Genomic DNA, 288,358 nt, shown 5'->3' with positions numbered 1-288,358 from the left:
TTTCTTTATCTCTCGCTCTCTCTCTTTCTCTCTCCCCCTTGGTTTACCCTTGCTCCTGTGAGGATTTTTCTCCATTGAAAGTGATCACTTTGAGGATCGGTAGACTTTGGAGTCTTAAGCATACTACACACTCTACGCAAACGGAGCGACGGAGCTTAGTTCTGCATACTTTTGTGCTGCTGAATTTTTGGAAAAGACCGTAAACAACGCTCAGTTGCTCCATTTGCGTAGAGTGTATAGCAGGGTTTCGCTCCCTGACTTATTTTCTTAGGGATAATAGGTCATCTTAACGCCACTGGTTCAGACAATTAACTTACTTTGGAGATTCTTTTCAGAACCTCAAACACACACTCGTGTCTAAAGTTTAATTTCTAAGACCTGTGCTATGTACTCTACATTTGTGCTGCAGTATTCAGTCTGAATATTTTTAATGACTCTTTTTAATAATATTGTCAGGTAGATTACTTCTTCTACTATAAACAGTTACATTGCCATAATAAAAGTTATTTTTAAAAATTATGTGAGGCGGATCATCATTACAAGTGTTCTCTAATCAGGAGGACACCACAAAAAACATATTTCTAAGGAATAAATTAGCCTGAAAAGACACACAATTATCTCATTAAAATATTTTTGGTTAATTTTGCATGCCCTGTTATAATGAGTCATCATCACTGGTCACATACCCAAACAACCGAAGTTCATAGACTCTACTTATGATGTGGTCTGTTTGATGTCAGATTTGCTTTCATACTCTTTGGGTATAGGATTTGCAGACAAGAAGGCCTCCCCTCTACCTCCATAAGTCCAGCCATTTCCTCTTAGCCCTTCTTCTATGGTATTCCCCCTTTCCCTACTTTTAATTCCACCACATGACCTAGGTAAATGGGGAATGGCCCCAGCCCTGTAGTGGGGCCTCCTCCTTGAACATTAGGTCCCAAACACCCCACAATCCACCCCATTAGACATCTTACACCATTTTTCTTAAGGGTAGCTTTAGTGGAGCTTAACTTCTTCTAGTGTGAAGTAATTGGTAGTTAGGTGAACTATAATTTCAGAGTAGCTTCCAAAACACTGCCTGACACCAAGGACCCCGGGAGGGCATTAAACAGTCCCTGTGCCATGTTTCTACGGTTACGTGGCCCCAGAACCCAGCCACTATATATTAATGCAGGAGATTAGTAGTGCGGAAAAGTTGAAGGGAGAATCTAACTAACTGGCAGTACTTTCTCCTGCTCCGCTCATGGGGCCTTTCTTATTAGGACACCCTGCGTGGGACTTGACCCATCACACACTTAATTTTTGGTAGCCGCTGCCTCAACTTCATGGACCCAGGTTCACTGCCTAGTTTCATGCACAGATCAAGCCCCCCGAGTGAACTATGTCAGGTATTAAAAATGATTTGAAGGCAGGGAAGTTGTGTTGTTGAACAGTGCTGAGCTGAACTCAAGGTGCACTCTTTTTTTATGACAATCAAATTATAGCCTTTTATGTTTGTGATCCTGACATGTGGCACAGGGAGCTTTTATGTTGGGATCTGTGTGGCCAGTGTTTGTTTTGTCAGATCCAAGGCAGTTGTTGTGTGCCTTTCAGCACCAGGTAATCGTTTGGCCTGAACTGAGGCACTCTGTCATTGCATAATATCCGGCAGAGTGACAGAAAGTTGACTTTTGTTTGTGTTTTACACGTAGGAGAGGACAGATGGAGACACAGAGAGACGACACAAGATATGACACCGCAGCAGTCTGGTCCCTGAGGAGAGGGGGGACGACAAGTGGGGAAGGGTGTGGGGGGGTCAAATCCGTCATCAGTGGGTTTCCATTCCATAATCCAGGCGATTGGAAGGATCTGTTGAGTGACTAGTAAGGCTCAGGTTTAAGTCTAACCTTTGACCACTACACTAATTATATATTGCTAAGAAAAAACTGCTGATGGCAATGCAGCATTGCCAGGTTGTTTATATTTGGTACAGAGACATTAGGACCTTCACCTCCATTGGTTCTTTATTTGAAAGTATGTATGCAGTTTACTTAAATTCCATCCAAAAACAAACTCTAGTCCATAAACACATCCCTTCAGATCTACAAACAATAGTTTTTTTCCATGCCATACATTTCAACGTTGGGGTTAAATTAAGAATCTAGACTCTCACGGATGATAATTTCAGGTACCATCTAGAGGGTGGGGTACCCCTATTGGGGATGGTTAGGATTAGGGTCAAGCAAGGGTTGAACATAAGATTAGGGTTAGTCTCATGCTAAGATTAGGGTTAGGGTTTTGCCAAGATCTGTGTTAAAGCTGACCATATGTGCAAACCCTTTCTCAACCCCAACCCTAGCTTCATCCCCAACCCTAGCTTCATATGCACACCCAGGCTCAACACTTACACTAGCCATAACCCTAAGCCTAACCCAGTGTTGGGGAGTAGTTCCACTACATGTTATTCAACTAAACATTTAACTAAATGTTTCAGTAGCTTTGTGGTAGTTTAACTACACTGAACAAAAATATAAATGCAACATGTAAAGTGTTGGTCCCATGTTTCCTGAGCTGAAATAAAAGATCCCAGAAATGTTTCTTATGCACAAAAGCTTTACATCCCTGTTAATGAGCATTTCTCCTTTGCCAAGATAATTCATTCACCTGACAGTTGTGGCATATCAAGAAGCTGATTAAAAAGCAGAATCATTACACAGGTGCACCTTGTGCTGGGGACAATAAAAGGACACTCTAAAATGTGCAGTTTTGTCACACAACACAATACCACAGATGTATCAAGTTCAGGGAGCATGCAATTGACATTCTGACTGTAGGAATGTCCACCAGAACTGTTTCCAGAGAATTTTATGTTAATTTCTCTACCATACATCTCCAACATCGTTTTAGAGAATTTGGCAGTACGTCCAACCAGCCTCACAACCGCAGACCATGTGTAACCACGCCAGCCCAGAACCTCCACATCAGGCTTCTCACCTGCGGGATCATCTGAGACCAGCGACCCAGACAACTGATCAAACTGTCAGTTTGCTTAACCAGAGAATTTCTGCCCAAACTGTCAGAAACTGTCTCAGGGAAGCTCATCCGCTTCTCATCTTCACCAGGGTCTTGACCTGACTGCAAACCGACTTCAATGGGCAAATACTCACCTTTGATGGCCATTGGCACTCTGGAGAAGTGTGCTCTTCACAGATGAATCCCGGTTTCAACTGTACCGGGCAGATGGCAGATGTATGGCATCGTGTGGGCGAACAATTTGCTGATGTCAACATTGTGAAATAGAGTGCCCCATGGTGGCGCTGGTTTTTATGGTATGGGCAGGCAGTTCCTGCCAATATCCAGCACCTTCACAAAGTCATGGAAGGTAGCACACAACATTTGCCCAACAGTTGCCGCCCTCTAAGCAGGGAACTGTACACAGAATTGTCTCGTTGAACACAGCACTCACACAGTAAAAATTGTAATAGCAGAGCAATGTTTTTGAAACAACTGAAATGTATAGATACTTTCCTTATATTTGAGACTTGTTTTATTACGTTTTTACCTGAAAATGCATAGCTAACGTTTCACCTGGCGATAAAGGTCGCAATTGTAAATGAGAACTTGTTCTCAACTTGCCTACCTGGTTAAATAAAGGTAAAATAAAATGTATGATGGGATGTAACGTTAGCCAGCTTGCTATCGATAATGTTTCAACTCGGACTCACTAGCTAAGAAGATCCCTGCTAGCTAACGTTAGCTAGCTAGCCAATTCATTTAAACTCGGACAACGATATTGATATAACTAACCCAGATTTGCAAGTTAAGTAGCTAGCTACTTTTATGAGAACAGGCATGTTGTTTGGGTTAGCACCATAATTCAGAACCTGGAGGCAATTTACCTGTAATGCCTGTAATGACAGTAATGGAAATGGGAGTCATGATCAAAATCAAACTTTATTTGTCACGTGCCGAATACTACATGTAGACCTTACCGTGAAATGCTTACTTACAAGCCCTTAACTAACAGTGCAGTTAAAGAAATAGTTAATAAAATATTTACCAGATAAACTAAAGTAAAAAATTATAAAAAGTAACACAATAAAATACAATGATGAGCCTATATACAGGGGGTACCAGTACCGAGTCAATGTGCAGGGTACAGGTTAGTCGAGGAAATTTGTAAATGTAGGTAGGGGTGAAGTAACGATGCATAGATAATAAAGAGCGAGTAGAAGCAGTGTACAAACCAAATGGAGGGGGGGGGGTTGTCAATGTAAATAGTCCAGTGGCCATTTGATTAGTTGTTCACCCACGTTTCCTTTGCAATTAGCTTTTACCACATGTAATGATTTTCATGACATTGGTCAAACTTAAGCCTGGTTTGTTCTAATGTTGTAAGGTAGGCTTATTGTAGTTTTATATTTGTATGAGAGGAGTAATCATTCATTTTTTGATAGGCTAACATTACTAGATGAAGCATGTTCTTAGCTTTAGCTAACGTTAGCTAGCTAGCTAGCAGTAACTGTGCTTTTGTTGTCTCTAAGCAAACATTTTACGAGTGTACGGCTGAGAAAATAAACCCATTAAATGTCTGCACATGCTTATGAATTGTGTGTGTAATGTGGTTTGGTTGCATTATTCAAGAGTATACTATGGTTAAGATGAAAAGTTGCTTGCATAGTTGAATAGTTGGTTGAAAGCATGCTTACTGGCTAGTGGCTATTCTGAGATATTTACGTTAAATTGCAAGAATGTCTGTTGCCAAGCCCTCGAACACTCTCTCGGCACATACCTTTGTTTGTAAGATTATTATTTGTATTTTTTTTAAACAATACAAAACATACACATACAAACGACAACATACAGACAGACGCACACAAACATCCACACGATCACCCCTGCCAAGACCCATCTGCTCACACCCCCATCTCCTGCACCATTTTGTTTCTCTCCGTCGCCCACACACTTTCAACATTTAGATAATAAATAATCTTTCAGTTGGATAGGCTCTCTGCAAGGTTTTGTATATCTTAGCTATCATATGAATACCCTTGTCTGACTCAAATAGGATTCGCTCAAGATTTCTCTGATGTCCAAAAGATTTCAAATCTAAATGTCTTGATATAGTTAGCCCAAAATTGCTTTTTAATTATGTAATGGAAATACATGTATTTCCTATTACCAAGTCATTTACAGTTTCAATGCCTTTAGTTTTCCATGTGGACCAATTTAGCTGTGAATTCTGAAAAACTATCCAAGGATTGTTCCATAGGGTTGTGTTTTTAGGGAGTGATATTGGTTCTTGTAAAATATGGTTAATTTTCTTCCATATTGTTATAGTGTTCTTAACTATGAAGTTGTTAATGTTCTTAGCTTTATTCTTTGAAAATAGACACGAGAAAAGATTCTGGGGATGAGCATGCGCATCTACAATATGTACACATGGTCCTCTTTAGTGCATTTGACTTTATATGTTGCAAGTAAAGCCCTGGGTGGCAAGTTGATATATTTCCAAGTCTGGAAGGTTAAAACCTCAGATTTAGGAAGATGTAAAAACGTCCTTTTTATTCTAGGAGTTTAATTTGCCCATATAAAGTCTGTTATGAACAAGTAGACTTTTTTAAAAGAATGTCTTGTAATTGGTATTCCCGAGAATAAATATGAAAACTTTGGGAGCCATGCCATTCTGAAGAGATGTATTCTACCTGTGAGATTCGTGGGAAGATTGTTACACTTAACCCTTGTGTTGTCTTAAGTGTCAGAAATGACCCGCCACTATGTTTATCAGCAGAAAATGACCCCTAAATTATATTTTTTCTATTTGAAATGTGCTGACTCTTCCTAGAGTGACCTCAACATTAGAAAAAGTGAAACATCGCCTTCGTTCATATTTCCATGAAAGCTGTACACCACCAAGGTACAAAGATTGTTTTAGGGTAATTTGTGACCCGGCAGTTATAAAATAATTTACACACCACAAAAACCACAAAGACACACACACACACAATGAGAATTTGAGATTGTGTGCTACTGATTGAATTCAGACAAAACTAAAACTTTCTTGTGCATGTGCAGCATCTCTCCTCCACGACCCCACAAATGACTCAAGTTCACAGACAAAATAAAAATTTCTTGAAAGCATTATTTACTAATGGGGAATGCAGTCAGAGGCTATAAAGGTGCTGCATATGACAGTCCCCCCAGTTCTCTCTTTGCTGAAGCCATGAGTGCACGTTTCATAAATCAGATTTTTTCAGATGTCCAGGAGGAACAAGAGAACAATGATTTAGAAGAGGAGGAGGTATGGGAAGAAGATGGGGAAGAATTACAACCCAGAGCACGATGCATCATCTACAGATGAAGAAGAATACAACCCAGAGCACGATGCATCATCTTCAGATGAAGAAGAATACAACCCAGAGCACGATGCATTATCTTCAGATGAAGAAGAATACAACCCAGAGCACGATGCATCATCTTCAGATGAAGAAGAATACAACCCAGAGCACGATGCATCATCTTCAGATGAAGAAGAATACAACCCAGAGCACGATGCATCATCTTCAGATGAAGAAGAATACAACCCAGAGCACGATGCATCATCTTCAGATGAAGAAGATTACAACCCAGAGCACGATGCATCATCTTCAGATGAAGAAGAATACAACCCAGAGCACGATGCATCATCTTCAGATGAAGAAGAAATCCCCCAAGCTGAATTTTTTTTTCTTCGTCAAAACAGGGCAGGATGGCAGCACAAAATGTCAATAGGATGACCCCAGTACCCAAAAGACATGCAGTTGCCCATGTCCAGGACATCGCCTCAACATTCTACATGTTCATCATACCAGCCATAGAAAAAATAATCCTGGAAATGACAAATAAATAGGGAGACACCTGGAAAAGGACGGATGAGATTGACCTGCGTGCCTACATGGGCTGCTAATCTTAGCGGTGTGTATAGGTCCCGAGGTGAGATTAAATGTAGTCTCTGGGATGCAGAGAGAGGAAGGACAATTTTCCATGCCACGATGCCACTGAAAGTCTTTCACACTTTCTCAAGAATGCTACGACTTGATAACCGTGAGTCAAGACCTGCAAGACGTGTGAGAGACAAACTGACGGCCATAAGAGAAGTCTGGGAGAAGTGGGTGGAGCGTCTGCCATACCTCTACAACCCAGGGCCTGAAGTAACAGTGGATGAGCAACTGGTTCCATTCAGAGGTACATTTTTATTTTCATATCTGTAATGTAAGTGATTTTCACTGTTCATTTTATTATGTATTAATGTAATATCATTGATTTATGTGATTATTTTCTGTGACACTGGTACTAATTACTGATATTAATCTCTTTTGTCAAAACGTCGCTGTACTTTCCAGCAGTATATGCCCAGCATGCCAGCAAAGTATGGAATCAAGATATGGGTGGCATGTGACGCACAATCCAGCTACGCTTGGAAGATGCAAGTCTTCAGGGAAGCCAAACAGTGGAGGCCCGGAGAAGAACCAAGACATGCGTGTTGTGCTTGATGTGACAGATGGACTGAGGGGGCACAATGTCACGTGTGACAATATCAATACGTTTGTGTTTCGTGTTTATTTATTAAAACGCTCATTCCCTGAACTTGCTTCCCGACTCTCAGCGCACTCGTTACAGAATAACACCTCACCTAAGGGAAGTTCAGGGAGTGAGTGTTTTAATAAATAGCATAAACACGAAACACAAACACACCGACATGAAAACAGAGTCAACAACACCTGAGGAAAGAACCAAGGGGAGTGACAGATATAGGTAAGTAAGATAATCAAGGAGGTGATGAAGTCCAGGTGAATTTCATGAGGTGCAGGTGCGTGAGAAGATGGTGACAGGTGTGCGGGGTAATCAGCAGCCTGATGACCTAGAGGCCGGAGAGGGAGTATACGTGACAGTTATTCTTTTTATTTTTCCTATTGCCATTATTTCATTTTTTTGCACGTTCATTTTACATCCTGTGATTGATTCTTGTAAAAATATTTTTAGCAAGTGGGGCATTGAGATTTTAATATTGGGAAAGTATATCTGGAGATCATCTGCAAATAAGTTTAGCTTATATTCAGGTTTACCAATACTGGTACCTGTTACGTTTGGGTCCTGTCTAATTCTTTCTGCAATCAGTTCAATTGCCAGTGCAAACAGGAGGCGGGAGAAAGGAGATTTGTAAAGCAATTTCATCAGATAATGTACTACATCTGTATATTTTTGCTTTAGGACATTTATATAATATTTGTATTACATGTATTATTTCAGCTGGAAAGGCCATTCAAGACGATCCAAAGCCTTTTTGGCATCAACACCCATTATTGATAAATCTATATCTAGTTTTTTAGTGCATCGTATTAAACTGAAACAGGTTCTTGTATTTGTTTTTTTATTGTCTAATTTTAATAAAAACCTGTTTGATTGATACAGTGCATTCAGAAAGTATTCAGACCACTTGACTTTTTTCCACATTTTGTTGCATTACATCCTTATTCTAAAATGGATTAAATGATTTGTTTCCTCATCAATCTACACACAATACCCCATAATGACAGAGCGAAAACAGGTTTTTAGAAATGTACCTTATTTACATAAGTAATTCAGACCCTTTGCTATGAGACTCGATATTGAGCTCAGGTGCATCGTGTTTTCGTTGATCATCTTTGAGCTGTTTTTACAACTTGTTTTGGAGTCCACTTTTGGTAAATTAAATTAATTGAATTTATTTGGAAAGGCACACACCAAGCCATTAGGTCGAAGAAATTGTACGTAGAGATCTGAGATAGGATTGTGTCGAGGCCCAGATCTGGGGAAGGGTACTAAAAAATACACGCAGCATTGTAAGTCCCCAATAACATAGTGGCCTCCATCATTCTTAAATGGAAGAAGTTTGGAACCACCAAGACTCTTCCTAGAGCTGGCAGCCCAGCCATACTGAGCAATCGGGGGAGAAGGGCCTTGGTCAGGGATGTGACCAAGAACCCGATGGTCACTCTTACAGAACTCCAGAAGGACAACCATCTCTGCAGCACTCCACCAATCAGGCCTTTATGGTAGAGTGGCCGGAAGTCACTCCTCATTAAAGGTACATGACTTCCTGCTTGGAGTTTGCCAAAAGACACCTAAAGGACTCTCAGACCATGAGAAACAAGATTCTCTGGTCTGATGAAACCAAGATTGAACTCTTTGGCCTGAATGCAAAGCGTCACGTTTGGACGAAATCTGACATTTTCCCTACGGTAAAGCATGGTGGTGGCAGCATCATGCTGTGGGGATGTTTTTCAGCGGCAGGGACTGGGATACCAGTCAGGATTGAGGGAAAGATGAATGGCGCAAAGTACAGAGAGATCCTTTAAAAAATAATCATATTTAACCTTTATTTAACGAGGCAAGTCAGTTAAGAACAAATTCTTATTTACAATGATGACCTACCCCGGCCAAACCCAGGCGACGCTGGGCCAATTGTGCGCTGCACTATGGGACTCCCAATCAGGGCCGGATGTGATTCAGCCTGGATTCAAACCAGGGACTCTAGTGATGCCTCTTGCACTGAGATGCAGTGCCTTAGACCGCTGCGCAATCCTTCATGAAAACTTGCTCCAAAGCCCTCAGGACCTCAGACCGGGACGAAATGTCACCTTCCAACAGGACACGACCCTAACCTCACAGTCAAGGGACAAATCTCTGAATGTCCTTCAGTGGCCCAGCCAGAACCCAGACTTGAACCTGATCGAACATCTCTGAAGATACCTGAAAATAGCTTTGCAGCAATGCTCCCCATCCAACCTGACAGAGCTTGAGAGGATCTGCAGAGAAGAATGGGAGAAACTCCTCAAGTACAGGTGTGTCGAGCTTGTAGCGTCATTCCCAATAAGACTTGAGGCTGTAATCGCTGCCAAAGGTGCTTCAACAAAGTACTAAGTAAAGGGTCTGAATACTTATGTAAATGCAATATTTCTTTTTTTTTAATTATACATTTATTCAACATGTTTTTGCTTTGCAATTATGGGGTACTGTGTGTAGAGTGATTAGGGGATAACAACTTTTTTATCCATTACAGAATAAGGCTGTAATGTAACAAATTATGGAAAAAGTCAAGGGGTCTAAATACTTTCTGAATGCACTGTATGTATCAAGACAGGTAAGACTTTTGCCATTATATTGCTTATGGGCTTTGTTATTATTTTATTCTCACAATTTATTAAACTTATGTATCTGTAACCAGCAAGGACTCTCCAAATGTTCCTGGTTTTAATACAATTGAAATAACAGTTTGATACAGTGCCTTGCGAAAGTATTCGGCCCCCTTGAACTTTGCGACCTTTTGCCACATTTCAGGCTTCAAACATAAAGATATAAAACTGTATTTTTTTGTGAAGAATCAACAACAAGTGGGACACAATCATGAAGTGGAACGACATTTATTGGATATTTCAAACTTTTTTAACAAATCAAAAACTGAAAAATTGGGCGTGCAAAATTATTCAGCCCCTTTACTTTCAGTGCAGCAAACTCTCTCCAGAAGTTCAGTGAGGATCTCTGAATGATCCAATGTTGACCTAAATGACTAATGATGATAAATACAATCCACCTGTGTGTAATCAAGTCTCCGTATAAATGCACCTGCATTGTGATAGTCTCAGAGGTCCGTTAAAAGCGCAGATAGCATCATGAAGAACAAGGAACACACCAGGCAGGTCCGAGATACTGTTGTGAAGAAGTTTAAAGCCGGATTTGGATACAAAAAGATTTCCAAAGCTTTAAACATCCCAAGGAGCACTGTGCAAGCGATAATATTGAAATGGAAGGAGTATCAGACCACTGCAAATCTACCAAGACCTGGCCGTCCCTCTAAACGTTCAGCTCATACAAGGAGAAGACTGATCAGAGATGCAGCCAAGAGGCCCATGATCACTCTGGATGAACTGCAGAGATCAACAGCTGAGGTGGGAGACTCTGTCCATAGGACAACAATCAGTCGTATATTGCACAAATCTGGCCTTTATGGAAGAGTGGCAAGAAGAAAGCCATTTCTTAAAGATATCCATAAAAAGTGTTGTTTAAAGTTTGCCACAAGCCACCTGGGAGACACACCAAACATGTGGAAGAAGGTGCTCTGGTCAGATGAAACCAAAATTGAACTTTTTGGCAACAATGCAAAACGTTATGTTTGGCGTAAAAGCAACACAGCTCATCACCCTGAACACACCATCCCCACTGTCAAACATGGTGGTGGCAGCATCATGGTTTGGGCCTGCTTTTCTTCAGCAGGGACAGGGAAGATGGTTAAAATTGATGGGAAGATGGATGGAGCCAAATACAGGACCATTCTGGAAGAAAACCTGATGGAGTCTGCAAAAGACCTGAGACTGGGACGGAGATTTGTCTTCCAACAAGACAATGATCCAAAACATAAAGCAAAATCTACAATGAAATGGTTCAAAAATAAAGATATCCAGGTGTTAGAATGGCCAAGTCAAAGTCCAGACCTGAATCCAATCGAGAATCAGTGGAAAGAACTGAAAACTGCTGTTCACAAATGCTCTCCATCCAACCTCACTGAGCTCGAGCTGTTTTGCAAGGAGGAATGGGAAAATATTTCAGTCTCTCGATGTGCAAAACTGATAGAGACATACCCCAAGCGACTTACAGCTGTAATCGCAGCAAAAGGTGGCGCTACAAAGTATTAACTTAAGGGGGCTGAATAATTTTGCATGCCCAATTTTTCCGTTTTTGTTTGTTAAAAAAGTTTGAAATATCCAATAAATGTCGTTCCACTTCATGATTGTGTCCCACTTGTTGTTGATTCTTCACAAAAAAATACAGTTTTATATCTTTATGTTTGAAGCCTGAAATGTGGCAAAAGGTCACAAAGTTCAAGGGGGCCGAATACTTTCGCAAGGCACTATACATGGAACTAGGAAGTACTGAATTGAGTGACGTCTGTTGTCATTTATGTGAAGAAATATATGGGAAAGCCGTCCATTCCTGCTGATTTTCTCCGCTCAAATGTTTTAACAGTGTCGAATATTTATTTTTAGGTGATCTCTGTTTTTAGTGATTATCTTTTGCCTGTTGATAATTGCTTCAGGGTTGTTGAGTCTAAGAAAGCTGTAGGATCAGTCCAACTGTTGTATAATTCTGATTTATATAGATTTTCATGTCATGGATTTGTGAACCCAGTAAAATGAAAATGTAGTCAATTCTTGAATAGGTTTTCTTACTTTAAGAAAAAAAAGAGTAGTATTTTCTAGTTGGGAATAGTAATCTCCAGGTATCCTGTAAATTAGTTTTAGCCTCTTTGGAGGTTCCTTGAATGTGACTCTTTTATTGCTACGTCTGTCAATCTTATCGAATGTTTGATTTAGGTTGCATGCTAAAATAATAGGTCCTATTTAGATTTGATGTAATATAGTTAGAATTCTATCTAAACACACCAGATTTGCCCCTGGAGGGATATACAGTGAAATCGATGTGTATGTTTCATCATGTAAGGTACAATTCAACATTAGAAAATGTCCTTCTGGGTTTGTGTGCTGGGATATAAGGGAAAATGGTGTATTCTTATTGATCAGGATGTCTTTACCTCTGATGTTACTACAGTAAGTGGCAGCATAGGTCTCTCTAACTCAGCTCCTCTTTAAATATTAAATGTATCCTTTTTAAAATGTAACTCTTGCAGGAAAACCACATATCTCTTTAAATGTTCAAGAACAATATGGGAGACCGGGCAACGGGATGAGATGACAGGACTTAGAAAACCGATCCACAACGACCAGGATCGTAGTACTTCCCTGGGAGGGGGGAAGGTCGGTACGAAAGTCCACCGATAAGTGTGTCCACGGCCGTTGTGGAACGGGGAGGGGTTGTAATTTCCCTCTAGGCAGGTGCCGAGGAGCCTTGCTCTGAGCACACACTGAGCAGGCGGAGACATAAAATCTCACGTCTTTAGCCAGCGTGGGCCACCAGTATCTCCCTCTCAGACTCCGCACTGTCCTCTCGATGCCAGGATGACCAGAGGAGGGGAGAGTATGAGCCCACCGGATCAGCTTGTCCCGGACCCCCCTCGGCACGTACTGAGTCCCCACTGGACAGTTAGGGGGGGCCGGCTCTGACCGTGACGCCTCCTCTATCTCCGCGTCCACCTCCCATACCACCGGTGCCACGAGACATGACGGTGGAATGATGGGAGTTGGCTCAACGGTCCGCTCCTCGGTATCATAGAGGCGGGACAGCGCGTCGGCTTTGGTGTTTTGGGAGCCTGGCCGGTATGAGATGGTAAACCGGAACCTGGTAAAAAAACATGGCCCATCTAGCCTGACGTGGATTTAGTCTCCTCGCTGCCCGGATATACTCGAGATTACGATGGTCAATCCAGATGAGAAAAGGGTGTTTAGCCCCCTCAAGCCAATGTCTCCACACCTTCAGAGCCTTGACTACAGCTAACAACTCCCGGTCCCCCACATCATAGTTTTGCTCAGCTGGGCTGAGCTTGCTCGAAAAGAAAGCACACGGGCGGAGTTTGGGTGGCACGCCCAAGCGCTGGGACAGCACGGCTCCGACCCCAGCCTCGGACGCATCCACCTCCACTATGAACGCTAAAGAGGGGTCCGGATGAGCCAACACGGGCGCATTGGTGAACAGCTCTTTCAAACGACTGAAAGCTCTGCCAGCCTCTGCTGACCAACGCAAGCGCACCGGTCCTCCCTTCAGCAGTGAGGTGATGGGAGCAGCCACCTCACCAAAACCCCAGATAAACCTCCGGTAGTAATTGGCAAACCCTAAAAACCGCTGCACTTCTTTCACCGTGGTCGGAGTCGGCCAATTACGCACGGCTGTAACGCGGTCATCCTCCATCACCACCCCGGAGGTGGAAATACGATAATCCCAGGAAGGAAACGGACTGTTTGAAAAACTCACATTTCTCCGCCTTGCAATACAGGTCATGCTCCAGCAGTCGCCCAAGTACCTTACGCACCAGAGACACATGCGCCGCGCGTGTGGCAGAATAGATCAAGATGTCATCGATGTACACTACCACTCCCTGCCCGAGCAGGTCTCGGAGAATCTCATCTACTGAAGGATTGGAAGACGGCTGGAGCATTCTTCAACCCTCATGACCAGATGTAGTACTAAATGCGGTTTTCCACTCATCTCCTCCCCGGATACGCACCAGATTATACGCGCTCCTCAGGTCCAGTTTTGTGAAGAAGCGCGCCCCGTGAAATAATTCCACCGCCGTAGCGATGAGAGGTAGTGGGTAACTAAACCCCACTGTGATGGAATTTAGACCTCTATAATCAATGCACGGACGCAGACCTCCATCCTTCTTCTTCACAAAAAGAAGCTCGAGGAGACGGGTGATGCGGAGGGCCGAATGTACCCCCTGTCCCAGCGATTCAGCAACATATGTTTCCATCGCTACCGTCTCCTCCTGGGACAATGGATACACGTGACTCCTAGGAAGTGCAGCGTTCTCCAGAAGGTTTATCGCGCAGCCCTCTCGACGATGGGGTATAATTGGGTCGCCCTCTTTTTACTGAAGGCGATAGCCAAATCGGTATATTCAGAGGGAATGCGCACGGTGGAAACTTGGTCTGGACTCTCCACCGTAGTCGCACCAACGGCAACTCCTATACACCTACCTGAACACTCCTCTGACCACCCCTTAAGAGCCCCCTGTCGCCAGGAAATCACCGGGTTGTGTTGAGCTAACCAGGGAACCCCCAACACCACTGGAAACGCAGGTGAATCTATAAGGAACAGACTAATCTGCTCCTTATGATCCCCCTGCGTTACCATGTCCAGCGGCACCGTAGCCTCCCTAATTACTCCTGACCCTAATGGTCGGCTATCTAAGGAGTGCACGGGGAAAGGTAGGTCTAACGACACCAGGGGAATCCCTAACCTTAACGCAAGCCCACGATCCATGAAATTCCCAGCTGCGCCTGAATTGACTAGCGCCTTATGCTGTAGAGAGGGAAAAAACCCAGGGAAAGAAGTCAACACATACACATGACCGACAGGAAGCTCTGGGTGAGTCTGGTGCTTACTCACCTGGGGTGATCGAGCAGTGCTCCGCCTGTCCTCTGGACTCCCAGACGAGTTCCTCCAGCACCGGTCGGACGTGTTCCTCGTCGACCACAACTGGTGCAGGAGGACACTCCTCCTCCGGTCCCCCTCGAAGCCGCCCCTCCTAATTCCATAGGGATAGGGGCAGGAGGGCTGGAAAGTGGAAACGACAGGGCCTGATCCGAACGCCCGCGGGCAGCCAGCAGGTTGTCGAGACGGATAGCCAAGTCAATGAGTTCATCCAGTGTGAATGTGGTGTCCTGACATGCCAGCTCCCTGCGGACGTCCTCCCTGAGACTGCATCTGAAATGATCGATCAAGGCCCTGTCGTTCCACCCTGCTCCTGCGGCCAAGGTCCTGAACTCCAGAGCAAAGTCCTGTACGCTCCTCGTCTCCTGACGCAGGTGGAACAGCCGTTCACCCGCCGCCCGACCCTCTGGTGGATGGTCAAACACAGCTCGGAATCGGCGGGTGAACTCTGGGTAATTATCCCTCGCCGAGTCCGGACCATTCCACACTGCGTTGGCCCACTCGGGGGCTCGCCCAGTCAAGCAGGAGACGAGGGCGCTCACGCTCTCCTCTCCGGAGGGAGCAGGACGCACGGTAGCCAGGTATAGTTCCAGCTGAAGAAGGAACCCCTGGCACCCAGCAGCCGTTCCGTCATACTCCCGTGGGAGCGTCAGCCGAAGAGCCCCGGAGCCAGATGTGGTCGCAGGAACAGGAGGTGCTGAAGAAGGGGGTGCTGGAGATGAGGTGGGAAGGCCACTCCTCTCCCATCGATCCATCCTCTCCATCATTTGGTCCATGGCCGAACCAATCCGGTGAAGCACGCTGGTGTGATGGAGGACCCTCTCTTCCATCGATGGGAGAGGAGACGCGGCTGCTGCTGCTGATTCCATTGGGGTGCAGGATTCTGTCACGAGTTACTAAGGTGGGTGGAATCAGGCGCAGAGAGCAGGTTTCAATTATTAGACAATTTATTCTCCGGTGCACAAAACAACGGTCAACCCAACACACAGGGTGAATAATCCAAAGCAGGACCAGAATAGTCCGGAGAATAAAACTCATGAACACCACTAAATAACAGGAATACAAAAACAATCCCGCACAAAACAAGGGCGGGACAACCTACTAAATATAAGGAGGCTAATTAAACTAAAATACACACAGGTGAAACTAATAAGACAAAACCAACAGACAAACGAAAAAGGGATCGGTAGTGGCTAGTAGGACGGTGACGACGACCGCCGAGCACCGCCCGAACAGGCAGGGGAGCCAACTTCGGCGGAAGTCGTGACAATAGAGTGTTTTTTAGCATGTGGGCTGAGTAGACTTTTAACAGAAAACACACAAAAACATAGTGCAAAGTACTCTACTAATGTAACAAAATTCTGTGGATTATGTCATTGTACATACATTGGAGAAGAACTACCAATTAATTATTTTGGTCAATTTGTATTACCTTGTAAATTAAATTAAAATATAGTAGCTGGTGGGGGTCCACTTGGGGAGAGTGGTTCCACCAAGAGACTGGGAGTGAGATGAGTGGAGGCCCCAGACACACTTCAGAGAAGTGTCTGATACCCTCCCTGTCACCCCGTCCCAATCCCTCAGATAGAGCCCTTCTCCACTCTCACCAATAACCACGACATGGATTATTCAATTAATTTCCATCTAGTTATCTAAAAGGGATTGGACAGGTTTAAGCAAGCTTATCATCCACTGAGTGCATGGTAGGTTGGGTTTTGGGAAAGACTGAGTCTAGGTTCCTGTCCCAATACGTTAGAAATGCATCCTTCCCTCAATAATTTCCGCGCCATCCATCATTCCTTCAATTCTGACCAGTTTCCCAGTCCCTGCAGATGAAAAACATCCCCACAGCATGATGCAGATGCGGATGGTGTTCTCGGGGTGATGAGAGGTGTTGGGTTTGCGCCAGCTATAGCGTTTTCCTTGATAGCCAAAAAGCTAAATTTCGCCGCTGTGGAGCTTTGCAGCTCTTTCGGGGTTATCTTTGGTCTCTTTGTTGCCTCTCTGATTAATGCCCTCCTTGCCTGGTCCATGTGTTTTGGTGGGTGGCCCTCTCTTGGGTGGTTTGTTGTGATGCCATATTCTTAACATTTTTTAATAATGGATTTAATGGCACACCGTGGGATGATCAAAGTTTGGCATATTTTTTTATAACTCAACCCTGATCTGTACTTCTCCACAACTTTGTCCCTGACCTGTTTGGAGAGGTCCTTGGTCTTCATGGTGCCGCTTGCTTGGTGGTGCCCCTTGCTTAGTGGTGTTGCAGACTCTGGGGCCTTTCAGAACAGGTGCAAAAGATCATGTGACAGATCATGTGACGCTTAGATTGCACACAGGTTGACTTTATTTAACTAATTATGTGACTTCTAAAAGTAATTGGTTGCACCAGATCTAATTTAGGGGCTTCATAGCAAAAGATTACAGATGCACGCACCAATTTTTTTCATTTCACTTCACCAATTTGGACTATTTTGTGTATGTCCATTACATGAAATCCAAATAAAAATCGACTTAAGTTACAGGCTGTAATGCAGCAAACTAGCAAAAACGCCAAGTGGGATGCATACTTTTGCAAGGCACTGTAAATGGTTTGACCATCCAGATCTGTTTGCAGTTGATTGATAACCAGATACAATGAGTCCCTGACGACCTCCACAGTCAGTCAGGAAGATCTGATCACAAACAGATCATAATGCGCATTTTAATCGTTTACACCTGTCAAATAAATTGGGCACAATCAGAATATGGACAAGATCAGGACAAATAACTTATGGCATCATGATGTGTTTTAAATAGATACATATTATTTTGAAGGAATATGTCAAATAATGTGCATACAGGGAGAGACCAGGAAATTGGTTCTCTTGTTGTGAGAAGGATTCTCAGTACATTACATCACCTCCTGTTCCTATTACTGGTTTACAAAAGTACAAATAACAAATATTGGCCAAGCACTCAAATATTTGGTTTAAGCATAACTGTTTTATTAATCAACTGAACATCCTTGCGCCAACACATTAAACACCCATAGTGGCAATGAATGAAAATAAGTCTTTCATCGCCTGTTGCTAATTTAAAAGTTTGTTGTGTTAACAGTTGATCACGACCAGGCTGATTCGCAAATGTCTGCCCACACCCACAGCTCAGTAGAAGGTGCTTAGTGGCTCTGGCTGTGAGAGGAGTCAACAAACTGAGCTGGGGAGAGCAAACACTGGCAGCACTCTAACAGTCAGGTCATTAGCCAGGTAATTGGTGTTTGTTTAAACCACTGCTAGTACAAACAAACTAATTAGATTAAGTCAGTAGACAACTTTTAATGGTTTAGTTTATTTGAAGTGATTTAGCAGCACATTTGAATCACTGATAGATGTGTTAATAGAGGGTGGGTGTCTGTTTGTGATTTAACCTTCGAATGAACCGGAAAAATCTGTACTCTTGGATTTTCACACAACTGAACTTGGTAATGGTAATGTTTGTATTAGATTTACGGTGGATAATGTTATTACAACCACACAGACAGGAATAATGATGAGCATGATCTTACGTCAAAGACATGTGCATATTGGAAATGATGTGCTGGTGAAGATGATGAAGAAGAAGAAGACAGGGTTTTTAGGGATAGTGTTCATTAAATGACATGACCATGTCTCATCAAGGAATCTTTGAATCAACTGCTGCTGAAGACTCAGAGAGTAAATATATGTCATGTAATTGCTTGTGCAGCGAGAAGCAATTAAACGGTGCAGCGAGAAGTTGAACAAAAAGGTGGAAAGAACTTTCCAGTATGGTGGAGTGAGTGCATAGCATGTGTTTTTGAACTCCTAGTAGTTGTGAATGTCTGTGGTCTTCAGTGGAAATATGTGGCCTAAGGCATTCTTTGGCAGTTCCCTAAGAACCATGAGGAGATCTAAAACCCTTACAGAAGAACTGTATGTTTACCTGTCCTACTAGGTGATCATGATTCATGCCTCATTCGTCACCTCTTTAATTTACAACATAGTTCAATAGGGTTATTATGGATGTATGCTATTATCATATCAAGTTCAGAATTCTTGTGTCTGAGCTGAACTCATTACCACTTAAGTAATGAGAGATGTCCATTTTTGTCACACTCATCATCACACCCATCATACTCACTAACCATGTTTCTGGGATGAGTCAAAAAACACTTCTTGCACTGTAAGAGTACACATTTCGGTTTATGTGCCATCCAATGTTTTTACAATCAGACAAAAATAAACTCCACAAAGAGCTTGTTATGAAACATGTATAAGAATATTATTTTTGACTTATCCCGGAAAGACAGTTTGCTGTTTGATTTGAATAGCCTTTGTCAGAACAGGAAGCGTTGCTGTTTGATATGATTACAGTTGCTGCAGGTACCATAACAGTTCACTGAACGGTTGCATGACCCTCCTAGGTGGCATTTAATCCTATTACTGAATTTGGGGAAGAGAAGGAAGAGATAATTACACTTATTTAGACTGGTTCACTTCTCAGGTCTGTCTCTGCAGCAGATGTAAGTGCCCAAACAGGATAGAGACAGGGCTTAAAGAACCAAACACAGCTCATCACAAATTGTCTTCACAGGGTTTGGTTTCTCATCATATGATTCCACTCCTCTTGTCTTCACAACACTTCATTTGTTTTACATTCAACTATTTGGGATCTGAGTACTTGAATATGTGTTTTGTCAACTGTCTCCAGAAATCAGCAGGACATTTTAATTGATTTAAAAGTATACTGTGAACAAAATTGAATCCTTCACAAATGGTACACACTTATCACATACTCCACACTTCTCAGAGTGATGCAGAAGCATTTCCCTCTTAGATGTTTTATGTCGTTTTGACTTGATTGTAGGGGAAAATTAAATCAGCAGGTGAAACAATAATAAAGTGTTTTCCCAGTCCCTATTTTGGAATAAAGCTGAGGGATGGGGCTGGAGAAATGTAACTACTCTCAAATTCATAGACAGGGGTATGGATGCAAGGACTGACCATCCATGATATCAAAATTACAGTTTTAACTATGTTTTGAGGTTATAGTGTTTGTTAACATTGACTTTGTTTACGAACATTGGGGTAAAACAAGCTTATATTTTGGGTACTGATGGGATACAACAGTTGAACTAAGCACATGGGACATTTGTAAGTTATAATGTATGCAGCAACTTGCGATTGCCCCTTTAACTGTGTGCATGCAAGCAAGAGTGCGTGTGTGCATGCATGTGTGTGCGCACATCTGTGTGAGTGTGTGTGTGGAGCAGGAGGAGGAGTGACCATTACTCAGCTGGAGGGTTAGGTGTGGGGGGTGGGGCAGGAGGAGCCCTGTTGTTCATTGTTGGTGTGATTGGCAGTTCGGGACCCCAGCTGGCACTGAAGTAGCCATGGTAGGAGAGTCTCCCCACACCATAACCCCTAGCTTCACACACACAGACACACACACAGCATCCCCCTCCACTATCCCCTGTCCTGTCCCCCACCAGCGAGATTGAAAGGATGTCAATCAGGGGCCTGGGGCTGTGAGAATGGGCCCAGTGGCCAGCCCAGGCTGATGTCACCTCACGCTGAGTTTGATTGGCACGGCCGGAGCAGGGAGGATGGATGGAGCTGTCACAGGGGCTTGGTAATGGTGCCGTTGCTTCAAGGCCCCAGAGCCGCCGTTCTTTTCTCCCTAAGTGGATCAATGCTAAACAAATTAGCAGATAGTAGTCATATTTCTCATTCAGGGAGCTCCCACTTCTCCCAATGCAAGACATAAATCATACTGACTGACGTTGCCCTCAATGATGAAAGCTCCCTGTCAGGCTCAACTTGTGGCAGTTAAGAAATCTGTGCATTCTTTTTCTCCCTCTCTCCCTCTCTCCCTCTCTCTTTCTTCTGCTCTTTCGTCTTTGTTTTCTCAAGCAACCAAAAAAGGGAAAGAATGCATTCAATGGAAGTGTATGATTGGCCCCTTCGGGAATGTTCTCCAAGAGCAAAATGTATCTTTGTTGCAATTGTCCATCCATTTTAAAAAGCTTTTCAAGAGGCCCAAGAAAGGATTGACTGTGTCAGCAGATCTCCTTTTGAAATATAAGTTGTTTGCTAAGAGGTTCTCTTCTTCACTTAGCCTGCCTCTGCCGAAGGGTTAACGTGCACATGGATGATGGCAAAGTGTGAAATCTTGAGTATAGACCCTGGTAGGTCAAGACTTGGAATTCCCTGAAAATGCTTAGTGGTCAGTGTCCCAGTCCCACCAGATCTAATACCTATGACTTGCAGAATCCATTCAATCAAAGGTCACCTCAAAGGTAGGGATCCTTTCTTTAAATTTTCTGTGACCAATCTCATGAATATCAAGTCATTTTAGGTATTCATTTCTTATTTATAGTATATATTCAGATAGATGGAATTTGTGTCTTCCACTCGGTACAGAAAAAAACAAACACACACACACACACACACACACACACACACACACACACACACACACACACACTGACACACACACACACACCATGGCCACATCAAGCAACCCCTTTAAAGCACACTCTGAGCGTGTATGCACCCAGATGTAATGGTTGTTTGAACTCTCCTTGACAGACGATTAATCTGTCTGTGCTCTTATTGCATTACAGAGAGGCAGAATGAATCCGAACAGAGAGAGCAGAGCACTCCTATGCCATCCATTAGATTAAGACAACATTGGCTAATTAAGTATCTCCGACCTATTACTCCCTCATTTAATCAACCATTATTTCTCTGGCCAAACTTCCTTCCTCTCCCCTTTCATATTGATGGTGGCCCTCTTGGGTGGCGGGCTGGCATGGCTCTCCCAATATAATTACCATGGGAGGGGATTCTAAGGGGAGCCAAGGGGGACCAGGGCCCTCTATGCATGCTGGCCCTGCATTGTTCAAGGCATTTCTTTTTAGCAGCTCATCTGTTCCTGTCAATTTAGTTTGGACCACCCCTTTCCTTACTCCGCAGTATTCATTAAGGGGCAATCAGCAGTTGGGCAGTTCCACGGGAACAGAGTGATGCTGAGACTCACTTTTTTCACTTTAAAATGTATGCCAAACAAACACTATTGATTGCAAAGTTTAACAAACCTATTGTGCAAAAGTCTACTTTTAACAATTGCCACTGAACATTTTACTAAAAAACATTTACTTGAGGAACAGTGCAGATGCAAAGTCTGGTAACAGAATGAGAGTAAAATCTCCCTCTGTTTTTTATGTGACCAATTACTGTGTCGGATATCTACACCAAATTAAGATTCAAAGATGTCTGCATAAAGAACTGTGTGTCAGCAATGACAAGTTTGAAAAACTCTCTTTTAGTTATTGAAGTAAGTGAAGTGGATCAACACCAGGAAACAGAATAATGGTAACAGAATGACATCATGGGTCCTTGATCTGTACTATACAAAAATGTATAATTATGCATAATCATGCTCTTCATGGTGATGTATCCTGAAAGGTACAAAGGTATAAACATGTAATATCCTCCTTTGAATGTTTGGCTATTATTCAACACAATGGGTATTAATAGAATGAGCTCCACCCCCAAACAAGACCAAATTTGGTTGGTCCAGACCAGATCAAATCTGTACCAATCATATACGTCTATGTTTCACAAGTTTGGACATCACAGTACAGCACAGTAGAGAACAGTAGAGAACAGCACAGTATAGTAGAGTAGAGTTCAGTTCAGTATGGCATAGTAGAGTAGAATACAGTACAGTAAAGAAAAGTATAGTAGTGTATAGTTCAATACAGCACTGTACAGCACAGCACAGTAAAGTAGAGTTCAGTACAGTACAGTAAAATAAAGAAAAGTAGAGTATAGTTCAGTACAGCATAGCATAGTGCTGCACAGCACAGTACAGTAGAGCACAGTAGAGTACAGCAAAGTAAAGAAATGTAGAGTATAGTTCAATACAGGGGTGGCCCAAGGGGGTGTGGTATATGGCCAATATACCACGGCTAAGGGCTGTTCTTACGCACAAGGCAACGCAGAGTGCCTGGATACAGCCATTAGCTGTGGTATATTGGCCATATACCACAAACCCCGAGGTGCCTTATTGCTATTATAAACTGGTTACCAATGTAATTAGAGCATTAAAAAGAATTGTTTTGTCATACCTGTGGTGTCAGCCATTCAGCATTCAGCACTCAAACCACCCAATTTATATTACATTATACTGTACTCTACTCATGTGTACTCTACTCTACTGTACTGAACTATACTCTAGTCTACTTTTCTTTACTTCACTGAACTGTATTGTACTGTACTGTGCTCTTCTGTACTGTGCTGTACTGTACTGTGCTCTACTGCAACTGTGGTTTGTGACTGCTATGATTTCCCATGGTGGCCAATTCAATTGCAGTCATTCTGTTACTGATTTTCTGTTGCCGATTTGGTAACAGAGTGACGCGTTTTAAACATTTTATAATGCATAAATAAAATTGTTATCAGTAAAAACACTGTAACTAATTGGTAGGTCTACCTTTACTTATTACTTCTGTGAACTTTCCTAGTCCTCCCGCTTCATGAGGGAGAGGAATTTTAAAATATCTTAAAGATATGTGGGTTTTTGGTAATAGAAATACAAGACACCATGGCAATGTTTCTTAGACTTAAAGATGGCAAATAATTTCTGCTTAACTAAATATACAGTAAATATGGATTATTAGTTGTCAGTGGTTTTTACTTCAATGAAAAGTATGAGCTGGTGCACACCCAGAGAAAAGGATTTAGTGTAGAGGTCCTGACTAATGGAGAATAAACTGGAAGCTATAAAAACAAAGAGATGTTTCGGCATCACAGTGCCTTTGGTAAAGAAGGGACAGTGATGCTGAAACGTTGGTGGGGTTTTTTTTAACCAACAAATGACTGGGAGGTCATACAGACGGAGTGGTCTTTACTTCAACATCATTGTGTTTTGATGCATTTCAAACGTCTTTTAAGATTTGACGTAGTAGCTGTTTTTTAAAGATGCCCTTTTCCATCTGTGTAACTAGAAATCAAAGCCTTTGCTTATTTCAACTTTTTTGGGTGGAAAATGGTTGAAAAGCATATGCCTTCATTTCCCAAAAATATAGACTCTAAGCTTTTATTTGACACAGAAAATGTCTATGCTCCTATTAACTTCACATGTTGGTGCTCATTGGTCCTTTGACAGGGAAATGACCAGTTGCTACATCCATTTTAGGACTTGTGAAGTAATGTTATGTACCCATTGATTCTTGAATAATATAACGCCTCATGACCTTAGTTTAACTGTACTCCATCAGAAAGCAAAATATACGTTTGTTTTACTCCTTTGTCTGTAGACAAAGTAAATGTAAACAAACATTATATAGCTTCAAAACATGGTTAAAACTATTATTTTGATATAATGGATGGTTAGTCCTTGAATCCATAGCTCTGTCTATATATTTGAGAGTGGTTACGTTTATCCAGCCACATCCCTCAGCTTTTACCGAAACAGGGGCGGGGAAATGCTTTGTTACTGTTTCAACTGCTGATTGCCCCTTTAATGTATTGACAAGTCATATATGCCGTTTCCAAGGAGACCCTAGTGCTCTTTGTTTAATCTTCATTTTTTAACACATTTGAATGAGCTCAGTCTTTGTTTCTTTCTTAAATTATCTTAGTCACAAGAATCCGAAGGCTTTGACATTTCTCATCAAACAATAATTTACTTGCTACATTTCTATTTTAGTGCAGCTCTTAATTGTGTTGCGATATAGATGAAATACTTATTGAATTAAATTGTTTTACTTCTACCAGGGTCGGGGTCAATTCTAAATTGAGTTGTGTATTGCTCTTTAATTCCAATGAAAGTCTTCAATTTGAATAGAATTTGAATTGGCCACACCACACAGGAAGCAGATTTTGAATTGTATTTGAATTGGAGGAAGTGGAATTTAATTGAATGAAACTCAATCAAATGTAGGGCTCTATTCAACCTGCATCGCGGAAGTTTAGTTTTATAGCGTGACTGAAATGTAAAGGCAATGTAAATGTACTTTTAATCTGTCTGCATATTTCAAGACATGTCATATGAGGGTGCAGTGAGATACCCGATGGGTTGAACGATACTCTTTTCATCAATTATCTTGAAAAAACAAATGCTTAAAAAATGGAAATCAACACCAATCCTCCATTGTTAAGACAATGGAAATATCATACGCTTCATTATCTAAATATTGAAAGAGCGTTTGCAACGGAAAGAAAATTGTGCAATTTGAGGACGTGGCAGAGAGTAGTGCAGACACTGTAGATAAGGGTGAGAACAGGTGGGTCTGGGCAGGTGTGATGTTGTTGATGTTTGTGTGCGTCTGTATGTTGTCTTTAGCGGAGACTGCATTCAAGGTAAACGCTGCATATGTCGGCTCAATTAGAAATGACCTTAAAATGTTTATTGCGGAATCTGTAACGCTTCATCGTTACAGATTGAATAGAGCCCTTAATTGTTTTACTTTTGAATTTTACCTCCCTCATTTATTCTACACAGTATACCAATACCATGTATAATACAGTATTTTTAAAACTCATTCTCCTAAAACAGGTTTTAAATCATTACAGTGCACTCTGGAAATATCCCTTTGTCATATTTGATTATTTGATGTATTCTTTGCGTTTATGTCCAATTCAAATTTAAATGTATGGGTTGCGAAATTCAAAATTGACCCCATCCCTGAGATCTACTTTTACTGTCTTCTCCCTATTTTACAATCAAACAAATGAGATCAATGACATGTTTAGTCTCATCCTTTTAGCGGGTGGTCGTGTTGCTTACATTACCTGCCTACTGCTGTAGGTGTAGTAACTCCATACCCTCCATCATACACATACAGTAGCCTAAACCCACACCTGCTGTCTATCTTCACCTCCATTAGAGGTGTCTCTGGTTATTGTCCTCTCTTGTGAGTGTCTGTCTCTGTCTGGCCCTTGGTGTGTGGGGAAGGGTTAGGACTACGACTGACCTTCCTTAGCCTTTACTGCTGTTACCTGGATTTGACATACAACTGTGCCTGAGCTCTGTTGAGGAGCAAGTGCTGAAATGGCCAGGCAAAGAACAAATCTAAAGTGGTGGATAATGCAGGTCGCTCTAGTTGCAAATGAATAAAGAGGGGAGGCAGTCTTAAAATCACCATGGCTGTTTATACCTGGTGCTATAATGTGTCCTTTGTCCTGATCGTGCCCAGACATGCATCTACACATGGTATAAAAATGTGGCTCTTATCTGTCCAATGTGTCCACATATTGACCAGATTTCCTGGTCCTTCCCTGTATTTGAATGATTTGAGACACATTCTTTCAAAATAATATATTTTTCTTTTTTTTAAACACATATTTATGCCCTGAATCAATGATTTTAGAAGGCTGAATAATGACGATTAAATGGTTCATTTTCTGGATCCGTCTACACTTGCAAAACATCCCGACACAACGTGTGCCTGACTGCTTCTGGACGTGGTCAGGAAGATTTGATCACAATCAGATCAAAATGTGTATTTTAATCTGTACACCGGTCTCAAAATGTTGGATGCATGTTAGCACCAGGTATAAACTATTTAATAAGTTGAGAACTGGGGTGTATGGTCAACATCACATAATAATATAATATTTAGCAGACGACTTTATCCAAAGCGACTTATAGTCATGCATACACACATTTTATGTGTGGGTGGTCCCAGAAATCAAACCCACTATCCTGATGTTGCAAGTGCCATGCTCTAACAACTGAGTTACAGAGGACCAATTTTAATTGTATGGGTTTAGACGCCATACGACATGGTCATGAATGGAGGGTCGTTAGGACCTAATGGCATTCAGGAATAAAGTTAAACATCCCTTGCTCGTTAATTAGAGAGGGACCAGGGTTCATGTGCATGGCCTTAGAATGATTGACAGGGCAACGGGGTAGTGTGTGAGAACATGCCTGGTAATGAATGGGAGGTCCTAGACTTTTCATAAGCAGGTGTGTCTATGGAGTCTACCAATGTAGCCTGCTGTGGTGAGCTCCAAGAATGCATCACAATGGTCCATGTCAGAGCTATCTGTTAACAAATAGATGCCTCTGGTCCATGTAAGTCAGACCTCAATTTGCAAATCAAATCAAATGTATTTATAAAGCCCTTTTTATATCAGCAGATGCCACAAAGTGCTTATACAGAAAGTCTAAAACCCCAAACAGCAAGCAATGCAGATGTAGAAGCACAGTGGCTAGGAAAACCTCTCTAGCAAGGCAGGAACATAGGAAGAAACCTAATGAGGAACCAGGCTCTGAGGGGTGGCCAGTCCTCTTCTGGCTATGCCGGGTGGAGATTATAAGAGTACATGGCCATTCAGGCCAGATCGTTCCTCAAGCTTTTCAAAGATTCATAGATGACCAGCAGGGTCAAATAATAATCACAGTGGTTGTAGATGGTGCAACAGGTCAGCACCTCAGGAGTACTGTAAATGTCAGTCAGTTGGCCATAGCCAAGCATTCAGAGGTCGAGACAGCAGGTGCGGTACAGAGAGAGCGAGGAAGGGAGAGGGGGGGGGGGAGTCGAATACAGCAAGTCCGGGACGAGGTAGCACGTCCGGTGAACAGGTCAGGGTTCCATAGCTGCAAGTAGAACAGTTGAAACTGGAGCAGCAGCATGACCAGGTGGACTGGGGAAAGCCAGGAGTCATCAAGCTAGGTAGTCCTAGGACTCAGGTCCTCCAGGAGGGGAGGGAGAGAGGGAGGGAAGGAGAGAGAGAGATAATTAGAGGGAGTATACTTAAGTTCACACAGGACACCAGTTAAGACAAGAGAATTTCACCAGATAGGACAGACTGTCCCTAGCCCCCCAGCACATAGACTATTGCAGCATAGATACCGAAGGCTGAGACAGGGGGTTTCGGGGGACGATACACACGGACAAGGCCAACCATGATGGACATAACCCCACCCACTTTGCGAAAGCACAGTCCTCACCCCACAAGAGGGATATCAACAGAGCACCAACTTACTAACCTGAGACAAAGCTGAGTATAGCCTCTCAGTCTCACTGGTCATCCCCAAAGCCAACACCTCCTTTGACCGCCTTTCCTTCCAGTTATCTGCTGCCAATGATTGGAACGAATTGCAAAAATCACTGAAGCTGGAGACTTATATCTCCCCACTAAGTTCAAGCATTGGCTGTCAGAGCAGCTTACCGATCGCTGCAGCTGTACACAGCCCATCTGTAAATGGCCCATCGAACCAACTACCTACCTCATCCCCATATTTTTTTTCTGCTCTTTTGCATATCAGTATTTCTACTTGCACATCCTCATCTGCACATCTATCACTCCAGTGTTAATTGCTAAATTGTAATTACTTCGACACTATGGCCTATTTATTGCCTTACCTCCTTACTTCATTTGCACACACTGTATACAGATGTTCTATTGTGTTATTGACTGTACGTTTGTTTATGTGTAACTCTGGGTTGTCGTTTTTGTCGCACTGCTTTGCTTTATCTTGGCCAGGTCGCAGTTCTAAATGAGAACTTGTTCTCAACTGGCCTACCTGGTTAAATAAAGGTGAAATTAAAAAATGTAAATAGCCAACGAAGATCTCCTCCACCACACAAGCCTGAGGGGGCGCAAGACCGGACAGGAATATCACGTCAGTGACTCAATCTACTCAGGTCAAGTATAGATTTTTAAAATCCTGGCACGACTTGACGCACCCTTACTAGGGATGGCATGGAAGAGCACTAGTAAGCCAGTGACACCATAATAGGGTCCGAGGCAGAGAATCCCATTCGAGAGAGGGGAGCCGGCCAGGAAGAGGCAGCAAGGGCGGTTCGTCATTCCAGTGCCTTGCCGTTCACCTTCACACCCCTGGGTCTTCCACATTGTCATCGATAACCAATAGTACAACCTTAACGGAAACTTTAAAGATTTAACTTCACCAGAGCCTCTTACAACCATGCAGCCACATTTGGACTAGATACAGTACCTTATATGCACAGCTACCATAGATAGTAGTCTGGCCTTCATTTTTACCATACTTTCTTTATTGGTCATTTGCACTGATATTCTGTCACAGTGACCAAGCTGACATACAACACAAACATCACAGACTGGGAGCACCTCATGGGCACTTAGGGGTAAAGCAGTAGATAGTATGCAGAGATATTGTAGCTGGTAATCCTCTGGCTGACGGATCACTCCCTGCAGATTTCCCCAAAGGCAGCTCGGGGGTTCGAATATTGGCCTGCCTTTCTAACCTCGAAGCTACTGCCGCCCCTATTCATTTTGCTCTGTCCTCACTCCCTTGCCTTTGTTCAACCATTTGACTTGGCTTAGCAACCCTTCCATCAAAGTATTTAACTTAGAAATGTGGGTGAAACTATCCCTTAATATCTCACCCCTAGCGGTTAAGCCTAGCAGTTAAGAGTGTTGGGCCAGTAACTGTTAGGTCGCTGGTACAAATCCCAGAGCCAGGTGGAAAAATATGACACATTTAGGTTTTTAATGCATTCAGTTTGGCAACTGATTGGCTACCCGTTTTACCCTCTCTTTTGCAGCGTAAGAGGTGGACCAGGAAACGCTCTTGCTTTTGAACGACTCATCTAAAGAAGAACATAAAAGCCTTAACACAGTGAGCATTCTGTATTCTTTTATACACGAGGGGAGGTCCAAACCTGTTTAAAGATTTGTTGTGCATTTTGAAAACTGATTGTTAGAAGGAATTTATAATTCATTGAATACTTTGTGCTCACAACAGAGTCAAATGTGAGAGGGCAGCCCAGGTGACCAAGTGGCTGAACAACATCTGGCCGGCAAACCAGGTTGCGGAGTACATGGAGACTGCGATCCAGTGGGTTCAGTGGACCAAACAGAATGAGGCCAAGACAGTTGAGATAGTCCAAGAGTATCCACATCTGTTGGATACTCCAGGCGTGGTGGGTTCATTTTTTAAAACAAAAACATTAGACCTGATTTCTGTTTGCTGTGATTAACTAGCCTGGCTGACACGACCCACGTGACTCACAGCGCAGGGAGAGCTGTGACCACACTGGTCTGGAAAGGAGGCTTTTTGTTAATGCAATATCCGCAAAGAAATTGTGTGACGGGGTTCTCTCAAATCTGTTTTTTCCTTGGGTTGAGACCTCTCATTGTTCGGATTTGAACATCTAACCATTTTATAGAAGGGGGTGTCGCTGTGTGGCTGTGCCTGTTTGAGTGAGAAAGACACAGAGAGCCAACCAGTGAAAGCACAGCCCCCTTGATTATTGACACATTTCAGACTCTGAAGTCAGGAGGACATCAATAGTTAGGTGTTAGGTAGACTAGTGATTAACTGCAATTGAAAAGTCATTGTTTGTCTGGCTACAGCATAACACAATTTGAAGTCATATGGGGCAGAGTCTTACAAGCATTAGAAATAGCATTGTTACAAATGTTACATTTTGGGGATTGTGAAAAGTGCTTTATGTAAGAAATACAGTTATTAAGTAACGAGTCATTAATCCATGTCCTTAGTAGTGACCTTCAAATGTGATATTTTACACTTGTTCTGTGTAACAATGTTTCAACTCGACCCAAATGTAGACCATTATTGTATGGCGAAACAGCATGATGTGTGTGTGTGCTGTCACCTAAGATAGCCGAAGTGTGCCAGTGAATGTGAATATCTAATGATTCGCTCTGGCACTGTCTGGTAGACAGATCTGTGTTAATACAAGACACACGCACGCATGTTTAGTTTTTCTCCAATTGCAATCTGAGTGTGCACATCAAGTTCAACTGAAAGGGAAAGGGAAGGGGGGATACATAGTCAGTTGTACAAAGGAATGTCTTCATCTGAGATGTGTCTTCCGCATTTAACCAAACCCCTCTGAATTAGGCTTTAGTCTGACGTATGGACTGTTTGGTTCATTAAATAATATAAATCAATTCTAATAATCAATTCTATTTTATGAAATCTTATCTTGTGAAATAATACATATTTAGACAACAGGGCTTTAAAAATATTTAAAAATATATATATTCTTGTACATTCTCTGATGTTCTGAAATGCAGGCAATAGAAATTAATTATTTTAAATTCAATAGTGTACCTTGATTGTGAGTGTAGGAAAGGGGGGGGTGGAATGGTAGAGAAGGCAAAAATATTCTAGCTAAATTGAAATTAGGACGACACTGACATAACCCAAGGATTACATAAATAATTACCCAGCTGCTGGGTCAATCCCCCAACTCAATGTGCTGGGTTTTTGTCACAACCCAACACACCGGGTTGTTTTAACCCAGCAATCTAGTCTAATTTACCCAGCAGTTGGGTCAAGCGCTAAATGCAAGGCTCTGGGTTAGAAGCACAACCCAAACCTGCTGGGTTAAATGAACCCAATGCTGTTTTTTTCCAATATTTACCAAGTGCTGGTTTGTCGAAAATACACAAATTGGATTATTTTTAACCCAGCATTTTTTAGAGTAACAATAATTAATTTCGGAACAGTACTATGAATTGCCATATAATTAGGCATAACTCAATTCCTACCTTTTAAGATGCAAAAATGTTCATTGTTTTCAGTAATTGTTTTCAGTATCCTACTTTTGTTTTGTTTTCTGATTGTTTCAGTGCATGCGTTCAACAAGCTTTGGAGGAAGGACTTCCACAGGGCCGCCATCTCCAAAATTCACTCAAAAAGGCAACAATTCTGAACTGGGTTTGATTTCATTTTTGTTGTTTTAATTATAAAATGTTTGTTAATTATCTTTTAAACTTCCATTGGTTCTTATATTGCTCAGTTATCACTTGGCTCATGTAAATAATTCTGTATTTATCCCTTTAAACTCCAACAACATCCCCATAGTGTTCACATTTCTCTCATGTAAATGTTGTAGCTACATAAAAAGAATAAACAATGTATTTGGGAAATATCCAGTCTGTTATTTTCTTCATTTCCATGCTGGATTTATTTGTATCTGTTAAAAACATTGAATACACGTTGCTTAGTATATTTACTACATTTTACATGCTTAGTTTTTTTCTCTGTGAAGTAAGTTAATTTAAAGTTATGTGATTTGGTTTATATAGATACAATAACCAAAAACCTGATGGAATTTGCATATTTTGCAACAGAATTTTCACCACAAGTTTTCCAAAATTGTTTTTCGGAAGTTCACAAGTTGCCACAACTATACTGAACAAAAATATAAATGCAACACGCAACAATTTCAACGATTTTACTGAGTTACATTTCATAGGAGTAAATCAGACAATTGAAATAAATGAATTAGGCCCTAATATATGGATTTCACATGACTGGGCAGGGCAGGGACGCATCCATGGGTGAGCCTGGGAAGGCATAGGCCCATCCACTTGGAGCCAGGTCCACACACTGAGGAGCCAGGCCCAACCAATCAAAATGATTTTTTCCCCCACAAAGTGCTTTGTTACAGACAGAGATACTCTTGAGCCCGCAGATAAAGATGCCGGATGTGGAGGCCTTGGGCTGGCGTGGTAATACGTGGTCTGCGGTTTTGAGGCCTTTTGGATGTACTGTCAAATTCTCTAAAACGACATTGGGGGTGGCTTATGGTAGAGAAATGAACACTGAATTCTCTGGCAACAGCTCTGTTGGACATTCCTTCAGTCAGCATGCCATTTGCACGCTCCCTCAAAACTTGAGACATCTGTGGCATTGTGTTGTGTGACAAAACTGCACATTTTAGAGTGGCCTTTTATTGTCCCCAGCGCAAGGTGCACCTGTGTAATGATCATGCTGTTTAAACAGCTTCTTGATATGACACCTGTCAGGTGGATGGATTATCTTGGCAAAGAAGAAATACTCACTAAAAGGGATGAAAACAAATTTGTGAACAACATTTTAGAGAAATAAGCTTTATGTGTGTATGAAACATTTTGGGGAATTTTTATTTCAGCTCGGGAAACATGGGACCAACACTTTACATGTTGCATTTATACGTATTTTCGTTCAGTATAATTAGCATGTGAAAATGTGAGCTTGCTGCAAATTTGCGGCAAATTGGCCAAAGGTTTGCCACAACTGTTTGCCAGAGCTCTGGCTTGCATTGTGACATCACTAAAATATTCCAAAACATGCATTTGCAATAAAGTAAAGTAAAGTAAAACTGCTAAAAATGTGGCAAAGAAATGTACTTTATGTCCTGAAAACAAAGAGTTATGTTTGGGGCAAATCCAACTCAACACATCACTGAGTACCACTCTGCATATTTTCAAGCATGGTGGTGGCTGCATCATGTTATGGGTATGCTTGTCATCGGCAAGGACTAGGGATTTTGAATACTTTCTGATGACACTGTAGGTGCTGTTGTGGTTTACCTACCCCATAATAGGTTCAAAAGACTAAGTAGGTGGAGGCCCCTTATTCATCACCATGCAGTGTACAATTTCAAATAGCAGGTTTGCTATTAGTGGGTTTCCACCAGACAATGTAATTACACCTTTCAGCAATACAGAGTGATCTGATGCACATCTGAGACAGGTGATACAGTGAGATCCATGGGGAGCTTCAGAAGTGGGATTCTTTCTTCTCTTATTTGGGGAAGGTCGCGCTGGACCTTGACGCAGAGAGGGAAACTGAGAAATTTCTTTAGGCCTGACCTGGAGGTGCTCTTTGGACATTCTGCTCAGAAACAATCTTTCATACATTCTGGTCTGCTGACTGCCAACAAGAGACTTCTGATATTGTTTATCACTAGACCAATGGCATACAGCATACACAAGGTACAAAGCTGCAACAATGTGAGACCGGTATTTTTTCTACATTGCACTTTAGGTGACTCTTGGGTTGAAATTAAAGATAATTGGGTTGACACACACACACACTCTTACAGACACACAAGTCGGTGCCGAGTGTGTCGACAAAGTGCCCAAGGGCAGAGAGAACCTGTGTGATGAATTAAGCTGGCAGTGCATTGAGACTGGCTCTGGTATGCAAGGGTGGCGGGTGGTGGTTATGGTGGTGGTGGTGGTGGTGGGGGTGATACATTCACTTAAAAACCCTGTATCAGACATGCATTCTAGATAGCAGGCCTTTTTCAGTTGAGTTCAGAGGGGGAAGATGGAAGTTGTGATTTATTTCCCCAGCCCAGTGTCCCTCCTCCGGCCTTCCTCCACGCCACCTCGGGATTGATGCTCTCTGCTGAGACATTTCCATTAGTATGGGTTTGTGGAGGTTGGAGGCTGAGGTGTAGATAACTCAGGAGTGGCAGGTAGCTTCCTACTGTAAATGATAAATGGATTAGGGAGGGATGGGGAGGGATGGGGAGGAAAGGGGAGGGCTCTGACTGCTGAGATAGGTGTGGAGTTTTCTCCCTGTTTCTCTGTCAGTGGAGGAGCAGGATGGACGGTTTGAGAGGGTACTTTAGTGTTTGATTCATGCAGTGTTATTGGTGCAGTATGCATATGCAAGCAATCCCAGGGGGAAGACTCATGCATATATTTTCTCTAACATGCACAGACACCTCTTGAGTTTCAAAGGCCCGCTAAGAGCAGGAAGTGAAGTGTGCTCTTCAGGTCCGAACTCAATGAGCGATATTGGGTTGGCATAACTGTCGCACAGTGCTCACATACTTGTTGTTGTCGTTTTGAGAGGATGTTGGGCTTGGCTGCAAAAGAGACACGGATTGAAATGAATCCATACCTTCGTTAAATCCCTCTTGACTACTGCAACAACCTTCTATCAGGCTGTACCGCTACCAATGAAAACATTCTTCAACTCATACAAAATGCTGCTGCCACACAGTTCCTAACAGGAACCAAAAGGCCTTAACACATCACACAAATACACTGTGTATCTGCTGTTTCTCTGTTTTATTTTTTGTAAAGTGTATTGAGACTTGTTAAATAAAATACGACTTGACTTGATGGATGTAGAGTGGTGACACAGTGGTCAAGCAAAACATATTTTCTTGTTCAGCAATTGAGGTGAAACTGCCGGAGAGGGGCTTTGGAATTAAGTCAATTTAAGATTACAGATATTTTAATTAAGCACCTGTACACTCAGATCCGCAAAGAAGATCCTCAGTTTGGAGAAATCAGCTCACATACAGTAATGGGCAGGCCCTTTTCCATACCTGTGCCCTCACTTTTGTTGTTGTCGGGGGTGTGGGGGCATTCTGCTCCTCTTCTGCGAGTTTCCAGAATCCCCGACCCCCCGCCCCCTTACCCCTCTGCCCTGAGGCCCATCTGTAATTGCTGTTTGGCTAGAGGTAACGTTAAGGGGGTTTTATTGAGCAGATGCTGGGACAAAAGCAGATGTTTGAAGCACGCTGACAGAGATTGAACCTGTGTCCTTCACTCTGAATATTCCTGTAATAATCCTACCCCCAGGCTATGAAAACACACAAACAGAGACACTGTAAACACACACACAATCTCTCCCTCTCTGTCACTCTCTCTCTCTCTCTCTCTGTCTGTCTGTCTCTCTCTCACACACACACACACTGTAAACACACACTCACACATAAAAACATACATAAACACACAAACCACAGTCAAAACTCCCTCCCTTAATTTTCCCTATGAATGTCATGTCTCGCAAATTGTAAACGTTATACAGGTAAACTCCACCAAGTTTGTATAATGAAGATTGTGCGTCTGGGGATGTCTGAGATGTTTATGGCTTAGGGTGTGTGGTGGGAAATGTGTAGACATTCTGATTGCACTGTTTTGGAGTGGGGGCTCCGCCTCTCTGTATCAGCTGGAAGACTAGCAATGACACCATGATGGGCAGAGCCGGCCAGCCCACAAAGCAACACTATCCACCACTTGGGGCCCTGCGGCCGTTAGGGGGTTCCCGACCAAACTCTGTTAGGGGTTTGAATAGTAGAATAGACATGCTGCAATTTCAAAATTTGGCAGTGCATCCAGCAATTTCCCTATTGTCAGATAATGTTTTAAGCTAGCTAGCCAGGTAAATTAGGCCAACCAGATATCTAAACCTTGTAATGATAATGGCTGGATTATCAACCGGGCATGCAGGGCATGTGCCAAGGGGCTCAAACCTCCAAGGTTTTTTATTTCTTTAAACACAGCATAAGCCATATAATAACACAGTAAACTACATCAAAGCTTATCTGCTCAGAGGAAATGCAGGTTAATTTGACCTTAGTGTTACGAAACCATTAACTAGCCTACGGATATTGTTGCACTCTCTTAGTCTAAGGGTCCTAAGCCTAGTTACATGGTCTGTAAACTGAATGAATGTGGGCATTTATGTGATAAGTGAGTGTTTGAGGACCATGTTGAATGCACATGTGCCCAGGAGACAGCAATTTACAGAGTCCAGGGCCAGCTCCATCATTACCTCTTGGTCGGCCAGTCCAAGCGGATCGTTATGTGTTCAGACGGTGGTGAAAATAAATGTATACAAAAAGGAAACTACAAAAAGGCATGACAAAACTAAAGATTCAAACCCAAATGAAAGATCTCATGGCCAACAACACCATCTCATTCCTTCATATCTCTCTCCCCTTTCTTTGTAGAAGTGATTGTACTGACCTGCCAGAACAGGACCTGTGACAAGGATCAATTCCCACCAACAATGACACCACAACTTGACACACTGCAGGCCACTCTCCAGGTCCTGTCACTCCCACCAGTCTCTGTCCTTTATCCGCCTTTGTCTGTGAGAGAGAGAGAGAGAGAGAGAGAGAGAGAGAGAGAGAGAGAGAGAGAGAGAGAGAGAGAGAGAGAGAGAGAGAGAGAGAGAGAAAAAATGCTGGTGGGGGACTTAATGGATTATGGCTTTTTGGGAAGACACCCCTTTTGAAAGAGGCTCATCAATTGAAGATGCCTTTTCTGCCATTGTCCTCCTCTTTCCTCTCCTATGTGTGTGTCTGTTTTGTGCTGAGCCACGACTGGCCTCTTAATCGCTGCCTCAGGTGGACTTTTCACAGGTAATGGGTTTCACAGACAGCGGCTTCTGAGCCTAATGCCCACTCTTCCTTTTAATAAAAGGACTTCCTTCTTATTGTTGATTCACTTAAAACGTAAACATTACACATCTTCCAACACTCATTGTCACCGAGGTTGGGAACCAACCTTTCCTCCCGAGAGTTTGAACCCTCAGGAAAGAAAGCCTGCCGCTGCATCACACTTAAAACGCCACGCCACCCTTCTCCTCTTCTTTGTGTTCAGTCGTTATCAGACACCATTGTCGTCCGAGGCAATGAAATTCCAACAAAATACATGCACAATTGCAACCATTAAAACACATTGTAAATGCCAGAGAGTTATTCATTACTAATATAATAATTCAGGCAGTAATTCTAGCATTATAAGATCTAATAGCATATAATAAAGTAGATAAGTAGATATAAAGTAGATAAGTAGATATGTCTGGAAGATATTTATCCTGCTCAAACAGCCACACTCTGTGACACTGTCTGACATGTCATACAAGACTCTTGATTAAAAGTGCCAAAAACAAGGGAAGGGATCCGGTTGCAGCTTCTCAAACGACATAGTTAGCTGGCCTGTCTGACAGATGTCATCTGTATTTCCTGCTCTGTGAGAGAGACCTGTCTGTGGAACATTCCTCAAACAGCCCAGAAAACTGACTATCAACTCTCTCCGAACTGCCCTCATAGGTGACGATTTTTAATGGTATGTGCATACAATGTTGAAACTGTGTATTGTCAATCCTCCCGTTGTCAAGAGAGAATGTGACTTAAATTCAACTGATTGTTCAACTTCAATAGCTATAGCTAACTATAAATGGATTATTAGACTATGTGGTATTTGTTTTTGTGGGAGATTGATCTTAATTTTTTCAATGGGATCTTGATCTTTTCTAATGTTGTCACACATCTGTCCTCAATGATGCAATATGTTCATCAGGGCTGAACAAAAAATATTGTACGAGTGGAGGAAAGGTCTTAAATGTTGAACTTTTACCACCGTTTGTCAGAAACAGGCCCCCTTTCTAAAGGAGGAACAGTGGCCCTTGTTCAAGGAGCACCTCCGCTGAGGTCATGACACTGCACCTCGGCCCAAATTCGATACCCTGGTCTGCTCACTACGGGGCCCATGAAAGATAAGGAAATGGGGTCCGGTAGTCAGGCGTTACCCCCTAACCCTGGCTCTGCCCTGGGGGTCAGCCACACACCCATCCCTTTCCACTACTCCCCCAGGGACGAGCTGATGACAGGTAGCTGCTCAGACGAGGGGAAAGGGTCTGCAAATCAAAGCGATGTGGTGGGGAGACACAGGGAGGAAGGAGGGGGAGCACTGTGTGCGATGAGAGACGGTACCTAACAGACAGGATCAGTGAGATGGAGAGAATCTCCTGAATCCTAAGCCTGGTTAAAAACCGAGACCGCTTATCTCTACAACCGTTATCTTATCAAGAATATGGCTCCCCTCCCAATGATCCCTAACACGTGTCTGTCAAATGGAGTCTCCTTTATTATTTGTAATTGACCTAATGAGGCCAGGATATTTGGTCAGTAATGTCTCAGGTTTCAAATTGTTGCATTTCCCCGCTGTTTTGGCCAACGTGTTATGCTGAACATTGTCTTTCAGTTTGTTTTGAGCCTGTGACAATCACTTATGTTTGAGAATCTGAGCCACGAACAGAACTTACTGTGAAACATGTCAACCTGGACTCAGGGGTAGATGTAACATAGTAAATGTAAATCTAGGACACTCCAATTAGTATGCAATGTTATATTTCGTATGCTATTAATTTGTGGATGCCCATCATCCAATTCATATGATATGTTACGAATTACAATTCATTTCATATATTTTAAGAATTGCAATTTGTATAATGTGTTACGAATTGCAATTTGTACAATTTGTTACGAATTTGGAAAATGTATGCTATATTACGAATTCCAATTTGTTGTCACTAATGTTAGCTAGGTGGCTAACGCCAACATTAGGTAGGTGGCTAATGTTAGCTAGGCTAGGGGTTAGGGTTAGGGGTTAAGGTTAGGGTTTTGAGCTAGGTTAAAGGGTTAAGGTTAGGGTTTGCTAACATGCTAAGTAGTTGCAATGTAGATTTTAAAAAGTAGTAAGTAGTTGCTAAAATGCTAAACTTGTCCATGATGAGATGCGAACACACAACCTTTGGCATGCTAGGCGTTCGCGTCCAACCTCTTGTCATGTTTACCTTAAATAACCTTCTGTCTTATGTAACCATACTAATTTTAGTGTCTAGGATGTATGTTTACTTTGATACATTTAGTCCATCTGACCAAGCTGAACATATTGTCAATCTTCTTCATCTCCACCTCATAAACTTTAAATGTTTAATTCTGGAACTAACATTTAAATCAATGTTGACATGTGGAAGCCTTTTAACCTTTTTTAGGATATGTATTGTATCCTGTCAACTCTGACTTGCAGCTCTTTTCTCACTCAGGGTGGTTGTTTTTGGAATGTCAACAACTTTCTTTTTCTCTAGCTGAAAGTTTCCCTGATCGACAGCTTGCGGATGTTGATTGAGAAGTGTTAGATTTCAGGACAGAGCGCTATAGAATAACCTCCACTGTTTCCTCTTCAAACTGACTGCAGGACCACTAAATTTACTCCGAGTTCACTAGGTCGAAATTATCTTATAGTAACACCAAAAATATGTCTTTGGATTGGATTGGATTCAATGGATACTTCATTATTTAGATAACAAATCCCATTACATTTGCAGAAGAACAAGAACGAACGTGGAAAGCAAAGCTCACAGAAAACCAGACTACTATTTCAAAGGGAGAATTTGATACTCACATAGGCAACTGTTTTATCAACTGCAGTAGGCAATTCCTTATCTTATGTTACTTTAGAACTTATATTTACAAAACAATCTGTTCTGACCTTTTACACTGGATTACAGGAGATATCCACCTATATGTTTTTTAGGCTATATTTTACCTCATATGTAGGCCATATTGTACCTGCTTTTTAGGCCATATTGACTGAAAGCCAACTCAAGCCCTATGTCGTAACAATACGCTAACACAAAGGTTGCCATGGTGAACACAAGCATTCCATAACACAAACATAATGTCTATCACCATTTAGTGTTACCACAAATACATAACCAACCTACACATATATACAACATACAAATACATAACCAACACATATATATATATATATATATACAAATACATAACAGACCATATATATATGTATATATACATACATATATATATATATACAGTGGGGCAAAAAAGTATTTAGTCAGCCACCAATTGTGCAAGTTCTCCCACTTACAAAGATGAGAGAGGCCTGTAATTTTCATCATAGGTACACTTCAACTATGACAGACAAAATGAGAAAAAAAATCCAGAAAATCACATTGTAGTATTTTTTATGAATTTATTTGCAAATTATGGTGGAAAATAAGTATTTGGTCAACAACAAAAGTTTATCTCAATACTTTGTTATATACCCTTTGTTGGCAATGACAGAGGTCAAACGATTTCTGTATGTCTTCACAAGGTTTTCACACACTGTTGCTGGTAGTTCGGCCCATTCCTCCATGCAGATCTCCTCTAGAGCAGTGATGTTTTGGGGCTGTTGCTGGGCAACACGGACTTTCAACTCCCTCCAAAGATTTTCTATGGGGTTGAGATCTGGAGACTGGCTAGGCCACTCCAGGACCTTGAAATGCTTCTTACGAAGCCACTCCTTCGTTGCCCGGGCGGTGTGTTTGGGGTCATTATCATGCTGAAAGACCCAGCCACGTTTCATCATCAATGCCCTTGCTGATGGAAGGAGGTTTTCACTCAAAATCTCACGATACATGGCCCCATTCATTCTTTCCTTTACACGGATCAGTCGTCCTGGTCCCTTTGCAGAAAAACAACCCCAAAGCATGATGATGTTTCCACTCCCATGCTTCACCGTAGGTATGGTGTTCTTTGGATGCAACTCAGCATTCTTTGTCCTCCAAAAACGACAAGTTGAGTTTTTACCAAAAAGTTATATTTTGGTTTCATCTGACCATATGACATTCTCACAATCTTCTTCTGGATCATCCAAATGCTCTCTAGCAAACTTCAGACGGGCCTGGACATGTACTGGCTTAAGCAGGGGGACACGTCTGGCACTGCAGGATTTGAGTCCCTGGCGGTGTAGTGTGTTACTGATGGTAGGCTGTGTTACTTTGGTCCCAGCTCTCTGCAGGTCATTCACTAGGTCCCCCCGTGTGGTTTTGGGATTTTTGCTCACCGTTCTTGGGATCATTTTGACCCCACAGGGTGAGATCATGCGTGTAGCCCCAGATCGAGGGAGATTATCAGTGATCTTGTATGTCTTCCATTTCCTAATAATTGCTCCCACAGTTGATTTCTTCAAACCAAGCAGCTTACCTATTGCAGATTCAGTCTTCCCAGCCTGGTGCAGGTCTACAATTTTGTTTCTGGTGTCCTTTGACGGCTCTTTTGTCTTGGCCATAGTGGAGTTTGGAGTGTGACTGTTTGAGGTTGTGGACAGGTGTCTTTTATACTGATAACAAGTTCAAACAGGTGCCATTAATACAGGTAACAAGTGGAGGACAGAGGAGCCTCTTAAAGAAGAAGTTACAGGTCTGTGAGAGCCAGAAGTCTTGCTTGTTTGTAGGTGACCAAATACTTATTTTCCACCATAATTTGCAAATAAATTCATTAAAAATCCTACAATGTGATTTTCTGTATTTGTTTTTCTCATTTTGTCTGTCCTAGTTGAAGTGTACCTATGATGAAAAAATCCAGAAAATCACATTGTAGGATTTTAATGAATTTATTTGCAAATTATGGTGGAAAATAAGTATTTGGTCACCATCTGCATGGAGGAATGGGCCAAAATACCAGCAACAGTGTGTGAAAACCTCGTGAAGACTTACAGAAAACGTTTGACCTCTGTCATTTCCAACAAAGGGTATTTAACAAAGTATTGAGATAAACTTTTGTTATTGACCAAATACTTATTTTCCACCATAATTTGCAAATAAATTCATAAAAAATACTACAATGTGATTTTCTGGATTTTTTTCTTCTCATTTTGTCTGTCATAGTTGAGGTGTACCTATGATGAAAATGAAAGGCCTCTCTCATCTTTTTAAGTGGGAGAACTTGCACAATTGGTGGCTGACTAAATACTTTTTTGCCCCACTGTATATATACAGTTGAAGTCGAAAGCTTACATACACCTTAGCCAAATACATTTAAACTCAGTTTTTCCACAATTCCTGACATTTAATATTAGTAAAAACTCCCTGTCTTAGGTCAGTTAGGATCACCACTTTATTTTAAGAATGTGAAATGTCAAAATAAAAGTATAGAGAATTATTTATTTCAGCTTTTATTTCTCTCATCACATTCCCCGTGGGCCAGAAGTTTACATACACTCAATTAGTATTTGGCAGCATTGCCTTTAAATTGTTTAACTTGGGTGAAATGTTTTGAGTAGCTTTCCACAAGCTTCCCACAATAAGTTGGGTGAATTTTGGCCCATTCCTCCTGACAGAGCTGGTGTAACTGAGTCAGGTTTGTAGGCCTCCTTGCTCGCACATGCTTTTTCAGTTCTGCCCACAAATGTTCTATAGGATTGAGGTCAGATCTTTGTGATGGCCACTCCAATACCTTGACTTTGTTGTCTTTAGGTCATTTTGCCACAACTTTGGAAGTATGCTTGGGGTCATTGTCCATTTGGAAGACCCATTTGCGACCAAGCTTTAACTTCCTGAGGGATGTCTTGAGATGTTGCTTCAATATATCAACATAATTAATCATTTCCTTGTTGCTTCAATATATCAACATAATTTCCTTCCTCATGTTGCCATCTATTTTGTGAAGTGCACCAGTCCCTCCTGCAGTAAAGCACCCCCACAACATGATGCTGCCACCCCCGTGCTTCAAGGTTGGGATGGTGTTCTTCAGCTTGCAAGCCTCCCCATTTTTCCTCCAAACATAACAATGGTCATTATGGCCAAACAGTTTTATTTTTTGTTTCATCAGACCAGAGGACATTTCTCCAAAAATTACAATCTTTGTTCCCATGTGCAGTTGCAAATGTAGTCTGGCTTTTTTTATGGCGGTTTTGGAGCAGTGGCTTATTCCTTGCTGAACGGCCTTTCAGGTTATGTCGATATAGGACTTGTTTTACTGTTGATATAGCTACTTTTGTACCTGTTTCCTCCAGCATCTGTTTTGGGATTGATTTGCACTTTTCGCACCAAAGTACGTTCATCTCTAGGAGACAGAACGCGTCTCCTTCCTGAGCGGTATGAAGGCTGCGTGGTCCCATGGTGTTTATACTTGGGTACTATTGTTTGTACAGATGAACGTGGTACCTTCAGGCGTTTGGAAATTGCTCCCAAGGATGAACCAGACTTGTGGCGGTCTACTATTTTTCTCTGAGATCTGATTTCTTTTGATTTTCCCATGATGTCAAGCAAAGAGGCACTGAGTTTGAAGGTAGGCCTTGAAATAAATCCACAGGTACACCTCCAAATGACTCAAATGATGTCAATTAGCCTATCAGAAGCTTCTAAAGCCATGACATCATTTTCTGTAATTTTCCAATCTGTTTAAAGGCACAGTCAATTTGGTGTATGTAAACTTCTGACCCACTGGAATTGTGATACAGTGAATTCGAAGTGAAATAATCTGTATGTAACCAATTGATAGAAAAATTACTTGTGTCATGCACAAAGTAGATGTCCTAACAGACTTGCCAAAACTATAGTTTGTTAACGAGAAATTTGTGGAGTGGATGAAAAACTAGTTTTAATGACTCCAACCTAAGTGGCTCAGTCGGTAGAGTGGATGCTTGCAATGACAAGTGTTGTGGGTTTGATTCCTGCTGGGGCCACCCATATAACAAATGTATGCACAAATGATTCTCAGTTGATTAGGGTAAAGGCATCTGTGAAATTGCATTTATTATGTGACTTGACATACACAATCCTCCAAATGAAAGCACATTCTCTTTATCTTTGAACTTATTCTCACTCTGTCTAACCTGATGAACACATTTTAATTAAAAAGCTCCATTCGAGAGAATTTGTCCGTGTGTGTGTGTGTGTGTGTGTGTGTGTGTGTGTGTGTGTGTGTGTGTGTGTGTGTGTGTGTGTGTGTGTGTGTGTGTGTGTGTGTGTGTGTGTGTGTGTGTGTGTGTGTGTGTGTGTATTTAACGATCAAATAAGTTTTGGTAATAAGCATCGAAATTTGAATTACATATCCTAGAGCAAGAGTATTCAAATCTTACCCTACGTGGTCCAGAGTAGTGCTTGTTTTCTGTTCTACCTGATAACTAATTGCACCCACCAGGTGTCCCAGGTCTAAATCAGTCTAAATCAGGTCTAAATCAGTCAGTCAATAAAAGTTAAACTGGCTTCGAGGTCCAGATAAAAATTTGACGGTACTAGGGCAGGGGTGTCAAACTCATTCCATAGAGGGCTGAGTGTCTGCTGGTTATTGGTTTATCCTTTCAATTTGTGTCCAATTAATAAGACCTAAACAACCAGGTGAGGGAAGTTCCGAACTAAATCAGTGACCTTAATTCATCAATCAAGTACAAGGGAGGAGCAAAACCCAGATAAAACGTGGACCTCCATGGAATAAGCTTGACATGTGTCCCAGAGCATGTTTAATATAGCAACAGAAGAATATAGGAAAAGGATGGGGTCAACTGTTTCCTTTTGCACTGTTAATGAGATTGACAGAAATAGCTGCCTTTTTTTATTCACCATATCGTCTATTAATGTTTACACCACGAATCATAACCTCCAATTTTGCAATGCTCAAAGGGGATTGGAAATTTACCTCAACTCCCCTACAACTCCAGTTTCTTGAAGAATTGACCAAAAGATTGGTGTCAGGACAAGTTCTTCCAAATAACATTTCTATCAAATACTCCCCCTCTTGACCCAAAGTTTTCAGAGCAGTGTTTAGCAAATTAATTCAAGGCGTTTTATAAGTACTTTTGCTACCACAGGCATCCTCCGGGTCACAAATGTGTTTTACAGTTGTTAAAATAAAATCTGATGATCTCTAACTATGAGTCCATGACAGTGTTCTGTTCTCATGTCAAAGTGAAGGTTGCAGACCCATACCACAATACCTCCAGGGTAATAGGTGGCATAGTTCACTTTCTTTCCCTCAGTGTTTACATTGCACTGTCTTCTTCTCTGTGGACTGCCCTTGCATCACTTTTCATTTAGCTGCTTCTTCAACTCTTTTCCATAACAAAAAACACACAAATGTCATGCAATTGTCATTTATTAACCATACTCTGATGTTATGTTGGTAGAAATAATATAAAGTATAATTTATTCTTGACATCTTTTTGTGTTGGGGCATAATCATCATTAGATGAAAATGAACTATTGAAAAAAAAATGTAAAAGAACAATAACGATCATTGTAATAGCCTTATAAACTATGGTAAGGAATCAAATATTGTTTTTTTAAATCCCCTTTTGAGATGATGTTGGTGGTTAAACATTTATTTTACACATTCATTTGTCATCCTAATATTGAGTGTTGTGTTCTTGTCTGGATGAAAAGCTCCCTCCACATGTCTAACAAGTTCCTACTTGTCTCCCACAGCAATAGCTGACAGCTTCTGCTTTGGTATTCCCTGTCTCGGCTGTTAAAATTAATAATGGCATTTGGTAAATATCTAGACAAGGGAATGTCTCTACCCCCACTCTCTCTCCCCCACCCTCCCTTCCCCTGAGTTGCCTGAGTTGTTGTCTCTCACACTTCAAAGTGAGACTGGGTCACAGTGACTACACTGATCGCTGTTAGAGCTTTCTCTCAAGACACTGCAGAGATTTGCTTGTCTAGCAGGCCCACCTTGCCTCACTATTTATTTTCTTTCACCATTTTGACTCCTACTAAAGCCAGGGCGGAGGTCTGTTCACTGATGGATTTGATAACTAAGTCAATCATGGGAAGTGGTTTCCATCCCAATAAGTTGATATGTGATGCCATCATTATGTAAAGATTGACTTAGTTATCAAATCAATCAGTGAACAGACCTCTGACCTGGCTTTAGTAGTGGAGTCGTATGACAGCTCGGTTATAGTGGCAGTGAGAGGAGAGGAGGGGAGGGGAGCTGCTGCTGGGTCTCTGGCAAGTATTCTGCCCCATGGGAGAGATTAGTCTAAATCCAAATAACTACTGGCAAGCCCTGTCTGTTTACCTGCTGCCTCCCACTCGGGGGGGGGGGGGCTCCTCCACATATCTCTCTGATAGAGCAGTAGCCCACTGTAGTGCATAGGGCACCAGGGGGCACAGGGATGGGACTCGCCTCTCAATCACTTTGGGACTTTCCATGCAGAGGCAGCATTAAGCATTAAGCTGGAAGTATGAATCATATGTCAAACGCCACTGTGTGGCTTAGCATGCTGATTACATTACACAGTAGCCATGACCTGGTCATGCTGTTATTACCATGACAAGCCTGTTGTCACTTCACTGACCCCCTTCTCTGTGAAGACCTATGATCACACACAGCATAATGACATCCCTGTTGTGACATTGCATGCAGACTTGCAGGAGTTTCATCAACATCAGAGCAGGAGGAGGGTGTGGGCTAGGTTATGGGCAGGTAATCACTACAACCCAACATGATGAGGAAGGCTATAATATGTGTGAATCCTCTGTAGCATTTCAAACGCAAGCTGATCCATGACCAAACGCCCACTGAGGGAAGAGAGGGTACGAAGCAGTGGTAGTAAAATCTCCACTGAGAGATGAAAGGAGGTCAAAGCCGAGTCCATCACAAGCTCAGAAGAATCATATTCCCTCACAGTAACTGCAGCAACAGAAATATGACATGGCTGGCCGTTTTAATTGTGGCGGGTGGGGCCGTCTGTGGTGCTGTCTGTACACTGTAAAAAATATACAGTGGGGCAAAAAAGTATTTAGTCAGCCACCAATTGTGCAAGTTCTCCCCACGTAAAAAGATGAGAGAGGCCTGTAATTTTCATCATAGGTACACTTCAACTATGACAGACAAAATGAGAGAAAAAAATCCAAATAAAGAAGAAGTTACAGGTCTGTGAGAGCCAGAAATCTTGCTTGTTTGTAGGTGACCAAATACTTATTTTCCACCATAATTTGCAAATAAATTCATAAAAACTACTACAATGTGATTTTCTGGATTTTTTTCTTCTCATTTTGTCTGTCATAGTTGAAGTGTACCTATGATGAAAATGAAAGGCCTCTCTCATCTTTTTAAGTGGGAGAACTTGCACAATTGGTGGCTGACTAAATACTTTTTTGCCCCACTGTATATGTTGATTTAATGTACAATTGTAAAGCAACCAGCTACAATAGGATTGTGAGTTTGCTCAACATTTGGGTATATAACGGAACAAACATGTTATTAGGTTGAATTGTACGTCCGCTAAACTTAGAATTTTAGGTTGAGTGAACATACAATTCAACTTGAGAATTGATTCTACCTTATTTGCATATTTCCCAGTGTAAAATGTAACTCTTTATGACAATACATTACATGTATCATAAGGCCTTTCTTGGAGTGCTTAGTTACACCTAAGGCAGTGGTCTGAAACTCCTGGTTTACAGGCAACATCAAGCCTGCAAATCACATTTTGCTGGCTTGCAAAGTGATGTGAAAGGATATCCAACAATTTGAACTTTTAATCACTCGCAACCTGCTTTGAGAATGACAGCTGGGGTAGGAAAGATTGACTATTGAGATCACCCAAATCATATAAACTGTAAAAAGTCCAACTACTAACAAGTTGGATTAGTTTTGAAAAATGTTATTAATGTTTGTGTAGGATAAGATTATACAACCAATCAATGTGCATGCAAAAACACAGGTATTGAAACAAACAATTATAAGAAAAATAAACCAGCAATAGAGCATACTGGGAAATATGATAATGAGGCCACTCAACTCACAGAACAACGCTGATTAAGCAATTGGTTAAATTACCCTTTTTACAGTGTAGAGTATGGACTGTGTTGCCATTTTAATTATGACATACATTATTTTCCCATATGTTAGCTGTGAGTCAAACCGTGCAACAGTTAAACCAAAACGAACCGAAGCTAACTAACGGTTAAGGTTAGGTATTAATTCAAAATTGTTAAGGTAAGGGTTAAGGTTTATGATAGGGTTAAAACAAGTGCCTGGCATTGGGATTAAACCTGTGATCATCAGAGCCATAGCACCCTCAACCCCAACCTTGAGACAAATAGATGGTAAAAGGTGCTAGCGTTGCCCTATAGTGGACGGCAGGACATTTCCATGGAAATACAAAACATTTAAAATGACACCCCAGGCCATAATTTCACAATTTCAATTAATTAGTCTTACTCTATGTCATGGAATTTTGAGTCAAAGAGAACCTATTTTTAAAACCAGTAATAAAGTCGTTTTTTGCATAAACTGGGAATGTTATATTTTTGACTGATATTATTATTGTCATTTTATTTATATATCTGCAAAGTAGTTAAAACGTTGTCAGCAACACTTTAAGGGGCACATACGCACTATGACATAGCTTTCGCCATAGAAGACTCAATGAAAATGTATTAATAGTGCATCCTTCTACTGGTGCCCTCCACATAGGGTGTGTAACAGGCTTATGAGAAACATTGGGAAATGGTTAATATAACTGTTACAACATCCGTTATTAAGGCTAACTGTTAATAGTTTATTGGTACTTAACAGGTCCTAATGGTGAAAATTACGTGACCCTTGTTGGCTATACAAAAAAGTGTCCAAACATGTTCATCAGCCATATAGATTTAGCTTGAATGGGTCATAACACACCAAATTACCGTAGAGAGTGACAACGTTGGATAATTAACTGTTTACAATGTGAGGCCAAAGTCTGAAATTATACTTAAAATCCCCCTGAAGATAAAATCACAATTTTCATCTCACAATAAAAAACACAAGACATACTTTTTTGCAACGCATTTATCTATTTTATAATGTCATCATTTATCCTTTTTTTCGATTTCTTTCACTAGATACAAATATTTGCAATTAAAATGATGAGACATTAGGCTACCCTCTTGTATTGAAATACTTTGTTTTACCATTCAGGTGGAGAATTTGGCCTCCAATCCAAACTGTGCAACAGGTGTTCCTTCTTTTCCATGAATGGAAAAGGAACACACCTGGAAGAACTGAGGTAACCGGGTGATCGGCATCTCTGGGGAACGCTTCCACCCAGCCATCACTCATCAACAGTGAATATGAGAGGAAACCCATTTATAATCAGAAGAATGTTAACTCAACCGCGCCTAAAGCGTTCTCCGAAGTTTTTATGGAAAGTTAATGTGTCTTATATTGACATTTATTTTGACTTTTTATATATAGTATCTAAAATGGTCAATTGTGCCTTTAAATTAACACGTTTAGTCTGTGATTTGACCATTAAATATGAAGAAATTCAACTGCGTAAATTTACAGGATAAATCATCCCGAAACCTAGATTTGGTTAGATTAAGTTTTTAGATTAATATTTTTTCTCGGATAAATAGTTATATGATTTTGCAAGTTTAATTCATCTTGAAAGTATGACAACTTGTTCAGGTTATTGTTAATGTGTTGGCCTAAATCTATTATTTTTCACGCAGGCAATACAGAGGCATTGCACCATGTCCATACCTATTGAAGACTGGTCTATGTGAACTGAAGAGTCAGTCAAACTGAGGGATTTCAGCGATTGGTTGGTTACCTGTCTCCTCAATCCACTGCCATTCGATCCACATACCCTACACGCTCTTTCAAAGACGCCCCGCTCGCGCTCACTCAATCTCCGAATGCTATATGATCACAAACTTTTCTCCAATCCTGGCGATGTGTCAAGCTCTTTAGATATTCAAAACAACGTTATACGTCATCAGCGAAGGTGGAACATGTAGTGTTCCAATATTTATAAAGCGCAGTGCGAACCATACATTGTGGAGGAAAACGTTTGGAGTTTCTCGCTGCTGTCAGCGACTTGGTTCTACATTTAAGACGAGGTAAGACGAGGTACATCCCCTTCTTCAATATTCGAGTTGTTTTCTGTGGTGTTTTGGTGTTTTCTCACGCTTCAAACACTTTTAATCTAGGCTACTTTTTTAAAGGTATAGACTATTATTCTTAGTCAGCATCCGCCTTGGATGCGTTGGCCAACTGTACTGTATTTCAATCCATGTGAATTTATCCCCCCACTTTTGTCTGATTTATTACCTACCATGCACTGTAAACGCGGGACGCCTTGGGGTTATTGAGCCCCCTGGACTGTATAAACGCACATAAATAGACAAGCCGGCGCATGTAACCTGTAAAAGTTTTTTGGAATACTTGTCCGTTTCTATTCATTCAAGGGGAAGTAAATGGAGGCGGAATGAAGGAGAGTTCCAGTAGATATAGTATCGTTTAGCCTATTTAATTTCGTTAAGCTTATTTCAACAATTTATTCTGCATAATTATCAGAAACCAGGCTTGCCATATAAAGATGTGTCTGACATCTTACAAGTGAAATAAGTTGCATTAGAAACAATTTCAACCTAAAAGCTCTATGAACGTTTTTTTGTTTGTTTCCAATGAAATGTTTTCTCTCTCCTGGACAGAGAAAAGAAGCACGCGTCAGAGTTTGCACAGTAGCACGTGGATGTTTGGAAATGTTCCTTCTGGAGCTCAGTCACTTGTCAGCGCTGCTCACAGCGCTCATGTCTGTGCTCTCCGCCCTGATCCTGCTTGCCGTCTCCAGGCAACTGTGGACTTTCAGGTGGACCATTATGCGGGACAAGGAGTGCAAGTTCCCGCTACCCAATGGGTCCATGGGCTGGCCGCTGGTGGGAGAAACTTTCCACTGGCTCTTTCAGGTATGAGGAGTGTTGCGTTTTTTACTAGCGTTCTAAGATAGGCTATCGGCCTTTACGCGACATATGTCACCATGCATGTGTTGAGCTAAAGAATTTGGTTTGTGTTAAAAAAAAGTTGCTTTATCTCATGCAATTAGTGTAATTAAAAGATGATGTAAACAAAAAGACAATAAGCAACTTATTTAAAAAAAATATTGGATCTCAGTTCAGTAGGCCTAGATAATGTGTCCATGGAACTATACATGTGTGGACTTGATGAGCGCATGTAATTCATTCTTGCGGTGAAAACAGACGTTTTCACTTCACTTCCACACCGCTTTCCTGTAGGAATGTATTCTGCTTCCAGACTGGGCGTAAACGAAGAGGCACGGGTATAGCCATAAGGCTACGCGCCCTCTATAGTACACGTGAAATTAACACCCCTTTATAAAGCTTTTGTGTGTGTTTGTGTTTTATGACAGGGATCCAACTTCCACATCTCCAGGAGAGAGAAGCATGGCAACGTTTTTAAAACTCACCTTTTAGGAAAGCCTGTTATCAGGGTAACTGGTGCAGAAAACATCCGTAAAATCTTACTAGGAGAACACAACTTGGTCTGCACGCAGTGGCCCCAGAGCACCCGCATTATCCTGGGACCAAACACCCTGGTCAACTCTATCGGAGAGCTGCACAAGAAGAAGAGAAAAGTAAGGATGAAAAGAAGATTAGTAAAAACGATTAGTAAAATCGATTACATCAACATGTCTCATAAGCGTATAGTCTGCCGGAGACAACTTGGTGAGGCATGGTCATCTTCTAGGCCTGCAAACTGAACGCATCTTCAAAGGAAATGCAGAATAGGCCTATTACTTGCCAGAGAGAAATCAAGGCAATAAAATATGCATTTAATTTCCTCCTGTTGTTATTGAGTTTTTACATAGAGCATAGGTAATAAATATATAAGTATAGGGAGAATTAATTTCGTCTCAAGTATTATTCAATTGTTGTCTGGAGTACCTTGTACCAACCAGGTGATAACTTTTTATTATGCTTTCCTTTCCTTTAAGATCTTAGCAAAAGTGTTTAGCCGCGGGGCCTTGGAGACTTACCTACCCCGCTTGCAAGATATTGTCAAGTCTGAAATTGCAAAGTGGTGCTCGGAGCCTGGCCCAGTGGATGTTTACGTCGCAGCCAAATCTCTCACATTTCGCATTGCAGTCAGAGTCTTGTTGGGACTGAAGATGGAGGAAAAACGCATAGTATACCTTTCTAAGATCTTTGAGCAACTCATGAACAACCTCTTCTCATTACCAATTGACGCACCTATGAGTGGCCTCCGCAAAGTGAGTAAGCCTACAGCCAACAATGTTATAATGCTGTAAAATTATTCGCATATGTTATTTATGTTTTAATCATTGTTAAACGGTTTGGTTAATGCAGAGAAATTATAACCCCGAAATTATAACTCTTATGTATTATCAATATCTTTACATGTTATCAAAAAACAATTGTAGCCTAAGTCATATTGTATGGTGTAGCATGACGAACTATTTTGCTTTACTTAATAACTTGCATGGAAAACCAAAAACTTGCACATCCAAATGTATTATTACAACCAAATGGGCAATTATACATAAAATAGAACGTCAAACACTGGATGGAAATATCTCATCAAGGCAGCTAAATATCGATAAGACTATGCTGATTTATGTTTTCTTCTCAGGGAATTAAAGCCAGGGAAATCCTACATACGTGCATGCAGAAAATCATAGAGGAGAAAATGCAGAAACAACAGTCTGAGGAGTACTATGACGCTTTCGATTACATGTTGAGCAGTGCCAAGGAAAACGGACATGAACTGAGCATGCAGGAGTTGAAGGTAAATTATAGTTTTAAAAAACAGCCCAGTTTATCCATTCTGCTTTGGCTATATAACTGTAATACACAACATCCCACATTTTCCATTGTATAGTCTTATTTGGAAGTTTATAGCCTAGTATTTTGAAAGCATCAATTATTTACTTTGGATCACCAAAGCAAATGCCCAATATTGTAGCCTAAATAAAAGGTTAATTGTGTTCTGTCTCTGGTGTCTAGGAAACCGCCGTGGAGTTAATATTTGCTGCTCACTCAACTACGGCCAGTGCTTCCACTTCGCTTATTCTTCAGCTCCTGCGGCACCCCGCTGTGGTGGAGAAAGCCCAGATAGAGCTGGAGTCAGAGGGTCTCGGCTACGACGCACACAGCGCCCACAGCTGCTCCAGCAAAGAAAATGGTCTGAAATGTCCTCTTGCGGTCGAACAAGGGGAACATCGGCCTCTAGACGCAGAGACCACCCCCTTGATGAATGGGAACCGGACTTTTCATTGCGCACCGGATGAAAACGAAGAGGCACCGTGTTCTCGGTCTCATATTCCTTGCTTAACTATGGAGAAACTGAGCCAGCTCCGTTACATTGACTGTGTCGTCAAGGAGGTGCTGCGATTTCTCCCGCCAGTATCTGGAGGATACAGGACGGTGCTGCAAACATTCGAATTGGACGTAAGTATATCATACGCGAGCTTCTTGAGCACGGCGGAAGCGCACTATGGAAGCTGACCTTAGAAAAACCCCATGAACAGGCCACACACCATTATGATACATTCGATCTACTGTGACGTCGGGAAATTAGTCCCTCAACTGGCTAGAACATAAACCATTATTCGAAAGCATATACAACGCTATTTTAGTATTTTAATTGGGTACAATGAGATCTATTCTAGTCGGGTTATTAAAACTTGATTAATACTGATTAAATTACAATTGATTTATGTTTATCGTCTATGTGATATGTTGTGAGATACAGATGATACTGCCTTAACATTTCAGAAAGTCAAAGAGCATTAAATCTGACCATAAAGAGGTTTTCACTTGCCAATAGCGACTTTTTATCTTGTCAGGATTGTGTTGAAGTTTGAATTTTTGTTTTGTCTCTCTTCTTCCAAGGGCTACCAGATTCCTAAAGGATGGAGTGTGATGTACAGCATCCGAGACACACATGAGACAGCTGCAGTGTTCCAGAGCCCTGAGATCTTCGACCCAGACCGCTTCGGTTCCGAGCGTGAAGAGAGCAAGACTGGGCGCTTTAATTACGTTCCATTTGGTGGCGGAATAAGGAGTTGTGTCGGAAAGGAACTTGCCCAAATGATATTAAAAACCCTGGCCGTTGAGGTGATTGGCACGTGCAAATGGACCCTCGCCACGGATACATTCCCCAAGATGCAGACGGTGCCAATAGTCCATCCCGTCAATGGACTGCATGTGCATTTCAATTACGATAGCCTACTCCGATAGAGTTTAGATAAGTAATTGTGTTATTAAAGACATTAAGCTCGTGAACTTTTCGCAATTACAATATTAAGTTATTAAATCAGAATACATAGTCAAGAAACCTTTCCTCTTCGTTCCGAATATCGTGGAAATGGTGGTCATTGAAGAGTGGAAGCAAGGCATGGTGCCAGTGACCTTCGATGACCTGTTTATCGCCAAGATCGCCTTTTTTCACCCACTGGGAAAGGTGACGGGAAACTTTTGCTATTGTTCAAGGACATCCGGGCGCTCACTTTATAACATAGCAAATCGAAAGATGATATATAATTTTTAAGCACCCTAATGCAGTATATAATGGACGAGTAGGGCTTTCTTCTCAGAACAAACATTATCTGTGCTCAGGATGTGCGTCTATTAATGTCCGTCTATAATGCGAAACTGTCTTACAGATCTTGCACTTGGTCTCCGCGAAAAACATTTAGAAATACCTTCAAAATGTATGTGTTTATGTGCAGTAGGCCTATGTGAGTAGATATAAATGAGATATAGGCCAACATATAGGCCAACAGTAGGCTATGTGTGTGTATAAAGTTGTGTGTATACAATGAAGCAGTACAAATAAGCTTTATTTATAGAACATTTCGGCTAAGTCTGTGTTAAGATGGAATAATTATGAATAGACCTAGTGATTTAGATATCATAAGACGTTAACTAATGTAAAGCTTAGACCGTTAAAACAAAAGCATATAGGCCTAGAGCTTTTATTCGATTATTTAGAGGCTATACATCGACATGCAATTATATAACGTTACCTAGAGAATATAACCAATTATTATTATTATTATTATTACATGTGTCATCTTTATAAATAATCGCTTGTTGATTTTGAAGCATGATGGAAGCGCTGTGAAATGACCCGGTTAAGATGGATTCATGGAAGGAGATAGCACTTTTTCTCCTTTACGGAGTGTGTATATACAGTATTTGTCCTATTGATTCAATATGTGTATTTTTGTGTGTATTGCTCGTATTATCTATAGAACGATGTAAAGATTAAATTGCAAAAAGGTGTATTTTTGCCATTGGATAGGAAATTCTACCATGACAAAATGTGCCATTTTTGCCATCATGTTAACCACAATGAATAGATTCCCGTTCTATTAAAAGAAAAATATGAACTTGTTCATAGATAAAATAGTTAAGGTTAAGGTTTTAATCATATGACATTTGAAAGTGTGCCAGTATTATCACAGTATAAGCCTATTCAATCTTTCATGACATATTGTATGTTTTTAATTGGATATGCCGAAATATAGTCAATTGTTAGCGTAAAGTGTAAAGTCGTATTCTTAATTGGGTCTGTTTTCATTCACCAACTCATAACATTAAATTCCATAACCAAAAGGAGATTTGCATATCATCTGACAGGCTCCGCCCTCGAAGATGAACTGAACCTGCAAGAGATTACACCTTCAGAGTGAACTCGGATGGCAGTGTGACCCTCTAGTGAACCAGTTAACTTTGCCCTATTGACCCTCAATTTAGTTGACGGCTTTGTTAGCTGCACTCCACAGGCTGTGATCACAACACCAATGATATTTCACAGCATCATTTTCACAGCAAAGAATGGTAAACCAATAGCTCACTATCTGAATTTCCTCTATAGATTACCCCCCTCCCCACGCACACACACTCTTTCCAAGTTAAAACCAACAGAGTAAAATTACTCTTCTCAAATGATATTCAAAAAGGTTGAAATTATGCTAAATTGTAGGCTATATTCCCTATAGGTTGATTGAGACATTGGAAAACCTGTATGAAAACCTGATCTCATTTGGCCTAGATTGAGAGATGGTATATTTATGACCTCAATTTGATTGTCATGTTAGACAGAATAAATGACTGTAAAACTGTAATGACGCGAACTCCTCTCTAATTATGTGTTCTATAGGGCCCTGTAACTCGTTATTTGATGGACAGTGAACTTGGCGACATTTTGGCGCCGGAGTTCACACGGATGTCACCGTCCGTGTTGTAGGTCACATGCAGGTCAGCGCATGGGAATGGGATAGAGCGTCACTGCCCCCACCTCTGTTGGAATCGCGCTGCGGTCATGGGTTTTAAACAGAGGGTCCAAAGAGGGTGGTGATTTGTAGAGTGTTAGATGGCATCGTCATTTCAAAGTAATATAGTAATTAACTGTAAGCCCATTGAGTAGCCTAAACTAAATACAAATCATTCATTCATTGCCGTTTGAAAAATATAAGACAATACATTGATATGCCTACACAGTGAACACAGAAGCAACGCTTCTCATAGCCTACTGACGCATGCGTCAAGCCTGGGTGTCCTCTTCATGGGAAGTATAATTCATTTTCTAAAGTAATCAAGACCGATTAGTCTCATACTGTGTAGACCCTAACACAACTACAGTGATGCGTGCACGCTGTAAATTAAGAACACGATATATTGGGTAACCAAAGAGGTCATTTTCAAAGCCAGAGGCTTGCATTCTGTTGTGGGGCTACTGTGTAAGTGGTAGCCTTTGCGCACCCAAGAAATGGTTAAACATTCGGGCCTGTCCGCTGTGGGCGGAGCACGGGGCGCGCGAGCAGGAGCTGCACAATTAAAGATGAACTCTGAGTGAACTAATTTGTCTGACCCAAGGTAAGATGGGGCAACTAGTTGGGGGGAAACGGGCGTATAAAAGCGCAGAATGGAGGGTGAGACATACCAGTCCACTCCTGCGGTCCATCCGTACACTTCTCCTCGAGATGGGTTTCTACACGTTATTCGTAACATGTCTTTGCACTCTCCTGCTCCCACTCCTTCTGATCGTGACCGCGATGAAACTGTGGGAAATGTACGTCATTAGTGGAAGTGATCCAACCTGTCAGAGTCCTCTTCCTCCGGGTACCATGGGACTGCCCTTCCTTGGCGAGACGCTTCAGATGGTCCTACAGGTAACTGATGATGGAAACAAACTGAAAACTCAGTTCCTCCCTATATTTGCAGTGTGCAGCAGGCTGCTATTGATTAGTTATTGTTGGAGTGATGCATCAGGCTCAAATGTCCTACCAGAAAACAGTATGCTATTGAATAAATTGAAGGATTGTTATGTAGCCTCATTCAAGTCATTTATATGAACGACATTTACAGTATCTATTCATCCGTTTATTCTTCTTATTTATATTTCTAGAGAAGAAAATTCCTAAAAATAAAACGTCAGAAATATGGATATATTTATAAGACGCATCTCTTTGGGAGTCCCACGGTGCGGGTAATGGGTTCAGAACATGTGAAACAGATTCTGATGTCGGAACACAAATTGGTCGCGGCTCAGTGGCCAGCATCAGTGCGACTCATTCTCGGGTCGCACGCCCTCTCCAATGCGCATGGCGCGCTCCACAAGAGCAAGAAAAAGGTAGGAAATACGTAGAGTAGCCTACATGTCTGTGTAGGAAGCTCATGGTTTATGCTTACGATGAAAAACAAAATTGTAATTTACCTTGCCTTTTCACAGCGGTGTCCTTATAACGTGCCCTTAAAGCGCTCTCTCCTGTTTGCCTGCAGGCGATCATGAAAGCCTTTTCTGGAGAAGCCCTGAAAGAGTATATTCCTGTGATCCGGGAGGAGGTGAGATGCGCAGTGCATAGCTGGCTGCAAAGCGACTCTTGTGTGCTAGTGTACCCAGAGATGAAGCGACTCATGTTCCGCATCGCAATGAGGATCCTGCTTGGCTTCGAGCCGGAGCAAACAAAGACCGACGAGCTGGAATTAGTGGAAGCGTTCAAAGAAATGATAAATAACCTTTTCTCCCTACCAATCGATGTTCCTTTCAGCGGCTTGTACCGGGTAAGTTGTCTGTCAAATGATACGATTGATTGATTAAAACAGCCCTGGCCTGCATCACATGGGGCTCCAGTGTACGCGCAACATTTTTTTAAACGATATTTTTCACCATTCATTTTAGGGTCTGAGAGCACGCAACATCATCCACTCAAAGATAGAGCAAAACATCAAAAATAAGCTGTCCAATATTGATAACAACAATAACTACAAAGATGCTCTGCAGTTATTGATTGAGAATGGAGAGAGGAACGAGGAGCGACTAAGCATGGAGGTAACCAGACGCCTTTCATTTAGCAATTTGATTCTATACACTGTCATTTACTCCATGAACCGTTCTTTATTTGTTTCCCTCAGGAGATAAAAGAGTCTGCCACAGAATTGCTATTCGGTGGCCACGAGACGACAGCGAGCACTGCGACCTCTCTGGTGATGTTTCTCGGGCTGCATGCACATGTCATGCGTAAAATGCGCCAGGAGCTTCAGGAGAAGGTTGGTAATCACTCTGTATCACCAAAAAACATGACAACATTGTACATGGCACTTGATTCTTGTTGTGCCAATGACATGGCATAATATTTATTTATTTAACATGACTTGAAACCATAAATAATTTGTTTACAAAGTCCTCCATGACAACAAAAGAATAGTCAATGGAGGCCCATCTTTTTTTGGTTATGATGAGATTAAGTTTAGACACAACTCTCATTAAAGTATTTATAAATTATATTCTTCCAAATCTAGGGCTATATTTAATTGATTGAATTTGCTGTACATCTCACTTGCGAGATTTATGTCCCCCTATCTATGTGTTTATAATATATACATATTTTTACAGCATTTGTTGGGAGCCCAATCTGAGGACAAACCACTGAGTATTGAGTTGTTGGAGCAGTTGAAGTACACCAGCTGTGTCATCAAAGAAACTCTCCGTATAAACCCTCCTGTCCCTGGTGGCTTCCGTGTGGCACTGAAGACATTTGAGCTCAATGTAAGTCAACCTATGTTGTAGCATCAGAAATGACATTTACACCAGATTTTAGGCTAAAAGTTTAAAGGAGGCATAATTGATTGTGTTTTGAGAGCCACAAAATGGAAACCATGTACTGTTGTAGTATATGCGTTTTTCTACAAATATATCATCACAACATGGTAGCAGCTCTATGTATAATGATTGGAAGAAAATTGTTGGAAGTCATTGCCATACCCACCCCACCTAACAACCTAAAGTGTGTTTCCTCAGGGATACCAGATTCCCAAGGGTTGGAAAGTCATCTACAGCATCTGTGACACACACGATGTGCTGGACACACTTATGAACAAGGAGGAGTTTCAGCCAGAGAGGTTTTTGGACAAGTCACCAGATGACTCCTCCCGGTTTGGTTACATCCCATTTGGGGGTGGTGCGAGGACGTGTGTGGGTAAAGAGTTTGCTAAAGTTGTACTTAAGGTGTTCCTGGTCGAGGTGGTCACCAGATGCGACTGGACTCTGTTAAACGGACCCCCGACAATGAAAACAGGCCCAACCGTTTATCCAGTGGACAATCTGCCCACAAAGTTCAGCAGATATGGTGACAAATGTATCCAGAACAACTGATAGTGAAAATTTCACATTTATGTAAATACACTTGTTAATATTTAAGATAGACGTATCATGTATATTACATATATTTTGTAATAGAGATATTTATGTAAACCCCACTAGCATTGAAAAAGCAACATTTTTTAGAAGCACTTCAGGTTGATGCACTTCGATAAGTTTTGAGACATCATTGTATGTATATTTTGAAATGTAATTGTTTTTCATCTGTACTTGATCATTTTCATGCAGCTTAACTGTGTTGTTTGTTGCATTTGGAATGTTTTCAATAAAATAAATGTACTATTATTATGAATAGTTGATTTTCACTTTAAATCTGTCTAAATCAAAACCATTTAAATTTTCCCACATTCTCTGACATGACATTGATAGAGCTCAATGTTTTCATGTCAAATGTTCCTCTATCCCCAAATAAATCACTGTTGGTTCAATTGCTTGAAGAAATATACATGTGTAGTTATTGGCACCACTTCCTGTTATTGTATCACTCTATGGATCTAGTTGTATGCCCATCCATCTAGCACACGTCAGTGTACATTCACTCCATGCTACAATAACTATTACACTTACGCATAATAAGACCCCAAATGACGTTAGACAATGTCAACGGTGATGAATTTGAATCCAAAGGCGACACAAGAGAGGGACAGGATGTTAGACCCTCCAGATGAGTGTGGAGAGGATAGGTATGTGACTTCATGGGAAGCCTGAATGGTGAGTCTTAAAATACTAGTAAATATTTATCCCTCAATGTTGATTTAAAGTATTTTTGTGCTCTCAGGATGTTCTTTAAATGGCTTTGCATATACTTGATTTATTGATTTGTCCTTCTCTGACCATGATTAGACCGTCATAACAACCCTGCCAGGCTGCACAGTCAAGCCGAATGCACTGTAGTCAAGCCAGCTAAGTGTGTGCGCGCGCACACACACACACACACACACACACACACACACACACACACACACACACACACACACACACACACACACACACACACACACACACACACACACACAGACACACACACACACACACACACACACACACACACACACACACACACACACACACACACACACACACACACACACACACAGCTAATAGGCTGAACCAGGCTTTAAATAGGGCAAGTGTGGCAAAATAGTGGGCATGAAAAGACAAGAAAAAGGTAAATATCCCTTAAACAGATACCTTCCCCCGCTTGCTTCTCCTCATGTGGGTGAAAATGTGACTTTTCACTTTGTATCAGGGTGGATGAAAGTACTTATAATGTCATTTGCATGTCTGGTGCACTCTTGCCCCCTCGTTGAAACATATCAGTCCACCTAACTCTCAATCAGATTACCTATTAGCAGCCCATTGGTATTATTTATAATCAAGAGGGAGAGGCTTTTCAGAGGACGCCTCAGGGTCAAGGAGAGTTCAGTGATAAGAAAAGGGCCCTGGGGTTACAGTGATGAGGTTGGGGGTGGCCTTTCATCTGCCTGTTCAAATAGTTTGCTGATCAGTAAAGAAAAGTAAAACAATTGTCAGCAAGAAGGTAATAGCGATATTTCATGCATTTCACATTTGAATTTCATCTTCTGTAAAAGGCTTTATTGGCCAATAAAAGTCACATCGCAAACAAGTATGTTCATGCTCTCTTAGAACTCTTGCTCTCCACTCGTGTGGGCTTTGGTTCAAAGACACTTTGAAAGCAATAAGGGACAATGACTTGTGAAATGAGAGGTAGCAGAGAGGAAAAGGCGAAGTGAGAGGCGAGAGGTTTTACTCTGCCTAAAATCTGTCCACTAAAATAAGCCCACGAAGTGAGGAATTTTTGTATGGTCAATTAGTTTTGAATTTGGTTAACAAAAATTGTAATTGCTAATTTGCTGCATGAGGCTTATTTGATTGAATAGAAGTTTCTTAGTGGTTAGCTTAGCTTCTTACAAATTCACTGATATAAGTGGACACGTGTCATTTCGTCAAATTTATATACACCATTAAATATCGGAGTTGTGCCTGTTGTCACAGAGATAGACAGAGGACTCATCATGTAAACTCAGCAAAAAAAGAAATGTCCCTTTTTCAGAACCCTGTCTTTCAAAGATAATTCGTAAAAATCCAAATAACTTCACAGATCTTCATTGTAAAGGGTTTCCCATGCTTGTTCAATGAACCATAAACAATTCATGAACATGCACCTGTAGAACGGTCGTTAAGACACTAACAGCTTACAGACTTAAAGCAATTAAGGTCACAGGTATGAAAACTTAGGACACTAAAGAGGCCTTTCTAGTGACTCTGAAAAACACACAAAAAAGATGACCAGGGTCCCTGCTCATCTGCATGAATGTGCCTTAGGCAAGGCATGCTGCAAGGAGGCATGAGGACTACAGATGTGGCCAGGGCAATATATTGCAATGTCCGTACTGTGAGACGCCTAAGACAGCACTACAGGGAGTCAGGACGGACAGCTGATCGTCCTCTCACATGGCAGACCACGTGTAATGACACCTGTACAGAATCGGTACATCCAAACATCACACCTGCGGGACAGGTACAGGATGGCAACAACAACTGCCCGAGATACACCAGGAACGCACAATCCCTCCATCAGTGCTCAGACTGTCCGCAATAGGCTGAGAGAGGCTGGACTGAGGGCTTGTGGGCCTGTTGTAAAGGCAGGTCTTCACCAGACATCACCGGCAACAACGTCGCCTATGGGCCAGACAAGACTGGCAAAAAGTGCTCTTCTCTGACGAGTCGCAGTTTTGTCTCACCAGGGGTGATGGTCAGAATCGCATTTATCGTCATTGCAGGCAATCTCAACGCTGTGCGTTACAGGGAAGAGATCCTCCTCCCTCATGTGGTACCCTTCCTGCAGGCTCATCCTGACATGTCCCTCCAGCATGACAATGCCACCAGTCATACTGCTCGTTCTGTGCGTGATTTTCTGCAAGACAGGAATGTCAGTGTTCTGCCATGGCCATCAAAGAGCCCAGATCTCAATCCCATTGAGCACGTCTGGGACCTGTTGGATCGTAGGGTGAGGTCTAGGTCCATTTCCCCCATAAATGTCGGGAACTTGCAGGTGCCTTGGTGGAAGAGCGGGGTAACATCTCACAGCAAGAGCTGGCAAATCTGGTGCAGTCCATGAGGAGGAGATGCACTGCAGTACTTAATGCAGCTGGTGGCCACACCAGATACTGACTGTTACTTTTGGTTCTGACCCCACCCCCTTTGTTCAGACACATTATTCCATTTCTGTTAGTCACATGTCTGTGTAATTTGTTCAATTTATGTCTCAGTTGTTGAATCTTATGTTCATACAAATATTTACACATGTTAAGTTTGCTGAAAATAAACGCAGTTGACAGTGAAAGGATGTTTCTTTTTTTTCTGAGTTTATATCACCCATTTTAGCATGGATATTAAAATTGAGGGCTTCCACCATTTTAAAGTAGTCAACTGGGTGGGAATTCCTATGAGTTGGGTGCAATCAGCCAATGCAGAAGAAAATTGAGATAGCCTCAATGGCGCGGCCCATGCTGTCACAGACGCTATAATGCACAGATACAAAGATGAGTCCTCTATTTATCTCAATGGCCTGTTGTTCACATGCGTATTTGCCCTCTCATTGTCTAGAATGGTCCCACCTGATTTCGCTTACTCCTGCTTGCCTTCCATTTTTGAGGACGTGTCTTTCCATTGTTAGAGAGGTCACTTGACTATCTTGTCAATATAATAGGCCATCTCTGGAGGTAGCCAGTGCAGATGGAGGATATGATAGGGCTCCTAAAACATCAAGCCCAAAGTTAGGTAATGCCACCTTTTAGTCCCAAAGGAAATTATAACTGACCCTGTAACCTCCCTCTGAAATCATGTCACTTGTATTCTAGTATGGTACAAAAGATAGACATCAATAATGATTTCTTTATATAGCCATTCCAGGTCATTGAGAGTTAACAGTTAATTACAATAATGAGGTAAGAGAGCAGTCTTTAGAGAGAAATTTACCCGCCCACAGACGAATTACACAAATCCACTCGCTTGTTGACTCTTTTGGAGTTGTCAGGGCTAGGGATTTGACTTTGTGTTTGAGACTTTCTTTTACAGCATTCAAGAGTCAAAGGTTCTCAAAAAAATAAACCAATAATTCAGAGGAAATAGAAACGTTACTGTAACAAAGTTTACTAAACTTTACAAGAAGCTGACAGGAAATACCTTCAGAATAACAAGCTGCCAGGAAAAACTTTCAGAAGGACGAACATCTTAAGGATGTAAGCAAATGTTGTTCAGATTTCAAAATGTTATCAAGACCATGTTGTTTCATATGTATGAAAATGATGAGGTTCTCAAACAATGAGGTTATATCCACACACACACACTACATGATCCAAGCCACAAACAATGCTCTAATCATGTGACCCAGTAAAAGGGAGATAGAGATAAACAGAGAGAGACAGTAAGAAAGAGAGAGAGAGAGAGGGAGAGAGACAGCATCCTGCTGTGACCTTAAACAGAAAAGGACACAAGCTGTTCACACAGGAGGAATAAGGCGCAAATTAAACAGGGATCTGCCAAGGTGAGAGATAATTATTGGCTATGTCAGACAACATCTGTTATTGCAGCATTCCAGAAGTCAGCTTCTCTGAGGACAAGCTGAAACCTCCTCCAGAGTTCATGACTGACAAAGGCCTCTGGCTGTTCCCACTGGAGTTCACCCTCCTCCATTTCCATCATAATATAGAGCATCTGGCATGATAGTGGAAGAGAGAGATTAAGAGATGATACTCCACACATTTGTATTTGTGTGTGAGGGTGTATCAGACAGGTGTGTAGGGGTTCGTATAGGGCACGTGTCAAACTCATTCCACAGAGGGCTGAGTGTCTGCAGGTCTTCGCTCCACCCTTGTACTTGATTGATGAATTAAGGTCACTCATTAGTAAGGAACTCCCCTCACCTGGTTGTCTAGGTCTTAATTGAAAGGAAAGAAAAAAAAACTGGAGACTATCGGCCCTCCGTGGAATGAGTTTGACACCCCTGGTATAGGGGTTGGTATAGGGAGGACAGGCTCATAGTAAAAGCTGGAACAGCATCAATAGAATGGTATCAAGCACATCAAATGCATGGTTTCCATGTGTTTGATACCATTCCATTCACTCCATTCCAGACATTATTATTAGCTGTCCTCCCTTCACTGGCCTCCTGTGGTGTGGTGTGTGTGTGTGTGTGTGTGTGTGTGTGTGTGTGTGTGTGTGTGTGTGTGCATGCATGCATCATGTGTGTGTTAGCATATCTTATGCTCTTGTACATATTTGTAAGGAATATATGTTGTTTACTTGTGAAATGGCTAAAGTTATTGAGCTACAATTTTCAAAATGTTCATGTTAGCAGTTTACCCACAAAGACTCACCCTGTAAACTTTTGGGATTTGTTGCTTACAGTCAGAGTGAACTCCCAGCCCTGAAGCATGGTAAAATGAGATGGGAAGCATGCATTTCATCGCCAAATAACTGCAAAAACTTGTTTCGTGGCAGCCTGTGCCTCAAGGTCAGGCAGAGTTCGTTGAAAAGTAAAAACAATCCAAGCTAAATCAACTATCTGAGGGTTACTGTTTTTGTTTCCTAAAGTTATGCACATGGAGGACAAAATAAGAGCTGTGAACCCTCTTTGACAAAGCAGAAGCAGAGTGGGAGGATGAACTGCAAGAGCCCTCATGAACTCTCATATCCATCAGAGCAAATAAACACCTTGTGTCTCGGACGGGGTTGTTTATGCTATGAAATCCTGTGTGGGGTTGATATACACTGTACTACCGTGTGCCACATACCAGCAGAGGTTCAAAAGTTCATCTAAACCATGAACTCTGTCAGGGCACAGCAGGCAGTTCCACCCATGAGTCAAATAAAAGAGAGACAGAGAGGCTCAAAGCAGCATAAAACAACCCGGAAAGTGCTGCACGCCACATTCAAGGGCAATGACAGGTGAGAGGTGTCACAACTCCTGCCCCCTTCCTCCCTCCCTCCTGTCCTGTCCATCCCCCCTCATTGGTTCACTTTATGACCCTCTGACGCCCCTCATGCCCCCTTTAGGAGCACAAATACAGTCACTGTGAATGAAACTCAAGCGTGGCTGTTTGATCAGTCCATTCAGTTGTGTGGCGTGTGTGTGCTTTAGGAGAAGAGGGTCTAGGACTACGCTATGGTGAGGGACACACATTCTTTCCTAGGTTGTGTTCATATGTGCGTCTGTGTGGTGTGTGTCTGTCTAGGATGGGCCAGGGAATCAAAACAGAGGGGTTATGACCCATATGTATTTGTTTAAAGATGAGATTTGTGTCACCTCCGGGCCCAAAACGCAGCCTAGCAGTGCAAACCAGCAGCAGGCATAACTGGTTCTGGAATGAAAACAAACCCTTTGCTGTTGTTACAGCTAATTTGCTAATGTTTATACCGGCTTATCAAAGAATACAGAGTGTTTAACTCGATCAGTGTACCCTACAGGTTTTCACATAACATGTTGTTCATAGCTGACCTCGTCCTATAACGTTTTAATAGGCCTTTTCATTTGCTTAAAATTGTTATTGTTTTTAAGAGGGTTTATTGCCTTTCACATAAGCTCTAGAGAGAGAGGAGGGGCCACATAAGTGAAGTTGTCTATTCTTAGTTCAGGCAGGGGTTACATAAGCTTTGATCAACTTTTTACCAGAAGTCTTAGTCTACCAATTGTTTTCGTATATGTTGAAAGAAAACCCAGACTGCTTGCCTTTGAAAGCATTTAGCAGATACCACTGATGGTCTAAGTGCAATGACCTGAAACTGCCCCTGCATGTTCGCTGTTAGGATAAATATCCCTCTATTAGGAACAAGTGCCTTGAAAGCTGCATTGCTTTCTGGGGAGATCTCTACTCAGAGCTTTTAAGAAAAGGTGGTGTACTTGACTGGCAGGTAGACTCTTTAAAAAGCCTGCCTCATCCATCAGGTACACAGTATGACGGACAGTTATATTTAGCCGTTGTGGTATGTGAATCTGTGTGCATGAAGAGTGCTTCCAAAAACTCCTCTCTGTGAAAAGGTTCATTTGCTTTTCCTGGCAGGCGTAGGCAGCCTGATATAACAGCAAGAGGGGTATTTTAAACAGTCTGCTTCCCTCAGACAGCTGCCATGGTGGGAATTGAACTGCAGCAACGCAGCAGCAGAGCTGCAAAGGGAGGGAGGATGACCAGGTCACACAGCGGGCACGGGGATACGCCTGGGACACTGCAGCGACGCTTCATTCCCATACTGTAAATACAGACAGACAGTCTCTGGCACACATACACGCGTTAATGCACAGGGGGTAACCATGGACAGCCATGCACACATAAGCTTTGTATGGTTTGTTGTGGGCTGATATGTTAGATATAACGTGCATTAAATATTGAAATGATTTATAGGTCACTACGTGCATTGTATTTTTTTATTCATATATTGACAAAAAAAAGCTGGAGACTAAAAGCATTCACTCCAGTGGTTTGGTACATCCACTGCACTGTTTTCCAGCTTCTTCTGTTTCTCATTGCACTAAAATCCAGGTTAATACACATCACCACAATCCATTAGAGGGAACCCCCATCTCCTCCAGATTCTGGCCACACATTCATCATCTGATTTCACTTGTTCCAAGGCCGAGCAGCAAGTCATCCATCATTGCCATGTGCTCGTTTCATTATCACCAATCTCTCCTTTTCACCCTCAGAAAACATCTAGCATGCTATAAAGCTGAGAGAGAAAGAGAAACCAGCAGCTCAGTGAATAGTGAGCTACCTTCCATCTTCATTTGTCAGAAAGGAGTAGTACTACGTTCCAGACCCTTTTGAGGGTCTTGCCAAAAATCAGGAGAATGAACACTGTTGAACAGGTCATGTTACAGCAGGTATTGCACTTGGCTTTGGCCTTGTCAGTACAGATCTCATTTAGGTGTGAATCGACAGTCAGTGTCATACAGGTGTTTCTTATCTTTACTGAATCTGATAGATTAATTATACATTTAATGAGAAATGTTATCAGAAATGTCATGATGGCACAATATGTTTGCAAGCAGGGTGGTGTGAGCTGAAACTGGTGAAGTTGATTCATCACAAAAGCCAAGTCCAATAGGTTTCTCAGGGTCAAAATGAGAGGCAGGGGATGCATAACAGAAAATAATCTCTGCAATACATTCCTAACACATAACAAAACTGAAAGTGTGGTATTTAAGAATATGAAAGGAGCATTTTCTCACAGGTCAGACTTGGCTTACTCTCATCATTGCTCTCTCCATCTGTGGAAAGTTCCCCAACCCCCTTCCCTTCTTTCCAACCCCCACCTGCACATGTCCCTCCTTCCTTTCCTCCCCCTCTCTCAAGAGCGGAAAGGCCTCGGTCTCTGAGAGACTCACCGGCAGGATGCTCTATACACAGTGTAATTACAACCAGAAGCAGCGGCGAGTGTGAAAGCAGCAGATAACATCAGGTCACCCAGCGTGCAGGAGTTCACACAGAGCCCAGTGGAGTGGCAGCAGCTGAGTTATGGCTCCGTATTTTAACTGCTCCAGCCTGGTCCAGCCCTACGCTACATCCCCATTCACTGCCCACACCCACTGTGATACAGCAGCAGGGAGCAGCATGGTGTAGGGTTAGAAACGTTAGTCACAGATTGCAATGTCATACATAGACAAAGAAAATGTTCAAGGATTTGGGGATAGAGATTTATGTTCATTGTAAGATAAGAACACAGCACATACGCAAGCACGCCCACGCGGTCTAGTATAGCAGGTCTGTATCTATTTGCAGTATCTATCTGTATCTATTTGAACTCGGACAAATTCAAAATAACTTAAACTTCTGCGTCCTCTCTGGTAATGCTCAACCCCAATTGTCGTCTGTCCCCCTAGGTGGTTGGAGGTTGAAAAAGGTTGGGAGAAACGACGGCTGTGGAGAGCAGTGACCCTGCACTGTTCCCTGTCAGACTGCTGGATTTATGGCCCATCACTGTGAAGGGGAACTGTTTGTTTAGACACCACAAATCCTTAAAATGTCCACTTCTGACACTTACTCACTGATGTCACAACCGTCAGAACTGTTATACCCATGTACCCGGGAATCTACTGTAATTATGTATTTGCCCTTTAACCTGTTACCTGAGAAAAGATAGCAAGGAACCAGCAGAAAGTACCATACTAGATTATACTGGGTGCTAGATAGTTCAGTTGACCATAAAGCAAAAAATAATCTGTGTGCTACTAATAGAGTTTTACTTGAATAATTGTCTGAATAAGACTATTCATCTTTTTTTATTTAACCTTTATTTAACTAGGCAAGTCAGTTAAGAACAAATTCTTATTTTCAATGATGGCCTAGGAACAGTGGGTTAACTGCCTTGTTCAGGGGCAGAACGACATATTTGTACCTTGTCAGCTCGGGGATTTGAACTCGCAACCTATCGGTGCCTAGCCCAACACTTTAACCACTAGGCTACCCTGCCGCCCCTATTTACATTAATCAAACTTTTAACACTGATAAAATCTTAAGTAAACACATAAATCTGGACTGAGAGCACATTTACTGCTAGCAACCCACCCAATAGGCTACCACAAGTACAAATACACACATGCTCCCTGGCACACACTCTCACTCACGCACACTGCCCCAATCACGCACTCTCCCCTCTAGAGATGTGACAGAGTTGTTCCTCGAAAGTTCAGCAGTGGGTCAGTGTGGACATTACTCTCCTGGCTTCCCCCACACACTCACAGGCTCAGTGCTCACACACCCACTCAAACATAACCACACTCTCATTCCCCTCCTCATGCCTCATCAACTTGACTGGAAGTAACTATAAATATCAAGATATCAGTGCCGTTGGAAAATGTTTTTTGGGGAGTGTTAAGTGAGGAATTGGGGGGTGGGGTTAGCTGGCCAGATCCTGAACTTTTGATTTGAGTGCATATTGGAGGGTGTGTGAACAATATTCTGTGTTTCTCCGGTCTCAAGTGCCAGTTTTAATAAGCAAATGAGGTCACCTAGAGGCTTCAGACTTTCCTTTTTGTTATTTAGTTTATACAACCATTCAACTGAATCATCTGACATGCCTTTCAATTGGCCTCCAATTAGACGGAGAATGGAAGTAACCTCACCCAACCCCATGTAACACATCTTATGTACCTCAGGTGCATTGCCTTCAATCACCCATCTACAAAATATTCTGCAGCAAGAGCTTGTGTGACAAATCTACTGCATGCTGAAATATCATCTGGCACGCTTGCTGTTCAGAGTGAAGAATAGCAATTCCAGGACCTCAAATCAATGGTGGGTGAAAGGCTACAGCTCAAACATTCTTACTAACAATGACGGGCTACCGGGGAACAGTGAGTTAACTGCCTTGTTCAGGGGCAGAGAGATGTTTACCTTGTCAGCTTGGGGGTTCGATCCAGCAACCTTTGGGTTACTGGATCGCTCTAACCACTAGACTACCTACCGATAATTACTTTAAGTAGCACTTCAGCTCACATTAGGACATAGAGTTAATAAATTGAAGTGCATCCAAGCTGTTTTGAGCTTGATATTAAGCTAACCCACATTCTGTATAAATTATACATACATTAATTCAAAACATTTTCATTTCAATTCAACACCTCATTTCCACAAACTTTTGTTGGAGATTGTTTATTTACTTCAACAGGGAATTTCTGTGCTGGCAAGCAGTGTCAGAGGAATATAAATCAAAACAATGATTACGGTTTCAACTCTTCAACTCACTCCAACTGTTTGCTGAACCGGTGGTACGGGCCAACTGCCATAATTATAAGTGATGGGGGGGGAAAAAAACATTATGCGGTTACTTCATTCTTTGATGAGAGCTTCTGGACGATATGGTTGTTCGGGGGCCTTTGTCTGCGTCAATGGTGACACAATCACCTCACTAGGGTAAAAGGCCAAACGTGACCTGAGTTTAGGCAGTGACCACTATAATTACTTATAATAAACAGTATTAAGATATAAAAGATTCAAATGTCGATGAACATTACAATGCACCCCTGTTCCATGTCATTCTCATAATCACATTATTATGCAAGCTACCATTCACAATTGGTGTTACTTCCCGTCATTAACTATTTATAACTCCGGTATCAACACAATGTAAACCAATTACCTTGAATACTGTACAAATCGTCAATGTCCAATATAGATATTTATACATAATCTGTATTCACATTGTAACTAGCATATGATCTGTCCAGCAGAACACATAGAAATTATATTTATATGGAAACTGAAACAAGCCATTTGAACTTCAGTGACTTGATTTATAAATGTTGCATACACACAAAATATGCATGCCTGTTCTCACACAAAAGTTGGTATTTATAAAAACTGAACTTCACATGATAAAGTGCTATCCTCCCGCAAACTTTAGACCATGCATACACAGTTTCTAGTGGTTGAAGTCCTGCATTGCAAGAAAGCAAAAGTAGCCTAGTCGTAGCCTTATGAATAGGAGTCGTCATATTTTCACAACAAAAAACAGGTAGGCATAGCATCTTATTTAGCTATCATTTTCCATTAGTGATAAAAGAAAAATCAATGCATCATCACATTCTAAAATAATTTGAAATAAAAGGCATATATATTTGCTATTATTTATTTAATTTCCACAATCATTTCACCTTTGATGGTTTCGAAATAGACTACAGGCAGACAAGTTAAGATGGGACGAATGGTAGTTTATCACTCATTTAAAATTGTACCCACTTCCCAGTAGTAAATAGATAAGCTATTTCAAGCAGCCTATTTTGCTCTATGCGATCTGAAGCGCAGTTTAACAGTAGAACAGATGGTTCACAGGCCATGTCCGAGCACTGTAATGTGAAATGTCTAGTGTAGATATTTAATTTACAAACATAATACATATCAACCATCGTAGAATAAATTCCTCACCTTTTCTGGCCATGATGAGTTTATATTCTTGTAGTAGCCATACAACAAATTACCACACGCATCTCAATTAACTGGGATTATTAGTTAGAGCAAAATTATAAATAGCCTATGTATCCGACAGGGTGCGCAGTTTATAACATACAGTAGAATTTGACAGGTGAACAGACAGTTGATATTTTGCATTGAAGTATGTAGGCTACCACTAAGGTCACTGTTTACATTTTATAGAGTAGACAATGTATCAGAATTCGCAGGCAGTGCAGCATATTTTAGGTTCAGGAAAAGGTTCATGCAAAATTTTGAATTTAACCGATCTGTTTACAGGTCCACAAGAACATGCAATTTTTGTCTTTCAGAACATTTCAAATACCCAGATTTACTCCACCTCAAAAACACCCATCATGAACCTTTTAACACCCTTATTTTCGGTGTAGTTTGAAAGTATTAGAATTAGGCCAAGACAGTATCTAAAGGAAATAGCAATAGAAAAAAAAACATTTAGCCAATCCCTCCAAAGACATGTGATCAAGGTCACCATTGCTATTTCCTTTAGATACCGTCTTGGTCTAATTCCAATACTTCCAAACTATACAGAAAATAAGGGCGTTATTGTCATCACAAAAGGTGAATGATGGGCATTTTTCAGGTGGAGTAAATGCTCGGTCACAGTTATGACAGGTCTGATTTACAATGGGAAACCTGCATATGCATGGCGTGTGCCAAGTTAACTGCACGCACAAAAATATTCAGATTTTTCAGAAATGGTGCACGCGGCTATTTAGTGTTAAATGTACGCAACAATTATAAATTAAGCCCCCGATGGCTACTTGGTAAAGTAGAAACTGAAAACTTTGGCAGTAATTGTAGTTCTCTTCCATTTGATACCACATGATTACTTGATCAATTCACTGCGGCTAAACTGCGATTTTCACTGTAAAGTACAAAAAATATCACACACAAAGAGAGAAACAAAATAACACAAAAACATTGTAAACATGTGTGCCGTTCCCTGTAAAAATGGACCACCATCCATCACGGCATGACCCGTCCTTGGTTCACCATGGAAACAGAGCACATCGGGTCACTTGTGAGAAAGCACTTGTGTGTGGACAGGCTTCGAGAGTCTCTCCTGTCAGATTGCCTCTGACTGTTCTCTTGTTCAAAGAGTGAGTCACTGATTGTGGTTGGTTTTCGATTGGTCCTCTTCAAACAAGTGTGTCTGTATAACGGAACACAAACCAACCCCTCAAGATACAGAATGTTAAGCAGGTATTACATTTAAGATCATTGTAAACTTGCATTTGGATAGGGGGCGTAACTAGTCTCACCTGACCATCCTTCTCAATCCCGTCTCAACTATTGGAAGTCTGGAGAACATCAATACTGGATTTTCATTTGAATGGGAGCGCTGGCCTTCAGAGCTTGAATTTGCCCCCAGGAGAGGCATTTCCTTGTTTATTTCAATTTTTTTCTATTTCCCTACAGTGTCAGACATAGGCTTGCTAGCTTGTTTTAAAAATCATAGTCACAAACTCCGTTTGGAGCACCACCGATGCAAAACATGTGATGGGTTGCAACAATCAAACCAATCACTAGTTATACTCCACCCCTTTATATTTTCTTCCTGAGGTGAACTTCGCCAGGCTTTCGAAATACAGTACAAGTAAAATTTTGGACACACCTACTCATTCAAGGGTTTTTATTTTGACCATTTTCTGCATTGTAGAATAATAGTGAAGACATCAAAACTATGAAACATATGGAATCATGTAGTTACCAAAAAAAAAGTATTCAATCAAAATACATTTTATATTTGAGATTCTTCAAAGTAGCCACCCAAATGTCAAGAACTTTTTAAAGTTTCTTCAAGTGCAGTCGTAAAAACCTTCAAGCGCTATGATGAAACTGGCTCTCATAAGGACCGCCACAGGAAAGGAAAACCCAGAGTTACCTCTATTGCAGAGGATAAGTTAATTAGTTACCAGCCTCAGAAATTGCTGCCCAAATAAATGCTTCACAGAGTTCAGGTAACAGACAAAACATCAAATGTTCAGAGGAGACTGAGTGAATCAGGCATTCATGATCGAATTGCTGCAAAGAACCCACCACTAAAAGGACACCAATAAGAAGAAGACTTGCTTGGGCCAAGAAACACGAGCAATGGACATTAGACCGGTAGAAATCTTTTCTTTGGTCTGATGAGTCCAAATTTGAGATTTTTGGTTTCAACCGCTGTATCTTTGTGAGACGCAGAGTAGGTGAATGGGATGATCTCTGCATGGATCGTTCCCACCAGAGTGGAGGAAAAGCAGCCAACAAGCTCTCAGCATGTGTGGGAACTCCTTCAAGACTGTTGGAAAAGCATTCAGGGTGAAGCTGATTGAGAGAATGCCAAGAGTGTGCAGAGCTGTCAAAGCAAAGGGTGGCTCCCTGGAAGAATCTCAAATATATTTCGATATGTTTAACAATTTGTTTTCGTTACTACATGATTCCATGCATTCTGCCATAGTTTTGATGTCTTCACTATTAGTCTACAATGTAGAAAATAGTCAAATAAAGAAAAACCCTTGAATGAGTAGGTGTCCAAACTTTTGACTGGTACTGTATGTGAGAAGCTCGACGTCCGAAGCTAGGGGGTAACTTACCCAATACAATGAACAGAGTTATGATCCTACCTTGGTCTCTACAATGCGGTGGTAAGCAGGGCTGCTGAGCTCATCCAGTGTCTCTGTCACAGGTTTGTTAAGTGTCTCAGGGAGAAGGAGACCCAGGCAGCCAGCAGAGATCCCACTGAGACAAAACACCAGGAAGGGCATAGAGGTGTGTAACTCTCTCTGAAACACATAGCAAACAAAACACAGCTTAAGCTTGAGGGGTTCAAATGAATACCATACATTATGACAGAAGGCAAAACAAAACTTCGGTTTACCACAATTTGAACACTTAGAAAGCCCAAAGTAGTCCTCGTACTTGATTACAATTGTGAAAACAAAAAAAGACTGATGATTTTTGTCCCTTATCATTAATATGACATTCTGCTGACGTACCATAGAGGGCACAAAAGGGGCCAGGATCCCCCCGACTCTGCAAGACATTGAGCAGACCCCAAGACCAGCATTCCTGACATCAAGACAAAGCACTTAACATTATTTAAACACCTCTCCAACATACCATACAAAACCATATTGCATTGTGAGAATTGACACTCATATTACACAAGCAAAAATGGGAGAATGGCACCCTCTACTGTACTTCATAGAAGTAATTTAGTGGGATCTGTTTGCACTGCACTCACCTTACAGCAGTGGGGTACAGTTCAGTAGTGTAGACATACACTATGTTGAAAGCCGCACTGACCAACAGCTTTCCTAACAAAGCTAAAGAAGTAGCATTGAACAATGCCCCTAAATAATAAACAAATAGATTAATAAGCAAAATAATGAATCAAAGCTATCTAATATACTGTAGATGGAATGCCCTTACCAGCAGTTACTGGAACCAACATGGTGCATAGACACGACAAGCCAGCTAAAGCCAGAAAGCTGGCCATGGTTTTCCTTCTCCCAGCCCTAAAAAACAGGCACAGATTCCAACTGTTTAGCACAGCTGAGGAGAATATATGGTCTTGTGAAACTATTACGATTCAACTTCTGAATTATTAACCATAAGACATTTATTCAGTGCACCACTGACACTTCAATTCATAGCATATCATCACAGGTGGTGAGAATCTTACCACTGCTTGTTTATGAAATAGATACAGAGAGGGTAGGCTGGGAGCTCCACTAGTCCATACATGGCAACACTGAAGTAGCGGTTCCCACTGTCCTCACTGGCATTCATGGTCAGCCCATAGTACACCAGGCTGCAGGAATACCTAAAGCACATCCACAGACGGTGTCAATCTAAGTTTGGTTATGTTTAAAGTCTTCAGTGTGAAAGGACTTTAAAACAATGTATACTGAACGTATGCATCGTTGTGAGCTGTTGATACCATCTGTGCACTATTAATGACATTGCAAAAAGTGAGTCCCTCTGGTTTCCCAGTGGTTCAGCTCATGATGTGCTAACTCACCAGACATACATGAGCACCACGGTTCTCCAGCGGAGCACTGTGTGGGTGAACAGGTCGAGGAAGCCAGGGCCATTGTTGCCCTGGTTACCAGTCTTGACAGAGCCAGGACACATACGGAGCTTTACTTTGGCTGCAGCATTGCTGTTCCCATTCCGCACAGCTATATACTGCAAAACCTCCTCCGCCTTCTCTGTGTAACCACGGGAATACAGCCAGCGTGGAGACTCCGGGAGAGACCTGCCTCAGCCAGAAAAACAAGAACAAGAAAGAAAAACAGGAGACGAAAAGGTCAACTTGCTATTTGTTTCTTCAGCAAACTACAGTCTCACACATGCGGTAAAATGTATTGTGAAGGGTGTCAGTAAAGGTTCTAATGCAATTGCTTTCTTGGAATAATCATCCTAAAAAAAGTGACTTACACACAAAGTAGAAAAAACAGGACGCCAGGAGAATTAGCTGCTGTTGCCAGGGTACGCCATGGTCTGATATAGTAGCCAAGGGCACCAAACAGGGCAATACCCACAGCAAAGGTCATATTAGTCAAGGTCCCTGAAAAACAAAACACCAGACAACTTTTAAATAATTTGGAAAAAACACTTTCCAATAGTGTCAGACCACTTTCTTATGTGGACGAACTGACTACAATTGACCCGTTGTCCAATCCTAGTCCCCCCATTCCTTAGTTACTGTAGCTGGTAAACATTTGTCATTGTCATGATGATTATTTGTACCTGTCATTGCCCAATAGGCCTTGCCCACATACTCCTGGGTGAGCACAAAACAGACGAGGGACATACCCCCATTCATCAGACCCACCAGCAGGCGTGACAACGCAAACACCTCATAGCTGGGAGCAAAGGCTGTGGCATAGCCAAACACCACCTCAAAGAACAGAGCTGAGAGAGAAACAGAGAGCAAAAAAGTTGGTTTGTCAAAGAGAAGGTTGCTTAAAGAGCATGTTATCAATGATGTAGCAGTCCACAAGGAAAAGTTTTTTTTTTAAATTATGAATGATGAGACCTAACCATAGCTCTCAGATGTTTACCAGTGACACTATTAGCTGGGCTGAAAAGCAGCCTGCAAGGAAGCAGTTCAGAACAACATTTCCTAATGACTGCTATATCATATCAGTCAGTCAATTATTTTAGAGGATATGGATTAAGATCAAAATATGAAAAGTTGTGAACCTCATTTGTCACCTGTTAGGAAGACTGGTTTCCTTCCAATCTTGTCAGAGAGGGGTCCAAAAAACACATTTCCAATCAAGACCCCAGCGAAGAACAAAGAGCCTGCCAAGCTGACCTTGTAAGCCTGTTGCTTTAGAAGGAACCACTAAGAGAAAAGGAAGGAAAGAGACAGGAAGATGGCATTCATAAATTATCATTGTGTAGATTATTTTTAAGTGTGTTAAATACCATACACAGGTGTGAATGACGCTACATTCTCAAGCACGGCACATTTTTGCTCCTATTGAATCATGAACGGTGACCGCTCACCTCCGTCACGATGGAGTTGACATCCTCTGTAAATATAACGTGTTTGATGAGCTCCTCATAGTTGGAGTGGTCACCTTGTTCAATGTGGTATTCTGGTATAGCGCCAATGAGCACAATGAGCATGGACTGGCATGCCATATACACCTGGAAAACAAAACCAAGCTGAGTGCCAAGCAAGTAATAAAGCTACCCAAGTGATCTATCCATCACTGGTATTTAATTAGCTAGCTCCTTTCACACATTCTGCATTGGAACAGCCTGACCTGCTCAAATCCTCTGAAATTCCAGAGATTGGCATGGTAGAGCTGGGGAGCTCGGAAGGTACCGGAAAGCATAAAAAAATAACCCACCTTTATAATAAAGCATTGAATGATTATCAACACATTTGCCGAGTGACATAGGGCAGAAGAGTAGAGCCACTTACAGATGTTACACACATGGGGACATTACTTTTGGGGCCGAAGGTGCTGGAATTGTTGGGGCCTTTTATAGACACATTTCATGCAATTCTTCGTAATTTTACATGAATCTTTTTTTAATGCTGCGTTCAAAACTGGGAACGCAGAGCTGGAAAATCTCCAACTTCAGTACAACTGGGAAATAGGGAAAAACAAGCTCCGACTGTGAACATTTGTTTGGGACATTCATCTAACTCGGAATTCCAAGTGGGGAACTACCTGAAGATAGATCACTGATGTCATGATTGGATCTCGTTTACTCCCCCTGAGTTACCAGTTGTCTTGAAAGCACCACAATACTGCACAAATGATTGAAATGACAAGCTACTTTGACACCGAAACTGAGATCAGTGAAAACGACCCTGTCTTGAATCCATCAATAGCCTAGATTTATGGAGACAATGAGGAAATTATATTTAAAAAAAAAATGCTTTCCAGTTTCACCCAATGATATGCAGCTCACGCGCTGGTGATGGCATATTAGTGATTGCGTAAAAATTTGAATTAACATTGCAAAAAGTTAATTATCTTGAGGTAAAGTATTCAGCCAAATAGGTTCCGGAATGACACAGCCACAGGTGTCAGATCCTGTTCCAGCAGTCATTTAGCAAATGCTCTTATCCAAAACGACTTACAGGAGCAATTAGGGTTAAGTGCCTTGCTCTCAAGGGCAGAAACATTTTCCACCTAGCTCAGAGATTCAAACCAGCAACCTTTCGGTTATTGGCCCAATGGTCTTAACCGCTAAGTTAACGGTTGTGAAGGAAGTTTATTTTTATTTTACCTTTATTTAACTAGAACAAATTCTTAACTGACTTAGGAACAGTGGGTTAACTGCCTGTTCAGGGGCAGAATGACAGATGTTGTATCTTGTCAGCTCAGGGGTTTGAACTTACAAGCTTCCGGTTACTAGTCCAACGCTCTAACCACTAGGCTACCCTGCCGCCCTGAGTTGTCAAGGTAAGGCTCAAGGTTGTCAAGGCTCACCTACCATCCACCAATCATGTCAATGCAGAGCTATATGAGACTTCATTTTTACCAAATTTGAGAGACGCAAGGCGATGCGGTATGGTGCTCAATGTGTCCTCTGCGTGCTTCCAGAGACTTGGCAATTGCGTCACACCACCCATACAGCGCTTCCGAAAACATTTTCGGATCAAGCATAAATTGGCTCTTAGATATTGGGTTATAGGATAAACCATTTGTCATATTTCATTTATAAGTTATATTCTTCAAGAACTGAGTAAAATTAATTAAGATGGCCATTGAACAGCGGGAAATATTGCAGACTGTGGCTTTAATGGGTATGCAAATGACGGGAGAGATAGCTTGCTAGGATTCAGCAAGCTACTTCAAAGCTTCTGTGATTTCATTATCTAGCCAACTAACGTTAGCTAAGTAGCTTAGCTATGGCTGGATAACAATAACAGCGACAGACTACTAGCTGGCTTGCCCCACATTAAGTTTGACCACATACTATAATGCATTCAGAAAATATAGTAAATGTATTAGATTGCTAGCTAATACAGCTAGCTAACTAGCTGTGGGTGGCATACGTTTTCCGCGAAAAAAAAGGAAAGTTAATAAAACAAACCTGTAGCAACACAAGAACCAACACCATCTGCTTCTGATATGATCCGAATTCTCCGACTAGTTGAAATGCCTCTTCTAAATCCATTCCAAGAGGAAACAATATTCAAGCACATCACACCAATTTGACAGACTACGCAAACATCATTTCGCAGACGTGGATTACTATCACATGTTATCATATAGGGAAGCGTATTGGTCAAGGAGACGAAACAGAATACGGCGCATGCGCAGCAGTAACTAATTGGGCGAATTCGTTCTGAATGTATCGGGTGGATGGATTGGATACACTGTGATCAATTGGAGGCTAAAGAAATGAGCGTAATAGAACTCTGAGATAGCCTCCAGGCAATGGTGACCCATCATTCAGGGCAGGTGTTGAGCCCCACATTATAAACATGTTATTTTGTCATTAATACGTGTCATATATCAGTTTGCAAAAAATGTAAAAATAAAATAAATCATCATTGAGTTAATAAAGCCGCATACAAACTTGGTCCCTTTTTTATTCCTTGAGTAAGGCAGCCCCAAAATGCTGGTGTTTTAGCCTAGCTCAGTGCTTTCAAATCAAATCAAATTTTATTGGTCACATACACATGTTTAGCAAAATGCTTGTAATGCTTTTTCCGAGTTCTGCGGTGATGGGGCAGGCAGCAGAAAATATGGAGCGTAGGGGTTGGTAATGTTCTCTAGTTGCGCCGTGATTGGCTCAGTGTCCTGTCACTCATGGGGACACTACGTCACCGCAAAATCTAAAGGTAAAGCTTAAAAATTCATGCCCCTTCAGTGCTGCCATAGAATTACATTAGAAGTGCCCATCGAAGAAGGCACAAGGTCAATGGCCACAGATAAAATTAAGTCAAATCAAGTTATACAGTGGCAAGCAAAAGTATGTGAACCCTTTGGAATTACTTGGAATTCTACATAAATTGGTCATAGCATTTGATCAGATCTTCATCTAAGTCAAATCAAATCAAATAGTATTGGTCACATACACATGGTTTGCAAATGTTAATGCGAGGGTAGCGAAATGCTTGTGCTTCTAGTTCCGATAGTGCAGTAATATCTAACAAGTAATCTAACAATTTCACAACAACTACCTTATACACACAAGTGAAAAGGATGAATAAAAATATGTACATAAATATATGGATGAGCAATGGCCGTGCGGCATAGGCAAGATGCAGTAGATGGTATAGAGTACAGTATATACAGTGGGGCAAAAAAGTATTTAGTCAGCCACCAATTGTGCAAGTTCTCCCACTTAAAAAGATGAGAGAGCTCTGTAATTTTCATCATAGGTACACTTCTACTAGGACAGACAAAATGAGAAAAAAAATCCAGAAAATCACATTGTAGGAAAATAAGTATTTGGTCACCTACAAACAAGCAAGACTTCTGGCTCTCACTGACCTGTAACTTCTTCTTCAAGAGGCTCCTCTGTCCTCCACTCATTACCTGTATTAATGGCACCTGTTTGAACTTGTTATCATTATAAAAGACACCTGTCCACAACCTCAAACAAGTCACACTCCAAACTCCACTATGGCCAAGACCAAAGAGCTGTCAAAGGACACCAGAAACAAAATTGTAGACCTGCACCAGGCTGGGAAGACTGAATCTGCAATAGGTAAGAAGCTTGGTTTGAAGAAATCAACTGTGGGAGCAATTATTAGGAAATGGAAGACATACAAGACCCTCGATCTGGGGCTCCACGCAAGATCTCACCCCGTGGGGTCAAAATGATCACAAGAACGGTGAGCTGGGACCAAAGTAACAAAGCCTACCATCAGTAACACACTACGCCGCCAGGGACTCAAATCCTGCAGTGCCAGACGTGTCCCCCTGCTTAAGCCAGTACATGTCCAGGCCCGTCGGAAGTTTGCTAGAGAGCATTTGGATGATCCAGAAGAAGATTGGGAGAATGTCATATGGTCAGATGAAACCAAAATATAACTTTTTGGTAAAAACTCAACTCGTCGTGTTTGGAGATCAAATAATGCTGAGTTGCATCCAAAGAACACCATACCTACTGTGAAGCATGGGGGTGGAAACATCATGCTTTGGGGCTGTTTTTCTGCAAAGGGACCAGGACGACTGATCCGTGTAAAGGAAAGAATGAATGGGGCCATGTATCGTGAGATTTTGAGTGAAAACCTCCTTTCATCAGCAAGGGCATTGAAGATGAAACGTGGCTGGGACTTTCAGCATGATAATGATCCCAAACACACCGCCCGGGCAACGAAGGAGTGGCTTCGTAAGAAGCATTTCAAGGTCCTGGAGTGGCCTAGCCAGTCTCCAGATCTCAACCCCATAGAAAATCTTTGGAGGGAGTTGAAAGTCCATGTTGCCCAGCAACAGCCCCAAAACATCCCTGCTCTAGAGGAGATCTGCATGGAGGAATGGGCCAAAATACCAGCAACAGTGTGTGAAAACCTTGTGAAGACTTACAGAAAACGTTTGACCTCTGTTATATACCCTTTGTTGGCAATGACAAAGTATTGAGATAAACTTTTGTTATTGACCAAATACTTATTTTCCACCATAATTTGCAAATAAATTCATAAAAAATCCTACAATGTGATTTTCTGGATTTTTTTTTCTAATTTTGTCTGTCCTAGTTGACGGGTACCTATGATGAAAATACAAGCCTCTCTTATCTTTTTAAGTGGGAGAACTTGCACAATTGGTGGCTAACTAAATACTTTTTTGCCCCACTGTACATATGAGATGAACAATGTAGGGTATGTAAACATTATATAAACTGGCATTGTTTAAAGTGACAAGTGATATATTTATTACATCCAATTATTAATTATTAAAGTGGCTAGAGATTTGAGTCTGTATGTTGGCAGCAGCCACTCAATGTTAGTGATGGCTGTTTAACAGTCTGATGGCCTTGAGACAGAAGCTGCTTTTCAGTCTCTCTGTCCCAGCTTTGATGCACCTGTACTGACCTCACCTTCTGGATGATAGCGGGGTGAACAGGCAGTGGCTTGGGTGGTTGTTGTCCTTGATGATCTTTTTGGCCTTCCTGTGACATCGGGTGGTGTAGGTGTCCTGGAGGGCAGGTAGTTTGCCCCCGGTGATGCGTTGTGCAGACCGCACTACCCTCTGGAGAGCCTTACGGTTGTTGGCGGAGCAGTTACCGTACCAGGCAGTGATACAGCCCGACAGAATGCTCTCGATTGTGCATCTGTAAAAGTTAGTGTTTTTGGTGACAAGCCAAATTTCTTCAGCCTCCTGAGGTTGAAGAGGCGCTGTGGGCCTTCTTCACCACGCTGTCTGTGTGGGTGGACCATTTCAGTTTGTCCGTGATGTGTACGCTGAGGAACTTAAAACGTTCCACCTAATCCACTACTGTCCCGCGATATGGATAAGGGGGTGTACCTTCTGCTGTTTCCTGAAGTCCACGATCATCTCCTTTGTTTTGTTGACATTGAGTGTGAGGTTATTTTCCTGACACCACACTCCGAGGTCCCTCACTTCCTCCGTGTAGGCCGTCTCGGCGTTGTTGGTAATCAAGCCTACCATTGTAGTGTCATTTGCAAACCTTCTGATTGAGTTGGAAGCGTGCATGGCCACACAGTCATGGGTGAACAGGGAGTACAGGAGAGGGCTGAGAATGCACCCATGTGGGGCCCCACAACAACAGACAAACACAGTCTGCTTAAACTAATAACACACAAACAATTATACGTTTTCATGTCTCTATTGAACACTGTATAACCTTCTGTAGTTGCAGATCAGACCTGCACAACGGTCAGGAGGAATTTTGGACCATTCCTCTTTACAAAACTGTTTCACTTCAGCTATATTCTTGGGATGTCTGGTGTGAACCCCTCGAGGTCATGCCACAGCATCTCAATTGAGTTGAGGTCAAGACTCTGACTGGGCCACTCCAGAAGGCATATTTTCTTATTTTGAAGCCATTCTGTTGTTGATTTACTTGTGTTGTGGGTTGTTGTCCTGTTGCATCACCCAACTTATGTTGAGCTTCAATTAGCAGACAGATATCCTTACATTCTCCTGCAAAATGTCTTGATAAACTTGGGACTTAATTTTTACGTCAATGATCGCAAACTTTTCCAGGCCCTGAGACAGCAAAGCAGCCCCAAGCCATGATGCACCCTCCACCATATTGTACAGTTGGGATGAGGTTTTGATGTTAGAGTGCTGTGCCTTTTTTTCTCCTCACATAGTGTTGTGTGTTCCTTCCAAACAACTGAACTTTAGTTTCATTTTTTTGCCAGTAGCACTGCTGAACATCCAGGTGCTCTTTTGCGAACTTCAAACATGCAGAAAATGTTTTTTTTTTGGACAGCAGTGGCTTCTTCCGTAGTGTTCTCCCATGAACACCATTCTTGTTTAGTGTTTTATGTGTTCCAGAGATTTCTGTAAGTCTTTAGCTGACACTCTAGGATTCTTCTTAACCTCATTGAGCATTCTGCGCTGTGCTCTGGCAGTCATCTTTGCAGGAGAGCCCCTCATAGCGAGAGTAGCAACAGTGCTGAACTTTATTTATATACAATTTGTCTTACAGTGGACTGATGAACATCAAGGCTTTTGGAGATACTTTTATAACCCTTTCCAGCTTTATGCAAGTCAATAATTCTTCATCTTAAATCTTCTGAGATCTCTTTTGTTCGAGGCATGGTTCACATCAGGCAATGCTTCTTGTGAATAGCAAACTCTAATTTTGTGAGTGTTTTTTATAGGGCAGGGTAGCTCTAACCAACATCTCCAATCTCATCTCATTGATTGGGCTCCAGGATAGCTGACTCGTGACTCCAATTAGCTTTTGGAGTCATTACCCTAGAGTCATTACCCTCATTACCCTTTACAACCTACACTGTGAATGTTTAAATTGTGTATTCAATATAGACAAGAAAAATACAATAATTGTTGTGTTATTAAGCACACTGTGTTTGTCTATTGTTGTGACTTAGATGAAGATCAGATCAAATTGAATGACCAATTTATGCAAAAGTCCAGGTAATTCCAAAGGGTTCACATACTTTTTCTTGCCACTGTTTCTACAGTATCTTTGATTGGACTGATCATGTCATACTTTCAAAATCTTAGCTAGCAAGCTAGCAGTCATCATCATGAATCAAGTCGACAAGTCTACTGGCAAATCCTTTTCATTCTGAAGAGAAATAATTTAGAGAAATGATAGATAAAACGTATCAGTGCTCATCGGCCATTGAACATAAACATTACACAACAAGTTGGAAATCGCTAATTCAACAATGAGTGGTTTGGAAGGAATCAGTGGCTACCTGCAAGCATTGCAAAGCAATTACTAGCCTGCTATTCAGTGGGGTTGGTGTGTGGTCCCAAGTCTGGGTTTAAGGGTCTCTTTTCCAAGTTTAAAAGGCTAAATATTCAACATTGGCCATGTTGTCAATCCAGCATGACTTCTGCCGTGCTCAAAACAACTGGAAAGTTGGAACTAGGAAATCTAACTTCAGTGAGTTCAAGACAACGGAGGAGCTCCAACCAGGAAAATACGTTTTGAACAGTCATCCAACTCGGAATTGCAAGTCGGGAACTCTGGCCTCTTTCTAGAGCTCTGTCCTGAAGATCACTGATGTCATCATGATTCAACCTTGTTTTTTCCAAGTTCCCAGTTGTCTTGAAAGCACCATAAATCCAGAGAATGCCAGACTGATGACAAAGTGTTAACACAAGATTTCCCCACAAAGGACTGCTGCGCTGTTCAAGTGAGCACAGCACAAGGTGAGTCCAAAAATGTCTTGTATGCTGCTGCATAAATTATGTAATATGCTAGGGGAATACTATCTGTAGCTAGGAAAATAATAGTAAGTGTATGTTGTGTAGTAAGCTGTTAGTAACCCATGTGCCTCACCCTAATAATTTGTTCACTTTTCCCCTCGTAATTTCACCTACTGTTCTGACTTGGTGGTGCACATGTAGTCTATAGCCTGTTTTAGAGAAATGTAATCTTCGATTTTTGTAAGAGCTTTCATTGTCTGCTTATATGCCCCATTCATTTATCCAATGGTTCTGACTTGCTGTACAGGGAGAATACTGTAAGAACGGCCCATGTTCTGAATTATGTCGCTTTACATTTCAAAAGTGCTGAGCAAATAGTTATATTGACTATGTCCGTCCTAGCTCGCTCATTAATGTCTTAATTGAAATGACTGATTACCTCTTATCCGCTCGTCGTGACCTTATGCCATAGTTTGTACATCTAATTTATAAATAGAAACCACATTTGTTTAAGTAAGTCAGCCATATCAGCAATGTTTTTTTTAAAGGCAGTAACTGAGGCTGAATGAACTGTTTCACTGTCAGACGAGGCTCAGCTGATAGCCAGGTGTAGCAGTGGTAAGGTGTTGGGACTGCTGTTGGGACAGTTTTATTCAGACCCAAACAGTTTGTGGGCACCGTTTGGCACCGTTATAATGCAATTAATGTATTGTTTATTGTTGTGTAGTGGTTTTGCTGGCATGCACCCACCCACATTTTTGGGGTAGTTTGCCCAAACCAAGGTTTACTAAAGATTTGCTCAAATCAGCGCTGGATCCAGGCACAAGCTCATTGCTCACATTGAGCACTCAAAACGATATATATTTTTTGAAATGTTACAAAATTCGTAATGGTTATGTAATAAACCAAAACTTGTTTCTTACAAGTGTAGGAGGTTGTGAACTCCAAAAACAACGTTTCCAGTCCGAGAATGGTAAATGACTAATTAAAACGTGCATTAACAGAAATGAATGTAACCAAATAATGGGGGATTAACAGTACATTTCCTAGGCCTACGAGTGACACGTGCAATGGGGAATTGATTAAAAAAACAAAAACAATGAAAAGGGTAAACAATTCACACAATGAAACATGAATGCACAAGAATTGGCGGGAGACAGCTGAGTGCATTTTGGAGAGCTGAGTGCATGCATTCCGTAGAGACGCACCATATCTTAGCCACACACCCCTGACAGTCACTGACAGTCGCAACTCAATCAGTTAGACCTATTACCACACTCACGACCCAAATTGCGGTCTTCCCAAGTAGGCATAGGCCAACACATTTGTGATTTGAATCAATTCACAGCAAATATTTTTTAAAGAAGCTAATGATCATCTGTGGCTAAGTAATGCTCCCTGGTGAAGTATTTTGTATGATTTTTATTTAGACAGGAGTAATTATAGCCTATACTTCTGTATCTGTATATAATGACGAAATGCTCATATATTCGCAATGGGAGTCTTTGTTCCAAAGGCATGCACATGGAAACGCATTGGGCTTATTCTGGAAACATTTTGGCGAGTGAGCGCTCTCATTTCGCCTTTCCTCTCTGCTGAAACGACATTACCAAAAGTATGTGGCCACCTGCTCGTCGAACAACCTACTCCAAAATCAAGGGCATTAATATGGAGTTGGTCCCTCTTTTGCTGCTATAACAGCCTCCATTCTTCTGGGAAGGCTTTCCACTAGATGTTGTAACATTGCTGTGGGGACTTGCTTCCATTCAGCCACAAGATAATTAGTGAGGTCCGGTACTGATGTTGGGCGATTAGGCTTGACTTGCTGTCGGAGTCCCAATTCATCCCAAAGGTGTTTTATGGGGTTGAGGTCAGGGCTCTGTGCAGGTCAGTCAAATTCTTCCACACCGATCTCTACAAACCATTTCTGTATGGACCTCGCTTTGTGCACGGGGGCATTATCATGCTGAAACAGGAAAGGACCCACACCATTATCCATTTGAAGTCAGAAGTTTACATAGCCAAATACATTTAAACTCAGTTTTTCCCAGTAAAAATTCCTTGTTTTAGGTAAATTAGGATCACCACATTATTTTAAGAATGTGGATGTCAGAATACTAGTAGAAATAATGATTTACTTCAGCTTTTATTTCTTTCATCATATTCCCAGTGGGTCAGAAGTTTACATACACTCAATTCGTATTCGGTAGCATTGCCTTTAAATTGTTTAACTTGGGTAAATATGTTTCAGGTAGCCTTCCAGAAGCTTCCCACAATAAGTTTGGTGAATTTTGGGTAATTTCTCCTGACAGAGCTGGTGTAACTGAGTGAGGTTTGTAGGCCTCCTTGCTCACACATGCTTTTTCAGTTCTGCCCACAAATTTTCTATGGGATTGAGGTCTGGGCTGTGTGATGGCCACTCCAATACCTTGCCTTTGTTGTCCTTAAGCCATTTTGCCACAACTTTGGAAGTATGCTTGGGGTCATTGTCCATTTGGAAGACCCATTTGCGACCAAGCTTTCACTTCCTGACTGTTGTCTTGAGATGTTGCTTCAATATATCAACATAATTTCCTCCCTTATGATGCCATCTATTTTGTGACGTGTACCAGTCCCTCCTGCAGCAAAGTACCCCCACAACATGATGCTGCCGTGCTTCACGGTTGGGATGGTGTTCTTTGGCTTGCAAGCCTCCCCCTTTTTCCTCCAAACATAACGATGGTAATTATGGCCAAACAGTTCTATTTTTGTTTCATCAAACCAGAGGCAGGAAACTGACTTGTTGGAAAGGTGCCAACCTATGACGGTGCTACGTTGTAAGTCACTTAGCTCTTTAGTAAGGCCATTCTACTGCCAATGTTTGTCTATGGAGATCGCATGGCTGTGTTTTCGATTCAACACACCTGTCACTCATGGGTGTGGCTGAAATAGTCTAATCCACTAATTGGAAGGGGTGTCCAAAATTTTGTATATGCAGTGCATTCAGAAATTATTCAGACTGATTGCCTTTTCCCACATTTTGTTACGTTACAGCCTTACTCTAAAATTGATGAAATTGTAGTCCTCAGCAATCTATTCACAATAGCTCATAATGACAAAAATGACAATTTTTTTGTTGAATTTATTAAAATTGAAAAACAGAAATACCTTATTTAGACAAGTATTCAGAGCCTTTGCTATGAGACTCAAAATTGAGCTAAGGTGCATCCTGTTTCCATTGATTATCCTTGATATGTTTCTAAAATATGATAAGAAACCACCTGTGGTAAATTAAATTGATTGTACATGATTTGGAAAGGCACATACCTGTCTATATAAGGTCCCACAGCTGACAGTGCATGTCTAGGTAAAAACCAAGCTATGAGGTTGAAGGAATAATCCGTAGAGCTCCGAGACAGGATTGTGTCGAGGCACAGATCTGGGGAAGGGTACCAAAATATTTCTGCAGCATTGAAGGTCCCTAAGGTCTCCTCCTAGAACTGGCCAAATTTAGCAATCAGGGGAGAACGGCCTTGGTCAGGGAGGTGACCAAGAACCCGATGGTCACTCTGACAGAGCTCCAGAGTTCTTCTGTGGAGTACCTTCCAGAAGGACAACCATCTCCGCAGCACTCCACCAATTAGGCCTTTATGGTAGAGTGGCCAAATGGAAGCCATTCCTCAGTAAAAAGGCACATGACAGCCCACTTGGAGTTTGCCAAAAGGCACCTAAAAGGTTCTCAGGCCATGAGAAACAAGATTCTCTGGTCTGATGAAACCAAGATTGAACTGTCTGGAGGAAAGCTGCCACCATCCCTACGGTGAAAAATGGTGGTGGCGACATAATCATGCTGTGGGGATGTGCTTCAGCGGCAGGGACTGGGAGACTTGTCAGGATTGAGGCAAAGATGAACGGAGCAAAGTACAGAGAGATCCTTGATGAAAACCTGCTCCAGAGCGTTCAGGACCTCAGACTGAGGCAAATGTTCACCTTCCAACAAGACAACGACCCTAAGCAGAGGGAACACCCCCCTATCCACATCGATGGAGGGTAGCAAGACAGTAGTGGAGGGTAGCAAGTTAAGTTCCTCGGCATACATATCACAGACAAACTGAATTGGTCCACCCACACGGACAGCATCGTGAAGAAGGCACAGCAGCGCCTCTTCAACCTCAGGAGGCTGAAGAAATTCGGCTTGTCACCAAAAGCACACAAACTTCTACAGAGGCACAATCAAGAGCATCCTGGCAGGCTGTATCACCGCCTGGTACGGCAACTGCTCCGCCCACAACCGTAAGGCTCTCCAGAGGGTAGTGAGGTCTGCACAACGCATCACCGGGGGCAAACTACCTGCACTCCAGGACACCTACGCCACCCGATGTCACAGGAAGGCCATAAAGATCATCAAGGACACCACCCGAGCCACTGCCTGTTCACCCCGCTATCATCCAGAAGGCGAGGTCAGTACAGGTGCATCAAAGCTGAGACCGAGAGACTGAAAAACAGCTTCTGTCTCAAAGCCAGACTGTTAAACAGCCACCACTAACATTGAGTGGCTGCTGCCAACACACTGACTCAACTCCAGCCACTTTAATAATGGGAATTTATGGGAAATGTAAAATATATCACTAGCCACTTTAAACAATGCTACCTAATATGTTTACATACCCTACATTATTCATCTCATATGTATACGTATATACTGTACTCTATATCTACTGCATCTTTATGTAATACATGTATCACTAGCCACTTTAAAACTATGCCACTTTTATGTTTACATACCCTACATTACTCATCTCATGTGTATATACACTGTACTCTGTACCATCACACATTCATATATCTTTATGTACATAGTCTTTATCCCCTTACACTTGTGTATAAGACAGTAGTTTTGGAATTGTTAGATTACTTGTTGGTTATTACTGCATTATCGGAACTAGAAGCACAAGCATTTCGCTACACTCGCATTAACATCTGCTAACCATGTGTATGTGACAAATAAAATTTGATTTGAAGCACACAGCCAAGACAAAGCAGCAGTGGCTTTGGGACAAGTCTCTGAATGTCCTTGAGTGGCACAGCTAGAGACCAGACTTGAACCTGATCGTACATCTCTGGAGACCTGAAAAACAGGAAACAGCCTATCCACATTGACTGGACCGCAGTTGAAAAGCTTTAAGTTCCTCGGCGTACAGGTCACCGACGATCTGAAATGGTCCACCCACACAGATAGTGTGGTGAAGGCGCAACAGCGTCTCTTCAACCTCAGGAAGCTCAAATGTTTACAGATGCACAACTGAGAGCATCCTGTCAGGCTCTATCACCGCCTGGTACAGCAACTGCACTGCCCACAACCGCAGGGCTCTCCAGAGGGTGGTGCGGTGTGCCCAACGAATCACCGGGGGCACATTGCCTGCACTCCAGGACACCGACAGCACCAGAAGTCACAGGGAGACCAAAAAGAACAAGGGCCTCAACCACCTGAGCCACAGCCTGGTCACCCCACTACCATCCAGAAGCCAAGGTCAGTACAGGTACATCAAAGCTGGGACTGCAAGACTAAATTTTTTTAATTTTTATATCAAGGCCATCAGACTTAAATAGCCATCACTAGCCGGCTACCACCTGGTTACTCAACCCTGCCCCTTTGAGGCTGCTGCCCTATATACATAGAATTACTGGTCACTTTAATAATGTTTACATACTGCTTTACTCATTTCATAGGTATATACTGTATTCTATTCTACTGTATTTTGGCCAATGCCTCTGACATTGCTTGTCCTAATATTCATATATTTCTTAACTTCATTCTTTTACTTTAGATTTGTGTATTGTAGTAATTGTTAGATATCACGGCACTGTTGGAGCGAGGAACACAAGCATTTCACTACAACCGCAATAACATTTTTGCTTGGTCATTATGGGGTCTTGTGTGTAGATTGAGGGGAAAAAAACTACTTCACCAATTTTAGAATAAGGCTGTAACTTAACAAAATGTGGAAAAAGTGAAGTGGTTGGAATACTTTCAATGCACTAGTGTGTCATCCAAGAAAGCATCCGAGTGAGCGAAACAGAGCCCCACTATAGCCCATTTATCTGATGCAGTCTGGCCAGAAATATACTGAACAAAAATATAAACAAAGTAATGTTTTGGTCCCATGTTTCATGAGCCGAAATAAAAAAAAACTCCAGAAATGTTCTACACGCACAATTGTATTAAGTAGTCAATAGCTTGTAGATATTGCCTCCTAATATTGTACAATCGGTGTGTCGCTTCACTGGCCTGGGATATTGTTTGAATTCAAGACCAGATTGATCCATTTGTCAGTGTCAAAGTAGCCACTCATTTCAGTCATGTGTGTGAGTTTAAAAAATATTCAGCTAATATCATGTCAATGATGTGGAAACAATATGCCTACAAAGAAATGCTAGTTTGTTAACACCACCTGCTTTAAAGTCACAAGCGTAAATTCCTCAAGATTTAAATGCATATTCAAATTATTTGGTATGCATTTTGACATTTCAACAGTAAAACGTGAAGAATTATCGAGACACGGTGTGGGCATATAGGTGGAGGATGCATTTTAAGCACCTAGTCTAGAATTAAGGAAGGCACAAGGGGGTGTGATATGGCTAATATACCACAGCTAAGGGCTGTTCTAAGGCACGACCCAACGAGATGTGCCTGGATACAGCCCTTAGCCGTGGTATATTGGCAATAAGAATTTGTTCTTAACTTGCCTAGTTAAATAAAGGTTTAAAAAAGTTTAAAAATGAATGCTGATTGGCTGACAGCCGTTGTATGAGACCATATGCCACGGGTATGACAAAACATGTATTTTTATTGCCATATACCACACCTCCTCGGGTCTTAGTTTAATTATAGAAATGCTACATTTATTCTTCCAATTATGGGCTTGTGGTGCAGTTAACTAAGTGAAAGTAAGAAAGTGGTGTATATTTCAGAGGACGCTGACATCTTTAAAAATATGTTTAATACAGACAAATGAACATTAGTTAAACGTTCTAGCTCATTCATGTCAGTCAATCCTTTTAAGACTGCATAATAGGAAAAAAACATTACCAACAGAACAGATTAAGAGAATAGTAAAAACTGACTCAAGACAAGTGAAATATTAAATAGTTAAGAAATGTAAAAGGAAAGTCACATTCTACTAGTTCTGACACCCGAGTGGTAATTTGGACCTGAGTGGGGTATCGTGAGTGTCATTTTCTGCCATCTTGGAACGATTGAGGGATTTGTTTTCCTTCTTGCCTGCCTTCTTTTGCTGAAAGGAGAAAACATTACATTCAAACAAAGCCATAGCTGGGGCTAGGAGCGAGAGATGACAGTACATTAACAAAGAAACACTGGGGCAATCTTACCTTGAAGAATGGCACTCTTCCATTCTCGTAGCACATGAGGTTTTCGTCGATATAAGATGGCTCAGTGACATAGCTGTCGTTGTAGCCGCTCAACTCGTCCTCCAGAGAGTCCTATGGCAACAGATGTCATAACATCTATTCTGTACACTGAACTTCACCCTTTCCAATGTCATTGCCTATTACATGCTGAATAGTCTAGATCAGTCAGTATTCATAGTCCGTGTATACAGTAGAGGTTGACCAATTAAAATCGGAATAACCGATTAATTAGGGCCGATTTCAAGTTCATAGCAATCGTAATCTGCATTTTTGGACGATTATAATTGCAATCCACGAGGAGACTGCGTGGCAGGCTGACCACCTGTTACGTGAGTGCAGGCAGCAAGGAGCCATGTTAAGTTGCTACCTAGCATTAAACTTAAAAATATGTACATCATTTTTTAAAATCAAGCTTAACATTATCACTAGTTAACTACACATGGTTGAAAGATATTACCAGTTTAACTAGCTTGTCCTGCGTTGCATATAATCAACGCAGTGCCTGTAATTTTCACTTCTCTTGCATTCAGTGTAAGCAGAGTCAGGGTATATGTAGCAGTTTGGGTTGTCTGGCTTGTTGAACTGTGTGAAGACCATTTACTTTAGATTTGTGTATTGTAGTGAATTGTTAGATATTACTGCACCGTTGGAGCGAGGAACACAAGCATTTCACTACACCCACAATAACATCTGCTAAATATATGATATTTTGCAAAAATGTTTAAAGCAGCTCTTCGCAATACTTGAAGCACAGCGATGTTATTGACTTCAAGCCCATCAACTCCCGAGATTAGACTGGCAATACTATAGTGCCTATAAGAACATCCAATAGTCAAAAGGTTTATGAAATACAAATGGTAGAGAGAGAAATAGCCCTATAATAACTACAACCTAAAACTTAACTGGGAATATTGAAGACCCATGTTAAAAAGGAACCACCAGCTTTCATATGTTCTCATGTTCTGAGCAAGGAACTTAAACGTTAGCTTTTTTTACATGGCACATATTGCAATTTTACTTTCTTTTCCAACACTGTTTTTGCATTAAATAATGAAACCTGTTCAATTGGTTTATTTGAGACTAAATTGATTGATTTGTATTACATTAAGTAGACAATACTGTTCATTCAGTATTGTTGTAATTGTCATTATTACACATACAAATATCGGCACACTTTTTGGGTACTCAAAAAAATAAAAATATCGGTATTGGTGTTAAAATCAGTCCCCTAATGTAACCGTGACAGTAATCTGCGATACTGCCCCAAACCGACATGACCCAACCAGGTAAAATTGGGACCTAATGTGTACCTGATCGACCTGCTTCTCCTCCTCTACTGTGTCACACTGGAACAGGGCTGCCTGCAGCTCCTCCTGCTGGTGGCGGAAGCTGTCCAGCAGTTCAGCTCTGCTCTTCGACTTGGCCAGGAGACATGGGTACACAAACTCCCTCCTCTGAGGAGTTGTACCTGCCAGAACAAAACAATGTCAGTGACTCAGACTATACATGTAGAAGAAAAAAAGCCAACATAACATTTTTAGATGGCATTACATCCGCGTCAAGCTCACCAGTTGGGACATCCTGTTTGAGCTGCTTGCTGAGGAAACTGTGGACACTGACCACGCCACCCTCCATGTGGGCCTTGAGTTCTATGTGATGGTGTTCCAGAGTGTTCTGGTACAGTGACGTCTGCTCCTTCAAGGCACCCAGACCCTCCTCCACCAGCCCTTGCTGCCGCTTCAGTTGACCACTCACCTCCTGGACCCTCTCCTCACAGCTCTGCTCCACCCTCTGATTCACACCAGAGAAACACCGGTCAAGATTTCAGTTATGATGAATACCGACATGTAATGAGCTACTCAGGGATTTCGAAGCTAACCATTTTTGTAAAACTAAACGGTGTAGTATCAGACTACTAATATTTTCCAGCACTGAGCCAATTTCAGGTCTGCTGAGCGCAAACTTGAACCGTGTGCAACTTCCAGCACGTGTTTACTGTGAACAGAGGCTTTAATTTACTGTTTCAGTGGCCAAATAGCCTACTGTGACTATTTGATCATAAATGTACACCTACCAAAGTGGCTTACCATAAAAAAAATATATATTTCTTTTAGAAAACGCATCATGTAAAATTAACATGGAAATTGGTTATATCATTCAGCCTACAGTAGCAGCCAATAGTGTTTAATGTAGGCCTACATTCCATGAAACTTTTCCTTCAAACAAGGTGGTGACTGAACATCGTTGTTTAATACAAGAAACCAAAATAGGCATAGTTATTCCCATATCATTATTAAAGACAATCAGACAAGTTATGCTACCCTGTGCCTATTGGCTACTTAGCTTATTCAGACTCGTCTCAAAATAAAAAACACTTCCCCTTAAGACAAAGAAAAGCTCTTTACCTGGCACGCTTTTCAAAGATGGCTAGAAAATGTACACGTTTTGTGATCTTGTAGGAAGCACAAATTTGCTATGACTGGGTTAATAATTTACTAACTAGCAAATATATATATTTTACCTTTATTTTACTAGGCAAGTCAGTTAAGAACAAATTCCTATTTTCGATGACGGCCTAGGAACAGTGGGTTAACTGCCTGTTCAGGGGCAGAACGACAGATTTTGTACCTTGTCAGCTCAGGGATTTGAACGTACAACCTTTTGGTTACTAATCCAATGCTCTAACCACTAGGCTACCCTGCCGCCCCAAATATGAACAAAATGTGCACACGGTGCTACATGCGATTGTTTTGAGATCAAAGTGTGAGCTGCATAAATCACAACCGCTCATGCTGTGAAACAGTCCAGTTCAAAGTGAATGGCACAAATCCATATATGGCAATTGTCTACTTGCACATAGGCCTACTGCAGTTGTGATTGTTATGCCGCACTGGTCTGTGTAAAGGAATACAATAGAATCTTACTCTGCTGCGTTCAAATGTCGATCGACCGAGAATAATCCATTCGTTCTTCCAATCTGAAAAAAAGTGTACTTTTCCATATATAGACACCCTACACGCCGAGCTGGTCTGATGCTTTAAGTGCACTCTTAGATAAAATTACTCGTAACGGGCGAATGTTTACTGGTTGCTCAGGAAGGAAAGTCAGATCTGTGGAAGACATCCAGATAAAGAAGAGGGTATAGGAGCAAGCGTTGCGTGAGTATTATGCGCCAACGGGTGCGATTAGAATATTTTTTCTTATCATTTGGAAAAGTGCACCAGAGTGTTAAGGAAAAAATGAAGCCTTTAAAACAGCAAAGACAAAAACAGTTGCATGCATTTGTGATTTGCAGTTTATTTATCGCTTAGGAAAATTATTCAAAGCTCCCTTTCTTATTCCGTTTTAAAACTAAAAGTTTGATTACATTTCAAAGCATGAATGACTCGTATGCTGTGTCATGACATGGACTGATACATACAGTAGCATACAGTGCCTTTGGAAAGTTCAGACCTTGACTTTTTCCACATTGTTAGCATTATTCTAAAATATATATTTTTCAATTTTTATAAAGTAATCCTCAGCAATCTACACACAATACCCTATAATGACAAAGCGAAAACCAGTTTAGAAATTTGAGAAAATGTATTAAAAATGGGGGTGGGGGGGAGAAACATACCTTTACATAAGTATTCAAACCCTTTGCGATGAGACTCGAAATTGAGCTAAGGTACATCCTGGTTCATTGATCATCCTTGAGATGTTTCTACAACTTGATTGGACTCCCCCTGTGGTAAATGCGATTGATTGGCCATGATTTGGAAAGGCACACACATCTATATAAGGTCCCACAGTTGACAGTGCATATCGGAGCAAAAATCAAGCAATGAGGTCGAAGGAGTTGTCCGTAGAGCGCCAAGACAGGATTGTGTCGAGGCACAGATCTGGGAAAGGGTACCAACATATTTCTGCAGCACTGAAGGTCCAAGAACACAGTGGTCTCAATCATTCTTAAATGGAATTAGTTTGGAACCACCAAGACTCTTCCTAGTGCTGGCCGCACAGCCAAACTGAGCAATCGGGAGAGAAAGGCCTTGGTCAGAGAGGTAACCAAGAACCCAATGGTCACCGACAAGAGCTCTATAGGTCCTCTGGAAATGGGAGAAACTTCCAGAAGGACAACCATCTCTGCAGCACTCCACCAATCAGTCCTTTATGGTAGTGACCAGACAGAAGCCACTCCTCAGTAAAAGGCACACGACAGCCTGCTTGGAATTTGCCAAAAGTCAAACCCTCAGAATATAAAAACAAGATTCTCTGGTCTGATGAAACCAAGATCAAATGCCAAGCTTCATATCTGTAGGAAACCTGGCACTATCTATACAGTGAAGCATGGTGGTGGCAGCATCATACTGTGTGGATGTTTTTCAGCTGCAGGGTCTGAGAGACTAGTCAGAATCGAGGCAAAGATGAATGGAACAAAGTACAGAGAGATCATTGATGAAGAGCGCTCTGGAGCACAAACTGGGGCGAAGGTTCACTTTCCAACAGGACAATGACCCTAGACACATAGCCAAGAATGCAGGAGTGGCTTCGGGACACGTCTCTGAATGTCCTTGAGTGGCCCAGCCAGAGACCAGACATGAACATCTCTGGAGAGACCTGAAAATAGCTGTGAAGCAACACTCCCCATCCAACCTGAGAGCTTCAGAGAATGGGATAAACTGCACAAATACAGGTGTGCCAAACTTGTAGAGTCATACCCAAGAAGATTCGAGGCTGTAATCGCTGCCGAAGGTGCTTCAAAGTACTGAGTAAAGGATCTGAACACTTGTGTAAATATGATATCATTTTTTTTTGCTTTGTCATTATGGAGTAGTGTGTGTAGATTGATGAGTAAAACATTAATTTAAATCCATTTTAGAATAAGACTGTTACGTATCAAAATATGGAAAAAGTCAAGGGGTCTGAATACTTTCCAAATGCACTGTATGCATGTATACATACACACACAGTACAGGTCAAAAGTAGACACCTACTCATTCCAGGGTTTCTTTTTTCCTATATTGTAGAATAGTGAAGACATTAAATCTAAGAAACATACAAAATCATGTAGTAACCAAAAGTATTAAATCAAACTGATTCTTCAAAGTAGCCACCCTTTGCATTCTCTCAACCAGTTTCAAGAGGTAGTCACCTGGAATGCATTTCAATTAACAGGTGTGCCTTGCTAAAAGTTAATTTGTGGAATTTCTTAACATCTTAATGCGTTTGAGCCAATCAGTTGTGGTGTGACAAGGTAGAGGTGGTATACAGAAGATAGCCCTATTTGGAAAAAGTTCATATTATGGCAAGAACGGCTCAAATAAGCAAAGAGAAACAGTCTATTACTTTAAGACATGAAGGTCAGTCAATCCAGGACATTTCAATTAACTTGAAAGTTTCTTCAAATGCAGTCGCAAAAACCATCAAGCGGTATGATGAAACTGGCTCCCATGAAGACCGCCACAGGAAAGGAAGACCCAGAGTTAACTCTGCTGCAGAGGATCAGTTCATTAGAGTTAACCGCACCTCAGATTGCAGCCCAAATAAATGCTTCACAGAGTTCAAGTAACAGACATCAACTGTTCAGAGGAGACTGCATGAATTAGGCCTTCATGGTCAAATTGCTGCAAAGAAGCCACTATTAAAAAGGATACTAATCATAAAGAGACTTGCTTGGGGCAAGAAACACAAGCAATGGACATTAGACCGGAGGAAATTTGTCCTTTTGTCTGAGTCCAAATTTTTGATTCCAACAGCTGTGTCTTTGTGAGATGCAGAGTAGGTGAACAGATGATCTCTGCTTGCATGGTTCCCACCTTGAAGCATGGAGGAAGAGGTGTGATGGTACATTGCTGGTGACACAGTCAGTGATTTATTTAGAATTCAAGTCACACTTGCACAGGATAGCTAACAGCATTCTGCAGCGATACGCCAACCCACCTGGTTTGCACTTAGTGGCACTATCATTTGGTTTTTCAACAGGACAATGATCCAACACACCTCCAGGATGTATAAGGGCTATTTGACCAAGAAAGAGTGGAGTGCTGCTTCAGATGACCTGGCCTCCACAATCACCAAGCTCAACCCAATTGAGATGGTTTGGGATGAGTTGGACCGCAAAGTGAAAGAAAAGCAGCCAACAAGCTCTAGCATGTGGGAACTCCTTCAAGACCATTGGAAAAGCATTCCAGGTGGAGCTGGTTGAGAGAATGACAAGAGTATGCAAAGCTATCAAGGCAAAGGATGGCTACTTTGAAGAATCTAAAATATATTTAGATTTGTTTAACACTTGTTACGACAAGATTCCATGTGTTATTTCATAGTTGATGTCTTCACTATTATTCTACAATGTAGAAAAATAGTACAAATAAAGAAAAGCCCTTTTAATGAATAGGTGTCCAAACTCGTGACTGGTACGAATATGAAATTCAATCTCCTACATTTTCTTAGACAATTAAAAGGCAAGAACTGTTTCCTCATTCCGCTGCTGCCTCCGCCACATTGTTCTCAACACCAATACGCACACTGGTTAACTTTGCTATTATGTATATAGCAACATAGGGAAAGGCGCCAATTCAAAGGCACACTGAAGATTGTCCACAGTTCTGAAACAGCGACCTCTATCCAACACAGGAGAAAGCGCATGTTACAAATGATTATTTATTAGTGGTGCATAATTATTTTCACACAACGTAACCATATACAATTTCAGGTATCATATGTTTTTGAGTGAAGACTATGCCATCTGTGGCCTCCACAATTGTTTTATCTAACGAAACAGGGTTGAAGCAGACAGCTCGTGCACCATGAAAAAAACGATTTGCGATTGCTCGACCAGTCAACTAAATGTGACCAGCCCTAATGAAGTCTGATAAAAAGGTCTGATCCTGTTGGTATCCAACATGCCATCAGACTGCTGAACACTTGAACTGGACTGCAGACTCTACAAACCTTAGCACACATACAGTACATTCATGACACACACTACTAATGATTGCTAAATACTGCACAATATAAAACACTCCCACCCCCCCAATCCCTGCCTTCCCCAAAACACATGAAAATATTGGACTATAAATTGTGCCTTCCTGTATTATAATAAGTGTACTCTATTCTACTAAGCTATTTACTTCGTTTGTATTCTTATCATTTCTTACAACTGAAACTTCTAGGCCAAGAAAAATTGGCTAAATAGCAAAAAACACATGTTAGTACTCCATTTCATAAAGTACCACCAAGTCCCTGTTTGAGGTAAAACTGCACAATATTCTGTCTGAGTGTATAGTTTACCTGTAGCAGGGTCTGAGCAGAGGCGGTGTTCTCTCTCATCAGGGTGAGCTGAGCATGGGAGTCAGTGCTGTCCTTGGTAGAGGCACACCATTGCAGACTCCTCTCACACAGTTGGGTCAGAGAGCTGTGCAGGTGGCTACAGTAGACGGAGCACTCCTCCATCGTATGCTGGGCCTCCTGGGCAGTCTGCTGGACCTCAGAGATAAGGCTAGCGGTGGAGGACGCTAGACGCTCCTTTTGGGTTGCGGTCTGGTTCTCAGCTGCACTGCATCTCCTGGAAGACAGAATCAAATGAATTAGAGGCTATGCACTGGCAAACATAAAGTGAAAAGAGTAATATGCAGATTCAATGGACAAATTCAACGACATGGTAGGGCTGACTCCAATTAGTCAACCGGTCGATTGTTTGGTCGTTAGGCTGTTGGTCAACCGAGATTGTGTTACTGCTTTACTAAAACACACAACCAACTCCGTGAACTAATCCATTGGAGGCCAAGACTAAAAGCCAATTTATGTTTGATCTGAAAATGTGGTTTGAGGCTCCATATGGAGAGATTAACGCAATTGCGGAGCCTCCAGAGGCATAGAGGCGAAATCAAGCTATGTACTGCGTCGCCATGCACGTCCCAAATGTTGTAACAATGAGAAGGGCTCTGTACAGCTCCGCATTGACATGACATTGGTTGACGGTAGGTGGGGGCGGTACATCCTGTATAAACACAAACTCACTTCTTTGAGAACAGCTGTGCATTGCGCCGTTAAGCGCAAGAAGTATGAATGACCTGACATCTGATGAGACTATATCACTGTAAATGCTGCATGGCCAATGCAGATGTCGGATTGAGCACGCACAATGCACTTCCCTCTCCAGAATGCGCTCTCTCCCGCAGATTTGTGCACATTCATAACTTTATTGTGTGAATTGTTTGCATATATCACCAGTAGTATATTTAAGCAATAAGGCCCGAGGAGGTGTGGTATATGGCCAATATATATATATATAACAGACATTGTTCGCTGAGTGCACAACCTATGCTGTTGTTTTGGTTTATTTCATTCCATTTAACAAATTGTTAATTTAGTAGTATTTTGTTTGGAGCTCTGCGGTCGATGTTGATTAAGGACACGCACGCATAGAAGTAGGCCTACAAGCTACCGTGAAAATGTAGACAAAGTGTTTATTTGGGGATATGATAGTATCTGATTGGCTTGACGCACCATCACTAATGACCTGTGGAGCTTCTCAAAGTAATGTTTTCACCTCAAACGGCAGCTGTTTTTACATCCATTGAGAATTACAATAGTTAGACGACTTTCGGTTAACCACAAAAATATATATATTTGAGTCGAGACAGCCCTAACGCCATGGACAGGTACATCACGGCCAATGGCCCAGTTAAGACAGCCCAGTTGCACCTACGTTTGCAGGGTCTGCTGAAGGGACTGGACAGGGACCTGCAGGGCGTCGGAGGCACTCATCATGCCGGCGTAGTTATTCTGGGTCTCCATGGCCAGGAGGTTGAGCTGGTTCTGCAGACACTGGATCACTTGGGTCATGCCCTGTAGGAGAGGTGATGTCACAAGGTCAGATCAAAAAAGCACACTTGTTGACCAAAGCCTCAATAGTGAGAAGTTTCTTTTTTTTGGGGGGGTCAACATCCAGATGTCTAACAGGGACTGGACCAACGGTATAAAAGCAGAGTAGACATTGCCAGAGCAATCCTATTGTGCATATCAAAGTGTATTACTTTGACATCTTGTTTTTTTAGATGATTGCAGAGGGTGATAAGACACTTTATAGACCACTCCAAATCGATCCCAGGCCGTACCGTCTGATGCTCCTTGTCTGCTCTGCTGATCTGTTTCTTCAGGTTGCTGTGCTCAGTCTTTAGGGAGCCGAGACCTGCTGTGGCAGTCTCCCTCAGGGCAGCCAGGTCCTGGGCATGGCCACTGAAGAACGACGTCATCTCCACCTTCATGGACGCCATCTGGGAAAAAGGAAAGCATTCATTAAATTGTCTAACAAGTCTCTAATAAGCAAAGTATTTAGAGTATATACACAATGCATTATTTCAGCCAGCTTCACTTACCTTAGCTGCCAGGGCATGGTGGCTCCCCAGTGTCTTCTTCAGGCTGTCATTCATGGCCATGATGGCACTGAAACCAGGCAACATCTGGGCCACCAGGACCTCCTCAAGCTCCAACTTGTGCTCCTCCTGTTAAAACAGGATCATATTAATCAAGAAATGTCACACACATCTATACAGATGTATACAAAACCAGAAAAAAAGAAAAAACACCAGACAAGAACAGACATGGCTTAATTTATACCCTTACCAAAACCTGGTGCAGAGTGTTTTTGGCCTCCGCACACAGAGTCTCTTGCGCCATCAACTTAGCCTGACACTTGGTCATGCCATCAGTAAACAGGTTATTGATGCCGCAGAAGGACGCAGCTACAGTAGCCATGGCACCTTTGAAGGCTTTGTCGTTGACTGTAAGAAGACCCTCTGAGGGCGCAAAAGACATTCAATCAGATATTAATTCCTATGATGCGCTCATTTCACTCTTGTAAACTACCGGTCTATTTCAAGCTGCTCACCAACTGAGGTTTTGTAGGAGTCCAGCATGCTCTGGTGCTTGTTGCGCTGGTCTTCCACAGAGTTCTGCATCTGGCTGAACATAGCATCCATGTGGTCGGTAAAACTAATCTGGATTTCAGAGTTGTGCTCCTCAACTTTCTTCTTCCTCTCTAGCTTAGCATGCAGGTCAGATACATCTTTGGTGCTCACATCAACAGTTGTCAGCAACTGGAGAAAAAGGTTAAATCTTAAAAACAGACAGTCATACAGTACATGTTCAAATGTAATTTTAGTCATTTAGACTGAACTGTTAACCAGAGTGAATTACAGCAGTGAGTGTATACATTTTCGTACTGGCCGTAACGTCGTCAACCTAACCTTGTCTGCAGTGGTGTACAGTTTCTCCTCAGTGGTGGCCAGCTCAGACACTATAAACGCCTCCTCAGTGAGCTTCTGTTTGGTCTCCTGCAGGTCCTTGTGAGTCTCCTCCAGCTTATGGTTCTTCTCCTCCAGATCATTGATGCACTGGTCCAGCTTATCCTTGCTATCCTCAAACAGCTCAAAGACCTGGGAATGAGGGACGATCACAATATTTTTGGATTAGTCATGTGGAGCCAGTAGCCATTGTTCAGCTCATCCAAAAACAGGAAGTAAAATGACATTTTTAAACATGCTTACTCTCTTCAGCTCCTCCTCCACTGATGCAATCTTCTCGGTATATTCTGTTATATGCTCCTCTTGGGAAGATATCATGCCCGCCATGCTCCTGTGGGGTGATAAATTAAAATGTTAAACTCCTGTACTTTCTCCTTCTGAAGTGATTACATTCCAATACAGATTTTAGTAAAAATGTTTGGTTCATGAACAAAATGTGTGTTGTACAATGGGCAATTACTCATAGTTCTCAGACGACAAATACACTCCATTCTTGTCACGAGTGGCAGCCAAATCCCGTTTTAGACGCTCAATTTCCTCTGTGTATTCCTGATAAGATACAATATTTTAGCACAGACATTTCACCAAATAAGATATTCTTAAAAACATACATAAAGTAAACAGAATTCTCCAAATTTCAATTTAGAGTTTCAGTTCTTATATTCACCTTGATAAGAGTTCTCTTTGTCAACTTCTGGTTCACCTCAGGCTTGTTCATGATGTTCTTGGCCCTGTTGGCATATTCCAGCGTGCTCAGAGTTTCCTGGGGATTTCATGAAATGAAAAGTTAAAGTAGAGGCATTGCTAAAAACTAGACATCAACCTAGACACACGTGCCAAGAGACAGTAAGACAGCCAGACACCTCCAGGTTGATTGAGGCTGGGGAAACGGTGGCGATGATGGAGGTCTTGGTGCGGCCTCCCAGTGAGTCCTGGAGGATACGGGTGAGTTTGGACTCCCTGTAGGGCACATGAGGCCTCTTCTCCACCAGTGCAGTGATCACCCTGCCCAGTGTCAACAGAGACTGGTTGATGTTGCCGGCCTCCCGCGCCCGCTTGTCCACAGCCCCCGATCGGCCGATGTTCTCACTGCCAGCAAGGTCCACCTACAAGAGGAGGTCACGTTAGCGAGAATACCTAATGGGTATCACAAGCAGGTGCACATACAGGACAAATATGTGATCTTTCTTTGTAAGTCACGGGTAGAGGATATGTGACAATGATATTTGTAGGTAATACCAGTTAACCGTACCAAATTCAGTTTTCCAATCTTGACCAGTTCCTCTCCTTCAATGGTGATCTCCTTCATATGAATCGTGACAGAGAACACAGAGTGAGAGCGGCTGAAAAACAAAAAGGGGCAGATCAATAAACTATTCAAACACTAACACCTTGCTATGAGAAGTTTAGCTGGTTAGACATGCAGGTTTACCTGGAGTAGGCATTCATAAGAGTGGAGGCAGTTTTTCTCTTGGCAGATCCACGCTCCAGAATCTGGTAAATCTCATTTTTGTTGTGTACCGTGATTTCCTCCAGGCCCTTGATGATGACACCCCTCTGATGGACAGAAAGTACATTTAAAACATCATAACTAGTTTAAGAACATCACCCAATTGGTGGAATAGCAGGTTGTCTATGGAAACAGCAGTGACGTGTTGACACTTGTGGAATTCAACTAATTAGGAACGTACATAAATGTGAGAGTGAGTACTACCTTATTACGTGGATCATCAAACAATTGAAGGCGTTCAGTGACATCGGAACAAGGACTTAGCAGGTCAAACAGCTCTTCATTGTAAATCTCCAGCAAGGAAACCTTGACAGAAAACTCTGTCCCATTATCAGACAGCTTCTCAAATATCTGATGAAGTGTCCGGGGAATGATACCAGCAAGAGGGTCCTGAAAGAGTAGATTCAAATCACACATTAGTACACATAGAGGACAATAACAAAAACAGTCAACTGACAAATCTGACACAATTATGTTATACCTCTTCCCATGTAAATTCTTCATTCGGAGATCTTTCTCCTTCCATTGTGAAGGTCTTTCCTGTTCCAGTTTGGCCATATCTACATGACAAAAGCCATTTAAAATCAAATATTTTAGAAAAACAGACAGACAAGTCTTCAGTGGCCAATGTCAGCTTCTTTTTTGGGGGGGGTGGAACTCGGTGTTTGGTCGCTGCTCATGTTTTTGTTTGTAGGCCGTCATTGAAAATAAGAATTTGTTCTTAACTGACTTGCCTAGTAAAATAAGGGTAAAATTTTAAAAAATATGTTTCTTAAATTTGTGGATTGCGCTGCACTCTGCCACTAAATGTTGTCTATCGCTTGCTAGTGAAGGGGAATATATACATTTTAGAATAAGGCTGTAATGTAACAAAATGTGGGGAGTCTAGGTGTCTGTATACTTTCCGAATGCACTGTAACTGTCTTAATGCTGCTGGACCCTGCGAAGAGCCTTAATAAATATAAACATATTGCTCACCATATCTCTGCTGCAGAGGGACAAGAGCCATGAGAAAACAAGTTCAGATGAGTCATGGAAATAAGTTAATTTTTTAACAACATCGCACTGTTTGGACACTGACGAAATGTTATTCTTGCACCAGTTCAGTACTTTTATTTCCATGACTCATCTAAACTTGTTCTCATGGCTCTTGTCCCTCTGCAGCAGAGATATGGTGAGCAATATGTTTATATTTAACGCTCTTCGCAGAGTCCAGCAACATTAAGGCAGTTACAGTACAGACTCCTCGACTCCCCACATTTTGTTACGTTACAGCCATACTCTAAAATGGATTCAATATTATTTCTCTTTATCTACAAACAATACCCCAGAATGACAAAGCAAAATCAGGTTTAGACATTTTTGCAAATGTATTAAAAAACTGAAAAACCTTATTTACATACAGTTGAAGTCGGAAGATAAACTTAGGTTGGGGTCATTAAAACTCAATATTCAACCACTCCACAAATTTTCTTAACAAACTGTAGTTTTGGCAAGTCGGTTAGGACATCTACTTTGTGCATGACAAGTTATTTTTTCAACAACTGTTTAAATACAGATTATTTCACTGTATCACAATTTCAATGAGTCAGAAGTTCATACACTAAACTGACAGTGCCTTTAAACAGTGTGGAATATTCCAGAAAATGTCAGGGCTTTAGAAGCCTCTGATAGGCTAATTGACATCATTTGAGTCAATTGGAGAGGTACCTGTGGATGTATTTGAAGGCCTACCGTCAAACTCAGTCCCTCTGCTTTACATCGAGGGGGGAGATCAAAAGAAATTAGCCAGATTTTCAGAAAAGTTGTAGAACTCCACAAGTCTGGTTCATCCTTGGGAGACACCTGAAGGTACCACGTTCATCTGTACAAACAATAGTATGCAAGTAGAAACACCATGGGACCACGCAGCATTCATACCACTCAGGAAGGAGACGTGTTGTGTCTCCTAGAGATGAAAGGACTGGTGCGAAAAGTGCAAATCAACCCCAGAACAGCAGCAAAGGACCTTGAAGATGCTGGAGGAAACAGGTACAAAAGTATCTATATCCAGAGTAAAATGAGTCCAATAACGACATAACCTGAAAGGCCACTCAGCAAGGAAGAAGCCACTGCTCCAAAACCACCATAAAAAAGCCAGACTAAGGTTTGCAACTGCACATGGGGACAAAGATGGTACTTTTCTGAGAAATGTCCTCTGATCTAATGAAACAAAAAATAGAACTGTTTGGCCATAATGACCATTGTTATGTTTGGAGGAAAAAGTGGGAGGCTTGCAAGCCAAAGAACACAATCCCAACTGAAGCACAGGGGTGGCAGCATCATGTTGTGGGGGTGCTTTGCTGCAGGAGGGACTGGTGTACTTTCACAAAATAGATAGCATCATAAGATAGGAAAATTATGTGGCTATATTGAAGCAACATCTCAAGACATGAGTCAGGAAGTTAAAGCTTGGTGGCAAATGAGTCTTCCAAATGGACAATGACCCCAAGCATACTTCCAAAGTTGTGGCAAAATGGCTTACGGACAACAAAGTCAAGGTATTGGAGAGACCATCATAAAGCCACAACCTCATTCCTATAGAAGATTTGTGGGCAGAACTGAAAACCCATGTGCGAAGAAGGAGGCCTACAAACCTGACTCAGTTACACCAGCTCTGTCAGGAGGAATGGGCCAAAATTCCCCCAACTTATTGTGGGAAGCTTGTTGAAGGCTACCCGAACCGTTTGACCCAAGTGAAACAATTAAAAGGCAAAGCTACCAAACACTAATTGAGTGTATGTAAACTTCTGACCCACTGGGAATGTGATAAGAAATAAAAGCTGAAATTCCTCACTATCATTCTGACATTTCACATTCTTAAAATAAAGTGGTGATCCTAACTGACCCGAGTTAGGGAATTTTTACTAGGATTAAATGTCAGGAATTGTGAAATACATTTAAACTCAGTTTTTGGCTTAGGTGTATATAAATCAAATCAAAACAAATTTATTTATATAGCCCTTCGTACATCAGCTAATATCTCAAAGTGCTGTACAGAAACCCAGCCTAAAACCCCAAACAGCAAGCAATGCAGGTGTAGAAGCACGGTGGCTAGGAAAAACTCCCTAGAAAGGCCAAAACCTAGGAAGAAACCAGGCTATGTGGGGTGGCCAGTCCTCTTCTGGCTGGGCTATACACTTTTGAATTCAACTGTAAGTATTCAGACCCCGTTTCCATTGATCATCCTTCTACAACTTGGGAGTCCACCTGTGGTAAATTCAATTAGACATGATTTGAAAAGGCACACACCTGTCTATATAAAGGCCCCACAGTTGACAGTGCATGTCAAAGCAAAAACCAAGCCATGAGGTCAAAGGAATTGTCCATAGAGCTCAGAGACAGGATTGGGTCGAGGCACAGATCTGGGGAAGTGTTCCATATAGCCATGGCTCATGGTACTGCCTTGTTCCGAGCCAATTGTAATTTGTGGCACCTGACCACACGACTGGACAGTAGTCAAGGTGTGACAAAACTATGGCCTGTAGAACCTGCCTTGATAGTGTTGAGGCAGAGCAGCGCAGCGCTTTATTATAAAAACAGACTTCTCGCCATCTTAGCTACTGTTGCATCAACATGTTATGACCATGACAGGTCACAATCCAGGTTTACTCCAAGCAGTTTATTAATCTCAAATTGCTCAATTTCCATACTCATCACAAGATTCGCTTGAGGTTTAGTGAATGATTTGTACCCAACACAATGCTTTTAGTTAAAGATTTAGGACTAACTTATTTCCAACCATTCTGAAACAGACTGCAGTTCTTTGATAAGTGTTGAAGTAATTACACTTGCTGTAGTAGCTGACGTGCACAGTTTTGAGTCATCCGCATACATAGACACTTTACTGAAAGCCAGTGGCATGTCATTAGTCAAGAAATAAAAAAGCCTAGACAGCTGCCCTGGGGAATTCCTTATTCTACCTGGATTACGTTGGAGAGGCTTCCATTAAAGAACACCCTCTGCTATAGTGTGGATAAAGAGTTACTTGTTGTTAGACAACATCAGATAGTATCATGAGGTCCCTGGCAATTCCCAGCCCTATGGCTTACAGCAAGTAAAATTGAGAGTATGAGTAAATGTACTTGGCAAATAAAGATGATTTTGATGTCAGTTATTACTTAGTACTTACGCAAAAACTGTACAGTTGTATCCACTTATCACTTCATCCAAAATGGGACAGACAACACTCTTGTAGACGTCGATTTGCTTTGCAGCTGGACCGAAAACCTGAGGGTTTGATAACATGTAACTTAAATGTGCAACCTTACAGATGGCCTTCCAACCCAAGTAGATATTAGTGTTAGTCCATTTTACACAACATTAGCTACATTAGTTACCATATCAAAAGTGTACATTTTCCTAGCTGCCTTGTCGCCAATCCCTCCCGTTCGCACATTGATCTCTTTTCTGTTTTCAACCGTATCAATGACTCCATGGGAGGCAGACTTGCGTTCCGCGTTGTTGAAGGGTCTGAAAAGGCAAGGGCAGAGAAGTTAACGAGACATTAGTTAAGCCTAGATACAGTGCATTCTTCAAGTATTCAGACCCCTGGACTTTTCACACATTTTATTACGTTACAGTTCCCCCCCCCCCAAACAAACACCCCATAATGATAAAGCAAAAAAGTTGACCATTTTGCAGGACAACACTCCCCATCCAACCTGACCGAGCTAGAGAGAATCTGCAGAGAAGATTGTGAGAAACTACCCAAATACAGATATTTCTCCCAATCTTCTCTGCAGATTCTCTCTAGCTCGGTCAGGTTGGATGGGGAACGTCGCTGCACAGCTATTTTCAGGACTCTCCAGAGATGTTCGATAGGCTTCAAGTCCGGCTCTGGCTGGGCCACTCAAGGACATTGAGACTTGTCCTGAAGCCAATCCTGAGTTGTCTTGGCTGTGTGCTTAGGGTTGCTGTCCTGTTGGAAGGTGAATCTTAAACCCAGCCTGAGGTCCGGAGAGCACTGGAGCAAGTTATCAACGATCTCTGTACTTTGCTCCATTCATCTTTCCCTCAATCCTGACTAGTCTCCCTGCCGATGAAAAACATCCCACATATGGTGGTGGCAGCATCATTTTCTCACCGTAGGGATGGTGCCAGGTTTCCTCCAGACATGACACTTGGCATTCAGGCAAAAGAGTTCAATCTTGGTTTCATCAAACCAGAGAATCTGGTTTCTCATGGTCTGAGAGTCCTTTAGGTTCCTTTTGGCAAACTCCAAGCGGGCTGTCATGTGCCTTTTACTGAGGAGTGGTTTCCATCTGGCCACTCTACCATAAAGGCCTGATTGGTGGAGTGCTGCTGAGATTGTTGTCCTTCTAGAAGGTTCTTCCATCTCCACAGACAAACTCGTCAGAGAGGTGACCAAAACCCGATGGTCACGCTAACAAAGGCTGTTATCCTCAGATTGCGCAGTTTGGCCGTGCAGCCAGCTCTAGGATGAGTTCTTGGTGGTTTCAAACTTCTTCCAATTAAGAATCATGGATGCCACTTCTTGGGGACCTTCAATGCTGCAGACATTGAAAGTGCCTCGACACAATCCTGTCTCGGAGCTCTACTGACAATTCATTTGACCTCATAGCTTGGTTTTTCCTCTGACATGCACTGTCAACTGTGGCACCTTACAGACTGGTGTGTGCCTTTCCAAATCATGTCCAATCAATTTACAACAGGTGGACTCAAATCCAGTTGTAGAACAATCTCAAGGATGATCAATGGAAACAGGATGCACCCGAGCTCAATTTGAGTCTCATGAAGGGTCTGAATACTTCCGTAAATAAGGTGTTTTTTTAATTATTTTTAATAAATTTGCAAAAACTGTCTAAAACCATGTTTTTCCATTGTCATTACGGGGTAGTGTGTAGAACGATAATGTTTTTATTTAAGCAATTTTAGAATAACGCGCAAGAGGTGTGAATACTTTCCAAATGCACTGTATCTGGCAAGTGTTGCTGTGACACCATGTCCAAATGTTTGTATTTAAGTCCCAACTGGTTTCATACAAGTCACGTTTAGCTTACCTGCATCTCACAACGACTTGAATATTTCTCCCCTTCTCATCCTTTTTGGCAACATTGAACAAGTTGTTCGAAGCCATGTTTGCAGAACACTCAAAATCCTGCCAACGTCAACTGTAACAAATAACGTTACCGTTTTTCAATTGAAAAACGCAAATGTATTAGTTAGCTAACATAACGTTACTGTTATTCTAACTAGGCAGTTAGTTAGTTAATTAATTAACGGTAGCGATCTACTGTTACTAACTAGCGATTATCACTTCAATATATTTGCTAACGTTATCTTGCTTAGTTAGCTAGCTATGTTACATAGGCAACCAATCCAAATTTGTCATTACCAAATCTTTGCTCTTGGATTTCTCTCGAACAATTACCTTGATGACTAGCTAATTTTAACAAAAACAACTTGATTTGATTGCTAGCGCTCTTTCGTGCGGACTGTGTAGTATTTCAAACTTTAAATACTTTCATCCGAGTTCAGCCAATCGCTAAATCGGAATGTCTCAAACGCGATTTTATTGGCAGTCTGTGGTCACATGAAAAATGGAGGAGTGATGCATCACGGGAACTATAAGCTATAAATAGGGACAAATGCTAAAATACACTGTATGACCAAAAGTATGTGGACATCTGCTAACAGCTTATTCCAAAATCATGGGCATTAATATGGGATAGAGGTGAGGGCTCTGTGCAGGCCACTCTCATGCCATATTCCTATTGCTAACGTTATAGTTATTGCTATTCCATTACTTCAGTTCCATTTCTATAGTTTATGTAGTCTGGTGGCCAGTTAGTATATGAAAAGATAAAGATTTCCATTCTTCTCATCACGGACTGGTAGAGTTGGGACACCAGGAGGGTGCAATAATGATCAAGTAGAACAGAAAAATGACAGTTCTCACAATCTCCATACACGGACCTCTAGCTGCTGTCCTCTTAAATTCCACGAGTACAAAATTACTAGCTGATAACACAATTCATGTTTGTATTTACATCATATAATGTAGTGCTTAATAGAAAGTATATTTATTGTTAAATTGTAACTAGGTTTTCCCAAATGGTTCCTCTAGCTAGCAAGTGATTGTGAAAATCAAGTCGTCTGCTGTAAAACTCGTTGCTGTGTAATACGCAAAATATCGTTGTAGTGAACGGGAATATGACGTCATTACAAAATCTGTATCCCTTCTAGCCATGCTATTTTTTTGGTGGGAGGAATTATCACATTTGGTTTGGCATTGTGACTCAAGCAGAGTTTCTAACACAGAGATGCAGCATCGCGAAATTTACGGGAATGCTTGCTAAGCAGACCAGGCTGGAATTTTGGGTTTACAAAATCAGCGAGAAAAAACTTTCTTCCTTAGTTCATTTTCTCGAAATCTGAAGGCACAACGTAGATTCGAACCAATGTCTTAAGTACTTGAACATGTTATTACCCCAACCGCTTGAAAGAGAAAAACTGACACGTTTTAATTGACGTCAAAAACAACTTTATATCGAAGGAGTGCCTTTGATTTGACGGCCGGAACATGCGCAGTTTGGCTTGAGACAATCATTAGACCCGATGATGTATTTCTACGCATGAGTTTAGCTAGCCAACAGGGATTTATTTTGGAGAAGCAGTTTCTGCCTATCTTTATACTGTACTGTCTTTGATTCAAGGCAAATAACATTTACATGACAAACATTGCACGGGAAGTCAATGTCATTTTTTTTCTCCCCACATTTTGTAAAATTTGCCATTCACAACGTAAGTCGACTATTTGTTTAAAAAACAGTTGTTTGAAACACACTGTGGTCAATACAGATCCATCAGTTGTCAATTCAACCATAGTAAGTGTCTCAATTATTCATTAAAAAAATTTAGGTGGAAGTTGCAATGTGTGTAAATTGACCAAAGGTATGGACTTTATCATACAAAGTGAGAGACACACTTTAAAATAACTCATAGATATTACCCGTTCAACAAAAGTATTTGTTAGGATATCACCTTTCCAACAAGTCAGTTTGTCAAATTCCTGTCCTGCTAGAGCTGCCCCAGTCAACTGTAAGTGCTGTTATTGTGGAGTGGAAACATCTAGGAGCAACAACGCCACACAAGCTCACAGAACGGGACCACCGAGTGCTGAAGCTGTCCTCGGTTGCAACACTCACTGCCGAGGTCCAAACTGCCTCTAGAAGCAACATCAGCACAATAACTGTTAGTCCGTAGTTTCATGAAATGGGTTTCCATGGCACACAAGCCTAAGATCACCATGCACAATGCCAAGCATAAGCTGGAGTGGTGTAAAGCTCACTGCCATTGGACTCTGGAGCAGTGGAAGCAAGTTTTCTGGAGTGGTGAACGTTTCACCACCTGGCAGTCCGTAGGGAAATCTGGGTTTGGTGGATGCCTGGAGAACGCTACCTGCGTAAATTTATATTGCCAACTGTATGGAGTGCATACAGAAATGGTTTGTCGAGATCGATGTGGAAGAACTTGAGTGGCCTGCACAGAGCCCTCACCTCAACCCCATCAAACACCTTTGGGATGAATTGGAATGCTGACTGCGAGCCAGACCTAATCACCCAACATCAGTGCCCGACCTCACCAATGTTCTTGTGGCTGAATGGAAGCAAGTCAATGATCCAACATCTAGTGGAACGCCTTCCCAGAAGGGTGGATGCTGGTATAAAGAGTAAAAGGGGGACCAACTCCATATTAATGCCCATGATTTTGGAATGAGATGTTATACGAACAGGTGACCGCATACTTTTGCTCATGTAGTGTATATTTGAAATGTTCATGAGAAATTTACATTTTGTTGATCTGTTTATGTGACTATGTTCTGGGTGGATCTTCGGCTAGACGTAAAAAAAGATTTGGTAGGGACATCGATCTGCAAGCTTGATGTTCTTTTTATTTTTGATAGTCCAAGGTTTTCCACTGAGGAAAAGTATGTGTAATTTTATTATAATTCTTGCTAAATTTTACACCCATAAAATTATTTTTTCAATTAAAAATGATCCTATTCAGGTAGATTTAAATAATTACTTTGCCAGATACTATGCGCTATAAGAATAAGAAGGTAATGAAATCAGTACTTTTAACTTTTTCACATTTCTTTAAATGTAAAAACCCGTTATGCGTTTCTGTTTTTGTGTTTCTGTTTGTTTGATGTTTACATGATCAATTCATCAGTTATGTCACCCTACAGACTTGAAGCTGACCAAATAGCTCAGAACATAATTTCTGTTATCTCAGTGGCTACTTGACTGACTGGTGGAGGGAATCTGTACAAAAAACTATAATGAATTTTGACACTCAACTCTTTATCACATAATTTTTTTACCCTTATAAACCAGGTTTCATTACAGGCCTGATGGAAACAACATTTTGGGGTCAACTTTCCAAGGTGGATCTTTTTGTGTCGGTTAAATTAATTATGCGAGAAATGGCGGTGCACAAATATCGATTTAGTAACCATCATATTAAAGTAAAACTTGTAGTCACACTATGATATGGTGTGTGGTCCTTCCACTGCGATTATGGAAACCATGCAGTTTATTTGGCTACAAATGAAATAGCTGGCTGTTGGGCTGCAACCTGGTCTCAGAGCATTTCGTATTATTCTGCCCCTAAATATGACACACTCCATTTAGTATGATATGGTATTACGTATGGTATGTATTACGGTGTGGATGTCATTCACCCATTTTGTAAGATATGTTCTGAATTACAATTGGCATTAAATGTTATGAATTTACAAAACGTATGATATGTTACGAATTCTAGTAAGCCAGCTAACGTTAGGCACCTAAAGTTAGCTATGCTCAGGGTTAAGTTTTGGCTAGCTAAATTTTTATCTTAACTAGGCAATTCAGTTAAGAACAAATTCTTATTTTCAATGACAGTGCGTTAACTGCCTGTTCAGGGGTAGAACAACAGATTTGTACCTTGTCAGCTCAGAGATTTGAACTTGCAACCTTTCGGTTATTAGTCCAACGCTCTAACCACTAGGCTACCCTGCCGCCGGTTTAGGGGAAGGCTTAGCTAATATGCTAAGTAGCTAAAAATTAGTAAGTAGTTGCTAATTAGCTACAATACTAAAGTTGTTTGTGATGAGATTCAAACTCACATCCAGCCACCCTACTTTCGTTTTTGCCTTAAGTAACAATCTTTCTAATGTAAACATACCACACTAATTTGGCAGTCACTAATGTACGTTTACTATGTTACGTCTAGTGTATGAGACCAGGCTGCAACAATTTATGATGTACTTCCCTGGATGGTGAAAGTGCACTGTGATCTTGATGCTCCTTTCCAATAAATATCTAGGGTCTGATTGTGGTGACATAAGGATCAATGCTTGACTGCCGTTTGACAAATATTCTGGCTCTTAACCATAATCTCATCATGTAGACTAGCCTATACACACTATCTGCGAGCTGTTGGGTAGAGAGCATGTGCCAAGACCATTTGGAATTCACTATTTAACCCAACAGTTTTTGTGACAAAACTATTGGTAGAGTTGAAAACTGCGATAGAAACACATTATTTCATGTACCAAATAAATGTCTAAAGTGATAAAGTACATGTTGTGTGCACTACGTCATCACGCACTGTTTTTTCTATCTGCAACAAGTAGGTTTGGTGGAAACACCACCGGTGAAAAAATGTGCATATTTTATTTATGCAGATTTTAGAATATTCGCATGGAAATTTGTCCCTAATTTGATGGAAACCTAGCTATAGAAACACAATATGAGCCATTTGAGGAGCACACTTCCATCCAGTGCCAATATCCTTGAATAGACATTTAGTAGGTCGTCATACAGCTATCATATTGAGGTAGATGAACAACTGTTTGAGATGGAATTTGTTATAAGCACGTGCACTGGACTGGTGAAATGTACCGTTGAATACAAGAGCCTAGTCTCTGTGCTTAATTCATGTGATAAACCTCAGCAAGAAAAAAACCCATCCTTCTGTGCTTGCTCAATAATTTGCCTTCAACAGAGTTTATTTCTTGTTTGTTATGTCTGGCTGTTGAAATACAACATGATTATGAATAATAGAGAAAATAGATTGGATATTCTAAATTAGAGAACAAGGGACAAGATGTATAGGACAATGTTTGATATAATTGTTTTCAATAATTCATTGTTCTAGTATTTGATCATGTTTCCCAACAATAAGTTAAAGTAACTAGCTGTGAGTCAATTCAGTTCTGCCCTACACCTCTGTCAACAGATTCTTTGTTTTACTTGCCAAGTGAAACCTCCTCTCCCTGCAATCTTTGTCTCATATTTTATGACATAACACCACCCATCAACCTTGCAGAGCAGTCATCCATCTCCCAGGGGGCATCCACCCACTCAACCTAGTGTGTGTGCGTGTGGGGGCGGGGGGTTATTCCCTCATTTTCCTCATTTTCCTCTCTCTCTCTCTCTCTCTCTCTCTCTCTCTCTCTCTCTCTCTCACACACACACTCACACACACACACAATTTTCCTACCCCGGTGTGACTACTCAGCAATTAAGCACTTTCTTAAATAATCTAAGCCTGTGTTTATAAACGATGGCGGAAAAGGGCAACTCATCCCAGTCCTCAATGGTCACACAGTACACTGATTTACTCACTTTTAATACAATAATAAACACATTATCTAGGTAATCAAAAGGGGGAAAACTAATAAAAGCACATTGCATATGCATCTTCTGTTTTTCCTATCCAAAATCACATGTGCAGCTGGTGGAGGATATGAAGAGAATGAGGGTATATCATGAACACATGAACCCCAATTATAATGTAGCGAAATGGAGGAATCTAAAACTGTGTTGTTTGGATATGAATCCTGCATAGATGGTCGCTGGGTCTCTGAGATGAGCCTCTCCTGGAGTTTCATCGTCATGAGAGCAGCTGTCCCCCAGGCCACGCCCCAGGCATGGGGTTTGAGTGACCCAAACACCTCCGGTTCCTCCGATCAAAGAGACCTTTTCTTTTACAATCTGCTGGGTCTAACAAATCCACTTCATTATCATAACAATTTTAACTGCGAGGGTGGAAGCAAAGTGAAGTGGGAACAATCCTATTGTTTCTTTTTTCCATCAGTCAGAGGAGTAAGAATCTAGTCGGTAACTTTGGTTGATCAGACGTTAGGGGACTGCCACAGCAGAAGCATCTCTCTCTCCATTTATCTGAGGCCCTGCTATCACTGTCTCGGGGGCTATTACAGGTAAGCAATTGAGGGGCTGTTTCAGCTGGGGTTTTTTTTTTTTTTTTTTGTCTCTTATTTTCTTGAACATGCAGAAATCTTAGGGCCAGTTTCCCCAGACATAAATGAAATGTAGTCCTGGACTAATGCTATGGAGATTCTCAATCTGTGTCCAGGAAACTGGCCCATAGTAACAGTATCGTTGTTTTAAGCTTGTAAAAAAAAAGAAAGTAGAATAGATCACTGTTAAAATGCACATGTAATCAACACCTTTACAATATATACTCTATATGTAAACAGTTAGGTATGAAATTAAGGTAGTATCATCAGGATCTATTACAAATACAACTCACTCTTGACGAAGCACAGTATGTCACTGTACACATACTACTTATCACGAGTGCCACTATGTATTGGTAGGCTGCATGGTAATAGACTATCATTCGAATGTTGTAGTTTATTGATGCTCAAAATACTTGACAAACAATCAGGCCTCAATTTCACAATAAAGGGTTCTGAAAGTAAATGTAAATGTAAGTGATGTACAATAACAATACTGTACTATAAAAGATTCAAGTCATGGGTGATTCAAACACATCAAGACATACATTCATCCCATTTGCAATACATGCATTTATGAATGGATATTCTCTGGTCTGTTTTTAATAATATATAAGAAATTTTACTGCAAACGTCAAACATATCTTCAAATCAAATTCGTCACGCATATATTACCTATTTTACAAAAAAAGTGTTATAAAACAAAGATTCATAATAACAAAAACCACACATGACATTTGATTAATCGTCATGCAGGGGTCTCCAGACCCCTAGGTGACACAGGCATAGGCAACACAAAACGCCCCCCCTCTAAATCCCACTCAATGTGGCGGGGCGTGGGCGTGGGGTGCAGGGAGGGCACCATTCCCCACGGAGGCACGCTGTGCAGAATAACGACCGGACACTGGACCTGGAAAAACTCCCATCTGCCAGAGGGAAGAGGCATTCACCCAATACACTAACATTTTTGTAACTGTGGGCGTTAAAAAGGGAACTTTTGGGTTCATTTCCCCCACTGCAAAGGGAAAGGGGAGTTAGGTAGGGAAGACCGTTCCTAAACTACCCAGTAGTCATTGGGGTGTCTTATTTAAGTAGGTCTATCATTTTTAGGTGGACAAGTTGTTGAAAAAGCCTATGGACAATTGTTTTTGTGTTTCCTACATAGTCATATGTGCTATAACAAATTACATACACTAACTAGCCTATTGTGGAATATGTTGAAGGTTTCACAAATAGGAATACACATAGATGATGTCATTAGGAACATGTCAGACACATTTTGTATAAGAAAGACTAAAGATCATCACCATTATAAGTAGACGGTGTCCCCTGTGACAGAATAGCAAATCAAATCGAATTTTATTGGTCACATACACATTTAGCAGATGCTATTGCGGGTGTAGCGAAATTATTGTGTTCCTAGCTCCAACAGTGCAGTAGTATCTAACAATTCACAACAATACACACAAATCTAAAAGTAAAAGAATGAAATTAATAAATAAATATTAGATCGAGTGGCATTGACTAAAATACCATAGAATAGAATACAGTATATACATATGAGATGAGTAAAGCAGTATGTAAACATTATTTAAACATTATTAAAGTGGCCAGTGATTCCAAGTCTATGTATATAGGGCAGCAGCCTCTAAGGTGCAGGGTTGCGTAACCAGGAGGAAACCGGCTAGTGATGGCTATTTAACAGTCTGATTGTCTTGAGATAGAAGCTATTTTTCAGTCTCTCGGTCCCAGCTTGATGCACCTGTACTCACCACGCCTTCTGGATGATAGCGGGGTGAACAGGCCGTAGCTCGGGTAGTTGATGTCCTTGATGGTATTTTTGGCCTTCCTGACATCTGGTACTGTAGGTGTCCTGGAGGGCAGGTAGTTTGCCCCCGGTGATGCATTGGGTAGACCGTGCCACCCTCTGGAGAGCTCTGCGGTTGTGGGCGGTGCAGTTGCAGTAACAGGTGGTGATATAGCTTGACAGGATGCTCTCAATTGTGCATCTGTAAATGTTTGAGGGATTTAGGGGCCAAGGCAAAATTCTTCAGCCTCCTGAGGTTGAAGAGACGCTGTTGCACCTTCTTCACCACACTGTCTGTGTAGGTGGACCATTTCAGACCGGCAGTGATGTGTACCGAGGAACTTGAAGCTTTCCACCTTCTCAACTTCAGTCCCATCAATGGCGATAGGGGCGTGCTCCTTTGTTTTGTTGACGTTGAGTGAGAGGATATTTTCCTGGCACCACTCTCCCAGGGTCCTCAACTCCTCCTTGTAGGCTGTCTCGTCATTGTTGGTAATCAGGCCTACTACTGTTGTGTCGCAGCCCGTCAGGAAGTCCAGGACCCAGTTGCACAGGGTGGGGTTGAGACCCAGAGCCCCGAGTTTAATGATGAGCTTGGAGGGTACTATGTTGTTGAATGCTGAGCTATAGTAAATGAACAGCATTCTTACATAGGTATTCCTCTTGTCCAGATGGGATAGGGAAGTGTGCAATGTGATTGCATCGTCTGTGGATCTATTGGAGCGATAAAGCAAATTGAAGTGGGTCTAAGATGTCAGGTAAAGTAGTGGTGATATTATCCTTAACTAGACTCTCAAAGCACTTCATGATGACAGAAGTGAGTGCTATGGGGCGATAGTCATTTAGTTCAGTTACCTTTGCTTTCTTGGGTACAGGAACGGTGGGCATCTTTAAGCAAGAGGGGACAGCAGACTGGGATAGGGAGAGGTTGAATATGTCTGTAAACACTCCAGCCAGCTGGTCTGCACATGCTCTGAGGACGGGGCTATGGATGTCATCTGGGCCAGCAGCCTTGCGAGGGTTAACACGTTTCAATGTCTTACTCACGCCGGCCACGAAGGAGAGCCCACAGTCCTAGGCAGCGGGCTGCGTCGGTGGCACTGTGTTATCCTCAAAGCGGGCGAAGAAGGTGTTTAGCTTGTCAGGGAGCAAGACATCGGTATCCGCGACATGGTTGGTTTTCCCTTTGTAGTCCGTGATTGTCTGTAGATCCTGCCACATGTCTTGTGTCTGAGCCATTGAATTGCGACTCCACTTTGTCTCTGTACTGACGTTTTTCCTGTTTGATTGCCTTACGGAGGGAATAACTACACTGTTTGTATTCGGCCATATTCCCAGTCACCTTGCCATTGTTAAATTCGGTGGTTCTCGCTTTCAGTTTTGCGAGGATACTTCCATTTATCCATGGTTTCTGGTTTGGGTAGGTTTTGATAGTCACAGTGGATACAACATCTCCTATACACTTCCTGATGAACTCAGTCACCGTATCTGTGTATTCGTCAATGTTATTCTCAGAGGCTACCCGGAACATATCCCAGTCCGTGTGATCAAAACAATCTTGAAGCATGGATTCTGATTGGTCAGACCAGCATTGAATAGACTTTAGCATGGGTACTTCCTGTTTAGGTTTCTGCCTATAGGAAGGAGAAGAAAATTGGAGTCATGATCAGATTTGCCGAAGGGAGGGCAGGGGAGGGTCTTGTAGGCATTTTGAAAAGTTGAGTAGCAGTGGTCCAATGTTTTTCCAGCACAAGTACTACGGTCAATATGTTGGTAGATTTTCGGTAGTGTTTTCCTCAAATTTGCTTGGTTAAAATCACCAGCTACAATAAATGCTGCCTCAGGATGATCTACTTGTGTAAGGAGAAGTCTCATTACCTGTGTGTCATAGTGGACGTGCAGGCATAGTGTTTAAAGGACCTCCTCTTGCTTTGTTACGAACTGTCACAGCCCTTGGATCAACAACCTTGTCACATGCACAGTATGCCTACAGACATCAGCCATATGTAATTTACACTGAATGAGGGCAGCTTGATGAGAAGAGAGGAAGGAGTCCCAAGATGATCCCTTCAATAGTGTGGGATGTAGAGTAGGTGCAGCTATGTCATACATTATTTCAGTCCATACAGGTTGGCAACCCATAACTCAAGAAGGATTAATAGTCTATCTAATGACCATCCTGTTCACTGGGTACAAATGTTCCAACTTTATGGGTTGATATGAAGCATATGCCTTATAAAGCATTCTAAAGCATATACCTTCATACATTTTTTGTTTATCCTACACTGATTATTTCCCCCCAAAATGTTTTAGGTAGCTATAGAACATTGACCAGTTCAAATGTCAATTGTTGCACATGAAATCGCTCTTATCATATGCCTCTGTGTGTGCTTCTTCCTTCCCATGACTCTATATTTAATGTATGCAATTTACCGGATGTATTTAATATCAGTAGAAAATGGGTGTCATCTATTACACCAGTTGAATCCATTTTTGGTGAAGTGTTACCAGAGTTCCTGTAAGCTTTTGTCAGCATGCCGATTATTATATAGACAATAAAATGGGAAATCAACTTTACATGGTAATATTTACTCAACTGAACCAGGTTAACAAATACCATGCAAAAAGAAAACTAATTTGTCATGTATTTTTTAAATTAATTGACAAGTGTTCTTTGATGTTGTAATCAAGCTTGAGGCCTAATCCTTGCCCGGTTTTTTCCCCGTTTTAATCACCTAGTCCTTGGATGGCCAGTGACGTCAAGGGACATTATTAAGAGACTCCCTTCAAATTCAAACTACAATATTGAATCCCCATAATACAACGATATTATATTATATTTGTCATGCGTAGGTGACACTATAGGCTATGGCAGAGAATACATCACTGGATTTGTAGGTTATATATTGAGTGCGTAAAGGCTTGAAGCGCATACTCTTGGTAAAATAAATGACAGCTAAAACCATGGATAAAGTTTGGGTACCAATCTGTGTTTTTTTTCACGACATTCAAGAGGGAATTTACTCAAAGGAAGAGAAAATATCCGTATCATTGTCAGAGACGGAACTGGGTTAAAAGTTGAGTCATTGCAGAAACAGCACAGCCAATTAGATAAAGCTTATTTAGAAAAGATTCATTTCTATTTCGCTGCTCTAGCCAATGGAAGGGAAGCCAGGTGTTTTCATCAACCTTACTGAAATGTCAGTATTCAAATGCATTATTAGTCATTTGAGATGATCGTAAATTGAGGAGAATAATCCAAATTATTGGTCAATATTAATCCAATAGATTCATTGTCTGCTATAGTAAGCCAATGTATTTTTTAGAAAGCACTATGTGACATTAAACTTAATTCGTACCCATTACAAAACCACAAATTGGTGCTCAACCGCAAGCGAAAAACCCATACATAAAATGAAAAACCCGTGCGTAAAAGTCATAATAAACATTTTTTTGGCCACATATCTAACAGTACTTTTTATTTGCTCCGCAGGTGATCGTTTGAGTGAAGAAAGGGACAATTTCGAGTTGTCTTTCCAGAGCAACTTTACGCAGCCCCCGCGCACTCAGCCTGTTGCATACAAGGACACCGGAATCACGGGGGCTTCAATAAGTAGTTTGTGATTTAACGACTGCAGCTTCCTCCCGGGTGTCTGCCTCGCCTTCGCCTGAACCACAGAACCTTTACGCATGAACCGTGAGCTGCACCATGGCGCAGAGTCAACATGATATAAACCACATGTATGCTCCATCATCGTACTCTTGTAGCAGGGAAATGTACCAGGACCAATCAACCTACCTGGCAACCTCGACCTGCCCCATGTCCTATCAACAGCCGTCCCACTCATACACGTCACCAAAGTCGACAGTGGACAGTGCGCTCTTAACCATCATGCCTGACTACAGCGGGTTCTACCAGCCAAATTATCAACGAGACATCCAGGCTTTTCCTGACAGGAAAGTGTTACCATATTCACTGAACTCGCTGAGGCTTCCACCACCTCTGACACCTCTGAACACAATAAGGAATTTTACACGTGTGGGACCTGCGACAGAGGGCCCTTGTCAACCCAATCCCTACAACACTCCAAATTTACCCCTGAGGCCAATACCGAGGCCGAGAAAGTATCCAAACCGCTCAAGCAAAACACCTGTCCATGAGCGACCATACCCTTGCCCGGCAGAAAGCTGCGACAGGAGGTTCTCTCGGTCGGACGAGCTGAGCAGACACGTCAGGATCCACACAGGGCACAAACCCTTCCCATGTCGGGTCTGCATGCGCAGTTTCAGTCGCAGCGACCACCTCACTACGCACGTCCGCACACACACTGGAGAAAAACCATTTTCTTGTGACCACTGTGGAAGAAAGTTCGCCAGGAGTGATGAAAGAAGGAGACATACGAAAATCCACTTAAGACAGAAAGAGAAAAAGTAATCATAATGACCCTGGCATAATTGGTTTGAACATTCAGCCACAATGTTTCCATGCAGTCCAAAAATAATTTTATAACATCCAAATCACATTCACGCTGAATTTAGCAGACATGGTTAACTAGGGCGACTACTGAATGTGGATATAAGGTGCTGAATGAATAACATCATAAATGGACAGGGCTATCACGTGTATATTATAGAAGTTAGGCATAGAGCCAGTTAGCCATAACTTAACTGTAAATGTGCACAAACACTAGTGCTCAAGATAGAACGTGTTTCAATAGAGCAGGTTAGGAAACAGTCATAGAGATGCTGAATAGCAGGCAAGGAGTAAGATTCAACGCCAATACTAAAGGGTATCAGCCGGGAAGTAGATTCTCTTTTGCCAGTGTTTAAAGAGCAGCTGAAAAACAGATGATACCACAATAGATGAGACTGTGATGGGCATCCCTGCATTTTAGCTGGAAAGGAGTGCAATGACCAATATCACAGAGTCTAGAGGTCTGTTCTGTTCTGCTGAATATCATCACCATTCTGAGAGTGGGGGCTTGACTCCCATGTGTGCAAAAACTGGAAGCTTTGTACAGTGTCTGTCAAGAGAGACAATTAACTGAATTTATTAACCTGCTGTTTGATAACTTTTTAAAATCTCCTGATACTTGTTGGATAAAGATGACAGAGTAACAAACAATTGATGCCACTTAGCCTCTCAGCTGTAAGATCATTACAGAACCTAACAAAGGAGAAAAACTTTGATACTTTTATTTTATGTGTGTTTTACACACTGAGTATTGATATTTAACTGACTTGATGCTTCTTACAATAAATGTAGAATATTTTGACGTTGTTGGCATAAAGAAAACTGCTTGTTTGTTAGTGTGCTTGTGCATTGTTCCACAAATGTATTCTTAATTAGCCTAGTACAAATTAAATTACTGGGCAAAGGACATGGTTGAATATTTTAAACAACAATGAAATCCACTTTGTGTTGTAGAATATGTATTTCTGTCTTATTTTGGTCCTTTGAAAGTAGGCTATAGGCTATTGTATATAAACTCAGCAACAACAGAAGAACATCCTCTCACTGTCAAATGTGTTTATTTTCAGCAAACTTAACATGTGTAAATATTTGTATGAACATAAACAAGATTCAAAAACTGAGACATAAACTGAACAAGATTCACAGACATGTGACTAACAAAAATGGAAAAATGTGTCCCTGAACAAAGCGGGGTCACAAAGGGGGGGTAACAGTCAGTATCTGGTGTGGCCACCAGCTGCATTAAGTACTGCAGTGCATTTCTCCTCATGGACTGCACCAGATTTGCCCGTTCTTGCTGTGAGATGTTACCCCGCTCTTCCACCAAGGCACCTGCAAGTTCCCGGACATTTCTGGGGGGAATGGCCCTAGCCCTCACCCTCCGATCCAACAGGTCCAAGACGTGCTCAAAGGGATTGAGATCCGGGCTTTTCGCTGGCCATGGCAGAACACTGACATTCCTGTCTTGCAGGAAATCACGCACAGAATGAGCAGTATGGCTGGTGGCATTGTCATGCTGGAGGGTCATGTCAGGATGAGCCTGCAGGAAGGGTACCACATGAGGGAGGAGGATGTCTTCCCTGTAATGCACAGCGTTGAGATAGCTTGTTGTCATTGCAGGCAGTCCGATGATGCTGTGACACACTGCCCCAGACCATGACGGACCCTCCACCTCGATCCCGCTCCAGACTACAGGCTTCGGTGTAACGCTCATTCCTTCAACGATAAACGCGAATCTGACCATCACCCCTGGTGAGACAAAACAGCGACTCGTCAAATAGCACTTTTTGCCAGTCCTGTCTGGTCCTGTGACGGTGGGTTTGTGCCCATAGGTGACGTTGTTGCCGGTGATGTCTGGTGAGGTCCTGCCTTACAACAGGTCTACAAGCCCTCAGTCCAGCCTCTCTCAGCCTATTGCGGACAGTCTGAGCACTGATGGGAGTGATTGTGCGTTCCTGGTATAACTCGGGCAGTTGTTGTTGCCATCCTGTACCTGTACCGCAGGTGTGATGTTCGGATGTACCGATCCTGTACAGGTGTTGTTACACGTGGTCTGCCACTGCGAGGATGATCAGCTGTCCGTCCTGTCTCTCTGCAGCACTATCTTAGGTGTCTCACAGTACAGACATTGCAATATATTGCCCTGACCACATCTGCAGTCCTCATCCTTCCGTGCAGCATGCCTAAGGCACGTTCACACAGATGAGCAGGGATCCTGGGTATCTTTATTTTGGTGTTTTTCAGTCAGTAGAAAAGCCTTTTTAGTGTCCTAACTTTTCATAACTGTGACCTTAATTGCCTACCATCTGTAAGCTGTTTGTGTCTTAACGACCATTCCACAGTTGCATGTTCATTAATTGTGTGTGGTTCAATGAACAAGCATGGGAAACAGTGTTTAAACCCTTTACAATGAAGATCTGTGAAGTTATTTGGATTTTTACAAATTATTTTTGAAAGACAGGGTCCTGAAATAGGGACGTTTCTTTTTTTTTGCTGAGTTTAGGTCAAGGGAGGCCTATACTGTATACAGTATTCTACTAGTCACATTGTCCTTCTCAGGTAATACTCAGTATGTCCACAAGAGGCCCCTAAGCCGCAAGCAATGAACTCAATAGCACTCTGCCAAATATGAGCTAAATTCCCAAATTGATGAAGCAAGCAAAGTTATTATGGGGATTAAGTTTAATTGGTGAAGTTCGATTAACTAAGCAATGTTTAAGATAATTATTCAGTAACCCATGTCCCAATCTCAAAGAATGTAGTTTGATCCAATCAAAACATACCTATAGTAAATGTTGACTTTTTTAATTTGTAAAGTCTGATTAATTCAGGCTGTAATACACAATTGGTATATACAACCTGAAAGTAATGACTTCAAAATCATGTAAATGTTCCATACAAGCCAGAATGTTTAATAAAATTACATTTAAACTTACTCTACTGCTTGTCTGTTAAGTTTGTCTTTCAGTTGCTTAAACAATCTTTTTAGAGAGCCAGTTGGTATATGGTTCAGTTTGGCATAGAGGTAAAGTTAGGCAATGAAAATGGTATATTATGAATCAGGGGATGATGGAGGACATTGCACACTGTATTTTTGTTGTTGTTGAAGGCTTCAAATCTGAATATAAATAAATAAAAATCTCACAAAGGTGTGGATTGTTCTCCTACCTCCCGATTCAGAATATCATTTTCATTATCATGGCATGCTTGGTTCAACAGCTATTGACTAAATAAAATGTCAAATTCAATATAAACTATTTTTATCTCAGTGCCCGGAACTGAACAATATACCTTCCAGATCTTTAACAAGTTGGGTAAACAAAATTTTCCTTGGGATATTTTGTTTCAAATTTAGAGCAGCCAAAGAATAAACCACAGACAACTGGTAGAGTAATTTTAAATGTTATTTGTTCAACATTCTGGCTTGTAAGGAACACTTACATTAGTTTCAGGTTGTATATACCAATTAATTGTGTATTACAGCATACCTCATTTAGTGAATTCTTGAGTCCCTCAATATTGTTCTTCTTAGAAATGTTATGTTTTAATGTATGGTTTCAGTTCATTTCAAGACATGAAATATTTGGTGTAATTTCAAATACATTAGAGATGATGTACAAAGATCACAATTGATCAACTGAGTAACTACTTTCATTACAGGCTAAATGCATTGTGTCTGGCCAACCCCCAAATGGAAGAGACGATTGTGAGCATTTGTCCAACTTTAGTATAAGTGCTTTTAGTTCAGACAACATGTTTTCCCATTACACACCACAGTGACAGTGATATATCCATTCCATAATAATCCATCATTGTAGGAATTATGACCATCATACATTTACACCATGTTGTGACACAGCCCTGAGAATCAATGGTTCACATCAATTCAGCGTTCATAGTGCACTTCAGATATTGACTTCAGGGCCGGGGTAAGGTTCACCACCACACCAAAAATCAGAAGGTTGCGGTACTTCCATGAGCCAAACTTCCTTTTGCCCCTGAGCCTCAGCCTTTTTGTCCTCCGAGTCCGAGGCAGACTCCAGAACTTTGTAATAATGACAGTCTCTACCGTCATCTGGATCATATGGTGGTGCCAGAATATCGAGGAAAGCAGTGGGTCCATCGACTGCGTCGATTTGATGAAGGTTGTCTCGGTCAGGTGTCAAAATACACGGGCCACTCTCTTCTGTAAACTCACCGACCGACCGGAGTATTGACCTCCTCAGCGTATCTCTCTGGAAAGGTAGCAGGGGAGGCTTGAATTGCGTGTCACTGGCCACGTTAGTTGATTTGTCCAACCTGTCAAAACAGGTGATCCTGACCTTGCCATACATAACTTTTAACATGCCGTACATTCCCGGGTGGTCGTGCAAGGGGATGGAAGCACCGCTCTTCAGCAGAAACACCCCCATGCTGAATTGGTCTGTCTCGCATATGTGCATGTATGTGACCGGGGGGTTGTGTGGCAGAGGTGTAGACGCGCAGTCAACTTTCCTTGGAGCAATCTTCAGATCCGCAGCTCTGATTTCGGTCATGAGGGTTTGGAGTTTACCTTGATTATCCAGAAACGCTTTATCACCTACCAAAGATGGGTTTCTAAAAGTTACAAGGGCCTGTCTACCAATTTTCTGAACGAGGGAGGTCATGTTGTCGCGAGGCATCATTAAGCCCGTGAAGTACTGTTCTGTAATTCCACACTAGCCTCGCGCTTGCTAGCTAGCGTTTTGCAGGCTGGGCTTCAAGCACAGCTGCTGTTGATCCTGCCTGTCCCTCTCTCGGTGAGAATGATTGATTACACCCGGTGAAATATATATTCCAACTTCACATAAAAATAGAAAGTCGAATACAATTTTAAGTGAGGGGTACTCTGTATGACACAACATCAAATTTCTCTCCAACTCCCCATTTACGGATATCTTTCACACACGTCCGCAAAGGAAAACGCTTCAGTTCGTGACGCGGGGCATTGTGGGAAATGTGGTTTAATAATGTACTGTTGGTATTTATCTTCACCCAAACACATCGTTATTAGATAAAACATATAAAGCATATGAAATGTGTATAATATTTGTTATGATACTATGTTAAATTACAAGTCTTACATTTCATATCATTGTGAGAGATGATACACGTATTTATTTATGTACTACAATAACCAAAATACCATTCCTCACCTCCTTAAAGGGGAACAGCAGTGAGGTTGTTGACCTTTTCATACTTGAGTCTACTGATTCTGGACAATACAGAGCGCAGCAGTGTACTATGAGTAGGCCTACCATATAAGACTAAACTTGTTTATTATTCTATCAATTGAAAAAGCAGAGCAGCATTAGGTTTGAAATAATGGCAGGACTTTGAAAGAATAGTAGAATTTTCTCTGAAACATAAGAGAGTCTATCAATCTCACCAAGCAGCAAGCCCAATGCACATTTTAATTTGAGTCATTTAGCTGACACTGTTATCCAGAGCAACAAGAGTTAAGTGTCTTGCTCAAGGGTACAACTACAGATTTTTCACTGAGTCAGCTCAATGATTCGAACCAGCAACCTTTCGGTTATGCTCTAAACACACTTTACCACTAGGCTACTTGCCATCTCAATGTATGTTACGGCAGCCTAATATCCTTTAACAATTTGGCCACCAAAAAATAATGAATGAATCATGAGTGACCTGTCATATGGAAGCTATTAAGCATGTTATCTAAAAAGAGTGACAGATGGTTCCACATTTGGTAATCGTTCCTCATCACGTTGTTTTTCTGTTATTTTTTCCCCACAATTCTCCATCATCACACACACACACACACACACACACACACACACACACACACACACACACACACACACACACACACACACACACACACACACACACACACACACAAAGGATACACTCGTGCAGGAAATGACACCAACTCCCCTGTCCATTCCTTTGTTCCTCTTATTCTTGGCTCCCGGTAAAGTGTATTTCTGCTACAGATAATTTGAGGCATAGCCTAACCACATTTATAAATGTGTTTTGCAAACTTTATTAATTAGGTGGGTTCATGTGAGATACAACAGGATGGAAGCAGGTGGAAACTCTGGAGCTAAATTGAAAGTAAAGCTTAGCAAGAAGCATAGCTAAAGCAAGAGGACTCTGTCCTGCCTCCTTAATTCTATTGTGGTGCTTCTGTCGAAACAAAACAAACAAGATTTTTATCTGCAAGAAGCTGTTTATTTGTGGCCTTGGTTCACCAGCAAACCCCACAAACCACTTGTATATTTATCACTGTGTCTTAGAAATTCCTCGAGAGCAGCAGTAGTATCTTTCAAAACATCATGGAGTTTGTATGCTGCTGGGCCTGCAATGAGCTGTAGAGCACTCCTCCATTACTCAGGGAGTCAGCTTGATTTCTTGTGAAACAGCAGTATGGTAATAGGGCATTGTTGCAGTAAATTACATAGAGATATTTTGGGTTTGATCTTAAAACGGATATCCACTGTGCTTTGGAGCTAGGCAAGACAAGCCTATTCCCCCCCCCACATCGAATGCTACGCATGGCCAGTAAACAGGATTTATGTTTTCCAGAATCACTCTCAAGGTCATGATGGATATAATATGCTTAGAGTTGTCGGGTCTCTCAACCCAGAGTCATTGTGTGCTCTCCCGACACTCCGCTGGGTATTTGCAGGAAGCAAGGCTGTTGTACAGTCCCCCCCACATGCTATCTTATCCCTAGGGATCCATAAGGAGTGGCTAATGGCTAGCTAACACAGTCTTTTTTACATTTTATTTTTTACTTCTGCTTATAGCCATAATCTTTATTACTAAACAGTTGGTCCTCCCAACTAGAGTAACATCGGTTTTCTGTCTCCTGTCACCACACTTTATATGGAGCGTATCAATTGTGGATATACCAAATTAAAAACAACTAATTGATAACAAAATATTCTAGGGTAAAGGGTCCCATAATGTTGCATGCATATCATTCTGTCAACAGAAAAACATATAAAAAGTCATATTTGGCATCACTGATGTCGTTTCAAGTTTAAGAATCTAGCTCACTGGTTTCATAAAGCCACAATGTATTTACACAGCTTCCAAGGAAAACAAAGGTTCTGGCTGGAGCCTTTGATTCAAGCTGGCCTTTCAGGGATAAAAAGAGGAAGAGGAATAGAGAGAGGGTGGCGGGGAGAAGAGTGAGCTTAGGCATTGGCTTGCAAGTGCAGGACCTCATGGCCCCCATCCACTAACAGCCCATCCTCTCTGCTTGTTTCCTATCAACATAGGGTCCCTGCACTGTGAACAGGGGACTCAGAGGACTTGGGTTCTGTTGATAATGGGCCCTGTTTCTCCTTTGAGAAGTTTATTATCTCTGGCAGAGGAATCTTCAAACATTCTCTCTGGCCAGGCCTGGGCCCACTGACTTCATATGCTAGATTTCATATTGTCAGTTTGAGTTTGTGTTGCTGGGTGAAAAGTTATGATTTTACAGATAATTAATATCTTAACCAAGGTGGCTTTATGAATGCTATATTCAAGGAGCCATACAGTATAGATAAAATGATCAATACAGAGCCAAAGAGATACTGATTTAAATAGTTATGTGGCTGGGCACCCAAATTCAGGTCAACCTGTTGAGATTTGTTTATCTTCTCAAGGAACGATAAAAACATGCTACATGCAGTATTATTGCATTGTAATGCAGCTTTGTAAATCATAATGTATGGTGAGGTGTTGTCTATATCAAAGATGAAGATTCTAAAGCAGAGTGGAGGATGTTTGGATTATCACTTCCAAATGGACTACAAGTCGCAGCGGAGACGGGACATGTACACAATTCAAGTCCCAGTATAAAGCAGAGTAGAGTTGATGTCAACAGCAGGCTTACAAGACTGGTATACAAGACTGTAAAGGTCCAGTGATAAATGGTTATATATTATGGCACCACAACTTACTTTTGTCAAGCAATGTGCAGAAACATAACCTATTTATATCTTATTCCTGTCAATCAACATTATTTATCATTGGGAATGTTATTATTAGTTACAGTTAGCCAATGTGTTGGTACATCATTTGTGTGTGTGTGTGTGGGGGGGCATTATACAAAAATTTGCATTGTGGCATCACTGGTGTTTGGTAAGTAATCAGCCACCCGATGCATAGGGAAATATTGACATCAGCCAGGAAGCAACTGCATCCATGATGCAACAATTAACAAATGTCCACATCCTTTTAATGATAACACAAAGTGTCATTACTGCTTATCTCTACGAGATCAGTGTTGTGTATTGTGTTGAGAACAAACCTGTTTTGAGATGTAATTTTCCAAACAGTAGATTTCAATGGGAAATCCAGTGTGGAAGTCTAGGATGATAATATCATTCATTTATTCTACAGCAAGCCTACAGCAATCCACAAAGATCTCACTCTAAACTTCCTGCCTGGACAATTGCAAACTTTCTTTATCTTCACCATGATCCATCCTAGGGCTGACCCCATTTAGTCGACTGGTCGATTGTTTGGTCAATAGGCTGTTGGTCGACCGATCATTTTTTAAATTGAGAAGTTGCAAAAAAAATACAAGTTTTATGGCACATTTTGATTGACGCCTGTCTCAGTGGACTAATCCATTGCGGAGGCCACGGGGATGGCACACCAGTATCACCAGTAGTATATTTACTGTTAATTCATATAATTTCTCATCTATAATGTTTGTTTGGCTTCCGTCATTTCTGTTATTAATTAATTCAATATGTTATTATTACAGTGTTTTACAGTTCTTATTGTCAGAGTGGACACGTTGTTTGCAGAGCTCACAACCTAGGCTACGCTTGTGCGAAACAAGTTTGGGGCTATTTCATTCCATTTACGAGTTGTCAATTTATTCATTGTGTTTAGTTTGGAGTGATCCTGTCAATGTTGAGTAAGGAGGCACATCTAATTATGCATAGAAGTAGTTCTGATTGTCTTAACTCAACACCACTAATGAGCTGTGGAGCTTCTCAAAGTCATTTTTTCCTTCACCTCAAACAAATCAAATCAAACAGCAAGTGAACAAAGTCTGTTTTTATATCCATTGAGAACGACAATAGTTCCTCAATGTAACCTATTTGAAAAATCTTTCCAGCTCTATCCCTTTGATAACCACTTGGCATGAAAGGAAATAATATGTAATGCTCTGATCTGGTGGAAACATCATAAAATAGGCCTACCTGATTACTTCTTATCCCTTGCACAAATATAGCTGTGTCTGTCCAGAGCTTACTGGTGGCAGGAAACTGCTGTTTCCTGCTGGTCCAGAATATTTTATACAATGTTGTAAGTTTGTTAGCACAAGCTTTGGGCTGCACCAAGTTGATAGTTGATACAATGTTTCAAGTTTCTGCAGACAGGCCATGAGTAACCAATGTGATTCATTTTTATCTGGATATTTTCTACCTGCAGGCTGCAATGTTTTTATTTGTTGGCTTTATGTAGGCTATTTTGACTAGTTGGCGATGGCAATAGAAGTTACTTTTAGATTTGTATTATTTTCATTTAGATTTAGATATAATTTTTTATTAATCCCATGACAATGATTTTGAGATATGAAGACTTGATTATAAAATAAAATGTGCATATGAAAATCCTAACTGGCACACAGATCGGTAGAAATTGTAAGATAAATTGGCACTCCAAATGGAAAAGGTTTGCCGACCCCTGATGTAGCCTATAACCGGCAACTTCGGGAACATAAAGGCAGAATCTGTGAAGGCCAGCAGCAGCTGGCAGCTAGAGGAGGGTCAGGAACAGGTTTTTGTCTTCCAGTTAGGCTATCTTGATCTCTGGCTCCCTCTTGAGTCAATTGTGTGTTTTAATTATTGAATCACAGTGTGCTTAAAGCATCAGACAAGCTTAGTAGCCTACATATACTGTAGTTGATTTTATTAAAACACATAAGGTGTTTCTATATATGGAAAAATAAACATTTTAAAATCGAATTGGTCGGACTCTTGGTCGACCAGTATTGTTTTTAGTCAGGGACAGCCCTAATCCATCCACAACACTTTTGTTGATTATGAGATGTTTGAACTTGGTAACCTTTTCATAGGAACTGAGAGAAAGGAGAGGGGACTGTCTCACCCATTGCTACCCAGAGGTACAAGGCAGCCCCTCATAAGAGTCTCATTCAAAATGCAGTTTTGTTAATGGATCAACAATTATGCAGAATTCAAGGGTACATTTGGAGACAGTGTAGACAGAGATGAATCAAATAGCAAAAGTCTACAAAGGACTTGTCTACCATGCATCTGATTATGTTCTGGCAATGTTGGCAGTATTGCAATTACAGTGTAACAACTACAGTGCATGTTGTATTATTTTATGGGGGATGGATATATATTTTTCAGATATTATTATAATAATTTTTTACAGTCAGTAACACTTTATTTGGACAGTCCATCTGTAGATGCTCTACAGACTATCGGTAACATTTCAACTACACTGAACAAAAATATAAATGCAACATGTAAAGTGTTGGTCCCATGTTTTATGAGCTGAAATAAAAGATCCCAGAAATGTTCCTATACGCACAAAAAGCTTATTTCTGTTTACATCCCTGTTCGTGAGCATTCTCCTTTGCCAAGATAATTAATCCACCTGACAGGTGTGGCATATCAAGAAGCTGATTAAACAGCATGATCATTACACAGGTGCATCTTGTGCTGGGGACAATTAAAGGCCCATCTAAAATGTGCAGTTTTGTCACACAACACAATGCCACAGATGTCTAAAGTTTTGAGGAAGCAAGCAATTGGCATGCTGACTGCAGGAATGTCCACCAGAGCCATTGTCAGAGAATGTAATGTTAATTTGGCAGTACGTCCAACCGGCCTCATAACCGCAGACTGCGTGTGACCACACCATCCCACATCCAGCTTCTTCACCTGCGTGATCGTCTGAGACCAGCCACTCAGACAGCTGATGAAACTGTGGGTTTACACAACCTAAGAATTTCTACACAAACTGTCAGTAACTATCTCAGGGAAGCTTATCTGCGTGCTCGCCATCCTCATCAGGGTCTTGACTAGAGGTCGACCGATTATGATTTTTCAACGGCGATACCGATACCGATTACTGGAGGGGGGGGATCCGATACCGATTAATCGGCCGATTTTTTAATTTCTTTATTTGTAATAATGACAATTACAACAATACTGAATGAACACTTATTTTAACTTAATATAATACATCAATAAAATCAATTTAGCCTCAAATAAATAATGAAACATGTTCAATTTGGTTTAAATAATGCAAAAACAAAGTGTTGGAGAAGAAAGTAAAAGTGCAATATGTGCCATGTCAGAAAGCTAACGTTTAAGTTCCTTGCTCACAACATGAGAACATATGAAAGCTGGTGGTTCCTTTTAACATGAGTCTTCAATATTCTCAGGTAATACGTTTTAGGTTGTAGTTATTATAGGACTATTTCTTTCTATACGATTTCTATTTCATATACCTTTGACTATTGGATGAACTTATAGGCACTTAATATTGCCAGTGTAACAGTATAGCTTCCGTCCCTCTCCTCGCCCCTACCTGGGCTCGAACCAGGAACACATCGACAACAGCCACCCTCGAAGCAGCGTTACCCATGCAGAGCTAGGGGGAACAACTACTCCAAATCTCAGAGCGAGTGATGTTTGAAACGCTATGAGCGCGCACCCCGCTAACTAGCTAGCCATTTAACATCGGTTACACCAGCCTAATCTCGGGAGTTGATAGGATTGAATTCATAAACAGCGCAATGAGCTGCTGGCAAAACGCACGAAAGTGCTGTTTGAATGAATGCTTACGAGCCTGCTGGTGCCTACCGTCGCTTAGTCCGACTGCTCTATCAAATCATATACTTAATTATAACATAATAACACATAGAAATACGAGCCTTTGGTCATTAATATGGTTGAATCCGGAAACTATCATTTCGAAAACAAAACGTTTATTATTTCAGTGAAATACGGAACCGTTCGGTATTTTATCTAACGGGTGGCATCCATAAATCTAAATATTCCTGTTACATTGCACAACCTTCAATGTTAAGTCATAATTACGTAAAATTCTGGCAAATTAGTTCGCAATGAGCCAGGCGGCCCAAACTTTTGCATATACCCTGACTCTGGGTGCAATGAACGCAAGAGAAGTGACACAATTTCACCTGGTTAATATGGCCTGCTAACCTGGATTTCTTTTAGCTAAATATGCAGGTTTAAAAATATATACTTCTGTGTATTGATTTTAAGAAAGGCATTGATGTTTATGGTTAGGTACACGTTGGAGCAACGACAGTCCTTTCTCGCAAATGCGCACCGCATCGATTATATGCAACGCAGGACACACTAGATAAACTAGTAATATCATCAACCATGTGTAGTTATAACTAGTGATTATGATTGATTGATTGTGTTTTATAAGATAAGTTTAATGCTAGCTAGCAACTTACCTTGGCTTCTGACTGCATTCGCGTAACAGGCAGGCTCCTCGTGAGGCAGGTGGTTAGAGCGTTGGACTAGTTAACCGTAAGGTTGCAAGATTGAATCCCTGAGCTGACAAGGTAAAAATCTGTCATTCTGCCCCTGAACAAGGCAGTTAACCCACCGTTCCTAGGCCTTCATTGAAAATAAGAACGTGTTAACTGACTTGCCTAGTTAAATAAAAGTGCACATTTTTTATTATTTTTTAATCGGCCCTAATTAATTCGGCCATTCCGATTAATTGGGCGACCTCTAGTCTTGACCTGACTGCAGTTCGGCATCTTAACTGACTTCAGTGGGCAAATGCTCACCTTCAATGGGCACTGGAGAAGTGTGTTCTTCACAGATGAATCCTGGTTTCAATTATACCTGGCAGATGATGGTATGATTTGATTCATTAGGATCCCCATTAGCCGACGCCACTGGCGACAGCTAGTCTTACTGGTGTCCGATGCATAACGAAAAAGACATTACAGACAAAAGGCAATTTACATACATTTAAAAACATTAACATGTAGTGTGTGTGTGTATCAAGTAGGTGTATGGCGTCGTGTGGCGAGTGGTTTGCTGATGTCAACGTTATGAACAGAGTGCCCCATGGTGGAGGTGGGGTTATGGTATGGGCAGGCATAAGCTACGGACAATGAACACAATTTCATTTTATCAATTTGAATGCACAGAGATACGGTAACGAGATCTTGAGGTCCATTGTCATGCCTTTTATTCACCGCTATCACCTCATGTTTCAGCATGATAATGCACAGCCCCATGTCTTAAAGATCTATACAAAATTCCTGGAAGCTGAACATTTCCCAGTTCTTCCATGGCTTGCACACTCAGCAGACATGCTACCCATTGAGCACGTTTCGGATGCTCTGGATCGACGAGTACAACAGCGTGTTCCAGTTCCCGACAATATCCAGCAACGTCGCACAGCCATTGAAAAGGAGTGGGATAACATTCCATAGGCCACAATCAACAGCCTGATTAACTCTATAGCGAAAGAGATGTGGGGCGCTGCATGAGGCGCGCTGGTGGTCACGCCAGATACAGACTGGTTTTCTAATCCACACCCATACCATAAAAAAATAAAATGCATATCTGTACTCCCAGTCATGTAAATTCCATAGATTAAGCCCTAATGAAATCATTTTAACAGACTGATTTCCTTACATGAACTGTAACTCAGTAAAATCTTTGAAATTGTTGCATGTTGTTTATATTTTTTGTTCAGTGTAACTTTCTCTAACCCTAAACCTTACTATTATTATAAACCTACTCCTAGCAAGCAGTTGCTTATCAACAGATGGTCATACTATCAACAAACTATATAGAGCATCTACAGACAGAAAATCCAGTCTATCCAAATAGTGACACATTATTATATCTGTAGCAGTTTGAGACACTGAGTGGCCATCAGTGAGTATTGCACTTTTTTTGTGGCACGTGTGTGTTATAGGCTACAGTATTATATATTCCCAAATAAGTTCTGATAAATTGACATCAAGGTCTAATTCATTAATTTCATGTTTTAAATGAATTATTAAATAAGTTAGTGACCACTCACTACCTTTGGTCAAGTCACCGGATATGAAAGGGCACTAGATAAAGGGCTGACGTCAAATGAACAGAACTCTGACGCACTGTTAAAGTGAGATGAGAGCAACCCATTCATTCTCAAAAAGACAAGCCTGTCCTCTCCATTGTCAAACCTACTCACAAATATGCATGACAGATTAAGGATTTCAATGTCCACTATACACATTTGTGAATAATCAAACTTTAAGTTAAGTACTTCACTAATGTAGAGTAATATGGTGTTTGAAGTACAGTAGAAGTAGCTTAATATACAACCATCAATAATGCTCGAGTCTCTAAATGTCACAAAAGATGACTGAAAAGACAGCAATAAATACACACTACAAAAAATTGTTGTTCTCTCCATGCACATATGCACACAGGTTATTATTTTTACATTTGGATTTGAATAATGAAACAAAAAATTAGTTTTTTGGTATTTTGTTTTTTACTCATGTCACACAGGCCAGCAAGTTTAAACAAAAGTAGTATAATTGTTCACAGTATTGCATTTTGCACAGTGTTATACAGACTACAGTGTTTCAAGTGAAGGCACAAAACAAGAGGTTATTCTTGCAAATAAACCCCACCTACAAACATAAACCAGGGAGACTAAACTTGTAGATATAAGAGTAACACATAATTAAACTAACTTTATCTCTGGTCACATCAACACCTTAATCCTCCTCTCTCTTTCTGATTGTCCAGTGTTAACAATGTCCTGATGAAACCCATAAGCCCCAAAGTGCTCTTTTGCTCAATTATGCAACTCTCTGCTACCATTAAAATATACCTCGCTCCGCTACAAAACTACAAGTTACATCATTTTAACACATTGTATTTGCTATATAAAGGAGCATGCTCTCACAAAAGCTATGCACCTCATGCATCTAATTCCAATTTCTTCCACAATGCAAAGACAGACAAAGGTAGTGAACTGAATACCTGCGACAAAAACGTACTTGAAGCACACACATAAAATCATTAAAATCTGATTCAAAGTACTGTATAAGCATTCCGTTAACCACTTTTGGTAACAGGGCCCTCTATGCATTGTATAGTCGTGGCCAAAAGTTTTGAGAATGACACAAATATCAATTTACACAAAGTTTGCTGCTTCACTGTCTTTAGATATTTTTGTCAGATGTTACTATGGAATACTGAAGTATAATTACAAGCGTTTCATAAGTGTCAAAGGCTTTTATTGACAATTACATGAAGTTGAAGCAAAAAGTGAATATTTACAGTGTTGACCCTTCTTTTTTAAGACCTCTGCAATCCGCCCTGGCATGCTGTCAATTAACTTCTGTGCCACATCCTGACTGATGGCAACCCATTCTTGCATAATCAATGCTTGGAGTTTGTCAGAATTTGTGGGGTTTTGTTTGTCCACCCACCTCTTGAGGATTCACCAAAGTTCTCAATGGGATTAAGGTCTGGGGAGTTTCCTGGCCATGGACCCAAAATATCGATGTTTTGTTCCCCGAGCCACTTAGTTATCACTTTTCCCTTATGGCAAGGTACTCCATCATGCTGGAAAAGGCATTGTTCGTCACCAAACTGTTCCTGGATGGTTGGGAGAAGTTGATCTCGGAGGATGTGTTGGTACCATTCTTTATTCATGGCTGTGTTCTTAGGCAAAATTGTGAGTGAGCCCACTCCCTTGGCTGAGAAGCAACCCCACACATGAATGGTCTCAGGATGCTTTACTGTTGGCATGACACAGGACTGATGGCAGCGCTCACCTCGTCTTCTCCGGACAAGCTTTTTTTCCGGGTGCCCAAAACAATCGGAAAGGAGATTCATCAGAGAAAATGACTTTACCACAGTCCGCAGCAGTCCAATCCCTGTACCTTTTACAGAATATCAGTCTGTCCCTGATGTATTTCCTGGAGAGAAGTGGCTTCTTTTGCTGCCCTTCTTGACACCAGGCCACCCCCCAAAAGTCTTCACCTCACTGTGCGTGCAGATGCACTCACACCTGCCTGCTGCCATTCCTGAGCAAGCTCTGTACTGGTGGTGCCCCAATCCCGCAGCTGAATCAACTATAGGAGACAGTCCTGGCGCTTGCTGGACTTTCTTGGGTACCCTGAAGTCTTCTTCACAACAATTGAACCGCTCTCCTTGAAGTTCTTGATGATCCGATAAACGGTTGATTTAGGTGCAATCTTACTGACAGCAATATCCTTGCCTGTGAAGCCCTTTTTGTGCAAAGCAATGATGACTGCACGCGTTTCCTTGCAGGTAAGCATGGTTGACAGAGGAAGAACAATGATTCCAAGCACCACCCTCCTTTTGAAGTTTCCAGTCTGTTATTCGAACTCAATCAGCATGACAGAGTGATGTCCAGCCTTGTCAACACTCACACCTGTGATAACGAGAGAATCACTGACATGATGTCAGCTGGTCCTTTTGTGGCAGGGCTGAAATACAGTGGAAATGTTTTTTGGTGATTCAGTTCATTTGCATGGCAAAGAGGGACTTAGCAATTACTTGCAATTCATCTGATCACTCTTCATAACATTCTGGAGTATATGCAAATTGCCATCATACAAACTGTGGCAACAGACTGAAAATTAATATTTGTGTCATTCAAAACGTTTGGCCACAACTGTAGACAATTAACATATTAGGCTTTGATCTTGTCCCATCGACATCCCCATGATCCATGAAAACTTCCCGTGAGAAAGGCTGTTTGGTCACGGTTTCATTATGAAATGTCAGAAAAATAACCAAATAAAAAGTTATACTTAGCCACAAAGCACAGTATTGTTCAACATTCAATATCAATGCCAGAAGCGGACTTGGTCTACATAAGGGTTGGTGACAATTCTATTTAAATTTCAGTCAATTCAGGAGTTCTGCTTTAGAAATCCAATTATTTTCCTGAATTTTAACTTGTAATTGACTTCAACCCTGGTCTATACAGCAGCACCATGTAAATAAATAACTATAAAAAGATTGGGTATATTCATTTGTTTGCTACATTGCCTTAATTTCATAAAACTACATTTCACTTTGAGACATACAGTAGCTCTATACAAAATATCAATCAACACCAATAACAAAACATACAGTTACAACAAATACCAAAAGAGACATTTGTTTTATATTGATTTCCATTCGAATACATTCTCATGGTTTGATGGAGTGGATTGACTTGTAAACATAGATACATCACCACAGCAAATAAGGATGCACAATTTCATTCAAATTTACCCCCACGTTTCGCTACATTCACAGAGTTTCCATTTCTTTTTACCAGAGAAAGGATGACCCATCACACATACATTTAAATGAAAGGACATATCTGTTATCTGTGCTTGTTAGGCCTTGAAAAAAATTACGTGTTTTGGTTAAAAATCACAGCCTTTGATTCAAAGTATGCATCTCTGTACATTAAAAAAGAGGAATGTGACATGGAACCTTAAAGCCCGTTATGAAATATGACATAGCAAGCATGATGAGCCTGTTCTTGATGACCACAGCTTTAGGCTATGTGCTTGACAGATACAGCTGAATGCTCAGGATACCAGAATGTTTTTATTTCATAGATTTCTATTGCAAATCACTACTGTTCCTCAGCTTTTGCAAAGCTAGGCCTACTGTATATGATTTGTTAATACTTAAATTACACTAGTATTATGATTATGTGCAGAAGCGCAATATAGACCTGAATACCAGGGCTGGAATAAAATACTTAGCTTTGTATTAGCTGTTCTGCGCTCCTAGAGGCAGTGCAGTCAAAAAACAAAACAAAAATGATTAATATATATATATATATATATATATATATATACATACACACACACACACTGCTCAAAAAAATAAAGGGAACACAAACAACACAATGTAACTCCAAGTCAATCACACTTCTGTGAAATCAAACTGTCCACGTAGGAAGCAACACTGATTGACAATAAATTTCACATGCTGTTGTGCAAATGGAATAGAAAACAGGTGGAAATTATAGGCAATTAGCAAGACACCCCCAATAAAGGAGTGGTTCTGCAGGTGGTGACCACAGACCACTTCTCAGTTCCTATGCTTCCTTGCTGATGTTTTGGTCACTTTTGAATGCTGGCGGTGCTTTCACTCTAGTGGTAGCATGAGACGGAGTCTACAACCCACACAAGTGGATCAGGTAGTGCAGCTCATCCAGGATGGCACATCAATGCGAGCTGTGGCAAGAAGGTTTGCTGTGTCTGTCAGCGTAGTGTCCAGAGCATGGAGACGCTACCAGGAGACAGGCCAGTACATCAGGAGACGTGGAGGAGGCCAACAACCCAGCAGCAGGACCGCTACCTCCGCCTTTGTGCAAGGAGGAGCAGGAGGAGCACTGCCAGAGCCCTGCAAAATGACCTCCAGCAGGCCACAAATGTGCATGTGTCTGCTCAAACGGTCAGAAACAGACTCCATGAGGGTGGTATGAGGGCCCGACGTCCACAGGTGGGGGTTGTGCTTACAGCCCAACACCGTGCAGGACGTTTGGCATTTGCCAGAGAACACCAAGATCGGCAAATTCGCCACTGGCGCCCTGTGCTCTTCACAGATGAAAGCAGGTTCACACTGAGCACGTGACAGACGTGACAGAGTCTGGAGACGCCGTGGAGAACGTTCTGCTGCCTGCAACATCCTCCAGCATGACCGGTTTGGCTGTGGGTCAGTCATGTTGTGGGGTTGCATTTCTTTGAGGGGCCGCACAGCCCTCCATGTGCTCGCCAGAGGTAGCCTGACTGCCATTAGGTACCGAGATGAGATCCTCAGACCCCTTGTGAGGCCATATGCTGGTGCGGTTGGCCCTGGGTTCCTCCTAATGCAAGACAATGCTAGACCTCATGTGGCTGGAGTGTGTCAGCAGTTCCTGCAAGAGGAAGGCATCGATGCTATGGACTGGCCCGCCCGTTCCCCAGACCTGAATCCAATTGAGAACATCTGGGACATCATGTGTCGCTCCATCCACCAACGCCACGTTGCACTAGAGACTGTCCAGGAGTTGGCGGATGCTTTAGTCCAGGTCTGGGAGGAGACCGCCACCTCATCAGGAGCATGTGTTGTAGGGAGGTCATACAGGCACGTGGAGGCCACACACACTACTGAGCCTCATTTTGACTTGTTTTAAGGACATTAGATCAAAGTTGGATCAGCCTGTAGTGTGGTTTTCCACTTTAATTTTGAGTGTCACTCCAAATCCAGACCTCCATGGGTTGATGAATTTGATTTCCATTGATAATTTTTGTGTGATTTTGTGGTCAGCACATTCAACTATGTAAAAAAAAAGTATTTAATAAGAATATTTCATTCATTCAGATCTAGGATGTGTTATTTTAGTGTTCCCTTTATTTACACGTTCAAAAGTTTGGGGTCACTTAGAAATGTCCTTACTTTTTTAGAGAAAAGCACATTTTTTGCCCATTAGAATAACATCAAATTGATCAGAAATACAGTGTATTTGTAGCTGGAAATGGCACATTTTTTATGGAATATTTACATAGGCCCATTATCAGCAACCAATACTCCTGTGTTCCAATGGCAAATTATGTTAGCTAACCCAAGTTTATAATTTTAAAAGGCTAATTGATCGTTAGAAAACCCATTTGCAATTATGTTAGCACAGCTAAAAACTGTTGTCCTTATTAAATAAGCAATAAGACTGGCCTTCTTTAGACTAGTTGAGTATCTGGAGTATCAGCATTTGTGGGTTCGATTACATGCTCAAAATGGCCAGAAACAAAGAACTTTCTTCTGAAACTCGTCAGTCTATTCTTGTTCTATTACATGCGAGAAATTGCCAAAAAACTGAAGATCTCGTACAACGCTTGTGTACTACTCCCTTCACAGGACAGCGCAAACTGGCCCTAACCAGAATAGAAAGAAGTGGGAGGCCCCGGTGCACAACTGAGCAAGAGGACAAGTACATTAGAGTGTCTAGTTTGAGAAACAGATGCCTCACAAGTCCTCAACTGGCAGCTCCATTAAATAGTACCCGCAAAACACCAGTCTCAACGTCAACAGTGAAGAGGCGACTCCGGGAAGCTGGCCTTCTAGGCAGAGTTCCTCTGTCCAGTGTCTGTGTTCTTTTGCCCATCTTAATCTTTTCTTTTTATTGGCCAGTCTGAGATATGGCTTTTTCTTTGCAACTCTGCATAGAAGGCCAGCATCCCGGAGTTGCATCTTCGACGTTGAGACTGGTGTTTTGCGGGTACTATCTAATGAGGCTGCCAGTTGAGGACTTGTGAGGCTTCAGTTTCTCAAACTAGACACTGTAATTTACTTGTCCTCTTGCTCAGTTGTGCACTGGGGCCTTCCACTCCTCTTTCCATTCTGGTTAGAGCCAGTCCCCCCCTCTCCCCCCCAGAGGAAGGTAGTATATCTTTCACACACACACACACTACAAGGTTGGAATAATACTGTGAAAATTATGAAAGAGCTGTTTGAAAAGGTTGCATGAACTTTCAGCTCGTTTTGCATGGGTGGAGTTTGGCCTACCAGGCGGTATAAGTTAATAGACCGATAACAAAGAGTTTCAAACCTCTCTGCCAATAACATCTAGTTTTCAGGTTACATATCCCTTCCATTCGGCTTCTCCCATTATCCCATTAGGTCCTTCACTCAGACCAGACAGTTTTAGCAAAAGTCTTACTTATAAAATGGCTTTTTGCTCAGAAGCAATTTGTTAGTTTTTTTTACCATTTTAATTGAAAACAGTCACATTGACGTACTTAATCGTAACTGATAGATGATTTGATATTGAGATAAAAAAATGTCTGCATTTGACCTTGAGTTTAAACCCCCCAAAGGAAGTTGCCGCCACTATATCGACGTAATCTCCTGTCCTAGAAAGGAAATACCCATTAGGTTCCTCCGAAGAATGACAAAATATATCTAGATTTTTTTTAAACTATTAACTATTTTTTAACTATTCAAAAGATTAGCCAGCTGGCTCTATGGCTGGTTCTGGACCTGGATTTGTCATAAGCAATGATTTATGGAAAACTTTGCCACAGACGGAAACCACTGGCCTATTTTTGACTTCACCATCTATTGTTATCTCCAAAGTTTTGTCATCTTCCATAATTTGCGTCCGTGAATCCGCGATAGAAAGAATAAGACGAAGCACTGCTAATATGTATAAATATGGAAAGATAGCCGATATGCGTTTTTCTACATTGTAATAGACACGGTGCAACCTTTAGTAGGAACTTTAGGCTGCTAGCAGGCTTCAGTACAGCAAAGCAGTGTCAGCCCATGCTCATAAAGTGAAGTGATAGGCTACAATGACTTTGCTCATGCACACCGCAAATGACATGAAACTATAAATTCCTTTAATTTTATTTTGCGGGTGCCTTTTCATTATCTGGATAGTAATTGTGGTTTATTATGCTATTATATCACGCAATTATACCATTTATAAAATGGTCCAATTTTAAATACAGACTAGCTAAAAAATATATTTAAAAAAAGTGAAAATGTATGAATTATCCAATGGATTATGATAGTTTTCTGGTAAAAAAAAAAGTGTAGGTGTAAAAACATTTGTACCCCTATTTAAATTTGCTCAATGGCTCAGCCAGCCAATTGGACACAATACTGTTTAGCTCATCACAGTCACAAAGAGGAATAACTTTGCAGCTGTTTCTGATTAATAAAAATAAAATAAATGTTTTTATTGTCACATACACCAGATAGGTGCAGTGTGTTGTTTTACAGGGTCAGTCATAGTAGTACGGTGCCCCTGGAGCAAATTAGGGTTAAGTGCCTTGTTCAAGGGCACAGACAGGTTTTTCACATGGCCGGCTCGGGTATTCGAACCAGCGACCTTTTGGTTCTGGCCAAAGCTCTAAACAATGCCATGCTAGTGGGTGGTAACATTCAAATAAAACCCAGCCCCGAAACATAGGCTGAAAATAATTTGTATGTCATATCACAGGAAGAGATACCACATTCACAAAGATTTGCAAGAAGTGGGAAGTTTGGATGTGTTACTTAAAGCCCAAATATATCGTACTTTGACTAATATGACGACTTATTGACTTAACTTGTTGTGCAACATCTTGAGTAAGCTCTGGCCATCTTTCACCTCAAAAGTGGATTTCTACTGGAGTGGACATTTAACAATTCCACCATCTAGTTTTTTTTTGTATACAATTCTGTATTTTATTAGATCTACACCCATCAATAATATGATTTAATAGTAATTAAAACACCAATGAGGATCAGAAATACCTATCCATCAAGTTACTACAGTACTTCCAAAATTGAAACTAGGACAGTAGCAACCTCTAGGACAGAATGGAGCAAAAACTAGCATACACATGGCCATAAAGCATCCCCTGCTCAGTATTATCTATACATTCAGTAAATACTTATCATATATACATTCATTTGTCGGGCCCTGGTCAGGTTACCTAGTCCTCAAATCCAGCTGATCTGCGGCGCTGGGTCCAGGCTTCATCCCTGCGGTCAGGTCTGAAGTAGCCAGAGTTACCCACTCTCTCACTAGGGCCTTTGGGGAACGCCCGTCCTAACTGGGAGGGGTGCGTTCTACCCTCCTGGGGACAGGACTGTGACAGCTGATAACCTGCTGACCTAGAATTAGGGGACAGTGCAACAAACCTCAGACACAAAACCAATGCTTCAACAGGCAGCAGGTAACGATGACAGACTCAGGATTAGTGGAGAAGATAAAACTCAGAATCATTACTAATGAATGAGGACACAAAATCTCATTTGCGACAAGGGATCCCTATGTATAATTTATATGTAACCATGTCCTAACCTTTGAAACTGGAAACTCAGCATTGTAATCAAAGTGAGACACTAAGGCACAGCCCAAAGCTCAAGGGCCCAACTATGGAAAACGTAGATCATGTATATCAACAGTAAAAAAATGAGGTTCACAAACTCGCCTGCTTTTGGTTATTCTATGAGGTCCATTTTCAGCTGTCTGGTGCTGCAGGGGAGATGAAAAGATGTCAGCTATTTATACTGTTTACACCAAAACTCAAAAGCTGATATTGTCCAGTTCTGGAATGTTTGGAAGGTTATCATGTTTCCCTTTTCTACATAAATACGGAGGAAGAAAACATATCTGCATAGGCTTCCTCTCAACTCCACAACTGAATCTGGGAGGCCAGTTACGATCGGCAGGTCTCACGAGGGTTCAAATGTGTAACAATTATGATATTCTCTAATCTCTCCCTAACTGTCTTTCCGTTGCCATCTAAAAACAAGTAAGAGCAGCTGCCAGAAAATACTTTGAAAAGGAATCTGTCATTGTAAACACATTGCTGTCAGTAGTAGGAAACAGGCTTGATATTGTACAGTACCATGTAATCGGTGTAGGTTGGTGGACTGGGTGAGCTCTGATAGTACTCCAGTAGCCTCTCAGCCAGGGCGATGCGTTTGAGCAGGTTCTCAATGAAACGTTGGATCCGAACTTTACCACATATCTCATGCTGGGCTGCAGCCTCCAGAAAATTCTGAATGGTGATGACTTCTCTGGAAGAAAAAAGAAAAGAAAAAAAAACAGAGATACAATTTCAAGACTTGGGGGGGACAATGGGGGGCGTATCTAGTAACATGCTAAAGAATATTGCTACTGACAAAATTACAATAACTCCATTAGCAACAGCAACAATCTAAGGAGTTACCAGATTAGTGTACTGTCTGCCATTTGACCTCATGATTATGATTTTGACTAACAATACCGTAAGGAAATGTTAAGACTGAGTTACTGGCTCAGACACTACTCACTGTTCTCTCCTCTCCAGCTCGTACTCTGACTCGTTCAGCTGCTCCTTTAGTGTGGCGATCACCATCACGGCCATGTCCACCTGGTGGCTCAGCGCCCTCTCCCGCTCCTGAACCTCCTGCCTCTCCTGGGCCAGGTGCTGGGAGTGGGCACGCTCACACAGCAGCTCTGTGTCCGTCTGGGCCAGCTCCGTGCTGACCCTGTGCAGCCTCCTCTGCATGGTGCTGTCCGCTGCCAGCAGGACCTTGGCAAGCCTGCGCCTGACCGACACCTCCCCAGCACAGACACTCCACTCTGGGGACACCGCCTCAGGCTTGCTGCTTGGGTCTGGAGGGTTGTCAAATGGAAATGGGATATGATCTGTCCCAGGGCTGGACTTGTGGAATTTTAAATCATCTTTACGGGCCTCTTCTTCAGTTTGTATCTCCTCCGCTGCCTGCGTCCCCACACTATGCATACGACACCTCTCGATGCAGCTAGTGACCTCTCGTGTGTCACTCAGGGAGCGCACATGCAGGACTCTCTCTGGGTGAGAGTGCCCCCTGCGGGTCGGGAGGCTCAGCTCGTGCATGGTGTGGTAGTAGCTGTGACTGTATTCCAGGTGGTCTCTCAAGGTGGCCAGGCTATTGAACCTCTCACGCTCCCCACACCGAGGGCACCTAAATGGGAGCTGGGAGTCCGCAGATGCCCCACAAGCCTGCCCATTCTCAGTGATGAGAGAGGTCCTCCTGGCGCATACCTTCGCCTGCATTTCACCTACAACCTGGAAGCTAAACACACAATGGTTACAGTCAGCTGATATATGACTGATATTCGTAATCCAACTACAGTAGACTTACGACGCATAGTGGTTAGAGCATATGACTAGTAACTGAAAGGTTGCAAGATCGAATCCCCGAGCTGATAAGGTAAAAATCTGTTGTTCTGCCCCTGAACAAGGTAGTTAACCCACTGTTCATAGGCTGTCATTGAAAATAAGAATGTATTCTTAACTGGACTTGCCTAGTTAAATAAAGGTCAAATAAAAAAATAAAAAATGACAAGACTGATATCTCATGCATATATTACTGCAATTGATTAATATTCAACAATAGGTTATTAAATCAAGCATGCATTTGTTTAAATCAAAACCAATTGGCTGTTTCAATGATTCAATATGTCACCTTACTGACAACTAAGGTTGCAAAAGCCTACCTTCGTAAAACGAAGTGGCCTGCAGATCCTTACCAACAACCAGCCAACAATAGATGAATATGGCAATATGGTTGACGGCAGAATCATGTAAATACAATTAAAGTATTTAGCTAAGCGATGGCACATGAGGGCTCTCGATATTAACAGCTTGTTGTAAATGTAACAGGTCATTTTTAAAAGGCTAACTATTAGCTAACGCTGCTAGAATTTCTTCCTACCCCATGCATGGCTCATCACCACTAACGTTAGCTAGCTAGTTAGCCAGGCTGCTGCTCCCAATACACAGCTCCATGGTGTTTTATATTACACCATGATCTATTTCGAGCTACTGATGCATGTAATCTCGCATAAATATATAGTTTACCTGTATTTGCATGATGATGTCATGCAAAATAGCAAGAATTCCCCACACAAATTTCCTGCGTAGGGTTGTGAAAATGTTAGTCAGCTGAGAGCAATGAACACAGCCTCCCCTACTGTAGGCCTACCTGGGAATGGTTATGTATAAGCTAGTGACGATGAGCAACCAAATATCAATGGAATGTTGCTAATTCAGTAAAATAGCTACAATATCGCGTTTACTGGCTACCAATTCGAACCAGAACAGTGTCTTCATTGGGCAGCGTTGCACATGATGGCATAACTATTCTTCGCCGTCAAATACATTTTTGAATGGAATTTAAAATAGTCATAATTTCCAACTAAATTAATAAGAAATTATGTGTTATTAACTGTCAGGGAAATTATGTGTTATTAACTGTCAGGCCGTTAAAATCGTATTTTTTTCATTGAACTCCATAATGTGCATCTCACACAGTGGTGAGGAGGAGTCTTTCGTGTCCGGAAGCGACCCTTAATTTTCTGGATTCCGACAGTGCGGAAGAGGCAAAGGAAGTGGCCCAACTCGACGGAAAATCTGTTTCCCTCCAGCAGGTGGCGTTTTTTGTTTTTACCTCTCAAGGAAGGATAGAAGTTTCGTAACGCTTTAGGTTGTTTAAAAAAATATATACAGTGGGGCAAAAAAGTATTTAGTCAGCCACCAATTGTGCAAGTTCTCCCACTTAAAAATATAAGAGAGGCCTGTAATTTTCATCACAGGTACACTTCAACTATGACAGACAAAATGAGAAGAAAAAAATTCCAGAAAATCACATTGTAGGATTTTTAATGAATTTATTTGCAAATTATGGTGGAAAATAAGTATTTGGTCACCTACAAACAAGCAAGATTTCTGGCTCTCACAGACCTGTAACTTCTTATTTAATTAAGAGGCTCCTCTGTCCTCCACTTGTTACCTTTACTAATGGCACCTCTTTGAACTTGTTATCAGTATAAAAGACACCTGTCCACAACCTCAAACAGTTACACTCCAAACTCCACTATGGCCAAGACCAAAGAGCTGTCAAAGGACACCAGAAACAAAATTGTAGACCTGCACCGGGCTGGGAAGACTGAATCTGCAATAGGTAAGCAGCTTGGTTTGAAGAAATCAACTGTGGGAGCAATTATTAGGAAATGGAAGACATACAAGACCACGGATAATCTCCCTCGATCTGGGGCTCCACGCAAGATCTCACTCCGTGGGGTCAAAATGATCACAAGAACAGTGAGCAAAAATCCCAGAACCACACGGGGGGACCTAGTGAGTGACCTGCAGAGAGCTGGGACCAAAGTAACAAAGCCTACCATCAGTAACACACTACGCCGCCAGGGACTCAAATCCTGCAGTGCCAGACGTGTCCCCCTGCTTAAGCCAGTACATGTCCAGGCCCATCTGAAGTTTGCTAGAGAGCATTTGGATGATCCAGAAGAAGATTGGGATAATGTCATATGGTCAGATCAAACCAAAATATAACTTTTTGGTAAAAACTCAACTCGTCGTGTTTGGAGGACAAAGAATGCTGAGTTGCATCCAAAGAACACCATACCTACTGTGAAGCATAGTGGTGGAAACATCATGCTTTGGGGCTGTTTTTCTGCAAAGGGACCAGGACGACTGATCCGTGTAAAGGAAAGAATGAATGGGGCCATGTATCGTGAGATTTTGAGTGAAAACCTCATTCCATCAGCAAGGGCATTGAAGAAGAAACGTGTCTGGGTCTTTCAGCATGACAATGATCCCAAACACACCGCCCGGGCAACGAAGGAGTGGCTTCGTAAGAAGCATTTCAAGGTCCTGGAGTGGCCTAGCCAGTCTCCAGATCTAAACCCCTTAGAAAATGGGAGGGAGTTGAAAGTCTGTGTTGCCCAGCAACAGCCCCAAAACATCACTGCTCTAGAGGAGATCTGCATGGAGGAATGGGCCAAAATACCAGCAACAGTGTGTGAAAACCTTGTGAAGACTTACCAAAAACATTTGACCTCTGTCATTGCCAATAAAAGGTATATAACAAAGTATTGAGATAAACTTTTGTTACTGACCAAATACTTATTTTCCACCATAATTTGCAAATAAATTCATTAAAAATTTGATTTTCTGGATTTTGTCATAGTTGAAGTGTACCTATGATGAAAATTACAGGCCTCTCTCATCTTTTTAAGTGGGAGAACTTAAAATACTAAATACTTTTTTGCCCCACTGTATATATATATTTTTTTATTAACAACAAATCAATACATAAAGCACATGAGGGAATACAAGCATACATATATTACAAACAATGGACAATCAAGCTAGGGGGTACAATATCACATTACAATTACACAAGGACCTTATTAAGGGACATACATATACTTACAATTCTAACAGCTTTTTTGTTAGTAGAGCATTTAACCGTCTTAAAATACAGTTCAATTTCTTTTTGTAGTGTACGAAAATGTGGTTTCTGTTTGTAAATTTACATTAGTGTAAAAGAAATTTGGCCAAAAGAATAATGAAATTAATTACATAAAAATGTTTCAGCTTATTTCTATTGTATGTAAAGAATCCAAACAGTACATCTCTCCACAATCGTGTAAAATCTTCATAAATGTGTTCAATTTTAAACCTACTGATGTCTTGCCACAGTTTTCTTACATGCATACAATGCCAAAAAAGATGCAACACTATTTCTGGGCGGTCATTACAAAAGGAGCAATTTGAGTTGATGTTTTCCTTATTAAACTTCTTCATATAGTGGTTGGCAGGATAATATTTATGAATCATTTTAAAGGAAACGTCCTTAATTCTGTTAACAAGTAGGTACAGTGGGGCAAAAAAGTATTTAGTCAGCCACCAATTGTGCAAGTTCTCCCACTTAAAAAGATGAGAGAGGCCTGTTTTAATTTTTTTATTTCACCTTTATTTAACCAGGTACGCTAGTTGAGAACAAGTTCTCATTTACAACTGCGACCTGGCCAAGATAAAGCATAGCAGTGTGAACAGACAACACAGAGTTACACATGGAGTAAACAATTAACAAGTCAGTAGAAAAAGAAAAAAAATCAAATAAGAAAAAAGAAAAAAAAGAGTCTATATACATTGTGTGCAAAAGGCATGAGGAGGTAGGTGAATAATTACAATTTAGCAGATTAACACTGGAGTGATAAATGATCAGATGGTCATGTGCAGGAAGATATACTGGTGTGCAAAAGAGCAGAAAAGTAAATAAATAAAAACAGCATGGGGATGAGGTAGGTAAATTGGGTGGGCTATTTACCGATTTATTTACCGACTATGTACAGCTGCAGCGATCGGTTAGCTCCACAGATAGCAGATGTTTAAAGTTGGTGAGGAAGATAAAAGTCTCCAACTTCAGCGATTTTTGCAATTCGTTCCAGTCACAGGCAGCAGAGAACTGGAAGGAAAGGCGGCCAAATGAGGTGTTGGCTTTAGGGATGATCAGTGAGATACACCTGCTGGAGCGCATGCTACGGGTGGGTGTTGCCATCGTGACCAGTGAACTGAGATAAGGCGGAGCTTTACCTAGCATGGACTTGTAGATGACCTGGAGCCAGTGGGTCTGGCGACGAATATGTAGCGAGGACCAGCCGACTAGAGCATACAGGTCGCAGTGGTGGGTGGTATAAGGTGCTTTAGTAACAAAACGGATGGCACTATGATAAACTGCATCCAGTTTGCTGAGTAGAGTATTGGAAGCTATTTTGTAGATGACATCGCCGAAGTCGAGGATCGGTAGGATAGTCAGTTTTACTAGGGTAAGTTTGGCGGCATGAGTGAAGGAGGTTTTGTTGCGGAAGAGAAAGCCGACTCTAGATTTGATTTTAGATTGGAGATGATATGAGAGAGGCCTGTAATTTTCATCATAGGTACACTTCAACTATGACAGACAAAATGAGAAAATCACATTGTAGGATTTTTAATGAATGAATTTACGAAATACTTTTTTGCCTCACTGTATGTGTGTGGCAACATCCAATATTTTTCCCAACAGATATTATCAATAAATCCATTCCAGTAAGGCATGACATAAGGTATAGATACAACATCCTGCTGAAACAAGGTCCGTATCGCTCTGTTGTTGAATGGACCAAAAGAGAAACAAATCTTTCCTACTGATGAGTCAACAGGGTCAATAGAAGGCAGGCTCTGAGGGTCAGGTCTTGACACGTTCCTGAATAACATTGCAACACCTGAGGGAATGGCATCGAAAACAATTGCAAAATCTTTAGGTGTTACAGGAACCTTGTAAAGTGATAAGAATTCCTTATAACTGAGTTAAAGACCCTCTGCATTTATCAGTTGGCTCACCAATAGGATATTATTTCGGAACCAATATTCTAAAAACAAAGAAGTATTTTTATACAATATATCCTGATTATTCCATATATAATATCTGTGTGGAGAAAAATTGTGTTTATAAATTAAGGACCATGACAAGAAAACCTGCCGATGAAAAGCAGAAAGTTTCACTGGAACTTTGTCAATATTATAATTGCAAAACAACATGAAGTTAAGGCCACCAAAATTAGAGAAGACATGATGAGGAATAAAATTCCAGATAGAAGTGGGTCTTCTTAGGAATTGTTTTATCCAATTGATCTTAAAACTATTATTTAAAGTAGTAAAGTCCAGAAAATTCAGTCCACCATTCTCCTAAGTGTTCATTACAACAGTTTTCCTAATGTAATGGGTACGGTTTCTCCAAAGAAAGTTGAAAAGCATCTGGTCTATCACCTTTCTTATTTTACTATTGAGGTATAAAGATAGAGTGCCATATGTTAGTCTAGAGGTACCTTCGGCCTTGGTTATTAGGACTCTACCTTTTAAAGATAAGTCCCTCTGTAGCCATTGATTTAGCTTCTTCTGGGGTTTTTTAATAAGAGGGTTAAAATGTAGTAAGCCTCTAGACTTCTTATCCTTTGTAATGGTTATGCCTAAATATGTAAGTTCTTCTTTTACTGGAATACCATAATATGAAGGTGTCACACAATCTTTGACAGCCATGCCATCTTTGACAGCCATTGACAGCCGAGTTTACATTTATTTATGTTAAGATATAGACCAGATGCTTTGGAAAAGGATTGTATCACATTGATCGAGATGGGAATTTGGTTAGCGTCTTTCAGAAAAAGTGTAGTATCATCAGCCAGCTGGCTTATAATAATTTATTTACCAGCTATGGAAATACCTTGTACAGGACTATTATTTAAAGAATTTGCAAGAAGTTGGGTGATTAATAAAAACAGATACGGAGAGATAGGACAACCTTGCCTAATTCCTCTCTTTAACTCAAATCTAGGTGAGGTGCCATATTTCAATTTGATAGAGCTGTTACCATTTGCATAGAGAGTCTTAATAGCCTTACAGAAAAAATCACCAAAGCCAAGTCTCTCACGGGAGTGGAAGAGAAACTGATGCTCTACTGTGTCAAATGCTTTATAAAAATCTAAATATAATATGAAGCTATCCTCAGTTATTAGGTCTGAGTAGTCAAGTATGTCTAATACTAGTCTGACATTGTTAGAAATATGTCTGTTCCAGACTGTTTTTCATCAATGATTCCATCCAGGACTTCTTTAATTATTTTTGCAAGTAGTAACTGATCACAAGACAAATAAAGTGACCAAAGGGGTCACATTCCGAGTGTAGAATATTACCACCAAAGGTATTTTTCATTGTAGTGACACCAGCGGAGCGTTCAGATCCATGGGAAAGCCAAATATCGTTGCCCCACTGTGACCTCCAGAAGTTGGCATCAGCCGAAATTGAGTGAGACTCTGGAAAAAAGCAAAATTCTGTATTCGAAATTGTTTAGCAAATAAAAATAAGGTCTTGTGCTTCACATTGCTTCGTAACCCCTTAGCATTAATAGAAACTATAGACAAAGACAAAACAAAAAAAAGATTATTTAAAAGTATAAACTGTAGTAGGACTAGTCAAAGACGTAGGAGCAGTGAATGTAAACGATAAGGAACCGAGATCTGCACCATTTAAGTCAATTTAAAGTGAAAATAGCTTATTCCATAACCTTTGAGCTAGATGTTATCCAGCTTTGAAATTCACCTCAACTGAAAATTATGTTCAAGACCAAACCAAGGGTTATTGTAGTAAGAGAGACTAAAAACCCTCTTTGGTGTAATCAGGAACTATTCTGAGAAATAAAATAACAAATAATAATTTAAATAGAAGGGTACCTACTATTTTAAATGCATATGAAAACTGATCATAAAATAATAGAATAAAAAATGTTTTACATATAAACGTTCCTAAGACCTTTTTTGGAAATAAGTATTAATAACTAAATAGAGCAATAACCATGTAAAGTCAGAGCAGACCTGTATGCCCTTTAAAACAGTATCTTAGTTACTGTATACATCAAAAATAAATACAGCTTTCAATCTTCTTCGTAAGTTTGTAAACAAAATAGGTCTTCTGGTCCTACAAGAACAAACTAATAAATTGAAATACCTGAGTGTTCCTGAAAAATAGTCACCTGATGCAACATAAGGAAGATGAGAATACCATGGCTGAAACCATCAACCTGTTCATTCTAGTGAGATTTTAGGGAGGAATATGGATTTCTGAACCGTTGATGAAGCCTGAAGACATAACCTGAAAGGCCTCTCAGCGAGGAAGAAGCCACTGCTTCAAAACCGCCATAAAAATGCCAGTCTACGGTTTGCAACTGTACATAGGGACAAAGATTGTACTTTTTGGAGAAATGTCCCCTGGTCTGATGAAAAAATAAAAACTGTTTGGCCATAATGACCATCGTTATGTTTGGAGGAAAATGGGGGAGGCTTGCAAGCTGAAAAACACCATCCCAACCGTGAAGCACGGGGGTGGCAGCATCATTTTGTGGGGGTACGTTGCTGCTGGAGGGACTGGTGCACTTCACAAAATAGATGAGGCAGGCAAATTATGTGGATATATTGAAGCAACATCTCAAGACATCAGTCAGGAAGTTAAAGCTTGGTCGCAAATGGGTCTTCCAAATGGACAATGACCCCAAGCAAACTTCCAAAGTTGTGGCAAAATGGCTTAAGGACAACAAAGTCAAGGTATTGGAGTGGCCATCACAAAGCCCTGACCTCAATCCCATAGAAAATGTGTGGGCAGAACTGAAAAAGCGTATGCGAGCAAAGAGGCCTGCAAACCTGACTCAGTTACACCAGCTCTGTCAGGAGGAATGGCAGAGCTGGTGTAACCCAACTTATTGTGGGAAGCTTGTGGAAGTCTAACCGAAACATTTGACCCAAGTTAAACAATTTAAAGGCAATGCTACCCAATACTAATTGAGTGTATGTAAACTTCTGACCCACTGGGAATGTGATGAAAGAAATAAAAGCTGAAATAAATAATTGTCTCTACTATTATTTGGCATTTCACATTCTTAAAATAAAGTGGTGATCCTAACTGACCTTAGACAAATAAGTTTTACTAGGATTAAATGTCAGGAATTGTGAAAAACTGAGTTTGAATGTATTTGGCTAAGGTGCATGTAAACTTCCGACTTCAACTGTATACTTGAATCTGCTTCAATTCTGTACACAGTTCCATGCAATGGAAACAGATTATTGATTTCGATGACATTACCTTCTTACTTAAATCATTTGTGCTACCCAAACTATAGAATTGAGTAATAATAGTTGGAAATTGTCAAAAATGTCTCTTCAATTATTCATACCTCTGCCCCAAATTTTTCCACAGTGTCCCCTACAGCCTGTTTGAGTTCAGTTAGTACTGGCTGCTATCTATTGTTCCGCAGGAAACGTATCTCTAACCCAAACACCAGATGGCGGCCTCTAATTTAATATCAGTCCCAATGCTCAATCCCTCTGTTCGTCATGTGACCTTATATTGAAATATTTATTCTTCAAATTACTAAGACTTTGCATTATTAGAGTGCTATCTGAAAGCCACTAATATTATCATTCACTTTGTTACTTTTACTAGTCTCCCTATCTGTTTCCGTCAACTAGGACTCCCTTCTTCCCAATAGGAAGACCTTCTCAATCTCTTCTGTTAATACACTCTGTTCACTCTCAAACAATGTTCTGCTTTCCCCCCTATTGCAAGGTTCAAAAACAAAACAAACATGATACCTTTCTCCATATTGGAAGGCATTGTTTTGATTTTAGTATACCCAATGTTACTCTATATATTCACAGTTCTGTTGGATATTCCCTTTCTGCTTCACACTTATTAAATGTCTATTATTTTAAGATTAACATGTGATGCGCTGAATTTATAAAATACATCGGCCAATTCAGAAGGGAAGAGAAACTTTGGAGGGAGCTTCCTTTTTTAACTTCTTGGTGACAGGGGGGCAGTATTGAGTAGCTTGGATGAATAAGGTGCCCAGAGTAAACTGCCTGCTACTCTGTCCCAGATGTTAATATATGCATATTAGTAGTAGTATTGGATATAAAACACTCTGAAGTTTCTAAAACTGTTTGAATGATGTCTGTGAGTATAACAGAACTCATATGGCAGGCGAAAACCTGAGAAAAATCCAACCAGGAAGTGGGAATTCTGAGGTTTGTAGTTTTTCAACTCTTTGCCATTCCAATATACAGTGTAAATGGGGTCAAATTGCACTTCCTAAGGCTTCCACTAGATGTCAACAGTCTTTATAACTTTGTTTCAGGCTTCTACTATGAAGGGAGAGAGAATGAGAGCTGATTGAGTCAGGTGTCTGGCAGAGTGCCACATGTTCGTGAGGCGCGGTCACGAGAGAGTTAACTCTCGTTCCATTGCCTTTCTACAGACAATGGAATTCTCAGGTTGGAACATTATTGAACATTTATGATAAAAACATCCTAAAGATTGATTCTATACTTAGTTTGACAAGTTTCTACGACCTGTAATATAACTTGTTGAACTTTTTGTCCGATGTTCGGCTGGACCTGAACGCGCGTTTGGATTTGTTTACCAAACGCCCTAACAAAAGAAGCTATTTGGACATAAATGATGAACTTTATCAAACAAATCAAACACTTATTGTGGAACTGGGATTCCTGGGAGTGCAGTCTGATGAAGGTCATCAAAGGTACGTGAATATTTACAATGCTATTTCTGACTAATGTTGACTACACAATATGGCGGATATATTTTTGACTGCTTTGTTGTCTGAACGCTGTACTCAGATTATTGCATGGTTTGCTTTTTCCATAACGTTAAAAAAAAAATCTGACACAGCGGTTGCAGGAGAAGTATATCTCTATCTCTTAAGGAGAAGTATATCTCTAATTCCATGTATAACACTTGTATTTTCATCAACATTTATGATGAGTATTTCTGTAAATTGATGTGGCTCTCTGCACAATCACCACATGTTTTAGAACTACTGAACGTAACGTGCCAATGTAAAATGCGTTTTTTATATAAGTATGCACTTTAGCGAACAAAACATATATGTATTGTGTAACAAGAAGTCCTATGAGTGTTATCTGATGAAGATCATCAAAGATTAGTGATTCATTTTATCTCTATTTGTTTTATCTCTATTTGTGCTCCTCTCTTTGGCTGGAAAAATGGCTGTGTTTTTCTGTGACTTGGTGGTGACCTAACATAATTGCTTGTGGTGCTTTCGCTGTAAAGCCTTTTTGAAATCAGACACAGTGGCTGGATAAACGAGAATTGTATCTTTAAAATGGTGTAAAATACTTGTATGCTTGAGGAATTTTAATTATAAGATTTTTGTTGTTTTGAATTTGGCGCCCTGCACTTTCACTGGCTGTTGGCGAGGTGGGACGCTACCGTCCCACATATTGAAGAGAGGTTAAGGTAGCTCTTGAGACTAGAGTCTGTTTCTGGGATCAACTTTCACAATACCTGGGCTGGCGCTGTCTAGATGGCGTGCTCTGTCCTCACTAAGTCTCTACCAAGCAAGTTAAACTCTCGTAATCCATTATGCATTCATACATTGTTACTTTATCAAATCTAGTAATCCATTATACTATTAATTTATCTTTGTACTTTTTACACCATTTATATTGTTACTTTTTCAAATCTCTAGTAACCCATTGTGCTCTTCACATGTTACTTTATCTCTAGTAACCCATTACACTTCCTTTACACTAGTGTTCTCTAGTAACAGCATATTCAGGAATAGTACTTTCTTCTTTTATATCTCCACATACATAACGTTATACTGTCAAACTCCACTGATGAGTCATGTTATCCTTGTTATCTCTAATGAGTCATGTTATCCTTGTTATCTCTAATGAGTCATGTTACCTTCTGAAACATGTTATCCTTATTACTAATGAGCCATTTTATCCTCTTTGACATGTTATCCTTGATTGAGATCCTGAGACATGTTATCCTCTACCTTTAGACCCGACTGTGGGTGGTGGACCTAGGTATTTACATCCACACCCCCCCATGTGCATCTTCAATAATTATTTTGTTACATCCTATGCACCATATGTATCTTAAACAGTTCTCTTGCTGCTACTTTCTATACATATAAAACACCCCGTGCTCAATAACACTCGTGCTTGTAGTCCCAGACTACGGTGGACGGAATCTCTCGATAACCTTAGATAACATTATAGATTGAAAAATCTCAGTTCTCAGCTCACACAGAACTGGTTGGGGTATTAATTCACCCCTTTCACACGTGAGCTAGTCCCCTGATAGCTCTCATTCACTCTGTAATTAATAGCTCCATTTCAATCATCTTATTATCCAAATTTAAATCTAATTGTTATCCAAATTTCAAATGAGATTAACACGTCCTTTCCACACTCACGCAACTTTCACATCCACATTCACTTAATGCTATTCCCAAACACACTCTGTAATCTCTGTAATCTCCCTTATTACACAGCCATACTCTTCCGGCGCCGACAGAGATGGCCGCCTCGCTTCGCGTTCCTAGGAAACTATGCATTTTTTTTTTTTTTTTTTTTTAACGTGTTATTTCTTACATTAGTACCCCAGGTCATCTTAGGTTTTATTACATACAGTCGAGAAGAACTACTGAATATAAGAGCAGCGTCAACTCACCATCAGTACGACCAAGAATATGACTTTCGCGAAGCGGATCCTGTGTTCTGCCTTTCACCCAGGACAACGGAATGGATCCCAGCCGGCGACCCAAAAAAAAAAACTTCGTAAAAGAGGGAAACGTAGCGGTCTTCTGGTCAGACTCCGGAGACGGGCACATTGTGCACCACTCCCCAGTATACTTCTCGCCAATGTCCAGTCTCTTGACAACAAGCTTGATGAAATCCGAGCAAGGGTAGCATTCCAGAGGGACATCAGAGACTGTAACGTTCTTTGCTTCACGGAAACATGGCTCACTGGAGAGACACTATCGGAGTCGGTGCAGCCAGCTGGTTTCTCCACGCATCGCGCCGACAGAAACAAACATCTTTCTGGTAAGAAGAGGGGCGGGGGCGTATGCCTTATGGCTAACGAGACGTGGTGTGGTCACAAAAGCATACAGGAACTCAAGTCCTTCTGTTCACCTGATTTAGAATTCCTCACAATCAAATGTTGACTGCATTATCTACCAAGGGAATTCTCTTCGATTATAATCACAGCCGTATATATTCCCCCCCAAGCAGACACATCGATGGCTCTGAACAAACTTTATTTGACTCTTTGCAAACTGGAATCCATACATCATGAGGCTGCATTCATTGTAGCTGGGGATTTTAACAAGGCTAATCTGAAAACAAGACTCCCTAAATTGTATCAGCATATCGATTGCGCAACCAGGGCTGGCAAAACCTTGGATCACTGCTATTCTAACTTCCGCGACGCATATAAGGCCCTGCCTTGCCCTCCTTTCGGAAAAGCTGACCACGACTCCATTTTGTTGATCCCTGCCTACAGACAGAAACTAAAACAAGAAGCTCCCACGCTGAGGTCTGTTCAACGCTGGTCCGACCAATCTGATTCCACACTCCAAGACTGCTTCCATCATGTGGACTGGGATATGTTTCGTATTGCGTCAGACAACAACATTGACGAATACGCGGATTCGGTGTGCGAGTTCATTAGAACGTGCGTTGAAATGTCATTCCCATAGCAACGATTAAAACATTCCCAAACCAGAAACCGTGGATTGATGGCAGCATTCGCGTGAAACTGAAAGCGCGAACCACTGCTTTTAATCAGGGCAAGGGGACCGGTAACATGACCGAATACAAACAGTGTAGCTATTCCCTCCGCAAGGCAATCAAACAAGCTAAGCGTCAGTATAGAGACAAAGTAGAATCTCAATTCAATGGCTGAGACACAAGAGGTATGTGGCAGGGTCTACAGTCAATCACGGATTACAAAAAGAAAACCAGCCCCGTCACGGACCAGGATGTCTTGCTCCCAGGCAGACTAAATAACTTTTTTGCCCGCTTTGAGGACAATACAGTGCCACAGACACAGCCTGCAACCAAAACATGCGACCTCTCCTTCACTGCAGCTGAGGTGAGTAAAACATTTAAACGTGTTAACCCTCGCAAGGCTGCAGGCCCAGACGGCATCCCCAGCCGCGCCCTCAGAGCATGCGCAGACCAGCTGGCTGGTGTGTTTACGGACATATTCAATCAATCCCTATCCCAGTCTGCTGTTCCCACATGCTTCAAGAGGGCCACCATTGTTCCTGTTCCCAAGAAAGCTAAGGTAACTGAGCTAAATGACTACCGCCCCGTAGCACTAACTTCCGTCATCATGAAGTGCTTTGAGAGACTAGTCAAGGACCATATCACCTCCACCCTACCTGACACCCTAGACCCACTCCAATTTGCTTACCGCCCAAATAGGTCCATAGACGATGCAATCTCAACCACACTGCACACTGCCCTAACCCATCTGGACAAGAGGAATACCTATGTGAGAATGCTGTTCATCGACTACAGCTCGGCATTTAACACCATAGTACCCTCCAAGCTCGTCATCAAGCTCGAGACCCTGGGTCTCGACCCCGCCCTGTGCAACTGGGTACTGGACTTCCTGACGGGCATACCCTACATTATTCATCTCATATGTATACGTATATACTGTACTCTATATCTTCTACTGCATCTTTATGTAATACATGTATCACTAGCCACTTTAACTATGGCACTTTGTTTACATACTCATCTCATATGTATATACTGTACTCGATACCATCTACTGTATCTTGCCTATGCCGCTCTGTACCATCACTCATTCATATATCTTTATGTACATATTCTTTATCCCCTTACACTTGTGTGTATAAGACAGTAGTTTTGGAATTGTTAGTTAGATTACTTGTTGGTTATTACTGCATTGTCGGAACTAGAAGCACAAGCATTTCGCTACACTCACATTAACATCTGCTAACCATGTGTATGTGACAATTTTTTTGTTGATTTGATTTGATTTGATTTGATTTATTACCCATGCACATCTATGCACCATATGTATCTTTCACATACATATATAATAACACCACTTGCTATTAGTAGTGGCCGCAGACCATGTAGACACTTGTCTTGTAAATGCCTACAGACAGCTGTCAGTGGGGGCTTTCCATGGTACCGTTACGCCCTCATGCTAGTCTTCTCATAAGACTAGTGAATAGCCTTATAGAGATAAGACTATGGGTACCTTTTATGCATTACTCACCTTCATTTTATTGGTTTTATCATTTATTTTGTTTTTATACAGATTCATTTAAATTGACTTACTGAAATTCAGAAGACATGTCCCTTAATTGTTCATGGATGATGTGTTTCCTCCTGGGCACCTCGCAGAAAGGATCTGGTCTGGGCGGGTTTCGTCGTCTTTTGGTCAGACGGGAATTTCCATCATGCTTCATAAAATGCGCCAACGGTTTTTCTCGCAGACCCTCACTGGAAAACTATGAAGGCAGAATCACTAATCTAGGTCATGAAGCCAAATTGTTGTGGAAAATCTACACAGGGACACTTGAAGTTGATCTTAAATTAATCATTGTTTATTAACAGTTCCAACAAACTTGATGCACCATAGTGAACGTCAGTGAGGAGCACTCTCGGGGCAGTCCCGTTAGATCTCTTATATACTGGTTACAGACACATTACATAGGCATAGTTCATAGGATTGGTTCCGGCATGTGTCTGGCACCATCTCCTATATCTTAACTTATAGAACATATTCCAGGCATTCTGCCAGATGGTCCTGAGGGGGTCATGCCACCCCTTCATACATGTATCTTTACCAAGCACAGGAAGGAACCAAGGATTACATTATGACACTAAGACAAGATGAACATTTTCAAGGCTCTCTTCACAAGATAACATTTTCCATCACACTGGGTTACAATTACCAGACAGTCAACCACAGAAACAACTTTGTTGATCCTCACACAGGATATCACACACAACACATTGAAAGAGTGTAGCAGAAAATAAAGAGGCAGGTCTTGAGGCTAAGGGGCAATTGGACCGAAAGAGGTTTAAAGAAGCATTGCCATTTTATTGAGTGTACTGGTTGGGTAAAGAAATTGAGAAAGGAGTACTCTCTCAACTCTCTCAAAAGACATTCGATTAATATATCAACTGTAAGATTTTCACTCTTAGCATCCACCCCCTAGAGGAAATAGAGCGGGGAGTACACAGTGCGGGGTACTTTGCCACGTCAATTTAAACAGCAGTCAATACCTTCCCTTTAAATGCATGCAACCCCTGCAAGCTGATTTCAAAACTTGATCCTCCAGAAAGTGGAGAGCAACACTTATGCAGCTCCATTACACAATACATTTAAAAAAGCCATGTTCGACAGGATTACCAACACAGACTGACGAGCTCAAATGGACAGAAGCCCTCTATATGGCAGACTATCAAAACTCATCTCTCGGCATGTCCAACCCACTCATTACCTCAGCCAATCATGGCTAGTGGGAAGGTTGCTGTCTTTTTTTGTAGCTTAACCAACCATGCTCATAATTTAACAATTGTATTCATGTTTACAGATGGCATGCAAGTTTGTTATTAAGGCACATGAAAGTTCACATGTTTGAGAAGGCATTTAAAACATGTTTTACTTTCAAACGGCTCTCCTGTGAAGTCGTGACTTGCGACATACACCCAGTTTCCTGAATCGGGTTACAAATGTGACTGGCAATATAAATCATCAATATATATATATATATATATATAAGACAGATCCCGTTTGAGTGTTTGTTTAATAGCCTGCTGATTCCATGAGCATCAAGCCACACGCAACGATATGTCAAATAAACAATTTCACAAATTTGGCTGTTTAAATTCGTTGATTTGCTGTAATAAAGGCTTTTTATCATTAGAACAGCTTCTCTAGCTGTGCGGCTTGACAGGGTCATGTTTCAGATGACGCATAGCTCTCGACCTTCGCATCTCCTGAGTCCGTACGGGAGTTGCAGCGATGGGATAGTACTCTACCAATTGGATATCACAAAAATCTTTTAGAAAAATGGGGTAATATATATATATATATATATATATATATATATATATAAAGAACACCTTCTCTGATATTATTTATAATTTATTTAGTCTTGTTGACACTGTTCCAAATTTTCCCCAAAATTATATTTATAATAATGCTCAATTTTCTTGACCTCCTTCTTATTGTTATTATTATTATTATTATCATACTGTAGGTAATGTCATTATCATTAGTAGGCTTAGTATAGCAGCCTTGTTTAACCACCATTGAGCTGTAGGCCTAAGAGGACATCCTGTTTAGTCTTAATATCGTAACTTACTTCGGCCTATATTTCAATACTTATATAGGCTACTATATCAGTCATTCATTCGTTAATGTCATCACACAGCATGCGAGTGATTCAAGCATTTTAGTTTTAAAATAAAATAATGTGAGCCTTGGATAATAAAGTGGAAATTGCATTCACGAATGAAAGTGATTGTTTTTAGTCTTTGCTGTATAATAAAGGCTTGACAAAATAAAAATGCTACAACAGACTCTCTGGTACGCTTAGAATTTATTTAGTGTCTTTTACATAGTTCCAAACAGTCAAAAAAATTATATTGTAATCTATACAGCATCTGTTTGGCACACATACTATGCACGCAGCGCTTGCTCCTTACCCTCCTTCTTGATCTCCAGTAGTTTCCATAGGTCAAATGTCTTCCACAGATCTGACTTTCCCTTTTCTTCCTGAGCAACCAGTAAACATTCCCCTGTTTCGAGTTTATTTGTCACTTCCTCTGCATCCATTTTGCTGTCATGTGTTATGGTGTTCAGAGTTTGTTATAACCAATTTATTGATGTGGATATGATATGCTTTAGGTCAGGCCATATTGGTCATGTGCATGTGATGCATACATGTGGCACGTAAAGAGAGCAAGGGTTGAGGGAATAGGGAATATTTTTCCTAAAAAAATGAGGGATTTCGAAAACAGAACTTTTTAGTTAGAAATGGCTGTAATTATGTTGAGCAACATAGCACGATAAACATTTTGATGTTCTGTGGTGGTCGCTGCACCAGGGAGGAGATAGACACAATGGATGCTAGTCACTCACTGTTTTTTTTTAACACAGTCTGAGCAAGTCTGAGCCCGGCCCGGCCTGGCATAATCAAATCAAGTCGGACTTCCTCTAGTCATTTGTTTGTCTTAATTATTTAATCAAACAGTGTGCTTATAGCATCAGAAAAGCTCAGTGAATATTGTTGTTTTGATGCAAAGGATTTGTGAATATATGGAAAAATACACATAATTTTTTGGGGGACGAATTGATTGGTTGAAAGAACAGATGCCTCTTGGTCAACCAATATTTTTTTTCTCCATTGGGACAGCACTAAATGTTAAAATACCTATCACCTGACACATTTAGTAATGACAGCATTTGCTTTCCAAACTGTATTTTTTGCACGATTGAATTTTGAGATTTGGAAAAGGCAAATGACAGCTGTAACCAACCATAGGCATATAATCCATATATGGCAGTTCCCATTCAAGTCAAGACTGGCAGCCATTGCTAGTGTACCCATGAGTTTAAGAGTCAAATTGCCAGGTTTAGAGGTTCCAAAACCCTTTGATGGATTATATGTCTATGACCACAACACAACAAGCTGTTCCACAGACAGGAGAAGCAGGATGGGAGTAGGGAAAAAGATGTGCTGCTGATACAGGGATGGTGTGTTGCAATATCTTACTTGTACGGTCACTGTGGGGACGACATCATCAATGCACTTATTGAAGTAGCCAATGACTGTGTGGTGTACTCCTCAATGCCATCGGAAGAATCCCAGAACATATTCCAGTCTGTGCTAGCTGAACAGTCCTGTAGCTTAACCTCTGCTTCGTCTGACCACATTTTTATTGACCGAGTCACTGGTCCTTCCTGCTTTAATTGTTGCTTGTAATTCAGGAATCAGGAGGATATATTTATGGTCAGAATTGCCAAATGGAGGGCGAGGGAGAGGTTTGTACGCGTCTCTGTGTGTGGAGTAAAGGTGATCTAGAGTTTTTTTCCCTCTGGTTGAACATTTAACACGCTGATAGAAATTTGGTAAAACTAATTTAAGTTTCCCTGCATTAAAGTCCCTGGCCAGTAGGAGCGCTGCCTCTGGATAAGCGTTTTCCTGTTTGCTTATGGCAGAATACAGCTCATTGAGTGCGGTCTTAGTGCCGGCATCGGTCTGTGGTGGTATGTAGACATCTACGAAAAATACAGATGAAAACTCTCTAGGTAGATAGTGTGGTTTTCAGCTTATCATGAGATACTCTACCTCAGGCGAGCAAAACATTGAAAATCCAGGTGAAAGCTATGATCCCTTATTGATGTCAACTGTAAATCCACTTCAATCAGTGTAGATGAAGGGGAGGAGACAGGTTAAAGAAGGATTTTTAATCCTTAAGACAATTGAAACATGGATTGTGTATGTGTGCCATTCAGAGGTTGAATGAACAAGACAAAATATGCCTTTTGACACCTTGTAGAGACCTACCTTTAGTGGTGGTGAGAGATCTAGAATATCTCTCAACTGAAAACATGTTACAAGTCATTATACAGCTACTATAAATGGGAACACAAACCTTTGAATTATTAGCAACCTTCCGTTCCAGACATACTGTCAGCAAATTGCACAGTGATTAAGACTTAAGACATTGAGTTAGACTCAACACTGGCAAAATGCCTGCAATATCCCCTGAAATACCGGTAGCTGTCAACATAAAGGAAACACTTGAGTAAATGAGCAATACAAAGTATATTGAAAGTAGGTGCTTACACCCAGTTGTGGTTCTTGAGTTTATTAAGCAATGAACATCCCATCATGCTTACTTTTATGTATAAAAACGCCCAGTTGCCCATTATTTTGGCTACCATGGCTTGAAGAAGATATTGCTGTGACTTTGAAAGAGTGGTCTCCAATAGAGTTCCAGACACTTTCTGGCTGCTCGTGATGTGACAATGCCCTATTAAGATACTTTATGTTGGTGTCTCCTTTATTTTGGCAGTTATCTGTACCTTTGTAGTTGGGTCTACATGACATTTCAATATTTCATCATGGATCTTCTTAGAAAATGAGTTATATTTTCCAACCTCACCCATCTATAGTATAGTACCACCACAATTAAGGGGAGAAAGACATTCGTTGATAGTAAAATATTTTAATTAAATATACAGAGGATCATATAATACAAAATGTTTTTCTTCTTGTTTGCCAGCTAAATGATTGGTAAACAGATGGCACATCGTATCAAAAACACATTAAAGATGAACAGTATGGAAACAATGTGGGAAAACAAGCAAATAAAAAGTGTCCTACAAATAGTGTTCAGATCTAATATAGTAAGGTGACCTTTGACACATCTAGATTGTGTAAGCAGCTTTATGCATTTATACTATTTACAGATTATAACAACATATAACACATGATAAGACTATCAGAAGTCAACAGTATTTACATTATTATTTACAGAAGATGTCAGACAGAGAAAGATGCCAGAGAATAGTTTTGAATGTTAAGGAGCCTAAACAGTAGTTACTAAAGCTGCTGAAGCAAACATGACATTCAGAACATGTAATTGTAAATTAATGTTTATCTTAAGTGTCTGCTAAATCTCTTCTGATTGGCTTCAAGACAAAATTAAACGGCTATGTGTTACCTATATTTCATATGTCCCAAATACCCATTAAAACAGTTCTGATGGTTGTAAACCCAGACCAGGTGCTATTTAGTCCTGAGGCACTACAGGGTTCCTTTTGATCACTGAGCCTGGCTGTGGCACATAAATCTATTCTAGTAGCCATTCTCTACATCAGTGCTTAACTATGCCTTTGCTAAACATTAACTATGATACTATACATTTACAGTCCAATGAGTTTGCACTGCAATGTGATGATGGAATGGAACCTTATAACTGTAGTGCTGCAACCAGTAATCAAAGATTAAGAAAGGCACATATTCACAAAGCAATAATCTACAAGACACATTTTTATTTATCATACAGTATGCTGTTGAACGAAGGAGGCTGAGTAAACAGCCATACATGAAAGAATAAGTGATTTTTCAGAGCTACGATGTGTCAAGATAAGTGCTGTCAGATGTCACAGTAGGCAGCATCAGTGACTCAAATGTTAAGCATAGTACAAATACTTTCTGTTCAATATATTAATGTATCTGGGTCACCTTCCCATCTCTCAGGGGTCAACAAAACATTTTGAGAGAATGTTCCTGACAAGCGATACGACTCGCCTTAAAAAACGGATGAAAAACGTCAAATGTGGTTTCTTCACAGCTTGGGTGTTCTGATGAAAATGAGCTTTTATCTACAGTACCAGTCAAAAGTTTGGACACACCTACTCATTCAAGGGTTTTTCTTTATTTTTTACTATTTTCTACATTGTAGAATAATAGCGAAGACATCAAAACTATGAAATAACACATATATAATCATGTAGTAACCAAAAAAGTGTTAAACAAATAGATATATTTTTTTGATTCTTCAAAGTAGCCACCCTTTCCCTTGATGACAGCTTTGCACACTCCTGGCATTCTCTCAACCAGCTTCACCTGGAATGATTTTTCAACAGTCTTTCAACAGTCAAGTGCTGAGCACTTGTTGGCTGCTTTTCCTTCGCTATGCGGTCCAACTCATCCCAAACCATCTCAATTGGGTTGAGGTTAGGTGATTGTGGAGACCAGGTCATCTGATGCAGCATTCTATCACTCTCCTTGGTCAAACAGCTCTTACACAGCCTGGAGGTGTGTTGGGTCATTGTCCTGTTGAAAAACAAAATGATAGTCCCACTAAGCGCAAACCAGATGGGATGGAGTATCGCTGCAGAATGCTGTGGTAGCCATGCTGGTTAAGTGTGCCTTGACAGTGTCACCAGAAAAGCACCATCACACCTCCTCCTCCTTGCTTTGTGGTGGGAACTACACATGCAGAGATCATCCGTTCACCTACTCTGCGTCTCACAAAGATACATTGGTTGGAACCAAAAATGTCAAATTTGGACTCATCAGACCAAACGACAGATTTCCACTGGTCTAATCTCCATTACTTGTGTTTTTTGGCCCAAATAAGTCTCTTTTCTTATTAGTGTCCTTTAGTAGTGGTTCCTTGCAGCAATTCGACCATGAAGGCCTGATTCACACAGTCTCCTCTGAACAGTTGATGTTGAGATGTGTCTGTTACTTAAACTCTGTGAAGCATTAATTTGAGGTGCAGTTAACTCTAATGAACTCTTGGTCATCCTTTCCTGAGGCGGTCCTCATGAGAGCCAGTTTCATCATAGTGCTTGATGGTTTTTGCGACTGCACTTGAAGAAACTTTCTTGAAATTTAAAGAAAGTTCTTGACATTTTCCAGATAGACTACTTAGTAATGATGGACTGTCGTTTCTCTTTGCTTATTTGAGCTGTTCCTGCCATAATATGGACTTGGTCTTATACCTCCTGTACGTTGTCACAACACAACTGATTGGCTCAAACTTCACTATTTAACTTTTAACAAGGCACACCTGTTATTTGAAATGCATTCCATGTGACTACCTCCTGAAGCTGGTTGAGAGAATGCCAAGAGTGTGCAAAGCTGTCATCAAGGCAAAGGGTGGCTACTTTGAAGAATCTAAAAAAAACATATTTTGATTTGTTTAACACTTTTTTTGGTTACTACATGATTCCATATGTGTTATTTCACAGTTTTGATATCTTCACTATTATTCTACAATGTAGAAAATAGTAGAAATAAAGAAAAACCCTGGAATGAGTAGTTGTATCCAAATTTTGGACTGGTACTGTACATACAATACCTCAGGGCCTTGTGGTTTTGTACAGCACCGTGGTTTAACACAGTAATTCCTAAGAATACAGGTGTAGTTGACTTATACATGAACAGAAACAGGCCAAAGCACCACACTAGAGAGCTCTAAAAAGATATTAAAAACTTGATTGAAGGTGGAGTAGCCTAATGCTTAACAGCTGCATTAACTTTTCCAATGGCAAACTTTGCGTAAAGAGTCTATTTTAGATAGGCCCCTCATGTTTTTTTTAGTGTTTCAACCTGATAAAATCCCCAGAACACATTTGGAGGATGAGGTTGTTGCATTGCAGTGATGTAGTCCATCCCTTTGGAGACCCAGCAAATCTGATTATCCCCCGACATGCATGCCAATGGCTTTTCTCTGTCTCCCGTCCCCCCACACATAAAGATAGTAAGAACCTGACTGTTGAGCGAGAGAAAGGACCTGGTTGGTGAACACAAACACTACAGAGTGCAAATTGAGACAAGGTAACTTAAGTGGTGATACAGCACAGTGCAAAAACAAACAAAAAATACAAAAAAATGTAACTGTGTGCCTGACTAAATCCACCAGCTACAGTTAACCAGTGTTGTCATGCTTACTGAATAATAGAACACTAGATCCACTGTCCCAGGTAGACAGTTAAGCTCCATGTGGGTTTGTCTGTTAGAGTCTGGTGCTGGGGTGCATGGAGGACAGCTGTGGGTGGGTAAGGGTGGACAGGGGGTACAGGTGGTGCAGGAGGTCCCCGTACAGGGCCGCCCCCCCAGGGTGCCTGTAGAAGTGATGAGGGCTGGGCTGTGAGGCCATCAGCTGCCTCTGTAGCATCATGGAGTGGAAGGCTAGTGGAGGGACCAGGGGGGACACAGCTGTCTGGCTCTTCAGGTACTGGAGGTTGTGATGGAGGGCATCCTGCATCCCGGGGTACATCCCTGGGTAGAAGGGTGTGTGGGGAGGGTAGGTGTGGCCCTCAGGAATGTGGAGGTGAATGGCGTGTGCCGGTTCAGCTGGTTTGAGCTCCTCCCCCTGTGGGTCGCCCCTGCGGATAGAGCCGGCTGGGTGCATGGGGGTCACCACTCGCACCTTGCGGTCTGGCACCCCCTCGTTCTCTAGTTCCCCCAGGCTTCTCTTACTGGGTCTGGAGGCACTGACAGTCTCAGCGTGGCTTTTAGGGTTGAAGAAGGGCTGAGGGGGGTCTGGGCTTTGTTTGGGGGTAGATATAGTCATGGGGAGGACTCTGCATGCTTTGGGGTGATAGTCTAAACTCTGATGCATCATGGGATATGGGAGGCCACAGAAAGAGGGCTTTGTGAAAGACATTCTTTGAGTGACAGGCTTGGAAATACTGAAATCTCGGGGTTCCTCGTCCAATGGTCTATCCCCATGTGTTTGTGTCCTCTCAGAGAAGTGGGGAGCTCTGTAAGCCAACCCTTCTCTGTCAGGATTGTTTAAGCTGAAGCCCTCGCTGCTCTGACATTCCCCGATAAAATGTCCCTGTTTGTCTCTGTTGGGATAATTGGCCATTCGCTCTTGGCTCAGACAGTTCTCTGTCTGCCGGTAGAGGTTGTGTAGGTGAGGGGAGGAGTAGCAGTCGCCTGCAAAGCCTGATGGTGCCTGACTGGGGTGCTGCTGCATCCGTGTCTCTCCTGCATTCTCCACTCCATCCTGGTGCTCAGTCCTGTGGAGGTAGGGGTGCCAGGGGGGGTTGAGCCGGGGCTGGAAGTGGCTCACTCTGCAAGTGAAAGGCTCAGACAGATCCCCCAGAGGACTCCTCTCTTGCTGGGGTTTGACGCTTTGGGCATGCTGGATGACAGAAGGCCTGAAGACAGGAGCCATCTCTGGGCTGTCCGGGATGGAGTCCTGCCTCAGTTTCACCACCTCCTCTACGCAGCTGTCGCTTACATCACCCACACTGACTGATGGAGTGGGAGGAGGAAGATGAGGGGAACTGAATGAGTAATGACTTGTCTCACAGACTTGGGAGAGGAGCTTCTTCTTGGCTAGTGGGGACATGACCCCCAGGTTGTCCTTGGAGTATGTTGTTGGCGTGTGCACGTGACACTGATTTATCTCTTTGTTTTTACTGGGGGAGTCCTGTTTGTCTGTGAGTGGCTCTGTAGAGTATAGCTGCAGTGGGGGTGGGCTCTGCTTACACATGGGCAGCACCTTACCCACCCTCCCACCATGTCCATAACTGTGACTGTCTGTGTCTTTAGCTACCGGAGTGTCAGGTGTGCTTGGGTCAGCTAGACTGCTATACCTAGGCTTACTGTTGTTGTTGTCCCAGTTGTGTGGATATGGGGTCTTAGAGAGGGTTCCATCAGCTTGGTCCCTTTGCTCAGGGTTGAATGTGTCTGATTGTGGCTGGCTGGGATGTCTCCACTCGGGCTGTGGACACAGATCACTGTGGAGCACAGGTGTGGCTCGGTGGCAGTCTGTGTTGGGGGGATTCAGGCAGGACACTTCCTCCTGGCTCAATGTCTCCTCTTTCTTCAGGGTGTGTTGTAACTCTTCTTCAGGCTCCTTTCTGGAAAGAGGACCCTGCTTCATCACTGCAGGCTCCTGGTTCTCCTCTTTCTCCTCAGACACCTTAGTGGGAAAACATGCCATACTGTTATTCAATACATATACATGATGCATGTGTGACATTGGCATATGTTATCTTTCTAGGAAAGAGTGTGTGTGAACGAGAGAGTGTGAGACAGACGGACAGAAAATGAGTAGGACTGACCTGTGAGAGCTCCTGGCTTTTTGCTGCGTCGTCGCTCTCTCTCTCCTTCCTGGCCACCTGTCTCTGGTTTAGTCCACCTTTAGGTCGTTTTGCTGTGACCCCTTTGGGTTTGGCACCCCCCTCTTGGGCCCCATGCTCCTGTTTTTTGGGTTTGGCTGAGGGGAGGGGTTTGTCCTTCTCTCCTTTGGTGTACCTCTCATAGGGTAGGAGGAGCCTGGAAAGGTCAGAGGGGAAGAGACTGAGTTAACCTTAACCTGAAACAAAGTTAAGGCTATAAATGTATCACCTCTTAGGAATGCTGTTACACACCCTGCCCATGTAGCTGCAATGAAACATGTCGAAAAATCAACACATTTTTAAAGATTAACAACTACGCGGTCTCTCATAAGTGGTGCTAGGAATAAAACTGCAAAGTTTAATCAATTTCTAAGAATTTCCTCACACACGATTACCTCTGCATGTGTTTATTGGGTGTCGACATTTCAGATTTGTGATCTTTTTCAAGATATGACAGTCAATAATGAAAAGGTCCAACTTATATTGTAAGAGGACATTCACTCTAGGAAGTAATATCTAGATAAACCAGAGATGCTAGGCCTACAACTGTGGCATAGACAAAGACACATAACTTGAATTACATCTGAAATTCAGAAAATAACTTTCAACCTTAATTTTGACACTTGACTGACCAGAGTACACTGGTGGTGGGCTTGAGTCAGTTAGTATAGACTATATAGCATGCTTCAACACAGAGCTGGTATGTGCTGAGAGAGCTGGGGAGCCAACTAACACCTGGCATAGGGCCAGGAGATGAGGCAAGGCTGAGGCCCCCAGTTAGGGTGTGTTAATCTTTACATCACATTACCAGGGAAACAGTTAACACACTACAGCTGCTAGAGTAACTAAAACAACATCCATTCTGACTGAGCTGTGCTGTTGATGAGACTACAGTGTGGGTTCTGACACCATGGGGGTTATTATCACCAAGGTCTTATCAAATGTGTGAAACAATATAAGGACAGATGAAAATGCTGAGGAAAAACATGTGGCATACTCTAGGTTAAACACCACAAAACATTACAGTATCAAATATCGAAAAGAGGTACCAGCCAGTGATGAAATGTTCAATATTATTTTGGAAATTCTCGCCTCACCCATTCCTTTATGAGGCCAGCTTCCATGATAGCAATCCAAATGCTATTAGGAAACAACTTAGGCATGAACACGTTCTCATGTGTGCACATTAAGTAGTTGCTCAATTCCCTTTTTAAGGGACTTTGTGGTAGAACAAACAAGGAATCATTAGTGGTTCGCTTGTTCACAAACAGAAATGCCTTTAATGTACCAGTGCAGTCAAAAACGTAATATTCCTGTGTTTTAAATATACAGTGCCTTGCGAAAGTATTCGGCCCCCTTGAACTTTGCGACCTTTTGCCACATTTCAGGATTCAAACATAAAGATATAAAACTGTATTTTTTGTGAAGAATCAACAACAAGTGGGACACAATCATGAAGTGGAACGACATTTATTGGATATTTCAAACTTTTTTAACAAATCAAAAACTGAAAAATTGGGCATGCAAAATTATTCAGCCCCTTTACTTTCAGTGCAGCAAACTCTCTCCAGAAGTTCAGTGAGGATCTCTGATTGATCCAATGTTGACCTAAATGACTAATGATGATAAATACAATCCACCTGTGTGTAATCAAGTCTCCGTATAAATGCACCTGCACTGTGATAGTCTCAGAGGTCCGTTAAAAGCGCAGAGAGCATCATAAAGAACAAGGAACACACCAGGCAGGTCCGAGATACTGTTGTGAAGAATTTTAAAGCCGGATTTGGATACAAAAAGATTTCCCAAGCTTTAAACATCCCAAGGAGCACTGTGCAAGCGATAATATTGAAATGGAAGGAGTATCAGACCACTGCAAATCTACCAAGACCTGGCCGTCCCTCTAAACTTTCAGCTCATACAAGGAGAAGACTGATCAGAGATGCAGCCAAGAGGCCCATGATCACTCTGGATGAACTGCAGAGATCTACAGCTGAGGTGGGAGACTCTGTCCATAGGACAACAATCAGACGTATATTGCACAAATCTGGCCTTTATGGAAGAGTGGCAAGAAGAAAGCCATTTCTTAAAGATATCCATAAAAAGTGTCATTTAAAGTTTGCCACAAGCCACCTGGGAGACACACCAAACATGTGGAAGAAGGTGCTCTGGTCAGATGAAACCAAAATTGAACTTTTTGGCAACAATGCAAAACGTTATGTTTGGCGTAAAAGCAACATAGCTCATCACCCTGAACACACCATCCCCACTGTCAAACATGGTGGTGGCAGCATCATGGTTTGGGCCTGCTTTTCTTCAGCAGGGACAGGGAAGATGGTTAAAATTGATGGGAAGATGGATGGAGCCAAATACAGGACCATTCTGGAAGAAAACCTGATGGAGTCTGCAAAAGACCTGAGACTGGGACGGAGATTTGTCTTCCAACAAGACAATGATCCAAAACATAAAGCAAAATCTACAATGGAATGGTTCAAAAATAAACATATCCAGGTGTTAGAATGGCCAAGTCAAAGTCCAGACCTGAATCCAATCGAGAATCTGTGGAAAGAACTGAAAACTGCTGTTCACAAATGCTCTCCATCCAACCTCACTGAGCTCGAGCTGTTTTGCAAGGAGGAATGGGAAAAAATTTCAGTCTCTCGATGTGCAAAACTGATAGAGACATACCCCAAGCGACTTACAGCTGTAATCGCAGCAAAAGGTGGCGCTACAAAGTATTAACTTAAGGGGGCTGAATAATTTTGCACGCCCAATTTTTCAGTTTTTGATTTGTTAAAAAAGTTTGAAATATCCAATAAATGTCGTTCCACTTCATGATTATGTCCCACTTGTTGTTGATTCTTCACAAAAAAATACAGTTTTATATCTTTATGTTTGAAGCCTGAAATGTGGCAAAAGGTCGCAAAGTTCAAGGGGGCCGAATACTTTCGCAAGGCACTGTACACTGTATTTCCACACTATGAGGTTGGAATAATACTGTGAAATGTTGAAAATTATGATAATGTGTTTGAAAAGACCACTTGAAATTTCAGTCTGTTTTGGTGGGATGGTGTTTTGGCCTGCCAGGTGAAATCACGACGCTCGCCAGAGGTAGCGCACGACACTTGCACCCCTTGAAGCAGGGCAGTGTAAGCAGAATTGTCTCATTGAGCTATTTTTTTTGTTATTTAACTAGGCAAGTCAGTTAAGAACAAATTCTTATTTATAATGACGGCCTACCCTGGTCAAACCCTAACCTGGACAATGCTGGCCCAATCACGGCCGGTTGTGGTACAGCCGGGAGTCGAACCCGGGTCTGTCGTGACACCTCTAGCACTGAGATGCAGTGCCTTAGACCGCTGTGCCACTCGGCAGCTCATACTGTATGAGCTAACACTCATACAGTATAAATAGTAATAACAGAGCAATGTTTTTTAAAAGGCTGAAATGTATACACATTTTCCTAATATCTGAGACTTGTTTTATTGAGTTTTTACCTGAAATTGCAGTAACAGCCTGTTACATTCTGAAATTGTTACAGTAGCTGCTGGCTGCACTGAGCCATGTAAAACTATGGAAGCCCATCCCCACCACCAAACACATGTCAAATGCAGATCATACCAATAGGATATGTTTTTTCATTGTAATATTGTGTGGACATTTCAGAGGTGGCACCACAGGTCCCTGAGTAAATTGTTTTTCTGGGGCCCAGAGTTTTACCCGATCGCGTAGTAACCTAAACAACTCCGGACCTTAGGTGTAGCATACAACATAGTAATAAATCAGCTGTAAAAAAACAAACATTTTATATGGGCTATGATGGGACCAGATCATTTTTATAATCAGGTCAAAAAAACGGGCCCTAGGGAGGATGAAAACATTAAAACCCTTTACACAGACAGAGACAACAACTGCAATTGGACAAAAACTAACTGGGCTGAGGTCACTGTATGCAGGGTGGCATCGTGCAGGCCTTCTGCATCTGTAATTAAAAAGATACTGTGTGAGTATGTCATCACTGTTGATTGACTTAATTCCAATCATTTTGGATTAAAAAGGCAAATATAAACCACATTTGATCACACTCACATTTTCTCAGTACACAAATAAATGGGCCCATTTTAAGCTATAAAAACAGAGCTTAGGCTATAAAAACATGACGTTACGTTTCCCCTGGCCAGGCCCAGATGGGATCAGAATGCTTAGGCTTCTCTAGGCTACCTGCAGATGTGGTTGTTATCAGGAGGCTACAGTTGATCAGACTGAAGAACAGACTAATTGTGCACGTTGACAAATCATGAGGCATTTTATTTTTTGGTGGCGGGTATGGCCTTCCATATAAAACAGCTTGTTGTGGTGAATTCACTTATACCCACGGTTTCAGTCGCAATTTGCTTTTACCACATGATGTTTTGCATGATATTGAAAAAAGAGAAGCCTAGTTTGGGGGTCAATCGTACATTTTTGATAGGCTAACGTTAATTGATGAAGACATGCTGTTAGCAACTCTGTGCTTTTGTATTGAAGCTCAAATATAATGAGTGTAGCCTACAGATGAGAAAATAAACCCTTTGTCTGCACATACAGTACTAGTCAAAAGTTTGGACACCTATTCATTCAAAGGATTTTCTCTATTTTTACTATTTTCTCCACTGTAGAATAATAGTGAAGACAAACTATGAAATAATGCCAAGAGTATGCAAAGTTGTCATCAAGGCAAAATATTTTCATTTGTTTAACACTTTTTTGGTTACTACATGATTCCGTATGTGTTATTTCAGAATTTTTATGTCTTCACTATTATTCTACAATGTAGAAAATAGTTTTTTTTTATAAAAAAAAATGGAATGAGTAGGTGTGTTGTGAATTGTTGCATTATTCAAGAGTGTAATATGGTTTGGTTGCATTATTCAATAGTGTGATATGTTTTAGAAGAACATTTTCTGTCATTGTTGAATATTTTGTGCTTACTGTGATATTTACTGTCAATTTGAGCTGTGGACCAAACATGTTGCATTGCCAGCCACAATGTAAGGCAAGGATGTAATGTGAATTGAAAAGTAGAATTCTCTTTCACCACCCTGCTCCTCAGACTCTCCTTTACACAGTATCTTGTAATGGGAATAGAGCCTAAGAAAGAGAGTTCCAAACCTCTCTGCCAATAACATCTATTTTTCAGTTTTCCCCTCCCCACTCAGACCACTCCCTGACACTTCTAGTAAAATTCTTGCTTTAGAAATTGCTCTTTTATTTGAAAACAATCACAATAAGGTACTTAATTTTTACAGAGAAATTTGATACTGAGATAAAAATGGCTGCATTGGTTCAAGCGGCTCAGTGGGATTTCTCAGAACCAAACTGCTGGCAGCAGAAGCAGTAAAACTAAATTTCATACAGCTGGCACCGGGCCCCAGGCCAAGAAAGGAAATGTACGATTAAATGTGACTTATTTGAAAGAGGGAGAAGGAGAAAATAGAGACGGCGAAAGAGAGAAGAAAGACAGATGTTAATGGAGTGAAAAAATTATTCACCATAAACCACTGCACCATTGAGAAATAATGTGATGAACTCGACGTGACTTGCTGTATAAATAGAGTAAGGAAAATAGGGAGCAATTTCATATACACTCACATTTCAAGTCTGCAAAGATACTGTACCATCTGCTGTAAGAATGAACACCATGCCCTTCTGTGTTTGGCGTCTAGCAATACCAATTACAAATCAGTATCTATCAGCAGACATGGATGACAATGAAATAATCCTGCATTGAGTTTTAGGAGCTAGGCTACAGATGAAGATACAAAGTTCTATTGGATCAATTCACACCTGGGGGGCTCAGTCGGGGGCTCAACTTACTGTTTAGAGTTAGAATAATAGAATACACAAAGTGAAATTTTGCATCTGCAGTTTTTCTATTGTCATGTCAGTCACTAACAGTCAGTCAATTAGCCCAAGTCAGCTAGTTTTTTTTTCGCTTAGGGCCCCCAAAAGGCTAGGGATGGCTCTGACTGCAAGTGTGGATATGGATGTGGGTATGCAAACGCACGAGCGAATGCGGTCTCTCATGACGAAAGACGAAACCCAATTTTTTTTGTGGCCCCCAACCCCATCAAAGTTGCCCTGCCCTACATTAATTCTCCAGAATGCCACTGAGAGGTGAGGGTACCATCCATACTGGTGTGCTTGTCACATCTCAGTGGAACATTCTCCTTTAAATCCATGTTACATCACAATTGTTAAACTCAATATTCCAGATAGTCTTTTATTTTATTTATTTTTGGAAATGAAAAAAAAAGTAACACTGTTCTTTTAGCACGGCAGGATTATTTTCTGCTTCTCTGTTGCTGAACAGTTAACTATGAAAACTCACATTATAAATAGCACCCAGTGACTCTGTAAAAGGCCGATAATAAGTACAGGGAGAGCATATAACATTCTCCTGATCACATAATACAGCAATGATAATACAATATGACTTATGTAAGTAGTAATTTCCTGAAAGCAGGGGGCCGGGTAGGGTGTGCAATCGAGAGGCCATGAAAGGAATTCAGTCCACATGTGAAGGCAGCAGGGAGGCTCTTTGCACAGTGATAGGTTACATTTATGTAAATATAGGGCTTTCTCTTATATAAATCCTTGGTTGAGTTCAAAGCAGGAAATGCCTCTCAGGAACACTTCTCGTAATGAATATCACAGGCAATATCAAAATCAAATGCAACATACTTTCCTGCACACCAGAGGGCAGAATGAGCACAACATGACATGGAAAAGTCAATGAGGGAATTACTCAATGAGGGAAGGAGAGCTTACATTTCTGTGAGGTCAATAAATACTTAACTTCCGCTCATGGCTATTCATCATTGAGCCTTTACATGAGCAGCCATTTTCTATGATGTTCACGGTAGATTTGAGTACGTAACCTATCCACTAATAAAAAATAAAAAAGTTCAATAGGCAAAAGAGACAGACAGTGATTTCTCTAGCATATTGGAATGTAATTAGGCTAAAGACATTTCTTAGTATAATATATTGTTGTAAGATTGTTTGGAAATCAATACAATTATAATTCAGAGACATAGTCATGTCTGTCCCATTAAAATAATGCACTTACATGCCAAACAATCAAATAGGTTTTTATCAACAATTAGCTGGTCTATCATCTGAGTTAAAGGGGATTTACCTGTGGAATCCAAGAAATGCCTAAATCACCAAAGTGCCGGAAACCCCTATAGGCTATTTCATTCAGTACTTTTCCTGGTGCTGAAATTAATTTGAGCTGGCGTTCTGTTTAGTTCATAGGTTTTCTTAATGCGTTAACGGAACCCTATTTTGGGATAGTTTTAAAACAACCTCTTGAAGAGAAGAAGCATAACATAAAATACATATTCATCACCAACTGTTATGTTTAGGCTGCTTCAAAGAACTGGCAAAACAATAACTCCTGTCTGTACAAAAGCAAATACCAATCTTCAGAGCCGAGTCAGAGCGGGATAAACAGACATTGTTCCCTCAGCTTTGGAAAGATTTGGCTTCAAAGCCTCTCTTTTGTAGAAAGTCAACCACTTCAAGTGATCCTGATTCACGCAGTTAAACAGGGCAGTGAAAGGCCTTTTGTCGAGTCTGGAAATACCAGATCTAAAAATGACCTTTACCATTCCCCCAAGGCTAAACTACATTCAACTGCACACAGCTAACCTTAATCATGACAGGTGTTGGGCAATGGATGGTAAGTGTTTGTATTAACTGCTAGATATTATGTCTGTTGTTCACTGCGTAGAACATTATGTTCTTCAATCCAATCTCAACATTAGGAACAGATTTATAATATAGTTAAAAGAGTCTGTTCATCATTACACATCAACAAAAATCACATGAACTGTTCCTAAGCCAAAGGCAAGAATGTTTAAAATAATACTGTGAATTGTTATCAGTATTTCCGAATGTCTAACTCTGCAAGTATGGCACAATTTGCAAGCCCCTAAATGCAAACACTAGGTTTAAAAGCCTAGTATATTTCATGTGGGTTAGTTATTTCTTTGTTGTGCCAGGTGAATGAGGAGGGAGAGCAATCAAACTTCATTCATCTAAGTGCTATCACAGCTGTAATCTGTCCAGTAGTTTTTTCCTATAGCTTGTCATTTTAGGTTCTTACAGCAATGTGTTTTTTTTAACTCATGTTGTAAGATTTGTAACAAAGAGACTTGAGTGTTGCATAGAGGAACAAGAAGCAACACAGAGTAAGGGCTGTGTTTAGGATTTAGTCTACTCTAACATGATCCACGGGGTGGCGACTTGCCAAGTTGTTCCAATTTGTCATGAGCCTATACACTGTGGGATGCATTTTCAATTTGAGGTGCAGCTTGAGTGAGAGCAGAGGCACACCAATACCAGGAGGAATGCATAAAATAATCAATGGTATCGTCTGCAATGTATGCAAAAGAATCCAACCCTGTATCCAACCCAAATAAATATTCACACTCTAGTGTCAATATTTCTAGTGTGAATATTCAGATAAAAAAACGGCCATTACCTGGTATATTAACTAATATGAGTGGAATTTATTGTTATTTGTTATACACTGTACAACCTCTGAGAAAAAAATTCTCAATTGCCTCCACTGTTGCCATGGATATTCCCCCCTGCAATTACATAAAAAAATCCTATGCATGGCAGGCATTAAATCTGCATTAACACAGGAACTATCAGAGTGACAACATGTACAGTATAAATGTAATGTTTCTGTAGCACTAGCAGCTCATACAGAAAGTGAGAGCTTAAATAACTAACGGCAGCAAAAAGCCACTGACCTGTATAATCAAAAAATCAGCATGAAGCGGCATGCAGGGAGAGAATGCAGCAGTCTATTTCAAGGTTATTGATGCCATCTTTTCATGACCTCATTTTTAATTCAGGGAGCAGAGCTCTGACAGCTAATCTTGGGAAACGGTTTAAATAAATATCATTAAAGCTTTCCCAGCTGGAGCTTTAGACCTTGGGTTGGACGTTAAATATAGATTGTTCCCTTTAAGCTAATGCACAGTAGAATGGCTGCAATGAGCAACTTTCCAAATGACAAGTACCTCAGAATGAACAGAACAAAAGATAACCTATGTTCTCTACTGCCTGCTGCTCAACACCATAAATACAGTCATTATTTTGATCTCTATCATTGAAAATAATTTCTCCAAGGCAACCGTTTCAGATGACTTCCATTAAAGAGGTAAATGGATAATGTGGATCATTTCAAATTGCAGTCAGGGCTTGGGGACATTCAAAGTCCCAAACAAAAGACCAAGATCAGCACGTTCAGTTAATATAGTGCAATTACAACCAAATGTTTCCACTACTTCTGACTTAGGAGGGGGGTAAATCAAAAGACGTTAGGATAAATGTTGCATGCTCTAGTTTAAATTACTTATTGTGTTCTCAATGCTGAGTAATCATTAAGTGAAAACAACGACGCCACCAGAGACCAAACACATCCTTCACCAAACCGACAAACAGGGTCATTTATCATATACTTCCAAGGGAGAGAGAATAGCTTTGTTTCCTGAGCTAATACGATGAAGTTAATTGCCCTCCTAGCTGCTGGAATAGTGAGCCTCAGCTAAAATTCTCCTCCCCTGGCCTGTTAGGGTTCAGCTGAGATTTCCCGCTCTCTTTCTGACAGGGTGATATTCACTGCAGTGGGGATATTTTGGGGATGTATTGATTCAGCACAATTTCTCAGCTTTCTGTGGCGGTATTGAGAAAGGCCAGCGCAGCAGTCACACCTCACTGGGCCCCCCCAACCCCCTGTGCTGACACTGTCTATACCAGTCCTCCTACTCATGCAGGGCTAGGAAAGGGCTTTCAAAAGGCAGAGCAAATACAGTCCCTTCTGGCTGCACAGGAAGTTTAATTAAGCTGCAGTGCTATTTGGTATAATCTAACTGCTCAACCATATTCAAGTATCCAATTTTGTATGAACTTGTTCATAGAGCATAGATAAACCTACACATATTGACTGAGCAATGACTGTTTGTCATTTGCCTAGATCTATACACATACTCACTATATGCATTCACAATATTGCTCTGCATGCCCTCTTTTGACACGTAATCTGTGTGTGTATGCATAATATCTTCAGGCTCCACCAGGTATCATATCCGTTTGCTGTTTGCTTTGGTTCGGACCCTCTCAATAAAAAAGGCTAGTTGGAGAGAGAGATGTGTGAATGGTTTGGTGAATATAGCTGTGCTCTGTGTTAGTATGCATGGAGCAGCAGTGTGTGAGAGAGTCTGTGGACATGGCTAAAGACATCATGTCAGGAATAGCAAGGAAGCCTTACTTCCCTAAGCAGGGTTTACATACACCTGATACTGGGGCTGAGAGTAGCACTCCTCTTCCTCCACTGCATTAGGAAAATGGGACAGGGCTTTGTTAATAACTCACCTCTCGTAGTGTCTTCGTGTGCATGTGGCGGCACTTGTGCTCCCTGGGTTTCCACCCAGCTCATCATATACATTTTTCCACTGTCTGCGAACTGTGATCTGAGAGAGAAAATGATTTTAATGATCCTGTATATAACTATGTGATAGCATCTTTATAGATAGTATTAAACACTCACACTAGGAAAATGACAAACAAAGTTATTAAGTGTGCCACAGAGACCATAAAGAATTGTGTCTTTTAAGCCCAGATTGGCTGGGCACCAATTGGTGTATGACACTTAAATAAAATACATCAAATCACCATTATTTGATGCAAAACCATCTCCATAACATGCCACCAGCTATAGCTGGCTACTGCAGTCTCTACCTCAGCAGGGGCAAAACAGGGAAAAGTACAGTACAGTGGTAGAGATGCATAAAATGCCTTTTTATTTATTTATTTTATTTATTTATTTAACCTTTATTTAACCAGGCAAGTCAGTTAAGAACAAATTCTTATTTTCAATGACGGCCTAGGAACAGTGGGTTAACTGCCTGTTCAGGGGCAGAACGACAGATTTGTACCTTGTCAGCTCGGGGGTTTGAACTTGCAACCTTTCGGTTACTAGTCCAACGCTCTAACCACTAGGCTACCCTGCCGCCCACTGCGCCTCCCGAGTGGCGCAGTGGTCTAAGGTACTGCATCGCAGTGCTAGCTGTGCCACTAGAGATTCTGGGTTCGAGCCCAGGCTCTGTCGCAACCGGCTGCGATCGAGGGAGATCCATGGGGTGGCGCACAATTGGCCCAGCGTCATCCGGGTTAGGGGAGGGTTTGGCTGGTAGGGGTGTCCTTGTCCCATCGCGCACTAGCGACTCCTGTGGCACACAGGGCACGCTGACGTTTTTATTTGTTTTGGTCTTCAGTAATGTTTTTTTAGGCTGTTAATGCACACAGAAAACTTTCTCGAGGCAAGCTGAAGTCGGTAGCCAAAGTCTACACCCCTTTGTTGGTGATTGGTTAACAGTAGGGATTCTTCAATGAAGTGTTTGTTGTAATTCAACAGGAGACAAAATAGTTTGTCTATTTTTTCACTTGAGAAATACCGAACCAAACACCTTAGTTAGATGTAATATTGCTCTACTAAGATCACCTCAGCAAAAACATCAAAATTAACAACAGGTTTTTTGAGTAATCTTAGATGAATTCTGACTATTTTAATTCTGACTAGGGTATCTCAAGATGGACAAATATCTATTGCTGCTCTTTTCACATTTTCAGGGCAAACTTTTAAAGGAGTATGTGAGCACACTCATTTGTTCAAACCGAAGCATGCAGAAGACTTATTATACCATTAAATACATACTGTGACTACACAAACCAACCACATGGCTTCCTGCTCACAAAGCAAGCATGAAAGTGATAATCAGCTGTAGATAAAAAGCCTTCAAAGGAAACACATCCCGATTGCATGACAAGTTTCCTGTTTGGTGGCTCGTCTCTCTGTATGACTATATGTGACTAACGAACTAACCAATATTCACAATGCATTTACTCTTCACATCAAAAGATATAAGAATTTTGGAAACACTTCCCAAATTTGTACTGAACAAATGTGAGGTAGGCTGCCAAGTGAAAGGCCCTGTTCTGCTGTCTCACTGTATATAATAGACAGCTTGATTTTAGAGCCTCAACATGGTGAAAAAATGACAGACTTCACAAATGCCCCTGAAATGGAAGGGTAACGTGTTTTCCACTTAGAGGGGGTTTAAAACAAAGGTATCATTTTGCAAAATGTGGGCCTGACCAAGATTGTGAAGTATGGCGCAGGACATATGTAAACACTTACCAACTCATATCCTCCGAGTTTCTGAGCAGCTTGAAACATAGTCCAAAGGTTAACTGTTAGAGGAACAACAAACAGGGAGATCAATGGTATTCAGTCAGATCAACAAATGCAAATATACTGTCACATACACTGCATTCTGAAAGTTTTAGACATTATTGCAAATGTACAGTACCAGTCAAAAGTTTGGACACATATACTCATTCAAGGGTTTTTCTTTATTTTACTATTTTCTAAAACTATGAATTCAAAACTATGAAATCACACATATGAAATCATGTAGTAACCAAAAAAGTGTTAAACAAATCAAAATATATTTTATAATTGAGATTCTTCAAGTATCCACCCTTTGCTTTGATGACAGCTTTGAACCCTCTTGGCATCCTCTCAACCAGCTTCATAAGGTAGTATATTATTTAACCATTATTTAACTAGTCAAGTCAGTTAAGAACAAATTCTTATTTACAATGACAGCCCATTTGTAAAACCCCCCCGGCCAAACCCTCTGCTAACCCGGACGACACTGGGTCAATTGTGGGACTCCCGATCATGGCCGGTTGTAATACAGCCTGAGATCGAACCTGGGTCTGTAGTGACACCTCTGAGATGCAGTGCCTTAGACCCCTGTACCACTCAGGAGGCTCACCTGGAATACATTTCAATTAACAGGTGTGGCTTGTTAAAAGTTAATTTGTGGAATTCCTTTCCTTCTAAATGCGTTTGAACCAATCCATTGTGTTGTGACTAGGTAACGGTGGGATACAGAAGATAGCCCTATTTGGTAAAAGACCATGTCCTTACTATGGCAAAAACAGCTCAAATAAGCAAAGAGAAATGACAGTCCATCATTACTTGACATGAAGGTCAGTCAATACACAAAATTTCAAGTGCAGTCGCAAAAAACATGAAGCGCTATGATGAAACTGGCTCTCATGAGGACCGCCACAGTAAAGGAAGACCCAGAGTTACCTCTGCTGCAGAGGATCAGTTCAGTTAGAGTTAAGCGTGTCCGCCCTCATCTCCTGTCTCTCAGGGAAGGCCCTGGATTGGGCCAACGCTGTATGGGAGGAAGGAGGAGCGGTGCTGGACCAATTCAAGGATTTCACCCGCTGCTTCAGGGCATTTTTCAAACGTCTCGTACACCTGAGAAAGGAGACGAGGAGCGCACAGGAGTTTGCATTGGACTTCCGGACCCTGGCCGCCAGCGCGGGGTGGAACGACAGGGCCCTGATCGATCACTACCGTTGTAGTTTACCTGAGGACGTCCGTCGGGAGTTGGCCTGTAGGGACACAACTCTGACCTTCGACCAGCTGGTGGACATGTCCATAAGGTCGAATAACCTGCTGGCTACCCGCGAACGTCCAGATCGGGGTCTGTCGATTCCATCCCCCAGCACCACCGCTCCAACGCACCATCTGTGGCTGCAGAGGGCACACTGCTCAAGTTTATTTTTTTGTGAAGAAGAAGGATGGAGGTCTGTGCCTGTGTATTGACTATCGAGGCATCAACCAAATCACTGTAAGATACAGTTACCTGCTGCCTCTCATCGCCAGTGCGATCGGAGTCAATGCACGGGGCGCGCTTCTTCACAAAATTGGACTTCAGGAGAGCTTACAACCTGGTGCGTATCCGGGAGGGGGATGAGTGGAAGACAGCATTTAGTACCACATCAGGGCACTATGAGTACCTCATCATGCCGTACTGGTTGATGAATGCTCCATCAGTCTTTCAGGCCTTTGTTTACAAGATTTTCAGGACCTGCACGGGCAGGGTGTAGTGGTGTATATCGACGACATTCTGATATACTCCACTACATGCGCCGAGCATGTGTCCCTGGTGCGCAAGGTGCTTGGTCGACTGTTGGAGCATGACCTGTACGTCAAGGATGAGAAATGCCTGTTTTTTTCAACATTCCGTCTCTTTCCTAGGTTACCGCATTTCCACTTCAGGTGTGGAGATGGAGAGTGACCGCATTTCAGCCGTGCGTAATTGGCCGACTCCCACCACGGTAAAGGAGGTGCAGAACTTTTTAGGGTTTGCCAACTACTACCGGAGGTTTATCCGGGGTTTTGGTCAAGTAGCGGCTCACATTACCTCACTGCTAAAGGGGGGACCGTTTGCAGTGGTCGGCTGGGGCGAACAGGGCTTTTGGTCACCTGAAGGCTCTGTTTACCTCGGCTCCGGTGCTGGCTCATCCGGATCCCTCTTTGGCAATCATAGTGGAGATGGACGCGTCCGAGGCTGGGATAGGAGCCGTGCTCTCTCAGCGCTCGGGTACGCAACCAAAGCTCCGCCCCTGTGCCTTCTTTTTGAAGAAGCTCAGCTCGGCGGAGCGAAACTATGATGTGGGGGACCGGGAGCTGTTGGCTGTTGTCAAGACCTTGAAGGCATGGAGACATTAGCTTGACGGGGCTAAACACCCTTTTCTCATCTGGACTGACCACCGCAATCTGGAGTACATCCAGGCGGCGAGGAGACTGAACCCTCACCAGGCAAGGTGGGCCATGTTCTTCACCCGTTTTGTCTTCACCCTGTCCTACAGACCAGGTTCCCAGAACGCTAAGGCAGACGCACTGTCACGGATGTATGACACAGAAGAGCGGCCCATGGATCCCACTCCCATACTTCCGGCCTCTTGCCTGGTGGCACCGGTGGTGTGGGAGCTGGACGCTGACATCGAGCGGGCGTTACGTACAGAGCCCACTCCCCCTCAATGTCCAGCTGGGCGTCTGAACGTTTCGTCTGCTGTCCGCGACTGTTTGATCTATTGTGCCCATACGTCATCCTCCTCTGGTCATCCGGGCATCGGTCGGACAGTGCGCTGTCTTAGTGGGAAGGACTGGTGTTCCACTTTAGCTAAGGACGTGAGGGTTTATGTCTCCTACTGCTCGGTGTGTGCCCAGTGCAAGGCCCCTAGGCATTTGCCCAGAGGGAAGTTACAACCCTACCTGTTCCACAACGGCCGTGGTCGAACTTGTCGGTGGATTTCCTAACGGATCTTCCTCCATCACAGGGTAACACCATGATCCTGGTCGTTGTGGATCGGTTTTCTAAGTCCTGTCGTCTCCTCCCTTTGCCCGGTCTCCCTACGGCCCTACAGACTGCGGAGGCCCTGTCTACACACTTCTTCCGTCAGGGGCGGCAGGGTAGCCTAGTGGTTAGAGCATTGGACTAGTAACAGAAAGGTTGCAAGTTCGAATCTCCGAGCTGACAAGGTACCAATCTGTCGTTCTGCCCCTGAACAGGCTGTTAACCCACTTTTCCTAGGCCGTCATTGAAAATAAGAATTTGTTCTTAACTGACTTGCCTAGTAAAATAAAGGTACAATTTCTTTTTTTAAACTACGGGGTGCCTGAGGACATAGTATCTCATCGAGGTCCCCAGTTCATGTCAAGGGTCTGGAGGGCGTTCATGGAACGTCTGGGGGTCTCGGTCAGCCTTATCTCTGGTTTTCACCCCGAGAGTAACGGGCAGGTGGAGGGAGTGAACCAGGATGTGGGTAGGTTTCTGCGGTCCTGGCCAGGGGAGGGCGGCGCTCGTGCCCTGGGCAAATATGGCCCAGAACTCACTCCTTCACTAACCTCTCCCCCCTCCAGTGCATCCTGGGGTACCAGCCAGTCCTCGCGCCTTGGCATCAGAGCCAGATCGAGGCTCCTGTGGTGGACGACTGGTTTAGGCTCGCTGAGGAGACATGGGACGCCGCTCATGTGCACCTTCAGCGGGTCGTGAGGCGCCAGAAAGCCAAGGCAGATCACCACCGCAGTGAGGCCCCGATGGAACGGGTCTGGCTCTGGACACGAAACCTGCCCCTCCGCCTGCCCTGCCGGAAGCTGGGCCCGCAGTTTGTGGGGCCATTTAAAGTCCTGAGGAGACTGAACGAGGTATGTTACAGGTTACAGCTTCCCCCCGATTATCGTATTAACCCCTCGTTCCATGTGTCTCTCCTCAGGCCGGTGGTAGCTGGTCCACTCCAGGAGTCTGAGATGCGGAAGGTTCCTCCTTCCCCTCTGTACATCGAGGGGCCCCCGGTGTATGCAGTTCGATCAATATGGGATTCGAGGCGTCGGGTGAGGGGCCTTCAGTAACTCGTGGAGTGGGAGGGGTACGGTCCGGAGGAGAGATGCTGGGTGCCGGTGGAAGACGTATTGGACCCCTCGATGCTGCGGGAGTTCCACCGTCTCCGTCGGGATCGCCCTGCGCCTTGTCCTCCGGGTCATCCCCGAGGTCGGTGCGCTGCTGGAGCCACGCGTCAAGGGGGGCTACTGTCACAACTTCAGCCGAAGTCGGTCCCTCTCCTTGTTCAGGCAGTGTTCGGGGGTCGATGTCACCGGCTTTCTAGTCATCGCCAATCCACTTTTCATTTTCCATTTGTTTTGTCTTTGTTTTCTACACACCTGGTTTCTATTCCCCAATTACATGTTCATTATTTAACCCTCTGTTTCCCCCATGTTGGTGTGCGTGTTTGTTTATTATGTTCAGGTTGTATTATTTAACCAGGTAGGCTAGTTGAGAACAAGTTCTCATTTACAACTGCGACCTGTCCAAGATAAAGCATAGCAGTGTGAACAGACAGCAACACAGAGTTACACATGGAGTAAACAATAAACAAGTCAATAACGCAGTAGAAAAAAAGAAAAGAAAAAGAAAAAGGAGTCTATATACATTGTGTGCAAAAGGCATGAGGAGGTAGGCGAATAATTACAATTTTGCAGATTAACACAGGAGTGATAAATGATCAGATGGTCATGTGCAGGTAGAGATACTGGTGTGCAAAAGAGCAGAAAATTAAATAAATAAAACCAGTATGGGGATGAGGTAGGTAAATTGGGTGGGCTATTTACCGATGGACTATGTACAGCTGCAGCGATCGGTTAGCTGCTCAGATAGCAGATGTTTAAAGTTGGTGAGGGAGATAAAAGTCTCCAACTTCAACGACTTTTGCAAATAGTTCCAGTCACAGGCAGCAGAGAACTGGAAGGAAAGGCGGCCAAATGAGGTGTTGGCTTTAGGGATGATCAGTGAGATACACCTGCTGGAGCGCGTGCTACGGGTGGGTGTTGCCATCGTGACCAGTGAACTGAGATAAGGCAGAGCTTTACCTAGCATGGACTTGTAGATGACCTGGAGCCAGTTGGTCTGGCGACGAGTATGTAGCGAGGGCCAGCCGACTAGAGCATACAGGTCGCAGTGGTGGGTGGTATAAGGTGCTTTAGTAACCAAGCGGATGGCACTGTGATAACCTGCATCCAGTTTGCTGAGTAGAGTATTGGAAGCCATTTTGTAGATGACATCGCCAAAGTCGAGGATCGGTCGGATAGTCAGTTTTACTAGGGTAAGTTTGGAGGCGTGAGTGAAGGAGGCTTTGTTGCGAAATAGAAAGCCGATTCTAAATTTGATTTTGGATTGGAGATGTTTGATATGAGTCTGGAAGGAGAGTTTACAGTCTAGCCAGACACCTAGGTACTTATAGATGTCCACATATTCTAGGTCGGAACCATCCAGGGTGGTGATGCTAGTCGGGCGTGCGGGTGCAGGCAGCGAACGGTTGAAAAGCATGCATTTGGTTTTACTAGCGTTTAAGAGCAGTTGGAGGCCACGGAAGGAGTGTTGTATGGCATTGAAGCTTGTTTGGAGGTTAGATAGCACAGTGTCCAAGGAAGAGCCAGAAGTATACAGAATGGTGTCGTCTGCGTAGAGGTGGATCAGGGAATCGTCCGCAGCAAGAGCAACATCATTGATATATACAGAGAAAAGAGTCGGCCCGAGAATAGAACCCTGTGGCACCCCCTTTATGGCTGGTATTGTTTGCCGGGTTTGTTATTATGCCCGTTACTTACGAGTGACCGGTATTTTCACACACCTTTAGTATTTGTTTTATACTGGTGCAGTTCGTGGAATAAACTACCTTGTACACTTATCTCTCCTCTCCTGCGCCTGATTCCATGCACCAGTTACCCACAGCCTGACAACTGTATATATAAAAAAACGTATATATCACATTTACATATGTATTCAGTACTTTGTGGAAGCACCTTTGGCAGCGATTACAGCCTTAAGTCTTCTTGGGTATGACGCTACTAGCTTGGCACGCCTGTATTTGGGGAGTTTCTCTCATTCCCTGCAGATCCTCTCAAGCTCTGTCAGGTTGGATGGGGAGCGTCGCTGCACAGCTATTTTCAGGTCTCTCCAGAGATGTTTGATCAAGTTCAAGTCCGGGCTCTGGCTGGGCCACTCAAGGACATTCAGAGACTTGTCTGCATTGTCTTGGCTGTGTGATTGGGGTTGTTGTCCTGTTGGAAGGTTAATCTTACGCCCCAGTCTGAGGTCCTAAGCGCTCTGGAGCAGATTTTCATTAAGGGTTTCTCTGTACTTTGCTCCATTAATCTTTCCCTCGATCCTGACTAATCTCCCAGTCCCTGTCGCTGAAAAACATCCCCACAGCATGATGCTGCCACCACCATGCTTCACCGTAGGGATGGTATTGGCCAGATGATGAGCGGTGCCTGGTTTCCTCCAGATGTGACACTTGGCATTCAGGCCAAAGTGTTCAATCTTGGTTTCATCAGACCAGAGAATCTTGTTTATCATGGTCTGAGAGTCCTATAGGTGTCTTTTGGGCTGTCATGTGCCTTTTACTGAGGAGTGGCTTCAGTTAGGCCACTCTACCATAAATGCCTGATTGTTGGAGTTCTACCATCTCCACAAAGGGACTCTGGAGCTCTGCCAAGTGACCATCGGGTTCTTGGTCACCTCTCTGACCAAGTCCCTTCTCCCCCTATTGCTTGGTTTGGACGGCCGGCCAGCTCAAGGAAGAGTCTTGGTGGTTCCAAACTTCTTCCATTTAAGAATGATGGAGGCCGCTGTGTTCTTGGGGACCTTCAATGCTGCAGAAATATGTTGGTATCCTTCCCCAGATCTGTGCCTCAACACAATCCTGTCTCGGAGCTCTACAGACAATTCCTTCAACCTCATGGCTTGGTTTTTGCTTAATTGCATTTACCACAGGTGGACTACAATCAGGTTGTAGAAACATCTAAAGGATGATCAATGGAAACAGGATGCACCTGAGCTCCATTTCGAGTCTCATAGCAAGAAATACTTATGTAAATAAGGTATCTGTTTTTTATTTATAATACACTTGAAAAAAATCTAAACCTGTTTTGACTTTGTCATTATGGAGTATTGTGTGAGATTGATGAGGATTAAAAAAAAAACATTTTTAGAATGAGGCTGTAATGTAAAAGAATTTGGAAAAAGTGAAGGGGTCTGAATACTTTCCAAATGTACTGTAGCTACATAAACTACTGTAGATACAGCCTGACACCTAGCTAGCTCTGTAACACTTCAGCTGAAGGGGATTTGAATAAACACCATTATGAGCATCAAGTATTACTTGACATGTTAGCACTCGTTACCAATGTTGGCTCAAATGCCAATGCCATTTTGCATAGAATTTTACATGCAAATATCCAATGACAGATGATATTCACATGGATTAGAGCAGTTGTGTAGTATAGTGATTAGGCAGGTGATCAAAATCCAACAAAGACCCGTTCAGATGAAGCTTGAAATCATTCCATCTCTGACAGTATATTTCCCCACAAACAATGAACCCACTTTATTGTGCAATTTTCCAAACAATGACATTTGTATCTGCTTTCTGTAACATCATTGTAACATCATTTTTATATGAAGACCTATAAATAAGGAAGGTTCGCCTAGGGAGAAATCCATCAAAATTCAATCTTTGCGTACACAAAGGCTTGCATTTTTCAAAATGACATTTTCCTATCTCTGCATTTGACAGCATTGATTTTTCCTTTCTCCTCTTCCGTGGCTGTTGTCAATGAACAGGCAGAATAACAAAGGAAGCTGGGTGGGTTCTATTTGAACTGCAGAATGGCATTGTGTTTTCAACTGGATAGCAGCTAAGGCCTATTAATGGGGTTGTTATGCATAGACTGTAATTACCACAATAGCAAGCAGAATTAGGAAGCACAGAAAGGAGAAAGCAAATAAGAGAATACTTCTTTCTTAGATTACTTCCAGCCTGTTTTTTCTCTAATTCACTCTATTCAACAGGGCAATTATCACAGAGATAAAGATGGCAAAACAGATGAAACACAATGTAGACTAAAACAGACAAGTTCAAACAGGTAAATAATAAACAAGGCAAAAATAACCTCTCTAAAGGCAACCTGAAATAATGTGCATCACCTCCCCCGCCCAACACATGAAAACCAATTCCCCAACTCCTCATTCTCCTATTTGCGACTAATGCAATTTAAAATGTGCAATGTGATGTCAAACTGTACCAACACTGACACACACTCCCAGCCCCCTCCTTGTACATTCAGAATGTGGTACCAACACTGGGAATAGCTGTTTGTTCAAGTGAATGGAATATAATGAAACCTCTTTTTGTCATGTGGCTTTTCTTCTTTTGAAGTTCATTTATCTTACGTCCTGTGCAGCGAGCAGGCACACTGCTAAAGCTAAATAGAAGGCAAAGAAGACCCAAAGAAGCTTCCTTTCTAGTGGAACAGATAACAAACGTTGTGCTGGAGCTATAGCATTGCCCTGTGTAGAATATGCCATTAAAATAAAGTGGATAGATTGACTGATTCACGTACAGTATTTCACCTGTATCTGCACTGCTCTGTCTGCCCTACATTGTGCTTTAGAGGAAGTGGAATTGGTAGCTCGGTGTGCATTTCAGAGCCTATGGTTTAGAGAAGAATATGTCATTAAATGGCTTCTGTTAACAATCACGCAAAGCATGTAGGAGGCACATTGAAAGAGGACAAGAATACATGTGTATTACCGTTCGACAATCCAGTGCTTTAAAACAGTTGTTTTCTTAATTATAGACCACTCATAAAAGCAAATCCAAAAACAAAATTTCCATAACAGGAAAGTTTTGCTTTGATACTTGAGGCTATTGCAGTGACTGAAAGGAATCATGAAAGCTGATTGCGTCTGAGCATATTTTGTAGTAGTTCTATTTTTTTAAACAGTCAAGTTGCCAAGGACAAGTTTAAATTGCATTATTGGAAGCTTTAATGAGAAGAGTCTTGCTTGGATTGTAATTCAGAACATGTACTGTATGTAAAACAGTTGGGGTTATGCTTCGATTCAAACGATGCTATGCTGTAAACTCAGTAACTACAATATGCATGCATACTGAGTCACTATCATATCATCTCAACCACATTGGCCAACTTAAGAACAGCCTCTTTGGTGTGAAGATGACGTCTCTTTCCAAATATCTATATGGAGTTTAATCGTGAACCACAGCTTACATTTGTATAGAGAGACTAACATGTAAAACAGCTCACCTCTTTTTGTATGGAGTGAATTGCACCACAATGACGCATGGCTGTTCCGAGAAATAATATTGAATGACGGTTCTTGTATGGTTCTCTATATAAGACATAATCTTCCCTAGCATGTGAGACCTCATTGTTGTGAAGTGAAACATTCGACCTACATAAGAAGCGTTTGATCTGAGAGAGATGTGTTTCCCATGCATGCGACACTCTGACAGTGTGAGAAGAAGCGTTATGGACCCACATATGATGCTTTTTACAGGACCTGGTGTGTGAAGATTATATATCCTATATGCAAAGCTTATATGAATATAAAAGGAAGATATTTCACTCACTCTGCTTAAATCCCAGGAAGGGGATCCTATCGATAGGTGTGTCCCTGTCTTTCATGTACTTGTATAGGGCTACTAGGAAGGCCTGCTCGTCTGGCCGACTCTCATTTGATGATTCCTCATCCTCTTCTTTCTCCTCCTTCTTCTCCCTCTCCACCTTCTCCTCCACAGATGCCTGTTTACAGATTCTGGGTTTGGCCATTGTGCCTCTGGTGGGAACCGTCAACTTGCAGTTAGGTTTTACCTGTAGGAAATATAAGAGTGGAAGTTGAAGGGTTAACATTCAACTGGAAGTGGGGGCTATTTAACGAATACATGATTCTGTCAAAAGTATTATCATATCACTCCATATAAATCGCAACCTTTACATTTTTTATTAAACCAAACTGAAATAAAGTTAAGTGGATGGCGAAGGCACACAAAGATGGAGGAATTCCGATATGATGTCATTGTTTTAAACTGCGGCTAGTGACATGGTTCAATGTGCAAATAAACCAGCATAATCTTTTTTTTTTTTTTTTTGCAGTCTGGGAACTAGAATTGGGATCAAGTTTACTGTGCTAATGCAGATACAAAAAAATGAGTAATGGAGAGCAGTGTATAATCCAACGAATTTAGCAAAATAGGTATTTGTGGTAAGTACATGGGGGCCATCATCTTTATGCATGTCTGCTATTAAATCAAATGTTACGTGAGTAGTGTACCTTGGTGTGAGACTTGTTCTCTGGGGTGCTGGGTTCTTGGGGTCCCTGAGGCCCCTGACTGTGGCCCTGGGAGTCCCTTCGCTGGGACACTGACAGTTTCTTCTTCCGTGGCCGACCCTTCAGGTTAGGGGCTGAGAGTATGGGGACAAACCATGTGCTGGTTAGTATTCCTAGTGACAATGTTTCTGGGGAAAGAAAGACACAACCACACACAGGGCCTAGGGAAGGAAGATAAGCAAGCTAATTCTGAATTATTTGTATAATAAGCATTTAGCAAATAAACATTTCCATTCTAGGTTTCAGGAGTGTAGCATAAAAACTATGTAAACATCTGAATAACAATTCCAATCCTCTAAAGTTACATCCATGAGAACATTAGGTGATGTTGTTGCACAACACATACACTGATCTAATCTTTATTTCCATTCTTAGTTCCCTTGTAACTCGCTGATTTGAGACCTTCAATATTGTCAGTTGTAAAACACATAAACCTGTCTGATTGGAGTCCTTTGTTAGAGGTATGCAGATAATTCCACAGTACACAAAGCATTTTCAAACCTCCAGAGTCTTTCTACGGTCACATTTTATGTTAACCACCAACTGTATTGTAACATCTTGGCAGACTGCCTTCCACTGTAACAATAACAATGATAAACTAAAAGGAGAGAGGAGGCACTCGATTTGAGCCAGGTTAAGTCAAGTCGTTCAGAGCGACATTCCGTGTGCAATGACAATTAAATTACGTCCAAGGTTAGAGGCAGCCAGGGGAATATTTTTTTGCAGAATCAAATTCTCATCATGGTTTGAAGAAAAAAAATGTTAAAAAAACAAACCCCAATGAAATCAAGGAGGAAGTAATTACAGTTGGTGAACGCTATTGTGACTCAATGACCTTTCACTTCACATTCTTTCGAAAACAGGCAGGGAAAAAGGCAAGGAAAATTACACCATGTTCTGTAATCAGCTTGGCAACTGCAAGTTTTCACAATACTTGGCCTGATTGTAATACAGGACAGTGCACTGTATTTTCTTTTCTCTTTCTTTCTTTCTTTCTTTCTTTCTTTCTTTCTTTCTTTCTTTCTTTCTTTCTTTCTTTCTTTCTTTCTTTCTTTCTTTCTTTCTTTCTTTTTTCTTTCTTTCTTTCTTTCTTTCTTTCTTTCTTTCTTTCTTTCTTTCTTTCTTTCTTTCTTTCTTTCTTTCTTTCTTTCTTTCTTTCTTTCTTTCTTTCTTTCTTTCTTTCTTTCTTTCTTTCTTTCTTTCTTTCTCCCTCTATAAAGTTGAAGTCTTACAATACCCTGAAGTCCAATCCTTTGCGTAATGGATGACTCATGAATGTTAATACAAACGAGCTGACCTGAGCTCTACCTCATTGAGATTTGTTTTTCACCATGTGACATCAGTTTAAACAAGAAATTCCACATCTAAAACAGGCCTACGTAGGAAACAGTGCATAAATAATACTCTCAGGCCTCTATTTTTCAGCTGGGGTTAAAGAGGTGCTAGTGTCAAACACACGTTAGTTTGCAATTTCGTCATGTAAAAACGGGCATTTTCCAGCCCTAAAACCAGGTTCGGCCATTTATATGTCTTATATCAGCTCGCTTGTGCTCAGATAGGCAGGGTGGGAATATTTGAGGTGTGTCCTTAAAAACATGATCCAAAGGGCTAATTTCTGGCAGTGTTGTTAGGGATATTTCAGACCAACCAAAAGCTGGTTTTAGCGGTAATGCAGTTGGTTACAGTGCAATTGGAAAGTATTCAGACCTCCTTGACTTTTCCACATTTTGTTACATTACAGCCTTATTCTAAAATTGATTAAATAAAAAAATGTCCTCATCAATCTACACAAAATAGCCCATAATGAATAAGCGAAAACAGATTTTTAGACATTTTTGCACATTTATAAAAACCCAAAACAGAAATACCTATTTACATAAGTATTCAGACCCTTTGCTATGAGACTCAAAATTGAGCTCAGGTGCATCCTGTTTTCATTGATCATCCTTGAGATGTTTCTACAAGTTGATTGCAGTCCACCTGTGGTAAATTCAATTGATTGGCCATGATTTGGAAAGGCACACACCTGTCTATATAAGGTCCCACAGCTGACAGTGCATATCAGAGCAAAAAACAAGCCATGAGGTCGAAGGAATTGTCCGTAGAGCTCCGATTGTATCGAGGCACAGTTCTGGGCAAGGGGACCAAAACATTTCTGTAGCATTGAAGGTCCCCAAGAACACAATAGCCTCCAACATTATTAAATGGAAGAAGTTTGGAACTACCAAGACTCTTCTTAGAGCTGGCCGTCTGGCCAAACTGAATAATAGGGGGAGAAGAGTGTTGGTCAGGAAAGTGACCAAAAACCAGATGGAAATGGGAGAACATTCCAGAAGGACAACCATCTCTGCAGCACTCCACCAATAAGGCATTTATGGTAGAGTGGCCAGACAGAAACCACTCCTCAGTAAAAGGCACATGACTGCCAGCTTGGAGTTTACCAAAAGGCACCTAAAAACTCTCAGACAATGAGAAACAAGATTCTCTGGTCTGATGAAACCAAGATTGAACTCTTTGGCCTGAATGTCAAGCATCACGTCTGGAGGAAACCTGGCACTATCCCTACGGTAAAGCATGGTGGCAGCATCATGCTGTGGGGATGTTTTTCAGCAGCAGGGACTGTGAGACTAGTCAGGATCGAGGGAAAGATGAATGGAGCAAAATACAGAGATCCTTGATGAAAACCTGCTCCAGAGCGCTCAGGACCTCAGACTGGGTCGAAGGATCACCTTCCAACAGGACAGTGACCCTAAGCACACAGCCAAGACAATGCAGGAGTGGCTTTGGGACAAGTCTCAATGTCCGTGAGTGGGCCAGCCAGATCCTGGACTTGAACCCGATTGAACATCTCTGAAGAGACCTGAAAATAGCTGTGCAGCAATGCTCTCCATCCAACCTGACAGAGCTTGAAGAATGGGAGAAACTACCCAAATACTGGTGTGCCAAGCTTGTAGTGTCATACCCAAGAAGACTCGAGGCTGTAATCACTGCCAAAGGTGCTTCAACAAAGTACTGAGTAAACGGCCTGAATACTTATGCAAATGTGATAGTTTTTTATTTTTAATACATTTGCAAACATTTCTAAAAAACTGTTTTTGGTTTGTTAATACGGGGTATTGTGTATAGATCGATGAGCGGGGGAAAAAAACAATTTAATCAGTTTTAGAATAAGGCTGTAACGTAACAAATTGTGAAAAAAGTCAAGGGGTTTAAATACTTTCACAAATGCACTTAATAGTATGAATCTTGACAGCGGAAACGGAGCCTATCGAGCCGTGATGCACACTGCCCATATGCACATGGAATGAGAGTAGCCTAATGTGCTTTTGGTGCCTGCATACTTCGTATTTAGTAACACCAAAAAACATGTTTTTTTCCATTAAAAACCAAAATTATCCTCCCCCCTCTCAATTAAGTATTTTTTTTGTCTGCCCATTGCAATCGCGTTGTAGTCAAAACTGTTGATAAAAAGTTTGTCTCCTGAGACCGCTTGGAAATAAATCTTAATTATAAATTAAAATATAAAGCAGTGAGCTGACATTCCCTTTTTATTTATTCATTGCAGGCAGGCCCACATTATGTTAGCGTTTTGGACCTGCATAAAACCCCTTCCGTGATGTAGGCTACGTGTCCACACCCATCATGAAATAAGAGATGAGAACCTCCGGTGAATACCGATTCAACATTGTATTTGGAAGATATCTGTAACCTGTAAAAATAGCTTGTTTTCCCAAGCCCTCCCTTAGGTCTACTATAACGACGGCTGGTTCAACAGCAATGCGTGATGATTTTATGATATCATTATATTTTAAATGTATTTATTGTTGTTGTTTTCATTTAATTTTATTACAACCAATATTATTAGAATGATTCACCTTCCTGGTTTTATGCTTACCACGTCCGTGGCGCGCATGCAATGCAACTTCTGATGTGTGAATGTGATCAGATCTGTAAGATGGTTCCGTCTATGTTCATAAAACATAGGCCTATTTGGGAGCAGACCCTATGTCAGTGTGAATGCTATAGAAGCCATGCAACTACTTGGAACAATGTGGACTGGATTCAAGTTAACTATTTATCCAAGATGGGTCTACATTTAGTTATTTTGTTTCTGTAAGATATCTAACAAACTATAACAGACTAACATTGGAATTGGAGTCGATTCCAAGGCAACATATAAAAGACCGTAAATACACAACTTGAAGCAACCACATATTTCGTCATGAAGCATGTTCTGATTGGCCAGTGCCTCGACACACGCACAACTTGTTTAGTCATCAAAACCCAGCCCTTTTGCACCCACGCCAGCAAGTACGTTGATAATTGTAATAGTGAAAATAGCTAAAATATTTCTGACACACCCCTGAACCTATAGAGCTACCGCCTGCGCTTAGAGTTACCATTGTGTTAGGTTTGTTAAAATAGAGCCCTCAATGTGGGTCTTTTTTAGAAACCCAATCTGTAAGCTTGAGCATGTAACTCAGATGAGAGCGTATTGTGTAATAACACTGTGTGCAGTGCACATTTCACACATCAAATGCTGCAGATGTGAAGACTGGGAGATAAATGTTACATGCTGTTTATGATCACTATGGCTGAGATTCACTGATTTCCAGATAGTGGTTTTAGAGGTTTGTTTGATTTTCACAGCAGTGTATCCTGGATGGAGGGAGTTGACACTTGATTTAGAAACCGATAATGCAATTCACTCTCAAGTTATAACGTGTGATTTGGTTATAGTGAGAAAAATACATTCTGGGGCAAAACTAATCGTGTGTGTTAACTCCTCTGACTACATCAGAGGTTTGTCTTTGAGCTGATGCCACGGGTTTGACATGGATCTGTCGACATCTGTGCTAGTTTAAAAACATCAGAAAGCCCCCCTCAGACTTTCAGCATATCGACTTCAAATGAGCCTCAAGGTCAAGTGGAGGAATGTGAGGAATCATTTTATTATTCTGAGCCTGTATGCCACTGATCATGTTCCCTGATGGCAGTTACATAAGGAAACCTCCTCACAATAACACACAGGCATTAGGTCTGCTCTGGCTTTTTTGGGGGTCACTGACCTAAGTTAAGGTTGAATTTGAAGGTTGCTGGTTCAAACCCCTTGAGGAATACACAGCTGTTTAAATGGCCAGCTGTAAAAAGTGGCAGAAATTTAGAGTGCAGGTCAAATGCACAAGTTACCTTGAATAAAAGCTTGCTCTCTTGGCAAAGGCAGACATAAAATCACACCCTGGGGAAAATCCATAATTTCTGTCATTGAGCAGCACCCCGGAGGCATGAAAGTCTCAATAAATTCAGCAGTGATGCAAGCTGACAACTTGATCTTTTGATGCAGTCCAATGCTCCTCTTAATGTCTGACAGTACTTTGTCTAATTTCTCCAATTCAATTAAGAACTAGCACTTCATTATCATTCCGCGGACGCCTTGTTTGAAAAAGCCATTAGACACCTCAGAATGGGTTCTGACAGTCCACATTGACAGATTCCCTAGGATTATGCAGCAATGAATATAAAGAACACTGTATAAAAGTGAAGAATATCATTCAACCTAAATACTACCATAATGATGTCTTTATAGCTTGAAATTATAGCTTCCATTCACATACGGTATGATCCTGTTTTGAACTATATGCACTGTAGAGCGATGGTGCAATAACACTAAAATGCTTCCTTGCTAAAATACACTGCTGCTGCAACAATGTCTTATGAAATGCTACTGTACTCAGTGAAATAAAAATCCACAACCACATATAAATGAGCTGCACTCTTTACTGAATCACTACTGATGCAAGTGCCACTTTGACTCTTGGTCCAAAATAGCAACTTCTTTGTTTTTATTCCCACATGACTTCGAAACTAATTATAGGGCCTATATTTCATTGACATCCAAATATGCTTTTGAGAGTCCGACATCTTCCCAGCAATTGGGAGAAATGATTTCACTACAACCCTGTGACCCAAATAAGGCCAAAGTTCATATACAGAGGAGGGAAGCACAGTGAAAAATCCATCAGGCTGAAAATCCCCTCTGACTGCCAGTTGTGTGTAAAGTGTTGGGTATTATTAGAACAATACAAAGGAGCCTCCCGAGTGTGGCAGTGGTCTAAGGCACTGCATCACTGTGCTAGAGGCAACACTACAGACCCGGGTGCTGGATGCGTCACATGGTCCAGTGTCCTCCGGGTTAGGGGAGGGTTTGGCCGTGGGGGCTTTACTTGTCTCATCGTTCTAGCAACTCCTTGTGGTGGGCCGGGCGCCTGCAGGCTGACGTTGGTCGTCAGTTGAACGGTGTTTCCTCCGACACATTGGTGTGGCTGGCTTCCAGGTTAAGCAGGCGGGTGTTAAGAAGTGTGGTTTGGCGGGTCATATTTCGGAGGACTGCATTACTCGACCTTTGCCGCCCGCGCCCGTTGGGGAGTTGCAGCGATTGAGACAAGATCGAAATTGGGGAGAAAAAGGGGGCAAATAACATGGCTAACACAAAGGCTAACAAGGCTAATACAAGGCTAAAAAAAAAACAGGCTAACACAAAATGTTCAGAAAACCACAATTTCAGATGCCACTAAATTGAAATCAAATAATATATTTACAAAATAATAGCAAATGTAACAGATGACAAAGTTTTAAAATCAGAACTATAAAAGGAATGATTTATTATTACAAACTTATTATGAATTTAAGGTTTTTCAAATGTATTTCACTTCTATACATAGACTTTGCAGGATAGTCGTGTACACTCGAATATTGGTAAGGTATTTCAGAAAAAAGGATTTGTTAGTGAACAGTCCATTAAGAATATAATGCAACCACAGCACAAGACATCATTTTGTTGCTGAGAGCTATTCTACATTTAGTGAAGAACGTGGTTTGCTTATTCTCATTAAACACTGGGTATGTTGACACACAACACATGCACATAATGCCAAGCATGCAAACACGCGTTAGTACTTACTGTTCTTCCTTCTCACTAACCAGTGAAACAGAGACATAAAGACAGTAAAATGGAGGAAGCAGGGCCGGCATTATGGGCGGGCTTTAAAGGGCCTGGCCTGCCCTACCATACTTCCTTGCCCATCCAAATAAAATATTGAAATATTGATCATATATTTGACTGAGACGTGCTCCGACAGAAAGACGCATCAGTCTCAGATAAAGCATGTGAGCAAGCGGAACAGCACCTCTCTGTCTCACTATGTGTACACCATGTATCTGATGTTGTCTGGACAAAAAGAGTATGGCATGTCATACTATTTTTGTCCAGACAGTGTCAGATACATGGGTTACATATAGTGAGACAGAATATGCAGACCTAAACTTGTCGTCTGCTTTCCCGCCTTTGGGACAACCACTCCGATTGTTAGGGCGAAGACATGAGCACTTCGTCATTATATCCCAATCTCTGGTGTCAACCACTTACGAATTGAAAAGGACTGTTGGCAGGTGCTGACTTCCCCTAAAGTAAATTGATATTTCGCCCAAATTATATAGTTACTCCTCTCTAAATAAAATACTTTACCATAGAGCATGACTTAGCCAGGATCATGAGCTTTTTTTTTGAATAGCTGTTGATTGTTTCAAATCGCAAGTACGTAGGCCTATGCCTATTTAATTAAGAAGCGTGGAATTTGGGCAGCGCACGTGGCAATAGGCCTAGCTGATTATTGAGTTGGGGGTGTCAGTGAAAAGCATCAAAATTAAGTGTGAAGATAATGTTTTTTGAGTATAATTTAAAATGTTGAGACAAGAAGAAGGGGAGGGGTGTGTGGCTAAGATACACTGTAAAAATAGAAAGTCTCAAAACACCATGATTGTGTAACGAAACCGTGAAAAGTAATGCACCTAAACTGAGATCTGGTGTTTGGAGGGTGTTTGAATGTCAACCCAATGTAAGTGTTTTAATAGACAGAATGTACTCAAATACCTAAAGTGGTTCTTCAACCTGAATATTGGTGTTTTTAAGAGAGTGTTGTGAAAACAATTTTAGGGTTTCAGTGCATGTAATAGGCATCATACAATCAATGGTTTAAAAATGCAAAAGGTTCATAATCTAAATATTTATTGATGATTAGGGCCTATGGATAAAAAAAATTGCGGAATTACACCTTCATTTTTTTCAATGCTTTATTTAGACAGACTAGAAACAGGAGGAGCAGATAGTTGGACTTTTTTCCACTCAACCACACAGCCACACTGTAAGAAATTATTCTGGGGTGAATAGAAATGTACAAAAAACATCTACTTAATATTTGTTGTAAATGGTGTGTAATTCAAAATGTTTATACTTTGAATCTTTCACACAATGGTGTATGCATGTTTGAAGTAGTGTTTGAAGTAGTGAAGCACCGATATTACATTTTGGGCCAATACTGATATCCAATATTTTCCTTGCCAAAAACAAATTATAACCGATATTACATTTTTTTGCGGCCTTTTAAACATTCTAGTACAGTTAAGTAGTTAACACACACACATGGACGCAACGGTCTAAGGCACTGCATCTCAGTGCAAAAGGCGTCACTACAGTCCCTGGTTCGAATACAGGCTCTATCACATCTGGCCTTGATTTCGAGTCCCATAGGGCAGCGCAAAATTGGCCCAGCATCGTCCGGGTTTGGCCAGGGTAGGCCGTCATTGTAAATAAGAATTTGTTCTTAACTGACTTGCCTAGTTAAATAAAGGTTACACACACACACACAAACACACACACACCACACTGACCCAAAAAGTATTGTTGGCATTTACGTGTCCCCAGTACCAGTAAAACATAATCATAACCTATTTCTTTCATAACTTGCTGTGCTGTTTCATTGTTCATTTCTTCAGTCATTTCATGACGTGTCAAATATGCTTGTTAACCAATCAGGATCTGAATATGACTGCACGTCACATAATAATTTAACGCTTTCATAAATGTTTTACATAGTTATTACACATTGACTACACTATCACCTGTATCTCATATGTCACAATGATTCATCGATACATATGCTATGATGTTGGTAAAGTTGTCTCGCGCACCTACAGTGCTGGTCATAAAAATTATTAATGGATGCAAACAGTGTTCTTCTTAGAAGTATGCTTGGGGTCATTGTCCATTTGGAAGACCCATTTGTGACCAAGCTTGCTTCAATATATCAACATAATTTTCCTGCCTCATGATGCCATCTATTTTGTGAAGTGCACCAGTCCCTCCTGCAGCAAAGCACCCCGACAACATGATGCTGCCACCCCTGTGCTTCACGGTTGGGATGGTGTTCTTTGGCTTGCAAGCCTCCCCCTTTTTCCTCCAAACATAACGATGGTCGTTATGGACAAACAATTTTTGTTTAATCAGATCAGAGGACATTTCTCCAAAAAGTACAATCTTTGTCCCCATGTGCAGTTGCAAACCGTAGTCTGGCTTTTTTATGGCGGTTTTGGAGCAGGGGCTTCTTCCGTGCTGAGCGGCCTTTCAGGTTATGTCGATATAGGACTTGTTTTACTGTGGATATAGATACTTTTGTACCTGTTTCCTCCAGCATCTTCACAAGGTCCTTTGCTGCTGTTCTGGGATTGATTTGCACTTTTCGCACCAAAGTATGTTCATCTCTAGGAGACAGAATGCGTCTCCTTCCTGAGCGGTATGACGGCTGCGTGGTCCCATGGTGTTTCTACTTCCGTACTATTGTTTGTACAGATGAACGTGGTACCTTCAGGCGTTTGGAAATTGCTCCCAAGGATGAAACAGACTTGTGGAGGTCTACAATTTTGTTTCTGAGGTCTTGGCTGATTTCTTTTGATTTTCCCATGATGTCAAGCAAAGAGGCACTGAGTTTGAAGGTAAGCCTTGAAATACATCCACAGGTACACATCCAATTGACTCAAATTATGTCAATTAGCCTATCAGAAGCTTCTAATGCCATGCCATGGAATTTTCCAAGCTGTTTGAAGGCACAAAACTTAGTGTATGTAAACTTCTGACCCACTGGAATTGTGATACAGTGAATTATATGTGAAATAATCTGTCTATAAACAATTGTTGAAAAATTACTTGTGTCATGCACAAAGTAGATGTCCTAACCGACTTGCCAAAACTATAGTTTGTTAACAAGACATTTGTGGAGTGGTTGAAAAATGAGTTTTAATGACTCCAACCTAAGTGTACAGTGCCTTGCGAAAGTATTTGGCCCCCTTGAACTTTGCGACCTTTTGCCACATTTCAGGCTTCAAACATAAAGATATAAAACTGTATTTTTTTGTGAAGAATCAACAAAAAGTGGGACACAATCATGATGTGGAACGACATTTATTGGATATTTCAAACTTTTTAACAAATCAAAAACTGAAAAATTGGGCGTGCAAAATTATTCAGCCCCTTTACTTTCAGTGCAGCAAACTCTCTCCAGAAGTTCAGTGAGGATCACTGAATGATCCAATGTTGACCTAAATGACTAATGATGATAAATACAATCCACCTGTGTGTAATCAAGTCTCCGTATAAATGCACCTGCACTGTGATAGTCTCAGAGGTCCGTTAAAAGCGCAGAGAGCATCATGAAGAACAAGGAACACACCAGGCAGGTCCGAGATACTGTTGTGAAGAAGTTTAAAGCCGGATTTGGATACAAAAAGATTTCCCAAGCTTTAAACATCCCAAGGAGCACTGTGCAAGCGATAATATTGAAATGGAAGGAGTATCAGACCACTGCAAATCTACCAAGACCTGGCCGTCCCTCTAAACTTTCAGCCCATACAAGGAGAAGACTGATCAGAGATGCAGCCAAGAGGCCCATGATCACTCTGGATGAACTGCAGAGATCTACAGCTGAGGTGGGAGACTCTGTCCATAGGACAACAATCAGTCGTATATTGCACAAATCTGGCCTTTATGGAAGAGTGGCAAGAAGAAAGCCATTTCTTAAAGATATCCATAAAAAGTGTTGTTTAAAGATTGCCACAAGCCACCTGGGAGACACACCAAACATGTGAAAGAAGGTGCTCTGGTCAGATGAAACCAAAATTGAACATTTTGGCAACAATGCAAAACGTTATGTTTGGCGTAAAAGCAACACAGCTCATCACCCTGAACACACCATCCCCACTGTCGAACATGGTGGTGGCAGCATCATGGTTTGGGCCTGCTTTTCTTCAGCAGGGACAGGGAAGATGGCTAAAATTGATGGGAAGATGGATGGAGCCAAATACAGGACCATTCTGGAAGAAAACCTGATGGAGTCTGCAAAAGACCTGAGACTGGAACGGAGATTTGTCTTCCAACAAGACAATGATCCAAAACATAAAGCAAAATCTACAATGGAATGGTTCAAAAATAAACATATCCAGGTGTTAGAATGGCCAAGTCAAAGTCCAGACCTGAATCCAATCGAGAATCTGTGGAAAGAACTGAAAACTGCTGTTCACAAATGCTCTCCATCCAACCTCACTGAGCTCGAGCTGTTTTGCAAGGAGGAATGGGAAAAAAAAATTGTCTCTCGATGTGCAAAACTGATAGAGACATACCCCAAGCGACTTACAGCTGTAATCGCAGCAAAAGGTGGCGCTACCAAGTATTAACTTAAGGGGGCTGAATAATTTTGCACGCCCAATTTTTCAGTTTTTGATTTGTTAAAAAATACAGTTTTATATCTTTATGTTTGAAGCCTGAAATGTGGCAAAAGGTCGCAAAGTTCAAGGGGGCCAAATACTTTCGCAAGGCACTGTATGTAAACTTCCGACTTCAACTGTAGGTATGCACGTCAGCTTTGACATCGGTTTTGCACATTTGGCGTTAAACTAGATATTTTCACTGATATATCATGCATCCCTAGTTTGAAGAAATATAATGATATTTCTATATTAGTATTAAGCTTGTTGCGTGAGCTGTAATGGATCATGATGAATGGATATCCAAACCGTCAGGCAAATTGACATTCAATTAATTTTACCCACTCAAACACACAGCCAGACTGTAAGAAATTAGTGAGTGTTGCAACTGAGGATAGACAATTTTTACTTGCTACGCACTTCAACACTCGGCGGTCCCATTCTGTGAGCTTGTGTGGCCTACCATTTCACAGCTGAGCCGTTGTTGCTCCTAGACATTTCCACTTCACAATAACAGCATTTGCAGTTGACCAGGGCAGCTCTAGCAGGGCCGAAATTTGACGAACTGACTTGTTGGAAAGGTGTCATCCAATGACGGTGCCACATTGAAAGTCACTGAGCTCTTCAGTAAGGAATTCTACTGCCAATGTTGTCTATGGAGATTGCATGGCTGTGTGTTAAATAGTATACACCTGTCAGCAACGGGTGTGGTTGAAATAGCCAAATCCACTAATTTAAAGGGGTGTCCACATACTTTTGTATATATAGTGTGTATTTCTGTTAGTATTAAGCTTGTTGTGCCATGAGGTGTAATGGATCATGATGAACGGCTAACCAAACCATCATTTAATGAGGACAGAACCCATTCCCACATTCATGATTGTTAATTCTTGCAGTTCAATCTCCAGTTAGTGCTGGTTGTTTGAGCACAATGCTTGACAATGCCTGCCAAAATGGTATAAAATGGCAAATGATCAAATACATAAAACAATGTTAAACATAAAGACAGGACTCTAAACACCAAAATAGTGTTTTAAAAATGTCTGTTTGTGCTCCCAGTCCCTGGCAAGGTGTTGCACAACACTTGAAAAAGTGGTATACAACACACCGTGTCATGTTTCAAAACATTCAGGATGATGTGATTAAATACTCTAGCTAAGTTAAGGTTGTGTCCTTCAGGTTGGTGGCAACTCAACTGGCACTAGTATTGGTGTTACAAAGTACTTAAATCTAAGTGTAAGGCTTGTCTCTCTCCAGAATGCATGCACTCAGCTCTCCAGAATGCGTTCAGCGGTCTCCCGCCAATTCATGTGCATTTATTGTTTCATTTTGTGCATTTGGTTGTTTATTTTGATAAATTCCCCATTACATACGTATGTCACCAGTAGGTCTTTAATGGCTGTCATTTGGTTTAATTTATTTATTTTAATGCAACTGTGCAAATACATAACAGTACCATCCAGTTTGGACACACCTACTCATTCCATGGTATTTCTTTATTTTTACTATTTTATACATTGTAGAATAATAGTAAAGACATCAAAATGCCGAAATAACACATATGGAATCAAGTAGTCAAGTAGTTAAAAAAGTGTTAAACAAATCAAAATATATTTGAGATTCTTCAAAGTAGCCACCCTTTGCCTTGATGACAGCTTTGTACACTCTTGGCATTCTTTCAACCAGCTTCATAAGGTAGTCACCTGAAATGCATTTCAATTAACAGGTGTTCTTCGTTAAAAGTTAATTTGTGGAATTTCTTTCCTTCTTAATGTGTTTAAGCCAATCAGTTGTGTTGTGACAAGGTAGGGGTGGTATACAGAAGATAGCCCTATTTGACCAAGTCCACATTATGGCAAGAAGAGCTCAAGTAAAGGCATTTAAAAGTGTCCCATACTGTTTTTATTTGTTGCTTTAGACCTTTGTATTTTACTTACACTGAACAAAAATATAAATCGATACATTCAACAATTTCCAAGATTTTACTGAGTTACACTTCATGTAAGGAAATCAGTCAATTGAAATGAATTCATTAGGCCCTAATCTATGGATTTCAAATGACTGGGAATACAGATATGATATTGTTGGTCACTGATACTTTAAAAAGGTAGGGCATGGATCAGAAAACCAGTCAGTATCTAGTGTGAGCACCATTTGCCTCATGCAGCGCGACAGATCTCCTTCGCATAGAGTTGATCCGGCTGTTGATTGTGGCCTAAGGAATGTTGCCCCACTCCTCTTCAATGGGTGTGCGAAGTTGCTGGATATTGTAGGGAACTGGAACACGCCAGAGCATTCCAAATATGTTCAATGGGTGACATGTCTGGTGAGTATGCAGGCCTGGGACTGGGACAGTTTAAGCTTTCAGAAATTGTGTGCAGATCTTTGCAACATGGGGTTGTGCATTATCATGCTGAAACTTGAGGTGATGTTGGCGGATGAATGGCACAAAAATGGGCCTCAGGATCTCATCATGGCATCTCTGTGCAATCAAATTGCCATCGCTAAAATGCAATTGTGTTCGTTGACCGTAGCTTATGCCTACCCATAACATAACCCCACCGCCACCATGGGGCACTCTGTTCACAACGTTGACGGTGGTTGTGAGGCCGGTTGGATGTATTGTCAAATTCGCTAAAATGAAGTTGGAGGCGACTTATGGAAGAGAAATTAACATTCAATTCACTGGAAACAGCTCTGGTGGACATTCCTGCAGTCAGAATGCCAATTGCACACTCCCTCAAAACTTGAAACACCTGTGGCATTGTGTCAAAACTGCACGTTTTAGAGTGGCCTTTTATTGTCCCCAGCACCTGTGTACCTGTGTAAATGCTCGCTAACAGGGATGTAATAAAATTTGTGCCCAGAATTTGAGATCAATAAGGTTTTTGTGGACAATTTATGGGATCTTTTATTTCAGGCCATGAAATATGGGACCAACACTTCACATTTTTGTTCAGTGTAGTTGACGATCTTAGTTATAGGCCTACTGCTGTGTTAGCCTATAAGCTATGTTTGAGCTCCATGCGCTAATTTCTTTAGTCAACAATGGATCCCGGGGTATCAATGTGTCTATATGACAGAGGCTGGTGCTCTCGCATTAGTTGAATTTTAACTTTTAGATTTGTATAATTTTAATTCAGATTTTTTATGATTAACCATGTGACAATATTCAGAATCCAAAACTTTGTTATGCAAATTAAAATCCTAACTGCCACGCAGATCGGTAGAAATGGTAGGATAAATTGTAAGCTTCCCAAAACTTGACACTTGTGTGCCGCCTATGGTCTTTACTATAACAAGCACGTGCACACACAAGAGTTCCCTTGAAAAAAACGTGCTCCTTATGGATATCGGATGCCCATCCAATTGATTTGTTCTCACACCGGCCCTGGGAGGTGGTTTGAAGAAAGATGACTGGCATACTATTTTCCTCCTCATTTCCATGATCTTTTAGTGAACACCCATTATTCATGATTTCTGTAACCCAACTAAATATGACAGATTACGAAGCGAACCAAGCACAAGTACAGCTTTACAGCCAATAAGCTTCTAACAAACAAAAATACGTAACAAATAACAACACATAACAAAATCCCACTTTCTGATTGTGTATGTTTTTCCTACTGGGTAGCTCCACTGTTGTGACATTTTCACAGTCACTGAGCCTGATGTGTTTGAAAGGGGGCTCTAACAGAGGGCAGCTCAGTACTCCTGACACATGTCAAGCCATGATATTACATGTACTGTAGGATTAAACAGACTTCTACAAATGAGCTAAATCCCCCGTAAACAACAGCCTAAGGTGTGACCCACCCAACCTAAAGGTCTATAACCTAATGTTTATACAAGTCTTTCTCTCTCTCCCATATGTAGGATGCTTTTTATCTTCATTTAGAAATGTCACACAGTGAGGGTAACACAGTGTGGGGGTGATATGGGGGTAGCATTGTGATCTTCACTCATCCTCTGGCATTATGTTATTCCCCAGCCAACCTCCCAATTTCCTATACAAATTGTGTAGCAGCCCTTTCCTGCAGTCAAATACCAAATTGCCCTCATGGGTGGTATGTTATTAATATTTTTCAAAATTAATACACCTTTTTTTTCTCCACTGACGAAAATCCGGTGTTTCTATGTCAAACGGTTGTTATATTTCAGTCTTATGTGATGTACATAAAGTGTAATATTGGGATGCAAACTCAAAATGTAATACATTCCAACTCTATATCAGACATGGTACAGGTGTACTTTTTTAAGCCCATAACCATACTGTATACTGTATGTTTCAAAGTAGATTTATTTAAGACTACTTTCTAAATGTAATCCATTACAATTACTAGTTACCTGTTCAAAATTGTAATCGTTAACATAACTTTTGGATTACCCAAACTCAGTACGCAATCTGATTACTTTCAGTTACTTTTAGATTACTTTCCCCTTAAGATGCATTAGAGGAAGACAAAAACAAATATTACCAATTGAACGATATCTATTGCAGGATAAATCAATGATAGAGTTTACATAGATCGCCATAAATGGATGGTGCATTTTACTAAATGTGTTGGTTATGTAGGCTTCTTCTAACCTCTTGCTGCCACTTCAAATAACACAATTAGGCTTCATCTTTACATTAAAAACCAAACTCTGTCAGATTTCCAGTCATTCCAATGAATGGAATACTCCTTGATCTTCAAGAGTAGGACTTAGAAATATACAGTAGATTAGCCAAATTGTTTTACCTGTGCATAACCCAAAAAGTAAGGAATTGTTTTCCTACTCTGTTTGTTGTTGTAATGGAGGACTTATTGGGCTTATTGCTTTGAGTTGAAAAATAAATGATCCTCTCATGGAATGGTAAGATCTGAGCACTGCCGAAAAGTGCTATTTGCATGTGAAAAATGTATGCCATATGCTGTTTACGTTTTTTTTTGGTGACACTTTGATATCTCGATCATTTGCAGCTGTTAAGTCTATCAAAAAGTATGCGAGTTTGAGCATGTGTACCATTTGGCCTATGGACATTTGTTTTTGAATCAGTATGAATTATATTGAACAATAAAAGCCCCACTCGTGGTCTTCTCAGGAACTCCCGCAATAGGCAGCTGTTGCAAAAGCGCATTTTTTACTGGCTGTCCACTGGTATAAAAAAACAATGATTGATAAGCAGCTTACATTTCAATTAAACCATTATTGGGTTAAAATACACAAACATTTGTGAATAGCTATCCACAACAACCACAATCCGTAATGCGCAAATAGCTAAATGAAAGAGTAGCAGTGTGATTAACATCAATGCTCTATGTAGATATCAATAACAAGTTATATTCGTATCACCCGTAGGCTACACCAGCAGTCATTACCATTGGAAGACATAGCTTGGACTGTAGCCTACAAAAAATCCTATTGCTGCTCTTTCCCACGATCCATCAAACCCATTTGGCGTGTCATCATTGGTCTCTGACGTGGTCAGACTCGATCAGGCAGAACAAACTTAAACTTGCGCCTTTTTTCAATGCTGATTTGAATATCATTGAGACAACGGAAAGGTATCAAATAATTTTTTCACAAACATCCTTTCTGAAGTTAAAAGTAAATTCTAGAAGTATCAGTTTAATGGAACGTAATTACTCCCCAAACCTGCTCACATGGGATGTTGAGTAATCATTATCTATTTAACAGAACCTGGGCATCTTTGCATTCCTACAGTCTTCGTAACTCATATAGAGTTTTGAGTTGGGACTATTTCCTCATTGTCTCACGTCAGCTAGCGTGACGTCCACCTGCACTGATTTGTCTGATAATTCGGGATAGCTTAAAATAATTTTGGCTACAATATGCTGTCCTAACATTTTAAAATGTTACCAAGGTGACATTGTCCACTGAACCACCTTTCATCCTCAAAAGAGTCAGAGTTAATTTGACAAATTCTGTAGCTAATATTGACTTTTTTAAGAGCAAGTATTCACTACCTAATTCTACATCTAGCTAAGGTGTTTTGTGGTGGTATAATCAGTATTTATGAAATCAGTGGTGTCAAGTACTTAAGTAAACATACTTTATAGTACTACTTAAGTCGTTTTTTGGGGGTATCTGTACTTTTCTTGACAACTTTATTTTATTTCACTACATTCCAAAAGAAAATAATGTACTTTTTACTCCATACATTTTCCCTGACACCCAAAATTACTCGTTACATTTTGAATGTTTCGCAAGACATGAAAATGTTCCAATTCAAGCACTTATCAAGAGAACATTCCCGGTCATCCTTACTGCCTCTGAGCTGACGGACTCACTAAACACAAACTATTTGTTTGTAAATTATGTCTAAGTGTTGGAGTGTGCCCCTGGCTATCTAAAAAATAAAAATAAAATACATGAAATTATCTGTACTATTCCTTTTACTTTTGATACTTAAGTATATTTAAAACCAAATACTTTTAGACTTTTAATAGTATTTTACTGGGTGACTTTTACTTGAGTCATTTTCTATTAGGGTATTTTTTACCTAAGTATGAACACTTAGTACTTTTCCATTACTGTGTGAAATTTGAAATTAAAATTTGCTACCTAATGAGTTAGCTAGCTAGTGTGTCTGCTTGCTGGCTGAACCAGTCTCAAATCAATCCATATGAAACGAAAGGCAGGGATGCTAACAACGCCAGTTGACACACTCAATGCCGAATACTCCCTCTAGCTAGCTAGTGTAGTGAAATTCTAGCTAATGCACAAACTAGTTTTCATGATATCTTCTCTGCCGTGATTACTGCACAACGTTCTACAGCACAGCGGACTGCTCTCTGCGACGTTATCGCGTTGGCCAATTGTTACAAAGTAGCGAGGCACGGTGCCAGCTGTCAGAGTCAGATACATGCTGATTTCTGAGAACAGTCCCATAACTTTGGTGCAGTACAACTTCATCAACAAGCTGGCAAACTAGTGTTAGGCGGATGGGCAAAATCTTGATTTTTAGAAATGAGTTCAACGTCCTACAAGACAGATCGTTTGAGGAACGAGCATCATGTAGGAGTGACGCCATCTGATGTGAGAAAATGACTATTTCCTCTCATCTAAGTGGTTTGCTATTACTGCAGGGTGTTCAGAAATGTGAAATATAGTGTGACAAGTAGCCTACTGTAGTATGCTAGTAAATGACAGTGGTAGTGAAATAATGTGATGGCTTGTTATCCTTTCAGAGCTGAATACTGTAATGAGATGGCTTCAAATTGCCTGTGTTTATGTGAGCTAACGAGTAGCACAATGCCATGCTCTTATCATGGAAATGACAAATTCAACTAATCTCATTTGAATAACAATAAAAGTAAATGCAATAGCCATTTTCAAATGCTCAAATTTCAATATGCGACTACCGACATAACACCCTCTATCCTTTTTTTTGTTGCAAGAATTTGTAAATTAAATTCTGCCACCATCCTGGATAAGTCACAAGTCACAATTGATTTTACATTGCATTTATTTCTGGGAAATATAATTACATGAGAAAATGATTGCTATACCCAACAAACATTGACTGTTGAACATTAAAAACCTATTATCAAAGGGAACAATTTGCCAGATATATCGTGGAGGGCAAATCTAGCCATATATTTGTGAAGATGAAGACCAAACGCCAGGTAGTAATTATCAATCATCATCAAATCCTGTCTGGACCGCAGTACCCATGGCAACAGGCCCACATCGCAGCATGTATGTTTACAGGAAATTGAACAGTCCTTTTTCAGTTCAGCCTCTCGCTTCCCTACCTCACAGGTGAACACAGCATTTAACTGCCAGCATTTAACTACATTGCCCTTAAGTGGGCATACACACTTCCATTATGTCCACTACTATTCCATCTGGTTGGCTTAACCACAGAGCCAAACGTTAAAAGCCCTGCAAGCTAATGATGCAGCTGAAGACACAAGTCCGTAATATCTCGATGTTGTTTAATAAGGAGACGGAGGTTTAAGTTTCCAAGCAAAGTTCAAGGCTCTTTTTTGTTGTTCATGCCTCTGTTCCTCAGTTTGTAGTTGTACATAAACTAAATGCCTTAGTGCAGAACTACATTCCATGTCATAAAGGCTCAAACTAGCTTAGATTGAAAAGTGTCTACTGTACGTCATTTTAAAAGGGTTGTGTGAAGAGAATATTTTTGTCACATCTTACCCAACAACCATCTGATACTTTACTTATACTGAATAACCATGCTCTTTCATCCTTCTGGAATTAATATTCAATTTACTTAAAACAAGATCTGCTAATTAACATGATTAGCAAATAAACCAAAAGCAATTTGAGCTAAAATTGGCAGGAGTGCGGATGAATTTGCCTTGTTTATTATTGCTGTCATTTTCCACTGCAGCTTTATTTATGCAGTGTTGTGTATGCCCCCCTTGGGAGGGAACATTACTCTTTCATCATATCAAATGAAGTGAAACGGAGTTATTCCAGGAAGAGCCAATTAAACTGTTCAAACACGTTTATTATGAAATCATTCTCATTGGATGGAGTGCGTTTGAGGGTGTGAATGTGTATGCTTTGTGCTGTGCAAACTCAAAGTTGTAGTGCTTGAGTGTACACTAATGTACACTAATATAAAGGTACACTCAAGCATTGAATTCCCCCTATACCATTTCCACATGTACAGTACAATACATTTAACTTAAACCTAGAGATTAACACGTTTTCTTTACTCTTTCAGAATCAAATCAAAATGTAACTTAAGCACACCTAAATCTCTCCCTCTCTGTCTTCCATTATTTTTGTCCACTTTCCTCTTCATGTGACACATTCATGCTCTTTGCAGTGTGTCATTGGGACTCATTAACACAGATCATTCTCTGAACTCTGCCAGCTTAAACCAAAACAAGGCTGACAAGCAGAGTAAGGAATGCACTGAACTCTGACCTCAATCTTGATAACATCACCCTACTCCATTTAGATCCAGTTACTGTGTGTGATTTTAACATACATAGGTTTTGCCCTCACACCACCATCATACATCTTATCTGCCCTATCCCATTAGCAAATATATGTAATTAAAAATATGAAAACAGATACATTAATAGTGTCATGATCTAAAAATACATATATGTAGAGTTTACATGTTGGAGAGTTTACCATGTCCAGTTTCAGATTTGCCTAGTGCCTTTGAGTTGGCAGTGTCGCTTAATGGCTTTTGTTTAAAGAGAAAAAAAACTTTTAAGGATGAAAGTCAAGCATAACAACACACAGAGGGGCTGTCCCAAATATGGCATGTCTTTCCATGAGCGCGAATGTAAAACAGACAAAATGACGTAATGTGGGATTTGCTAAAAACGGGCTAACCTTCAAACGTTTCCAGATTATTGCTATTGACAGAGTGAAACAAAAACTAAATGGCTCTGGGGTTTTAAATAACCAAACAATCTGTTTCATATATAACTACCGAGCAGTGAAGGAGCTCAAGACTTATGCTATTCATTACCGGAAGGGAGAAATCACAGCGACCTATAAATAAATGAATGCACGGATAAACGCACCCATACATCAATAAACCATATTTATTCTCATAGATTACGCTCTGGTTACATTTGATGGGATTGAGTTAACCAAAGAGCTATCGTTACGACTTTGTCATGTAAAATCTTCCAGCATGGTGATTATAAATAATCATATTCATTTCAAATAGATCAGGGCATGCTTTTCCACTATACCTATTGTCTGGTTGTAGGGCAATTTATTCTTCTGAGAAATAGTGAGATATTTCCCTCGATGACTAACACAGAGGCCTTCCTCCATTGTACTGTAATGAGGATGTGAGAGATTAGTGTAAGTAAGAATGATGCTATTTACGATACTCATAAACTATGTTCAAAAAGACCAACATGCCCCTACCTGCAAATATGAGGAGCAAAAGAGCCCCCTCATAACATACTTAAACTTCAAGGGTGTATAATATCATCCCTCATGACTCATGGATCTGACTCCAGGCTTCAGCATTCTACTCCTCAACCTCTATAAGTTGTGTTGTGTAGGAATTAAGCCACATCAAGAGCCTGTGAAAGTCTTCTCCCTCCTCGCTCTGTCCAGATAAATGATACCTCTCCAGGCTTTTTTTCTGTACAGACTAAAAGGACTATAATAATGTGCATCTGGGCAGCTTGTCCTGTATGTTTCTAATTAGGATGAAAAATAAGGGATATTATGCTTCACCACACAGTCATGCTAATTCAGTAGACTGAAAATGCTTTTAGTTCAATACCAATGTGAGGTTCTTGCTAACATCTTGTGGAAAAACTCAGTGTATATGAGAAAATAAAAGCTATATGATTACCCAAATACATTAAAACAGTGCCAGCTTTATAACCTGATCTTAGCTTTAAAAAAAGATTTCAGAGCAGAAATTATTCCAATCTATATGGGAGAGCACATGTTAACAGTTTAGCAGGATAAAAATGGGCCTGTCTTAGGCAATCTCCAGCTTTACTGGGATTCAGTGGAGGGGAGTGACACAGGCACACAAAGGAAATCACTCCTGTATCAGTGTGTTTACATTCTGGCCTCATACTGGCCATGCTACAGTGCTTTTACAGGAACATTAACACAGTTTACACTCCAGAGCAAGTGTCCTTCATTTCACAATACGTTAAAAATAGAATCTCTTTAGGGTCTATGCATCTGGTAAGCATTAATATCCAGCAATAAATCCCCCCTCGGGGATTACTAAAATAATTCAGATGGATTCCAGAAAATGCTCCTCTTTAATGAACATTAAAACAAATATGAGTGGAAACATCTCAAACAGGCAAACAATAACAACCATTTTTGCATAAATAGATATCGATTCTATTTCCTTTCCAGACATAGCAGCTAGAATAAAAGACTAAATGAAGGAACGTGCCTGTAGTTTCACCTCAAACATGAGTGCCTCATCAGCTTTCAAAACACTGTTTGTTTAAGCAACGGGTATTATGTTTCTCAGAGATGGGGGCAGGGAGGGTAAGCAACATTATTACTTTGTTGCAGGAAAAGAAGAATGACATGTCTCAAAATATTCTGAAAGCATGTTGCCAGGCAAGTAATTATACCAATGTTCAGGATAACATGTTCTCTCACAGCATATTCCAACCACATAATTGCAATTCTAATATGATTGCCAAAGAGCAAAGGTCATCATACTACCTCTATCTCTCAGTGGAACTGCCTTGGAACACTAATATTACTTCAAACTTTTCTTCCTAGATTATGTTATGTAATTCATCATTTTTGTTCTATCTCACAGAAAATGTGAGAATAATATGTGATAGTCACATTGTCAATACAGTCTCCGCAGTTTGGTAGAAATTAGGTTACATGAATATGGAAATAGGAAGAAAGTTGTTTGACATCATGTCAAGTTGCCTTGCTATTACTAGGGCCTTGAGTAACCAAACCATAATAAACCCTCAAGTTTATATAAATGACAGTGTCACTTCTCTAGATAGCAGAATTGTAATTATCAGCAGTGTTCCAGTAATTCTGCAGTGAAACAAATGACATTATGTCCACACACCCAGAGGTGGCTGTTTGTCAACAGAACGTCTGTTAAAGGGGCAACCCTAGAAAAAGATTTGGCCAATGATAAAGGTCAGGATTAGCATTGGAAAAGCATAAATACAATCATTTATGGTCACTTCTAGCTTTAACAACGGCCCATTATTCACTGCCCCTGGCACTTGACCTAATAAAAATCTGGATTAAACATGGGTGAATTTAATGTTTCCTAACATGAATAAAACACACATTAATGTGGTGGATTGAGAGAACTGGTGTTTACATAAAGGAATTTCAGTCAGAGTGTGAAAAAGGCTTGTGCCTGAATACGGTGTAACACTAACAGGCGCTGGCACTATGAGCCAGTAGTACGATCACTGGCACTATGAGCCAGTAGTATAAACACTGGCACTATGAGCCAGTAATACGAGCGCTGGCACTATGAGCCAGTAGTACGATCACTGGCACTATGAGCCAGTAGTACGATCACTGGCACTATGAGCCAGTAGTATAAACACTGGCACTATGAGCCTGTAGTACAAGCACTGGCACTATGAGCCAGTAATACGAGCGCTGGCACTATGAGCCAGTAGTACGAGCGCTGGCACTATGAGCCAGTAGTACGAGCGCTGGCACTATGAGCCAGTAGTATGAGCGCTGGCACTATGAGCCAGTAGTACAAGCACTGGCACTATGAGCCAGTAGTATGAGCGCTGGCACTATGAGCCAGTAGTATAAGCACTGGCACTATGAGCCAGTAGTATGAGCGCTGGCACTATGAGCCAGTAGTACGAGCGCTGGCACTATGAGCCAGTAGTATGAGCGCTGGCACTATGAGCCAGTAGTATGAGGGCTGACACTATGAGCCAGTAGTATGAGGGCTGACACTATGAGCCAGTAGTATGAGGGCTGACACTATGAGCCAGTAGTATGAGGGCTGACACTATGAGCCAGTAGTATGAGGGCTGACACTATGAGCCAGTAGTATGAGGGCTGAGCCAGTAGTATGAGCACTGGCACTATGAGCCAGTAGTATGAGGGCTGACACTATGAGCCAGTAGTATGAGGGCTGACACTATGAGCCAGTAGTATGAGGGCTCACTATGAGCCAGTAGTATGAGGGCTGACACTATGAGCCAGTAGTATGAGGGCTGACATTATGAGCCAGTAGTATGAGCGCTGGCACTATGAGCCAGTAGTACAAGCACTGGCACTATGAGCCAGTAGTATGAGCGCTGGCACTATGAGCCAGTAGTATAAGCACTGGCACTATGAGCCAGTAGTATGAGCGCTGGCACTATGAGCCAGTAGTACGAGCGCTGGCACTATGAGCCAGTAGTACGAGCGCTGGCACTATGAGCCAGTAGTACGAGCGCTGGCACTATGAGCCAGTAGTACGAGCGCTGGCACTATGAGCCAGTAGTATGAGGGCTCACTATGAGCCAGTAGTATGAGGGCTGACACTATGAGCCAGTAGTATGAGGGCTGACACTATGAGCCAGTAGTATGAGGGCTCACTATGAGCCAGTAGTATGAGGGCTGACACTATGAGCCAATAGTATGAGGGCTGACACTATGAGCCAGTAGTATGAGCACTGGCACTATGAACCAGTAGTATGAGGGCTGACACTATGAGCCAGTAGTATGAGCACTGGCACTATGAACCAGTAGTATGAGGGCTGACACTATGAGCCAATAGTACGAGCAGCAGCAGGATGTGAGCATGTTATTCATATAGTATTTTCCTAGGCATATAACAGTTTCCCTTCACCTCCTCGCCTTCTCTTTTAAAATTAAATTACCCACACTGACAATCTCTCCAAAAATGTTGACCTGTTCCACAATTACTATGAGTTAAGCTATACAACAGTGCTCTTTGTGGAAACGCACAAAGTTAAAGAAAGACTATCTCAAGGGCCGATGATACTCAGTCTGGTGTGTTTTGAAGGGTTGGGGTCAGTTCAATTTCAATTCAGTCAATTTAAGAAGAGAATTGAATCATCTCAGGTCCATAGGGCATTTTGAAATCATGAATTGAATTTCAATTAATCCCCTGAAGTGACTTGAATCAAAGTAGAAGTGACCCCACCCTGTGTGGTGTTTAGTCGGCGCAAAATTGGAGAAAACCTTTTGAAACTGAGCAGTTACTGAGCAGAAACTGAACAGTTACTACCTGCACCCTAGCGCTTTGGGATTTACCGAACTCTTCGCAGACACTCTCATTCTGCAGCAGGGTGGGGTGTTCGAAGGTGTCCCTGCAGTAGAGGATGCGTGTGGTGTTGTGTTGGGAGGCGATGCCGCCCAAAGCCAGCACGGTGTGGTCCGTCAGCAGGGCAGACGGCTGCTCTCTGAGCCGGGCCAGGACCGAGCGGTAACGACAGTACTGGGGGTAGCTCATCACCAGCACTTTCTTGCCGTCATCTTCCTGACCTGGAACAAAACAAATATAGAAACAAACAGTTAGCCCTAGTTTCAAACAAATATAGTTTAAACCCACACACACGCTGATAATGACACATTTCACTTGGATAGGGGAATGAATAATACTTTATGTATGACGTAAACTGATAATAGCAGAGGCAAAGGGAAAGCAAATGTCAAGGTAACAAAGATTTTCACATCTAGATTGACAGGTTTTAACAAGCAACATATAAGTAAATTCAAGCAGCAGTTTTCCCAGGATTGTTCATTTTAGGAAAACAAGCATTTAAGAAATGCCCCTTAAGGCAGTCTTGTCATTCAGAAACAGGCAGTTTATGTAGAAAATGTTGTAACCTTCTTAGAGAAAACCCTAGACAATCCATCAAAATCTACCAGCTGATATGGCTATGTATATCATGCAATATATGACAGGAAAAAAACATATACTTTATGATGGGGAAATATACTTGTATTGAGCCCAAACCGTGTACTGTTAGACATGAAATAATAAAATATACCCCTTGGCCCATATAAGCATAAAAATCCACCATGTATGCATTGCAACACATCTACAGAAATGTAAGGTTGAGTTGGCAAAACTGCTAGACCAGGGCAAGGGAAAGATAAATCATAAAGAAATGGAACACTCCCTCATTCACCCTCCCTTCCCTCTCCCTATTTCTCTTGTTCTCTCTCTTTCACTGCATACAGTATAGACTGAATATCTAGCTATTAGAATTTGTTGAACAATCCCTGGGTAGCATTACTTGGCATATATCCAGCCAGAGGTGTTATGCGTAATGAGGTGTTGAATGCAGGCATTCTGTAGTAGCACCTACTCAAACATTCCACAACATAACAATGGGGCTTTTTGTATGAGGTACTGTACATGTACTAGGTTTTGGGTGATACGGATAATAATTAAAATCATAATTGTCGATGATAATCATTGATATGAAATATGATCTGAATAGTCCAACAAAAATGAGCATTTCTATTGGACAGGGTCAGGTGGCACACCTCTATTTGACACCATTAATTTGCAGCCCAGCCCTACTTGGTACCATAGTCCAATAGAGCCACCCTTCACAGACAACCGAGCCAGTTAGTTAACTACACATGACTAATACTTCAAAAGGGAGGGAATGAAAGCCCCCTCCTCAAACACACACACCACAGATGTGTGTCTGTGGTCGCATGCAATTACTGCTTGGTGGCACTTGGTTTTTATCCAAATGTCAAGGATTTTATTTGAACTAGCCAACCCTGGAACCTGGCAATCTCCTGAGGGCCCTCCCAGCATTCTCTTGATTAGATTCAACTTGCTGGGGAAGAAGCCATGGGGCATTTACTGTATAGTAGGACTAAGTACCTGTGTGTGAATGCGAGTGCGTGTGTGTGTGTGAGCGAAACTGCGTGTGCATAATGGTATACACACCTTATGTCCCTTTGTTCGTAAAGTCTGACCTTTCCAAATAAAGGACATTGTTATCTTTACATAATAATTTAAATTGGCTGGGGCCTTAGCTCTGTCACTAGAGAGTTAAAATCCGGAGAGAAAGGACATTATGTAATTGATCTCGCTCTGTTTTTACTACTTTCGACTAAAACAGCTGGTTTTTGACAAGAAGCTTTTGTGTAGAACCTAGAGGCACTTCTATGATGATTAAACTACCATGTAACAGATTTTTATTTATTTTTATGCATCGTCAAGCAATCTCAAAACTAATAAACACAACACAGTGTCTGTATCATCAGCATAAACACAATGTGACAGGATGTAATCAAAACAATTCAAGACAGGTGATTACTATTCATAACCGAGGACATATAAGAGTGTATTACACAATATGCAATTCAACTGTAACTATACAGTAGACGGATTATAGTGCCTCCATAAGAAAATCTAAGTGCAGAACTCAATTACAAGGCAACTCAAGGACAAGGTCGATGAATCTGGGATATAGGCCTACTATTTATAATACCGCTGCTTCCTGCATCACCATTACTCTGAACAACCATAGGCAATGAGCGCATTTTTGCTTTTCACTTCTCCGGTCATTGATAACAACCCTTTCAAACCTACTTGTGGGTTTCCTTCCATTGAGATTGCCTGGTGAAGAGTAAAGGAAATTGTATTTTCAAACACAGACTCCAAAAAACTATTTTATGCTAGGAAAAACCCAATGCATTAACCAAATTGCTTTTGTAAACTGTATGGCTTACAATCATTATACCAGACAAAAGAACTGACAAGATCTTTCAAAAGACTGTGACTGAAGTTCTGTTCACTGAGGCAAAAATGCGGACATACATCATTCTCACACAATCACTCACTCAGCTGAAATTTGCTGTTGTCAAAATTTCCACATTATCTAACCAGCCAAGGAATTTACTGAAGCTTAATGTGATAGGATTTGAGAGATGTAATAAATGTATGAGCCAATAACGTCACTTTGATATCTGTTCTTACAGTAGGTACCCCACAGCTATCAAAACAACATGTAAAGCTTTTGAAAGTAGAGGGAATAAACGAGGGAAACTGGAGAAGGAGACTATTTTGTATTCTCTCTCCATCCACTACCTTTTTGCTGTTCAGCTCTGTATTGATTTCAGAGGTTGCCTTGTTTCCATTTACCAAAGACTTCTTTCATAATGTATAACACATAACGGATTCATCCTCCTCTCTTTCCTGCAGCATATACACTTTTCATATAAAGGACGACACAGAGAGCTATATGCATGCTGGCTCTCAAGCTGTTTGTTTTTATTGAACCAAAAAAATCACAGCATCTGCCAGTAATAAATACTGGAGAGAATGCAAAAAGACAATCATATTTCAGTAACGACTAGCTTGTCCTCCCTAAGGAAAAAAAAATCAAAACCCCTTCATATTCATGACGCATAATGTATCCACCATGATTCAATGGGCTCCAATCACCTCTGCTACATTACACTCAAGTATTGACTCGCATCTTCACAACAACCAATAATATCAGCTGCATCAAAAAATGGCCCGGTTTAGATCAGCCCTAAGAGAACTATTAGTCCCTGTTATATTCACAAGGCATGTCCGTAAAGCCTTCAAAGCGAATGGTATTCTCACAAAAGGCCACAAACACCCAGAGGAAATGTTCTATTGAAATGGTATGAAGGGCAGCAGAGGGCTGCTCTCTCTGCAAGTTGGTTCCTGTTCTTAATTATCTAACAGCACTAAAGTGCCTCTTTCTGTTCTAGATTTTTTAAGGAGTGGAGAGGGGGAGGGTGTCCTCCTGAGACAAAAATAAACATTTATATAATTTTCACCTCCATTTATTCAAGTGTGCTGCGCAAGAATTCAGGCCAGCTACATGCATACTGAAGAAAAAAACTGCACAATTACTCTACACACTGTTCTTAATTTGGTTCCAGATGTTCTCACAGTTCACATAATTTTTTTTAGCAATAAACGACATTTAAAAAAACATACTCCTATTTCAAAATGGTTTAGAAAAAGAACGCAGCACTTTCCCTTTGTTGATTTATGTGATTCTATTACATTAAACATTCCTTCCCCTAAGCGGGCTCTGCTCCCTAGCAACAAGCGCTAGCAGTTCTAATGTCGTTGGCATGGGGCCAGTGTAAGCTGTCTGCGTTATTGATTGCTAGATTGAAAAGTTTGCATTTAATAGGCTCTGTAATACATGATGAAATTATTCAGAGCTCCTTGTGCCAAATTGGTTCCTTTGACTATCAAAGACCATGGCTATTACAAACAAGGCAGCATCCAAATGTTCCAGAGGTTTTATGCCTGAACCAAATTATAGCTTCAACCCTGCATCACCACAACCATACTCCAAACATAAGACCCATAATTGCCTATACCAGAAAGGTATTATTGTTAGGAACAAGAAAGTTGACTTAGACAAGCAGAAACAGAGATTTTACCAAACTGACAGTCAATATCTTTTGTCCGTGGTAAACAGGCCCCAACAGCGTACCTTGGTCTTTGTTTTATTCATCCAGTGAGATTAATGGCTCTGTTTGCCTATCCCAATCCAGATATTGCAGTATAGCACTACTCCTCATTCACAAATTATTAACAGTGGCCAGGCTGTTATGTAGAAAACCTTACCCAAAGGAGATTATCAGTGTAAATGACTGAATCTAAGGATGAAAAGAAGGCCAGGGAAAATCGGAGGCATTTAATTCCACTAATTTTACAGTACCAACCAAAAGTTTGGACACACCCACTCATTCAAGGGTTTTTCTTTATTTTACTATTTTCTATATTGTAGAATAATAGTGAAGACACCAAAACTATGAAATAACACATATGGGATCATGTAGTAACCAAAAAAGTGTTAAAACAAATAAAAAATATATTTTATATTCTTCGAAGTAGCCACTCTTTGCCTTTGACAGCTTTGCACACTCTTGGCATTTTCCAAATCAGCTTCACCTGGAATGCTTTTCCTACAGAGTTCCCACATATGCTGAGCACTTGTTGGCTGCTTTTCCTTCACTCTCCAACTCATCCCAAATCATCTCAATTGGGTTGAGGTCAGGTGATTGTGGAGGCCAGGTCATCTGATGCAGCAATCCATCAATCTCCTTCTTGATCAAATAGCCCTTACATAGCCTGGAGGTGTGTTGGGTCATTGTCCAGTTGAAAAACAAACGATAGTCCCACTAAGCGCAAACCAGATGGAATGGCATATCGCTGCAGAATTCTGTGGTAGCCATGCTGGTTAAGTGTGCCTTGAATTCAAAATAAATCACTGACAGTGTCACCAGCAAAGCACCCCCACACCATCACCCCCACACCTCCTCCTCCATGCTTCACGGTGGGAACCACACATACTCCAAACGGGCTCCCGAGTGGTGCAGCGAACTAAGGCACTACATCTCAGTGATAGAGGCGTCACTACAGACCCTGGTTCGATCCTGGGCTGTATCACAACCAGCAGTGATTGGGAGTCCCATAGAGTGGCGTACAACTGCCCCAGCGTTGTCCGGGTTAGGGGAGGCTTTGGCCAGGGTAGGCCGTCATTGTAAAATAAGAATTTGTTCTTAACTGGCTTTCCTAATTAAATAAAGGTCAAATAAAAATATAAAATAAAATATGCAGAGATCATTAGTTCACCTACTCTGCGTCTCACAAAGACACAACGGTTGGAACCAAAAATCTCACATTTGGACTCATCAGACCAAAGGAAAGATTTGCACCGGTCTAATGTCCATTGCTCGTGTTTCTTGGACCAAGCAAGTCTCTTCTTCTTATTGGTGTCCTTTGATGTTGAGATGTGTCTGTTACTTGAACTCTGTGAAGCATTTATTTGGCCTGCAATTTCTAAGGCTGGTAACTCTAAATGAACTTATCCTCTGCAACAGAGGTAACTCTGGGTCTTCCTTTCCTGTGGCGGTCCTCATGAAAGTCAGTTTCATCATAGCGCTTGATGGTTTTTGCGACTGCATTTGAAGAAACTTTAAAAATGTTCCGGATTGACTGACCTTCATGTCTTAAAGTAATGATGGATTGTCGTTTCTTTTTCCTTATTTGAGCTGTTCTTAGCATGATATAGACTTGGTCTTTTACCAAATAGGGCTATGTTCTGTAAACCACCCCTACCTTGTCACAACACAACTGATTGGCACAAATGCATTAAGAAGAAAGAAATTCCACAAATGAACTTTTAACAAAGCACGTCTGTTAACTGAAATGACTACCTCATGAAGCCTTTTGAGAGATTGCCAAGAGTGTGCAATGCTGTCATCAAGGCAAAGGGTGGCTACTTTGAAAAATCTCAAATCTCAAATATATTTTGATTTGTTTAACTTCTCTAGGGTAGGGGGCAGCATTTGGAATTTTGGATGAAAAGCATGCTCAAATTAAACTGCTTTCTGCTCAGGCCCAGAAGATAGGATATGCATATAATTAATCAATTTAGATAGAAAACACTCTAAAGTTTCTAAAGTTAAATAATGTCTGTGAATATAACAGAACTGATTTGGCAGGTGAAAACCTGAGAAAAATCCATTCAGGAAGTAGGATTTTTGTTGTTGTTGTAGTTTTCTATTCAATGCCATTACAGTATCCATTGACTTAGGACTCAAATTGCAGTTCCTATGCCTTCCACTAGATGTCACCAGTCTTTAGAAATGGTTTCAAGCTTGTATTCTGAAAAATGAGGGTGTAAGAGCAGTCTGAATGAGTGGACCCTGCAGTGACACAGAGCTTTTTCATGCGCGCGACCGAGAGTGTCTTTCTTGTTTACCTTTTATATTGACGACGTTATTGTCTGGTTGAAATATTAACGATTATTTAGGCTAAAAACAACATGAGGATTGAATATAAACATCATTTGACATGTTTCTATGAACTTTACGGATACAGTTTGGATATTTTGTCTGCCTGTTGTGACTACGTTTGAGCCTGTGGATTACTGAAGAAAATGTGCGAACAAAGCGGAGGTTTTTGGATATAAAGAGAGACTTTATCGAACAAAAGGAACATTTATTGAATAAATGAATGTCTTCTGAGTGCAAACATATGAAGATCATCAAAGGTAAGTGATTCATTTTATCCCTATTTCTGACTTGTGTAACTCTTCTACTGTGCTGGTTTCTCTTTGTAATGATTTGTCTGCTGGGCTATATTCTCAAATAATTGTAAGGTATGCTTTCGCAGTAAAGCATTTTTTAAATCTGACACCGTGGTTGGATTCACAAGAAGTTAATCCTTAAACCTAAGTAAAATAGTTGTATCTTTTCAGAATTTTTATAATGAGTATTTTTGTATTTGAATTTGGCGCTCTGCAATCTCACTGGATGTTGGCCAGGTGGGACGCTAGCGTGTCCAAACTTTTGAGTGGTACTGTAAGTCCAAAGGGGTTTTCTCCCAGGTGATGATATACAATCTCTTCTGATGGGCCGGCCTTTCCATTTGTCACGCGGCATTGTCCGACACAAACTCAATTGAGCAGCTGTATTCTTGGATCATAACGATCATGAATGAGTTCATGGCCTATACATTTTCAGTGCATTCTAGAATATAATTGCTGAGTTTTCCTTTAAATATATCTTTAATGGGACACAGAGTTCCCATTTGGGCCAAAATTTGGAATTGGGTCAAAGGGAATTATATGTCATTCCTGATTAAACTTGCTGTGTATATTTCCTCAAAGAACTCCCCCCCCCCAATTGTAAAATCATGGCAGGTCACTGAGAGCATACAGAGTATAAAAAAGAACATGACTTAATATTTCAGTTAAAGACAGAAAGAAAGGGGAGTAAACTACAGACTATTGAGGACATGCATGTTTCCTATTCTAAGGACTATAATGAGAGAAGAGGGGGTGGGGGCTGTCACTCAACAGAGCCCATTGTGAATTCCTGTCATTATGTAAGAAACTCTCATATTAGCAGATCTGTACAGGGAAGCTTAAAATAAACAGTAGATAGGCTAAGCCAACTGGAACTAATTAAATAATTACATCCAGTACAATGAACAATTGACATGGATGAATGTAAGAACAACTACTGGAACATTAATTTCTAATAACGGAATAATGATATTAGTGCCATATTGATGAAACAATGTTGTTTTTTTGTCCACAAAATGTAAAACCTTGAACAGTTATATATACAAATATTCATATTGTCATGCAAAAATAATATTGTTGTGTCAAAATAAGATTGGCATAAAGTGCCTCCAAAAATCCATGATGTATGGCAAAAAGAAACTGTTCACTCTCCTTTTGAATTTGTTTTCACAACAATGACTGGGATAAATGTTGGAGAGTAAAAGGGCTAATGAATAAAACTGATTTTAACAAGTGGCCGACACATAGAAAACGTAAATGAAATAACTGCCAGGACAACACAATGGGAAAAAAGAGTCCATGAAGTATTAAGTCTATCAACTAGGCCTACAGTGTATGTCTTTCTTTGTTCTACCTGTGAGAAGTCTCACCCTTTTTAGAAACAACAAAACATTGCTCAAACTGTCTAAAGGTACGTTTGGTACTTCCCAAACGTAACACTTCGTATGGGTAAACTAACCGTAACATTTTAAAGGTAGACTCAGCGAAATGACGCAGGTGCACAAAGTAAACAGAATAGTGGGTCAATTTCCGCAACAACTAAGAGCGTTGAACGCAAGGCTAACCTTCTTAGCTGTTTTGGTCCTGTACCTACTAATCTCAAACAACATGAAGGGAACCCATGCACATGCTCAGATACTGTGTGTGACTGTGTGAGAGCGGAATCCTGCATCTCGCTCATCGCAATATCTGTGGTGCTGCTTGTGGCAACGTCATTTCACTGAGTCCACCTTTAAATATCCACAATATTCAATATGATTTACAAATACTGAAACTTTTCTTAAACAATGTCAGTGGGAAGGAAATCATTGACCCTGAGTTTAACAGCACTGACAGCCCCCCACTGACAAAAATAACTTTGTTCCTGTGCAGTGAATATGAATGGCAAAGCTGTTTTTGCAGTGTGGGTTTCCGCAGTGCAGTTCTGATTGAATTCCAGCGTGTAACTGTAATCTGCACAAAAAGACTGCAACTGGAGCAGCATGAAATGCATTCATAACACAGATGGACTAATATATGTTCTCATGAAATATTCAATGATATTATGGTGGGATGATGGGCTGGCAATAAAAACTAAAGGGCAAGGCATACTGACTCTACGAGCCTTGGCAACCTATATAATAAAAGCCACATTGTATATTCGCAAACAAAGTGAATGCCCTCAAGTTGAAATTAATAATGTCACTATGATGGCTTTAAGAAAAGGGTGTGTGCGTGTGTGTGTTTGGTTCTGTGTACGCCTGTGTCTGTGTATCGTGTCTGTGCATGTGCATGTGTGCATGTTGATGTCTATTTATCCTGTCTTTTTCTGCTCAACTTTAATGAAACGAATCCAATAAAGATAACTTGATTAGGGAATCTTTGAGTGGAGTAATGCTCCCTCTATGTGTCTAGCTGTTTGGGATGGCTTTCATGTTATAGGAGAGGTCACATCAATAACAGGTATGTTGTTTCAGAGCTGGTTAATGGACAGACAAAACCCTTCATTTCCTCTGTGAGATCACCCCTGGGTTTCCATTGTTTAACAGTCCACCAGAAAAGCCTCTCACCCCCTGAAGCACACAGGTGAAAAACAGCTTGAAATTACAAACATTATCTGACATTTTAAAAGAAAATGAAATGAATAAACTGGTTTTGCCATCGGAATCCAAATTTGATTACAAAGCACATGCCTGCTAGAACGTGCTTTTCTGGCCCATTCAAATTCGAGGCATGCTCAAACGCTCCCCACATCTAATAGATTTTTCCACCCCGCCACACAATTTACTGCTTACAGATTTAGAATTATTTGGCTTCCGGCCAAACTTCAGTCATAAGGGAATTAATGATATGAGCAGATCAGTGAGCGAAAAACAGCTTGTGATTCTCTCTCCAACAGGTTTGAAAATAATAAAGGACATGCCCATAAACCAAAACCCACTGCTATCAGAGTCACACAATCAATAGAACACTCCATTGAATTACTTCAAAGCTTAGGATAGTTCAAGAATTTGTTTGAGGAAATTGCATAGGGAGAGAAAATGACAAAGGGAGCGTATGGCATCTATCTGATTAATACACAGTTGAATGAAGAATATGCTTTACAACAAGACATCCTTTGATTTCAAATCCATTCCTTTGTCTATAAGGATCACAATATATGTGTCATAGTCTGTTTCCTCCCACAGTATAATAGAAAAGCTACATAAACTACAATCATATGTTTATTACTTGGATATTTTAAGCTAGAGAAAGAAATCTGGTTTCTATTCTCTTATCATTCCGCTGAGCTCTCTCTGAAAGATAATGTGAAGGTTATAATCTATAGACTGTATCAATTCAAAATATTTAAACTGAAACATTTTCTGAAGATTGCCAGTGGCAGCATCTCGACAGTTATAAATAATGTATAATGCTTTATGCAGTGGATTAATTATATTTATATGGAGCACCTGTGAAACATACCATTTTCATTCAAGTAGGAATGTAAATGTTGTTAACTAGAAAGCAGCATGGTTGACTGTTCTTCCTGTAAATAATTTAATCATCGACCTCCAGCTAGGTGAGAAGAGAGGGGGGTAGAGAAAGAGTAAAAAATGTGACCTTGCACAATTCATGTCATCATGTCACAGCACAAGTCTTTCTGGGTGAAAGAGCTGCAGTTGTGAAGAATGAATCATGACCCAAATGATCCACACATGTTCTCTCTTTCTTCTCGCTCTCGCGCTCTCGCTCTCTCTCTCTCCCTCTCCCTCTCTCTCTCTCTCTCTCTCTCTCTCTCTCTCTCTCTCTCTCTCTCTCTCTCTCTCTCTCTCTCTCTCCTCTCAACCCTCATTTCCTTCCTCAACATCGGGGCTTTTCTTAATTGTTGGAACATACAGTAGATGGCTAGATGCAGATACTGATGTCACAGTAATATACTGCATGTAAAAAGCTTGAAGTTAAATATATATATTAAAATAAACATCTTAAGCCATCTTAAGTCTCCTGTCCAGTCCAGTCCACTGGAATAGAACCAATTTTGACAGGCCCAAAATTGGGACAGTTCTCTTGGGGATCGATGTAAACTTTCCCTGATAAGGCTGCATGGTGGAATTGGTCTCTTTACACCTGCAAGTCCAGATAAGTGTAATTTTGCTCTTAACCCTGATCATTTAGTATGTGGAGAGCCTTGAAAGTTAATTCTTCCTCAAGACGGCACTTGAATTATAATAGTCATCTCCACTCTCACTTCACGCTGTAAAAAGAATCACTGTGGTCGATGCGGCGCTCTAGCTAGCAGGCAAGGCAAGGGCACTGTTTTTCAAATTAATTACAGTGGAGATCTCGGTTTTCCTATCCTTTGTGATCAGAGCACATAGCTTAGTTGCTATAATATATTATAATAATTATAATATAATTCACATAAGCAATAGCACTGTGATTCTGCTATTCATGACACATTTGTAGAGAGCATTATTTAAGCTTTCCATGCACTGCACTTCTCATTGACTGTCTGCCAGGAAATATTTGGATGCACTAGGATACAAAATGTTTCCATCGAACAATAGAACAGTGTATTACTATTTAGCGCACAATTGATTTCCATGCAATCTCTGTCAGTATCCTGTTCTTTCAATGAATAAATGGCTCTGATATATACTGTAGATCATCCATGTTATGAATAGAACTGATCAAGCACGAAAGCTCTATCCAACAATAAGAAACTCAATGGCTTATAAATAATAATTTCCCCAAAAATATCTAAAATCCAAATAATGATTCAGAAGCTTTAACAAAACCTACATTGCTAGCGGCAGGACACTCGAGGAAAGCGTGCAATATCTCTTGTTGATTCATATTTCATTTCAATCATCAGCTCATCACAGCCATATAGCCATCCAAACTGCAGCTCACTGGAATAGCGTGCCTTTGTTGAATGATTCCTCTCTTATCGTTAGAGAGCCAACGGCAGGCAAGCGAGGGAACACATGCCACAGGGCTAGGGCTGCTGGTGCCCTGCCAGGGGAGTTCTGCTGACCCGGCACATTCAGCTGGCAGCCAGTGAGAGACTCCACTGGAGAGACAAGTGCATTTACACAGCCTGATGGAGTCATTAATGGCTACATCGCTCATTAGCATCACACAGACAATATTAGAAGGTGACGAGACTGACATCAGAAAAATCGATACAGCTTTTTTTGTCCCTCTGATATTTTCTGCTATTCCTATTACACAATCACCACAAATGCACATATAGAGAAGCACTGGCGCGCGCGCACACACACACACACACGCACACACACACACACACACACACACACACACACACGCACACACACACACACACACACACACGCACACGCACACACACACACACACACACACACACACACACACACACTATTGATTCCTCATGTAGTAGAATGACAAGGCGGCCATTATTGATTCTCCAATCCACTTTCTGCATGAAAATGTAATGATATAGAGTGTATTCAAGGGCAATGTAACACTCAAATGAAAGAACTAGCAAGCTCTCCAGCTACTGGAGGATATATGCATCATACACATCACCCAAAACAATAACAACCATCAATAGCCCATTCTGAAGGACTTTTTCTCAATTTGCTTTGTCTATGTTGTACCTTCTTTCAGTTATTCTCTAGTCAAATGTTTTTGGTTGTGGAAAAAACTATTTTTTGCAAAACATTACAGCAGTATCTCTAGAAATCCCAAATTGATACAACTATGTATTACCTCCTCATGCCTTTTGCACACAATGTATATAGACTCTTTTTTTTTCTTTTTCTACTGTGTTATTGACTTGTTTATTGTTTACTTCATGTGTAACTCTGTGTTGTTGTCTGTTCACACTGCTATGCTTTATCTTGGCCAGGTTGCAGTTGTAAATGAGAACTTGTTCTCAACTAGCCTACCTGGTTAAATAGAAGTGAAATAAAAAATAAATAAAAATGTGTGACAAGACCTTCTACTTGTATTGACGTCAATAGGAGATTTTTATATGAAGACAGGGAGGACTCTGTAACTACGAATTAAAAGAAAAAACGAAATAGAAAAACATGAAATTGGAGTTAGAGAATGCGGAATGTGTCATTAACATTGTATGACAATTATGCTACTTCATCTGAAGGGGTAAAAACAAAAATATACTCAAAGTCCTTCACATTTCTTCTGTTTAAATAAACCAGCAAATATGTAATATCTGCAAGGATTAGCATGACTCATCAGCCTCCTTTATATCTTGTGATTCATGTTCTGTTCAATGCAGCAGTAAAATACCACAATGAGCAGTGTTGAACCGCGAGGGCCATCTATGCCATAAGAGAAGGCCTAAGGATTTATGAAATAATTGTCCTTTTGTATTTAATCTTTTCAATAATATTTTAATGATGTTCTGATTTAAAGATGCAGTCCGGGATCTTAATTAAAACCCCTTATACTGGCCTCCCGAGTGATGCAGCGGACTATGGCACTGCATCGCAGTGCTTGAGGTGTCACTACAGACCTGGGTTTGATCCCAATTTGGGAGAAAAAAAGGGGGTAAAATAAAAATAAAAAATTCAAACCCTTACACTCATGGAAAACGGCATATATGGATAGTTTGAAATGTTTCTAAAATAACTATAAAAAGCATATGCATGATCATGGTAGCAATTGAAAGAGAACACTTTATCAGACCAAAAAGTGAGGACACAACAGTTCAACTGACACACGACTGAATCCAAACATTACACTGTTGATTTTATGTGCATTTGACATTTACTCTACCTTTCACAGCATTTGTCAACAATTAAATCTGAAAATAGTCTGAATACATTCAGTAACATAATAAGAATATGGTTTGAATGAAAGGTCTAACTAATGTCTCTCCAAACTGGCCACGCACCTCTCCAAACTGGCCACGCACAACTCCAAACTGGCCACGCACCTCTCCAAACTGGCCACGCACCTCTCCAAACTGGCCATGCACAACTCCAAACTGGCCATGCACAACTCCAAACTGCACATGCACTCCAAACTGGCCATGCACCTCTCCAAACTGGCCACGCACCTCTCCAAACTGGCCACGCACCTCTCCAAACTGGCCACGCACCTCTCCAAACTGGCCATGCACAACTCCAAACTGGCCACGCACAACTCCAAACTGGCCACGCACCTCTCCAAACTGGCCACGCACAACTCCAAACTGGCCACGCACAACTCCAAACTGGTCACGCACCTCTCCAAACTGTGCACAGTTCCAAAGTCATTTCAATGCACTTCTATGACTCAAGGAAAGAGCCTTCAACTATAAGGTGCTTTTTTGAGCTCTCTTAACTTTTCCGTTGAGGAACTGAAGCAAGCACACTTGTAGTTTTTTGTTTGGAACACAGCCCCAAACATCATACAATTACTGTTGTTGTTTACACAATAAAAATTATTATAAATCACATTCTGGGCAAGGTGGTCATCATTCCAAAGCTTATTCTATTGCCAGCTAAATCATAAAATATGATCTTACAGTGTGAGGCATTCACAAGGCACTTCAGACAAACAAGACTAATTTGGTTGCGCATAAAATGGTCATTTAAGAACGTGTTCCGCAGCAAAATTTCTTCACAATACGACAAACATTGCGACCTGTACGCTCTCGTTGGTTGGCCCTCGCTTCATACTCGTCGCCAAACCCACTGGCTACAGGTTATCTACAAATCTCTGCTAGGTAAAGCCCTGCCTTATCTCAGCTCACTGGTCACCATAGCAGCACCATAGTAGCATACGCTCCAGCAGGTATATCTCACTGGTCAACCCCAAAGCCAATTCCTCCTTTGGTCGGAACAAATTGCAAAAATCTCTGAAGCTGGACACTCACATTTCCCTCATTAGCTTTAAGCACCAGCTGTCAGAGCAGCTTATAGATCACTGCACCTGTACATAGCCCATCTGTAAACAGCCCATCTATCTATCTACCTCATCCCCATACTGGTATTTTTATTTATTTTTATTTTGCTCCTTTGCACCCCAGTATCTCTACCTGCACATTCATCTTCTGCCGATCTACCATTCCAGTGTTTAATGGCTATATTGTAATTACTTCGCCACCATGGCCTATTTATTTCCTTAACTTACCTCATTTGCACTCACTGTATATAGACGTTTTTGTTTTCTTTTGTTCTACTGTATTATTGACTGTATGTTTTGTTTATTCCATGTGTAACTCTGTGTTGTTGTATGTGTCGAATTGCTACGCTTTATCTTGGCCAGGTCGCAGTTGCAAATGAGAACTTGTTCTCAACTAGTCTACCTGGTTAAATAAAGGTAAGTAAAGGTGAAATAAATTAAAACATTTAAAAAATAATAAAAACATAGGCTCCTTCTGTTCAAGACAACTCAGGATATACAGTTGAAGTCAGAAGTTTACATACACCTTAGCCAAATACATTTAAACTCAGTTTTTCACAATTCCTGACATTTAATCCTAATAAAAATGCCCTGGTCAGTTAGGATCACCACTTTATTTTAAGAATGTGAAATGTCAGAATAATAGTAGAGAGAATGATTTACTTCAGCTTTTATTTATTTCATCACATTCCCAGTGGGTCAGAAGTTTACATACACTCAATTCATATTTGGTAGCATTGCCTTAAAATGGTTTAACTTGGGTCAAACGTTTTGGTTAGACATCCACAAGCTTCCCAAAATAAGTTGGGTGAATTTTGGCCCATTCCTCCTGACAGAGCTGGTGTAACTGAGTCAGGTTTGTAGGCCTCCTTGCTCGCACACGCCTTTTCAAATCTGTCCACAAATTTTCTGTAAGATTAATGGCCACTCCAATACCTTGACTTTGTTTTCCTTAAGCCATTTTGCCACAACTTTGGATGTATGCTTGGGGTCAATGTCCATTTGGAAAACCCATTTGCGACCAAGCTTTAACTTCCTAACGGATGTCTTGAGATGTTGCTTCAATATATCCACGTAATTTTCCTCCCTCATGATGCCATCTATTTTGTGAAGTGCACCAGTCCCTCCTGCAGCCCACGACATGATGGTGCCACCCCCGTGCTTCACGGTTGGGATGGTATTCTTTGGCTTTCAAGCCTCCCCCTTTTTCCTCCAAACATAACGATGTTCATTATGGACAAACAATTTTTGTTTCATCAGATCAGAGGACATTTCTCCAAAAAGTCCGATCTTTGTCCCCATGTGCAGTTGCAAGCCGTATCTGGCTTTTTTTAGGCGGTTTTGGAGCAGTGGCTTCTTCCTTGCTGAGCGGCCTATGATGCATATATCCTCCAGGCCTTTCAGGTTATGTCGATATAGGACTCATTTTATTGTGGATATGGATACTTTTGTACCTGTTTCATCCAGCATCTTCATAAGGTCCTTTGCTGTTGTTCTAGGATTGATTTGCACTTTTTGCACCAAAGTACAATCATCTCTAGGTGACAGAACACGTCTCCTTCCTGAGCGGTATGACGGCTGCGTGGTCCCATGGTGTTTATACTTGCGTACTATTGTTTGTATAGATGAACGTGGTACCTTTAGGCATTTGGAAATTGCTCCCAAGGATGAAACAGACTTGTGGAGGTCTACAATTTTTTTTCTGAGGTCTTGGCTGATTTCTTTAGATTTTCCCATGATGTCAAACAAAGAGGCACTGAGTTTGAAGGTAGGCCTTGAAATACATCCACGGGTACACCTCCAATTGACTCAAATGATGTCAATTAGCCTATCAAAAGCTTCTAAAGCCATGACATCATTTTCTGGAATTTTCCAAGCTGTTTAAAGGCACTTAGTGTATGTGAACTTCTGACCCACTGGAATTGTGATACAGTGAATTATAAGTTAAATAATCTGCCTGTAAACAATTGTTGGAAATATTACTTGTGTCATGGACAAAGTAGATGTCTTAACCGACTTGCCAAAACTGTAGATTGTTGACAAGACATTTGTGGAGTGGTTGAAAAACGAGTTTTAATGACTCCAACCTAAGTGTATGTATACTTCCGACTTCAACTGTATATAGTTGATACTGTAAATGACATGAGTTTTCAAATATGGAAATGTGAAGTGCACATGTGTTTGGCTTGCTTGTATGACATCAAAGCAGTATTTATTATAATCTTCAACGTCTCATCTTTCAGAACAAAGACTCGTCTCTATTTACAGCATTTCCATTACTCACACAACAACAAATGTGCAAAAGTAGCCAATTAGAGGGAGGAATGGGGAATATTCAAGTCGCGCGGCGCTCAAGTTTATAACAGCTGTCAACACGAATACAGCGCTGTGAAACGGAGAACCTGCGCTCTGACATGTGTAGCATGTTACTCTACAGCCATTGCGTTCCAATTCAGGCGCTTATCAATCACAAAATCTGTAATTTTTAACATGTATACTGGATGACAGAGGTATTGAGTGGAAAAGGCTACACACAACAAATTCGTAAGATATTGTACAAATTGGATTCGTAACATATCATACAAATTGCTAAAAATATATATTTGTTGTGGATGACGTAGTACACAATTGGATGAGAGTGTACAAAAAACGAGGACCTGTTTTGGCTCGTGAGTACAACTTTCAAAACTACTGGCTGAAATTAAACAATAATTTTCATATCTTAATTTTGTGTTGGAAAAGAAAAGGGTTAACACTGAAAATAAAAAAATACCCAATCAGGAGTTTTTCTTCGGCAGTCTCTGGGGAGATACATTTAGCTATCTAAGTCAGCCATTGGCTGGGACCTCAGAAGCTACACTCTTAGTAGAAAATGTGCTATCTAGAACCTAAAAGGTTTCTTTGGCTGTACCCGCAGGAGAACCCTTTGAAGAACCCTTTGCTGACAGGTCATTGCACAATAGCAAGCACGGTCTAACTAGCTCACTTTTGTTGTAGGCTAGTGTGCAGCGGCTGCGGCAGGTGTTATCGAAGAGGATGTTGTTGCTAATTTGTTAGCTTTGCCCTTTTCAAAATTAACTTTCAACAAGATGTTAAGTTTCAAATTATTGTCATCTGGTAAGTGGAGGGCTCCTGAGTGACACAGCGGTCTAAGACACTGCATCTCAGTGCTAGAGGCGTCACTACAGACACCCTGGTATGATTCCAGGCTGTATTACAACTGGCCGTGATTGGGAGTCCCATAGGGCGGTGCACAATTGGCCCAGCATTGTGCAGGTTTGGCCGGTGTAGACCGTCATTGTAAATAAGAATTTGTTCATAACTGACTTGCCTAGTTAAATAAAGGTTAAAGCTTGCTTGCTGTTGTTAGCTCTCTTTGAAAACAACTTGTGTGTGAAACATTGTTGTATTTAAACTATAGATTTTGTGTGCTGAACGTGAAAAAGGTGTTTACAATGGGAAGTAATAGTTGTACATATCGACTGGGAAACACTCCATGGTGCTTGCTGCATATTACAGTCACTGTCCTTTCACCATCACAAACCTGTTTATTCTCACATCCTTTTACGTGTCACTGTTTTCTCTTTTGATGATAGTGTGACAGTGATGGCATTAGGCTACCAGTTTGGTTGTTGTTGCTGGTAGCATTGTCCATGCGGGTGCTGCCTCTGTGTGAGTGGCATCCCGAAGCATGGCTCAGCCTTAGGCCTGTTTGATTCAGTTGGGCGCATAAACTGTTGCTATATTGGTACAACGTGTTGGAATATTATTTTCCCCCACTGAAGACCTAGGTCCAATAGCCACGGTTCGCCACTGCTACAATGCAGCTATCAAATACCTCAATGACATCAATGATACAAATTAGGGATGTCAGAGGTCTGAGGCAATTATACAGAATGTACATGCAATTATAACTGTACAATTATGTAACATGAGCAAAAATAAATGCATAATGAAACCATTTTGAATTGGTCATACATGTATTATTGTGCATGTGTGGCTCTTACAGTGATGTGTAATCCAAACTGGTAACTATTTATACAAAGCCTATACGAGGTTTATAATTATAGTTATAATTCCATGTATAAATTATGTCAATCATAACTCTAGTGCTTGTTCAAACTACAGATCAACAGCCAAACAAAACAGCTTGAAAGACAGGAAAGCTGCTGCCCTCACCCAGTTGAGACCTCTCCCTTTGGATGTCTCTGAAGTTGAGGCCGCTGGTGAAGGTGCTCTCCCTGTATCTGTGGAGGGCCTCTCTGTGTCCGTTGGTGCCCAGCTCCCTCAGGACAGAGGGCTTCAGAGGCGCTGCCCGCAGCCCGTGGGACCATTCCGAAAACTCTGGGACTGTCCACTTCACCAGGTCCTCCAACCGAACAATCACCTTCTCTGACACAGCAATGACCTCATGCTATAAGAGAGACAAGAGAAGGAAAGGGAAAGGGGATACCTAGTCAGTTGCACAACTGAATGCATTCAACCGAAATGTGTCTTCCGCATTTAACCCAACCCTTATGAATCAGAGGTGCGAGGGCAGGGAGTGTGAGGTCAGGAGGAAAATAACTAACATGGATAGGTCAACTCCTAACACCACCTTAAGACTAATAGAATAGTTACTATTAGAGATGGGGTCATAACTTGCAATGGTAACTAGGGTGAACTTTTCTAAGCAACCTTTTGTTCAAATGTAATATTCTATTAGAGAGAGTCTACCACCCTTGAACAAGTTGTTTGAGGCAAACTAAAATAGCTTTTCAATCTTTCCCTTTTGAGGAATTGCAATGAAAAAATTGTAACATAGAAATGTTGAAATGTGGTTTCATTTTGAGGAGTAATGGGCACTGTTGTGCTTGTTATCGGGCCGGAGTGGTATGAGATTGTTATTAAGCTGCGGAATCTGGAGGACAGATGTCTCCATCTGGAGAAACACACTTTTTAACGCTTACCTTACATCTGTCTGTACACCTTTCCCTTGAAGCTATCTTTAAGCATTCACACACACACACACACACACACACACACACACACACACACACACACACACACACACACACACACACACACACACACACACACACACACACACACACACACACACACACACTCTTTTAATTTGACCACTTTGTCACAGCAGGAACATAATCCTGCAGCAACAGGAAATTAGAATTATTGTGTGGATTCTAATTTATGTAGGGGTCGATACATTATTTGTTAGGGCAAATCAAGTCTGAAATTTGAAAGCGGAAATTACAAACTTAAGAAGCCTTTTTAAACCTCAAACACACTACCAGTTTGCATTTCCTGCAACAGGGTGTCAAATTAAGATCCTACATCTGTACAGTGCCTTTACTACTCTTCATACAGAGTACATTTTCACAATCCTCGTCCACTGCTAAGAAAACTGAGTTAATCAAAAACAAATCTGTAAATAAGAAAAGCTGTAATGGTTAGCTTCCTATAGCAGTGTCTTCTCAGTAAACGGAAACATAAGACATTCGCTTTTTTCACTCCTATAATGAGCTGTCAAGTGGTGGTTGGTTGGTGGTTGAAACTGTTTGCGTGCTGGCGTGATGCAAGGAAGCATCTTTTTTTTTAGGTACACATTTCCATAACATAGACCTCCATTTTAGTAACAATCAACAGCAGATAGCTGAAATTCTTAAGCAGTGATGCCAGCAGCCAAAAATCCTCTGGAATTCTTACTGTGCTTTGAAGCAATTGCCTACGTAAAGATACTAAACTGGCAAATCATAGGGGATATATTATATTTGATACTGCGTCACTCAGAAGATTTCACAATGGATTATGTATTTTGAGTGAGTGTATTCATAACATACTTTAAAGTTTTCCTCACAGAAAGTATTCTCTAACATCATTACATTTTATGTGACAGGTGTGGGTGCCAGCATGGAACCAACTATCCTGTTTAGTAACTTGATTTACTTGAGTGACATGAGTTAGTTAATGAACAGACCACACATTCAAATGCAGTAAAAAATCCACAATGAGTTACCATAAAGAGTTAAGGTACTGATAGTGGAAGGAACTGGAAGATAAAACCACCAAGCTGCATATATAGGTCAGAGGTCTCATGAGGCTACCAATGGAAAGAAGTGACACTTCAAATAAAACAATTCACAAGAGGTTGCTGCTATATCATTTCATGCTCTTTATCATACGATACAATAGGTTTACAACAACCTTAGATGTTTATGGAGCAATAATATTACAATGTGATTTATTACAAAAGGTTCATGATTAATAATATAGGACATCAAGAGTGAAAGAAAGGCAATATGGTCTGTTAGAGTCACGGCAAAATAAATAGTGGAGGTACGCAGTACCGGTAAACGTGAGCCTATCAAAATGGATGAAACATGCCCAAAAAACAATAGGAAAGCGATAGGACACCTTAATTTAACATTACTGCATGTCAGCCACATGAAACATGTGCGAATTGACTGGAAACTGGGTGGTATACCCTCCAAATTGCGGTGGTTTGAGAAGAACACATTTTGTCAAGGCGGAGATGAGTGGCCGAGACCGAGGCATGCATGGACAACAATCGATGCATCAATTCAGGCCTAATGTAGGCCTAATGTTAATCGCAGAATGGCATTACAATACACATGGTGTTTTGTAACTGATGTCTCTTTCCATTCATCAAATTGCGGGTGCACTGTTGGGGTTTGGATGTTGAAATTATTTTCTGAGTGAACGAATATGCACAGGTAGCCTACCGGAGCACCTTTCTTAAGTGATAGTTTGATAATCAGTTGAAAATATAATGACTGGTTGTGTTTATGCCACATTAAATGGTATAGACAGCATGTCCATAAGGCTAGGGGAAGCTAAACTTTCTCTAAAGTAAATGTAAGTGCCAAAATTCTATAGCCTAATTAGCTTACTCCTGTATATACATAAATAAATAAAATTCAAAATAGGCTCCTACACCAGAAAGCATGATTTGGCCATAGAGGATAATCTGCTTAAATTTTTTTTTGCATAGCCTACAGTTAGAAGGGCCCGCAATTTAGATCCTTGTTGAGTTGCGACTGTCAGTGAAAAGCAGAGAGACCCAGCCAGGCATATAACAATATTTACAAACAGAATCACATTTTTTTAAAAATGAAAAGCATATGGCTATTGCTGTAAAGAGATGACAATGAAAAGACTGTCTATTAGTTATCAAAATTCATAACTTAATTGAGCAAACAGTAGCCTATCTTATTGGCACCGGTGGAGAATATCGGCCATATCCCCGGTGAGTGTGCATATTCACTGTCTTTATCATTGGGTCAGTGCCACTTTTGTTTGTTTTTGGACAATAATTTCCTCCTCCAGGATAGATGGACATCTTTGTATTTGTGTCTCCTCTTTTCATAGGCTGATTATACGGATCAGACAACATCGGTTTTTATTGATCTGTTTGTCAGTGTCAGCAGAGTAGGCTACCCTGTAATTTTTGTAGTTGGATATTTTTTTGTTAAATGCGTGCGTGCACTTGGGTGTTCCATACCTGTAAGAAACGTAATCTACTTTAACCCCTGCAGGACATACTGGATTTGATTGACCCCCTTTATTAAAAACTTTAAAACAAATCATATATGAGAGCTTATATAACATGTATAGAATGTCAACTGTGTAAGAGCAATTAACGTTCCCAGGACTACTAATAAATGATACAGTATATCAATTAGGTGATAATGAGTCATTAGCCAGTTTCAGATGTGCTTGAAGCTCCAGATGCATTGACATGAAGCAGAGGTCACAAGGGAAGTCTATATGTAATGTTAGGAAGACTAGATCTAAAGAGCAATCTTAGCGTCAAAGCAATCTAAAGTAGAGTTGAAGGCCCTATTGACTACAAAGAAACAGTGTGCTTTTATGACTGTTAAAATTCAACAATTAATGGTACTACACAATAATCGCATGATCTGTCAAGTTCCATAAAATCCATATTATTACATATCATTCTGTAAAAGGAACACCACAGTTTTTGAACTGTAAGGGATATTCCTTAATGTCACCATTGTAGGGCAAAGTGGTACATTGGTTGGACAGGTCTTTCAGTTAAGAGTCAAGAGTCCCACAGACAGCCCCTGTCATGCTGAGAAGGTTTCAGTCTGGTGGCTCAGGGGGTCAACCCAGGAATTCCTTGGGCCAAAAGGAGATTAGTAATTGAGTAATGGGCATGGTGACATGAACAATGCTCCATGGTGCGCTCGGCTGAGGGAGTGAAATGCAATATGAGTTCATTATCTTTCCTCCTCAGCACTGACCTTGGCTACAGTGTCTCAAAACAAACTCAACTATCTAAAAAAAAGAGGCCAGGAGATGCTAGGGGGCTAATATATTCTACTGAGACTGTTTAAAAATGGAACTGGGTTAAATAGTTGTTTTATGCCTGCAATGTATATGCCTGCAAGATATTGGCGATCAGATATGCTATAAACTATAAGCAGCTACCATGTTGTTTTGTACAGTGTGTCATTTCAAAAATACTTAAAACACACAGTACTGAATACTATCTGACTTAGTTTGACTGTGGGGTGTGGGGTGTGTAATCAAAGACTAAATCATATCAGGCTGAAGCAGTGCTATGAGCATTCACTAAAGAATGAAAATATGCTAAGTACATTCAAACATCTCATCTGTGGTTTCAGTCCTCTAAGGTTATAATGATCCACAATAGCTTGGGGCTTAGAGTCATGCATTATGGGAAATGTTTGATGTTAGTGGTTTGTCAATGACAAGGTGTAAACCAATCCAAATACCACCAATTTCTCATGTGTGGAGGGAAAAGTCACTGTTATAACACATCATTACATACAGTATATCAAAGAATAGCAGAATATAAAAAACTCATGTATCTGTATGGAAATAACATAAACCAAAATGATGTTTCTCTTTGAAGTGCATGACATCCAGTTTAAATTACATTTTAAATTACCACCAGTAATGCCATAAAACAAGATAATAATTTACATGTATTTTAGAAACGCAAAAGGAATTCACTTGAGGGCAACGTTCAGACTTAATGGCTTCTCCCTCCCCCTCTGCCTCAAATTCCTGCCATTGTTGAATGAATAGGGTGATTTGGTGTCATGCTCACTAAACAGTAAGCATCTCACATACACTATATATACAAAAATATGTGGAAACCCCTTCAAATTAGTGGATTAGGCTATTTCAGCCACACACGTTGCTGACAGGTGTATACAATCGAGCACACAGCCATGCAATCTCCATAGACCAACATTTGCAGTAGAATGGCCTTACTGAATATCTCATTGACCTTCAATGTAGCACTGTCATAGGATGCCACTATTCCAACAAGTCAGTTTGTCAAATGTCTGCCCTGCTAGAACTTCCCCAGTCAACCTTAAGTGCTGTTATTGTGAAGTGGAAACGTCTAGGGGCAACAACGGCTCAGCCACGAAGTGGTAGGCCACACAAGCTCCCAAAACGGGACCGCTGAGTGCTGAAGCGAGTAGTGCGTAAAAATGGTCAGTCCTAGGTTGTAACACTCACTACTGAGTTCCAAACTGCCTCGGGAAGCAACGTCAGCACAATAACTATTTGTCGGGAGCTTCATGAAATGGGTTTCCATGGCTGAGTAGCCGCACACAAGCCTAAGATCACATGCACAATGCCAAGCGTTGTCTGGAGTAGTGTAAAGCTCACCGCCATTGAACTCTGGAGCAGTGGAAACGCGTTCTCTGGAGTCATGAATCATGCTGCACCATCTGGCAGTCCGACGGACGAATCTGGGTTTTATGGATGCCAGGAGTACGCTACCCGCCCCAATGCATACTGCCAACTGTAAAGTTTGGTGGAGGAGGAATAATAGTTTGGGGCTGTTTTTCATGGTTCGGGCTAGGCCCCTTTGTTCCAGTGAAGGGAAATCTTAACGCTACAGCATACAATTACATTTTAGACGATTCTGTGCTTCCAACTTTGTGGCAACAGTTTGGGGTAGGCCCTTTCCTGTTTCATCATGACAATACCCCTGTGTACAAAGCGAGGTACATACAGAAATGGTTTGCTGAGATCGGTGTGGTAGAACTTGACTGGCCTGCACAGAGACCTGACCTCAACACTATCAATCACCTTTGGGACGAATTGGAACGCAGACTACGAGGCAGGCCTAATCGCCCAACATCAGCGCCCAACCTCACTAATGCTCTTGTGGTTTAATGGAAGCAAGTTCCCGCTGCAATGTTCCAAAATCAAGTGGAAAGCCTTCCCAGAAGAGTGGAGGCTGTTATAGCAGCAAAGGGGGACCAAATCCATATTAATACACATTGATATTGGAATGAGATGTACGACGTGCTGATGTACACATACTTTTGGTCATGTAGTGTAAGTCGTTATAACACCTTCTATTGAGTTATTGTTTGAATATCTGGACCACCAGATAACATAACTGGAAAATGACTTTTGCAAACATACTCCCTCCAGGAAAATCTGAGAAAAAGCAAATAAACAATATATCATCTGATTTCCCTACAAACATGTCCCAAGCACTCAAACACAACCCGTATGGATTTTTGCCTTGAACCAAAGCTGATTCTGGATAGATTCCACCATTTATTTCTACTGCAATCAATAAAACTGCTGCAGTCACTGCTTTCCTACCTCACTGCTTTGTCATTTATAGTAATAGAGTGGAGAAGCAGTGACATCCGAGATAATAACAAATTATTAGCTTATGATGCAAAAATACCACACTACTTGCCAATTTTCCATTTCCACGAAGGGTACCTGGAGTACTGCAAAGATAAGGCCTAAGCAATTAGCTGTAGCAGCACTTTGGCGGTTGTAGCTGTAAGTGTTATCTAAAACAGCTCTCTTGAAACATGAGCCAAATAAAGACAGTGTATTGAGCCAACATGTACCGGAGGGGGGCGTTGAGGGCAATACCGAATACTGTGTCACTCAATAAGTAGTTTAACGCATGTGACTGTTTTGCAATAGGCGGTTCTCAGACCACAGAATGCAGAGAGACACATAGAGGTTGTATGATATTCACAATGGGTGTGCCACACAACACAATGCCTTCTCACATTAGCATGCAGGCATTTTTTAGCTAGTGGAGTAGAGGGTTTGTCAGCGAATGCAAAATGAGCACAGTAGGACATGGGTTTCTCTTGTCCCTGCCTACACTGGGAGGGGCGAAGAGCATACAAATACCCGAGCCAGAGGGGAAATGACATAATGCGTGAGCATTGAACTCAAGAAGGGATATCCAGAGAGATTTATGACCTCCTTTTATCACACTGAGGAAAACACTTATTGTACTCATGACATGTGCACATTTGTGCTGTAAATATGTAGTCTTAGACATACCCATTAGTCAGAGGCTATAACTACGAAGTAAATCTTAGAAATTGAAAGCTGTCTCAGGCTATGCAGATTTGCATAAATATAATTAACTGACGAGTAATAACTGCAGCCAGTTTACCTGTTTGAGTAAATGTCCAATGTAATCAAGTTTAAAATCACATTTAATGGGGTCATGATTTTGGCATCAACATCACAGTTTTAGATATCATCATATGTTATGTCATACTCTACTTCAGCTGTGCTGTAGGCTATAACTATCAATTTACCACTACCAACACACTGGAGTCTCTCTGTCGTTTGATCCTGGAAGGAGTCAAATAATATTGTCCAGATATCCAATCATGTGGATGTTACCGCTTTACAATGTAAATCAGGCTTCTCAAGGGGTGGGGCTGACTTGTCCTTATTGCAGAAGTGTGTTTCTAAATGATGGACTGTGCATGCACTCAATGTAATTACAAAGTCATTACATTGTCTAAAGGATAATGCAAATGAAGGATTTGGATGATCCTGGTTGAGTAAAGAAGAAAAAAGGATTAAGTTACATTTATTCATAGCAACATCCACTATAAATACCTTTCTCATGAAAAGGAAATGTGATAGCTACTGTATTACTCAAGAGGAAAGAATGCTTACCATCAGCAAAGGAAAAGACGGTTATGTTTGCATTGCTAATCAAATACAAACCAGGCTTTGTCCTCCCTAATGGCAACTGCAGGCATATTTCATGTGACCATAAAATCAAGTGATCGAAAAAATATTTCAATTTGATGTTGTGTCGAATAGAGTATTTGGGTAGGTTACAGTGGCATATAGAAAATATGTGATTCTTTCGTATACCGCACAAGAAAAGCATATACAAAACTAACCCAAGCTTTTTCGCTCTCTGCCACGCGCTTATGAAATGTGATACAGGCGTCATATTTGGCCACTTAGCAAAATGCCTCAGTTAATCATATTGCTAATGCCAACATATCGGACTACAGTAAGTGTCCTTTTGTAATGCTTTGGCATTTCGACCTGTCCTGATCCTCGGGTAAGAGGGCAGTACATTTGATCTGACAACAATATCATATCGTTAGGAATGCGAATGATTTCATAGACATTTTTTAAATGATTAAGTAACGTTAGTTAGACATGTTAGCACTCGTTTTCAATAGGTCGTGTGCACGTATTCAGCAACCATTCATATGCTATGATGAAAGACTCTGTTGTTGAATCTAGGAGTTTTGATCTCATGCATTTCGCAATTTCCTCCTATATGTCACCATTATGAAATAAAATGACAAACGCTGGATTCGTAGGCTATAGGGTTTTTTCTTCCCCTAATACAATTATCCCCGCACCAGCGTTATTACGCACAGCTGGATAAGATTGAACTGCACATTCAGCAGTCGACACAAAGAACAAATAGGCTAAGTAGACAATAACACAGTAATAGACACATGCCGTTTGTGATGGATCGATGTGGGAATCACATAATGCATGCGCATATTATACAATTAATGACCAAAGAATGCAGAAAATGCCACATTGATTTATCAACACAGAATATTTGTTAGCCTATACGCTGTTATTCATTTGGCAGCATTAGGCACGTCATGAGAGCAAAAGAAGGTTATTACCTCTCCATGGCTAACTGTCCTTCCCGAGGGAGTATCTTCGGGTAAGAAATAAAGTTTTGAGCTTGATAAAAGTTGCTTAGTAGTCCTTTCCTCCCACAACAGCTGTAGCTCCGCTATGCAAATCGGATCCCCAGGCTTACATCGCACGAAGAAAAAGTCTCCGAGGGACAGAATTCTTGGTTTACCGTCCCGGTGAAATTTAAACGCCTTGTAGAATATATATGGTCCGTGTAAACCGCAAGAAGAGCCTACCCACTGTGGAGAAAATAACAATAAACAACTTAATTAATGACTTATTCATATTCAATAAATGAGGAAACCCATTAAATCGCACGACATGCGCAATGACTATGGCTTGACAAATCCTTAAATAACGCACTAATAACACCTGACTGATTTAGAACCATGTAACTATATATTAATATGTAAAAACAACAAAACATACAAGTATTGTAAATTAGCTGTCTCCAAATTGTTAATATTATGCGAAAGTAGAATATGATGGTGTATGATTATGTTAGTACGTTACCTTCGGTGAGTTGGGCTCCATCTCGACGTTCTGAATTGATTAAACTCAACACGCTCTCCAAACTTGTTGGATTGAATGGATTGCCGAAGGTCCTGTAAGGACCCTATATTTTTTAAGTTCAAAAACAGTTTGTTGTCAATATAGAACACTTGTAAAAATATTGAGTTCCTCCAAAATTACAAAAAATTGATGGCTTTTGTTGCTGTGCATCAGTTAAACTAATACAAATCCACAGTAGATAATCGTGTACCAATACAATCGTCCGTATTCAATCAGGAAAACGACATATGCCTATTACTATCATTGAATTCGTGGAATTCGACAAATATAACTATGGAATTAACACTGTGCATCAGTCCGATAATTCCTCAATAGTGTATTTAAATTATGCGCAATGGAAAAATGTGTGTTACCGTATAATTATTTTTTTTAAATATGAAAAAATATTTATTCCAGGACCTGTGTAAAGATCGTTTGTATGAAAGAACATTTCTCACAGTAATGATATAAGGGCGCTCGCTCTGGATGCCTTCGAGAAACAATGTTACACTCTGAACTACTTAAAAAGGCTATCAAATGTTTCCTCAAATGTTTTCTAATGTGGGAACAAAGACGTTCGGTTGTGCTCTCGAACTACGTAGTCTACAAATAATAAGTGACAAATGTTCAAACGCAAATTTGGCCAAGCGTCACGAGAGCCTATTGAAATGTATGAAGCATGCGATTATGCTGAAATAACAAACAATCAACTCTCTAGGTCATAGGTTGTGCATAGGCTAGTCTACTCTCAATTGTGCTGATGACCGATATGCAATAATCGATTAGGAGGACTATTAATGTCAGTGCCTGAGACAGATGTCTGATATGTGAGCCATGTAAAACGTAATATATTTTCCAATGGTTTTAAAATTAGTTAAACCTTTAAACTGTGTAGGGGGGTATAACAGTTTTGATAGCATTGTCTTTTGCACAGTTTGAGGTAGATATTTCTACGTTTTGTGCAAGTTTCAAATAAATTCTAATTAACACGATTGTCAATTGTGACCGTGATTTATAGTATGATAATGAAAAGTGCTTATTGAAGGGGTCATTCACCGATAGAGCCTTTTCCAGTCGCCAACTGTTGTTTTCATTCGTTATCCACCCTTGCCCTCCCTTTACCTGTGAAGCAACAACATGACTGACACCGGCTATTTTTAAATGCAGTCTTATGCAATAAGCTTTTTCAAATTATGGAGGCAGGGCATATTGATCCCATTCCAGTTATCAGCATTACTTTTTTTTTTTTTAAACGTATTGGGGAAATGACAAAGAATTATTCAGTGGATAAACATACACCAACAGATAAAAGGACTGACATTATACAATAGGCCTATGCAAGATGAACCTATAAGTTAGATCCCCTAACATTTTTGGACAATATGTGCTGGAAATGGGGTATGGCCTGCTTCAGTATCTGTGTCATTATAGATGTTGACAATGGGAGTGACCCGTCAGAGTATTTTTTTTTCCCGTTGCTTGTACATTTTTAGGGGAAGTACATACTGTCCGTAATGGGATTAAATTAAGATAGTTGCTTAGTGAAACTCCATATTTGGTGAGTTACGAACATATTTTTACATTATAAAGCTTGCAGAGCTGTCTAATGGGAGTTTGGTTATGTGAATAACCTTAATTCACAGATCTATGAGCTAGGGACTATGCTGGTCACTCAATGAGATACATTATATCTGGAACTAAGCACCTCCCTCTGCAACTGGATCCTGGACCTCCTGACGGGACGCCCCCAGGTGGTAAGGGTAGGTAACAAGAAACCTGCCACGCTGATCCTCAACATGGGGGCCCTTCAGGGGTGCGTGCTCAGTCCCCACCTGTACTCCCTGTTCACCCATGACTGCATGGTACATCACTGGGGCCAAGCTCCCTGCCATCCAGGACCTCTATACAAGGTGGTGTCAGTGGAAGGCCCTAAAAATGGCCAAAAGACTCCAGCCACCCTAGTCATAGACGGTTATCTCTGCTACCGCACAGCAAGCGGTACTGGAGCGCAAAGTCTAGGTCCAAAAGGCTTCTTAACAGCTTCTATCCACAAGCCATAAGACTCCTGAACAGCTAATCAAGTGGCTACCCGGACGATATGCATTGTCCCCACCACTCCCATTTTTACTCTGCTGCTACTCTCTGTTTATGTTCCATGCATAGTCACTTTACCTCTATCTACATGTACATATTACCTCAATTACCTCGACTACCCTGTGCCCCTGCATATTGACTCTGTACCGCTACCCCCTGTATATAGCCTCGCTACTGTTATTTTATTGTTGCTCTTTAATTATTTGTTCTTTTTATACATTTTTATTTTAGTAATTTTTTTATTTAGTTTATTTTCGTAAATACTTTAACACTTATTTTTCTTAAAATTGCATTGTTGGTTAAGGGCTTGTAAGGTAGCATTTCACTGTAAGGTCAACACCTGTTGTATTCAGAGCATGTGACAAATACAATTGTATTTTATTTGATATACACAAAAGTATGTGAGATGTTTGACAAGCAGGTTATTAATATCAGAGTAATTCCATCCGACGGGTGTGATACGCGTGACCCCACCCCCTATAAATACCTGGGCACATAGCATCACTCCCTCAAGACTCTTCCCGAAGCTACAAGGGAAGCGACATCTGGACTAGCATAGTCCCTAGCATAGAACCGTGATTGAGCTTGAGGGACTATGCTAGTCACTCAATGGGATGACAATACCAGAGTAAGTCAGTTCTCGTAGGGCACAGCCTAGAGTAACACATCACCATAGGTGTTCGAGACAGTACCCGGCCGAACTAAAGGATACTGTTGGGAGGAAAGGGCAGCACCAAGCACAGCTGAGCTCATACCATGAGGGTCAGACACATTCACCCAGTAAAACCTTGCAAAGGTACTGGGGGATGCCCAGCTGGCAGCCACACATATGTCAGAGAGGGGGACTCCCTTAAGCAGTGCCCAAGAGGTGGCAACTCCCCTGGTGGAGTGTGCTACCACAGAGGATGGCACTGGGCAGGCCAGCTAGGCTATATGCTTGCAGGATAGTGTCTACAGTCCTATGTGACAACCGTTGTTTTGAGAGAGGCTTAACCTGTATTCTATCTCCAAAGCACAGAAACAGGTGATCAGGGTGACGGATTGCCTGATAGGACACAGAGCGCACACATCAACACGATGAGCCCCAGGGGGCATGGAGGTGGACAAGGTTGTTAGCACCATTTCCCTGTTTACGTGACCTGGGGGCAGGACCTTTGCTAGGAAGGCAGGATTTGGCTGCAGAGTAACGCTCACCTTACCCAGGCTTAAACGATAAAACTCATCACTAACAGATAATGCATGGAGCTCGCCAACTGTCTTGGTAGAGGATATGACCACCAGAAACACAGTCTTAAGAGAGAGGTTTGAAGTCTATAACTTCTAACATTTCGAAGGGAGGTCTGGATAGTGTCCAAGAAACAGATCCAAATCCCATTTGGGAACTGAGGGGGCACTTGAGGGGCGCAATCGACGGACTCCCTTAAAAAACCTGCTATGAGTGGGTGGCTGCCAAGTGGACCATCCTGCTCTTCGTCATGACATGCTGAAATGGCTGCTGCATATACCTTATGTGGATGCAGCCCTGCCAGCATCTAACAAAGACCTTTATTCTGCAAGATTCTGGAGCAACCCCCTGCTCCCCACACCACTGGCAGAACACATGCCATCTCGTGTCATAGGTTGACATGGTGGATGGGGCCCTGGCACTCTGTAAGGTGTTAACAACAGAGGGCACAAGATCTAAACCAGACCATTTTCCCTGTTTAGCGGCCAGGCCCATAGCTGCAGGCACAAGAGATTCAGATGCCACAATGTGCCCTCCACCTTTGAAAATAGGTCTGGCTTCGAGGTCATTCCCATGCTGCCCCCGCTAGGAGTGAGGGTATTTGTGCTGAACCAGTGGCGTCTTGGCCATCTTGGGGCAATCAGAAGGACCTGGTGGCCCGCTTCTGTCCAGAGTCTCTGGAATTAGCGAGATCGGGGGGAAGGCCTCTTCCTAGACCAAGTGACCAGATTGAGAACCAAAGGAGGCACTGTATGTTCCTCTCTGAGGCAAACAGATCCACCTCCGCTTCCCCCACATGCAACTCATTATTTGGGGATGTATTTGCCACTCCACGGTCCAGAGGGCCTTCCCTGGACAGAATGTCCGCTGCAATGTTCTGGAACACTGGGAGGTGTACAGCTGTTAGTGAGGCCAGATTCTTATGTGACTACAGCAAAAGGGTATATGCCATCTGGGAGAGGTGGATGGAACCCAGACCCCCTTTGTGGTTTATGTACGCTACCAGTGTGGTACTGTCTGTCTGTACCAGCACATGTTTGTCCCGCAGTTGTTGGAGAAAATTTAGCAGAGCTAGTTGGAGTGCTCTCATCTCCAGCATGTTGATGTGGTGTTTGGACCAGCTGGTACTCCATGTCCCGCTGGCCTCCCTCTCCCTCAATATTGCTTCCAGCCTGTCAAGGAGGCACATCTTTGAACGTTCCCTCTGATGGACTCTGCCCAGGCGTATCCCGCCTGACAGGAATATCAGGGATCGCCATCTGGCCAGTGCTCACTTGCATTCCTTGGACACAGTCAGGCGACAATACCTGTGTTCCTTGGGGTGTAAACCTTGAGCATTGAACCACCTCTGCAGGGGCCTCAAGCGTAGAAGGCCCAATAGGGTCAAAAGAGAGGCTGCAGAGAGGAGACACATCAGTCTCTCACACTGAAGAACAGTCACCTTCTGGTCTTGGAGAAAAGGATTCAGGTGAACTATAATTTTCTAGACTCGCTCTTTGGTGATGTGAGCCCTAATTAGAGACGAGTCGATCCGCATGCCCACAAACACTACAGTTTGTGTGGGGACAAGGTGGCTTTTTTGCATGATCACCCTGAGGCCTAGCTTTGAGATGTGCTTCAGGAGAGATGTCGTGTCTGCTGCTGCCTGTTCTCGTGACTGAGCGCAGATAAGCCAATCGTCTAGGAAATGTTGTACTATCATCCCTTGTGATGTTAGGGGTGCAAGAGCAGTATCCGTGCATTTTGTGAATGTTCTTGGTGCCAGGTAGAGGCCGAAAGGTAACACTTGGTACTTGTATGCTATGCCTTTGAATGCAAAGTGCAGGAACTTCCTGTTAGCCAGGTGGAACAGTATGTGTAAGTAAGCATGTTTTAGTTCAACAGTGTTGAACCACTTGCCTGGGCTGATAGCCTGTAGAATGCTGGACAGAGATAACATATTGAAGGAGGGTTTTCAACCACTGGTTGAGAGGCCTCAAGTCCAGGATGGGGAAAAAGTCACCATTCCTCTTGGGGACTAGGAAATATATTCCATAGAACTCACTGTGCTGTTCTGATGGTTTGAGTTGTCTGATTGCCTCCCTGCTGGAGAAGAATGCAATTTCCAGTTAGACTGAGGGTGCCCATCCTTCTTCGGAGCAGAGGGATGGTGCTTGTTATGCCTCTGCTGTATGTACCACTGCTGACCCTAAACCTGTTGAGGTGGCTGATTATGGCAAGGGCCCAAGTGGCCTTTCAAGGCAGGGGAGGGCTGAGGTCTAGACTGAAATGGTCTCTGGGTATGGTAATGTGTTTGCAGGGGGCCCCATGAAAGACTGCAGGGTCTCTGTCCTTCCATAGCGTGGCCGTTTGGTCCAAAATGTCATCCACACCAGGACCAAAAACTTGGCCTGGGGAGATGGTTAGCTCCATAAAGGGTTTCTTCACAGAGGCCGACATCTTTTTTTTTGTGAGAACCAAAGCTGTCTACGTGACAAGATGACCATAGACAGGGCTATGCCATTAGCACGTGATATCTCAACATTTAATAGGGAGAGGAGTGTGTACCCCTGAGTCATTTCAGCCATCAGCTCTAGAGTCACCGTCGGTGGACAGGCAAGCTATCAGAACGTGCAGGTATGCCTGCAGCAGAGGGGTTGCATTCATGAGGTGAGCCACCATGGCCAAGGTCAGGAACATCCTTTAAGTGGTCGCCAGCAGCCCGATGAGGTCCTGGAGGCCAGAGGGGAGACCTATCAATGATCTCCTTGTCTGGAAGGACTATAGCTGCAACAATAGGGTCCATGGTCCAGTCCCAACTCCTCAGGAGAAGCCATGACGGTCCAAGGCTTGAAACATGGAACCTTGAGTTCACCTTAGGCCAAGACTAACACAGTTCATTGGAGAATTTGGGGCACTGAGGAATGTACAGTTGCCCGGGCTGCTGTTATGGTCTGGATTAATATCCAGAGCTTTCAGAACCCTAGAGAGGAGCTCCTGCATATCAGCTGATGAACAGGGTACTTCACTCTCAGCCCTCTCTGAGCCATGTTTTCGCTGACCCAGAACCAGCCTCAGAGGTCTCTTCGTCTAGGTCATTAACAGCAAGGATGGAGATATCATCAGGATCCAGTCTTAAATCTTCAATGGAGCCTGTCGGGCTGAGAGAGTGGAGCTGGGAAGACAGAGGCTGCCTGGGCCTCCAACTCATCCAGAGTAGGTCCCCACACATTCTCCCCTAACCTGGGTAGGCACAGTACCCATCCTCAAATTCCAGAAAGAAGAGGCTAGCATCCAGCTAACAAGCAACAGGTAACGCAATTAGCCGGGAAACTAACAAGCGGACAGACACAAACAAGACATCTAATCCTCATGCTGTGATCAGGTTGGCCCAACCTATTCATCCTACTTTGTAGTACAGCGTCGACCTGTAAAACAAACAAAAAAATTACGATGACAAAACACTGCAGAGCACTCCTGGGAGGAGCAAGGTTCGCCCAAAAATGGAGTATACTCTACACACAATGAAAAACTCACCAATGAAGTCTTCTACATCCACTTCTCACTCACCTGCGTAGCCAAGTGAAGAAAAGAGGAAGTGATGCTCAGGTATTGATAGGGGGTGGAGGCACACGCATCACACCCGAGGCATGGAATTACTCTGATATTAATATCTTGACTCATCCTGCCACCAGGTGGAAGGATATCCCATTGAGTGACTAGCATAGTCCCTCAAGCAAAATAGATTCGTAGCTTCCAGAGGCGTTGGAGGAGACACCATCGATATCAAACGGTTCCCTATAATTAGGCTATAATAAGGCAGTCTTACTTGTACTGTGGTTAATAACCCACACTTAATAAGATAAATTACATTGTTCCTGTGCCATAAAAAAGCATGTTTTAAGTGTTGCTGTTAGACAATAATAAACATGTCTATGACTTATTTTTGATTTTAATGAATGGTTACAACTTCTCTGTAGGGAAGGTTTGATTGAATCCTGCCCATAAGTCTTATTATTATCATCATATTTCCCAAATCCCTAACCTGTTTAAATGACTAAATCAATGGACCTACTTTAATGACAGAGGACATAATGAATTCCTAGTCAATCAATAAGACGACTTTACCCCTTATCTAGTAATTGAATGTGCCTGTTGTCAATAGAGAAGACTCAACAGTTATCACCACAGTGTAAGACAAATTCTTTCCCCATTTTATTTGCTTTGTAATGAAATGAGTCATAAACGTACATCTTTATTCACAGCAGTTATGAATAATGACTTGATAGGCTGTCTTATAACAATTCCAACCTTAATGTCATCACACTGGCACTAGAACAGAACACTTATGGTTATAGAGCTAAATTAAATTGTGGAATAACCATTAAGGACATTGACTTTGGGACATTTCTACCATGCTGGCAGAACATATGATAGCAATCTCCAGCATTCTCTAGAATAGAGTGTGGGAGCTACCGATTGATCTTGCAGTGTTTATCATAAAACACTGCAGTACCTTCTTTAGCATATGATACCACAATAAGATGGCACCATACACAAATGGTTTACAGGGGGTTATAAGTAGTTTATAATGACGCATTATTTGATAGCCTGCTTTATAACACATTTATAAAGTTATTGTATGGTCTTTGTTGTGTCGATAGATTGTAGATTGAACAACTCTTTCATTCAAGGACCCTACATAATCAGAACATAACTTCACAAATCTCTTATGTCAATAACCTTGAGTATGCTATTGCATCTGTGCAGGTTATTGAAATAAGCTGACAGTTGCATTCATGAATTATGAATGTGTGATGTAGTTAAGCCATGCCCATGACACTAAATTGTTTGCCATTGACAGCTAGTAGCTGCTATTATAGACTCCCTACTGTTAAGTTCCCCAGCAAGAAAACCAAATATTGTCTCTCAAACAGAAGGGGGAACAAATAAAGAGTCACTAACAACAACCAAAACGAAACAGGTGGGGTTTTAGGAGAGCTTCTGAAAGACAAAACATGGCGGTGTCCACTGAAAGTTAACTAGCAACAACAACCGGGACCTAAAAGACACCCACCATCAGCACCCACACAATTTGCCCATGAATAGGCAAACAAAAGAAAAACCCACACCAAACTAAGACAGGATGCAAAGCAAAAAGTGGAGCACAACAACAGTAAAGAAGATCAGATAAAGGATAATTTTTCTAGAAATCAAATAGGGAGAACAAACTAAAAATATGTTAATCCGCCACATCCCTCAAGGCAACTGGAGCACTAGGCCAGCCACTCTTAAATAGCACCTGGGCCAGCACAGGTGAAACACCTCCCGACTAACGAGATGGACAAGCCAGCACAGGTGTATCACTTACTGAATAACAAGGTGACACCAATCGGTGCGACCTATGTGCTAACATCCAACCTCGTTAGCACATGGGGCGCATAGAAAATGGAAAAGCCTGTAACACTACCAATATTAAGCATCATATGGACCACATACAGTAGGCTACATTTACACAAGTCTTAGTGATAATATTGTGTTTAAATTAATTGTGATGATTGCCAAAGTATTGGGTTTGAACTCCAGTATGACAGGTCTCTGTGAGAATAGGTTAATTTTGGAGTGTGGTATTTAACACTTAAACTGCTGGGTCTACCCCCTTTACAATGCCAATGAGAAGCCATTTTGATTGCAACATTATGACAGTCAAATAAATACATTTCATATACAATACCAGTCAAAAGTTTGGACACCTACTCAGTCCAGGTTTTTTCTTTATAACACATATGGAATCATGTAGTAACCAAAAAAGTGTTAAAACAAAAATATATTTTATATTAGAGATTCTTCAAAGTAGCCCCCCTTTGCCTTGATGACAGCTTTGCACACACTTGGCATTCTCTCAACCAGCTTCACGAGGAATGCTTTTCCAACAGCCTTGAAAGAGTTCCCAAATATGCTGAGAACTTGTTGGCTCCTTTACCTTCACTCTTCGGTCCAACTCATCCCAAACCATCCCAATTGGGTTGAGGCCGGGTGATTGTGAAGGCCAGGTCATCTGATGCAGCACTCCATCACTCTCCTTGGTCAAATAGCCCTTACACAGCCTGGAGGTGTGTTTTGGGTCATTGTCCTGAAGAAAAACAAATGATAGTGGGACTAAGCGCAAACCAGATGGGATGGCGTATCACTGCAGAATGCTGTGGTAGACATCCTGGGTAAGTATGTCTTGAATTCTAAATAAATCACAGTCAACATCACCAGCAAAGCACCCCACACCATCACACCTCCTCCTCCATGCTTCACAGTGGGAAATACACATGTGGAGATCATCCGTTCACCCACACAGTATCTCAAGAGACGGCTGTTGGAACCAAAACTCTCCTATTTGGACTCCAGACCAAAGGACAAATTTCCACCGGTCTAATGTCCATTGCTTGTGTTTCTTGGCCCAAGCAAGTGTCTTCTTTTTATTGGTGTCCTTTCGTAGTGGTGTCTTTGCAGCAATTCGACCATGAAGGCATGATTCACAGTCTCCTCTGAACAGTTGATGTCCTTTTAAATATACTTTTTGGGGGAAATGTCAAGGATGGAGGGGGCCATGAAAAAAAATTGCAAAGATATTTCAATTTGGAATTCATTTGGAGACAAAATGACTGCCTCCGGCGCTCTTGTGTTAAGCATCTCCCTCTCCTCACTGCCTCATTCAGAAATTCACTGCTGATTAGATATCCATTTACAATGGGCACCTCCTTTAGTTTAGGACTGTCATTAAAGATCCATCAGGCAAATTTGTTCCTCTGCACACGTTTCAGCTGTAACCTTATGCTTGTCTTTGTGCTTGCATAATTATATGACAATGGCAGGGTCAGCAAGATGCATTCAGAACAGGTAACAGGAGACCTGAATGGCATTGCAGGCTAAGTTTAGCACATAAGAGCTATCTTATGAGGTGCTCTAGCATTTCTTACTCAAGCATATAAGACCTGTCCATGCTTATGCAGTCTGTTATTCCCCATCCTTTGCTTTGGGGGCAGCATGATGAGTTAGATTGATGTACTGTAGCTCGCATTTTCCAAGTGCGAAACATGTTTTGCGTTGCGGAGGGGCTTTTAACCTTGGTTGACATTACATCAGTACACAGACTCAAACAACTTAATCTACCATTTCTTACCCTGAACAATAAGATACACTATTTCTGCATACAGTTCATTTTCTTAATAAAATTAATTCAACTCATTATATTTCACTGTTCAAATCCAACCTTGTAACTGGAAAGGCAGCATGCACACTCTCCAGCCACGTTTCACCAACATGGTCATTGCATTCCCACTACAGGCTGTAGTCATTGAGCATGCATGATGTTGTATGTCGACATGCATGTTAGTTATAAATGACAAACATTGGATGAAAGTATTCAAAAATATTGTCTGAACGACTGCCATTAGAATGAATGAATTGACTGCAAAATGCAATTTCATATTCACAGCTCTTATAACAGCTGAATTGTTTGATAATGACAAGTGAGTCATTTTACTATGCGTCACAGGAATATAATCATGCATCACAGAACACATATTGAAGTGAATATGTATTAACATAACTGCGGATATATTGCAGCGATATCAAATGCAAATTGCATCAGGAATGAAAGCACTGGATAAATCTGAATTTGCAAACTACCTACAGAATTCTCCCCAACCATAGACAGTATCTCTCCATCTGAAAATGGAATTAGCAGAATGATGAATAATGTATTGTGCAAATATCTGGTGTATAACTCTGTTGCCTTGATTTATAGCTGCTGGTAAATTGATAATTTACAATAGACCCTGATGACTCAAAAACCTCAACTGTGAAAACCTCATTAAAACGAGCTGGAGTAAAACCATCAAAGTTGACTTCTGAATGTTGCCTTAGTTGTATATATTATGCATTTGCACTACTCTCTGGCGGCTAATATAATATATAGATCATTAGTGGTAGGACCCAAAACCTCCTGCTGAACTGGGAGGTTTTGGGATGAGCATTTGGCTGTAGATTAAGGCACTGGTGGCAAGATGCAATGTCTTTTCCATTCTATATTATATGTTCAATAAAGTACAAGTGATGAAAAAGAGGGGCCTCCTCACCTTCAATAGGCATGTCACACATCTGCAGGTCTTTGTAGAATCAATTATGTTTTTTGTAATAGGTTTTAGAGTATTTTTTTATAGTCGTTTGAATTTTTTGCAATGGTTGTACATCTTATAGGGACCCACTGGGTACAGACATCAATTGAACGCCCATTCCACGTTGGTTCAACGTCATGTCATTGAAATGATGTGGAAACAATGTTGATTCAACAAGTGTGTGCCCAGTGTTGAGGAAACAAGTTATGAAAAATAGTTAGGTATTGTTTCAATGCAGTGGAAAGAAAAATATTGTGTTCAGAACAAAGCACATAAGCAAACCTCTCAGCATTAATAATTGATCTCTTTTTATATGGCAATTTAGGACTCACTTGAAGTTGCTATGGTGACAGGATATTTTGAGACAGCCAATGACCTATGCAAAAACCATTCACTTCACTGGAACTAAATTAGATTGGTAGTACTGCTGTCTAATATATGGTTGAGAAGAACATAATCCCTTCTTTGCTTCGGTTTTTCAACAGAGGGCAGATTTAGGTCGTTAATATCAATGTAAAACATCTGTGAGCTGTTTACTGTGAGGGAATATGAGCCAAGTAGCAACCCTCAGCCTTGTTTTGATTTCTAATGCTGACAATATAAGAGTTGTCAAGTTAATAATGATACAACAAGGAGTTAAGGAAAATACATGGAACACAATATTCTTTACAGCAAATCCCCTGTAAGTCTCTTTATTTCGGATTACGTAAAAATTCCACATTTGAAAAGCTTTGAGGAGTTGCTTTGAGGCAAATCATGTTGTCCAATAACTCTGGAGCCCATGCAGCTGTTGGCCTTGGCGAATGAGTCATGTGTTGCCCATTTATGTCCAATTTCTCCCATGCAAATGCTTGACATGTGTGACTTACAGTTTAAACACAGCCCTTTGACTAGGCAGAAGATCAATGCCAGTGCAATCAAACCATTAATGCCACCTGTTCAACCTTGACCCTGCTGTTTTAAGAAAGGTAATAAAGAGCCAGCCTATTATCTTTACAATAATAATTGAGTTAATATAGAGTTAGACAAAAGGGTAGATGGTTTACTATAAGGATCATCATTTTGTCAGCAGCACGTGTTGTTATTCTTTTGGAAACATGTGTGCTCTAGATTTCCTTTCCTGGTAATGAGAAACGAATGTTGTTCATAAATGTCCTCAGAGGGCATATTGCTGGCACAACTAATTCACATCAATCCAACTGACAAATATGTTGTGGAGAAGCTTTGCTGACTATAACATGACAGTCAAGAAAATTGAAATGGAATGCCTCCCATTTACCAACCACTCACCTGGCAGATCCCTTTCGGTAAAGTTAAGTGATCACTGCCACCTGTTGGATCACAGTAGAATTTCAACACAGAAGGAAGTGCACGTTATTATTTCTCTGAATATTTATGTGAAATATCAATGAAAATGTGGTTACATTCCACAATCATATTTGGATGTCCTATTCAGAATATGATCAGAACTCTCTCTGTACTACCCCTGTAATACCCCAAAAGAGAATTGAAGAGTGACAGTTATAACACAAATACAAAACATGTGTGCAGATAGATTGTACTGTAATTCAAACCTCAGTACATATTTTTCTGAACTCCCCTGACCAATACCACAGAGTGTTACAACCACACAGTACCCAACGAGACTACAATAAAATGGAATCTCCTGGTATTTTCTCCTTGAGGCAAAAGCCCTTGCACAGAAACGAGTTAGGTCAAGAGTCATGGTGGTGGATGCCCTTTGCTCCCAGGGCCAAAGGGCCAAGAGGATTAAAGTAACTTAAGTATCTCACAACCAAGTGAAATTAGCAATTAGTTGCTCAAGTTCCTTTACACGCTGTCAGAAGACTGACAAGGTCATTCAGTTCATCCCTGACACAGCAAATGACAATCTTCATTAGTGGTGTCATTATTATTACTGAATGAAGCACAGAGGAAGCCTTGTTATTGCAGGTGGGAATGTGGCAGCTGGGAAATCTATTTCTGTTTACATATCAGGGGGTTTGTTTCCTTGCTCTGCTCATGATCTCTCCCGATGAACTATGTACACTGAACAAAAAATTTGAGCGCAACATGTAAAGTGTTGGTCCCATAATTCATGAGCTGAAATAGAAGATCCCAGAAATGCTCCATACGCACAAAAGCGTATTTCTCTCAAATTTTGCACACAAATGTCTTTATATCCCTGTTAGTGAGCATTTTATCCCTTGTCAAGATAATCCATCCCACTGACAGATGTGGCATGTCAAGAAGCTGATTAATTATCATGGTCATTACACAGGTGCACTTTGTGCTTGGGACAATAAATGACCTCTCTAAAATGTGCTGTTTTGTCATAACACTATGCCACAGATGTCTCAAGTTTTGAGGGAGTGTAAAGTTGGCATGCTGACTGCAGGGATGTCCGCCAGAGCTGTTGGCAGAGAATTTCATGTCATTTGCTCTACCTTATGCCACCTCCAACGTTTTAGAGAATTTGGCAGTACATCCAACCTGCCTCACAACTACAGGCCACGTGTAACCACGCCAGCCCAGGAACTCCATATCTGGCTTCTCATCTGACTATCCCACAGGTTTAGGAGCTGGGTTGCTGAGGAGTATTTCTGTCTGTAGTAAAGCCCTTTTGTAGGGAAAAACTCATTCTGATTGGCTGGGCCTGGCTCTCCAGTGGGTCGGCCTGGCTTTCAAGTGGGTGGGCCTATGCCCTCCCAGGCCCAGCCATGTGAAATCCATAGATTAGGGCCTAATGAATTTATTTAAATGGACTGATTTCCTTATATGAACTGTAACTCAGCAAAATCTTTGAAATTGTTGCATGTTGCGTTTATATTTTTGTTCAGTATATTTATTCCAATGGAAAGTAGACACCAGTGCTAAGTGGCTACCAGGCAGGACCTGAGATGTCACTTTGGACTAGATCTAGGTGGGAATTATGTTCACCAAACTGTACCGTAAATTTCCCAATCCAAAACTTATCCAAATGGGAGGTCCATTTCACTTAAGTTTATTCTCAACCATTTTGTGAACACTAGCAAATGCAAGCAGGTTGCATGTGCCGATCCGCATGGTGCTGCAATTGTCATTGTAAAGTCATATCATAGAAGACCAAGCAGACAAAAAATCTGTAACAAAGACAGGAAAAGTCTGTCCCATTTCCAAGGTCACTACCCTTCCTACTGTTTCGTCTTTTACTGGCAGGGAAATTGAATATTAACACAACATGTAAAGTGTTGGTTCCATGTTTCATGAGCTGAAATAGAAGATCCCAGAAATGTTCCATGCACACAAAAATCTTCTCTCAAATGTTGTGCACACATTTGCTGTCACGGCCTTCGAAAGAACTAGACCAAAGCGCAGCGTTGTGAGCGTACATTTTCCTTTTACTATAAAAATTACAACAAACAAGAAAACAACCGTGAAGCTTACAGGGCACAATGCCTCAAACAAAGTTAACTACCCACAAACACAGGTGGGAAAAAGGTCTGCCTAAGTATGGTTCCCAATCAGAGACAACGATAGACAGCTGTCCCTGATTGAGAACCATACCCGGCCAAAACAAAGAAATAGAAAAAACATAGAAAATGGAACATAGAATGCCCACCCAAATCACACCCTGACCAAACCAAAATAGAGACATAAAAAGGCTCTCTAAGGTCAGGATGTGACATTTGCTTACATCCCTGTTAGTGAGCATTTCTTCTTTGCCAAAATAATCCATCCACCTGACAGTTGTGGCATATCAAGAAGCTGATTAAACAGCATGATCATTACACAGGTGCATCTTGTGCTGGGGACAATAAAATGCTACTAAAATGTGCTGTTTTGTCATACAACACAATGCCACAGATGTATCTAGTTTTGAAGGAGCATGCATTTGGCATGCTGACTGCAGGAATATCCACCAGAGCTGTTGCCAGAGAATTTAATGTTCATTTCTCTACCATAAGCCACCTCCATTGTTGTTTTAGAGAATTTGGCAGTACGTCCAACTGGCCTCACAACAGCAGACCATGTGTAACCACAGCATCCCAGGACCTCCACATCTGGCTTCTGCACCTGCGGGATTGTCTGAGACCAGACACCCAGACAGCTGGTGAAACTGAGGAGTATTTCTGTCTGTAATAAAGCCCTTGTGGGGAAAAACTCATTTGGATTGGCTGGGCCTGGCTACCCAGTGGGTAGCTGGCCCAGTCATGTGAAATCCATAGATTATGGCCGAAGGAATTTATTGAAATTGACTGATTTCATTATATGAACAGTTACTAAGTAAAGAAAATAATAATTATATTTTCTGATTCGTATAGAATCAGCTCTGCAGCCAAATAGGCATAGAGAACATTGCACAATCCTGTGTGCCTTACCATCCCTGGCTGAATTGAAAGTAGTGAATCATTTCTTGTGGCGCTCTAGTGATATTGAATTTGTGTTTGTACACATCAAATTGTAATCACAGTCAGAAATATCCATTTATACATGTAATTCAAATATAGCTTCAAATGTCAAAGTGGGTTTAGAGATGAGCTATTTTTTGTTATTGGAGGAAAACATCTAACCAAGGGCATATTTTTTGTGTTATAAGTGGTTTTAATATGTAATCTGTATACAGTATATGCATGCATGAATAAATCTAATTAATGCAAAGGACCAAAGGGACTTCATGACTCATAATTTCATGAAGAATTATTGCAAGCTGTTGATTTGAATCAAAAGTCTGTGCAACCATAGCTGCAGGAAGTAGGGGTACTGAGGGTGCTGCAGCAACCTCTGATTTAGTTTCCCTCCCTAGGCCTTTATTACTCTTTTATGAATGGAGAAAGATACCTGTCAGGAGAGCAGAGAAAAATACTATTAGTAGGCCTATGTTTTTTCCTTTATATAACAGTCTAAGTAGATCATATCTCTATTTCATTGTGGATTGTGTCAGTGAAATAGATATGGAATATAATGCTAACCATTTCTTAAGAGCCCCTTACTGCAAATCTACTCAATTTGGTTCAAATAGATGTGTTATGTTAGGTCTTTCTCAATTCCCTCTCTTCCCTTTGTCCATAAATGTGACAGTTTACAGCAAAGGAATTTCATGAAGCACACATGGTCACTTTGATGAGGCCTAGGCTATTGTATGCTAATTTTTAACATCTGATGAACAGTTCCAGTGAATACCATCTGCCTTTGAGCCTGTGTATAGCCTGATTATATCCATCAATCATAATCGAATAACGTATTGCCTAACAGAAGCATATACCACGTTGAGCACTGCAGTGCTGCCCTCTTCAGTACAAAGTTGCACATTTAAATCCCTTGACGTTAATAAAATGTGATACAATAAATAAATAGCCTTTTATTTGTGTGCGCAAATGTAGCCTTATCTACTCTTGGCTGCATTGGAAAATCACTATTGTCATGCAACTCCCATCAGTCAAAAACGAGACCCCAATTGGGGAGGAGTGTAAAGCTTTGGTGGCTCCGAGCGGGAGTTTACACTAGTTACCACAGTCACAACACCACCATTCATTAAAACGAAAATAAGCTTTTTAGTCTTAATTTAAAGTTAGTGCTAGGCATAAGGTTAGCAGTGTGGTTACGGTTAGGTTTAAAATACTATTTTTTTTAAATGGGCGTGGTTTATAACTTTGTGGCTGTGGTAACTAGTTACGACCGTGTGTGTGGTAGAGTAAGTTATTCATTGTCGACGGTCGACTGGAGTTTGAATCTTCAGGGATAACGGGACACTTAAGATGTCGAATTTTTACCATTAAGCGTCATGGCATTTGTCAAATGTTCATGTGCGATTGTTACTAGGTTACTGTTTATTCTGATCTCAGTCAGAGTTTGGAGATTGCTTAAAGATGACAATACTGGTTTCTTACAATCCTCTTTCTAGCCCTCATTCTCGAAATGATCCTAACTTTGAAAATAAGAACGGAAAAGGATTATAAATGGTAAGATTCTGTTCATTTATTCTAGAATAGCCTACGTTATTTTAACATACCGTCTATAATTTGTCATGTGCAGGCAATCCAAATATTTTAATCCTAAAGACATAACAGACAACAAATAAGAAGAAATTTACGTTTATTTTAACTGTAAAATGGGTTTTACATTGGATATTCGGTGATCTCCACGTCTTTTTGTTTAACATTTTGATTAATACTGTTGTCTTCTGGCTTTCAATCTTCAATAGCTCTTACACAAAGCATGCCATGACTATGGAAATGATATATTCTGAATCAGGGGAGGATGGACAAAAACCCACGCCTTCAAAATGTTTTAAATAATGTAATGTTCCTTAGCAAGAAAACCAATTAATGTCGCTCAAACAGAAGGCGGAACTAACAGAGTCACTGACAACAACCAAAACGAAATGTGTGATTCTGTCTTTCATCATTTACAGAACTGTTGTCTGTTTGTCTCTTCGACCAACTTGTAAACCTGAATGATAGCAGCTTTAACAGTGTCCTAGTCTGAACTCTGGTCAAGCAATAAAGCGGTGTACACTTTGAGCTTTTCCCATAAGAACACGAGGAGCAGTGACCAAATATCTCACTGCCATTTTAGGGATGTGACAATCCACTCAAACAGAGTGAAATATACATCCTCCTCGTTGTTGTTAAAAGGGTGTACAAGCCGGCTGTTCCGATCAGGATTCGGAGTGCTTGCAGATCAATTTCTATTAATCGAATGGTATGCACGCATTCTTCTTGTTTTAGTCTGGCTGCACGTTCTCATTCTTGTTGGGCTGCACATTCATCTTGTCTTCCCTATGCTCCAACTCTAATTTCTGTTGTTCAAGCTCTAATTTTTGTTGCACCAACTTTGCCTTCAGTTTTAACTCCCTTATTTGCACGTCTACGGGATGTTCTCTACTACCTGCAGTGCCCTTTTCATCAGCCTCACTCAACGAGAGGATTTCCTCTTCCACCAAAATAGTACCGATCAACTCTGGCTACTGCTTTTGGATCGCCAGATGCCACTTTGATGTCATAATGCTTTGCGATGAGCAGAGTCACCTACAGTGCCTTGCGAAAGTATTCGGCCCCCTTGAACTTTGCGACCTTTTGCCACATTTCATGCTTCAAACATAAAGATATAAAACTGTATTTTTTTGTGAAGAATCAACAACAAGTGGGACACAATCATGAAGTGTAACGACATTTATTGGATATTTCAAACTTTTTTAACAAATCAAAAACTGAAAAATTGGGCGTGCAAAATTATTCAGCCCCCTTAAGTTAATACTTGGTAGCGCCACCTTTTGCTGCGATTACAGCTGTAAGTCGCTTGGGGTATGTCTCTATCAGTTTTGCACATCGAGAGACTGAAATCTTTTCCCATTCCTCCTTGCAAAACAGCTCAAGCTCAGTGAGGTTGGATGGAGAGCATTTGTGAACAGCAGTTTTCAGTTCTTTCCACAGATTCTCGATTGGATTCAGGTCTGGACTTTGACTTGGCCATTCTAACACCTGGATATAACACCTGGATATGTTTATTTTTGAACCATTCCATTGTAGATTTTGCTTTATGTTTTGGATCATTGTCTTGTTGGAAGACAAATCTCCGTCCCAGTCTCAGGTCTTTTGCAGACTCCATCAGGTTTTCTTCCAGAATGGTCCTGTATTTGGCTCCATCCATCTTCCCATCAATTTTAACCATCTTCCCTGTCCCTGCTGAAGAAAAGCAGGCCCAAACCATGATGCTGCCACCACCATGTTTGACAGTGGGGATGGTGTGTTCAGGGTGATGAGCTGTGTTGCTTTTACGCCAAACATAACGTTTTGCATTGTTGCCAAAAAGTTCAATTTTGGTTTCATCTGACCAGAGCACCTTCTTCCACATGTTTGGTGTGTCTCCCAGGTGGCTTGTGGCAAACTTTAAACGACACTTTTATGGATATCTTTAAGAAATGGCTTTCTTCTTGCCACTCTTCCATAAAGGCCAGATTTGTGCAATATACGACTGATTGTTGTCCTATGGACAGAGTCTCCCACCTCAGCTGTAGATCTCTGCAGTTCATCCAGAATGATCATGGGCCTCTTGGCTGCATCTCTGATCAGTCGTCTCCTTGTATGAGCTGAAAGTTTAGAGGGACGGCCAGGTCTTGGTAGATTTGCAGTGGTCTGATACTCCTTCCATTTCAATATTATCGCTTGCACAGTGCTCCTTGGGATGTTTAAAGCTTGGGAAATCTTTTTGTATCCAAATCCGGCTTTAAACTTCTTCACAACAGTATCTCGGACCTGCCTGGTGTGTTCCTTGTTCTTCATGATGCTCTCTGCGCTTTTAACGGACCTCTGAGACTATCACAGTGCAGGTGCATTTATACGGAGACTTGATTACACACAGGTGGATTGTATTTATCATCATTAGTCATTTAGGTCAACATTGGATCATTCAGAGATCCTCACTGAACTTCTGGAGAGATTTTGCTGCACTGAAAGTAAAGGGGCTGAATAATTTTGCACGCCCAATTTTTCAGTTTTTGATTTGTTAAAAAAGTTTGAAATATCCAATAAATGTCGTTCCACTTCATGACTGTGTCCCACTTGTTGTTGATTCTTCACAAAAAAATACAGTTTTATATCTTTATGTTTGAAGCCTGAAATGTGGCAAAAGGTCGCAAAGTTCAAGGGGGCCGAATACTTTCGCCAGGCACTGTATGTGCATTCATCTAGCATCTTCCATGTATGGTTTTCCACAAATGCTTCCAACTTAAAGTCCATGTCTTTATTTGTATTTCATTAGCCTGCATGTTTATGTAACTTTAAAAATGACTCCACCAATCATATAACCCCTCAAGGTGGATGTCAGTGACAGAAACTCTACTACAAAAGTGTAATTTGAACACTCAGATATCTGGGCACAGCAGAGCTTCAAAGTAGGTGACTAGCGTGACTACCATACTCATGGGAAACAATTTCCCACATAAGCCCCCCCATTTTGTTACATTCCCCAACAAGAAAACCAATGATGTTGATCAAACAGAAGGGAGAACTAAAAAATAATCACTGATACAACAACCAAAATTAAACAGATGGGAGTTTAGGAGGGGTCCTGACAGATACTAATGGGGGTGTCCACTGAAAGTTGACTAGCAACAACAACTGGAACCTAAAGGACACTCAATTTTGTCCTAGAAGAGGCAAACTAAATTAAAACCCACACCAAACCTAAAGACAGAAAGCGAACCAAAAATGTGTGCAAAACAACAACAGGGAAGATCAGACAAAGGAATATTTTTTCTAGAACTCAAGTAAGGGCACGCCAACTACAGGTGTTGACGTTCCACATCTCCCAAGACAACTGGAGTACTGGACCAGCCACTCTTAAATAACACTGGGCCAGCACAGGTGAAACACCTTCCCAATAACGAGATGGCAACCAGCACAGGTGTAACGCATGCTGACTAACAAGGTAACTCCAAATCGGTGCGCCCAACTGTACGTGCTAAAGTGCTAAAAGTCCAACCTCAAAACATAAATGGAAAAACCAAAACCTGTAACAGTAAACAAATAAACAAAATATTAAGGCTTTAAATCTTTAATAGCTCTTACACAAAGTGTGCCATGATTATGAAAATGAGAGAGAGATGGACAAAAATCCACTGCTCATTTTTTGTTGACATGTTGAGGAAAAGATTTAAAGCCGTAAGAATTGTTTAAATAGCTCTTACACAAAGCATGCCATGACTATGAAAATTATATATTGTGAATCGGGAGGATGGACTAAAATCCAAAGCTTTTAAAACATTTATGTTGTTGTTGAGAAAAACAAGTATTAGTTCTTTAAATCTTCAATAGCTCTTACACAAGGCATGCCATGACTATGCAAATTATATATTCTGAATCAGGGTAGGATGAACCAAAATCCACAACTTTTCTCTTCATTTTTTTTGTTAACATTTTGAAGAAAAACATTTATTCCGGCTTTAATCTCCAATAGCTCTTACACAAAGCTTGCTATTACTATGAAAATTATATATTCTGAATCAGGGGAGGATGGACAAAAATTCACAACTCTTTAGCCCCCAAAAATCTGGTGGAAAAAGTAGACTCAGGCTTTAAATCTTCAATAGCTCTTACACAAAGCATGCCGTGACTATGCAAATAATACTGTATTTTCGGAATCAGAGGAGGATGGACAAAAATCCACTGTTTTCTTTATTTTTGTATTATTTATTAAAAAGCTAGGGTGGGATAGGGCTGTACCCATAGAATGAAGAATGACAAGTGCTTCCAAAATAATATGTGATTGTTTTGTCAAACATTCTGAAAAAATCATAAAGATAAAAAAGTGGTTAGAATTGGATTCATCCTGATATGTGTTGGTTCCATTTAAATCAGTGTTTTCTGGCCGTTCTTTGGGCTTAAAATCCTCTTTTATTTTTGTAATTACATATTTATTTTGTATTTTTTCCCACTGCTCTATCCTTTGTGTTTGATTGCTATTCTGTGGGCTTAAGATTTACAAATATATATATATATATATATATATATGTATTCACAGTGAATGGACCATAATTTGTGGATAATTTTGGATAGCTGCATGCATCTTTCAAATGCATGTGAATGGAATAAAGAGTTGTCACAATAATAAAGAAAGTACATTTTCTACTTCAACCCGAGGTTCTCGCCAGCCATCTTGCATTTCCTGATCATTATAATTCCTTCCATCTGGATTTTGGAACTACATCATCAGGAAAACAAATCTAGTGGCCCTCAGGTACAGAAAACAGAGATGGAGAGAAGTCGTACAGCTCCATGTTCAGTGCATGCATGAAAGTTATGAAACATTTACTTAGAACTTCACTTATCTAATTTCAGTGTAAGAAAACCCTTGACCCTTAATCCATAAATTAACATTCAGGAGACAAGATAAATTCACATGGCCTATCTACACAGATGCTGATGTATTCACAAATTCACAGTCAACAACAGGGTCACATCTAAGTACGTTCCATTATTAACATACCCTTAGTAGACCAAACATTAAGAACATCCCCTTTTGCCCCCAGAACAGTCTCAATTCGTCGGGGCATGGACTCTACAAGGCGTCGAAAGTGTTTTCACAGGGATGCTGGCCCATGTTGACTCCAACGCTTCTCACAGTTGTGTCAAGCTGGCTATATGTCCTTTGGGTGTTGAAACATTCTTGATACACACGGGAAACGGTTGAGCGTGAAAAACCCAGCAGATCTGCAGTTCTTGACACAAACCGGTGTGCCTGGCACCTACTACCATACCCCATTCAAAGGCACTTAAATATTTGTCTTGCCCATTCACCCCCTGAATGACACATATACATAATCCATGTTTTAATTGTCTCAAGGCTTAAAATTCCTTCTTTAACCTGTCTCCTCCTCTTCATCTACACTGATTCAAGTGAATTTAACAAGTGACATCAATAAGGGATCATAGTTTTCAGCTGCTCAGTCTATAGCTGTGTTCGAATACTCATATTAACCGCACCAACCATACTATTTGTGATGCAAATTGAGTATATAGTATTCTTATTGGTCATAGTATGGATATAGTTAATATGCCAGCAGTTCCTGGATGTCATACTACATTCGCCAAAATACGAAGTATACAAGCAGTGGACACTAGGGTCCATAAGGCAATTCTTCAGAAAATGGGGATGGCTTCACATCGTTTTCAGATTTGAAGAAAATGGCAGAAAATATGCAGCCGAAGTCCAACAAGAGTGGATACAAATTCATTGCTTTCTAATTATGACAAATGCTAAGAAAATGTTGAGCAATGTAATAAGGTAATGACTTTTCAAATAAGTTACCTTGCACGTTATGTTGGCTGACAATTTGTTAGCTACGCTAACCTTACAAACCACATAGCATATCATTACTGTAGTATGCACTGGTATGTTAGCTAGCTACCTAACATTCATTGGCTACTAATACATCAAACTTGCCAGTATATTAACTATATGCTATCTAACTATCTACCCAACGTTTATTGACTTGATTATTCCTGTCATTCTTAGCTTAGCTAAGTGGTATAAACGTTGTGCATTCTCAATGGACATTCGGGTGTTTTCGAAAATTCGCCCTGTCTATCTACTCCGATTTCAGAGAAGTCTCGCACGCAGAATAACTGATGAATTTACGAACGCTCAACACCCGTTGAATATGGCCGGTGTCAGTAAATGTTGGCAAAAAAGTGTAATTAAATTGTTGCCAGCAGCACATTTACAGTCACCAATGCTCTGATAACATGAAAACTGCCTAACCAGTTCTGCTAGGGCGAGTAAAATGGTCAGAGTGAGGTGGTCTCTCATTTGTGTCTGGAAGCAGCTAGCAAGCTAGCCAACATTAGACAGTTAGCTTGGGTGCATGACCATTGTTGTGAGGCCAGAACACTCGGGTCAACCCTACTTCTTGGCCAGAGCGTCCAGTGTGCGCTCTGAACGCTCCAAGAGCGAAATGCTCAGAATTTACAAACTGACAACACTCTGAATTTCCGAACGGCCAGATTGCACTCTGGCTCTCCAGATTGATTTTTAGAACACACCCAAAGTCGTAAAATGTCTAGCTAGTAATTTGTTATGCTTACAAGCTAGCAAGAGGTTGCATAGCAACAGCATCAACTTCCGGTAGACAGGCGAAGCGCTAGTACGCTCAACTGAAAGGATACCATTCATTTAAAGTATACTAAAATAATCTAATAGCGTATAGTATGTAGTATATACTCATTAAGTATGTAGTATACCGTATGTTAGTATGGGTATTCGAACACATGGAAAGAGCAGGTGTTCTTAATGTTTTGTATACTCAGTGTATAAGGTTATTTCAATCACAGTGACGGAGCTCTCAGGAGTCATTAGGGGACACTTTCCTTGTCCTATCACTACCCTGAGCCTTTTACTGTAGCACATTTTTGAGTGCTTATTATCTGTGGTTTGACCCTCTGTTCACTCTCTTGACATTCAAGGCTCTTTACCAATTCGTCCACGGTTTGCCTCATCGACTGGATCCTGGCTCTCCATCAGGTCCTGCTTATCCCTCTCATCATAGGGAAGTGGCTCCACCCACTGGGGAGCGGGGTCATGTGGGACAAACTTTTCCAGCTCCTGCTAATCTTCGTTGGCACTGCAGCTGACATCTTGGAGTTCACCAGTGAAATGCTATCTGATATCAAGTTTTCGACTGTTCGTGCACACAATTTCTTTTAGAGCATACTACAAGAAGTATAAATGACATGAATATATTGTCTATATTATGTACAGTTCACAGATCATACAGGAGGCATGTGCAGTGAATTCAGAAAGTATTCAGACCCTTCTTGTTTTCCACGTTACAGCCTTATTCTAAAATGGATTAGATACATTGTTTACCTCATCAATCTAAATAAATACCCCATAGTGACATAGCAAAACATTTTTGCTAATTTACAACTTGATGTTTCTTTAATTGTGGTAAATTCAATTGAAAGGACATGATGTGGAAAGGCACACAACTGTCTATATAAGGTCCCACAGTTTACAGTGCATGTCAGAGCAAAAACCAAGCCATGAGGTCAAAATAATTGTTTGTAGAGCATCAAGACAGGACTGTGTCACAGTGTCCTCCCATCAATCGTAAATGGAAGAAGTTTGGAACCACCAACTCTTCCTAGAGCTGACTGCCTGGCCAAACTCAGCAATTGGGGGAGAAGGGCATTGGTCAGGGAGGTGACCAAAAACCTGATGGTCACTGACAGAGCTCCAGTGTTCCTCTGTGGAAAGGGGAGAACCTTTCAGAAGGAGAACCATCTCTGCAGCACCAAACAGGCCTTTATGGAAGAATGACAAGACGGATGCCACTCCTCAGTAAAAGGCACATGACAGCCTGCTTGGAGTTTGCCAAAAGGCACCCACAGGACTCTCAGACCATGAGAAAAAAGATTTCAATCTTGGTTTCATCAGACCAGACAATCTTTGGCCTGAAGGCCAAGCGTCACGTCTGGACGAAACCTGGCACCATCCCTACGGTGAAGCAAGGTGGTGTCAGCATCATGCTTTGGGGATGTTGTTCGGCAGCAGGGACTGGGAGACTAGTCAGGATTTAGGAAAAGATGAACGGAGCAATATACAGAGAGATCCTTGATGAAAACCTACTCCAGAGTGCTCAGGACCTCAGACTGGGGTGAAGGTTCACCTTCCAACAGAACAATGACCCTAAGCACACAGCCAAGACAACGCAGGAGTGGCTTCGGGACAAGTCTCTGAATGTCCTTGGGTGTCCCAGCCAGAGCCCGGACTTGAACCTAATCGAACATCTCTGGAGATGTCACGCACTGACCTTAGAGATCCTTATTATTCTCTATGTTTGGTTAGGTCAGGGTGTGACTCAGGTGGGAAAGTCTATGTTTTCGGTTTCTTTGTTTTTGGCTGTGTGTGTTTCCCAATCAGAAGCAGGTGTCTATCGTTGTCTCTGATTGGGGATCATATATAAGTTGTCATTTTACTTTTGGGTTTTTGTGGGATCTTGTTTCTGTCTGAAAGAACTGTGTGCTTTCGTTTTTTTGTCTTTGTTATTTTGCTTGGTGTCATCAATAAAAATACGATGTACTCCTACCCCGCTGCGCCTTGGTCTCCTTCTCCCAACGAGAGCAGTTACAGGAGAGATCTGAAAATAGCTTGCAGCGACGCTCTCCATGCAACCTGACAGCTTGAGAGGATCTGCAGAAAAGAATGGGAGATACTCCACAAATACAGGTGTGCCAAGCTTGTAGCATCTTAGCCAAGAAGGCTCGAGGCTGTAATCGCTGCTAAAGGTGCTTCAAAGTAATAAGTAAAGATTCTGAATATTTATGTAAATGTTATTTCATTTTTACTTTTTAATAAATTTGCAAACATCTCTAAAAATCTGTTTTTGATTTGTCATTATGGGGTATTGTGTGTAGATTGATGAGGGAATTTGATACATTTTAGAATAAGGCTGTAATGTAACAACATTTTGAAAAAGTCAACCAGTCTGAAAACGTCCCGAATGCACTATATAGGTCTAAAAAGGGCCTTAAATGGCCACTTTCATAATAAATGGTATGTGATTCTAATGTAAAACCCATTTAAACATCCTGTCTCCCACTTGTTGCTGTGTGAGAATTACCAGAACAATGAGATACCAAAAACATTTTCCACTCCCGCTGGCGTAGAATCGGCCCATTGACTAGCTGAGCTGTGTGTTCTGTATTCCTCCCAGGGAGAACCGCCCTCAGCTGGTGTATATAATCCTAGTGGGGTGGACCTGTAGCATCTTACAGTTTCCTCAATCTGGCTGATGGGTCTACATTTAATTTAATTTTTCACATCTGCAGTGAACTTAACTCTCCTCGACACCGGCTATGGAGATCTGTTCGAATGTCGAGGCTCATATTCTTTAGGGTGAATTACAGATTTGATGATTTTTTACATGCAGATGCCAAGACTTTCATGGTGGGTTTGAGGGTATATGAGTGGGACAGCCATAATCATAGACAGCATTATGGATGTCACATCTATGAAGGTAAACCTTAAGATTTCTGTTGTAGACATTTAACTGCAGAAAGCCTCCCCCACAGCCCCACCTACTTTATCAAGTTCTCTTTGTAGCATGACTGTGGCCAGAAAAGACTCACCCAATAAGGGATATGTTTAGAATTTGGCTAACGAGACAAACCAGCGCTATCGTAGCCAAGTTGCAAAACAAACAGCTGAGCTGATTTGTGTGCATATCACCACTTCCTACACAAACTACTAGGATCTCAAAGATAATAGGAAGATGCAACACTTAAAGATGCACTCCGGGATCCATATTCATAACATTTTACGAATTGGATTCATAACATATGTAAATTGAAAAATGTGTATCCTACAAATTGCAAAAATCGTAACATATCACATGAAATGGATGACATGGTAAACTATTGGATGAAGTTAACAAAAAACAGGGATCACTTTTGGCTCGTGAACAACACTAACTACTGACTCAAATAATGTAAAAGCTAGATTGCATCTTAAAGGGATAGTTTGGAATTTTGGCAACTTCCCTTGAGCTAGTTAGCAATTGCACTAATGCTTGGTAGCAACTTCCTTCAAGCTAAATGCAGATACATAAAAATGGTATCCACGAGTTCATCTGACTCTGGGTAGATAAAGGGCTTCTTTACCAAAATTCCAAATGATCCCTTTAAGGACTTACTCAAAGTGATTCGGTTTCATCCGTCAGCTTTAAAACAGATTAAGGCCCACTTCTTCATTGCTTGGCTGATGGAGTAAGCTATTGTCAGGCAAACTACCAATAACGCAAACTTCCTGAAATCCATTGTAGCAGTGTGACTAAATAATTCTGGGTTGAGGATCATTAAGAGTTCATTACGGCCTCCTTTGTTCTCAGAAAATACCTTCCCCAATCTACTGAATTATTCACAACCTGAAAGGATGTACAATAAGTGGATAAGAAACCATCCACTCATAGCGTAGTGAGAATGCACTTACAAGATACAGTTGTAAGTTTCCACAATAATTGAAGAATAGGGGTAGGGTGGTAGAGAATCGACAGACCATGAATGTAATAAGAAATCTTCGGCGCTGGCTCAAGGCTGATAGCGACCACTACAAAATGTCAGTTCAGAACAAGGTTGAGGCGGGTGGTCAGGTTAAGGGGAGTTTAATGGAAGAAGATGTCCACATTCACTGTTCAGATAACTGAGAATCATGTCCAGGGAGTACTGACATTAACAATGTGGTCCTGAAAGGAAAGAGAAGGAACTTAGGCTATAGCACTGCTATAATATGAATTACATGAATTACTGTTTCATATTTTTGTATAACGTACTTTGACTACTGAAACCCCACCCGATGTGGTGTAAGTTGTATAACCAGATCAGAACGCCGTCGAGGACCACCTTCAGGAAGGTACTGAGAACGATGGAGGTTTTTGAACAGGTCAAAATGATTGTCCGCTGTTAATTTCTTTCCTGACCCGCCAAGAGATGTAAGAAATTCATTTGTAATATAATAGCGTTTATTCCTCTTATCGAGGGGAGACTGAACATTGACAAGGCGTAGGAGAGCTACCAGAGCAGGAATCAAGAAGGGGACCAAGTGCCACGACATCCAGGATAATTACTTCGTTTGGAAGGCGAGACCTGGGACACCTCACTGCTGTCGCTCCTATCTGGGTTCACCATCTGTTAAGGTGAATAACAAATCTCAAATATCTATTTGCATACAATATAACCTGAAGCTAGTTTTAGTTTCGTCCGCAAACTTGATGATTGAGTTGGAGGCGTGCGTGGCCACGCAGTCGTGGGTGAACAGGGAGTACAGGAGAGGGCTCAGAACGCACCCTTGTGGGGCCCCAGTGTTGAGGATCAGCGGGGAGGAGATGTTGTTGCCTACCCTCACCACCTGGGGGCGGCCCGTCAGGAAGTCCAGTACCCAGTTGCACAGGGTGGGGTCGAGACCCAGGGTCTCGAGCTTGATGACGAGCTTGGAGGGTACTATGGTGTTGAATGCCGAGCTGTAGTCGATGAACAGCATTCTCACATAGGTATTCCTCTTGTCCAGATGGGTTAGGGCAGTGTGCAGTGTGGTTGAGATTGCATCGTCTGTGGACCTATTTGGGCGGTAAGCAAATTGGAGTGGGTCTAGGGTGTCAGGTAGGGTGGAGGTGATATGGTCCTTGACTAGTCTCTCAAAGCACTTCATGATGACGGATGTGAGTGCTACGGGGCGGTAGTCGTTTAGCTCAGTTACCTTAGCTTTCTTGGGAACAGGAACAATGGTGGCCCTCTTGAAGCATGTGGGAACAGCAGACTGGTATAGGGATTGATTGAATATGTCCGTAAACACACCGGCCAGCTGGTCTGCGCATGCTCTGAGGGCGCGGCTGGGGATGCTCAATCATCAAGTTTGCGGACGACACAACAGTGGTAGGCTTGATTACCAACAACGACGAGACGGCCTACAGGGAGGAGGTGAGGGCCCTCGGAGTGTGGTGTCAGGAAAATAACCTCACACTCAACGTCAACAAAACTAAGGAGATGATTGTGGACATCAGGAAACAGCAGAGGGAACACCCCCCCATCCACATCGATGGAACAGTAGTGGAGAGGGTAGCAAGTTTTAAGTTCCTCGGCATACACATCACAGACAAACTGAATTGGTCCACTCACACAGACAGCATCGTGAGGAAGGCGCAGCAGCGCCTCTTCAACCTCAGGAGGCTGAAGAAATTCGGCTTGTCACCAAAAGCATACAAACTTCTACAGATGCACAATCGAGAGCATCCTGGCGGGCTGTATCACCGCCTGGTATGGCAACTGCACCGCCCTCAACCGTAAGGCTCTCCAGAGGGTAGTGAGGTCTGCACAACGCATCACCGGGGGCAAACTACCTGCCCTCCAGGACACCTACACCACCCGATGCTACAGGAAGGCCATAAGGATCAAGGACATCAACCACCGGAGCCACTGCCTGTTCACCCCGCTGTCATCCAGAAGGCGAGGTCAGTACAGGTGCATCAAAGCTGGGACCGAGAGACTGAAAAATAGCTTCTATCTCAAGGCCATCAGACTGTTAAACAGCCACCACTAACATTGAGTGGCTACTGCCAACACACTGTCAATGACACTGACTCTACTCCAGCCACTTTAATAATGGGAATTGATGGGAAATGATGTAAATATATCACTAGCCACTTTAAACAATGCTACCTTATATAATGTTACTTACCCTACATTATTCATCTCATATGCATACGTAGATACTGTACTCTATATCATTGACTGCATCCTTATGTAATACATGTATCACTAGCCACTTTAACTATGCCACTTGGTTTACATACTCATCTCATATGTATATACTGTACTCGATATCATCTACTGTATCTTGCCTATGCTGCTCTGTACCATCACTCATTCATATATCCTTATGTACATATTCTTTATCCCCTTACACTGTGTATAAGACAGTAGTTTTTTGGAATTGTTAGTTAGATTACTTGTTCGTTATTACTGCATTGTCGGAACTAGAAGCACAAGCATTTCGCTACACTCGCATTAACATCTGCTAACCATGTGTATGTGACAAATAAAATTTGATTTGAGTTTCCCTAACACTGATATTTCTCTTTGTCGTCCCTCAGTGGATATTGTAATAATAATAATAATGGCGCTGTGAGTCAGGTGAAACGTTTAATAAAACAAAACCAGTAATGACAATTACATAAGGCCACATGCCAGTAAACAAGAATACCAACTGATGAAAAAAAACATAAGGGAGTGACCTAAAGTGGAAGATAATGAAGTCCAGGTGGGAATCATGATTAACAGGTGTGCGTAATGATGAATCCCAGGAACGGTGGTTAGTATTCTGGTGACATCGTATGCCAGAGGGGAGAAGCAGATGTGACAGTGCCGGCTGGAAACCCAAAACACTGGAAGGGGGTCAACCCAGTGGAGTAGTGATGTAGGGAGTTCTGGGCGTACTCTGCCCAGGGAAGGAATCGTGCACTCACCCTGCCGATCCTGACAGTAAATCGTCGGGAATCTCACCAGCCCCTGGTTCACCCTCTCCACCTGCCTGTTAGGCTGATATCCGGAAGTGAGGCTGACCGTGACCCCAAGCTTCTCCAAGGCCCTCCAACCTTGTGATGTGAACTGGGTGAACGGTTGGAGATGATGTCCTCCGGAAGGCAATAATGCTGGAAGAGTGCCTCGGCGACCTGGAGAGCAGTGGGGAGACCATGAAGAGAGATTAAAAGCGACATGACTTAGAAAATCTATTCACCCCTCAGAGAGGGGGGGTTCGGTTACAAAGTAGATAGATGTGACTAAGGTCGCAGAGGCATGGGAAGTGCCAGGAGCTTCTCTGCTGGATGATTCTGGGGGAGGGGGGCTTGGTTTGAGCACATCTGTAACAGGCGTTGACATACCGAGTGACATTCTGCACCAAGGTGGGCCACCAGTACTTCTCAGTGATGGAGTAGATGGTGCGAGAAATACCTGGATGTCCAGCGACGACAACTATGTTCCCAGATCAGCAGCCAATCATCCCAAACCACTGGACCCACAACTCAGATGGGATTATGGATTCCCTCTGGCCAGGAACCTCTCCCGAATCATAGATAAGGGCCAGAGCATCAACCTTGATGTTCTCAGAATCTGGGCGATAGGTCAGCATGAAGTCGAACCTGGTGAAGAAAAATGCCCACTTGGCTTGTTGCAGATTCAGTCTCCTCGCTGTCCTTATGTACTCTAGATTCCGATGGTCAGTGAGGATAACGAATGGTTCCTTGGCGCCCTCCAGCCAGTGTCTCCATTCCTCCAATGCCAATTTCACCACCAGGAGCTCCGGATCGCCAATGTCGCAATTTCATGGATTTCATGGAGAAAAAGGACAAGGATACAATTACAATGGGTTATCCTGTCTTTGTTTTAAAACTGCTTCCACGCCCACCTCAGACGCGTCTACCTCAACCACAAAAGGTAGCGTGGGATCTGGGTGTTATAGCAAGGAGGCGGAGGTGAAATACTGCTTGGAAACAAAATGCCTCGTCGGTTGCTGGAGACCACACACCCCTACGAGGTCCACCCTTGAGGGAGGTGATAGCGGGCAGCGACAGCGCGCTGAAGCTCCTGATGAAGAGGCGGTAGAAGTTGGCAAACACCAGAAACCATTGTAACCCCTTGATGGGGTTTGGGACTGGCCATGACTTTACCGCATCTACCTTGTCCTCCATCCTCACTCCCTGTGGGCTGATTTGGTAACCCAGGAAGGATACAGCCTTCTGGTGGAATTGGCACTTCTCTGCCTCGATGAACAGGTGATTAACCAAGCAGCATTCCAGGACAGTGCGAACGTGGGTGGTGTGGTCTTTCAGGTTGGTCGAGAAGATCAGGATGTCATCGATGCATACAATCACCTGCCGTTCAAGCATGTTCCTGAACACCTCATTGCCGAATGCCTGGAAAACTTACGGAGCATTGGCTAAGCCAAAGGGCATAACCAAATACTGGTAGTGACCAAACACCGTGCTGAATGTTGTCTTCCACTCATCCCCCTCCCGGATGCGGATCAGATTGTAGGCACTCCGTAGGTCCAGTTTGGTGAAGAACTGAGCTCTGCGGAGCTGCTCTATGGTTGACGGCACCAACGGGAGAGGGTACCGTAATCCTCCCGCCTTTTTGGCCACGAAGAAGAAACCAGCCGACACAGGGGACGTGGAAGTCCGGATGAGACCCTGTTGGAGCGCCTCTTGAATGTAATCCTCCATGGCCTGGGTCTCAGTCACAGACAGAGTATAGATGCGCCTGTGCAGAGGTGTAGCACCGGAAAACAGGTTGATGGCACAGTCCCAGGGGTGATTAGGAGGGAAACAACTAGTGTGGGTCTTAGAGAATACCTCCTTAAGGTCCTGGTATTCCTCGGATGTTGGGCGGAAGGGCAACCATAGGACTCCCAAACGACGTGGAACAGGGAAGCAGGTCTTCCGGCATTCAGGTGACCAGTCTGATTTTCATCCACAACCATGAGATGATAGGGTTATGGTGTTGGGTCAAGGGAGGCCGAGGATGATTGTGACCTGGTGCACTTGTGATGAAGATGCTCTACTGATGATTGGACTCCATGGTGAGGGTGAGTGGTTGAGTGATGTTTTTAATTATTCCAGATTCCAATGGCCGACAGAGGAGTCGTTGAACCCTAAAAGGAGAGGAGAGCGGCTAGATGGTAATGTTGAGGGAGGAGGCAAGGGTCTGAGCCATAAAGTTCCCTGCAGAGTAGGAATCCACTAAAGCTGTACAGTACATGAGGGACAATCAGCCAGAGTGATGACACCGAAAAGTCTAGTAGGAAGAGCTGAATCTGGAATACTCACTCCTGGTCCAAGGCATGGAACATCACGTGACCATCCCTCTGCTCTAGTGGATCCTGAAGTACCGTACACTGCTGGAGCTTGTGCCCTTCTTGCCCACAATACAGACAGAGCCCCAGCTGTATCCGTCTGCATCGTTCTGCTGTGGAAAAGCATGTGACCCCTACCTCCATGGGGTTCAGGCTCTGATCCCGAGTACTCGCCAAAGTAGGAAGAGAAGCAATGAGAATGCCGACGATCCCAGAGAGGGTTATCCAGGCAGAAGGCCATCGCATGGAGTGCGTCCAGGATGAGATTGTCGTCCTGACAGGCCAGTTCCATCTGGACCTCCTCTCGCAGACCTCTTCTGAATAGCATGCAAAGAGTCTTCTCATTCCATCCACTGGGAGCTGCTACTGTCCGGAAGGTGAGCGCATACTCAGCAGCAGTCCGATTCCCCTGCTGTAGCAGATGCTCACCTCCCTCTCCGCGGAATGATCAAAATACATTTTAAAAAACAGAGCCATGAACCGCTCATAAGACTCTAGCTCCTCCTGTCCTTTCTCCCAGATGGCCGTAGCCCATTCCAATGCCCGCCCTGATCATTAGAGAAATAACCGAGGCAATCTTAGCCCTCTCGTGGTGGGGGCTCCCTTCTGGTGTGAAAAATAGAGGGAGCACTGAAGGAGGAAGCCACCGCATTTGGATGGTGTAATGTAGTATTTATCCGGGAGGGATGGGCATCGCGGAATCGGCCGTTGCGCTGGCTCGTTGGGTAGACTGGCTCTAGAGTATCCTCCGATACTGGGCTGCTTGACACTGCAAACTACAGAGAACCTCTTCCATGGCCGTCCCCAGTTCAGCCAGCTGGTCATGGTGTTGACGTAGAAGGTACCCTTGTTCGTTGACCGTCTGAGAGAGTTCCGACTTTTCTGCTGCTTCCATAGTTTGAGTTGGTATTCTGTAATAATGGAGCTGTGAGTCGGGAAGCAGGTGCAGCAGTTAATAAAACAACAAAATCAGCAACAAGTCAATTCCATAAGGCTACACGCCAGTAAACAAAAACAATACCAACTGATAAAAAACATAGGGGAGTGACATTTAAAGGGGAGGAAATCATGAAGGTAATGGAGTCCAGGTGTGAATCATAATGATTAACAGGTGTGCGTAATGGTGAATCCCAGGACCGGTGGTTAGTATTCTGGCGACGTCGTGTGCCGGAGCGGAGGAGCAGGAGAAGATATGACAGAGGCCAACAATCTTTTCCAGTTGAAGCAGTCAGATGGTCCACCACTGAAAGCACTGATGCGAAGCCCAATAGACAAAGTATTTTAAGCTTTGGTTGACATTTGAGAAAGCATGAAAATGTATCTCTTCAATTTACCTCTCCACATGACTTTAGGACCAAATCAAATCAAATCATTGACCATTGACTGTCCAAGCCCCCCAGGCATAATCCCATCCACCAGAACCACTGAGTTCGGATCGGTCTGAATCTCTGTGCTGAGTCGGACCAGCTTGCATTAGGCTATACCTTCCAAAAGTGTTGAAAAGTACATATCTCCCATTTATAACTCTGCACTAATCCATCAAATTGTCTCACAGTAAAGTATAACCTGCTTGTTTACATCTCCTACCCTGTTCCCTTTAACTCTGCTCCTGTTCTCCAGGGCCTAGGGGTTCTGCCCAACACCCAGACGTGGATCCACCTGATGTCCTCCATTACCAACACTCCAACTTTTCATTACATCACCTGCAGCTACTGTTATTGTCATGTTGTCATTATCTGCTAAGAAAGCTTTCTTGCTCTATCATACTGGGCACACAATGTGAGATAGACAGATTAACTAAAAACACTAGCATTGCAAACACTCAGATCAAAGAAAGCAGCAGTGCCTGGACTTTGCAGGATCCTACTTCAAGTTCCCCTTCCGAGACTGGCTGCCTGTTGAAAACAAGTGACAGGCAGAACCTCCCACCCACACAGCAAGCACCTCAATATTCCACACACCAGAATTCAGTATTTTAGTCCATTATTGCCATGTGAGTGTACAACAAAAATATATAATCTGAAAATGACACAACTGTACCAAAAAATATGAAGTTAGTTTTAAAATCTTAATTATTGCCAGGTTAGTTTTCACAGCTGTTTCACAAGGTGTTCATTATAAGTTATCCTTTGATGGTATTTATTTGTTCCACATTATTCATTGTATCCTAGAATTTACGATACATATATTCAACCACAAGGTGTACTAATGAGCTATGAGATAGAAAGAAATCATAGCAGACTACTAAAATTATTTCAGTGTAGATAAGGTTCAAATAAAAACATGACAGGCAGACAAGCCTGTGTATGAATCAAACAGATTTGCCAAGGAATGGAGTGGAAATTAGCTAACTTCGTGATCTGTAAGGTAAGTAACTAATGCGTCAAGCAGATTACAGGTTCTTTGCCATTTCTGAAACCTGGCAACGTTTAAGACATGGATTTCATGTTGTAATGTTAACAAGGTACCCAAAAGTAGTTTGAAGTAATGTTTTAATTTTATTAGCTAAACAATACCTGTTTAAACAGCGAAATTGTCACTGAAATCAGCCTTGCAGTCTACCAATTATTTGTAATTATGTTCCAGCTCCCCGCTATCCCCAATCAGAAAAAAAACTGTCCCGCAGTTGAATATAGTTGATCCTTGTGTTAAACCCTGATAAGGTATGACTTGCTAAAAACTGAAATATACACTTGAAAGCATCAAACTGAAGGCAGGAATGCAGAAACATAGTGACAGATTAACAGTATAAAACAAAACAATTTAGAAGTATCAGTTCTGCAAAAGTGCAATTTATTGAAAATATACTGTCACTTTAGATCCAAACTTTTAGTTTTTTACATAAAAGTTATTTACAGAATAGTTATTCATATTAGATAGAAAAAGGACAAACAAAGAAAGAACAAAGATACAAAAAAAATCAAATTAACAAATTCAATACACATCCATAATTGTACTCTTTTTCAGGTCCTTTTGAGTAGAGCCATGTGACATTTACATCGTGACCGTGCTGGCAGGTAGAGTGGTTTTATCCAGGTCGTCAAAGTATGGATGGCTCATAGCCTGTCTAGCAGAGATCCTCTTGGGTGGGTCATAGATCAGCGTTTTCTACAAATGAGGACGATAGGAAATTATGAAGCGACACATTCTACAGAAGGTGGGACATGGTCACTTTCATTTGTATCCTAAAGACTACTGCTGTGCTGACAGAACAATAGGGCACTTCAATATCACTAATACTACCCAAAACACAACCAGCCCCTTGAAAGACAGGTGTACACCGGGCTTCTACAGTAACAATGTTTCATAATCAATCTGAATAAATATTAGGAGAACAGGGAAATTGTCTTACAGTGAGCAGATCAATGCCATTCTTATCTAGGTTTTTCACCATGGAGGACAGATTCCCTGACTTCCACTTGGGGAACGTGTTCTTGTAGTCAGGCAGAGATTCTACCTCTGGCCAGATGTCATTGTTGGGAGTACCAAGGGCCCTGGAAAAGAAAGAAACCATGCTTGATAAATACTTAATTCAAAGAGATCATAAAATGTCATACAGTATGCCCAACATGGAGCAATTATCTCAGTGTTGACTGTTAATCACTCAATTTGTCTGCCTGTCAATTCTGGATGGCTCATTGCCCACCACAGCTCAATCAAATGTCCTAATCTAGCATCAAATAGCTACATTGTCTACAACAAAAACATTCAAATTTATTGATTAACCAACCTAGATGTTGGTAGCAGTAGGATTTGTTATATTACAGATGTGTATATTCACATGCAAATATGCTGTGTACAGAACATTAGGAACACCTGCTCTTTCCATGACATACTGACCAGGTGAATCCAGGTGAAAGCTATGATCCCTTATTGATGTCACCTGGTGTAACTCAACATTAGAAAGGTGTTCTAAATGTTTTGTACACTCAGTTTATACCTGAAGATCCTGAAGAGCTGGTCAATCTCTGAGTCTCCATGGAAAAGTGGTTTCTTTGTGGCCAACTCCGCAAAGATGGTCCCGATACTCCAGACATCCACAGGGGTGGAGTACCGTGCGGCACCCAGCAGAACCTCAGGAGCCCTGTACCACAGTGTCACAACCTGGACACAAAGACACAGTTAATGATGCCATTAAAATGTATGTGTACACACACACCTTATGATAGCATTACTTTACATGTGTATCTGCTAATGCTCTTTGGAAATTAACTATGTGGTGTTCTGGCTTACCTCGTGGGTATATACCCGGACTGGCACCCCGAAGGCCCTGGCCAACCCAAAGTCTGCCAGCTTGATCACTCCCTTGTTGTCAATCAGCAGGTTCTGGGGCTTCAGGTCTCTGTGGAGGACCCTTCTACAGTGGCAGAACAGGATGCCCTCCAAGATCTGGTACAGATAGCTCTGGATGGGAGAGATAGTAGCAGAGGGTTAAAATTCACCTACTGGCAAGAAACACTGTTTACAGTCCAATACAACTTGGACTAAAAACACTAAGTTGGTATACTAAGAGCAGAAAGTGAAAAAAAAAAAATACAAACAAAGCTATGTGCATCATGACTGCCCCGCCCTCAGTGGGGTCGATACCTTCACAAGCATGGGGTCCATGTACTGGCCCGAGGGGATAGAGTCTAGGTATTTCTTCAGGTCCATGGAAAGGAACTCAAAGATGAGGTACAGTCTGGACTCCTGCATCAGCACATCTAGAAGGCTGTTTGGAGACAAAATACATGTTATTTGTTTATGTAGACACTAGACAGCTAATATGATATGGCAATTGCAAGACTTGCTCAGAGCCTATTTGATGCTGTGTCTGAGCTTTGAACTGTTAAGACATCACATCAACTTTCTTGCTGCCTGGCTACTGTAAACTCTTTAGGAACCCCAGACACACTACATACCGTACAACATTAGGGTGCGCTAGCTCTTTGAGCAGAGAGATCTCTCTGACAGCTGTGCTTGGCACTCCCTCCTCCTCACTCTCCAGTCGGATCTTCTTCATGGCCACTACCTGGCCTGTCGACTTGTGTCTGCCTTTGTACACAACCCCATAGGTACCTGGAAATCACAGCAACAATCATGCTTTACTATGTTGTGTAGCCACCCTGATGAATAACGTATAGCGGCAAATGGTTATGCTACACCAAGTCTGGAATCAACAGGACCCTGAAGTTTAACTTTTTTTTTTTATACCTTTATTTAACTCGGCAAGTCAGTTAAGAACAAATTCTTATTTACAATGGCAGCCTACCCCGGACGATGCTGGGCCAATTGTGCGCCGCCCTATGGGACTCCCAATCACGGCCGGATGCGATACAGCCTGGATTCAAACCAGGGAGTGTAGTGACACCGCTTGCACTAAGATGCAGTGCCTTATACCGCTGCACCACAAGTGTCTACCCCCAAGCAATAAGACTGCTAAATAGTGAACAGAAATATCTAGACTATCTGCATTGACCCCCCTTTGTACTGACTCTTGACTCATCACATATGCTGCTGTTAGCTATCCTGTTGCCTAATCACTAACCCCTACCTGTGTATATATCTACCTCAATTACCTTGTATCCCTGCACATCGACTTGGTATTGGTACCCCGTGTATATAGCCAAGTTATCGTTACCCGTTATTATCGTTATATATATATATATTTTTTTATCTCTGCATTGTTGGGAGGGGCCAATAAATAAGCATTTCACTGTTAGTTTACGAAGTATGTGACAAGTTAAATTAGATTTGATTAACAGGTTGGAAGAAAATACAAAGAAGAAAATCTAATGACATGCACACAAATCTAGCAAGCTAGATATAGCAGGTTCAAAATTATATACATATTAGTCTAGATAGATAGCAAGTTTGGGGGGGGACAAATCAGAGTTGAGGAAATAACATACCTTCTCCGATTTTCTCTATTTTCACGTAATCATCCATTGTTCCCTGAAAAAAAAAAACAGTCTAGGTTACGAAAGCCATTCATGCAACTTAAAATGAACGATAGGTCAAAATAGCCAACTTAGTTTGTGTTTGTTGGAGGTAACTACAGTAGCTAGAGTTAGTTAAGAAACCTCCCGCAATCTAACAAGCGCTAGAGAAAAAAAGCATGACATCCGCGTTAAGAAAATAGATAGTCAACTAACGTTACCTACCTAACTTCGGTAGCCAGCCAACAATGAACATTATAGTAGTATCATTACTCGATAAAACAGTATAACATTACTTTGTGATATTTAATGTGACGCCTTGTTAGTAATAATTTCCAATATCCTCGTTTTCAAAAGCTGTGCATTGTGATAGCTAGCTAACGAATGTTTCCCTTAATGCTAGCTAGTTACATTTTCAATTTCATGACAACTGCTACAATACAATCGATCAAACAAAGAATACATGTTGCTAAAAATGTAAAACTTTTATACCGGTTGTGCCATGTCGTTGTGTAACGCGACTGTTGAATGGAAAATGAGTGTGGCTCTATTACAGTCACCTAGCTAGAGTACTACTGCTGGGTACACTCTTTTCGAATTGGCCGCGGGCATGCTAGCTTTCAAAACCAAGCAATCACGTCGCTGGGTGTCTTTCAAAAGCGCCAATCGGGAGGAGGCCAATTCGAAGCAGGATATGATGGTTTTAAAGTTTAAACAG

The 288,358-nt window shown here is 41.3% G+C and overlaps 9 protein-coding genes across 17 annotated transcripts in view; 3 read left to right on the top strand and 6 right to left on the bottom strand.

The window, feature by feature from the left end:
* Positions 1-49,851: 49,851 nt before the first annotated feature.
* Positions 49,852-55,537, top strand: LOC112255305 (cytochrome P450 26B1). 2 transcript variants are annotated; one of them, XM_024428319.2, is made up of 7 exons: positions 49,852-50,067; positions 50,662-50,916; positions 51,378-51,602; positions 51,963-52,238; positions 52,619-52,774; positions 52,993-53,436; positions 53,881-55,537. In XM_024428319.2, exons 2-7 carry the CDS (start codon positions 50,713-50,715, stop codon positions 54,226-54,228), a joined length of 1,653 nt encoding a protein of 550 aa, XP_024284087.1. In that variant the 5' UTR covers positions 49,852-50,067; positions 50,662-50,712; the 3' UTR covers positions 54,229-55,537. The 2 variants fall into 2 exon arrangements, with proteins under 2 accessions (XP_024284087.1, XP_042180444.1); XM_042324510.1 differs by having other exon boundaries at positions 49,852-50,077.
* A 1,319-nt stretch (positions 55,538-56,856) lies between these two features.
* LOC112255294 (cytochrome P450 26A1) lies at positions 56,857-60,080 on the top strand. The gene is made up of 7 exons (XM_024428313.2): positions 56,857-57,167; positions 57,404-57,628; positions 57,778-58,059; positions 58,178-58,327; positions 58,411-58,545; positions 58,892-59,044; positions 59,297-60,080. Exons 1-7 carry the CDS (start codon positions 56,877-56,879, stop codon positions 59,648-59,650), a joined length of 1,590 nt encoding a protein of 529 aa, XP_024284081.1. The 5' UTR covers positions 56,857-56,876; the 3' UTR covers positions 59,651-60,080.
* A 10,233-nt stretch (positions 60,081-70,313) lies between these two features.
* slc22a15 (solute carrier family 22 member 15) lies at positions 70,314-79,397 on the bottom strand. Of its 5 annotated transcripts, none has more exons than XR_002954237.2 (13): positions 79,225-79,397; positions 77,173-77,316; positions 76,876-77,008; positions 76,408-76,572; positions 76,096-76,225; positions 75,677-75,913; positions 75,338-75,478; positions 75,085-75,170; positions 74,897-75,005; positions 74,649-74,721; positions 74,277-74,435; positions 72,930-73,022; positions 70,314-72,820 (listed from the first exon to the last, which is right to left on the bottom strand). XR_002954237.2 is itself a non-coding variant. In XM_024428301.2 (13 exons), exons 1-12 carry the CDS (start codon positions 79,306-79,308, stop codon positions 72,954-72,956), a joined length of 1,476 nt encoding a protein of 491 aa, XP_024284069.1. In that variant the 5' UTR covers positions 79,309-79,397; the 3' UTR covers positions 70,314-72,820; positions 72,930-72,953. The 5 variants fall into 5 exon arrangements, 4 of the variants coding, with proteins under 4 accessions (XP_024284069.1, XP_024284075.1, XP_024284066.1 ...); XM_024428301.2 differs by having other exon boundaries at positions 72,930-72,968; XM_024428307.2 differs by having other exon boundaries at positions 70,314-73,022.
* Positions 79,398-91,922: 12,525 nt separating this feature from the next.
* On the bottom strand, positions 91,923-110,722 carry LOC112255246 (kinesin-like protein KIF11). Of its 2 annotated transcripts, none has more exons than XM_024428283.2 (23): positions 110,569-110,722; positions 110,234-110,344; positions 108,551-108,683; positions 108,343-108,440; positions 104,653-104,731; positions 104,376-104,561; positions 104,094-104,218; positions 103,914-104,004; positions 103,525-103,767; positions 103,329-103,424; positions 103,122-103,210; positions 102,905-102,992; positions 102,605-102,793; positions 102,247-102,454; positions 101,982-102,154; positions 101,735-101,860; positions 101,474-101,632; positions 101,065-101,204; positions 99,645-99,918; positions 93,938-94,160; positions 93,680-93,837; positions 92,331-92,441; positions 91,923-92,233 (listed from the first exon to the last, which is right to left on the bottom strand). In XM_024428283.2, the coding sequence occupies exons 2-23, from the start codon at positions 110,308-110,310 to the stop codon at positions 92,120-92,122; spliced, it is 3,180 nt and encodes a 1,059-aa protein (XP_024284051.1). In that variant the 5' UTR covers positions 110,311-110,344; positions 110,569-110,722; the 3' UTR covers positions 91,923-92,119. The 2 variants fall into 2 exon arrangements, with proteins under 2 accessions (XP_024284051.1, XP_024284053.1); XM_024428285.2 differs by having other exon boundaries at positions 110,605-110,722.
* Positions 110,723-121,887: 11,165 nt separating this feature from the next.
* LOC112251986 (early growth response protein 2b-like) lies at positions 121,888-122,880 on the top strand. The gene has a single exon (XM_024422891.1). The coding sequence runs from the start codon at positions 122,001-122,003 to the stop codon at positions 122,724-122,726; it is 726 nt and encodes a 241-aa protein (XP_024278659.1). The 5' UTR covers positions 121,888-122,000; the 3' UTR covers positions 122,727-122,880.
* A 3,602-nt stretch (positions 122,881-126,482) lies between these two features.
* On the bottom strand, positions 126,483-127,715 carry LOC112255237 (2-aminoethanethiol dioxygenase). The gene has a single exon (XM_024428278.1). It carries the CDS (start codon positions 127,427-127,429, stop codon positions 126,671-126,673), a length of 759 nt encoding a protein of 252 aa, XP_024284046.1. The 5' UTR covers positions 127,430-127,715; the 3' UTR covers positions 126,483-126,670.
* Positions 127,716-144,947: 17,232 nt separating this feature from the next.
* LOC112255220 (protein ZNF365) lies at positions 144,948-148,636 on the bottom strand. Of its 2 annotated transcripts, none has more exons than XM_024428271.2 (5): positions 148,274-148,636; positions 146,594-147,361; positions 146,167-146,338; positions 145,747-145,790; positions 144,948-145,426 (listed from the first exon to the last, which is right to left on the bottom strand). In XM_024428271.2, exons 2-5 carry the CDS (start codon positions 147,340-147,342, stop codon positions 145,246-145,248), a joined length of 1,146 nt encoding a protein of 381 aa, XP_024284039.1. In that variant the 5' UTR covers positions 147,343-147,361; positions 148,274-148,636; the 3' UTR covers positions 144,948-145,245. The 2 variants fall into 2 exon arrangements, with proteins under 2 accessions (XP_024284039.1, XP_024284031.1); XM_024428263.2 differs by having other exon boundaries at positions 148,150-148,635.
* Positions 148,637-169,296: 20,660 nt separating this feature from the next.
* On the bottom strand, positions 169,297-248,411 carry LOC112255209 (AT-rich interactive domain-containing protein 5B). Its single transcript, XM_024428253.2, has 10 exons — positions 248,330-248,411; positions 247,801-248,055; positions 239,003-239,237; positions 220,158-220,388; positions 194,796-194,926; positions 194,095-194,335; positions 184,433-184,485; positions 182,608-182,705; positions 172,120-172,333; positions 169,297-171,977 (listed from the first exon to the last, which is right to left on the bottom strand). The coding sequence occupies exons 1-10, from the start codon at positions 248,348-248,350 to the stop codon at positions 170,055-170,057; spliced, it is 3,402 nt and encodes a 1,133-aa protein (XP_024284021.1). The 5' UTR covers positions 248,351-248,411; the 3' UTR covers positions 169,297-170,054.
* A 36,083-nt stretch (positions 248,412-284,494) lies between these two features.
* Positions 284,495-288,358, bottom strand: part of LOC112255192 (cyclin-dependent kinase 1) — a 3,910-nt gene continuing 46 nt past the window's right edge. Inside the window, exons 1-8 of one of the 2 annotated variants that reach the window (XM_024428238.2) lie at positions 288,133-288,358; positions 287,614-287,656; positions 286,624-286,780; positions 286,310-286,433; positions 285,956-286,126; positions 285,663-285,826; positions 285,075-285,216; positions 284,495-284,830 (exon numbers count right to left, since the gene is read on the bottom strand). The exon at positions 288,133-288,358 is cut by the window's right edge and continues 46 nt beyond it. In XM_024428238.2, the coding sequence (XP_024284006.1) occupies positions 284,717-284,830; positions 285,075-285,216; positions 285,663-285,826; positions 285,956-286,126; positions 286,310-286,433; positions 286,624-286,780; positions 287,614-287,656; positions 288,133-288,144 (927 nt within the window). In that variant the 5' untranslated portion in view covers positions 288,145-288,358 and the 3' untranslated portion in view covers positions 284,495-284,716. Of the gene's footprint in view, positions 284,831-285,074; positions 285,217-285,662; positions 285,827-285,955; positions 286,127-286,309; positions 286,434-286,623; positions 286,781-287,613; positions 287,657-287,865; positions 288,056-288,132 lie in introns of those variants that run through there. The other variant, XM_024428243.2, reaches the window with a different exon arrangement.

This window comes from Oncorhynchus tshawytscha, linkage group LG01 (genome assembly GCF_018296145.1).
Source record: "Oncorhynchus tshawytscha isolate Ot180627B linkage group LG01, Otsh_v2.0, whole genome shotgun sequence".
Taxonomy (NCBI): domain Eukaryota; kingdom Metazoa; phylum Chordata; class Actinopteri; order Salmoniformes; family Salmonidae; genus Oncorhynchus; species Oncorhynchus tshawytscha.
This window is presented reverse-complemented; position numbering and strand designations above follow the sequence as displayed.

What these genes read in the sequence shown, in the direction of transcription:
- LOC112255305 (XM_024428319.2), top strand. Translation starts at nt 50,713, where the DNA reads ATGTTCCTTCTGGAGCTCAGTCACTTGTCAGCGCTGCTCACAGCGCTC. An exon ending in CTTTCCACTGGCTCTTTCAG is followed by an intron (nt 50,917 to 51,377) that starts GTATGAGGAGTG and finishes GTTTTATGACAG; the next exon opens with GGATCCAACTTCCACATCTC. An exon ending in TGCAAACATTCGAATTGGAC is followed by an intron (nt 53,437 to 53,880) that starts GTAAGTATATCA and finishes TCTTCTTCCAAG; the next exon opens with GGCTACCAGATTCCTAAAGG.
- LOC112255246 (XM_024428283.2), bottom strand. Translation starts at nt 110,310, where the DNA reads ATGGCTTCGAACAACTTGTTCAATGTTGCCAAAAAGGATGAGAAGGGG. An exon ending in TTGATGATCCACGTAATAAG is followed by an intron (nt 104,219 to 104,375) that starts GTAGTACTCACT and finishes TCTGTCCATCAG; the next exon opens with AGGGGTGTCATCATCAAGGG. An exon ending in TGGAGGAGGAGCTGAAGAGA is followed by an intron (nt 102,794 to 102,904) that starts GTAAGCATGTTT and finishes CCTCATTCCCAG; the next exon opens with GTCTTTGAGCTGTTTGAGGA.
- LOC112255294 (XM_024428313.2), top strand. Translation starts at nt 56,877, where the DNA reads ATGGGGCAACTAGTTGGGGGGAAACGGGCGTATAAAAGCGCAGAATGG. An exon ending in AGGAGCGACTAAGCATGGAG is followed by an intron (nt 58,328 to 58,410) that starts GTAACCAGACGC and finishes TGTTTCCCTCAG; the next exon opens with GAGATAAAAGAGTCTGCCAC. An exon ending in TGAAGACATTTGAGCTCAAT is followed by an intron (nt 59,045 to 59,296) that starts GTAAGTCAACCT and finishes GTGTTTCCTCAG; the next exon opens with GGATACCAGATTCCCAAGGG.
- LOC112255237 (XM_024428278.1), bottom strand. Translation starts at nt 127,429, where the DNA reads ATGATGCCTCGCGACAACATGACCTCCCTCGTTCAGAAAATTGGTAGA.
- LOC112251986 (XM_024422891.1), top strand. Translation starts at nt 122,001, where the DNA reads ATGGCGCAGAGTCAACATGATATAAACCACATGTATGCTCCATCATCG.
- LOC112255220 (XM_024428263.2), bottom strand. Translation starts at nt 148,172, where the DNA reads ATGACATCATCATGCAAATACAG. An exon ending in ACATCATCATGCAAATACAG is followed by an intron (nt 147,362 to 148,149) that starts GTAAACTATATA and finishes TTGTGTGTTTAG; the next exon opens with CTTCCAGGTTGTAGGTGAAA. An exon ending in GAGCTGGAGAGGAGAGAACA is followed by an intron (nt 146,339 to 146,593) that starts GTGAGTAGTGTC and finishes TTTTTCTTCCAG; the next exon opens with AGAAGTCATCACCATTCAGA.
- LOC112255209 (XM_024428253.2), bottom strand. Translation starts at nt 248,350, where the DNA reads ATGGAGCCCAACTCACCGAAG. An exon ending in TGGAGCCCAACTCACCGAAG is followed by an intron (nt 248,056 to 248,329) that starts GTAACGTACTAA and finishes TTTTCTCCACAG; the next exon opens with TGGGTAGGCTCTTCTTGCGG. An exon ending in AGAACAAGTCTCACACCAAG is followed by an intron (nt 194,336 to 194,795) that starts GTACACTACTCA and finishes TATTTCCTACAG; the next exon opens with GTAAAACCTAACTGCAAGTT.
- slc22a15 (XM_024428292.2), bottom strand. Translation starts at nt 79,308, where the DNA reads ATGGATTTAGAAGAGGCATTTCAACTAGTCGGAGAATTCGGATCATAT. An exon ending in TGGTTCTTGTGTTGCTACAG is followed by an intron (nt 77,317 to 79,224) that starts GTTTGTTTTATT and finishes TTTGTTTTCCAG; the next exon opens with GTGTATATGGCATGCCAGTC. An exon ending in GGCCTATTGGGCAATGACAG is followed by an intron (nt 76,226 to 76,407) that starts GTACAAATAATC and finishes TTTGTTTTTCAG; the next exon opens with GGACCTTGACTAATATGACC.